This window comes from Anabrus simplex, chromosome 1 (assembly GCF_040414725.1).
Source record: "Anabrus simplex isolate iqAnaSimp1 chromosome 1, ASM4041472v1, whole genome shotgun sequence".
In the NCBI taxonomy this organism is placed as follows: Eukaryota; Metazoa; Arthropoda; class Insecta; order Orthoptera; family Tettigoniidae; genus Anabrus; species Anabrus simplex.
Genome location: NC_090265.1, coordinates 1,796,684,575 through 1,796,972,932, shown reverse-complemented (window position 1 = coordinate 1,796,972,932; position 288,358 = coordinate 1,796,684,575). Strand labels below are relative to the sequence as shown.

At 40.2% G+C, this 288,358-nt stretch overlaps 1 protein-coding gene and 1 non-coding gene across 2 annotated transcripts; one reads left to right on the top strand and one right to left on the bottom strand.

The window, feature by feature from the left end:
- Positions 1-106,195: 106,195 nt before the first annotated feature.
- LOC136864503 (pickpocket protein 28-like) lies at positions 106,196-265,012 on the bottom strand. Its single transcript, XM_068226833.1, has 13 exons — positions 264,884-265,012; positions 255,715-255,917; positions 251,113-251,247; positions 216,886-217,125; positions 215,576-215,675; positions 206,166-206,317; positions 196,961-196,976; positions 190,350-190,508; positions 151,861-152,131; positions 130,587-130,646; positions 119,506-119,680; positions 111,654-111,745; positions 106,196-106,362 (listed from the first exon to the last, which is right to left on the bottom strand). Exons 1-13 carry the CDS (start codon positions 265,010-265,012, stop codon positions 106,241-106,243), a joined length of 1,854 nt encoding a protein of 617 aa, XP_068082934.1. The 3' UTR covers positions 106,196-106,240.
- TRNAL-AAG (transfer RNA leucine (anticodon AAG)) lies at positions 165,817-165,898 on the top strand. Its single transcript has one exon. It is a non-coding gene; the product is annotated as a tRNA-Leu (tRNA).
- Positions 265,013-288,358: the final 23,346 nt, after the last annotated feature.

Sequence of the window (288,358 nt, the reverse complement as noted above, 5' to 3'; positions counted from 1 at the left end):
AACTCTTTGCACATTTGTGCGCATTTCACTTCTTATTATTATTAGATTAGACATTTTTACTTTCTTGAATAGATTTTTAACATTTTGTTTGATCAGAATTCAACAGTAGTCAATAAATCAATATTAAAGTATAATTTATGGAAAGCACCAGCAACAATGGCCAACCTTAGCCAGTCTCCAGCTGTGAAATCGAATTAAAATTTAAACAATGACGTCGCAACAGTTTAAACTAAAGTACTGGCACCTACCTACTGTGCACTCTCTTGTTGGCCGTGTTTTTCCCAGTCCGCACCAGAGCGTATTTTTCACAAAACAAAATCATGTCGAAGGTTAAGAAGGAGGTATGGAGGAGGAACAGCGGACAACCCCAATAGATTTGCTAAAGTCAAATTCGAATTAAATCTGAAGAACAATCCAGATGTGGAAATCTTTGCAACTTCGACTGAACTCCCTTTACGAGTGCTGGTTTCTGTAGATGTCAAGAGGAGGTTCTCGAGATATACGGATCTACTCAGCTCAAAGCGCCCAAAAGCTTTCAACTATTGCATGTAGTCCAATATAACGTGTTGATTAATTGTTAGAACCGTCCGACTCGTTGGCTGATCAGTGTACTGGCTTTCGGTTCAGAGGGTCCCGCGTTCGATTTGCGGCCGGGTCGCGGATTTTAACCTTAATTGGTTAATTCCAATGCCACGGGGGCTGTGTGTATGTGTTGTCTTCATCATCATTTCATCCTCATCACGACGCGCAGGTCGCCTATGGGAGTCAAATAGAAAGACCTCCACCTGGCGAGCCAAACCCCTCCTGGGATATCCCGGCACTAAAAGCCATACGGCATTTCATTTCATTATTAGAACCGAGTTAATGTAATAAATAAAGTTCATGTACAGTGACTGGTTTAAACCTTAATAAAATGATTTCATCAACACCTTTGTTTTGCAGCTGTATTTTTAAAACCTTTTCTGGCCCTTTTCTTACCATACTTTCCACGTGAAAATCCTTTCCCTAATTATTAACAATATTGCCCTTGCATCTCCATAGCCAACAGTGTGGCAATGTTTAAACAATGGGTGTTTTCAAATCCCCGAAGTTAACACACTTAGGTAAGTATCCCACGCGCAGCTGTGAGCTCGCCGAGAGATAGTGGGTTCGAACCCCACTGTCGGCAGCCCTGGAGATGGTTTTCTGTGGTTTCCCATTTTCACACCAGGCAAACGCTGGGGCTGTACCTTAATTAAGGCCACGGCCGCTTCCTTCCCATTCCCAGGCCTTTCTTGTCCCATCGTCGGCATATGACCTATCTGTGTCGGTGCGACGTAAAGCAAATAGCAAGTATCCCATGGACTGTTGGCTTTAGATGGAGGAGTAGTTGATAAGAACAGGTCACTGTACCGGTTCTGACTCAGGGTGTCGGGCCTAGCTTGCGCAATGACCAGGTCGCCAATGTCTTACAAGGGCTGCGTTAGGCTAGAAGTAGCCACACGAAATTATATTATTTATTTATTTATTTATTTATTTATTTATTTATTTATTTATTTATTTATTTATTTATTTATTTATTTATTTATTTATTTATTTATTTGAGGTGTGTTTCTGAGCCCAACTTGGCAGGCTCGACCTCATTTCACTCCGGTGGTATTTGAAAGGTTTCAAATGTCCCAACCAGCTATCGGTGCTGGCCTCCTGACCCCAAATAGGCAGGTTCGATCCTGGCTCAGTCCGGGGTACTTCAAGGTGCTGAGATACGTCAGTCTCGTGTTGTACAGGATGGAGATCGGGAATCGAACCCGAGGCACCATGCTGGCCATTCACCCAAGGAGCCGAAAATAAAATAATAATAATAGACTAATAATACAACAAGAAATCCCTTTCATGGGTGTCCAAAATTAAACATTAAATACAGTGATCAAACCAGAAACACTAAACATGAATTTCAAAGGCCAGATGGAGAAACTCGAGCTACAAGAAAGGAAAATTTTAAGAAAGATCCCAGGACGAAAATTTTAGGATAATAAGATAACACACATCAAGAAAGAAACACTCTACATGAGAATTGAAAATTCTCAGATACTACGCAAAAAAGGAGGATACATTTTTACAGCCATCTTCCCAGAATGAACCAAACTAATCTTCGACTTCGTCCATAAGAACAACACACAGGTAAATGATTGATTCAACGTACCGCAAAGAGGAAGAGGGTGAAATAAATAAAAGAAAATAATAATAATAATAATAATAATAATAATAATAATAATAATAATAATAATAATAATAATAATAATAATATCTTCTCAAAGACTGTTCCTTCTACAAGTTACGCCTCGTTTGGATGGCTTGCTCACAATGTAGTGCGATGCGCACAACTGGATTTAATAAACTCAGGAAATGAACTTAGACAGTTTATGGTCAATATCTGGTGCCAAGTAGGAGGACGCCATACTTGTGACAGGCTGACTGGCGCGCCTCAAAGTGTACTGCACTCTACTTACTGTCAGGGGATTTCCCGGTGTGATACAGACATTGAGGCTACACCTAAATCCTACCATGAGCAATACGCGGCTTGAAGCAGAGTTTACGTTACATAGGTGAGGAAATATCCTTTCCGAGAAGATGTTACAACTGGGAGGAAAAGAGGATAAGGATATGACATGACTTTGTGAGCAATGAGGGCCCATTCGAAATAATAATAATAATAATAATAATAATAATAATAATAATAATGATGAAACGGGTATCATTTTCGTGGCTCTTGATGTCAAGAATCTCTTTTGATTTGAAGAATCTGTACAAGAATGTAAACTGGACAGCTTTGTGCCGAGCGATTTAGCTACGCTTTTCGGGTGAAATAGCTGTGAACCTCCAAGTGGGAGATAGTGGGTTTGAACCCCACTCTCCGCAGCCCTGAGGATCGTTTTCCGTGGTTTTTCATTCTCACTCCAGCCTAACTCCTTACCAGCCTTCAGTGGGGAAATCCTTTGCTGCGACGTTAAACCATTAGAAAAAGAGTCACAGCAACATTATTTCTGGTTACAAAGTTGAAGATTACATTTTTCAGGACACTGATCCGTTTCTCTTGCAAGCTTAAGTTTCAATAATTTAGATAGAATCCCGAGCTCGAGGTATATTTTGACTATTTAGCGAATAACTACAAATTACATAAACAAAGTCCGACTCGTTGGCTGAACGGTCAGCGTACTGGCCTTCGGTTCAGAGGGTGCTGGGTTCGATTCCCGGCCGGGTCGGGGATTTTAACCTTAATTGGTTAATTCCACTGGCATGGGGGCTGCGTGTATGTGTTGTCTTCATCATCATTTCATCCTCATCACGACACGCAGGTCGCCTACGGGAGTCAAATAGAAAGACCTGCACCCGGCGTTGAATTAATTTTTATGAGGATACTTATATCGCAAAAACTGAAGATGTTACAGACGTCGAAGTAGTTATTTGGAATCTCCGTTAAACATAAACCTTTTTTCCAACTTGAGAGAAGACTGTTTCTCACTTGTACAGTTCGACGTATGTCGCATGGTCATCTTAGCCTCAAAAGGCAATACCACAAACGTGGTTTACAAAGAGTTTCTGGGGTTAACGAAACTCATTTTTTCGGTGAGTTTATACGTTAGGGATTTTTAGATATTGCCTTACTACAGTATCGAGGAATGACTACTTTGATCAAATTACGAGCGAAACCGCGGGTAACTGCCAGTAGTTCAATAAATGAATTCCAGACTCGATTGATCAATACTGTGACTACATAGATAATACTCATATCCAATCCGTGATCACAGTTATTGCACAACGTTAGCATGAACCCTGGCTATTTAAAAAAAATGTATACAAGGTGACCCGGGAGGAATGGGCAATATTCTAGAATGTGGTAGCAGTGTCATTGTGATCATAAAAGTTCATATGATCATGGGATCAATATGAGACGGTTGTCGATATAGCCCTCTTTGAATGTTGTCACTGGTTGTATAACAATCATCATTTCGTATATGCTGATAAAGTTTGAAAGTATCCTTTAAAACATTAATTTTATGAAAAATAATTTCAGATCCAGAATTGCTAGCGATCACTTGACGGAATTCTTAACCACTGCTGGAACTTTGTGTGTTCCAAACTCTGAATAGATTTCACTAAGCAAGACTTGCCACTTCTCTCACTAATGAGGCTGATGCGGTGAATTGCACATTCCAAACGTGCGTGTAATCATTGATCGTTTGTATGTGAATATATAGTATGTAAAAAACCACTGGTTGAAATTTTGAAAAGTGCATGGAAGTAAAGTGCTAATTGATACTAATACATAGATCGTATTTTCTTCTTTCTGTAATTATTGTGTGGCGAAACCAACCACCGTAAGAAAGACGAGCACCTGTCTTAACCAATCAAATATTTGGATCCCTGGGCCCCCTTCGTTGCAATATTACCATCAGCTCGGAATCCAGAGAAAAATATTTTTAAATCTCTGGCCTACAGCCTGCCACTGGGCTCATCAGTTGGACTTGCACGTCTTAGCGGTGGTACTGTAGATTGACCGTACAATTTCGTCTAGTTAGCAAATTGGGATTGCAGGCCTATTACAGGAGAAATTATTCCCCATTGTTAAATAATATTTGTACACTCCGTGAAGGTTTAAAAACATTACCTCGCCAACGGGCGCGTTCTTATACCTTGCCGCTAGTTAGATCAATGTTGCCAGGTCTCTGGAAATTTAAGGAGATCTCCCGGTTTTCTTTGCAACACACCAGAAAACGAGAAAAAAGATCTCCCGAAATTTCTTCCAATCCAAATTTAAGGAAGAACTCTTTCTTCTTCTCACAGTGAGGTTTTATCGATAACGTCACTCGTTAGGTTGTTCCCCGTGTTCATTTTAGGTTCGAATCACGTAATCTGTCCCCTTTTATTGAAGTCAAAACTCAGGCTTGACTGCATCGTTCGAAGGGAATTCGCGGACCCGCGTATAGAATACAAAATATGCATCCTGCTAAGACTTCAAAAATGGCACACATTATCTGCGCCTGATGAATAAGGAAGAGTTGAAGAAGAGGAAGAAGGAGAATAGAGGGTCGGAGAGTGAGATTTCACATGATCATATTATAACATTTCAGTGCTCGAGAAACTACCGAAACTTTACGTGCAATGTACCGATTTTTTATTTGTAGACCTGGCAACCTGACGAGAAGTCGCGGATCAGGTGCTACACTCCTAGTCACAAACATTAGTCGTGACAAACAATGGGAGAACCAACGTAAAAGTGTAACTAAGGCTTTGAAACTTTGAAATATCACGACACCACCTCAGTTCGCGCGCGGAACCGATGTTTATTGTCAGGGCGTGAGACTTGAGGTATGCGCATGCGCTTCATACGACCACAGTAGCCTAGCAGTCACCGTATTTAGACATAACCTTAAGTTGGACGATACATTTGCTACTTACGTCTCGGCTGTTCCGGAGTAATTAAAAAACAAAAAAAAAATCATCCTACCGAAATCTTACACAGAAAAGTTTCTCTTCTCTAATATTTCTTCGTAAAACTCAATATCGACGGATACATTTCTAATGGTTTGTTTCTTTTTTCCTGCTAAACTGCGGTACATTCAGGAATTGGGAAATAGTATCCTCGAGGTCTAAATTCTAACTATAAAGTTTGGTTGAAATACCGGCAGTTTCCCGTCTCAGCTGCCTTGGTCAACACTTGTTCTTTTCCGGCCATGAGGCCTAGCGTTTCTTTGGTCGATAACATTTTTCGAAGTATCGGAACACCTTTCAATTATCGTTCGTTCTGAGAGAATAGTTGCCTGGCTGTATTTCCTCTTAAAACAATAATCGCGACCACCACCACCAACACCAGTACTTTTCCCGCTATACGCGTACAAACAGACTGAGGGACAAGAACAAATTAATTTCTCGCACGTCGCTCTCCGTCTGAAAAGAGTTAAAAAAAACGTCGAGTCAATTTGCAATACACTTCGACTTTTGTATGCATGCTATTCCAATCAATCAATCAATCAATCAATCAATCAATCAATCAATCAATCAATCAATCAATCAATCAATCAATCAATCAATCAATCAATCAATCAATCAATCAATCAATCAATCAATCAATCAATCAATCAATCAATCAATCAATCAATCAATCAATCAATCAATCAATCAATCAATCAATCACTACTGATCTGCATTTAGGGCAGTCGCCCACGTGGCACATTCCCTATCTGTTCTTTTCCTAGCCTTTTCGTAAAAGATTTCAAAACATTGGAAATTTATTGAAAATCTCTATTGGTAAGTTATCCCAATCACTGACTCCCATTCCTATAAACGAATATTTGCCCCAATTTGTCCTCTTGAATTCCAACTTTACCTTCATATTGTGATCTTTTCTACTTTTAAAGACACCACCCAAACTTAGCAGACGAATATGTCATTCCACGCCAACTCTCCGCGGACAGCTCGAAACATACCACTTAGTCGAGCAGCTCGTCTCCTTTCTCCCAAGTCTTCGCAGCCCAAACTTTGCAACATTTTTATAACGCTACTCTTTTGCAGGAAATCACCCAGAACAAATCGAGCTGCTTTTCTTTGGATTTTTTCCAGTTCTTGAATCAAGTAATCCCATACACAGGAACCATACTCTAGTTGGGGACTTACCAGAGACTTATATGCCCTCTCCTTTACATCCTTACTACAACCCCTAAACACCCTCATAACCATGTGCAGAGATCGGTACCCTTTATTTACAATCCCATTTATGTGATTACCCCAATGAAGATCTTTCCTTATATTAACACCTAGATACTTACAATGATCCCCAAAAGGAACTTTCACCCCATCAACGCAGTAATTAAAACTGAGAGGACCTTTCCTATTTTTGAAACTCACAACCTGACTTTTAACCCCGTTTATCAACAACCATTGCCTGCTGTCCATCTCACAACATTTTCGAGGTCACGTTGCAGTTGCTCACAATCTTGTAACTTATTTATTACTCTATACAGAATAACATCATCCGCAAAAATCCTTATGTATGATTCCACTTCTTTACTCAAATGATATACGTATATATATATATCTATAACAAAACATGAAGGCCCAATAATACTGCCTTGAAGAATTAATTATTACAAAATCAGATAAGGTTCGCCTACTCTAATTCTCTGAGATCTACATATACAGCCACCCATTCAGTAACTCATTTGTGTAGTCCAATTGCACTCATTTTTGCCAGTACTTGTCGCTAATGGACCTTTAGTATATCCATATCAATGATATTCATTGCCGACGTACTTAGTAATAAAAATGTACGCTCCTTAATATCTCCTATTACTGCTCATTTGCTAATATTGTATGGGATGTACAGACTATCTCCGCTCTTGTTTTTCGCACGGTAAAACTACATGAAACATAAAATGAATGCTATTTTAAACATATTTATTATCCACAGCGTGTCGCTACGTCTTGTATTACCTGAGAAATCTGATATTTTCTGCACTGGCACCCTTAATGTTGCTACGTTACTTTACATTAACCAAATAACAGAGTACCCCAGCGCACGATCCGTGTACTTAAATCCGGAGTTCCGAGAGATACAAAAGAGTGGGTGGCTATATTTCTAGAAAATAATACTCAGAGAAGTAGAGTAGGTGAAGCGTTATCTGATCCTGTAATGATAAAGAGGGGGTACCACAGGGCTGTACTATTGGACCTTTGTTTTCTTGTATATATATAAGATCTGAGTAGAGATCTGGAATCAGAGATAGGGCTATTTGAGGATGATGTTATACTGTATAGAGTAGTAAATGAGTTGTAGGGATGTGAGCGACTGCAGGGTGAGATGGACAGCAGACAATGGGGTGAAAAGTCCTCCAGTTCTAATTATTGTGTTGATGGTGTGGCGAGCAATGTAAGTACCTAGGAGTTAATGTAAGGAATTAATAAGGTTGTTAAGAAACGTTACAGTTCTCTGCACTTGGTTATGAGAGTATTTAGGGGTTGTAGTAAGAATGTAAAGGAGAGGGCATATAAATCTCCCGTAAGACCCCAATTCGAGTGTAAGGGACCCTGACCAGGACTACTTGATACGAAAACTGGAAGACATCGAAAGGAAAGCGGCTCGATTTGTTCTGGGTAGTTTCCGACAAACGAGTAATGTTACTAAAATGTTGCAAACTTAAGCTGGGGGAAGATTTGGGAGAAAGGAGACCAGCTGCTCGACTATGCGGTATGTTTCCAGCTGTCAGTGGAGGGATGGCATGGAATGACATAAGTACACGAATAACTTTGAGTGGTGTCTTTAAAAGCAGGAGAGATAAAGTTGGAACTCAAGAGGACAAATTTTGGCCAATATTCATTTATACGAAGAAGTGTAAGGGGGTGGAAGAAATTGTGAAGGGAAATGTTCAATACATTTCCTCGAAAGTGTTTAAGAAAACGCCTGGTAAACATCTGATAGGGAATCTGCCAGCTGGGCGACAGCTCTAAATTCAGATCATTAATGACTGAGGAGGTTTCCTGTTCTCGTAACGCACAAACGGACGGGCAAAACTTGAACTAAACGTACTTTTGACTTTTATACTGTATGCCTAGTTCAAAAGCTGCAAAAGAGGCAAGCGTTTGAAATGTACGGACTAAACTGTAGTTTTATTTGTATAGATGAGGGTAAAATTTGGCTGGAAGACAATACATTTCTTACGCCTGCGGCTTTTCACTAGACAGAGACAGTACCGTATAGTGATCTCTCGTCTTGTTGAGATCTGCCTTTCGCTCCGAGCGTGTGCCTCAGTGAAGAGAGAGTAGTTTGGTTACACTTTTTGCCTCTGCAATGAGAGTAATTACGCGTGTTGTGGGTGCGAACAGCTGGTGATAAGACAAGTCTGAATCATCATGATGTTTTTTTGCCATGGTATTGGCACATTGACAGTGTGGTGTACACACGGCGCGTGACGTCACGCACAGTGATTCACTCAGCCAGTGATTCAAGCAGCTCTGGCCTCGTGCGCGAAAATCGATCTTCCCAGGGATCGCGGTTTAGAGCCTGCCCAAGGCAGTCGCTGGTTAGCTGCTTATTAAGTGATGCGCAGGCACAGGCACGGGAAAGATATGTCGATAGTAAGGAAACTTCGCTTTTACATTGCGATTACACTCCGGTGGTGATTACTATTTACAAAATGAAAAACAATTCTCAGTGAGTCCCTTAGCGTTGAATCAAACTATATGCATTCTGAAGCTGATGCAATTCGATTATAGTTAATTATTTAATTTATTAAATTGGGATACTGCCACAAACATGAATTGATAAGCAGCACCCGTCATCACACAATGGGAGCAACCTTAGCCTCTTGAAGTGGAAAGTTTATCGAGAAGTACACTGTATCTCTTCCGCGGAGTCCAGCAGAAAAGCAGGGATTGTTGCCATCCTTCAGCACACTTGATCCAACCATCCTGTTCGAAAGAGACTTACTCCAGGTCAAGGAAGTTGACTAGAAAAGAAGAGCATTTATTAACCATGCATACCACATGTGAGTGAGAAACATAACACTCACGCAGAATACTGGTCCGTGATGGCCTGCTAGTTGGAAGCAGACTGTACCTAAGCATACGTGGGAAATCTTGAAAAAGCTTGGAATCCAGCACACGACTCTAGAAACAATTATAGTGGACATTTTAAAAGATTCGGTGATAATTTTGAATCATCACTTATAGTATAGTATAGTATAGGTCGGAACTTGAACATGACGCAAGTAAATGGGAGGTATACCAGAACCTGCCGGGACCCTGTGGTGGTCACAAGTCATGCCCCTGAGGGACACCAAGAGACACAAACACTGTCAAATTGGTACCTCTCCAGTATCTCCTAAATTTGATGGCGAATGGCGCAAGGCTTGATCAATATTTATGTATCCAGGGGTGTACGTAATATGAGGGATGAAGTTGCCGCTCAACGTAACCCACACGTGGTGGAATATGATCGCTCTCAGAGTGCACGTGTTCCCTCGCTGTCTCGGTTATTGATTACGGCTGTATTGTAGGGTCGACCGTTGTAATTGTTTGAGCATCCTGAAACACTGGATTAGTTTTTGAGAAATAAAAGTTCTCTGACCAGGTAATAATAATAATAATAATAATAATAATAATAATAATAATAATAATAATAATAATAATAATAATAATAATAATAATAATAATAATAATAATAATAATAATTTTTGGATCAAGCAGTCTGCACAGGAGGAATTTGGATGATAAGAAAATATCAACACTTGTACCAACATTCAGAGAAAATCTCAGACACATTTAGGAAAAGGCGTTTGATGTTTTACGGTAAATAAGTACAATGAGTACAGTATGATATGATAATTAGCCTTTTCAAGACTAATTTGATGTCAGTAGGTAAGTAATTAAACAGAACTGAATGTGAGATCAGTGATACAAAGCTGGAACAGGTAGATACTTTCAAGTATTTAGGTTGTGTGTTCTCCCAGGATGGTAATATAGTAAGTGAGATTGAATCAAGGTGTAGTAAAGCTAATGCAGTGAGCTCGCAGTTGCGATCAGCAGTATTCTGTAAGAAGGAAGTGAGCTCCCAGACGAAACTATCTTTACATCGGTCTGTTTTCAGACCAACTTTGCTTTACGGGAGTGAAAGCTGGGCGGACTCAGGATATCTTATTCATAAGTTAGAAGTAACAGACGTAAAAGTAAGGAGAATGCTAGTGGCTTTACGTCGCACCGACACAGATAGGTGTTATGGCGACGATGGGATAGGAAAGGCCTAGGAGTTGGAAGGAGTGCCCGTGGCCTTAATTAAGGTACAGCCCCAGAATTTGCCTGGTGTGAAAATGTGAAACCACGGAAAACCATCTTCAGGGCTGCCGACAGTGGGATTCGAACCCACTATCTCCTGGATTCAAGCTCACAGCCGCGCACCTCTAACCGAACGGTCAACTCTCCCAGTAGTAAGGAGAATGATTGCTGGCACAAACAGGTGGGAACAATGGCAGGAGGGTACTGGGAATGAGGAGATAAAGGCTAAGTTAGGAATGAACTCGGTGGATGAGACTGTTCCCATCAACGAGCTTCACCGGTGGACTCACGTGAGGCCAATAGAGGATGATAGGTTACCTAGGGGAATAATGGACGATGTTATGGAGGGTAAGAGAAGTAGAGGGAGTCGATGGTTTGACTCAGTTTCTAACGATTTAAAGATAAGAGTCATCGAACTAAATGAGGCCACAGGACTACACAGTTACACATAGAGGATTGTGGCGGAGATTAGTAAATTCACAGAGACTTGCAGACTGAACGCTGAAAGACACAACAGTTTATAATGAAGATGTGTTTTGTATTTTACGGAATGCGTATCAGATTGAAAGTTTTTTTAAAAAAAAAGGCTTCTTGAAGTTGGAAAAGATGTTAGGGAAAATGCATCATAAATGACATTGTATTAGACAGAGCTTTACAGACCACTGAAGCTCTGCCACCAGCAAAACCTGGTCACGAGATCGCAAGGAGATGAGGTAAATTGCGCTACTTTGTCCGGCATAACGTAGAAATAATAATAATAATAATAATAATAATAATAATAATAATAATAATAATAATAATAATAGAAATAACGGGCGAGTGGCTGTAAACACGGCAGTCAGTCACAGGATAGCGGGTCCGATCCCGGCTGAAGTTGGTGACTCCGTGTCGTTGGCCTACGATGCATTAAAGAATTCCTGTGGGACAAAATTGTGCTACGCTATTGAAATTTACAGTAATTGATGGTATGTTGAAGAATTAATGCAGTTAGGGACCACGATGAGTTTCAACATCCATTCTGGCTGTTTACTCAGTTTCTGATTGATCCAGTAGGTTTTCTTGAGCTCGCTGTGTCGACCACTATGCACCAGTTGTCGATCTCGTACAGCAGTGGCGTAGTCAGGATTGACCGGCGGCGGAGGTGCACAAGTGTCGTAAGGACACTGCTACGTTCAGATTACAATCTAAAATCCAACTTCCGACGCTTCATAGAAAATAGATTCAGGGATCTGTTGGTTTTACGATTACGTCTCTGTGTTTATTATCAGTTTCTGTTTCTGTTATTTTGTAAAAATTCCAGGAAAGGGGGAGGGGTTATAACCCCCCCACCACCACCACCTTGCCTACGCACCTTTCGGACAGTCTCAAATGTCACGGTGCTTATTCTGAAAAGTTCTCGTTTGTAGCCCCATTTCTTCGAGGTCTTAAGTTTTGAGATAAAATGAAAACAATGGGAATGGGAAGCATTTGCTGGACTTCTGTCCTAGTATGGGTTTAGCTGTTACGAATACATTCTTCAAGCATAAAGCTATTCACCGCTACACATGGGAGGCTAGGGGTACCAGATCCATAATAGACTATATCTTAACCGACTTCGAATTCAAGAAATCTGTTAGGAATTTACGAGTTTTCCGGGGAATTCTCGATGATACAGACCACTATCTGATCTGTAGTGAACTAAGTATCTCTAGGCCTAGGGTAGAGAAAGTGAAATCTGTCTGCAAACGAATAAGGGTAGAAAAGCTCCAGGATGAGGAAATTAGACAGAAGTACATGGAAATGATTAGTGAGAAGTTTCGAACAGTAGACAGTAAGCAGGTTCAGGATATAGAAAGTGAATGGGTGGCATACAGGGATGCTGTAGTAGAAACAGCAAGGGAATGCCTAGGAACAACTGTGTGTAAAGATGGGAAAAGGCGAACATCTTGGTGGAATGATGAAGTGAGAGCAGCCTTGAGCCGTATCCTGCCGGCCCATAATAATAATTAGAATATTATTTGACCCAATATGTAAAATTTATTCATAAAGGTTACAGTCTAACATGTTAAAGCATCGTATCCCAAGATAGTTGATACCGGATGTTAAGCAAGACAGTGAGTCGCTGGATATTGCTTCATATTTCTGTATGACCGTGAGAAAGGGTGGCGTAACCAAGCGTTGGCAAGGATCGACACGTGTATTAGATGCTGACCAAGCAAGATATTTCAGCCAATGGGAACTTTAGGATTTGGCAAACCTGGAGGCCACACCGCGCCAAATCTTAATTCCAGGATGACCAACGTGCTCAGTTGATAAAGTCAGTTTCTGTAGGTAATCGGTTTTCCACAGTTTCAGAAGTCAGATATATTTGGAAATGTAATATAAAAATTGGTGGAAGAGATTTGCTAGTGTTTGAGCTGTGTTTTGTAAATATATCACAATAAGTATTGTGTCATCATATATGACGAACTCTCTCATTGGTGGTTGGTTCAGACACCCGGGAACCCCAATATTAATATGGCGTCACCGAAGCCTCCTCAGTAACCTTAGCTCTGGAGAGCGTCACTCTGTGTTGAATGCTTGGATAGTGCGGAAGCACAAACTTTGATTGGTGATCGTGATTAACGTGGTGTTATTCCAGTAACAGTAACTGGTTCTCAATTATACTTTAAATTGTGCTGTTGGGAGATTTTACTGTTCTTGAGTAAATGGAATAGTATAATTTTGGCAGAGTTTACGTTCAATTGATTAAGACGGTGTTTAGTGACCGCTGAGTAACAAGTGTAGTGGAAACGTGCTATTGTTTCACTATTCCGCGACGGGCGCGTTTCGCGATGTACTTCCGTAGCGAACCGTGTGCTGCTTTGTAAACTGTATTCTCACCCTTTAAGTGAAGTGTGTAATATATATGTGAATCAGTGTGTTTAGCTGATCTTGTAAAGAGAAAGGGTATTTCGGCTCGCAGCATTAAGCAGCGAAGATATTATCAACTATAGTCTTCTGTGTTCCAGTGAATTATTTTCCAGCAAGATGATGGATACGCCTGCAGAGGAAGGAAGTGCATTCCCACATGTTAATGCTGTGATTAACACGGTGTAGATCCCTAAATCAGTGGGGATGTAAGCTGCTATCCTGGTATCTCGAGGGTCGTCGATTCAGTTAAGGCGCATGTGTTATTTATGGCATGATATGTAAATTATATTAAGGTACTAGGGCAGTGTAGATAGGATTTATAACTTCATGTAAAGTAAGCCTGACGGCATGTGTTTGATTAATTTTGTTACTATGATAGTTTCGGATACGAGAATAATGCATGTTTATTTTATTTTCATTTTGCTTTATGATTAGATGTTCGGGAAAATGAGGGATTGATAGGATCAGTTGTTGTTTATTTGTGTATGTTACTTAGCGTAGGATATTCCGAGTTTTCCTTAAATATATGCTAGAAGGGCTAGATGGACAGGTTCATTTTTATACAACGTTAAACACGTATTAGTTCATTTTATTTCGGTTATTCAGAGAAACAGGTATAGCTATTCTGCATGATGCATGGTTTTACAGAAGCTGACAGAAGGAGCTGCAGAACGCCGTTGTTAAAATAAGATCTTTGAAGTTAAGTTGGATTCTGTTTGCCTGATGGTCTGCAAAGGACACGAACTGCGTCTCATAATGTGGAAGGCCAATGGGATTCATGAGAAATAATGAGATAAAGATTGCATGCTGAATTATAATGTATTGGTGCAGGCTGATTGTATGCCTGACAAGATAAAGAGTATTGTGCAGATGTGTGTGCCTGCCTAGTGTCTTCTGAGTGTATATTGTGATCAGAATGGACAGTGTTAATTCCAGACTATTGAGTCTGATGTTGTTAAATGGCCCAAGCATGCTAAGAAGGAATTAATATACGTGAGTTTCCGTGTAGCCGATGAAAGGCGTTATCTCATGGCAAGCTGATTTCTGGCCTGTGTTTATCTGTAGCCTTGAATGAGACGATATGTCCTTGTGGCAACTTCGGGAGACAAAATCCAATCTTTAGCATAGTGGAGTTCAACATTTCTTTTCAGCTTGTAATCTACCCGGAAGTACATGACGGATGACCGCGCTGTTGAGCGCTCAAACGCAGCAGAAGGAGGCAATGTTGCCCATTGCTTTCTTCGTGATATCAAGGGTTATTTATATGTTTTTCCCTTACAGGATGATGTTTTACATTATCATTTGTGATTGTATACCTTGTCTCGTTGTTTTAAAAAGGAACAGCCCAAGTGCTGAAATATTGTTGGTTTATCTAGTTCTGTCTAGATCTTTTGCAGTGAACGGGGATTCACATTAGAATCAGTGTAGCATTTAAGATTTTACTCGATATCCGATGTATATATATGTTTAGTTTGATTATTTGTATTGTTGTAAATACAGTATAGGATATGCCCCTAGTATTTTGCATAACTTACATAGCGTCCATTGCGTCTTAATTATTTTCTTTCCGTCGTAATTTTTCTTTATAATGTAATTTTTATTTTACGGAAATAGTTTGACGACTCTCGGGATTAACTTAACTTTTGAAACCGTATCGTTGTGATGCGATATTGTGTAACTCCATACGGAAATACCACATGTCAGTGTTTGCGTACACTTGTTCCCATACAATATAAACATTGGACTATAAGAAGAAACTCAATCTTGATTTATATAAATGTTCTTTGTTGAACTTGTTTTTTTTAAATGTCAAATTTGGTATGATCATTCAATTAACGTTCTAATTTCGACTTATTTCTAATACTTTGAGTTCATTTTTTTACAAATTATTTTTCTTGATTTACTTATTTTCATGTGATATGATCGGGGATATTTATTAATAAATCCATCTTACCCCGTATGATTGTTTCTCATTCGTGTTATACCTATATTTCCTGTCATTGATTGATATTTAGAGTAGAACTTCGACTTTTTATCCTGACCCAATCGACAACCAACCCACACTCTGCCAAACCCTGAGTTAGTCGGATGTTCATACAGGAATGGAGGCATCGTCCTAGAGGGTATTTACCCCTGGGTACGGTACAGCCTGTAAACGTAAAAAGAAGGCCTATCACTAATGGCTCCAAACAAGGGCTGAGGCAGACAGGGATTGGTACGTAGATGAAAGAAACAGAGCGAAATAAATAGTTGTTGAATCCAAAAAGAAGTCGTGGGAAGATTTTGGTAATAACATGGAAAGGCTAGGTCAGGCAGCAGGAAAACCTTTCTGGACAGTATTAAAAAATCTTAGGAAGGGAGGGAAAAAGGAAGATAGATAGATAGATAAGAAATGGGTGAGCCCTGTTTTCGCAGAGCTCCACACGTAGGTCTATGAAGACCCTTTGTGCCCCTTGAACGGGTTTGCCTAGTCCAGCCCTAGTGCTCCTATAAAGGATACCAGTGTCCGGATTTTGGCATTCCTGATGTCCTCCAGGCTCACAAAGTGTGAGCCCAGGTATCGATGTCTAGTGCTTGCAAAAGCCTCGCACTGACATAACACATGCGCGGAGGTCTCCTCCTCCTTACCGCATCTTCTACACATCGAATCCTGGGTGATTTTCATGATGTGTAGGTGTCTCTGTAATGTATTGTGGCCTGTTAACAGTCCAACTACCATTCTCATTCTGGTCCTATTCAAATTCATTAGGACCTTTTTATAGCTTTGACTAGGCCCTTTGATAAGTTCACGTGCCTGTCTTGCTATGGTTAACCTCTTCCAAATATCTAGGTGAGACTGGTTTATCCATTGGGATATTGCCAGTCTCACACTTCGGAGTGACACTCCCAGGAAGGGCTCTGGTCCTGTGAAGGAACCCATTGAGCCCTGTTTCGCTAGTTTGTCAGCTTCTTCATTTCCACTGATACCTGTGTGCCCAGGAACCCATAATAGGGTAACTGAGCTAAGCTCACACAGCTGATCTAATATCCCTTGGCATTCCCATACCAGTTTTGATGTTGTTTTAACTGCACATAGTGCTTTTAGCGCTGCCTGGCTATCACTACATATAGTGATGTGTCTTCTGTGTCCAGGCATATTCCATATATTTAAAGCACAGGCTAGTATTGCGTATACTTCAGCCTGGAAAACAGTAGCATATTTACCCATAGGAAGGGAGAGCCTTGTCTTAGGCCCCCAGACCCCGGCGCCCGTGCCCGCCTCCGTCCGCCAGCCATCTGTGTACCATGTACAGCCCCCAGACTTAAGACGGGCCCCAGCGTCCGCGGCCCACTCCTCCCTTGTGGGTATCACCACTGTGAATTTATAATTCAAATTAAAGCTAGGCTTCATCAGATCCCCGATCATCATTGTCATAGGGCAAGTCTGGTGAAGCCTTGTAAGAACAGAGGCATGACCTCTATTCGGGTTTTTGAAGGACCATCCTCCGAGTGACCAAAGGCGATAGGCACTCATTCCCGCTATTGCCTTAACATATAAATGTAAGGGGGGAAAACCTAGGATGGCCTCCATTGCACATAATGGTGTAGTATCCAGTGCCCCTGTTATTCCTAGACACGCAAGTCTTTGGACACTGTTTAACTTGGTGCTCACAGTTTTACTCTCTGAGCCTGGCCACCAGACTATAGATGCATAGGTGATTGTGGGCCGTACAATGGAGATATAGAGCCACTGGACCACCCTAGGTCTTAGGCCCCAAGTCTTCGCGACGGCCCTACGACAGGCCCACATAATCTTGCGAGCCTTATCCACCTTATGATCTATATGTTTCTTCCAACTCAGTCTTGCCTCAAGGATTACCCCTAGGTACTTAACCGAGGTTGTCTTAACTAATTTTTTTCCGAATAGGAAAGGCTCTGACAGTCCGTCTAGCCTCCTCCTCCTGGTAAATACCACGAGCTCCGTCTTATCGGGATTAACCGACAAGTCTGTCTCGTGACACCATCTTTCCACCCTACGTAGAGAGTTCGGAAACCGTACTGGAGAAATTTCCTACCGCCATCAGGCTTATGTTGTCTGCATAGCCTTGGGCGTATATTCCTCCAACATTTAACCTGGTAAGTAGTTCGTCCACTACCAGACACCATAATGTTGGTGATAATACTCCTCCCTGTGGACACCCCCTGTCTATATTAGCTCTCAACATTACAGCGTTGAGAGTAAACAGAACTTGACGGCCCTGCAGTGAGGCCATATTCCATTTTATGAGCATGCTGCTCACTCCTCTTCTCTCTACACTACGTTCTATGGAGCCCAAAGATGTATAGTTAAAGGCCCCTTCTATATCTAGGAATACAACCATAGCAAGTTGTTGCTGATCCAAGGCACTCTCCAGCCTAGAAACCAGCTGGTGTAGTGCCGTCTCAACCGACTTCCCTGGTTGATATGCATGTTGATGAGAATGCAGGGGAAAGTCTCTTAATACTTTCTCCCTGATATGTCTATCCACCAGTCTTTCCAAGGTCTTAAGTAGAAAAGACGTTAGACTAATGGGTCTATAATCCTTAGGTCTAGTATATGAAGACCTTCCGGGTTTAGGTATGTACACCACCTTCGCCTGACGCCACAAGGAGTACACGTACCCCATAGTGAGACAGGCTCTAAAGATTCTGACCAGGTATGGTATAAGGACCCCCCCCGCCTCCTGAAGAAGCGCCGGGAAGATCCCATCCACACCTGGGCTTTTGTAAGGGGCAAAGGATTCTAATGCCCACTTAACCCTTCTTGGGGTAACAATCTCTGCGGCTTCCCTCCAGCCACTTTTATCGGGTCTGAAGGATCCGCTCGATTCTACCTCACTATTCGTGATTACCGAACCTGGAAAGTGGGCATCAAGCAATAAGCTCAGGGTCTCCCCCTCTGTGGATGTGTATCCACCAGAAGGAGTCTCCAGTGAGCCCAGCCTTGCCCTTCTATCCAAGGTTAAAAGTTTATGAAGCCTTGCCGCTCCATGTTGACTTTCAATGGAGTCACAAAATTGTCTCCAAGATTTCCTAGAAGCCTTTTTGACTTCTGACTTGTACCTTCTTTTTGATTCTTTGTAAGAATCTAGGCTTTCTTGATCCTGAAGTTCCCTGTATTTATTCCAGAGCCTTCGAGTATTTCTCCTCAGGTGTTCAAGATAACTATTCCACTTGAAGCTTCCTGTTACTCTTTTTGCCTTAACAATAGGGCAGTTTAATTCATAAGAGGTAACCAGTGTCCGTGTGAGAAAACTCACACTGAGCTCCAGCTCCTCCTTGTTTTTAATTATATTTGAGGGTCCTCCCTCCAGTCCCCTCCTCACGTCCTCCCTAAAAGATATCCAATCGGTTCGTCTAGGGTTTTTGTAAGACGGGATCTCGATGGAGCCCTCTATATAAAACACAATGTGTCTATGATCTGACAAGGAAGGCTCCAAAGAGACCTTCCAGTCTTTAAATTCCTGCATGATTCCCATGGAACCCAGGGTAAGATCTATGATCCCTTCGCTCCTATTATTAATGAAGGTAGGGGTATCACCAATATTCATGATCTCAAGATCAGTTGTACATAGAAATTCTTAGAGGGGCTCTCCCCTTCGGTTTGTATTTTTACTTCCCCAAATGCTATGATGAGCATTGGCATCACATCCTACTACGAGGTTTAATCCTTGTTTCCTACAGTATATCACCAGTCTCTTGAACTCCTCCGGCGGGGGTGGAGATTCAGAGTCTCCTGGGAAATATGCAGAACATACAACCAAGTCTCTTGGCTGTCCGCCCTCTTCATATCTCATTAGGTCTGCTACTAGGTCTCTAGTAATGAAACCCGGTATAGCCCAAGCGTTATGATCCTTAACTAGTATACATGCTCTAGGCTTCTCCTCTGCTATTCCACTGAATAGAGTGAAACCTGCACATTTTAGTCCCATGATATGTCCCTGTCTAAGCCAGGGTTCTTGTATCAGGGCGACCGAAAACCCGCCTTTCTGGATACTTCTATTAAGTACCCTAGAGGCCGCTATACAATGTTGTATATTTGCTTGTATGAAAGTAATCATTCTTTACTTTCATAGAATACTTTACCTTATGCGGTCTCCGGAACTTGCAGCTCCGTCTCCCGCGATGGATCCTGGGGCTTGGCTGGCCCCGGTTCCTGTCCGGGCTCCAGCTCTTCGCCCCTGCTGGTCTCGGTTTTATCTGTAGTGGGGTTGGTCCTCTGCTTGTCACGCTTGCCCTCCACTAATGTGAAGGTAGCCACATGCACCCCGCAGAAGATCTTCTTCCCCACCACTTTCTCCACATCCCTGAAGTCCATGCTGACCACAAGGCGGACGCCTCTCTTCTCCTCCTTGCGGTCGTAGACCCTCCAGCTGGCGGGATTTAAGCCATGGTTCTGGCGTGCCATTCTTCCCAAAAGGACATTATTGTCCTTTGGTTGTCCTGGTATCCAGACCATGACTCTCTTGTAGGAAAGGAGTTTGTCCATGCCCATAATTGTGAGCCTGGCTCCTTCCCACGGTTGTATACCTGTAACAAGGCTAGAAAGCCATGCTAGAGTTTCATTGTTCTCCGCTATGATGACGGCCGCACCCCTTGACAGATAGCAGTCCAGGAACTGAGGCTTAATGGGCCCCTGCTCCGGAAGCTCGTCTATCAGATTGGTGATAGCCTCTTCCACAGCTTCCACCTGTTTCTCGGATAGCTGCTGGTCAGGATATCCCACAGGTACTATGGCCATCCTGATCCCAGCTTTAGCTATCCTGGCGTACTCCACTTTGGGTCTCTTGCGGGTCTGCCGATCTTCTTCTGGGGTTGCCCCCGACAGAAGTCGTTTCCCCGCTGGCATCTTGGTGGATGGGGTCCTCTGTGCCCTAGAAGCAGAGCCCTTTTCAGGGTCCCGCCTTTTGTGCCCATTGGATCCCTCCACTGTTGTCGCTGTTGTGGTAGTAGAAGTCCCCTCAGCCCCAGGAGGCCTTCTTTGGCCTGCTCCCGGGCCTTTAAGGCCTTCTTGTATCTCCTCTTTTCAGCGCCAGAGCGCTGTTTCTTCTTCTTCTTCTGAACCTGCAGATTGCCCACCTCTTGAGTGAGCCCTCTGACTGTTGAAGTCGAACTGTCCGAGGGTATCTCCGAAGAGTCCCCTTCGGTTGTTGTTGTGCTGGTATTTCTCTCGGAGGCCCCAGAAGAGCTCTCCGGTTTATGGGTGGCTACGGAACTCATGTAGGTCCCACGAGTAGCTAGGGAAATATATGTCCGCCCAGGCAGAGCCCCGCATACCTGGGTAAGGCTACTTACTTCGAGAGGGCGCCAAGTATCTCGAAGGCTCCGTTCAAGACACATCTCCCATGTGCCATGCACCCCATCGGCACGGGTCGCGTTACACCTTAGGGTTGGGCGGTGCTTTAGCTTCCTCCTCCTTGTATGCCGAACGGTTACCCAATAGGGCTCCATTCGGCATCGCAAGAAAGGAGCTACTAGTCCCCCTCGCCGCGAAGAGGATCTTCAATTGAAGAGGGTAACCAAGGTTAGCCCCCTACAATTGTAGAAGCACACACGAGGGGGGGGGGGGAAGGAAATGAACAGTGTTTTGAGTAATTCAGGTGAACTCATAATAGATCCCAGGGAATCACTGGAGAGGTGCAGGGAATATTTTGAACATCTTAACAATGTAAGAGGAACAGCCAAGCTCATGGCGAGGAGGAAAATGATGTTGGTGAAATTACGCTTGAGGAAGTGGAAAGGATGGTAAATAAAACACATAGTCATAAAGCAGCAGGAATAGATGAAATTAGACCTGAAATAGTGAAGTATAGTGGGAAGGCAGGGATGAAATGGCTTCATAGAGTAGTAAGATTAGCATGGAGTGTTGATAAGTTACCTTCAGATTGGACAAAAGCAGTAATTGCACCTATCTATAAGCAAGGGAACAGGAAGGATTGCACAACTATCGAGGTATCTCATTGATTAGTATACCAGGCAAAGTATTCACTGACCGAGCTCGATAGCTGCAGTCGCTTAAGTGCGGCCAGTATCCAGTATTCGGGAGATAGTAGGTTTGAACCCCACTATCGGCAGCCCTGAAAATGGTTTTCCGTGGTTTCCCATTTTCACACCAGGTAAATGCTGGGGCTGTACCTTAATTAAGGCCACGGCCGCTTCCTTCCCACTCCTAGCCCTTTCCTGTCCCATCGTCGCCATAAGACCTATCTGTGTCGGTGCGACGCAAAAAAAAAAAAAAAAAAAAAAAAAAAGTATTCACTGGCATCTTGGAAGGGAGTGTGCGATCAGTCGTTAAGAGGAAGTTGGATGAAAACCAGTGAAAACCAGTGTGGTTTCAGACCACAGAGAGGCTGTCAGGATCAGATTTTCAGTACGCGCCAGGTAACTGAAAAATGCTACGAGAGGAATAGGCAGTTGTGTTTATGTTTCGTAGATCTAGAGAAAACATGTGACAGGGTACCGAGGGAAATGATGTTCGCTATACTGGGGGACTATGAAATTAAAGGTAGATTATTAAAATCGATCAAAGACATTTATGTTGACAATTGGGCTCCAGTGAGAATTGATGGAAGAATGAGTCCTTTGGTCAGGGTACTTACAGGGGTTAGACAAGGCTGTAACCTTTCACCTTTGCTGTTCGTAGTTTACATGGATCATCTGCTCAAAGGTATGAAATGGCAGGGAGGGATTCAGTTAGGTGGAAATGTAGTAAGCAGTTTGGCCTATGCTGACGACTTGGTCTTAATGGCAGATTGTGCCGAAAACCTGCAGTCTAACATCTTGGAACTTGAAAATAGGTGCAATGAGTATGGTATGAAAATTAGCCTCTGGAATACTAAATTGATGTCAGTAGGTAAGAGATTCAACAGAATTGAATGTCAGATTGGTGATACAAAGCTAGAACAGGTCGATAATTTCAAGTAGGCCTATTTAGGTTGTGTGTTTTCCCAGGATGGTAATATAGTAAGTGAGATTGAATCAAGGTGTAGTAAAGCTAATGCAGTGAGCTCGCAGTTGCGATCAGCAGTATTCTGTAAGAAGGAAGTCAGCTCCCAGACGAAACTATCTTTACATCGGTCTGTTTTCAGACCAACTTTGGTTTATGGGAGCGAAAGCTGGGTGGACTCAGGATATCTTATTCATAAGTTAGAAGTAACAGACATGAAAGTAGCAAGAATGATTGCTGGTACAAACAGGTGGGAACAATGGCAGGAGGGTACTCGAAATGAGGAGATAAAGGCTAATTTAGGAATGAACTCGATGGATGAAGTTGTACGCATAAGCCGGCTTCGGTGGTGGGGTCATGTGAGGCGAATGGAGGAGGATAAGTTACCTATGAAAATAATGGACTCTGCTATGGAGGGTAAGAGAAGTAGAGGGAGACCAAGACGACGATGGTTAGACTCGGTTTCTAACGATTTAAAGATAAGAGGTATAGAACTAAATGAGGCTACAACACTAGTTGCAAATCGAGGATTGTGGCGACGTTTAGTAAATTCACAGAGGCTTGCAGACTGAACGCTCAAAGGCATAACAGTCTATAATTATAATGTATCTATGTATGCGTGTATGTATGAAAACAATGCGTTTTATTCATCGAGATGACGATGATGATGATCGCGAAGATTAATATTATTATTACAATTATTGTTATTATCTATATAATAAATGACGTTACTAAAACGGCCTTGCTAAATTCTTCCGTCCGTTCTACTGGGCTGATGTGTTTCATTTTTGTTTTATTCTCTCCGGAATTACTTGTTGGTGAATCGTGAGACAGTAATAGGTCTCTAAATTCAGCCAACTTTGGGTAATCATAAAAGCAAATCATTAAATAATCACTCCAGTAATTGCAGGCGAAGGCTTATCCTAACCCGCAATACATTCTGTACTTAACTGGCTGCTAAGCGTCTAACAGTTTAATATTTTGATACGTGTGATTTTCAGCATTAGTAACATCAATACATGCAGCCATGTTTGATTACTAGCTGTCAAGCCAGAGAATATACACTTCCTCTGATCATGGAAGAATGCTAGATACTCTTTGATTCTCTGACCTTCCCCAGCTTCTGAATATACTCAACAGTTGCCAGAACTTACATGCCGCAAAGAGTAGTCGGGAAAGTATCCAGTCGACTAGCTTTCTGTACGACATTACCATTAATAAAGCCTACTTTACCGGAAGCAGTATTCAGTCACGGTCAATTGTATGTTGCACTATCTCGAGCGAGATCGTTTGAAAATGTCTAAGCACGAAGTATAGTCTATGATAAGAGTGTTATAAACCGGTGTTAAATGATCCTCAAGCAATATGACTACGACAGGCGTATCGAGACCTGTTTATAACGAATGTTGTGGAGCGCTGCTCCACTAGTTATTATTACTATTATTCCTATTCCTGTTATTATTCCTAGGTTATTGTGAATTCTCTCTACGAATGAATGTAATTATATGGAAGTGGGTTGAGCAAACATGAGGTACAGTATTAGTTAAATATTTAGCTACAATGAACCTATATAATGTCAACTATTACATTCACGAAGGCTACTGTAGTTCGCGGCTTAGCAGGTGCCAGTCACCACATGCGTCGCTATCCTGATTTGAATTTGCTGGAACTTTACTGATGCTCTATTGATGGGGATGGTGAGAAGCTCTCACGAATCTAGGTCGTAGGAATATAGGGCGCGCTCAATCAGGAAGTAGGGAAGCCCCCAGGTTCGAGAGCATCACCCTCCACTCCCCGTGATAGCCACTTCCGGCCGGCCTGCTCTACAAGGAAGTGTCGTCAAAGGACATCGCCCTGGCCAGACCCTCCGCTGGTGACGTACGTATCTCGTAACAATAGAACAGATCGCGCGTCATACAGGGTGCTCATTTCGAACAGAACCCGCAAAGAAATTAACGAATGAAAACAGTAAAACGTTCCATGAATTTTACCTGGTGTTAGCTATTCACTGCGATGCACCTTAGACGCCTTTTTTTCAATTTCCTTTACGTCGAACCAACACAGTTAAGTCTTAGCGCGACGATGGGACTGGAAAGGCCTAGGAGTGGGAAGGAAGCGGCCGTAGCCTTAATCAAGGTACAGTCCCAGCATTTTCCTGGTGTGAAAATATGAAACCAGGGAACAACCACCGACAGTGGGGTTCGAACTCTCTATCTCCCAATGCAAGCTCACAGCTGCGCGCTCCTAACCGCACGGCCAACTCACCCGGTAAATGTTGTTTTCCCTGTTTCATGCTATCAAGTGATCATCTATAGATTCTCAAATTACATGAAATAGAAACAAAATTAGAACAGTCTCTATGGCTCAGGCGACAGGACGCTGGCCTCTCACTGCTGGTTTCGAAGTTCAAATACCGGTCACTCCATGTGAGATTTGTGCTGGACAAAGCGGAGGCGGGACAGGTTTTTGCCCGGGTACGCGGTTTTCCCAGTCACCTTTCATTCTAGCAACACACTACACTTTTCATCTGACAGTCATTAGTTATTACCCCAGAGGAGAGCAGTCTCCTCGCCGTTCCACTCTTACCCGGTCGAAATATCGGAAACAGATTGTGGATATTCATTTCAGAAATGAAATTACCTTGCATTTTCTAGTGGAGAACAGTAGCGGCGATTAGGGCAGTTGCTCCCCCCCCCCCACTTTGGGAAGAAAACATTACACTTTAATTCCATTTTAGCCGACTGAAAATAGAAATTATAGAAATTCTTTAAAAAAAAAAGCAGTTCGTACTAGCCATGTTGTCGAATCAGATAATTATTTCCTTCATTTTTTTAAATTTTATTAACAAAATTATTAGCGTAAATACGCACGAAATGTCGTTCGTCTGTGGTAACCACACGAAGTAGTGGTAACTGCTGTGGGGAAGGGTAGCAGGGGCACTTTGTTGCCAAGGTCATGGACAGAGATCCATGATTCACGAACTTGCCGAGCACATTTGTCAGTCTGGCATTCCTTTCAGTGTGTCTTCGTGTGTACTCAAATGCTAAATGACTTTTAATGCTATAATCATAGCCTGCTTCTTGTAATACGTGTATAATATTGTTCCTTTGGTGAAAATTCTATTGCGCAGTATTGAATCAAAATCTCAAAAAAACTATTATTGTTGCACTTAACTTGGTACACTGTGAGCTTTAGCTCGCTGTGGAAATTCGCTCAGAGAGCATCAAAAGCTTACCACTTTGTAGCTTTTATTTCAGTTTTGATCATTATTCCCCCGTCCGCTATATCCCATGATCCGGGGTACTTCTTGTTGTCTGCACATTTTCCCCACCTCCTCCCGTTACTGCTGGAGAATTGGGAGCGAGGAACCTCGGTGGGAGAGAGATCGCCAATTTGAGATACGCTGATACCTAGGAGATACCGCACAGGAACTGATCAGCATAATGAGGAAGCTCACCCGTATATCGTCATATGCTTCACATACATAATTACTAGAGCCCGGAAGTTATGACTGGATATATTGAAGAATCAGATAGAGATAAATATGTTTTTGTGCATTTAGGAAGTGTAGAGACAATTTTTATTTTGCCTTTTTTTGCCTATTTTAAGATTTAAAGCCTTTTTCTTGCCTTTCTTGATCGTTATGCAATATTTTCTATAATTTACACATTTTAAAAAGCACATAATGAATTTCAGTACATCGAAGACAAAAAAGGTTGCACAAAGTAAATTACATATTGCCGTCACAAATACCTATTTGGAATATTGTTCCCTGTAAATCGTTTATTTGTTTTCAGGCATTCGAAAGCTTATTTTCTCAACCCATTCATTTAACCTCTGTAAACAGCAGAACCTTCATTAGTGAAAGGAATGCACAAGCATAATGAATACCAGGAAAGAGGGAGGATGAGAGAAGTATGTCTCTTCTCCTTCCTCACACCCCTTTTGCTGTGACAATGCGTAATTACCTGGTATTCCCAATTTCGAAATGATAAGATAATGCAGAGGACGGGAGGAAATCACTTCTAACAGGTCAAACATAAAAGAAGCTGTTAGTCTACTGTTGATCTTGTTAAAGGCAACTCGGGTGTTCGCCCTGACTTATTTATCATGCGAAATTTTCATCGTTGGGTGGTAAATTACATGGCTATGTTCGCGAATTAGGTTCGGATACACTTTCTACTGATGGAGCTATACTATTTTGAAAAATCTGTGAAAAATCTATTAATCACGAAATAAATTACTTTATAACTCAACATTTCGCAACAACGAAACATAAGTCTAGGTTAAATATTGTTGGCCCTAAGATCAATTTAATATCAACAGCAGTTACAACATCCAGCAAGCAATCTCAGTTTTCCCTGGATCTATGTAAAGCTTTCTTGGACTCCGGAATTCCGTTCTGGAAACTAGAAAATCAATCCCTCAGGACGTTTCTGCAGAAGTACACTAAAGATGAAGTTCCGTCAGAATCCACATTAAGGAAAACATATTTGAATATCTCATTTGAAGAGACCCTGCATAGGATTCAAAGCAGAGTTGCAGAAAAGAAGATGTGGATCTCCATTGATGAAACTACGGATGCAATGGGACGTTACATGGCCAACATCATCATTGGAACTATGGAAGCAAAGCAAACTGACCTATCATCAGTATTTCTTTTGACGACAGAAGAGATGGAGAGAGCAAATGGTTCCACAGTGGCACAGTTGTTCACAAATTCATTAATGTTACTCTGGCCGGATGGAATACGGTACGACGATGTCCTACTTTTTGTCACAGATGCGGCACCTTACATGAAAAAAGCAGCTACAGCCTTGAAAGTTCTCTTTCCTAAAATGCTCCACCTCACATGACTAGCTCATGGACTGCACAGAATTGCTGAAGAGATAAGAAGTTTGTATCCTCACGTGGATAAGTTAGTTTCGAATACCAAGAAAATCTTCCTAAAATCACCCTCCCGAATCCGTGTTTTCAAGGACGTGGCACCAGAGCTCCCTTTACATTCACAGCCAGTTCTCACGAGATGGGGAACCTGAATCTCAGCAGTCATATATTACAGCAACAATTTGGACAAGATACGTGAGGTAGGCCTACTTCATGCCTTATCAGTACACGAAGTTGCTTCATTTCACGAGAGCTCATGTAGAGCTCAGCAATGATCTGGCATTTATAACAGCATATTATAGTGTGATACCGGAAGCAAACTTGAAGTTGGAGGAAAGAGATGATTCGCTGGTATCATCTATGGCGATCTTCGAAGATGCAGTAAATCAACTGCTGCAAGCACCAGGAGAAAAAGGAAGCAGTGTTAGTGAAAAGTGTAAACGTGTTCTGAGTGCTAATCTGGACATTTAAAAATGAAAAACATTCGTGATGTTCTGAAAGGTGAAAATTCTGTTTTAACCGGCATGTGTCCTTCCGAAATAGCTTGTTTCAAATTTGCGCCAATCACTTCAGTGGAAGTAGAACGTTCCTTTTCCATGATGAAAAACATTCTTTCTGACAAGCGTCTGTCTATGACAGTTGATACTTTGAAAAAGCACCTTGTTGTTGCTTGTAACCAAGGAAAGTATCAATCAATCAATCAATCAATCAATCAATCAATCAATCAATCAATCAATCAATCAATCAATCAATCAATCAATCAATCAATCAATCAATCAATCAATCAATCAATATTGATCTGCATTTAGGGCAGTCGCCCAGGTGGCAGATTCCCTATCAGTTGCTTTCCTAGCGTTTTCCTAAATGATTTCAAAGAAATTGGAAGTTTATTAAACGTCTCCCTTGGTAAGTTATTCCAATCCCTAACTCCCCTTCCTATAAATAAATATTTGCTCCAGTCTGTCCTCTTGAATTCCAACATTATCTTCATATTGTGATCTTTCCTACTTTTATAAACGCCATTCAAACTTATTCGTCTACTAATGTCATTCCACGCCATCTCTCCGCTGACAGCTCGGAACATACCACTTAGTCGAGCAGCTCCCAATTCTTCCCAGCCCAAACTTTGTAACATTTTTTCAACGCTACTCTTTTGTTGGCAATCATCCAGAACAAATCGAGCTGCTTTTCTTTGGAATTTTTCCAATTTTTGAATCAGGTAATCCTGGTGAGGGTCCCATACACTGGAACCATACTCTAGTTGCGGTCTTACCAGAGCCAAATATGCACTCTAATTTACATCCTTACTACAACCACTAAACTCCCTCATAACCATGTGCAGAGATCTGTACCCTTTATTTACAATCCCATTTATGTGATTACCCCAATGAAGATCTTTCCGTATATTAACACCTAGATACTTACAATGATCCCCAAAAGGAACTTTCACCCCATCAACGCAGTAATTAAAACTGAGAGGACTTTTCCTATTTGTGAAACTCACAACGTGACTTTTAACCCCGTTTATCAACATACCACTGCCTGCTGTCCATCTCACAACATTTTCGAGGTCACGTTGCAGTTGCTCACAATCTTGTAACTTATTTATCACTCTATAGAGAATAACATCATCCGCAAAAAGCCTTACCTCCGATTCCACTCCTTTACTCATATCATTTATAAATATAAGAAAACATAAAGGTCCGATAATACTGCCTTGAGGAATTCCCCTCTTAATAATTACAGGGTCAGATAAAGCTTCACCTACTCTCTCTGAGATCTATTTTCTAGAAATATAGCAACCCATTCAGTCACTCTTTTGTCTAGTCCAATTGCACTCATTTTTGCCAGTAGTCTCCCATGATCCACCCTATCAAATGCTTTAGACAGGTCAATCACGATACAGTCCATTTGACCTCCAGAATCCAAGATATCTGTTATGTATGTATGTTGGGTATTCAGCCCGAAGGCTGGTTTGATCCTCTGCAGCTCCGCCAACAGCTGTCATAAACAGCCTAGGCGTCACTGAAGAGGCGTACTAGGGAAATGAAGAGTGAGGTAGTTTCCCGTTGCTTTCCTCACCGAGCCAGCCGTTGCTATTGCATATCAGTCTGCCAAGCCCACTGAAATGCATGCACCAACCGACCCTATGAGCGATATTTTCACACCATTCAATACAGGGACTGGCTGCATAAGGAATGGTATTACTAGCATCACTCATACCTCAGTCACTTTCATATTGTCAAAGCCAAGGATGAGACTGAGACAGGTCAATGAAAGTAACAAATTTGATATAGCCCATACCAGAAGACACAGTGCACTGTAAACACTACATCTCGCCAGCAAAGGCATATATGTTATATCTTGCTGGAATCCTACAAGTTGAGCTTCAGTGGAATAACCTTTCCTAAAACCGAATTGCCTTCTATCGAACCAGTTATTAATTTCACAAACATGTCTAATATAATCAGAAAGAATGCCTTCCCAAAGCTTACATACAATGCATGTCAAACTTACTGGCCTGTAATTTTCAGCTTTATGTCTATCACCCTTTCCTTTATACACAGGGGCTACTATAGCAACTCTCCATTCATCTGGTATAGCTCCTCCCACCAAACAATAATCAAATAAGTACTTCAGATATGGTACTATATCCCAACCCATTGTCTTTAGTATATCCCCAGAAATCTGATCAATTCCAGCCGCTGTTCTAGTTTTCAACTTTTGTATCTTATTGTAAATGTCATTGTTATCATATGTAAATTTTATTACTTCTTTGGCCTTAGTCTCCTCCTCTATCTCGACATTATCCTTGTAACCAACAATCTTTACATACTCCTGACTGAATACTTCTGCCTTTTGAAGATCCGCACATACACACTCCCCCTGTTCATTAATTATTCCTGGAATGTCCTTCTTGGAACCTGTTTCTGCCTTAAAATACCTATACATACCCTTCCATTTTTCACTAAAATTCGTATGACTGCCAATTATGCTTGCCGTCATGTTATTTTTAGCTGCCTTCTTTGCTAGATTCAATTTTCTAGTAAGTTCCTTCAGTTTCTCCTTACTTCCACAGACATTTCTAACTCTATTTCTTTCCAGTCTGCACCTCCTTCTTAGTCTCTTTATTTCTCTATTATAATAAGGTGGGTCTTTACCATTCCTTACCACCCTTAAAGGTACAAACCTGTTTTCGCATTCCTCAACAATTTCTTTAAACCCATCCCAGAATCTGTTTACATTTTTATTTACCGTTTTTCCACCGATCATAGTTACTTTTTAGAAACTGCCTCATGCCTGCTTTATCAGCCATATGGTACTGCCTAACAGTCCTACTTTTAAGACCTTCCTTTCTATCACATTTATTTTTAACTACCACAAAACAGCTTCATGATCACTAATACCATCTATTACTTCAGTTTCCCTATAGAGCTCATCTGGTTTTATCAGCACCACATCCAGGATATTTTCCCCTCTGGTTGGTTCCATCACTTTCTGAATCAGCTGTCCTTCCCATATTAACTTATTTGCCATTTGTTGGTCATGCTTCCTGTCGTTCGCATTTCCTTCCCAATTGACATCTGGCAAATTCAGATCTCCCGCTACAATCACATTTCCTTCCATGTCGTTTCCTACATAGCTGACTATCCTATCAAATAATTCCGGATCCGCGTCAGTGCTACCCTTTCCCAATCTGTACACTCCAAATATATCAAGTAGCCTTACACCTAGAATTTCATGTGTCTCATCTTTTAACTTTTTCGTAGCTTACAAATTCTTCTTTCACCAGAATGAACACTCCCCCTCCCACCCTTCCTATCCTATCTCTACGATACACACTCCAGTGCCGTGAGAAAATTTCTGCATCCATTATATAATTTCTCAGCCATGATTCAACTCCTATTACAATATCTGGTAAATATATATCTATTAAATTACTTAATTCTATTCCTTTCCTTACAATACTTTTACAGTTCAACACTAACAATTTTATGTCATCCCTGCTTGATATCCAGTTAGCTGTTCCCTTATCACCGCTCCCTAGGCCATCCCGTTTCCGTGAATGTACCTCCCTATTACCCTTCCAAACAAATTTCCTAACGTATACGTACCACTGCGGTTTAAATGAAGGCCATCTGAGCGCAGATTAGTAGGCAAGTATGCCCGCCATTATAAACAAATTCACCCATCTCAAATGTAACTGGCATTAGGCATAGTGGCCTTGCTCTTATAATAAAAACTCCTCAACTGTAATCTGCCTGGAAGTAGGAAAGGGCACCTGCCATTGTAAGGAAAACTCCCCAAATCGATTGTGACCGCGCAGTAGGTAATGGGGCCTCCCATTATAATGAAAACTTAACCTACTCGATTGTGAATGGCAGTAAGCAAGTGAGCCTGCCGTTATCATCACAACACCGCACCTCACACTTTACATTGGAAACAACGTACAGGAACTTCCCCTGCTGTTTCTGGATAACGTTAAGAGACATGCAATTTAAAAAATCTTATCCACTGCACGTACAGTAATTTACTTCGATATCCCTATACAATGTAGAATACCGTAGGGAAGAACGGGTACATTTGCTAGTTTTTCAATATTTCTTAGTTTTACTCTTTAATGTTTGTTCTTTTCTCCTTCCTGGTCTATCCCCAATTACACTATAAGAGGATTTTTTTACGTCGCACGGACACCGGTAGTGGCTTTCATTAAAGTACAGCTCGAACATTTGCCTGATATGAAAATGGAAAACTAGGACTTCCGGCAGTGGGATTCGAACCCAGTATCTCCCGAATGCAAGCTGACAGCTACGTGACCCAAACCGCGCAGCTACTTCCTCGGTGCATTCCTTGAACAATTACCTTTTGACACTATTGCAACTTTAAATTTTCGCTCTCTTGACACTGCAATATCTACAGAAGCTCCTTCATTAGTGACGTGTTTGAAGGCCGCTGGCGAAGCTGCTATCAACTTGAGCACGTCAAAACGGGGAGTGAAAGTACTCAGAACGTGTTTGTAGAGTTTCGTGACATTAGCTGCAACGATGCTGACGCGGATTGACTCTTATTGGGAGGGCTACATAACAGCCCTTTCCGATACTAAATATAGCTATTCTGCGATCCAAGGAATGTGCAAGAAGCGTGATTTCTTGATATCAGAGAACGGAATCACTGCTGTATAGAATAAGAAAGGCTTAATTGTAGAGGGAGAAAATAACAGGCAAATTCACGACTAGCCACCAGCAGTGGTGAGGAAAGTGAAGGCCCTTGTCTCAGCTGGTAATTCTGTCCCCCAAAGAACTATCGCACGAACTGTTCCAACAGTTAACACTATAATCAACAAGGATCTGCAAGCTGTTGCCTCGTCACATTTCGGAAAGTAATACTAACGCAAGAAAACTGTGTGAGGGCTTTCTGGCGGAGGACAGATGGAAGACGAGGCATATGTATACCTTACTGACTGCAACAATCCCCGCTCGATTTACTCCGCCCTAGAGGCAAAAAAATATCAAATGTTGTATAAAGGATGGCAGGAAAGTTTTCCAAGGGCTTTCCTGATCACCGCTGGATTCTGCTACAATGGCAAGTTAACCATTCGCCGTGTCGCTAATAATGTGAAGGTGAACTCTGTCAGCAAGAGGTTTTAACACCCACTCACAGCACAGACATCCCAGCATTGTACGGGAGGGCGACATCAAGCCACACTTCTCGTTCGCCTCGTCTGTTCTTAGAGAGAAGGGAGATGGAAACTGGAATCCGTGCCATTCCTTTAACTGATATTCCGGTGAAGGCACTGGATGGGTCACCTTTGGACTTCCGTACATTTGAACTCCTAAAAATCGCTGTAGGAAATAGACGTCTACGCACTATGAATGGCCTCCGAAAAGCTTGTGAGGAGGAGTGGAGATATGCTAGCTCTGCGACAATGGAAATTACGTTGTCTGGCTACAGCTAGAAATGCTGGCTTCCCAATGGATCATGATCGTTGGTGGACACAAGCTTCAAACAGAGATCCCGAACGACCTTCTGTAATTGGACATGGCTCAAAAGTAACTGAGTTAAATAGACACCTCTTTTCCTTTTTAATTCCCTACAAGTAGCACTTTTCAGAGTGTCAATTCGGAGGCATCGCCTGGTGTAGGCCTATCCAATAATCCCAATTTTCACACAATAAGTAAACGTTGTATGCTTTTGCTTAGCATAAATCTATATATATAAAGTAGCTTGTCCTGACTGACTGACTGACTGACTGACTGATTCATCATCGCCGAGCCAAAACTACTGGACATAAAGAAATGAAATTTTGGGCATAGATTCATATTAAGATGTAGGTGCTCGATAAGAGAGGATTTTTGGATATTCCGTCGCTAAGGGGGTGAAAAGGGGGGTGAAATTTTAAAATGAGTGTGTCTATATCTCAAAACTTTAAAAGTTTACAGATGTGAAAATTGGTATTTAGAATCTTCTTTAAAAATAAGGAAACACGTATTTTTTTGTTTTCAGACAATCCCAATAGGAGGGGTGAAAAAGGGTGAAAAAGGGTTGAATGCCTTTAATATGGATACGCTACTTATATCTCAGAAACTGAAGATATTACAGACCTCAAAATTGGTACTTTTGATCGCTGTGAAAAATAAAGAAACACATATTTTTTTGTTTTTGGAAAATCCAATTAATGCGAGGGTGAAAGGGGGGTGAATTTTTAAAATGAGTGCATCTATATCTCAAAAGTTTTAAAGTTTAGAGATGTAAAAATTAGTATTTAGAATCTTCATTAAAAATAAAGGAACACGTATTTTTTTGTTTTCGGAAAATCCCAATAGGAGGGGTGAAAAGGGGTGAAAAATGGGTTGAATGCCTTTAAAGAGAATACATATATCTCAGAAACTGAAGATATTACAGACCTGAAAATTGGTACCTTTGATCTCTTTTAAAAATAAAGAAACACGTATTTTTTTGTTTTTGGAAAATCCAACTAATGGGGGTGAAGAGGGGGGTGAATTTCTAAAATTAGTGTATCTATATCTCAAAACGTTTAAAGTTTATAGATGTAAAATATGGTATTTAGAATCTCCTTTAAAAATAAAGAAACACGTTTTTTTTGTTTTCGGAAAATCCCGATAGGAAGGGTGGAAAAGGGTGAAAAAGAGGTTGAATGCCTTTAACGAGGCTACTTATATTTCAGAACCTGAAGATATTACAGACCTGAAAATTGGTATTGGGGATCCACTTTAAAAATAAGGAAACGCGTATATTTTCGTTTTTGAAAAATCCGGATAATGGGGGGTGAAAAGGGGGGTGAATTTTTAAAATGAATGTGTCTATATCTTAAAACTTTAAAAGTTTACAGATGTAAAAATTGGTATTTAGAATCTCCTTTAAAAGTAAAGGAATAAGTATTTTTTCGTTTTCTGTAAATCCCAATAGGAGGGGTGTAAAAGGGTGAATAGTGGGTTGAATGCCTTTAATGAGGATACATATATCTCAGAAACTGAATATATTACAGAACTAAAAATTTGTATATGGGATCTCCTTTAAAAATAAAGAAACGCGTATTCTCGGAAAATCCAATGAAAGGGGGTGGGGGGGAAAGAATTCTAAAATTAATTGACTTAATTGTATGAGAATACATACATCTAATAAAAACTAAAGTTGTTACGGACGTGAAAATTGGTATTTTGATGTCCTTCAAAAACAAAGAAATACGCGTTTTATGGGGGAAACCGTCTTGGGGGGCGGGAGTGGAAAGGAGTTGAATTCCTTTCATGAGGACACATAAATAAAAAACTGAAGAAGTTAGAGTCGTGATAATTGCTATTTAGAAGATCCTTTACTATTAAAGAAACAAATATTTTTTGCCGGAAAATTCACTTAAGGGGGGGGGGGGAGAAGTGTGAAAGGAAGTAAAAAAAGCGAATTATTTTTATGGGGATACTTATATCTCAAAACTCAAGGTAATAGACGTGAACATTGGGGTTTGGAATCTCCTTTAAACATAAAGAAACACTCCTTCTTTTAATTTTTTTTTGGGGGGGGGGGTGGTAAATAAACTTAACGGCGGTGGGGTGTTAAAGGAGGTGAGACCAATTGATTTTGCTGTTCATAATGTACTTATAAGGAGCCTCCGTTGCTCAGGCGGCAGCGCGCCGGCCTCTCACAGCTGGGTTCCGTGGTTCAAATCCCGGTCACTCCATGTGACATTCGTGCTGGACAAAACGGAGGCGGGACAGGTTTTTCTCGGGATACTTCGCTTTTCCCTGTCATCATTCATTCCAGCAACACTGTCCAATATTTCATTTCATTTGTCATTCATCGATCATTGCCCCAGAGGAGTGCTTCGGCAGCCGGCACAATTCCTACTGTCGCTGCTAGATGGGGCTTTATTCATTCCATTCCTGACCCTGTCGAATGACTGGAAACAGGCTGTATATTTTCGATGTACTTATTCTGATCATAAACCGATCTTTTTAATCTTTCCTGGGTTCGTTTTCAACAGCCAACTTTTCCTTCGGAGAACGTTCTTATATTACAGTAGATTCTCCTGGCATATGAATAAAAATTTGAACACATTTGAAATAAACGATAGGAATGAGATTGACCGTCCAATTGTTCACCTCTATAATAAGGTCAATAATGCACGGAAGTATGTCATTCGTATCGCCAGAAATCCCGCACACTTGCCTACGCGCGACATTGGTGCTGGTCACATTCTCAACAATAACAATGGCAGCAGATGTAATTTACCGCCAAGTAGCGGTCTTGCATCTTGCTGTGGGGTCCAGAACATCTATAATAATAATAATAATAATAATAATAATAATAATAATAATAATAATAATAATAATAATAATAATAATAATAATAATAATAATAATAATGTTCTGGACCGTCGTCAAATGTGCGGACCGCGGTGGAAACGGGTCCTGGACGGGTAATGACTAAGAATGCAGTCGGGCCGCGGGTTCAGTACCGCCAAGGCACCCAAGACGACACCACGCCGGATCTCCTGAAGGATTTGTTCCATATTAAAAATGCTTATAAGAAAAGATGGCAAAGATTTAGGGACCCAACTGACAGGGTGGAATACCTGGACCTAGCCTGGGAAGTCCGAAATCGATTGCTGGAAATAAAGATTGAAAAATGGGAGGAAACTTGCTGTAATCTATTAGAAAACGAGTCAGATCGCGAATTTTGGCGGATTCTCGCAGAAAACGATTCAGATCGCGAATTTCGGCTGATTATATATCTAAAACAACATTCAATTATAAATTTCAGTATAATACCGTAGCGAAGCACGGGTATCTTGCTAGTGCAATCATATATCTTTGCGGATATTGTAGTTTCAGCATTTAATAAACACGAAGGAAATGAAACAATCGTAATAATTGCGAAGATGAAGCAGAGAATCTGAACTGTTTTAATAACAAGGAAACGAGACTGCTTCATGAAGTTGCTATTTTGAAGCTGCTTCAAGAAAAGAGCAGTTTATCGCGGGCAACGTGCATGTCACTACTAGCGCTGAATGTAACTAACGCAAGTCTGTGGTGTTGATTCACGGAAAGATTTGTATTTTGTCTGTTGTATCGCAACACGTAATTTTCATACACAGGCAATATGGAAGGTCCTCGCCGTGTTGTGTCGTGAACTGCCATAATTCAGAACGTCTAAAGTTTCTCGCGTTCAGTACGAAAGGAAAGATCACAATATGAAGATAAAGTTGGAATACAAGAGGACAAATTGGGGCAAATATTGATTTATAGGAAGGGGAGTTATGAAATGGAATAACTTACCAAGGGAGATGTTCAATAAATTTCCAATGTCATTGAAATCATTTAAGAAAAGGCTAGGAAAACAACAGATAGGGAATCTGCCACCTGGGCGTCTGCTCTATATGCAGATCAGTATTGATTGATAGATTGATTGATTGATTGATTGATTGATTGATTGATTGATTGATTGATTGATTGATTGAAAATAAAGAAGACAAAAATGGATATTGGCAGCGAAGCAAAGGAAATAAGTATCATGAAATAATACCACAAGAATAATTCAAACGTAATTGACGCATTGAGAATGACAGTGGGCAGACATTAAGAACACCTTATAATTTCCTTGTCTGTTTATTACATCATATAGTCCAATAATCAACTTTGTGCTGATTGCAGATTTCACTCTCCCTGTAAACAAATCTGAATCCTTTCGTGCGAAAAATGTTAATGGGAGTTACGACTGCAGTTTGAAACTTCTTCAGTTTTGATTCTAGCTGGTGATGTTCGCCGGGCTAAGTGGCTCAGGCGGTCGAGGCGCTGGCCTTGTGAACCCAACTTGGCAGCTTCGATCCTGGCTCAGTCCGGCGATATTTGAAGGTGCTCAAATACGTCAGTCTCGTGTCGGTAAAAAAAAACTGGCACGTATACAACTTCCGTGGGACAAAATTCCGGCACTTCGGCGTCCCGATAACCATAAAAGTAGTTAGAGGGATGTAAAGCCAATATTAATATTAAAAACATTTTGAAGTACATCAAAGACATAAAAGAATAATGTTCGTGTAAAATTACAACTTCGTACGTCAAATGGTTTTGGAGGGATGGATAATTTATTTTCCGGAGCTAACCTCGTTCAATCCCTAAGGGAGGTGGGGAGGATGTTTTAAAATATTTCCTATTTTTCAACTAGGATTTAAAAATTAATACTGCCCTTTGGAATTCTATATGTATATCTAGATGTAGTGTTTACAGTGCACTTTGTCTTCTGGTATGGGGAATTTGTTACTTTCATTGACCTGTCTCAGTCTCAGCCTTGGCTTTGATAATTTCCCTAGTACGCCTCTTCAGCGATGACAGCTGCTGGCGGAGGTGCAGAGGATGAAACCAGCCTTCGGGCTGAATACCCAACATACATGTAAACGGTTTGGAGGAATGAGTATTTTTGTTTCGGGTTGAAACCCCCATTTAACAGCTTTAGGGATTACTCTTTTTAATAATAATAATAATAATAATAATAATAATAATAATAATAATAATAATAATAATAATAATAATAATAATAATAATAATAATAATGTTAGATTATTGAGAGAGAGATGTATATTATCAGTTTTTTCACAGTTTTCCTTTAAATCAAGACAAAGTATAAAACGTCTTACTTCACTTTGGAACATTTTTATATTCCAGTGTCTTAGTCGATATTTTATCAGGACGGGAAGAAACGGATGACATTGCCACATCCAGGACGAAACGTCAGCGAGACACAACTTCCTGGCACGATAACATATCACTTGTGGGAGGCACTGCACCGTAAATGGAATTAACTCGGTCAAGCAGTTTCACGTCATTATGCTACACCACGGTGCTACTCATCTTCTCGTAGGAATCCTTTGGGAATTACTGTTTTCAGAAGAAATACGACGAGGTAACCTTCCTTTCTTAAACTCGTATGATGGCCGAGCCTTCCACAAGTAAAGCCATGGGCAAAAGAAAGAGAACGTGTATTTTCAGAGCTCAGAGCTTCTATGTCCTTCAGGTTCTTGTTAAACTAATGCATTCGCGTTCCAAGAGACCAAAGAAATAAAATTACCTTAATTTCTTTTAGAGCAACATTCACTGTAAATGTTTCCCTGTACAGCCATTCACGCCGCGCGCTTCCTTACCTCTGCTAAATTATTTAAGAACAAGTTGTAAACAACTGATAGGCGACTGCCCTAAATGCATATCAGTGGTTACTGCTTGCTTGATTGATTGACTGATTGATTTGTTTGTTTGTTTGTTTGATTGATTGATTGGTTGCTAGATTGATTGATTGAATTGATTGATTGATTGATTGATTGATGCTTGCTTGCTTGATTGATTGATTGATTCCTTGACTGATTGATTGATTCACTGATTGCTTGCTTGCTTGCTTGCTTGATTGATTTATTGATTGATGATTGTTTGCTTGTTTGCTTGCTTGATTGATTGATTGATTGATTGATTGGTTGCTTCCTTCCTTGATTGATTGATTGATTGATTAATTGCTTCCTTGATTGCTTGATTGATTGCTTGATTGCTTGCTTGCTTGCTTGCTTGATTGATTGATTTGTTTGTTTGTTTGTTTGATTGATTGATTGGTTGCTAGATTTATTGATTGAATTGATTGATTGATTGATTGATTGATTGATTGATTGATTGATTGATTGATGCTTGCTTGCTTGATTGATTGCTTCCTTGATTGATTGATTGATTGATTGATTGATTGATTGATTCACTGATTGATTGCTTGCTTGCTTGATTGATTTATTGATTGATGATTGCTTGCTTGTTTGCTTGCTTGATTGATTGATTGGTTGCTTCCTTCCTTGATTGATTGATTGATTGATTGATTGATTGATTGATTAATTGCTTCCTTGATTGCTTGATTGCTTGCTTGCTTGCTTGCTTGATTGATTGATTGATTGTTTGTTTGTTTGTTTGTTTGCTTGCTTGCTTGATTGATTGATTGATTGATTGATTGATTGACTGATTGATTGCTTGCTTGATTGATTGATTTATTTATTGATGATTGCTTGCTTGTTTGCTTGCTTGCTTGCTTGCTTGATTGATTGATTGATTGGTTGCTTCCTTCCTTGATTGATTGATTCCTTGATTGCTTGATTGCTTGCTTGCTTGCTTGCTTGCTTGATTGATTGATTGGTTGCTTCCTTGATTGATTGATAGCTTGCTTGCTTGCTTGCTTCCTTCATTGATTGATTGTTTGGTTGCTTCCTTGATTGATTGATTGATTGATTGGTTGCTTGCTTGATTGATTGATTGACTGCTTGCTTGATTGATTGGTTGCTTCCTTGATTGATTGATTGTTTGGTTGCTTCCTTGATTGATTGATTGATTGATTGATTGATTGATTGGTTGCTTGCTTGCTTGCTTGATTGATTGATTGATTGATTGATTGATTGATTGATTGATTGATTGTTTGGTTGCTTCCTTGATTGATTGATTCGTTGCTTGCTTGCTTGCTTGATTGATTGACTGCTTGCTTGCTTGCTTGCTTGCTTGCTTGCTTGCTTGCTTGATTGATTGATTGATTGATTGATTGATTGATTGATTGATTGATTGATTGATTGATTGATTGATTGATTGATTGATTGATTGATTGATTGATTGATTGATTGAGTGTGTGTTGGTGACCACAGAGTCTAGGCATTGCTTGCACTCATTTGTGCCAGTCTCCTTCACCGATACCGTTATTGGGTTCCCAGTTCTAGGAAGTCTTTCATTTTCGTGACTCTTGTCTTCCTTCCGCCGATACCTTCATTTTCCGCTCTCTTACTGTTTTATAGAGGATGGTTGTCCTAGTTGTACTTTCTCTTAAAACAATTATCACTTTGTTTCGGAAGTTTATGCGCCCTAAAAACTACGTAAATATGACGAAAAAAACATCAAATATGGCATTAATTTTAGGGAGAGGGAGCGACTAAACGTCTTAAGCAACAAAACGTGATATTCAAACTGACAGAGAGCTAAAACTTTCAACATTTATTCAGTATCATAGCCTTGAGCTCCAGATTTCAGTCGGTTTTCGTAAAAGAAAAGCAAGAAATGCATAGCATGCTTTGTGGTATGTGACGGCGTAAGTCAGAAGACACTGCCGAAGAGGAAGTTTATTCATGCCAATCTGTTGAAATTCGTTGGTAGTGAAAGGGAAAGGCACCCTACAAGGAAAAACTGCGCGACATATAACTTGTTTCGTAATTGGTCCTGAGGTAAATGTTACTACTAGAGGAATTCAAAGGCGGAAACACACCATCGTCTCTAACCTGTCCAGAAAAACATTGACGTCAGGATTTGTAAACGTACTACCGTCTGTTTCGGAAAAAGAAAGAGAAATATATCCATTACATCATATGGAAAATATCTGTTTGAAACTCGACGCAGATAAGGTGTTCACGACTAGTCAGTTTAAACAAAAATGATGAAATTATAACCAAATATGACCTTATATCGCTCAAAATAGACCAAAACATAATATGCAACATCAAATTGCTTTAAACAGCGTCAGGGACACATCATTCAACTTATTTGTCAGATTTCCGGTCAAATAAGCTCAGGACAGAAACGTGTCTTTCCCTTAACTTGCCAACCATACTAATCACCACCTTTTCCTTCATTGTTTTCATTGATTTGTGTTGACCATTTGCGGCGGGAGAAGGAACCACTATCATAAAATATCGTCATCTTCTTCTTCATCAACAGCTTTTTTTATTTTTTTTATTAAGATAATTTAGAGTCACTTTAACCCTAAGGTCTTATCGTGACTTCTAACTGTAGAATTTACATTAAATTACAGTAGGGTGAAGAATGGAAAAAAATATAAAAGTGGTATTTTAAACTGAACAGTTAAATTTTTGAATACAGGCCAGTGTCTTTGAAAAACTTGATAATTTGTTTGCACAGTGAAGGAGATGAGTGTGTCCCGTTAATATCCTTAAGTATACCGTGGTACTGGCGCCATTTGTCATACAGTGAACAGTCTGTTATGATGTGCTTCACAGTCAGCACACTATTGCATGTTGTACAGATGGGAGGCAGTTTCTTCTCAAGGAGGTAGCTGTGACTTATCTTGGAGTGGCCAATCCGTATTCTAGTTATTAGGACTTGATCTTGCCTGTGAAGGTTGTGAAGATAGTGTTGTACTGTAGATTCCGTTGTTACTTCGTGGAGTTTGCTGTTCGAAGTTTGAAGCCATTTTATCTTCCACTGTTGGTATAATTTTGTTTTAGCATAGGCAGTAATGTCAGTGTGAGGGGTAGCTATTGTTAGATCGCCTAACGGGAGGTAAGTAGCATCTTTAGCTGCTTGATCGGCAGATTCATTGCCTTGAATACCTCTATGAGAGGGTATCCACACAAAGATGACTTGTTTGCCTTCTTTCATGATGTTGTTAAACAACAGTTGTATTTCTTGTACAAGGATGTGTTTCGATGATGGACTTTCTATTGCGTTTAATGCACTTTTTGAATCAGAAAAAATGATGGTGTTATTACAGGTGCTGGTTTTCAAAATATATAGCATAGCCTGCTTTATTGCGTACAACTCATTAGAGAATACTGTATAGTAGTCAGGCAATCGGTATAGCATGGTACGTTCAGGATATATAATCCCACATCCATTTCTTTCCTCACATTTTGATCCATCAGTATAGATTGCAGTGTGCCTTGGGTATTTATTAGAAATTTCAAGAAATAATTGATGGTAGTGAGATCTGTCAGTTTCATCTTTGACACTGTAATTTATTTCAAAGTTAATTTTTGGAAGGGTAATAGTCCATGGTGGGACATTAAGAGAGTTGTCTGTGAGGAGTATTGGAGGGATATTTAAATTTAGCTCTTCAAGAAACTTGGCTATTCTGACATTGAAAGGCTGTGGTTGTGATCCTGATTTAATGAGTGTACCTTGATGCTTGTTAGGAAAAGCATACAACTTAATTCTTGATTCACTCATAGTTGCTACCTTGAGCGCGTAAGTCAAACTTAGTTGTCTACGTCTAATTGTGAGTGGTGGTTCATTTGCTTCTATTTGAATGCTGGCTACTGGACTGGTACGGAAGGCTCCTAGAGCAATTCGAAGAGCTGAGGACTGGATGGAATCAAGGATTTTGAGTGAAGACATTCTTGCGGAATTGTATACAATGCTGCCATAGTCTAATTTAGCCCTAATAATGGCTTTGTACGTGTTCATTAGCACTTGGTAGTCTGCCCCCCAGTTCTTTGCTGCCAGGATCTTCATTATGTTCAGCCTTCGCAAGCAGTCATCTTTAAGGTTTTTCAGGTGAGGTATCCAACTTAACGTAGTGTCAAATAAAACTCCTAAGATTTTCATAGTTGTTACTGTTTCAATTTTGTAATTGTCCATGTACAGCTCAGGGTCTTGTACAGTATGTTTACATTTGGAGAAGAGTATGCATTTGGTTTTAGTTTTGGAAAACTTGAACCCTGTAACTTTAGCCCATTTTTGGATATTATCAATTGATTCTTGAAGTAACTGTTGAGTAGTTAATTTATTTCTTCCTGCACTTAGTATAGTCAAATCATCGGCAAAAAGGCAAGCCTTTACTGGTAGGTGAATGTTGGAGACAATGCCATTTATTGCAACGAGGAATAATGTGACACTGATGACTGATCCTTGGGGAACTCCATTGTCAATGGTTACTTCATGTGAAAGAGTTCCATTTGTCCTGACTTGAATTCGGCGATCTTTAAGGAAATTATAAATGAAGTGAAGCATGTTTCCTGAAATATTATGTTTCATCAGTGTTTCAATTAGATAGTCTTTCCACACCATGTCATATGCCTTCTCAATGTCTAAACTAACAGCTATGAGGTGCTGATTATTTAGGAAAGCTTCTCGGATTTCTGATTCTAAACATATCAGAGTATCTGTTGTTGAACGTGCTTGACGAAAACCATTTTGTGCATCACTAAAAAAGTGTATATGTTCCAAATACCAGCGTAATCTCTTGTTAACAATTTTCTCCAGTAGCTTACACATTGTATTTGTCAAGGCGATGGGACGATAATTATCTGGGATCAAAATGTCCTTTCCTGGTTTGAGTATAGGCACTACAATAGCACACCGCCATTGATCTGGAAATAGTTTGGAACTCCATATGTAGTTGAAAATAGCAAGTAGATAATTGAGTGCACTATGTGGAAGCTGTTTTAAAAATTCATATGGAATGGTGTCTGGGCCAGGAGTAGATCTGCCGCATTTGTTGAGTTCTGTAACCATTTCTTGTAACTGTAAAGTATCATTATAAGCATAGGGTTCTATTTTTGGGCTTATGCCGTGTAAATAATTATAAAACACACTCAACGTTTCAAAAGGAACCTTGCCTTTTGAAACGTTGAGTGTGTTTTATAATTATTTACACGGCATAAGCCCAAAAATAGAACTCATGAATAGTTACACGGGCCGTGAAAGTCTAAATGATAATATTATAAGCATAGTTCGGTGTAGGTACAGTTTCACTTAAGTCTATTGGATCTCGAGTTGTTTTCATGCGAAGAAATTCAGGTTCATAATTGTTATCGCTAGAGATTTCTGAAAATGATTTAGCCAGTTGATCAGCTATTTGTTGAGGTTCATTTACAATTGACCCAGCGACTGGATCTCTTAGAGAGGTAATACAGAATTTATTGTATTTGCCACTTATTCTTTGGATTTTATTCCACATAACTTTTTGTGAAGTTTGGCAGGTTAAGGAGGAGATGAATGTTAACCAGGAGGTTTTCTTACTTAATTTTATTTTATTTCGTGCTATTGCTCGGTGTTTTTGAAAATTGATTTTATTTTCAGGCGTAGGATTTCTTTTGTATAGGTAGTAAGCACGGTTTTTATTTTTGATAGCCTCTTTACAGGAGTCATTCCACCAGGGAACCGTTTTCTTGAAGGGTATAGGAGCTGTTTTTGGGATGCTCTGGTCAGCAGATTTAATTATTACTTCAGTGAAGTCTTGAACAATATCATTGATGTGCTTAGAAGGAAATTTATTTGTTGGAGTTAGATCGTTTAAATAGTTATTTACAATCTTTCTAAATGATTGCCAATTTGCCTTATTTAAATTCCATTTACAGAATTGGAGTTTTGATGTGTTGTCTGAAGAACTTTGATCATCATTAATTATGATGGGGAAGTGGTCACTTCCTTGTAGAGTTGAATAAATGGACCAGTTAAATAGTGCAGCTATGTCTGGCGTACACATAGTTAAATCTATGCTACTGTATGTTCCGTGTGCTATATCAAAACGAGTTGGAGCAGTTGAGTTCAATAATACTAGAGTAAATTCATCTAGTATCTTCTCTATTTCTTTCCCCCTTGCATCAGTATTGCGACTACCCCATAAACTGTTGTGGCTATTAAAATCACCCATCAAGATGAAGGGTTTGGGGAGTTGGTGTATTAGGTTTCTTAAATCATCAGCGTGAGATGTACTATTTTTAGGAAAATAAACATTACATACACATATAGCTTGTGGAAGGTATAATAAAACTGCGACTGTTTCTAAATCAGTAGTTAAAGGAACCTCTTGATGGTGTAAATTATTTTTAACATAGGTGGCTACGCCTCCACTTGCATGATTTGGATTAATTCGGTTTTTATAATGTACGTTGAACTGTCTTAAATGGGAAACAAAGTTGTCTCTAAAGTTAGTTTCGTGTAGACAGACAACTGAAGGCTGATGTTTATTTAGTAGAAGTTGTAAATACTCTCGCTGTGATCGAAAACTGTTGAGGTTCCATTGAAGTAATGATATAGTCATAAGAATGACAAACAAGTGTAGAGGGAATTTTATCATTATTATGAGAGGGAAGTAGAGTCATCGCTGAAGTAATCTGGAACTAAACTGTTAATTGCTTCACCTCGGTTTTCACTGCTAGCCTTAAGCAGTTTCTTGACTATTCGAGTACTCCTGTTCTTAATAGATTTTTCAGTGTAGTATGGATATAGTTTTTGAAGGGCTTGGGCTAAACCCTCTAGATCTTGGGTGTAATTGGAAGCTATTGCTGCAATGTCATTAACTCCAATACTGTTTTCAAAAAAGGATTGGAGTTGTAAGTAATTGAGGGGAAAGGACTGAGGGTTGGCTTCTAGAACTTGCTTAATTGGCTTAAGCATATCACTAATAGTTGTGCTTTCTTTTTCTGTCTTTGGTTTCTTGTAAGTTTGTTTTGTCTTGTGTTTCCCTGTCTGTTCACTTGTCTTAGGTTCAGTTGTTAGGGGAGGTTCCTTAAAATCAAGGTCTTTTCTGCCTGTAGTTTCAGTGCTAGATAGTGATATTGGTCTCTTTGATCCAGCAAGATGAACATATGAGGGATTTTGAGGGCATTCCAAATGAGAGGTTAGAGTCGTTTCGCCTGAGGGTAAAGGCCCACAGTTTTGATTTTGAGAACACTGAAGAGATGTAGATGTAGCAGTTGTCTGAACAGTAGTTTGTGAGGGAGTACAGGTAATATTTTCTTGACAGTTTGTTTCAATTTTTTGTGTATCCTCTACTAGTTGGGGAAATTCTGTTAGATTGATCTTGCCACGAGAATGACTGTTTTGATTTAATGAGGAGCCTTCATTTATTATTTCATCATTATCAGGACAGTTTCTAGCTAAGTGCCCCTCAGTTTTACAAAGAAAGCAGGTGGGTGTGTCAGAGGATAAATAAATCCAGTAATTGGTACCCTCATATTCGATTTGGAGTGAGTCTGGAAGTTTGTTAAAGTCTTCATTTTGAATATAAATCTGTCTCCGAAAACTGAGAATGTGAGAAAATCCGGGGATTGTTAAACCTGCTCTAATAGGTGATATCTTTGACATTGGTTTAATGCCGAGTTTGAGAAATTCTTCTTCAATAACAATATTAGGAATCACAGGGCAAACATTGGATAGAATAACTCGTTTGTTTTTAGTTAGGAGAGGTCTTATTTCCAAGGAGACATTATTTATGAGAATCTTAGGATGTTTTGAAATTAATTCTTCAACACACTTTTGACTTGCAAGGAAGATACATATTCTTCCATTAGATATCCGTGAGAAAAATCGGATGTTACTAGGGCTAGTGACTTTTTCAATTGCTAGTATATAATCTCGGATACTAATACCATCGCAAGATTCAATAACAATAGCTTGATCTTTGGTAGGGTAGGATTGCAGTGCTGCAGAGTAACTTAACCTTGGGTTGTTAGGAGATTGATTAAGTGTGTTAGGAACAGTAATAGAGGTTGTCATGAGGTTACCTGGTTCACCGGTACGGGTGGGAATTATGCTTTCTTTATTCTGTCCATTCGTGAGGTTACTTGAGACTTGCTGATTTTCATTATTTAGATTCATTGAGTTAGAAAAAACTTGCCGACCTCCATCAACAGAGGCGGCCATTATCGGTTAGCTAACAAGATGAGGTTATAGGTATGAGAGTGATCCTTTAATGAACACTAATCTCCACAACGCAGATTAAAAACCACACTCACTACAAAAGTACTTAGCAGCTTCACTCTGGTGCTTCAGACGGTAAATTTTAGCTTAGAATGACCGATTATTCAATAGTTCCAAGCGACAATATTACACGCGAACATCATGTCTCATCAACAGTGTTGCCAACTCTAGCGATCTGTAGTCTTTCTGAAGTAATTTTGCGACAGAATTTCAAAGACGACGACTATTGACTTCGTCCGTTAGAGAAAATTCCAGCGAATTTTAATTTATCCCTATTATATAAAGCCAGAAGAATCACTCACTGACATTAATGTTTACCCACTTCGGCAATCTGATAGCTATTAGGCTGTAACGCAAAGAAAAGTTACAAAAAGTTCAAATTTTTAATTTTAACCCACCCTCAAACAAATTGGCGGATGCAAATTTCGGGTGTGCTACAAAATTGAAAATTTGGCGTAATTATAGCGCTTTCCCTGTATCCGACGGTGACATTCCTAAAAGTTTCAATGTTTAACTTTTCACCTCCGAAAAATATCGAAATATTGAGGCAATTTTCATGCCTGTGCAAACCTTCGTTTCGAAGTACTTTGTGCCTAAATCGTAATTCCTATAAAAAATGGATAGCACTTCCAGTACCTGTAATGAAGAGGTCTACAACTTTGGTCCTATGACTTTTTGTCGTATCTCGGCTCCTTTTACCTTAGATTGAGCTTCATTTTCCGATTTTGTGTCGATTTTGTTTCTTTTCCATATATTATTTCGCTGCTTGAAACACTTTTAAGACAGGTCAGCAGCCCCCTTGCCGCGTCCATTGGGCATACGTAAACCGACTTTCACTATTCTAGCTGCCATGAAGGTATGGGGAAACACTACTCAATTGTCAGCCTAATCTAAGTTCCTAAAGAAATGAAAGGTGTAACCGACGGTGATACGACAAAACATCAAACGACCAAAATTACAGATTGTTTCGTAGTCGATACGCCTGCCAGGTTTCAAGACTGTAGCTGTCTGCTAAGTTGACAAAATAATTTCTCAACGTGTGAGAAATGAACGAAATTTGACCTCGATCGAAGTATTTACCACTAACTATGCCATAAATAACCGAGATACGAGAAAATATAGGCTACTGATAGGGCCGTCTGATGTCGTGATCCGTTTGTCGAAACGACCTACCGTTCCGCCACAGTAAATTTGTAAATGAAAGTCTGCACTTATAAACGTGCACATCTCCAACCCTTGTCTATTATATAAAAGCGCACGGCTGACTGACTGACTAACTGACATTAAAGATTGACCATTCCAGGTGAGGTAGAAACTTGGAATTTAGCAGTGATTAGCCTGTAACCTATGGAAAAGGCCCAAAAAGTTCCAGTGTTTAACGTTTTACTTCCAGAAATTATCGAAATTTGGCGGCAACTTTCATGACGGTGTAGACCATCGTTTGGAGGTATTTTGTGCCTAAACGGTAAGTCGTATCGCCAAATGGACAAAGCATTCGGAACCCGTCATGAATAAATCTACAACTTTGGTCCTGTGACTTATAGTCGTATCTTGATCCTTTATGCCTTATATAGAGCTGCATGTTCTAATTTTTCGTCAATTTTGTACATTTTCCGTAATTAATTTTATTGTTCTGCACACTTAAAATACTGATAGAATCACGAAATTCGGCTTGTTTATTGGAACGTCCGTGCTTCATATGTGAGCAAAATGCATGATTCTAGCTGCCGTGAAAGAATGGAGAAACGAAAGGAATATGTGGACACTGTACTCAAATTTCAGTCTAATCTAAGATTCTAAATCAATCTACGGTGTACCCGATGCAGAGACGACAAAGCCTCAAAGAACAAAAATGTCGATCGTTACCACCGCGATACGCCTACGAGGTTTCAAGGCTATAGCAGTCCATTAGGTGAGGAAAATAATTTCTCATCATGTGAAAAATGTACGTAATTTGCACAGGTCGAAACGTTTACGTGTATCTTTGCTATAAATCGAGAATATATGAGAAAATAGTATAGGACCAAACATGTAGGCTAATAAATGGGCCGTCTGGTGGAGCAATCCGTTTCTCGGTACGACGAACCGTTTCGTCACAGTAATTTTCCAAATGACCACTTGTAATGCTGGGGATTTGGGAGTTTGGGGGCGGAACCCCAACGAGCAAAAGTGAGTCTGTATATAGAGTGCCCTAATAAAATGTATACACTCTTTGACTGTTCATAACAACCACGCTTTTTGTCTTTTTGCAGGTGAGGCTACTTAAAATACTGGCTGGAGTCAGAACAAAACTTTGAGGAAAGAAAATTCATTATAAAATGCTACAGGAAGAGTGAGGACATAAGTGAAGTGCAAAGGCGTTTTAGAATTTAGTTTCAACGCGTTGCACCAACGAGACTCACAATTACTCGTTTGCGAGATAGAAGGCGCTGTTAAGTACGTCCATAAGAGCCATTCCAGAAGACCACGATCCTCCACCAGCCCCACAGGAGAGAGATAAGCCAAGGCGCGATTTCAGCAATCGCCTAGAAAATCTGTTCGGGATGCGCTTCGAGAGACAGGAGTACCAAAATTGAGAGTCCATCGCATTTTGAAGCGTGTCCAATTAGAAGTTTCATTCCTACACTAGTCCACGCACATAATATATATATAATTTTATTAAACACATTGTGTACAAGATAATAATTAATTAGACGAAATTAGCATCATTTGCACTCAGTGATATGATACGTGTTGCATGGTCCTCCACATATGGTGCACTGACATCTGTCGGTGGGGCTGTGGTGATGTAGTCCGTGGGCTGCCACTCTCGTATATAAATGGCGCAGTTGGCAGTTGGCCTTCTTCCATTCGTTGATTGTCATCGCTGGGGTGGTGAGGAGTCCGGGATTGATGTCCCTCGCTTTCTGTCGCCTGTCTTCTAGGAATCTGGTGGTTTGTGGTGTTGGTATCAGATTATGAGCTTTCATCAGAAGGTTGTGTCTGCCAGGATATACGTTATTTTGTTTTGCGTATATTTTGAGACACAGAGCATTCTTTTCAGGTAGGCTGTTTTAATTCCCTCTAATCTCTTCAGATTTGAGTATGTGAGGTGGTTCCATATAAGCTGTATGCCGTATGAGGCAATGGGAGCAATCTTTATGTCGAATAGTCTCAGGGCTGTTGTGACGGATAGTAGATTCAGTTTCTTTATCTCAATAGTCGCCTTTATTGCTCTTACAGCTCTGTCTTCAATGTGCTTGGAAAAGGCATGTCCTGTCACTTGCAGTGTGAGTCCTAGGTACTTGTAGCTTTTGACTATTTCTAGTACTTCTTCCCCGCAAGTGAATCTATCAGTGTTTGCCAAATTTCCTCCTTCTCTGAATTTCATTATTTTTGTTTCTCTATTTATAACTAGGTCATTTTCTTGGGATCACTCTTCCAATTTGTTTATGGCTTCTTGCAGGGGTTCTCTTCTTTCTGAGAGCAGGATCATGTCATCAGCGTACAACCACATCCTCACTTCTTCTGTTTGTATCCTTTGTATCACATCATGGGTAAGTACGTTAAACATAACGGGGCTTATAGGATCCCCCTGGAGTACTCCGTTTGTTTGCTGGATTACTTTGGATTGGACTAGGCCATCGTGGATTCTGATTGTATTTTCTCAGAGAATGCTTGATATGAACTTAAAGATCTGACTTTCTTCGTCTAACACAGGCTTTAGTTTATCCAGTATTCTACCCCAGTTTACCCCCGGATGATCAAATATACAAGCGGTGGGACACGTACTCCAATTCATAAGCGAAGCTCTGGCTAAACCCAAAGGCCATGCATATGCAGCATTCGTTGATTACAAACAAGTCCACGCACATAATGAAGATGATTATGACTCGGGAATTGAATTTTGTGAGTGATACAAGCAAAATCTGCAGAGGACAATCAGTTCCCATACAAGATTGGTTGTAGTGATGAGAGTACGTTCAAGTTAAATGGCTCCATCTACTGGGCAGCTAACAATCCTCATGTGACACTGGAACAACATGTGAACTTACCTGGAGTTACAGTGTGGCATGTTTTGTCAGCATTTGGTTTAATTTGACCTTTCTTTTTTGATGATACCGTTAATGCTGCAAATTACCTCAACTTCCTACAAAACTATGCTATGCCACGCATCGAAGAGGTGATTAGGAATGAAGAATGGTACTTCCAGCAGGTTGGAACACCTCCCCACTACCATCGGGATGTAAGGGCCTATCTTGACGGCCACATCCCAAACAGATGGGTAGGACGAAGAGGAAGTATCGAGTAACCTCCAAACTCACCTGATTTGGCCCCCATTTTAAACACAATGTTTACACCACAAAACCACCTATAAATAAGGAGTTGAGACCAGCCAGTGAAAGACAACGTACCGAAATACCAATTGAAATAATTAGGAACGTTTTGGATTCAATCAATAAGCGTTATCAGCTGTGCTTGTACCACACAGTCGCCACCTGGCAGATCAGTACTGATTGATTAATTGATTGATTGATTGATTGATTGATTGATTGATTGATTGATTGATTGATTGATTGATTGATTGATTGATTGATTGATTGATTGAACACTTTCGATAATTGGCAGGTTTCTACATTTGTTCGCATTATTTTGAATTTTGAAACTTTTCTGTATTACAATAGTTACGGGGTTACCCGTGGAACGCAGAGGTGACAGAAAGTGCCGGGATGTACGGCTCTAACTACAATGTCAAGAATAGAATGTAAAATTTAAAGTGAAGGTTATATTTTCAGACACCAAAATTGACATTTTTTACAAGTAGCAAACGTTAAATAAGATTGGTAAAAAATCCAAGATTCAGAATCTTAACACCTTGGTGTTTAAGCCACTAGCTTTACATTTCCTGAGCTACCCGCTGAAATGTACAAAGCTCATGAATTTACACAAGGGCAGAAATCACCTGATACATGGAGCACTTGCTCCTTGAACTACAATATCAGGCCTCCCAAAGGCACTTTTACAGCACTTGAAAGAGAGCTTAAGTGCTCTCAGTTTTCCAAGCCTACTCAAGGCAACATAGCAAGACACTCTAATAATCTCTGGCCTTACAAGGCACTATTTACAAATAGAAATCTTATTACATAGAGGTATCTGGTACTCAACCTACAGGGCCTTAGTGAAACAGAACAGGTTAAATAAACGGCCCGAGTACAATTTGAATGGATTCTAAGATTGAGCTCCAAAACATTTAAAGACCTATAGGGCACTTGACCGACGAAACAGGGGCAAATCCCAAACTACTGAGGTCGCACGGATGGAAATCACTTTAATACATTGCAGAAACAAATGTGTCACCCCAAACCAAGATGAAGGGGAGCTCGAGAGGGTATATCATTCTCTATCCCCGATTTACCATTAAAGTTTTATGAAATTTTTACATTAGCCGAAAGGAGATTTACATTTTAGAGAAGTTGGTTACATAGTTAAAGTTTCGGACCTTTCCCTAGGGTTAAACTGCGGAGCTAGCAACAAATAAAGATGTTAAGTGGCTATTACCTGGTAGAAGATCTAGCAGCTGACGAAGAGGCCTCCTGCCTCCTGCTTGACACACACGCTCACTAAGATGACGATCAATTGGCCAAGAGACGACAAAATCCGCAGTTTATAAACCCTCGGGGAAGGTTCGAGACCATTCAAGATTAACTAGCCACACCCTCTCAATTTTATTGGTTCATTTAAAAGTTACACTCAAAATCGAAGAAGAAGAAGAAGAAGAAGAAGAAGAAGAAGAAGAAGAAGAAGAAGAGTATGACTGGTAGAAAATTAATTGCATGCGGCATCAGACGCGAGAAGTCGGGCAAGGACATATTGACGCGCAAGCAGTTTCCTGGGAGTGAGTTCAGCCACAGAACGGATTCCGTGCACGTACTGTAAACATAATGTGATGCACCGTAACATACCCTGGGTGTCCAACGTTATTGTATGACTGGCAAACACAGCGGGGAAGGGAGATTAAAGCTGTTTTGTTTTGTTTTGACATCCATGTGCAATAGGTTGCGCTCAGTTTAACGTCTTTTCCCACGGATGGGAATGGGAAGGATTTGGAAAGGACGTCGGCCGTGCCCTATCCCAAAGGTAGCTATCCGGCATTTTCTGGTGTTGAACATGGGGCACCATGAAAATCACTTTCAGGTTGGGCAAGACAGGACTCGAACTTGCGCTCTCCATAATGCACGCTACTACAGTCACACTTGAGCTCCGCGGCGATTAATGCATGTAAAATAAATAATAGTGTTGCTGCCATCTCACCACGATCAGCTCTGAACATCACACATAATAAGTCGAGCTGTTTGTCTGCTAATGTCTAATAACCTATCCCAACCCAAATAATCCGGCATTGGTAACACTGCCCCTTCGCCTGAAATAACCCGGCACAAAACGAGGTGCGCTTTGTACTACACACACACACACACACACACACACACACACACACACACACACACACACACACACACACCCAAGCAAACGGGGCTACCTGTCCACGCTGTCAATGCTCCGGAAATCAAATAACAACAAACAGCCATTCTTCTCCGCAGCCTGTCGAGTTTCTTAATCACGTGTAGCGGCTAGATTCGTAGCTGTCACCGCGGTGTCTTAATCACGTACGTCTGGAGAGCAACCGCAAGTGCGACCGTGTATGTTGATGGTCAACATTTCGAGCACAAAATTAAATAGACACATTGTGTTCGCGGATCACTGAGACGTACGTTTTCAAACATCACCTACCTCGTATCTTTATTGTTGTGATAATTCAACCTGCAGTCAATGAACGATTGGCCACGAGTGGCTTTGCCACATAAAGTACTGAACTCGTTGTACAAAATGTCCGCCTCATAACAATTACACTGACGATACGTTGTTATGTTCCCGTGCCTACACCCTTAGCATCATATCCAATGAAGTCTAGCTCGGACATTATTCATTTGCTTTTCTAGAAAGAGCTATTCAGGTGTTTTGTGTTATGTTTATTTCTCAACTCATATAGTAATATGTACTGTACACTAAAAGCAGTGACAATTATAGCTTTCGTTATGTTCCTTTCAAGGCAAAGTACTTATTTTATTCCTTTTAAACACACCAACCCTCCCTGTCCTGTCATGAGTTCGCCTGTCATACACACTTTGCAAACCCATCACATGTGTACGAGATGCTTACAAGCCTGGTATCCATTCTGAGGCTGAACTCACACCCAGGAAACTGCTTGCGCGTCAATATGCCCTTGCCCGACTTCACGCGTCTGATGCGGCATTCAAAAGCGCGTATGCTGTTCATATTTATATCTCAAAAAGTACTTGTCCGATTTTGAAAATACTTACATATTTGAACTTGTACGCAGTTGAACTTTTAGGGCAGCTATATGGATTTGTGTCATTCTATTTTTTTTAAAATAGGAGTTAGTATCAATATCTCGGTTATTAATCACCTCATGAGACTAAGTAGCACGTTACTTTACAAGACCCTGGGTACCATTTACGAATATGAAAACAGAATACCGATATCTTTAATGGTTTAGAAGTTATTCCCGTGTAACATGTTCGGTGAATAACCCTGTATACAAGACCTATCTGATTGGAAATCGGCCAACCTTGATGGAAATCCATTTCTAAAACATTTTTCTCATCTGAATTTTTTTTCGACCGGAGGATTAATAACGGAGATATCATGAACGGTCGGTTTTGCAGGGTAAGTCCTGCGGACATAGCCCAGAAGGTGCTGTACGTGGAGCAGATTCCTTATCTATCTAAATAAAACCGCAACGACTGTGTCTGTACGTTGACTGTTTTCGGGAAATGTTCGTACAGTTATCCGTTTAAGGGGTAATAATGACCGTCTGCATAGTTTTAGCTTTACTTTCCTGAAAGTTCTAATTTTTACCGCCCTCCCCCAAAATCAAGATTGCGGCACAATCTGCCAGAGGAGCTAGAAAATTGAAATTTGGAAAAATTGTACATTTTAGCCTGTAATCGACGGAAAACTTCCAAGATTTTTCAATTTTTACTTTTTCATCCGCGAACAATATTGAAATATGGAGGCAACTTTAATGACGGTGCAGACCTTCGTTTCGATTTATTTCGTGGCTAAACGGTAAGTCCTATCACAAAACGGATGTCAGAATCTTCGTTCAATTTGGAGTGATCTACAACTTTGGTCCTATGACGTTTTGTCGTACATCTATCCCTTATATGTTAGATTTGTCCATATTTCTCAAATGTAAGTATATTATGCACTTTTTACACGTATAATTCGTAATTCGAATCATTTATAGGGAAGATAGAATCATCAAATTCTACACGAATATTGGCCCACCCAGTAGCCATATGTGAGGCAAATTCTATGTTGTACCTGTCACAAAATTATGCGAAAAGTAACGCACTGTGGGACAAACTTCCCCAAATGTCACCCTATTGAACGTTTGTAACTCAATCTGACCCATGAATAGATGAAATGCCAGAAAATATCACTGTACAAGCGATTCAGACCGTTAAATACGGCGTCTTATGGTACAATCTGTTTGGCGATATGACGTAACGTTTAGCAGCAGTTAATCTGTAAATTAAGGTCTACAGTATATTAAACATGCATATACTGTACTTTCGTGTGTCGATTTATTCAATGATGTCAATCAATCATTAAGCCACTACCGATCTGCATTTAGGCCAGTAGGGCAGGTGGCAGATTCCCTATCTGTTTTTCCCTAACCCTTTCTTATATTATTTCAAAGAAATTATAAAATTATCGGACGTCTACCTTGGTAAGTTATTTCAATCCCTAACTCCACTTCCTATAAACGAATATTTGCCCCAATTTGTCCTCTTGAAGTCCAAGTTTATCTTCATATTGTGATCTTTCCTAATTTCAATGACACCAGTCAAACTTATTCGTCTACTAATATCACTCCACACCATCTCTCCGCTGACAGCTCGGAACATACCACTTAGTCGAGCAGCTCGCCTTCTTTCTCCCAAGTCTTCCCAGCCCAAACTTTGCAACATTTTTGTAACGCTACTCTTTTGTCGGAAATCACCCAGAACAAATCGAGCAGCTTTTCTTTTGATTTTTTCCAGTTCTTTAATCAAGTAATTCTGGTGATGGTCCCATACACTGGTACCATACTTTAGTATGAATAAAAAAATGATAACGTTGGAATTCATTTGCGAGGACAAATGATGATCACTTGTGCGCGTTACTGGACAATCAGGTTTACGTACGACAATCCTGCTACTGTATGGAATGAAATGTTGATTGATTGGAACTGTCGCATTGTATTCGTTCGTTCGCTACGGCCCTTGACGCCCACTCAGCCCAATAAAACCCCGCACGAAGTGTCGACCTTTTAATGTCCCGCACATACCTGGCATGCCTGTGATAAGTGGAATGCGTCCTCTCATCTACTGGAGAGCTGCCAGATTCTCATATGAGCGGCGCAATAACAGCCACTGTGATCTTTAAAAAACATATTGATTGCTGCCATAATGACAAAAAATAAATTATTTTCTATCTTACTTAGAACAGTTATGAAGTGTATTCCTTTGCTTTAGTTCTCATTAAGGAGGTGAAAATTGCAGGGAATCCATAAAAGAACTCAAGGGTATTCAAGTTAAATATTTTAATGAATTGAACATTAAGGGATGTGCTACACGTGGTTTGAAAGGTCAAGTTTTAATGTCGAAGACATTTCTTTGCAGACAAAGTAGAGGCTCCCACACTACGAAACACGTAAAGTTAAGCAATTTACTCAATTGCGCCGAAAGTTGAAGGATAAAATGAAATGGCACATGGCTTTTAGTGCCGGGAGTGTCTGAGGACAAGTTCGGCTCGCCAGATGCAGGTGTACGCGACCTGGACGTCGTGATGATGATGAAATGATCGTGAAGACCACACATGCGCCCAAATCCCGTGCCAGCGAAATTAACCAATTAAGGTTAAAATTCCAGACGCTGCCGGGAATCGAAACAGGGACCCCTGTGACCAATGGCCAGCACGCTAACCATTTAGCCATGGAGCCGGACAAGTTGAGGGGTTGAAGGGCCCGAAAAGGTTTCAAATTTTGACTATTAAACTAAAAAGTGGATATTTCGAGAATCACTTCCGACCTGAATACAGTTCCGGAAGAACGGCCTAAAATCGCTCCTTTCTCCACTCGTTTTATTTTTTATGAAAATCCTAGCCAAATTAATTATTTCCATAATTATTTCTGTATTGTGTTCTTTGGTTCAATACGCTGAGGCGTTTTTCCATTTTTGAAAATTATCCACGCCGAATGTAGTTATAAGGGCTTAACTGAAACTCTGCATTGACTCACATTACCGCTCGTAGTCGTGCCTAAGTGGAACTGCGCATTGGCTCAAATTATTGCTCGTTCTTTCACTAAATAACTCCAAATTAAACCCGCGAAAGGGGCTGTTTTTTAGGACGGGAAGTTCTCCCCCACCATTCCTTAGCGAAAGGGAGGGGGGCGGGGGTTCTTCCCTGACGAGAGGCGAATACCGCCGCTCAGCCAGATCGCCACCCCCCTCCCACCCCCTCAATGTAGAACCAGAGACTTTCCCGACTCATCGGCATTTCTCGGAAACAGATGAGTAAAGCCGCATAGCCCTGGGACTCTCCGCTACTTGCTCTCATTAAAAAATATAAAAAAGTAGAAAAAGGCAAACTGCTAATCTAATCGACCAGATAACCATGATTAAGAAAAGGGTTGTAATTTTTAGAAAGAAATAAACAATATATTATCATAGTTTATTATATTTTTTTTACCTAAAGTTCGTAGCTCTTGTCCCTAGGATGTTTTCAACAGTGAGTTGCTTGCCTTAAAGGGCAGAACTGTGAATTCTTATGACGGAATGTCCTTCTTTACGTCAACCTCATTAGAGGAGTGGATGAGTTGGAATAAATGAAGTGAAGGAAGAGGATGAAACTTGGTGCCGGTGCAGCCTGGTGGTGCGGAATAGCACAAAAGATTCTTCTCAAGGCTTAATGTCTCCATCCGACAGACGAATCTCGCAATTGCCAGCATCATATGCCCTCAGTCCGTATGAGCACTGCGGGGAGGTTTGCTTTTGGCAAGCAATCTTATTGTTAGAAATTGTACACCACCACCGCTCCTACCCTGCCGGCCAACATTCTCACGGTGATGCCTTAACGATCACGGCTATCACGCTGAATTCTTGTCAACTTGAGAGAAGACAGCATCATGAAACCACACTTTTGTTTTTAGAGGCTTGGGGAAAAAAAGGTGCGCGTATCAGTGGGAGGGGGTCGAGGGGGCAGCAGTCCCCCACTTTGAGAAGAAAAATATACATTTTATTCCATTTTAGCCGTCTGAAACTAGGAAATAAAAAAAATCAAACCCTGTTGTCTTTTCCGCTGATTATTTCCTTTAATTTCGTTAAGAAAAATACTTAGCGAAAATACGCTTATTTCGTTCGTCGCGGCACAGCAAGTAGTGTATGTTACTGTGTGCTCAAATACTAAATGACTTTTTAATCACTCCGTACCTCCGTTTAATTGTAATATATGGGAAATTATTGTTCCTTTAGCGAAAGTTTCGTTGTACGGTACTATTATTGCCACAGTATACTGTCAACCCTCTATCGAAATTCACTCAGAGAGCATAAACAATCATTTCATAGCAATTTCTTTCGATATTCCTTGGACCCGGGGAGTTTTTGTTCTCTATACTGCCCCCCCCCCCCTCTCCGTATCGCCGCTATGAACGTCGAACTACGTTGCACAACCCATATCCCTTATACCTCTTTCTCGATGTGAACTGTTGTATGCGTACGCTTTATCTTCAGGACGTATTGTGATTTATTGTGAAGAAGAAGTGTGTCTGTGGCAATACCGAAAGAAAAATTACTGGGCGAGTTGGCTGTGTGCTTAGAGGTGCACAGCTGTGAGCTTGCATCTAGGAGATAGTGGGTTCGAGCCTCATTGACGGCAGCCCTGAAGATGGTTTACAGTGGTTTTCCATTTGAACACCAGGCAAATGCTGGAGCTGTACTCTAATTAAGGCCACGGTAGCTTTCCTCCCACTCCTAAGCCTTTTCCATCCCATCGTCACCATAAGACCTATCTGTGTCGGCGTGACGTAGAAAAAATGTAATTGCAAAGAAAAATCATTGTCCTACTGGCTGAAGCGGTGGATCACAGGGGATCCCAGTTTCACTACGGATGGAAGGGTAGTCTTCTGCCAAGCTTGCTGTAAGGAGGTAAGTTCGTTTGTAACTTTTAACTTTTTTTTGTGTGTGACTGAACTGCGATCGCATTTCATTGTAGCATTTATAGGCCTATTAATTTACGTATCGTGGAAAGTTGTTTTGTTGCAATGCTGTATTAGACGTGATCTTTCAATAATTTATATTGCTAAAATGTAAATAATCATGTAATTACTTAACGAGGAGTTAGAATGCCGGTGGTCTCTTGGCACAGAGTGGATGATAATTAAAAATCAGTATTTTGAACTCTGATTCATTTCTTATGAAAATAGAGATTTACAACTGAAATATTTTCTTTCTTTCTTTCTTTCTTGCTTTCTTTCTTAATCTGTTTACCCCCCAGGGTAGGCTTTTCCCTCGGACACAGCGAAGGATCCCACCTCTACCGTCTCCAGGGCAGTGTCCTGGACTTTGGGCCGGGGGATATAATTGGGGAGAAGGACTAGTACCTCGCCCAGACAGCGTCACCTCATCATCATCATCATCATCTGTTTACCCTCCAGGTTCGGTTTTTCCCTCGGACTTAGCGAGGGATCCCACCTCTACCGCCTCAAGGGCAGTGTCCTGGAGCTTCAGACTCTTGGTCGGGGGATACAACTGGGGAGTATGACCAGTACCTCGCCCAGGCGGCCTCACCTGCTATGCTGAACAGGGGCCTTGTGGAGGGATGGGAAGATTGGAAGGGACAGGCAAAGAAGGATGGCCGAGATGGGAATCAAATCTACCTCTACTCAGTTGACGTCCCAAGGCTGACTGGACCCCGTTCCAGCCCTTGCGCCACTTTTCAAATTTAAGGCAGAGCCGGGAATCGAACCCGGGCCTCCGTGGGTGACGGATAATCACGCTAACTACTACACCACAGAAGCGGACTACAACTGAAATGTATTTTTTTTAAATCGTGAGTAACTTTCACCAACGCTACGTGTAGGCTCTAGTGAACTCTATTATGCTTCCACGAAGACTTCGCGAAACATAGGTTGAAGATCAAATATGGTGCAGCTAGGACGATGTCACAGAATGTTTTACAAGACCAGGCCAGTGAAAAGACCGTTGGTCTGGATTGGTGAGGTCCGGTTAGTAACCATTGTGCTGGAGTGGGGAAGGTGGGGGGAAGGGAGGGGGCAAGCAAAGAGAGTCTGGGGTGCATAAGCTCTAGCATCCCATCTATAATCTTGCTAAATTGTGATAAAAAGTAAGGTCATGGGCGCATGTCACGAGAATTTCAAATCACGCAGTTTTCTAATTTTCAACAAGGGTGGCAGCCTAGTGGACACACATGATGCAGGATCTATTGCAGGCCTGACCCGGCTGACCAAAGCCGGCGAATAGTAACATAAGAAGTGTTCACAAATCTGAGATTTATAGTGCCACCGTTTTAAATCTTCTATATAAGTAAGAATACTGCTAGGGGCAGCTTGGTGAGCCCCTGGCAAGCATGTAGGAAGGATCTCTCCTCTACGCTACTCAGGTATCATTTCACGTCATTTTTATTATTTTTTCACCCGGTGAACTCGACAGGAAACTGCTAGATTACGACTGAACATTTTTAGGACATATTTCCATGTAAATTACGAATTCTCTTGTTCCTACTTTAAATTTTTGTACTTCTAGAAATATCACCTCTAATAGTCTTGGTTTTTTTTAATGAAACAAATGCATGTTATATACTAAGCAGTATTACCAATTAGCCCAGCTGTAGAAATTTAAGATATAAGAACATTGTAATTTAAGTCAATATAATTTTTCAGATCAAATGTGAAAAGATACCATATAGATCAACATAGAAATACCGCGAGTACAGAAAGCGTTGTTATCACAGCTTTTCTACCAGTCCACTGTGAACAGCGACGAAAAACAATTTTCTATAGACCTGTGCACTGCAATGGTGGGAGCTAATATCCCCCTGCATAAACCGGAGCATCCTTAAACTTCAACAAGTTGCCGGGAGCAATCACCGAGTTGGATAAGACTGGCTTTCCCTGGAGGAGTCATTTAGGGTTGTGGAAAAAGTCAGGAGAAGTTTTGACCGAACCTGTGGGAAGGTAGCCGCTGTCAGCAGAAATTCCATAAGAGTCCTGCAGCAGAATCCATTATGAAAAGTGACAGTAAAAGTAGCCAGGTTGCTACGAGGTGAGGTAATGAAGCAACTAAAACCAGATGAAGTGTCTTCACTGAAGTTTTGTCCAATCACTTTCTGTGATGTTGAGAGATCTTTCTCTCAGTACAAAACATTCTGCCTGACAGAAGAACAAGATTGTTACCGGAAAACTTTGAAACGTTGCTTGTTGTAAATTCCTTTAATAGCAATTGAGCGTGTTATTAAATTATAAGTATTTTTTCATGCCTATTTTGTTGCCTATTTTACACATTAGTGCCTATTTACATGCCTATTTTGGCTAATTCAAGAGCCTATATGCCTGCCTATTTTAACTGTTTTTAGTGCCTATAATTCTTGTCTCTAGTGATGACACGAGACCTCGTACTGGCCGTGTGAGCACAGGATGGGTAAGACACCACATCTCAGCACATTTTATCGCAGTGTGATTTTCTGAAGTCGAGCGTACAGAATATAAATCCGATGTCCACAAAGTGTAAGTCTTAATTACTGAGCGACATTAGTGCCTTCACATTGACAAACACACTTCGAGAGTTCTTTACATACTGCACATTCACCGAATCACTAGTGATAAGTGGGGGGTAGGCGAGAAGGCGATCGTGGTTCAAATCGCCGGTAATTCTCGTGGAATGTTTGAAATAAAAATCATGTCCCAGACCTGTCGTCCAGGTGGGCGAGTTGACCGTGCGGTTAGGGGCGCGCATCCGGCAGATAGTGGGTTCCAACCCCACTGTGGACAACCCCGAAGATCGTTTTCCGTCGTTTCCCATTTTCACACCAGGCAAGTACTGTGCCTAAAGCCATGGCCGCCTCCTTCCCACTCCCAGCCCTTTGTTGTCCCATCGCCGCATAAGACCAATCTGTGTCGGCGGGACGTAACGTGCAGCCCCAGCATTTGGCTGGTGTGAAGAGTAATGGTTTATGAAGGTAGATATAAAATTAAAAAGGAATGACGAACTCCCAGGCACCGCAAAAATCTCAAAACTTGGTTCCGCAGAACCTGATTCTTCAGAAAATAGAAATTTCGCAGAAACTCCCGAGGGCGCCGAACTGGAGGGTCAGGGTTCGATATTGAACATCAGAAGTAACACGGGCTAAATAGGTTACCATTCTGGAAACAAACACGCCCTTAGAAACCAGCTGAACAAATCCCGCGTGTGCCAAAATGTGCCCGACCAATCTCCATCTTCCTCTAGTCAAACTTTGCCGAATCGTTTTCATCTCACTAACTCGACCCACTATTTCTTCATTTGTGATCCGTTCAACGCATCTCACCTTAATCAGCTTATCTAACACCACATTTCATTTTCTCTCTCTTTGCTCGTCTTTCACGTGCACACAATGCCACAAAACTCTTCAAAACTATCTAATAAACAATATATCTATGCTTGAAGTGAGCAAATTTATTTTCTTAAGGACATGCTTTGCTTGTTCTTGTCTGCATTTTGTGTCCTCCTTACTTCGGTCGTTAGTAATTCTGCTACCCGACTAACAATATTCATCTACTTTGTTTAATACTTCATTTCGCAATCTAATATTTCCTCCATCAGCTGACTATGTATTTCTGTTCTTTTGGATACTTTTTCTTTTCATCGAACTCCTCCAAGACCATTCAGTAATCTCCAGATCTTCTGTAGAGTGTGATAAAATAACTATACCATACATCGAACTGTATTAAATCACTGCGCCGTGTACAAGTTGAGATGACACGACCAATGCGCTATTTGCTGACGAGCTTGTGGGCTTGCCGTTATCTGAAACATGCGAGGAGTCATCACAAGTCGACTAGCCCGGGAAGCCCAGCGCACACGTCTTGCTGATTAGAGACTCTAACCAGAACCTAATAATAAATGAGTGAGGTGTACACCCGTCCAGTACATGATATTGGCTCGTAATAAAAGTAATAATAATTGGAGGAGGATCACGTACATGACGTTCTTAGATCTAGAAAAAGCATTCGATAATGTTGATTGGACGAAGATTCTGAAGAAGATCAGGATCAGGTACCAAGAAGTAAGAGTTATCTACAATCTGTGAAAAAATCAGTCTACACTGATAAGAATTGAGGGCTTTGACAAAAAACAGCAGCAATCCAGAAACGAATGAGGCAAGGCTGCAGTTTGTCCCCCCGCCCCCCCCCCCCCCTCCTTTTCAATGTTTACATAGAACAGGCAGTAAAAGAAATCGAAGAGGAATTTAGAAAGAGAATCACAATCCAAGGAGACAAAATGAAGGTCCTAAAGATTTGCCTATGATATTGTTATTTTATCTTAGACTGGAGAAGATCTAGAGAAATTGCTGAATGGTATGGATGGAGTCTTCGATAAAAAGTACAATAGGAAAATTAATAAGTCCAAAATAAAAGTAATGGAGTGCTGTCGAACGAAGTCAGGTGGTACGCGTAGATTAGGAAATGAAGTCTTAAAGGAAGTAGATGAATATTGTTACTTGGGTAGTAAAATAACTAACGATGGCAGAAGTAAGGAGGACATAAAATGCAGACTAGCACAAGCAAGGAAGAGCTTTCTTAAGAAAAGAAATTTGCTCACTTCGAACATTGATATAGCAATTAGAAAGATGTTTTTGAGGACTTTCGTGTGGAGCGTGGCGCTGTATGGAAGTGAAACATGGACTATAACTAGCTCAGAAAGAAAGAGAATAGAAGCTTTTGATATGTGGTGTTACGGAAGGATGCTGAAGGTGAAATGGATAGATCGAACCACGAAAAGGTTAATCAGGGCAGAATAAAACGGACAGAGGAATTCAAATAACTAGGCGACTGGATAGAATCAATATTTCTGGAAAGAGGCATTCAAATCAAGAATCAACATGATAGAAATGGCCTTCGATCTAATGAGAACAAACTGTTAATATCTCTGAAATCCAAGCTTAGATATAACTGTACAGTGAAGCTCTACATGCAGCAGAATTGCTCTCAGTGAATAAGAAATCTCTGGAAAAACAACTAGAAGCCGAAAAAGGAAGATTCTAAGGAAGATCTTAGCCCAGTAAAGGAAAATGGAGAATATAGGGGAAAGATATGGATAAAATAATAGACAGTAGTAGGAAAGGAAGGTTTTCTTTCTATGGTCACTTAACACAAATGAGACGAGAAGGACTGACCACTCGAATCTTATCTGCTTTCTGAATAAGAAAACTAAAGCGGTCCGGTTCACCGAGGTGGAAAAGGATTGAAAAGAATTTGGGGTCTTACGTGATGACATTTTGCAAAGGTGACCCTTTAAACAAGAAACATGAAGGTCTACAGAGTTTCGGAACAAAACATAAAATAAAGACGGGCAAGACGTGAACCGAAGAGCGGAAGGAAGTAGGAGTGTAAAGCCTCAAGACAGAAAACGGTTGGGGCCAAACTAAATAATAATGGAAATTGCTATGCAACACACGAAGATTGTTTATAACAAAAATATTTGTCCTGGAACAGTAAAACTCGTCATACTGAACAGTGATCAAACCTGAACCTCTTTGTGTTTCACAAACGCTCAATTTACATAATACACATTTAAAGGAAAAATCAGAGATTAAAGAAAGGAAAAACATGACAAAATTCTTAGAGGCAAGAATTAAAAATGGAAAAACTTGCCCCAAACCCAACTGGGAAATGTCTGAACTTACTGATACTGTGAGACTGCGACAATTCAAATTTTAAGCAATTTGGAAAGAAAGAATAACAAGAGACTTATCAAATATTTGCAAATCAAACGCACGACATCATGAGCACCTGCAGGGGATTTGAGGAACACGACGTACTTGCTCGGCGGTAAGCTCAACAAATGTTGATTCCACGTGAAAGAAGAATTGGCTCAGAGGATAGAAGGTGTTCGTAACTTTACGAACGCATTAAAGAACTCTTGCGAGACAAAAGTGCAGCACCCAGGGGACTCCGGGATGTAAAACAATAACAGCGGATTATCACTGCCATATGCAACTTTGGAATAAATCTTAAGCGAGAAAGTATTGCAGGAATTTTCTGAATATCCCATGTGATACCTGCTTTGTTCCACTGTATTCCTCTTCTCCATTGTGGCACTTTTTCTCATCGAATGTTAAGAAGACCAGCGCTGCCGAGTTGCCATTTTAATGCATCATGGTGCTACTACTCTGTTGGACTATCAAGGCACCGCTGCTCAGCCCGAAGGCCTGCGGATTACGAGGTGTGGTATGATCAGTACGACGAGTACTCTCGGTCGCCGCCGTCGCCATCTCACCGTCACACAGCTCCTCAATAGGGAACATGCATGATCCGGGGTTTTAATTAAAAATATGCTAATCTGATTCAAAATTTCATGCAGAATTCAAAAATGTGGTCAGAATGTACAAATAATAACTCAAAACGTGATAAAAATCTACGAAAATGTCACATCACGCAAGTACGCGATCTCATTGGTCTGACGTCATCGTACAGGTTGACTGAATTAGCAGACGAAATAACACATAGTGTGCTGTGAGAAGCAGGATACACTTCGCGTATTTCTACTTTATGTTAGTGTCTAGTATGGTTAAATTCGAGGTCTATACATTGGATAATAATCTGAGTGGTATATTTTAGACTTAAAATGAATCCTGCGCAGACAGTGAAGTAGAAAACTTATAACTGGTGTAGAGTTCCGATGTGCAATAGCACATCGCATACCATACCAAAAAAATTGTTTATAAATGTTCCAAAGACGCTAAAACTAGGGAGAAATGGATTTTGGCGAGCCGGAGAAATGCTGGTGATATATCGGAAAAGTCTACAGTTTATTTTTTGAAGATTTTAACGTAAGATGAATTTGTTTGAATTTTCAAATCACTTTTCCATGTCAGCTGTTCTAGTGGTAAAACTTTAAATTTTAATTATGATGCTTTATTTAAATGCTTCAATTACATCTTGGAATATGAAAGTAATAAACAGTGCATTAAATAATGTTGATTATTAAAGTATTCTCCAAACCTAACCTATGTTTTGGGTGATACATGTCAAGATAATAAATCAAAGGGGTTATGAACCATTTTGACAGCTCTGATTCTACCAATATATCTTGGCATGGGACAGTTATGTATGTCTTTATTGAAGAGCTTCATTGGTAAAGAAATTTAGGCTATATCTAAATACTCTATAATGTAACAAAGAATAGGCGTGTACATCATGAAAGGAAACAACGTGAATTTAACAAATGTATAACTCTACACAAAACCAGTGCTTGTCTGTTGGGGTCTTATAAGATAACAATGCTCAATTATAATAATTATCATAATATTAATGAAATAAATAACATAATTGCACACAGGTGAAAATAGTGATGTAGGTGTTTAAAATATTATCCAGCTTAGCCTAAGTTTTAGGTTATACAAGCCAAGTCAATAAACCGAAGGGTAAAAATACCGCGCGAGTTGGCCGTGCGGTTAGGAGCGCGCAGCTGTGAGCTCGCATCCGGGAGATAGTGGGTTTTGAACCTCACAGCCGGCAGCCCTGAAGATGGTTTTCCGTGGTTTCCCATTTTCACACCAGGCAAATGCTGAGGCTGTACCTAAGGCCACGGCCGCTTTGTTCCCATTCCTAGGCCTTTCCTGTCCCATCGTCGCCATAAGACCTATATGTGACGGTGTGACGTAAAGCAAACAGCAAAAACAAAAAACAAAAAAAGTAAAAGTCACAGCACCCAAAGACATTCCTGTATTGAGCGACTAAAATGTCACCAGGACACTTTTCTTTCCTGATATGCTCAGCTTGTTAAAAGGCAAATGTAATTAATGTTATTGGCTTCACGTCCCGCTAACTACTTCTACGATTTTCGGAGAAGCCGATGTGCAGGAATTTAGTCCCGCAGGAGTTCTTTTACGTGTCAGTAAATCTACCGACACGAGGCTGACGTATTTGAGCACCTTCAACTACCACCGGACTGAACCAGGATCGAACCTGCCAAGTTGGGGTCAGAAGGCCAACACCTCAACAGTCTGAACCACTCAGCCCGACTTGTGAAAACTAGATGAAGTCATATTTATCTTTATCATGTTTAACTTTTTCCCTCCACAAAGATATTTAATTCTCTATCATGGGCCCTGGAAGTGGGTAGGCCAGTTGTCCCAACCATAAATATATATTTTTTTGGGAATGATAGATTATAGCCCTATAGTACTATGATCTTTCTTTCTTTCTTTCTTAATTAGTTTATCCTTCAGGGTTGGTTTTCTCTCGGACTCAGCGAGGGATTTCACCTCTACCACTTCAAGGGCAGTGTCCTGGACCGTGAGACTTTGAGTATGGTGATGAAACTGGTGAGGAGGGCCATTACCTCGCCCAGGCGGTCTCACCTGTTATGCTCAACAGGGGCCTTGTTGGAGGATGGGAGGATCGGAAGGGATAGACAAGGAAGAGGGAAGGAAACGGCCGTGGCCTTAGGTGCCTGGAGGAGAAGTAGGAAAATACGAAAAACCACTCGAGGATGGCTGAGATGGGATTCGAAACCCTTCTACTCAGTTGACCTCCCGAGGCTGAGTAGACCCCGTTCCAGTCCTCGTACTATTTGTTTTCAAATTCATGGCAGAGCCGGGAATCGAAACCGGGCCTCCGGGAGTGGCACACATTAACCACTACACCACAGAAGCGGACTAGTACTATAATGCTACCTATATGTTTATGTTAGTGCTTACTTTACTAATGCTGAAAGCCCGAAAATGTAATGTTATTCTTTAATAGGGGAATCAGTCTAGAAGGAAATGTTGAAAGTGATGTGATATCTATCCAGGTTCGTTGTTATCCTAATACTATGGGTTACAGTACATTGCGCGTATATAAAAGACGCCACTTACAAACTTGCTTGTTATCCGCGAATTTCTGCGGCCACAAAAGTCACATTTTTCAAGAATGATGACATCTACACATGGTAGATTGTCTGACTGTGCTGTTTTGAACCTTTCTTCTGTCATTTCGAAGTTATTCGCGATCATGAATAATAAACAATCGGCTTTTAGCAACGGCTGATGCACAACGGCTGGTAGAGCTCCATGCGGTACTGGATCGTGACGTCACAGCGCGCCGCTTACGTCAGAGGCCGTTTCACTCGCCTTGCGGAAAGGCACTATTAAATATTTTTTTAATGGTAGAAAACAAGGCAACATACCACAATGCAATACGTTTACGTACTATTTCATTGCTGTACTTTTCAAAAAAAATATTTTTGAAAATGATGCATGTTCCCAATTGTAAAAACCAAGGAACGGGTTTATATCTCATAATAATTAATGAAATATTTCGTTATTTTTACTTAAATATGGAATTGTATATGAACTTACAACTACAAAAAGCGATAATTTCAACTTAATATTTATAATGAAGCTAATCAAAGTAGGCCTACTCTCATCTTAATATGACGTTCGAGAACACACAATCTCTGTTAGCAAAAGAGTCGATTACAAAATGTTCTTTTAAGTACTGCAAAGTGAATTAACATCTTTTGTCCGAGGGCAGATTTATCTAAGTTTTATATGTTCCGGAGCACATGTGGAACGCAGAGAGGTGAAAGAAGGTGCGGGCTTGAATGAGTATAACTACAATATCAAAAACTGAATTAAAATTTTAACAAAGGCTATATTTCTTTCAATACTAAAAATACAAAGTTAACAAATTTCCACTAGGTGAAATCACAAGGAAAAACCAGGTACAATGCCAATCTTGAAACGAGACTTGGAGAAATCCAAGATTCAGAACTTTAACAATTTTGGGCTTCAAGCCCCTAGTTTTACAATTTCCGAGCTACCAGCTCAAGTTTACAATTCAAAATGAGGAATAATTTAGTCAAGGGCAGAAATCCCCTAATTCAAGAGCACTTGCTCCCTAAATTACAATATCTAGCCTTCCAGAGGCACCCTTCATTATTACAAAACTTTGAAAAGAGCTAACAGGCTCTCAGTTTCTTCCAGCCTACTCAAGGCAACATTAAAATCTTACAAACTCTGGCCTCTCAAGGCACAACGTACAAATTGAAATAGTTTTATACAGGGGTATTTAGTACCCAATCTACAGGGCCTTTGCGAAAGAGAACAGGTTAAATAAACGGCCCGAACACAAACTGAATGAAGGCGTACACTGCGCTCCCAGGCTCTCGACCGGTGAAACAGGGGCTATTACCAAACTACTTTTTTTGCTATTTGTTTTACGTCGCACCGACACAGATAGGTCTTATGGCAACGATGGCAGAGGAAAGGCATAGGAATGGGACGGAAGACGCCGTGGCCTTAATTAAGGTACAGCCTCAGCATTTGCCTGGTGTGAAAATGGGAAAACACGGAAAACCATCTTCAGAGCTGCCGACAGTGGGGTTCGAACCCACTATCTTCCGGATGTGAGCTCACCAAACTACTGAGGTGGCTCGCATGGAAATAACTTTAATATATTACAGGAAGAAAACGTAGTCACCTCAAACCTAGATGGAGGGGAGCTCGAGAGGGTAACTCACTCTCTATCCCCGATTTACAGTTAAAGACTTTATGAAATTTTTACATTAGCCAAAAGAAGATTTACATTTAGAAAAGTTTGTTACATAGTTAAAGATTCGGACCTTCCCCTCGGATAAATTTGCTTAGACAGCAAGAAAGAAACAATTTAAGTGGCCATTACCTTGTAGATGTTCAGCCGGCCGAAGAAGGAGGCGCCCCGCCTCCTGCCTTAATACACACACTTAGAAAGACGGCGATCAATAGACAAGGTAGCCAGAAAAGCCGCAGTTTATATACCCTCAGGGAAGGTTCGAGAGAATTCAGGAATAATCCGGCCACATCCTCTCAAATGTTATTGGCAAATTCAAAGTGAACAAGAAATGCGGGATTGGTTGAAAATTAATCACAAAAATTTATGATTGGTCAGATTCAAAACTCGCGGAAAGAAAAAGAAGTGTTGCCAACCCAAAAATAAATGAACATAGATTCAGTTATGGAAAATCTAGGAATACGAAACTTGTTTAAGTTATAAGTTCTTCCACCTTGCACCAGAGTGCATGATCAGAGTTTTTGGTAGTGTCATGTGTGGAAAAATGTCCAAACGTCTTGATGTACAGCGAAACAAAACAAGGAGACATTCAATCAGTTTAGGAAACTTCACAATAACACAGTTAGTTAGTATTTCAGTAATTACATCTTCTGATTAAAGTTCCAAGTTCATGTAATATCAGTTTCACCTTTTGATCGATAGAGGAGTTTATTAAGGCGCTTATTTTCAATGAGTGGAGTTGAGGTGTACCTCCCGGTACAATATATATAAAATAAGAGTTTTGTCTCTACATTGCTCATAATTTAAAATGAATGGTGTTTCTGTATCGGTCATGTCCACAGTAACAAAGAGCGCAATTGAACCAGATAAAAGAGTGACTAAATCGGTGGCTGTATTTCTAGAAAATAGATCTCAGAGATTTAGAGTACGCGAAGCTTTATCTCACCCCGTCATAATTAAGACGGGAATTCCTCAAGGCAGTATTATTGGACCTTTACGTTTTCTTATATATATAACTAGCAAGATACCCGTGCTTCGCTACGGTATTATACTGAAATTTATAATTGAATGTTTTTTAGATATATAATCAGCCGAAATTCGCGATTTGAATCGTTTTCTGCGAGAATAAGCCAAAATTCGCGATCTGACTCGTTTTCTAATAGATTATGGCAAGTTTCCTCCCATTTTTCAATCTTTATTTCCAGCAATCGATTTCGTACTTCCCAGGCTAGGTCCAGGTATTCCACCCTGTCAGTTGGGTCCCTAAAGCTTTGCCATCTTTTCTTATAAGCATTTTTAATATGGAACAAATCCTTCAGGAGATCCGGCGTGGTGTCGTCTTGGGTGCCTTGGCGGTACTGAACCCGCGGCCAGACTGCATTCTTAGTCATTACCCGTCCAGGACCCGTTTCCACCGCGGTGCACATTTGACGACGGTCCAGAACATTATTATTATTATTATTATTATTATTATTATTATTATTATTATTATTATTATTATTATTATTATTATTATTATTATTATAGATGTTCTGGACCCCACAGCAAGATGCAAGACCGCTACTTGGCGGTAAATTACATCTGCTGCCATTGTTATTGTTGAGAATGTGACCAGCACCATTGTCGCGCGAAGGCAACTGTGCGAGATTTCCGGCGATACGAATGACATACTTCCGTGCATTATTGACCTTATTATAGAGGTGAACAATTGGACGGTCAATCTCATTCCTATCGTTTATTTCAAATGTGTTTAAATTTTTATTCATATGCCAGGAGAATCTACTGTAATATAAGAACGTTCTCCGAAGGAAAAGTTGGCTGTTGAAAACGAACCCAGGAAAGATTAAAAAGATCGGTTTATGATCAGAATAAGTACATCGAAAATATACAGCCTGTTTCCAGTCATTCGACAGGGTCAGGAATGGAATGAATAAAGCCCCATCTAGCGGCGACAGTAGGAATTGTGCCGGCTGCCGAAGCACTCCTCTGGGGCAATGATCGATGAATGACAAATGAAATGAAATATTGGACAGTGTTGCTGGAATGAATGAATGACAGGGAAAAGCGAAGTATCCGGAGAAAAACCCGTCCCGCCTCCGTTTTGTCCAGCACGAATGTCACATGGAGTGACCGGGATTTGAACCACGGAACCCAGGTGTGAGAGGCCGGCGCCCTGCCGCCTGAGCAACGGAGGCTCCTTATAAGTACATTATGAACAGCAAAATCAATTGGTCTCACCTCCTTTTACACCCCACCGCAGTTAAGTTTATTTACCCCCCCCCCCAAAAAAAAAATTAAAAGAAGGAGTGTTTCTTTATGTTTAAAGGAGATTCCAAACCCCATTGTTCACGTCTATTACCTTGAGTTTTGAGATATAAGTATCCCCATAAAAATAATTCGTTTTTTTTACTTCCTTTCACACTTCTCCCCCCCCCCCCTTAAGTGAATTTTCCGGCAAAAAATACTTGTTTCTTTAATAGTAAAGGATCTTCTAAATAGGAATTATCACGACTCTAACTTCTTCAGTTTTTGATTCATGTGTCCTCATGAAAGGAATTCAACTCCTTTCCACTCCCGCCCCCCAAGATGGTTTCCCCCACAAAACGCGTATTTCTTTGTTTTTAAAGGAGATCAAAATACCAATTTTCACGTCCGTAACAACTTTAGTTTTTATTAGATGTATGTATTCTCATACAATTAAGTCAATTAATTTTAGAATTCTTCCCCCCCCCCCCTTTCATTGGATTTTCCGAGAATACGCGTTTCTTTATCTTTAAAGGAGATCCCATATACATATTTTTAGTTCTGTAATATATTCAGTTTCTGAGATATATGTATCCTCATTAAAGGCATTCAACCCACTATTCACCCTTTTACACCCCTCCTATTGGGATTTACAGAAAACGAAAAAATACTTATTCCTTTACTTTTAAAGGAGATTCTAAATACCAATTTTTACATCTGTAAACTTTTAAAGTTTTAAGATATAGACACAATCATTTTAAAAATTCAACCCCCCCTTTTCACCCCCCCATTATCCGGATTTTTCAAAAAAGAAAATATACGTGTTTCCTTATTTTTAAAGTGGATCCCCAATACCAATTTTCAGGTCTGTAATGTCTTCAAGTTCTGAAATATAAGTAGCCTCGTTAAAGGCATTCAACCTCTTTTTCACCCTTTTCCACCCTTCCTATCGGGATTTTCCGAAAACATAAAAAAAACCTGTTTCTTTATTTTTAAAGGAGATTCTAAATACCATATTTTACATCTATAAACTTTAAAAGTTTTGAGATATAGATACACTCATTTTAAAAATTCACCCCCCTTTTCACCCCCATTATTTGGATTTTCCAAAAACAAAAAAATACGTGTTTCTTTATTTTTAAAAGAGATCAAAGGTACCAATTTTCAGGTCTGTAATATCTTCAGTTTCTAGATATAAGTATCCTCATTAAAGGCATTCAATCCATTTTCACCCCTTTTCACCCCTCCTATTAGGATTTTCCGAAAACAAAAAAATACGTGTTTCTTTATTTTAATGAAGATTCTAAATACCTATTTTTACATCTGTAAACTTTAAATGTTTTGAGATATAGATGCACTGTTTTTAAAAATTCACCCCCCTTTTCACCCTCCCATTAATTGGATTTTTCAAAAACAAAAAAAATACGTGTTTCTTTATTTTTAAAAGAGATCAAAAGTACCAATTTTCAGGTCTGTAATATCTTCACTTTCTGAGATATAAGTACCGGTATTCTGATTAAAGGCATCCAACCCCCTTTTTACCGTTTTTCACCCCTCCTATTGGGATTTTCTGAAAACAAAAAAATACGTATTTCCTTATTTTTAAAGGAGATTCTAAATACCAATTTTTACATCTGTAAACTTTCAAAGTTTTGAGATATAGATACACTCATTTTAAAATTCCAACCCCCTTTTCACCCCCTTAGCGAAGGAATATCCAAAAATCCTTTCTTAGCGAGCACCTACATCTTAATATGAATCTATGCCCAAAATTTCATTTCTTTATGTCCAGTAGTTTTGGCTCGGCGATGATGAATCAGTCAGTCAGTCAGTCAGTCAGTCAGTCAGTCAGGACAAGCTATTTTATATATATACTGTAGATTGATATGAGTAAAGAAGTGGAATCAGAGATAGCCTTCTTTGCAGATGATGTTATTCTGTATAGAGTAATAAATAAGTTACAAGATTGTAAGCAACTGCAAAATAACCTCGAAAATGTTGTGAGATGGACAGCAGGCAATGGTATGATGATAAACGGGGTTAAAAGTCAGGTTCTGAGTTTCACAAATAGGAAAAGCACTCTCAGTTTTAATTACTACGTTGATGGGGTGAAAGTTCCTTTTGGGGATCATTGTAAGTATCTAGGTGTTAAAATAAGGAATAATCTCCATTGGGGTAATCACATAAATGGGATTGTAAATAAAGGCTACAGAACTCTGCACATGGTTATGAGGGTCTTTAGGAGTTGCAGTAAGGATGTTAAGGAGAGGGCATATAAGTCTCTGGTAAGACCCCAAATAGAGTATGCTTCCAGTGTATGTGACCCTCACCAGGATTACTTGATTCAAGAACAGGAAAAATCCAAAGAAAAGCAGCTCGATTTGTTCTGGGTAGTAGTATAATACAGGGATTCGGCGGCCACCTCCACCTCAGGCTCCCAGTGACCACCTCCACCTCCACCTCAGCCAGAGGCCTCCCAGATGCCACCTCCACCTCAGCCAGAGGCCTCCCAGATGCCTCCTCCACCTCCCGCGGGAAATTTGAATTTGTAAACAAAGCCACGTGCTTTTTGACAGCTGTCATCGACAACAACGCATCGCTAACCTCAGTACTGCCATCTTGACGGGCCTAAACCTCAGTAGTGCCAACTTAACCTAACTAGCTCGAGATAAACAAAGCCACGTGTTTTTTGACAGTCATGTGCTTTTTGACAGATTTGTAAACAAAGCTACGTGCTTTTTGACAGCTGTCATCGACAACAACGAATCGCTAACCTCAGTACTGCCATCTTGACGGGCCTAAACCTCAGTAGTGCCAACTTAACCTAACTAGCATGAGGTAAACAAAGCCACGTGTCTTTTGACAGCCACGTGCTTTTTGACAGATTTGTAAACAAAGCCACGTGCTTTTTGACAGACAACAACGCATCGCTAACCTCAGTACTGCCATCTTGACGGACCTAAACCTTAGTGGTACCAACTTAACCTCACTAGCGCGAGGTAAACAAAGCCACGTGCTTTTTGACAGCCACGTGCTTTTTTGACAGCTGTCATCCGCCATCTTTAAACCACAAAGCACTGTGCTGCCCTCTATATCGCAGTAGCTGCAAAATTCGTCACCTGTCATCGGCAGTGCTACCATCTTGACGGGTCTAAACCTTAGTGCTACCAACTTAACCTCACTAGCGCGAGATAAACAAAGCCACGTGTTTTTGACAGCTGTCATCCGCCATCTTTAATCCAGAGAGCACAGTGCTGCCCTCTTTAGCTATTTACCTTTGAAATGTGGTGGCGGATAATTTGAAAAATGCTTTTTTGACAGCAGCCATCTTTGTGCACCGTGCTGCCCTCTTTAGCTAGATACCTGTGGTGGCAGGCAATTCCACGTGACAGCAGCCATCTTTAATCAAGAGAGCGCCGTGCTGCCCTCTATGTGGTGGCGGCAAATTGAAAAATTCCACGTGCTCTTGTTTGGAAACAAACTCATGTGCTTTTTTTGACAGCTCTCATCTGCCATCTTTAATCAACAGAGCACAGTGCTGCACTCTTTAGCTAGATACCTTTGAAATGTGGTGGCGGCAATTTGAAAAATTCTATGTGCTCTTGTTGGGAAACAAAGCCACGTGCTTTTTTGACAGCTGTCATCGGCCATCTTTAATCAATAGAGCACCGTGCTGCCCTCATGCGGGGCAATTTCGTCAGCTGTCATCCGCCATCTTTAATCCAGAGAGAACAGTGCTGCACTCTATGTGGTGGCGGCAAATTCCACGTGCTTTACAAACCCATGTGCTTTTCTGACAGCTGTCATCCGCCATCTTTAATCCAGAGAGAACAGTGCTGCACTCTATGTGGTGGCGGCAAATTCTACGTGCTTTACAAACCTATGCGCTTTTCTGTCATCCACCATCTTTAATCTAGAGAGAACAGTGCTGCACTCTATGTGGTGGTGGTAAATTCCACGTGCTCTTGTTTGGAAACAAATTCTACTCGCTCTTCAGCTGTCATCCACCATCTTTAATCAAGAGAGCACCGTGCTGCCCTCTTTGTGGTGGCGGATAATTTGAAAAAATTCTTTTCGACAAGCAGCTATCTTTAATCCAGAGGGAACAGTGCTGCCCTCTTTAGCTACTTACCTTTGAGGCGGTTAATTTGAAAAATTCTTTTCGACAAGCAGCCATCTTTAATCCAGAGAGAACAGTGCTGCCCTCTTTAGCTACTTACCTTTGAGGCGGTTAATTTGAAAAATTCTATTTAACAAGCTGCCATCTTTAATGAAAAGAGCATCGTGGTGCTATCTTGCGAGTAATATTTTACGTCACAGCTGTCATCCACCATCTTGCATTGCTAACCTTAGTGCTGCCCTCTTTAGCTACTTACCTTTGACGAGCTGTCACCTGCCATCTTGCATCGCAAACCTCAGTGCTGCACTCTATGTGGTGGCGGATAATTTGAAAAAATCTTTTTGACAAGCAGCCATCTTTAATCAACAGAGCACCGTGCTGCCATCTTTAGCTACCGCCATCTTACATCGCTTACCTCGCTGCTGCACTCTATGTGATGGCGGTTAATTCGAACAAGTTTAATCACGCATCGGGCAAGCTAGAGTAAGCACGTGCTGTTGTGATGACGTCATTGTGCATGTTTAGACCTGATCGTTTTTCTTAAGAGTAAGTCGGTGTAAAGCAATGCAATAAGTACAACATTTTTTGAATGCGATCAAATATTTATTTACAAATGTACTACAACAGTATTCGTTTTTTTGCTGCTGACAAGGTTGGTGTGCTTCTTAACAACGTATGCTTCTGAAATGCCTCCTGCAACATTCAAATTAAACAAAGCATTTAGAAATATATTATACTAAGTATGTTGTGCTTTACAGAGAAGATCATATACTTCTTACCTTGCTGTTATTCCTTTTCGGAATCATCATCATCATCATCATCATGAAGTACTAGAGAAAGTTCATTCATACACTGTGTACAGTGTTCAATCCTCGGATTTGGTCCATCCCAATCATCATCACCATTTTCTCCTCGATGCTTGTAATGTCGTTCACAAGTTCTGCATAAAGCTACTTCGATTGACATCTTATTGTGTGGAGGAAGGATGTCCCAAAAATTATGCACGTAAGAGGCAGCGTACGTATATAAAAATCCTGGTGGTAAGTATTGAATAAGATGTTTCGGCATCGATGATCTACGTTTATAGAACATCTTAATAGCCTCACTCACTCGTGAAACATAAATAAGATGTTGCGTATGAGCATGCAAACAGCATGCACATTTACAGTTTTGTTCCATAGCGTACGATGTCGAAGCACACACTAATGAAAATGAAAAAGATCTATTCTTATTTATAGTCTCGTAACAATATTCGTTAGCGGATGGTAAGTAACATCACTCATATGAATAATAAGACAATAGGCTGCTGTGTTAGCAGGAATGTTTTCAGATGTTTCAAATTCTAAACGAATATCAACTGGAGATTCTTTTATAGATTCTTCATGATAAGAGCAGTCTATAACTACAATCGGTGCTTTATTTTTAAATTCTTGAGGTGTAAATAGCGGACGATCTTCTTTCTGATAATACGATGATTGAAATTTACAAAACATGTCATAGAGCATCCCAAACTTATTTTTCTCAAAGTTAATGTCGATGTTTTCATAGGGATACGTAATTCCGTTAAGATATAGTCTAACGTGTCTTAATTTGCAGTGATCAAACAGTGAGCTATCTTTTTCGTGATTGAATTTACGATTAGTTTGAAATCCAAAAATAATGTACAAGGGCTTCTCAGTAAAACGTGATGTTTTAACAGCCCAGCTATGCTTGTTTGTAGGTGGTAACACAGGATATTCATGCAGCTCCCAACTTCTAAAACGTATAGGTAATGGTGTATCATTTTCTACAATCTTGAGCAATCGAAGTTTTTCACGATCAGATAAGGTTACATGTGGAATCCGCCACAGTATACGATGCAGCGTTATTTTCGATTCTACAGGTGTTTCTACTGCTTTAAGAGAATTGTAATCACTTCGATCACGGATTAGAATAAGCTCTTGTTTTGCGTTGATTATAATACGTGTAAAGTCTTCTGCGAATCCAAAAATATGTTTCAGTGATAACATACCCGTAAAAGTTCCATCCTCATTAATCATCCAGTTGTTAGTAGCTTTTGGACACCATCCAGCCATCCGCAAAAGATTACTTTCTTCATCACAGAAAGAAGGGTAGAGTTTCATTGCACTTGTAATACCAACATTCTTCGTTCGATCTATTTCAACATTATTTACTTCATATCGCGCCTCAGAAAAGAGAAAAGCTAGAGCATGGTTGTTTAGTTGTGAAGTGCTTGGTCCACTTCCATCAGACTTTTCTAATCGTCCTTCAATATAGAAGTAGCTTTCGTGTGGTAAGGTGTAAACATCTTGTTGATTAATAATAAAATGAATTTCATCATTGTTATTTAATCCAAACGTAAAAGGTTGATAGGAATGAAGCTCACTTCGTACTACACCTTCACGACTTTCTACTGTATTCGTAATGTCTAGCATTTCTTCCATTCTGTTGTAGTAGTGTATATCCTAAATCTTGGAGTATCTGCTTATGGGTATCTGTTAACTCGATGAGTCTCTGCACACATGTAGTATGTCTTCGGAATGTACACCGTGTTTTATAGATGGTTTTCATACTGGTTTAAGATGTAGTTTGTAAGCTACGTACGCGTGCTGATCTAAATGAATAAGCTGATTATGTTTATTTACAAGTCTAAGAGTAATGTTGCTAATGTGTTTTACAGACACAGGATGATAAAGAACTACTGCTGGTTTCTCACAAATAGTATATCCACGTTCCTCTGTAACAATAAAGTCGTGCAGGACGTGCGAAGGTTGTAGATTACTATTCAAGTCTGTAATAATATTACAAGTAATGTTCACATTATAATCATAGAAGAGTTTTATAGGTTGATCAGACTCGTAACGTACGTTCGGTAGGAGCTCCCTCGATGAAAATCCAAGCAGTGGTCCAATCGAATCAGGTTGTGATTTGAAGTCAATCTTAAATGGTGATTCAATAACACATGTATGTGTAATGTTGCTTATAGTGATTGAGAACTTGTAATTATGATTACTAAAACTATCTTCCCCAAACTGATCAATTAACGTACTTTCAATATAGTCGTGAATATCATCTACTGTATAACTACCTGAGGGTAGTGTTAGCACATACTCATCATAATAGAACTTGTTTAAACCATCACGCACATTATAGATTTTATTGTAGCTTTCAAACGATACTAGTCCAAGACTATGCGGCTGATAACCAAGTTCGATTGGTGGATTAAAATAGATGGTTGTTTCAGGTCCTTCTCCACGTACAGCAAACGTTCTTTCACTGTTCGTCATCACGTAGACACTAATACACTTTCTCTACTGTCTGGGTTTGATATAAGAACATAAGACATAATCGTCCGCACATGCGTGTATTAAAGTTTTGCACACGGTTTTTATTGTAAACAATGTCTGCACTGCTTCCGAAATAACGTATGAGCTCAAAAGGAGGAGGTAAATCTCCATAGCTATCAAAATACCATACTTTAGATTTACGTTTTACATAAGCAACGTAATGAGTTCCAGGTCCACGACTGTCGTCCAAGTTAATTACGGCACTTTCACGTTCACGTAGACGTGCTGGTAGTTGATCGCGCATATACACTCCTCGAAAATAATGAATTCCTAGTTGTTTAGCAAACGTAAAAACTTCATCATGCGTTAGAGCTCGATATGGCAGTGCATTCAGTAGACGTTTTTTGGAGAAATGTAGATACCAAGCCCTTTCTTGTATGGCGCTAGCTTCATGTTCACACCTTTGCCTCGTAACGCAATTGCCTCCATCGTCTTGTTATGACGTTCACTCTCTTTCAACTGTTGTTTCGCTTCTTCTACAGCTTTGACAGTTCTCGCTACAGCACTAGCACCACCTAGCAATGACCCTAAAGCTGCTAAGCCAGCAAACAGCGCAGGAAGAAATCCACCTCGTTTTGGTACAGGAATAATTCGCGCACGTTTACTAAATATTGCTCTACACTTTGGAGAAATTCTCGCTCTTGCTGCGCGTAACGCCTTAGTAATAGCTACACGAGGATTGTATTCACCTCGAATAGCTTTTTGCGCAGCCTTTATAACATCTTTCCATCCAACAGTTTTTACTTTCTTCTTCTTCTTCATGTCGTTTGGATATCGTTGTTTCACCATGCTGGACACGACTTTACTAGTCAAGAGCAAATCATAAACTAACTGTTGCCTCTTGTTTCGTTTAATATATATATTACTATTACGTACTTTATGATTCAGTTATCATGAAGATTATAAAGCAGCAAGACACGCTACCTGTTACCGACATTGTACCACATCTCTTACCTAGTTCTAGTACAACTACAAGAAAACGTCATGGAACGTTGTTTCCTTTTACTGTTCGATATATTATATCAGGTCCGTCGGGATGCGGGAAAACAAATCTTTTACTCACACTTATTACTTCTGTAAATGGTGTACGCTTCGAGAATATTTACGTTTTCGCAAAGTCACTCTATCAGCCGCTATATACTATTCTACAAACTGTAATGCACGATCTAGTTAAAGATGGAATAAGATATTTTAAATTTAATTCACATGAGCAAGTACCATCACCAGACGATGTGCTTCCTAATTCTCTAATGATCTTTGATGATGTCGCAACAGAACAGCAAAACGTTATTCGTGCATTCTTTAGTATGGGTCGACATAAATATGTTGATTGCATCTATTTGTGCCAAACCTATTCTCGTGTGCCTAAGCAGTTGATACGCGACAACGCAAATGTTATTGTGCTTTTTCGGCAAGATGAGCGCAACATGCGACATGTGTATAACGATCATGTTAACACTGATATGACATTCGATGACTTTAAACGTATGTGTGCTAAATGTTGGTCATTACACCGTTACAGCTTTTTAGTTATTGATAAAGAAAGTGATGTACAGCATGGACGATATCGCATGGGTTTCGATCATTTTATATGCATTAACACAGAATTACAGTAACTACTTGATTAAAAACCACCATCATGTTAACATCTAGCAAGGAGATCACAAAACATATCATCCAAGCTCGAAACAATATTCGACGGAAATTTAAAGAGCTTAAACGTATTCAAGCAGATACGGATTTATTTTTAAAAACACAACTAAGTACACCACTCAAAGAAATTTTTAATTCTACCTCATTACCGCAGTCTACTTCAAGTTTTGCTTCTATGCAAACATATCATAAAGAGAAGCATGAAGAAGATACGGAAGAGAAGAAGCAGGATGTAGATCAAGAAGAGGAAGATAAGGAAGAAGAAGAAGAAGAAGAACTTAATGATACATCACCATCTAAGCGTGTTGAGTTTTTAACTACAGATGTTATTGCAGAAACACCTACTACATCGACGCAAAATCTACCATCTTTGTCTGAGGTTATGATTACACCAGAGTATCGCAATCAGTTTAGAACTTTTATTCAAGATACCTATGGATCTCTCTTCGCACCTTATATAGAAGAACTTTTTACAGGAAAAACTGACACTACCTATGGTATTCGCTACGAAGATGACTGTTTCCGGATAGGAAATTCAAATGTTAAGATTAATAGCAACAAACTCATTGTAAAAGGTGTTACCTATAAACCTACGAAAGGACTCTTAGAACTTCTTTTCTCACGAATACCTGACAAGGATATAATTTTACAAGATGATCTTAAAAAGTATAAAGCAATACTTTTTGCTACTGATGCAACACGACGTAATTACAAGAGAACAGAAGCTGTAAATGCGAATAAGAGTTACAAGTATCGTGAGTTTATTTCTAAGCTGTTTCCGACTGCGCGTAGTCTAGACGTTATCTACAAGCCTTTGTTGCCGTATGTGGATGTAAGATACTGGAATGACCCAAACTTACTCGTTGAACGATTACAACTTTTAAGAGCATCGCAAGAGGCTGGTCACACTGGTCACGGATCAGAAATTCTAGAAATAGAAAGAGAACTACGTTATGCCGGTATTATTTTGTAATGGCTCGTCAAGAGAAGATCTCACCTGTAAAGGTAAACATCGCACATGAGTTACATAAACCAGCACGTCGCACCTACTGTCGCAGACGCGTTATTACACGAGGAAAAGATGATCTCTGGCAAGCAGACTTAGTAGAAATGATTCCATATGCTTCTAGTAATAAGGGCTATAAGTATCTATTTACTGTTATCGATGTGTACTCAAAGTTTGCTTTTGCACAACCCGTGCGTTCTAAAACAGCAGCTCAAGTTAAAGAAGCATTTAAACATATTGTTGAAGAATCGAAACGCTGCCCAAGGCTTCTTCAAACTGATCAAGGTAAAGAGTTTTACAACAAGGATTTTTCTTCTTACCTCAAGTTACTTGGCATTCAACACTACTCTACGTTCAGCAATCTCAAGGCAAGTGTTGTAGAACGCTTTAATCGTACACTCAAAACAATGATGTGGCGAGAATTTACAGCGCAAGGTTCATATCGTTGGATTGATCTGCTACCTAGACTTTTATCTACCTACAACGATACACCTCATTGCACTATCGGAACAAAGCCACGTCTTGTTACAAAGAATACACCTCGTCTAGATGCTATTCATCTTGTAATCAAAACAGCTGATCCACGTCGCTATCGCTTTAAAGAAGGTGATTTCGTTCGCATCAGCAAACACAAGTCTATCTTTGCAAAAGGATACACACCTAACTGGAGCACTGAAATTTTTCAAATCAGAAGTGTTAAGCTTACTAATCCAGTTACGTATTTACTTCGCGATCTCAGAGGACAGCCTATTGAAGGAGGATTCTACATCGAAGAACTGCAGAAAACAAAATATCCTGATCACTATTTAGTTGAACGTGTTATTCGACGTCGTGGTAATAAACTGTATGTTAAATGGCTTGGTTTTAATAACAGCTTTAATTCATGGATTAATAAAGAGGATGTACTTTAAATCTTATATGTGTTTTCTTTTAATCCTCTACGTTTCCTTTCTTCTAAGTCACTAGGACATGCTGTAGGATTAAACAACACCTGTAATATGTTTTGACAATTCATATTTATTTTAGACTATATACATACATTTTTATCCTTTGTTTATGTTACGGTCTTTGACACTCAGTTTTCGTTTTATTGCACCAACAACGACAAGTGCTGCTATATTCAGCTAAAGCACTAGGTAATAACACACACAACATAACTTTACGAAGCAGATTTTAACGGCTACACGACATACAGGCAGCATGTAACTACGTATGAGGCGAATGTGTTCTAGGGCCGCAGGGGAGATGAAGCACGAAGAAAAGAAGATCAATCACTCTATTGATGAGTCCACGCCCAACATGCTTCCTCATCTTTCTCCCAGCACGTTTCTTCACCTTTTCCTTGTTTACTCTCTCCACAGCCACGATAAGTGTTTATAAGCGAAGACAACTCGTTAGTTTTAGGTCCGTGATACAGTTTAATTAGTTGACATGTACGACACTGTCTCACAGAAGGTCTTCTAGCTAAACTCACGTGTTCATGATGTAAACTACACGTTTGAAGCTCTGACAAAACAGGATCTTGAGTCCACTCACGAGGCACCTTTTCCCAAATCTTCTTTACAGCATTCGCGGCTACATTAACCAAAAATGCCTTTGGTAATGCATTTAACTCTTCTTCAGTAAAAGTGTTTAGTTTCTTTTTGCATGCATAAAACTTTACGATCGCCTTTTCAACTGCGTTACACTTAGTATCTGTTAGAAATGACATGATGTCTTTACTCTACAAATGTTTCTTTTACACTAAGGTTATTTCGACACTGCACTTTACATATGTTGTTCACTTCCCGGCATGCACTGCGACACAACCAATCAAAGAGCATACCTACATGTTGTAAAGACTGTTTACTTGTTTCTCTGCTATGCTCTTTCGGAAGAGTTTTAAATGATGGGCACCCCAATTCATGCATGTCGATAACTTCACATGATGATGGTAGAAAATCACGCAACCATTCTTTCTTTTCACAACCCTTTAAAAGAACAAGATCTGCTCTTGACAAATGTGCATTCATCATTAAAGGTAGAAAACGATAAGGTATTCCTTTTTCTTCCCACTTCAAACCTAAATTGTTTTCAATCCACTGAGTCTGCTTTTTATCTTCATCTGTTTGCAAACAGTAAGGGAACGGTGGACTAAATACTAAACTAACAAGTTTTGGAGCCCACAACACACTGCAATCTAACACAGCCACCTCTTTAAACACAAATTTGTTTCCGTTTACTTTAAAGCCTTGCACATCAACTATTAATGTTTTCGTCATGTTTGCACTCTACACTCTATCACTGTTTCTCGAAGACTAAAGCTTTTAGTCAACGAACGGGTTTAAACATGCACAATGACGTCATCACAACAGCACGTGCTTACTCTAGCTTGCCCGATGCGTGATTAAACTTGTTCGAATTAACCGCCATCACATAGAGTGCAGCAGCGAGGTAAGCGATGTAAGATGGCGGTAGCTAAAGATGGCAGCACGGTGCTCTGTTGATTAAAGATGGCTGCTTGTCAAAAAGATTTTTTCAAATTATCCGCCACCACATAGAGTGCAGCACTGAGGTTTGCGATGCAAGATGGCAGGTGACAGCTCGTCAAAGGTAAGTAGCTAAAGAGGGCAGCACTAAGGTTAGCAATGCAAGATGGTGGATGACAGCTGTGACGTAAAATATTACTCGCAAGATAGCACCACGATGCTCTTTTCATTAAAGATGGCAGCTTGTTAAATAGAATTTTTCAAATTAACCGCCTCAAAGGTAAGTAGCTAAAGAGGGCAGCACTGTTCTCTCTGGATTAAAGATGGCTGCTTGTCGAAAAGAATTTTTCAAATTAACCGCCTCAAAGGTAAGTAGCTAAAGAGGGCAGCACTGTTCATTCTGGATTAAAGATGGCTGCTTGTCGAAAAGAATTTTTTCAAATTATCCGCCACCACAAAGAGGGCAGCACGGTGCTCTCTTGATTAAAGATGGTGGATGACAGCTGAAGAGCGAGTAGAATTTGTTTCCAAACAAGAGCACGTGGAATTTACCACCATCACATAGAGTGCAGCACTGTTCTCTCTAGATTAAAGATGGTGGATGACAGAAAAGCGCATAGGTTTGTAAAGCACGTAGAATTTGCCGCCACCACATAGAGTGCAGCACTGTTCTCTCTGGATTAAAGATGGCGGATGACAGCTGTCAGAAAAGCACATGGGTTTGTAAAGCACGTGGAATTTGCCGCCACCACATAGAGTGCAGCACTGTTCTCTCTGGATTAAAGATGGCGGATGACAGCTGACGAAATTGCCCCGCATGAGGGCAGCACGGTGCTCTATTGATTAAAGATGGCCGATGACAGCTGTCAAAAAAGCACGTGGCTTTGTTTCCCAACAAGAGCACATAGAATTTTTCAAATTGCCGCCACCACATTTCAAAGGTATCTAGCTAAAGAGTGCAGCACTGTGCTCTGTTGATTAAAGATGGCAGATGAGAGCTGTCAAAAAAAGCACATGAGTTTGTTTCCAAACAAGAGCACGTGGAATTTTTCAATTTGCCGCCACCACATAGAGGGCAGCACGGCGCTCTCTTGATTAAAGATGGCTGCTGTCACGTGGAATTGCCTGCCACCACAGGTATCTAGCTAAAGAGGGCAGCACGGTGCACAAAGATGGCTGCTGTCAAAAAAGCATTTTTCAAATTATCCGCCACCACATTTCAAAGGTAAGTAGCTAAAGAGGGCAGCACTGTGCTCTCTGGATTAAAGATGGCGGATGACAGCTGTCAAAAACACGTGGCTTTGTTTATCTCGCGCTAGTGAGGTTAAGTTGGTAGCACTAAGGTTTAGACCCGTCAAGATGGTAGCACTGCCGATGACAGGTGACGAATTTTGCAGCTACTGCGATATAGAGGGCAGCACAGTGCTTTGTGGTTTAAAGATGGCGGATGACAGCTGTCAAAAAAGCACGTGGCTGTCAAAAAGCACGTGGCTTTGTTTACCTCGCGCTAGTGAGGTTAAGTTGGTACCACTAAGGTTTAGGTCCGTCAAGATGGCAGTACTGAGGTTAGCGATGCGTTGTTGTCTGTCAAAAAGCACGTGGCTTTGTTTACAAATCTGTCAAAAAGCACGTGGCTGTCAAAAAACACGTGGCTTTGTTTACCTCATGCTAGTTAGGTTAAGTTGGCACTACTGAGGTTTAGGCCCGTCAAGATGGCAGTACTGAGGTTAGCGATTCGTTGTTGTCGATGACAGCTGTCAAAAAGCACGTAGCTTTGTTTACAAATCTGTCAAAAAGCACATGACTGTCAAAAAACACGTGGCTTTGTTTATCTCGAGCTAGTTAGGTTAAGTTGGCACTACTGAGGTTTAGGCCCGTCAAGATGGCAGTACTGAGGTTAGCGATGCGTTGTTGTCGATGACAGCTGTCAAAAAGCACGTGGCTTTGTTTACAAATTCAAATTTCCCGCGGGAGGTGGAGGAGGCATCTGGGAGGCCTCTGGCTGAAGTGGAGGTGGAGGTGGCATCTGGGAGGCCTCTGGCTGAGGTGGAGGTGGAGGTGGCCATTGGGAGCCTGAGGTGGAGGTGGCCGCCGAATCCCTGTATTATACTACTCTGGGTGATTTCCGACAAAAGAGTAGCGTTACAAAAATGTTGCAAAGTTTGGGCTGGGAAGAGCTGGGAGAAAGGAGACGAGCTGCTCGATTAGGTGGTATGTTCCGAGCTGTCAGTGGAGAGATGACATGGAAGGATATTAGTAGACGAATAAGTTTGAGTGTTGTGTTTAAAAAGTAGGAAAGATCACAATATGATGATAAAGTTGGAATTCAAGAGCACAAACTGGGGCAAACATTCGTTTATAGGAGGAGGAGTTAGGGATTGAAATGACTTACCAAGGGAGATGTTCAATAAACTTCCAATGTCTTTGAAATCATTTTTTAAAAAGGCTAGGGAAACAACAGATAGGTTATCTGCCACCTGGCCGACTGCCCGAAATGCAGATCAGTAGTGATTGATTGATTGATTGTTTGATCGATTAATTGATTGATTGATTGATTGATTGATTGATTGATTGATTGATTGATTGATTGATTGATTGATTGATTGATTGATTGAAATGCACTTTAAAATTTTAGCTCCTGTCTGTCTGTCTGTCTGTCTGTCTGTCTGTCTGTCTGTCTGTCTGTCTGTCTGTCTGTCTGTCTGTCTGTCTGTCTGTCTGTCTGTCTGTCTGTCTGTCTGTCTGTCTGTCTGTCTGCATGCGCGGCACGAGAAAATGGCTGAAAAGAATTTAATGTAAATCGGGATGTAAAGTCGAGGAATAAACCACTACAATGTAGGATATGTGTTGGGTATTCAGCCCGAAGGCTGGTTTGATCCTCCACAGTCCCGCCAACAGCTGTCAGAGATAACCTAGGCGTCACTGAACAAGCATACTAGGGAACAGAGGAGTAGTTTAGGGAAAGGCGTAACATTTAATTCTCAAATATCTATCTTATTAATAGTCCTACCGATGAGTACTACCTAACTAAAGTTATTAAAGAATTAAATTTCCAATGATTTATATCTTTTACATTATTTACCGTACCGGCTATCATAACAGAGATATTCCTGAATTTCAATTTTTTTTTTTGCTAAGTCCATATCAAAGCCGAAGCACGAGAAAATGGGGGAACGGAATTTAGTGAAAATCACTACGTAAAGTGAGGAATTAGAACAATACAGTCTGGGCTATTCCCCTACCTTACTCTTTAATACACGTTTGTCTGACACACATTTTGGCAATAAACTAATGCGTTTGTAAAGTTACAAGCAACTTCTGAGAACATTTGTAACAAATGTTATAATTGTTGCGGAGCCGAACGCGACATGGTCAATTTTGAATTATGTTCCGAAAGGTATCATAGGGTCGAATGTAATCAAAAGAAGATGGTAGTTATTAATTCTCGTTCTGAGTACTTGATAGTCCCACCTTTACGGTACTCCAACAACATTGATTTAAACAAGAAGTCCAAGTGAAGAAATATTCATATTTATTTAAAGTTGAAAAGTGAAGCAGTCCTCCAAGTGCCAGCTACAACTGACCATGACAAATTTATTTATTTATTTATTTATTTATTTATTTATTTATTTATTTATTTATTTATTTGTTTATTTATTTATTTATTTATTTATTTATTTATTTATTTATTTATTTATTTATTTATTTATTTATTTATTTATTTATTTATTTATTTATTTATTTATTTATTTATTTATTTATTTGGGAAACAAAAACAGGGAGCAGCCGAATTACAGAGTTCCGCGATGAAAAATATATTTGCAATAGAGTAGCACAAGGCAAACATAAAAACATGTGGACGAACAATGAGGAAAAATCATCTAATAACAAAAGTAGCAGAAGAAAAACGACGAAAATTAAAGATTGAAGGTAAAACGAAGAGAAGAACTTATAGCTAGGAACAGTAAGATAAATACAGATATCACACACAAGTAACGCTATAGTATACAATAATAAATATTGCATTATTTACGATAGAGGGGGCAGCGATGAGAAGAGAAAAAATTAATATGAAGAAAATGCGCTAGGTTAAGGAAAAATCGATTAAATGTAACATACGAAGAAAAAAACGTGGAAGTTCCTGTCAGAAGATAAAGACTTAAGGAGGGTTGGAATGCGGGTAAATAAAGTTGTTTGAACAAGAGAGAGGCGAGGATACGGAATTAAGGCGTGAATTAATCCTCGTTTAGCGAGTAGGAAAAGGAAAATGCAGGTTCAGGACAACGAAATATGTCTTACAATATAACCTATAGTCCACCCTGAACTCAATATTTAACTCATGCATATTTGAGATACTGACATAACGCTTCCTACTGCCGGGTTTGGTAATATTACTCCCCTTAAGACGGCAAGTTACCTGACTGTGATACACAAAAAGCCATTCACTAGGATTTTATGCTGACTGCTGACTACATTGACATATAATCCCCAGCAAGCAGGGTTACCATATTTAAAAATGATAATACGGGGGAGGGGAGTAGATATTATCTGTAAAGTTTAGAAACTGGGGGAATTAATATCCACAGGTTTATTTCACAGTGGATTTGACTTTTCCTTAGGAAATCAATAGCAATAGCATTTCGTGGTGTAAATGTGAAAGTTGAATTTCAATCAATCAATCAATCAATCAATCAATCAATCAATCAATCAATCAATCAATCAATCAATCAATCAATCAATCAATCAATCAATCAATCAATCAATCAATCAATCAATCAATCAATCAATCAATCAATCAGTACTGATCTGCACTGAGGGCAGATTCCCTATCTGTTATTTTCCTAGCCTTTTCTTGGCCTTCACATGTTGCACTTTTTACTTACAACAGTACATTTAACCTCAATGTTACATTTTCAACTGTGAGCTTATTTCGCTCGGCCGTCCACCCTACAGCTACGTTATATGCAGCTTCTATTTTTGTCCTACGCTGGACCAGGGAAGATGCTTTGAAGAAACTTTAAACTCTTATGGTCTTCTTGTGACAGTACACTTTTTCTTCTGCCGCTATCCCCACACCTGTGCGAACTGTGTCACACATGTCAATTTGGCCTTGTTGTACGATCAATGGGGACGGATATATTCACTATTGCATATTTCTGTGGTAGTTTGGTGTGTTGCCTGACAAACACCCTGTCTCCGAGCCAGAATTACTCCCCGACCAGGTCGAAAATCGAACCAAGGACCCTCTGAACCGAAGGCCTCAACGCTGAGCAGTACACTACCGGCAGTAAAAAAAAAATCTTCGACTTCTATACAAACGAGGACTGAGTGGCGGCTGTTGTGTTGTCAACACTGAAACGAGTTCTGTAAAGACTCCCCAGAGGGCAGGCATACACTCAATTGGGAACATGCATCAATTTCAAAAATATTTTTTTTGAAAAGTACACCAATGAAATAGTACGTAAACGTATTACATTGTGGTATGTTGTCTTGTTTTATACCATTAAAAAATATTTAATAGTGCCTTTCCGCTAGGCGAGTGAAACGGCCTCTGACGTAAGCGGCGCGCTGTGACGTCACGATCCAGTACCGCATGGAGCTCTACCAGCCGTTGTGCATCAGCCGTTGCTAAAAGCCGATTGTTTATTATTCATGATCGCGAATAACTTCGAAATGTCAGAAGAAAGGTTCAAAACAGCACAGTCAGACAATCTACCATGTGTAGATGTCATCATTCTTGAAAAATGTGACTTTTGTGGCCGCAGAAATTAGCGGATAACAAGCAAGTTTGTAAGTGGCGTCTTTTATATACGTGCAATGTACTGTAACCCATAGTATTAGGATAACAACGAACCTGGATAGATATCACATCACTTTCAACATTTCCTTCTAGACTGATTCCCCTATTAAAGAATAACATTACATTTTCGGGCTTTCAGCATTAGTAAAGTAAGCACTAACATAAACATATAGGTAGCATTATAGTACTAGTCCGCTTCTGTGGTGTAGTGGTTAATGTGTGCCACTCCCGGAGGCCCGGTTTCGATTCCCGGCTCTGCCATGAAAGTTGAAAACAAATAGTACGAGGGTTGGAACGGGGTCTACTCAGCCTCGGGAGGTCAACTTAGTAGAAGGGTTTCGAATCGCACCTCAGCCATCCTCGAAGTGGTTTTTCGTATTTTCCTACTTCTCCTCCAGGCACCTAAGGCCACGGCCGTTTCCTTCCCTCTTCCTTGTCTATCCCTTCCGATCCTCCCATCCTCCAACAAGACCCCTGTTGAGCATAACAGGTGAGGCCGCCTGGGCGAGGTAATGGCCCTCCTCACCAGTTTCATCACCATACTCAAAGTCTCACGTTCCAGGACACTGCCCTTGAAGTGGTAGAGGTGAAATCCCTCGCTGAGTCCGAGAGAAAACCAACCCTGAAGGATAAACTGATTAAGAAAGAAAGAAGGAAAGAAAGAAAGATCATAGTACTGTAGGTCTATAACCTATCATTTCTGAAAAAATATATATATATTTATGGTTGGGGCAACTGGCCTACCCACTTCCGGGGCCCATGAAAGAGAATTAAATATCTTTGTGGAGGGAAAAAGTTAAACATGATAAAGATAAATATGACTTCATCTAGTTTTCACAAGTTGGGCTGAGTGGTTCAGACGGTTGAGGTGCTGGCCTTCTGACCCCAACTTGGCAGGTTCGATCCTGGTTCAGTCCGGTGGTAGTTGAAGGTGCTCAAATACGTCAGCCTCGTGTCGGTAGATTTACTGGCACGTAAAAGAACTCCTGCCGGACTAAATTCCTGCACATCGGCGTCTCCGAAAATCGTAGAAGTAGTTAGCGGGGCGTGAAGCCAATAACATTAATTGCATTTGGCTTTTAACAAGCTGAGCATATCAGGAAAGAAAAGTGTCCTGGTGACATTTTAGTCGCTCAATACAGGAATGTCTTTGGGTGCTGTGACTTTTACTTTTTTTGTTTTTTGTTTTTGCTGTTTGCTTTACGTCACACCGTCACATATAGGTCTTATGGCGACGATGGGACAGGAAAGGCCTAGGAATGGGAACAAAGCGGCCGTGGCCTTAGGTACAGCCTCAGCATTTGTCTGGTGTGAAAATGGGAAACCACGGAAAACCATCTTCAGGGCTGCCAGAAGTGGGGTTCAAAACCTTCTATCTCCCTGATGCGAGCTCACAGCTGCGCGCTCCTAACCGCACGGCCAACTCGCGCGGTATTTTTACCCTTCGGTTTATTGACTTGGCTTGTATAACCTAAAACTTAGGCTAAGTTGGATAATATTTTAAACACCTACATCACTATTTTCACCTATGTGCAATTATGGTATTTATTTCATTAATATTATGATAATTATTATAATTGAGCATTGTTAACTTATAAGACCCCAACAAACAAGCATTGGTTTTGTGTAGAGTTATACATTTGTTAAATTCACGTTGTTTCCTTTCATGATGTACACGCCTATTCTTTGTTGCTTTATAGAGTATTTAGATATAGCCTAAATTTCTTTACCAATTAAGCTCATTAAAGACATACATAACTGTCCCATGCCAAGATATATTGGTAGAATTAGAGCTGTCAAAATGGTTCATAACCCCTTTGATTTATTATCTTGACATGGATCACCCAAAACATAGGTTAGGTTTGGAGAATACTTTAATAATCAGCATTATTTAATGCACTGTTTATTACTTTCATATTCCAAGATGTAATTGAAGCATTTAAATAAAGCATCATACATTAAAATTTAAAGTTTTACCACTAGAACAGCGGACATGGAAAAGTGATTTGAAAATTCAAACAAATTCATCTTACGTTAAAATCTTCAAAAAAATAAACTGTAGACTTTCCCGATATATCACCAGCATTTCTCCGGCTCGCCAAAATCCATTTCTCCCTAGTTTTAGCGTCTTTGGAACATGTATAAACAATTTGTTTGGTATGGTATGCGATGTGCTATTGCACATCGGAACTCTACACCATTTATAAGTTTTCTGCCTCACTGTCTGCGCAGGATTCATTTTAAGTCTAAAATATACCACGCAGATTATTATCCGATGTATAGACCTCGAATTTAATAATACTAGACACTAACGTAAAGTAGAAATACGCGAAGTGTATCCTGCTTCTCACAGCGCACTACGTGTTATTTCGTCTGCTAATTCAGTCAACCTGTACGATGACGTCAGACCAATGAGATCGCGTACTTGCGTGACGTGACATTTTCGTAGATTTTTATCATGTTTGGAGTTATTATTTGTACATTCTGATCACATTTTTGAATTCTGCATGAAATTTTGAATCAGATTAGCATATTTTTAATTAAAACCCCGGATCATGCATGTTCCCTATTACAAAGTCTGAAGAATTAGCTAAAAGGCTAGAAGACCGAAGGTAGTTGTATTCCCATTTACTGACTGCCAGGGAAGAAAATAAATTAAAATTACATTAAATAATTTGATCGTACCCCGCCTCTGTTGTGTAGTGCTTACTGTGATAGCTGCCATTCCTGGAGGCCCGGGTTCAATTATCTTTCTTGCCTAGAAATTTTAAAAGTGGAACGAGGGCTGGAACAGGGTCGACTCAGCCTTGGGAGATCAAGAAAGTAGGCGGGGGGTTCGATTTCCACCTCAGCCATCCTCGAAGTGATTTTCCATGGTTTTCCACTTCTTCTCCAGGCTAATGCTCAGATGGTACCTAACTTAAGGCCACGGCTGCTTTCTTCCCACTTCCTTGTCTATCCCTTGCAATCTTCCCATTCCCCACAATGCCCCTGTTCAGTATAGCAGGTGAAGTCGCCTGGGCGAGGTACTGGTCCTCCTCCTCGGTTGTATCCCCAACCCAGAGTCTCACGATCCAGGACAGAGCCCTTGAGATGGTAGAGGTGGGATCCCTCTCTGAGTCCGGGGGAAAATCCAACCTTGGAGGGTAAACGGATTACATTAATTAATTAATAATAATAATAATAATAATAATAATAATAATAATAATAATAATAATAATAATAATAATAAACCGGATGATATAGCAAAATTGAACGGGGTTCGTGGAAGGGTCTGAAAAAGCGGTGTTCCTCGGTAAACACGGGGAATATGGTAACCCTACCAGCAAAACGAGTCAGTTGACCATTATTTTAAAGTAAGCTAATGACGTTTTGACTTCGCTAGAACAATTCCCAGATAATCAGGTATAATGACATGTTGGATCTCGAATAACACACTCATGCCATTACACAGAGAACAGAACGCAAGATTATGCCACGTATTTTAAGTCGTTTTGAAAGCACAAATACAAAAACGCACAGCAACCTTTCCTGGCAAAGTGCAGATAAACCTCCCTGTATTAACAAGTCAAAAAATCTCGGGGATTATGCATTTTTCCTTTCAGTCTGGTTTGTGGTCGGACACTTAAGCAATTTTCGTCTGATCACATTTTGTGTACACTCCAGCATTTCCATCCGGGTGTATTAAGTAGTCCTGCGCAGTCATTCTGTAATTTACGTGAGTGTTGATGTCATAGTCACGGTGCGTTTCCTGTTATACTTGAATCCGAGCCACTGCAAAGTGACGTTCCACTTCACCTCAGCCATATTCATCAAAGGCTAGTAATGATGAAACTATGCTACCACGCTCCCTTTTCTTTCTTCCTTTCCTTCTTTCTTAATCCGTTTTCCGTGCAGGGTTGCCTTTTCCCTCGGACTCAAGCAAGTGCCCTGCAGCGTGAGACATTTCGTGTGGAATACAACTGCGGAGAAGGACCAGTACCTCGCCCAGGCGACCTCACCTGCTATGCTGTACAGGGGTCTTGTTATGGGTGGGACTATCGGAAGGGATAGACAAGGAAGACGGAAGGAAGTGGCCGTGGCCTTAAGTATTATTCTTTCTGATTATATTAGACGTGTTTGCGAAATTAATAACTGGTTCGACAGAAGGTAGTTCGGGTTTAGGAAAGGTTATTCCACTGAAGCTCAGCTTGAAGGATTCATTAAAGTTATAGCAGGTATCTTGGATTCACGAGGTCAAATGGATTGTATCGCAAATGACCTGTCTAAGGCATTTGATATGGTAGATCATGGGAGACTATTGGCAAAAATGAGTGCACATGGACTAGACAAAAGAGTGACTGAATGGGTGGCTATATTTCTAGAAAATAGAACTCAGAGAATTAGAGTAGGTGAAGCTTTATCTGACCCTGTAACCATTAAGAGGGGAATTCCTCAAGGCAGTATTATTGGACCTTTATGTTTTCTTATATGTATAAATGATCTGAGTAAAGTAGAATCAGAGATAAGGCTTTTTGCGGATGATGTTATTCTATATAGAGTGATAAATAAGTTACAAGCTTGTGAGCAACTGCGAAATGACCTCGATAATGTTGTGAGATGGACCGTAGGCAATGGTATGTTGATAAACGGGGTTAAAAGTCAGGTTGTGAGTTTCATAAATAGGAAAAGTCCTCCCAGTTTTAATTACTGCGTCGATGGGGTGAAAGTTCCTTATGGATGTCATTGCAAGTATCTAGGTGTTAATATAAGGAAATATCTTTATTCACGTTACCACATAAATATGATTGTTAATAAAGGTTAAAGATCTCTGCAAATGGTTATGAGGGTGTTTAGGGGTTGTAGTAAGGATGTAAAGGAGAGAGCATATTTGTCTCTGGTGAGACCCCAACTAGAGTATGGTTCCAGTGTATGGGACCCTCACCAGGATTACTTGATTCAGGAACTGGAAAAAATCCAAAGAAAAACAGCTCGATTTGTTCTGGGTGACTTCCGACAAAAGAGTAGCTTGCAAAAATAATGCAAAGTTTGTGCTGGGAAAAATTGAGAGAAAGTAGATGAGCTGCTCGACTAAGTGGTATGTTCCGACCTGTCGTGGAGAAATGGCGTGGAATGACATTAGTAGACGAATACGTTTGAGTGGTGTCTTTAAAAGTAGGAAAGATCACAATATGAAGATAAAGTTGGAAATCAAGAGAACAAATTGGACCGGGCGAGTTGGCCGTGCGCGTAGAGGCGCGCGGCTGTGAGCTTGCATCCGGGAGATAGTAGGTTCGAATCCCACTATCGGCAGCCCTGAAAATGGTTTTCCGTGGTTTCCCATTTTCACACCAGGCAAATGCTGGGGCTGTACCTTAATTAAGGCCACGGCCGCTTCCTTCCAACTCCTAGGCCTTTCCTATCCCATCGTCGCCATAAGACCTATCTGTGTCGGTGCGACGTAAAGCTCGTAGCAGTAGTAGAACAAATTGGAGCGGATATTCGTTCATAGGAAGGGGAGTTAGGCATTGGAATAACTATCCAATTTCTTTGAAGTAATTTAATAAAGCGTAGGAAAACAACAGATAGGGAATCCGCTACCTGGGCGATTGCCCCAAATGCAGATCAGTATTGATTTACTGATTGACTGATTGATTGATCATTTCGGCATTTGCCTGCAGGAGGAGTGGGAAAGTACGGAGAACCACTTCGAGGATGGCTGAGGTCAGAATCGAACCCCCTCTACTGTGTTGACCTTCTGAGACCGAATGGACCCCGTTCCAGTCCTCGTACAACTTTTCAAATTCGGTGGCCTTCGGGGATGGCACTAACCACACTGCACCACAGAGGCGGTCTACCACACTTTTGCTGTTATTATTAATATTATTATTATTATTATTATTATTATTATTATTATTATTATTATTATTATTATTATTATTATTATTATTCCCATGTTTTACTTGAACAGTCTTGTTACGGACTCATCGAAAGTTCGAACAGGAATAGCTCTTATTTTTTACTTCGAATCAGATTGGAAGTGGTATTTATACGTGGAAGGTTGCTTGCCATGGAGGACAGTCCCACTCATGTACTTTTACAAGGCAGTCTCCATTATCATTGTAGAAATCCCCGCCAGTCTGGTCTATTTCTTGCAGACAGTGGGGCTCGCTCCAAGCACCATTGTCTCACTACCGATAGCCGAAACTCTCAGTCGTGGATGGCTGCGCCATCTGTTGGGTAGAGTAGCATTTAATACGATGGCGTTGATAGTTCGTCATTTGGCCGTGAGATGCGACACTTGTTTGGCCTATAGATCTTGCTGTGCCTTCAGGCGTAGACAAGAGTTTAACACTGAACTGAATAGAGCGCATGTTTAAAGTCGCTTGCATGAAGTCTAATGGTTTTCGGCGATGATGGGATACGAAAGGGAATAGCCGTGGCGTTAAAGATCAAGATACCGACCGGGTTGGGTGTGCGGTGAGCTTGCATTCGGGACAATGTCGGCAGCCCTGAAGATGGTTTTCCTTGGTTTCTCATTTTCACATCAGGCAAATGCTGGGGTTGTACCATCATTAACTTCACAGTCGTTTTTTTTCCAGTCCTAGCCCTTTCATATTCGCCATCAGTCGGCGGTTACAGAGTGCGCTTCGGCTGGTCCGACAGCTCTGCACTGCGACAGACCAACCGAGCAGAGGAGGGGTGGCCACGGCTCTGTATTCGGGAGACGGAGAAGGGCTGGTTCCCCCGTCGGCTGTCCTGAGAATGGTTTTGCGTGGTTTTCCATTCTCCTCCACTAAGGCGAATGCTGGGACATTTCCTAGTATAGGCCACGGCCGCCAACCCTGTCTTTCTCTGCAAATCTCCTTCACCGTAACAAATGTGCTGGCCTGAGAGACGGCGTCACCGTCTAAGAGGCCCGCCTAACCCTTCGGGGGAGGCATGACAATATTTTATTAGTAGTAGTAGGCTATTCGCCATAAGGGCTATCTTTGTCAGTGCGACGTAAAAAAAGAAAAGATCAAGATATTACCTGGTGTGAAAGCCATCTTCAGGGCTGCCGACAGTGGGTTTCGAACCCAGCATCTCGCGAATCAGCCTTCCCTTCTCCTGGCCACCTAGTAGAACAAGTGTGGCGCCTGTTGCTATTTCTTTGTGGATGAAGGATTTTTGTATCTCTCTTTTTGTCTACGCCGGAGGAAAATGTAGCTTCCACTGAAGTCTGAGTCTCATTCAGTATGGGATATGCCTGGTGTTTGGAGCACGACCAGTGCAATAGCCTAGTGAGGCAAACCACCCTATAACGATGGTGCTATTTGAGGATCCAACCAGTCTCCGGGCTGACACTAAACACGGAGAGGCACAGGCAGTGCCAGGATATTTGTTGTTATTTACGTTGAGCCCTGCTAGAGACACGTGTCAATTTCAATTCCTCCTTCCTTCTTGTTTCCTCTTCCGTTCCTTCATCATTGCACTGTGCGTTATTTTTCGCTTGACAGACCACCTTTGAGCGGTTTTCCTTTTCATGTTCATCTTTTGAATCGTTCCATTCTGAAGGTAACCAGGAAGTACGAATCACCGTAAAACGCAACCATTCACATTTTCTCTTATATCTCCTAAAGTTTTCTAGGTAATTTCTTGATATTTTCTGGAGATGTTTACGAATCCTTCATGTAAGTTTTCTTTCACTTTTGTTATCGCAAGTTGAACAGAAAAGGTTTTGTGGACATTTTATGGGGGGGGGGGGGTGAATTGAAAATTTTGACGCATATTTGTACCTTTTTCTCATTACCAACTGATGGAATTAAAATGAATTTTCTATTATAAGTTCTCCAGTTGTCGCTCATTTCAGGGATCTACAATAAATTGCTTACCGTATTCTGGTAATATGATACGATTTTTAATTTTTTTTTCAAGCTTTTTGCAGTGTGTAATTTCATACAGTTCTGCAAATAATGGTGGTAGTTAAACAATTGTACTTCCCAGGCATTATCTTAGACTAGATTGCATGTGTAAAAAAACATTAAGATTATTACAACCATTCCGGAGAAAATGGTATATTTATATTCATTTTTTTGTGAGAAATCGAGAAAAAGGAAAATAGTAGTTAAATAAACTGACATTAAAACATCCCAGTACAATAATACTTCTGACCATCCTCATCTCCCTCATGTTTCTTGTGCTGAAATCTTCTTTCTGTCGTGGATTCCTTTGCCATAGGATTGACATAGAGTACGCTATTCGAGCACTGTCCATGGAGCGAAGGACCTCATTACAGTTACTTCCAGGTAATATTCTCGTTGCTTTAAGACTTCAATTCTTGATACTACACCGTCATTAAATGTCAGCACAGCATCATATGCACCTATCCTAAGTGTGTGAATACCCAGATACACTTGCTCAGACTTTCATTTACATTCTGAGTTTTTTCATGAACACATTTTTTTAGAAGAGAGACTTCCCTGAGGTCTGGATATATTTGTTTTATACCTTCCATTATTGGCATTGGTAAGGCACCCTGACGTTTGTAGGTTCCACCATCTGCTGTAGATTTTTCGTACTTACAAGAAGAGTCATCCCCCTTCGGACAAAGATAATGAATTTCGTCGCTGGAAAGGTAAAAGGTTGTATTCCACAAAGCTCTTCCTATCAATTATTCTCCTTAAGACTCGTCACGCCTCCCAGCCACGTATGGATATGCAGTCCATCAGAACAAATTTTGTTGTGTTCATTTTCCTATGCCCATGTGTAAAGGAAAATGAATCTTACAGTACCGTACTGTAGGAATGTACGTTTGCATTACGTATTTACGCACTCCTAGTGTACAATGCATGTAAGGTTCATTTTCGTTTAATCGTCGACATAGGAAAACGAACACAACGGACATTGTTCTGATGGACTGCGTATCCATACGTGGCTGGGAGGCGTGACCAGTCTTAAGGAGAATAATTGATAGGAGGAGCTTTGTGGAATACAACCTTTTACCTTTCCAGCGACGATTTGATTTTCATCCTGTATACGAAAACTGAGTGGGTGTCGCATTTTACATTCAAAGAAAAAATATCATTTTTCTCTGTTTGACACATCAAATTGTTCGTAAGGGTATGTAGATATATTTAAGCCAAAGAAAAAAGACATTTAGGCCATTTTTGCACTTCCTGGTTACTTAAAACCTGCTTTTTTAAAAATATTTATTTCTTTAGTTTCTCTTCTATTATTTTATTTCTTTCTAATCTTTCTTGAGCTCTTGTATCCGGATCGCTGTTGACTTACTTGAATATCTGTTTTTTCAGCTTGTTATCACTCATTTTATGCATATGACCAAAAAATAGCCATCTGCTTTTTGTTATTATTTCTGTTATATTTTCTATGTTCTGGTATGTTAACGTAGACTTACGTTTCTCGACGACGGGCACACGGAAATAAGACGCTAAACATGTGACGTCGCAGGGATACTCTGTTATAAGATGGCGCTGTGTTGACTAGCGCTCTCAGTTGGAGGTTAGCTGTCGTGAATACATCGTGGTCAGTTGTATACAATACCAAATTTATTTCTGATAAGTAAGTCTAGGAAAGTCTCAAAACCGTGCAGCCGTTATAATGATGACACCCTACCGCCATTTTTTTCTTATAACTTCTGTTGTTTTCATTGGTCCTAAGATTTTTCTCGTCAATCTCGTCAACAGTACTTCCACTTTATCTAGGCTAGACATTCACTTCCGTAAAGACATTCTCGTTCCACCACCATACTGTTGTAGTCACTTACTATATAAGCATTTCTTGTTGTAAAAGTTCCTAGTGTTGCCATGATATTATTATTATTATTATTATTATTATTATTATTATTATTATTATTATTATTATTATTATTATATTCGTTCACGGCCATTCGAGACAACGTTAAGCAACAATCACACATTACTGGAAGCTTCCTTTGCAGCCCAGAATCGTTGCGTTCTTCCTCTGGCAGGCTGTCTTCTTCCCTCTATCCGTCCCCTATTCATTTTCTGTTCGTCACGGAATCCTCTGAAGCTGTCGATCTCTGATCTATATTCTGTTCGGTTTAGGATGTCTTCTCCATTTATTACAGACTGCTCAGGATCCTTTCTTACCTCCCTGAAGCACATCTTGGAAATGTTCGTTCTACTGTGAAGCATTTCAGAATCTGTTTTGTGAGCCTCTCTTCTTCCATTCTAAACAGATGTCCTTACATTTTCGAGTCTTCTTTTCCTCATTGATTCAATCATCTTTTCACATTCCTGGTCTAGTTCTCCCCTTCCTCGTAAACTGTATTGGCCATCTACGATTATTGGATAGAAACATAGATTTATCAACAACAGATTATTTTCCCCAGTTAAATATCGTTCAATAAAACATATTATACAACAAATACACCTTAAATAAATAACACTAATTTCCTAAAATAATAACCAAGTTCAAACTAAATCTAAAGACCTTTATATACACATATTTACAACACCTTAAATAAATAAATAAATAAATAAATAAATAAATAAATAAATAAATAAATAAATAAATAAATAAAACAAAATCTCTTTAAATAATTGACATTATTAAACTACATCTAGTAACATCTACATATTTTACAGATAGGGCCTTACATTCATGAGGAAATTAGGGCACGTCTGATTTCAGACGGGGGTTAGAGGAAAAGGTCCGCTGATTCACTTACCTCGTTCAGTGATATTAGTGCCCTCACAACCCACGAGTTAGCCCGAGCCATTCTCACTTTAGGCAGATGAAGAATTACAATCACTACTGATGGGCAGTCGCCCAGGTATCAGATTCTCCTATGTTTGATTTCTTAAATGATTGCAAAGAATTTGGAAATTTATTGAAGATCTCCCTTGGTAAGTTATTCCAATCCCTAACTCCCCTTTCTATAAACGAATATTTGCCCCAATTTGTCCTGTTGAATTTTAACTTTATCTTCATATTGTGATCTCCTCTACTTTTAAAGACACCACTCAGACTTATTCGTCTAGTAATGTCATTCTACGCCATCTTGCCATTGACAAATTTTATTTGGTTTCTCCACGAATTTTTCCAGTTCTTGAATACGTAATCCTGGTAAAATTCTGTCGTCTTGTAAACGGTCATGCAAAAGTTCTTCCCTATTCAGCACTTCGCATTCTCCCTTCAAATTGGTATGTTATTGCAGCAAGTCCTTATAACAATAAAGACGAACCGCTTAGAGAACTTGGTGCCATGAAAGGGATGTAAATACATTAAACCTACTGCTAGGGGTTTCTATGTCAAAACCCCCGCAACCTTTGCGTCTGTTGCAGGAGAAATAAATGATACGGCAGCTTCACATTTTGACCAGCATTCACGTCTGGCCTTCTGGAGGTGGAGTAATTCCCCGTGATATTCATATTTGACCTGCAACTAAGGAATAAAAATGGGTAATGAATAAAATCCTTTACACTCCCGAAATGTTAAATGTTTCTCTTAAATAACAATAGTGACAAATGTTATCATCTGAAATAAAGAAAAGTTGCATGGGATAAATAATGGTGGTGGTGATGGTTATTGTTAAGAGAAGTGTAACTTTTAACACTAATCAAAAATGTTAAGCCAGTTGCTGCTCTTGAAGTTCCATACATTCTCGTTTAAATGCAGATGTGGACAATATAAATCTAAACTATACACGTTCTTACACACGCAAGTAAAAAATTAAAGGCCAGTAGGTCGACACCCTTCTAGTCTTACTTTACCTAATGTTTATATGTCACCGAGCGAGTTGGCTGTACGGTTAGGGTCGCGCAGCTGTGTGGTTGCATTCGGGACGTAGTGGATTCGAGCCCCATTGACGACAGCCTGAAACTGATTTTCCGTAGTTTCCCATTTTCGCACCAGGCAAACGCTGGGCTGTACCTTGATTAAGGCCACGGCTGCTTCCTTGTCACTCGTGGCCGCTTCCTATCCCATCGTCTCCATAAGACCGTGTGATGTAAAGCAGTTGGGGAGGCATTTGAGCAAGAAACAGGGTTTTCTTATTTGTTGAGGAGTTTTAAAATAATCTTCCTGAACTTATGTTGTAGGTGTCTACAAGGATCCAAAATACTACAACGAATTTATAAAATAATAGCCGACAGTCGTTATGGACAAAGAAAATTAAAGTAAAATATGTAATTAGGCCACTTTAGTCAATGCAATAAATAGCCGGCTCCACACATTTACTAAATACTAATAATTTTACTTTATAAAAGACTTATAGCCGGTAGCGGCCGCCCTCCAACCGCCAACCACGTAATAAATATTTCAATAATCAATTAAAAAACATAAGGGGATTAACAATACAATCTATATATATAAAATAAGAGTTTTGTCTGTACATTGCTCAGAATTTGAAAAGAATGGCATTTCTGTATCGGTCATGTCCATAGTAACAAGAAAATGTACTTTTTTCTTTTCCGTAATGTCTGTCTGTCTGTCTGTCTGTCTGTCTGTCTGTCTGTCTGTCTGTCTGTCTGTCTGTCTGTCTGTCTGTCTGTCTGTCTGTCTGTCTGTCTGTCTGTCTGTCTGTCTGTACACGCATCACGAGAAAACGGATGAAGAGAATTTAATGAAAATCGGTATGTAAAGTCGGGGGATGAGCCGCTACAATCTAGGCTATAAATCATTTTATTCACGCTGAGTGAAATGGTAGTTTAGGGGAAGGCCTTAAATGTAATTATCGAATATTTATATTCTTAGCGGTCCTATCGATAAATACTATATAACTAAAGTTATATAGAATTCAATTTCCAGTCATTTATGTCTTATACATTTTTACCTTACCGGCTCTGATAACACAGATATTAATGAATTTGTATTTTTGTTGCTAAGTCCATATCAACGCCTAGCCACGAGAAAATGGGTTAACAGAATTTAATGAAAACCGCTGTATAGAGTCGGGGATAAGAAACTACAGTCTAGGCAGTAAATAATTTTATTTTCCCCGAGATGAAATGGTAGTTTAGGGGAAGGCGCCTAAAATTTAATTTTAAATACCGGTAGCCTACCTATGTTATTGGTGCTATAAAAAAGTACGGTACTACATAACAAAAGTTATAGACAATACAATTTCCGATCATTTATGTTTCATTCAGTTTTACTGTACCGACTATGATAAGAGTGGTATTTCAGAAGGCCTACAGTATCCAAAGCGCTTAACACTGATCAACAATTACTTTACATTGACCATTGTTTGCTGTGATGTTCTTCGTTTCTTATGGTGCCGGTCAACTCCGATAGATGGGATTACTACTGCGTACCGAGTATAACAGCCTGACTGAACACTGGCGGGAAATAGCTGGGGAGTTGGGAAACTTTCTTCTTTAGCATGCCATTCCTCTGGTTCATACATTTTCTGATACTGCAGGAACGTAACACACTGGTTCATCATAGCATTCACCAGTATCCAGTAATCGGGAGATAGTGGGTTCGAGCCCCACTGTCGGCAGCCCTGAAAGTGGTTTTCCGTGGTTTCCCATTTTCACACCAGGCAAATGCAGGGACTGTACCTTAATTAAGGCCACGGCCGCTTCCTTTCACTTCCTAGGCCTTTCGTAACCCATCGTCGCCATAAGACATATCTGTGTCGGTGCGACGTAAAGCAAATAGCAAAACATTAAAAAAAAAATAGCATCATAGCAATCGAGCTATTCAATCCCTACTCTGGGGCACTGATTGGAATGAGTAGTGTGCATTTTTAACGGAATAATGACAGAGGAGTGTTCATGGCAGTCTGCGACCTGGTTGTTCCAGCTCTGGAACTTTGGACTGTTAGATCGGCACCGTAGTACTGTTCGTTGAAAGTGAGAAAGTGTGCGGTTTTTCATTTGATCGAGTATTTTATATGATAACATTGCTTTCAATCGCTAAATTCCTACTGACGTTTTTGTAATGACCTATGTTGAATTCAGTTAGGAAAACCACCAAGTCAGTCTTTCTGAGAATCCCGTAGCGAAGCACGGGTACATCAGCTAGTTATAAATATAAACTTTAACACTGTAAAACTCTAAATGTTTGGAAAAAGTCATTACCATGAGTTCGAATTATAGAAACCAAGCTCTGGCATTTGACTGGTGTGAAAATGTGAGACCAAGGAAAACCACCGTCAGGGCTGCCGTGTGGGGTTCGAACCCACTATCTCCCGAATTTAAGCCTCACTTCTTATCCTAAATCATGAATATTATTATACCGGAAACAAATAATGGAAGAAGATGCTTTGGTTATTTGTTTTTGGCATTGATTCATAGTGACACAGACTGGTCTTAAAGCGACAAGAAAGAATCGACCGTGGCCTTAATTAAGGTACAGCCCAAGCATTTGCCTGGTGTGAAAATGGGAAAGCATCTTCAGGGCTGTTGACAGTAGGACTCGATCGAACTCACTATGCCCTGAATACAAGGTCACAGCTACACGCCCTCGAACCTCGCAGCTTAGTAGTTCGGTGACGGTGTCAAATGTACTCTGGAATTAAAACTCGTCTCAGACATAGATATTTCTGAAGACTTGCGTTGGAATATAGCATTGCATGTGGATGAAACAATGACAGCACCTTGTGTGGAAAGGAAGGGAATAGAGGTCGATGACAGATTTATTTAACGAAATTCGACCAGAATAAAAGGTAAATTATTCGGAGACGTTTTGAGACATCGAGGATTTGTTCAATTGGATTTCGAGGGACGTGATGTTCGGTGGAGTAGGCGTGGGGGTAAGGGCTGCATCGAACTATTCTATAGGTTTATGACGCAAACTAGAAGAAGAAATTATGTCGTTACGTCCAGAAAACCCGCTATGCGATAATATTTGAGTTTAGAACTCTGACCAGAAAGGTTCTGTCATCTATGGTTGAGTATAGCATGAACCGAATTTTAGTTCGTGATACTTGTGCTGCGGGTCAGTATTTCTTCCCTAACATTATCGCATAGCGGCGCTATAATAATCACCAAGTCAACATCATAATCAATTTATCTCTAAACTGATGCAATATAACAACATTTTCACAAAATAGGACTCTCTTATTTGGTAAGTAAATTACAATTATTGTGTATGGAACAGAAGTGTGATACGTCTCATATATCAAACATTTCCTTACTCAATACGTAGAATCGTTGAACTGTTTATTTCTCCATTCCTTAGATATCTCGGTACTGAACTAGGGTAGCGATATGTTGAAACAATCATATTCTGAATGTATTGGTGATAGACATAATTTGTACATTACACTCAGGAGACTAATGGGTTTCAAGTCACTGAGAATCTTGAGTTGGACGATCCGGGCGGAATACGCGAAGAGCCAGCCAGTACAGAAGTTCTACCAGGCTGAGGACACTGATGCCCAAGCCAAGACCAAGAAGACCCCCACAGTTCGCTGAAACGAAACAAATAGAAACCATTCACAACATTACCTTACGAAAGAAATTCATAATAAGACAGTTCCTGACTCCCTAGTTCCCGCTATCATTCTCCAGGAATAAGCTAGAATAATATACACCAATGGCAGAGTGTTGTTATATATATTCCCAAGAAAGCCGGTGCTGACAAGTGTGAAAACTACCGCACCATTAGTTTAGTATCTCATGCCTGCAACATGTTAACATGTACTATTTACAGAAGAACGGAACGACAATTTGAAACTGAGTTGGGAGAAGATCAATTTGGCTTCAGAAGAAATGTAGGAACACGTGAAGCAATCCTGATTTTACTGTTAGAGGAGAGAATTAAGAAGGACAAGTCCACATACATGGCGTTCATAGATCTAGAAAAGACATCCGATAATGTCGATTGGACCAAGCTATTGGAGAATCTGGAGATCATCGGATCACATACCGAGAATGAAGAATTATCTACAATGTGTACACAAATCAGCCAGCAGTGATAAGAATACAGGGCTGTGAAAAAAAGGCAGCAATCCAGTAAGGAGTGAGGCAAGGCTGCAGTTTATCCCCTCTCCTTTTCAATGTTTACATAGAACAGGCAATAAAGGAAATCAAAGAAGAATTTGTAAAGAGAATCACAGTCCAAGGACAGGAAATCAAAATCCTGAGATTTGCCGATGATATTGGTATTTTATCCAAGGCTGTAGAAGATCTAGAGAAAGTGCTGAATGGTATGGGGGGGGGGGCGTCCTGGGTAAGCAGTACAAGAAGGAAATAAATAAGTCCAAAACAAAAGTAATGGAGTACGGTCAAAGAAAGTCAGGCGATGCAGAAAATATTAAATTCGGAAATGAAGTCTTAAAGGAAGTAGATGAATATTGTTACTTGGGTAGTAAAATAACTAGCTATGGCAGAAGTAAGGAGGACATAAAATGCAGATTAACACAAGCAAGGAAGAGCTGTCTTAAGAAAATAAATTTGCTCACTTCCAACATTGATATAGGAATTAGAAAGATGTTTTTGAAGACTTTCATTTGGAGCGTGGCGTTATATGGAAGTGAAACATGGACAATAACTAGCTCAGAGAGAAAGAGAATAGAAGCTTTTGAAATGTGGTGTTACAGAAGAATGCTGAAGGTGAGATGGATAGATCGAATCAGAAATGAAGAGATACTGAATCGAATTGGTGAGAAGCGATCGATTTGGCTAAATTTGACAAGAAGAAGAGGTAGATTGATAGGACACATTTTCAGACACCCAGGACTTGTTCAGTTGGTTTCTGAGGGAAGTGTAAGCGGTAAGAACGGTAGGGATAGACCAAGGTATCAATATGAAAAGCAGATTAGGGCAGATGTAGGATGCAGCAGTTACGTAGAAATGAAAAGATTAGCTCAGGCTAGGGTGTTATGGAGAGCTGCACCGAACCATTCTACGGACTGATGACTCAAACGACAATAACATGCGAAACGTATGAAAGTTCAAGAAGCTACCACAGAGAAATGTTTATATTAGATTAGTTCATGGGAAAAGTGAGTACTAGATAAATATACAGTCGTAAACAAACGTCTACATACAGCAGAGAACTTCATATAAATATAAACAAAGCAGAAATTTGACTTATTTGCACTTATACAAAATTAACTTGTAGATGTATTGCCGCATTGTTAACGAAGTGTTAAAATAAATGCAATATATCGTTCATTTCTGAAACGAAACAGATGTCCAGCAACAAAAGTGAATTCACAGTTTGTCATTCTCATATGAGCTACACACTACTTTGTCTTGCAGGTATGACAGCTTCCAAACCTCGAGGTACAACTGCAATACGTTTTTGGTGACTTCTGGTGAAATGCTATTCCATTCTGTTCTTACGACAAGTTTCATGTCGTCCTTTCTCTGAGAGACTATTGCCCAAAATATCAAATTTCTTATATTCCGTAATGTTTCTGCTGTAGTTTCAAAATAGAGGATAAACTAACTACTTATTGAAAAAGGAATCAAGTTCAGTGCACAATCATGTTGTGAAGACGTCCTAGCTCAGATTATTCCAGAAATATAAGCTTATGCAAAATTATCGCTTTATGCAAGATGAGGCGCCATCTCATTGAACAAAACTGACACTACTGTAAAGTAAAGTAAAGTAAAGTAAAGTAAAGTAAAGTAAAGCCTTTATTTTTCTTCCAGATCTACAGCGATGAGGCCTTATTGATCCATTAAGGGAGAAAAATAATAATGCCCAACCTAGACAGCTTAAAATACTATACACATAGAATAATGCTCGTATAGTAAACATAGCTAACACCAAATGTGGAAAACCAAAGTTGCTGGAAATAATAACAATCAAATGTCCATGAGTCAATGTTATCTTTTTAGATATGAACAAAACCTCAAAAAATCTCAATATTGCTATTAAGACCAGGGATAAACGAAAGCTAGTAGTACTGAAAATAATAATAATAAAATATAAAAGCTCAATATTGCTATTAAGAAAAGGGATAAAACGAAGACTAAAAGAACTATTGCAACAGGGTAATTCCATCTATAGACTGTATGGCATTTTTGGCAATGTGAAGCTAAAACTGGCAACATATAACTGAGCAGAGTACAGTGCTGTGTCGGGCTGAGTCTGCACTAGACCACTGACGGTTCCACTTCCGGCCGGGTTCGCACTCAGCACATTCTTTCTTAGACACTGACCTTTCTTATATTCTACTTATATTGCTAACCTGACTACGTGTTATCTCCACTGTAGTGCCGATGTGCAGTTATTACACTTCACATTTCTTTCTTGTTGATCACTCTTCAACCTCTATTAATTCACTATATTTGTTAACTTTAGAACCCATGCAACTCACCACCTTAAATGAAGCCATGTTCACTCACTGATAACTGGGATAACTAGGACCCCAGCTCATAAACCAACCGTCACCAGATATTATCTTTCTCCTTATCATCTGACCAATTTATCACACCCTCTTCCTCATTCACTACACACTTGACCACCTGGAAACTTCTCTTCTATCACACCCGTCGTTTACTAGCTCTTAACATAGTTATGAATAACACGCATACACTCCACTATTATCGTGTATATAGCCATTTACTTCTCACTACACATTAACTTTTTGCTTCTTGTCACAATGCCTTCGTCTACTCTGTTCTCTTTGCCCCATAACTCTCTTAGGCTCAGACTTCTCCCTCTCACTAGGGCACCTCTTGCTTCTTCTTCTTGCTTCCCAGTTGTGTTTTCACTTCGTTTGCTTACTCTTGTTACGTCTTGTGTTTCTACTCCCACAGTCTCTCCCTGTATCCTTCTATCTTCTCTCCCACTGGCCTCCGTCCTGGACTCCTTCGTTAATGCCCAGGTCTCCCTGGTTTCCTTCCTTATCACATTCCTCATCTCTGCCATTACCTCCCTGTTCGCTATGGTTAACAAATCTATCAAGTTACTTCCTTCATGCTGCGAGCTTGGTTCTTTTACCTTACTATCCTTGTTTCTTTCTTTGCCCCCCATGTCCTTCATCCCCCACTTTACAGTCTCTGGCTTGTCTTTCCTCCACTCTCTTTCCAACTACTACTTCGTCATTCCTGCCATCTTCCATTTCTCGTAATTTGTTCGCAGTCCACGTTCTAGTCCAAATACCGTTGGTCACTACTAATTTTTGACCCTTAATATGAGCTCTTAACCCCTGTAATTTAGCCCTGGCCAAATGTTTCTTCAGAGTGTTTATGTTCTTTACCCCTTCTCTCCAATGTCTTCTTTAATCCAAATTTTTGTGCTCCGTATGTTATCTGCACTTCTTATCACTACTTCCGCCATCAAGGTGGAGAATAGCTTCAGTTTTATCGGTCTATCACCCCGTTTTTTACCTATCCTTTCTACATCATCCATATCGACTTCGCTAAAATTAATTCTCATCATTTTCTGGATGACTTCCACAACTTTGTATGTTGTCAGTACTTTATCTTCTGCTTTGTCTTCCGGTACTCCATATATGAATAGGCATTTCTTCCTCCGTTCTCGGTTACAGTCTTCAATTTCCGCTCGCAACTTCACCACCTCTCCTTCCATCTCCCTTACTTTGACTTGAGTGATATGATTTCTCTCTCGTTGGTTTCTACTCTACTCATTATCTCGTCTGTTTTTCCCTGTATCCACCGCCTTATATGCTCAAGTTCTTTCATTTGCTCTTTCATCATATTCTTAATCTGCTCAAACGGGCATACTTCTTCCACCACTTCTTTCACCACTTTTCTAATGATCTCCACGTCTTCCCAGTTCATGTTGCCACTAGAAGTCGGGCGGGGGTTTACCTCTACTCCCCCTATAACTAGTAGTATCATAATCACCACTGACGCCAATATCATCTCGTCCATCATTCTTGTTTCCATTATACTTCCTTTATTTCTAGCTATCTCCTTTTTCCATTTTATCTGCCATCTTCCAATAGCCACACGATATTGATCCACGCCAATCATCTTCCTCTTCCCTCTCGAATTACTTTACTGGCCACCGTTCACATTCCACGCCGGCTCTTCTGACACCTCCACACAATACGTCTGTCACCGAACGCTGACTAGGTTAGACTGACTGACACTACTGCAGTGATTTCATACAACATAATTTATGGCCACACTGTAGAACATATTTTAATCCGATGGATTATTTTCTATGCAGTCAACTGCGAAAAGAAGTCTACTACAAAACAAATATTCCTCATATTAATCATTTAAAACAACAGTATTTTGAATGTTGGGACAGGTCTATGGATGACGAAAAACTCTGCTATTGGTCAATTGGTCAAGAGAAGATTCTTGTTTAGGAAAATACAGTAGTAGTCTTTTTTTCGGTAGGGCCACGGAGTTGTTTGTATGTTTGTTTGTTCATTCCATAGTTCGATTGTTTGTTTGTTTGTTTGATTGATTGATTGATTGATTCATTCATTGATTGATTGATTGATCGATTGATTAATTGATTAATTGAAATTATAGTCTGTTCTACCGATTTTCTCGAAACTATTTATACATTGACTCCAGCTAAGTATATGGTAACTATCGAAGTTTGAAAACATCACAATGATTCTAAAGGTCACTCTAATCTCATCTATGATATTTATTATTATTATTATTATTATTATTATTATTATTATTATTATTATTATTATTATTATTCAGAAATACATCGCAATTGGTAAATATCCCGGTAGCAATGGTGACTTGCAGTAGTGTGATAATAAAGTTAACAGTAACAACTTCTAGAGAGTGTACAAAGCTGACGACTCACCTAGGAAGTCTGTGTCTCCGTAAAGCTCGCTGCGTCGGCTTCCGATGAACTGGGTGTCCTTGAAGAAGATGTATACTCTTGCCATGCTGATTCTGAAACAGAATAATTTACGAATTCACTGACAAAACATGATACGTTTTTGCTTCGAAAGTGCAAAGCAAGAAAACACAGCTCATGACTAGGGCTGGATATTCATGTAATATAAGAGTGCGACATTTGTAATGTGGTAAATATCAGTTAAATGTGTAATAATATCAACGCACTAAATTTACAAAAACGTTCGTATGTTCATTTTGTTATGACGAAGTCATCGTTGTTGTTGTCTGCGTTTTTTATAATTTCGACATTATGAAATAATTAAATTAAAGGCATAAAATATTTAAAAATAATGTTATGCACTGTAAATCACGGAGTATATTACACAAGGAATTGTTGACGCTATCTCCTGTTGACCTCATGCCGTGGAAATAAAACAAATATATGTTACTAAGTAAAGTTAATATAGAATGTAAACCGCTTTAAGTAACACAAATAGTGCGGCAGCTTTTCTTTTATCGCGATGTGCTGATGTTTTGTCGCTGTCACCGTTCAACGTCGGAGGAAGTCTTCGGTACATATTTTAAAAGCTGAAACTAGCTGGGCTCTTCTTGTTCGCCTGAATGACCTGGACTCTGCGCGGAGTTTGTTAGCAGCCAACATTCTGCTGTTAGGGCACATGGACCTGCTGTTTAACATCCCGCTTTTAAAGGAAATGTTAAAGCCAACTTTAGCAATTGAAATTATTCTGTATGAGATGACATTCTTCAATTAGTCTACTATAGTCTAGAAATTAAACGAGCTGATACAATTTTTTAAAATAATTACTCTGGATACGTACCAAAATGTTACATTCCTCACATAATAATATAAAAATCGTAATGTAATATTATTAAGAATATGTGAAATGAAACACCGGTTTAACTATATCAGAACCACAATTGGCAGACATTTTTCATTATCACTTTCATTCCGTCGATGAACTAGCATGTGGTACATATAGCAACGATGAGCCGTATCCTGCCGGCCCATAATAATAATAATTAGAATATTATTTGACCCAATATGTAAAATTTATTCATACAAGTTACAGCCTAATATGTTAAAGTATCGTATCCTAAGATAGTTGATACCGGATGTTGAGCAAGACAGTGAGTCGCTGGACATTGCTTCATATTTCCGTGTGACCGTGAGAAAGGGTGGCGTAACCAAGCGTTGGCAAGGATCGACACGTAGATTAGATGCTGACCAAGCAAGATATTTCAGCCAATGGGAAATTCAGGATTTGGCAAACATGAAGGCTAAACCGCGCCAAATCTTAATTCCAGAATGACCAACGTGCTCAGTTGCTAAGTCAGTTTCTGTCGTTCATCGGTTTTCCACAGTTTCAGAAGTCAGATATATTTGGAAATGCAATATAAAAATTGGTGGAAGAGATTTGCTAGTGTTTGAGCTGTGTTTTGTAAATATATCACAATAAATATTGTGTCATCATATACGACGAATTTTCTGATTGGTGGTTGGTTCAGACACCCGGGAACCCCAGTATTAATATGGCGTCACAGAAGCCTCCTCAGTAACCCAAGCTCTCGAGAGCGTCACTCTGTGTTAAATGCTTGGATAGTGCGGAAGCACAAACTCTGATTGGTGATCGTGATTAATGTAGTGTTATTCCAGTAACAGTAACTGGTTCTAAATAATATTTTAAATTGTGCAGTTGGAAGATTTTACTGTTCCTGAGTAAATGGAAGAGTATATTTTGGCAGAGTTTACTTTCAATATATAAAGACGGTGTTTAGTGACCGCTGTGTAGCAAGTGTAGAGGAGACGTGCTATTGTTTCACTACTCCGCGACGGGCGCGTTTCGCGAGGAACTTTCGTAGCGAACCGTGTGCTGCTCTTAAAATAAGTGAAGTGTTTATTATAAATGTATCAGTGTGTTTAGCTGATCTTGTAAAGAGAAAGGGTATTTCGGCTCGTAGCATTGAGCAGCGAAGATATTGTCAACCAAAGTCTTCTGTGTTCCAGTGAATTATTTTCCAGCAAGATGATGGCTATGCATGCAGAAGAAGGAAGTGCATTCCCACATGTTAATGCTGTGATTAACATGGTGTAAATCCCTCAATCAGCTGGGATGTAAGCTGCTATCCTGGTATCCCGAGAGTCGTCATGTGAAATTCAGTTAAGACGCATGTGTTATTTATGGCATGATATGTAAGTTATGTTAAGGTACTAGGGCAGTGTAGATAGGAATTTTAATTTCATGTAAAGTAAGCCTGACGGTATGTGTTTGTTTAATTTTGTTACTATGATAGATTCGGATACGAGAATAATGCATGTTTATTTTATTTTCATTTTGCTTTATGATTAGATGATTGGGAAAATGAGGGATTGATAGGATTAGTTGTTGTTCATTTATGCATGTTACCTAGTGTAGGATATTCCGAGTTTTCCTTATATTTATATGCTAGAAGGGCTAGATTGACAGGTTCATCTTAATACAACGTTAAATACGTATTATTTAATTTTATTTCGGTTATTCAGAGAGACAGGTAAAGCTATTCTGCATGATGCATGATTTTACGGAAGCTGACTGAAGGAGCTGCAGAACGTCGTTGTTAGAATAAGATCTTTGAAGTTAAGTTGGACTGTTTTGCCTGATGGTCTGCAAAGGACACGAATTGAGTCTCATAATGTGGAAGGCCAATGGGATTTATGAGAAATAAGAGATAAAGATTGCATGCTGAATTATAATGTATTGGTGCAGGCTGATTGTATGCCTGACAAGAGAAAGAATATTGTGTAGATGTGTGTGCATGCCAAGTGTCTTCTGAGTTTATATTGTGATCAGAATGGACAGTATTAATTCCAGACTATTGAGTCTGATGTTATTCAATGGTAAAAGCATGCTAAGAAGGAATGAATATACGTGAGTTTCCGTGTAGCCGGCGAAAGACGTGATCTCATGGCAAGCTGATTACTGGCCTTGTGTTTATTAGTAGGCGCGAATGAGACGATATTTCCTTGTGACAGCCTCGGGGGACAGAATCCAAACTTTAGCGTAGTGTTGAGTTCAACATTTCTTTTCAGCTCGTAATCTACCCGGAAGTACATGACGGATAACCGCGCTGTTGAGCGCTCAAATGCAGCAGAAGGAGGCAATGTTGCCCATTGCTTTCTTCATGATATCAAGGGTTATTTTTATGTTTTTTCCCTTACAGGATGATGTTTTACATTGTTATATGTGGTTGTATACCTTGTCTCGTTGTTTTAAAAGGGAACAGCCCGAGGTGCTGAAGTATTGGTGGTTTATCTAGTTCTGTCTAGATCTTTTGCAGTGAACCGGGATTCACATTAGAATCTGTGTAGCATTTAAGACTTTACTCGATATCCGATGTATATAGATGTGTCTAGTTTGATTATTTGAATTGTTGTAAATATAGTATAGGATATGCCCGTAGTATTTTGCATAACTTACATAGCGTTCCATTGCGTCTTAATTATTTTTCTTTTCGTCGTAACTTTTCTTTATAATGTAACTTTTATTTAACGGTAGCATTTCGGCGACTCTCGTTTTCACTTAACTTTGGAAACCGTATCGTTGTGATGCGATAGTGTGTAACTCCATACGGAAATACCACATGTCAGTGTTTGCGTACACCTGTTGCCATACAATATAAACAATGGACTATAAGAAGAAGCTCAGTTTTGATGTATATAATGTTCTTTGTTGAATCTGATTTGATTTCAAACTTTGTCTTATCATTCGAGTAACGTTTTAACTTCCATTTATTTTCTATATTTTTGAGTTCATTTTAACATATTATTATTCCTTGATTTTAATTGTTTTCTCTTAATATGATCGGGGATATTTATCAATAAATCCATCTTACCCCCTATGATTGTTTCTCATTCGTGTTATACCTCCATTTCCTGTCATTGACTGATATTTTAGTGTAGAACTTCGACTTTTATCCTGACCCAACCGACAACCAACCCACTCTCTGCCCAACCCTGAGGTAGTGGGATGTTCATAGAGGAATGGAAGCATCGTCCTAGAGGGTATTTACCCTTGGGTACGCTACAACATGAAGAGGCTAGCAGAAGATCGTCAGATGTAGTGATGATGATGATGACAAGTAAAGGTGTGGAATATTTAATCACACAAGAGTACGGCCCGACACATAACAAACGATTGTACGGGGAGAGGGGGGGGGGTGTTATTATATCGGTAATTGATAAAAAAAAGAATTGGAGTTCCTGCAAAGTAGGTCTTACATCAGCATTTGATGGAATTCAACTTGGAAGTCATTCAAAAACATTTTTATGTAACGAACTGAACAGAGAACTGGATTTAAATACACTTTCAATACTACATGATTACCAGTGTCAAAAGTATCGATACTCGAGTTGAAACGTCAATAAAAGACGAAAAACTGGACCAGTACGAACCAAATCACATTAAATAATAGCTGCCCTCTTTCTGTGTGCAAGGTTCGTATATAATTTACCTAAGTTTTACATGATCATACATCGGAATGAAACAATGACTTTAAAAGTACTCGCGCATTAGTAAACATGTCTTCTTTAAATAAAACTCAGTTTAAAAATCAATGACTTTAAAAATCTTTATGATAGAAACAATAATTGCAACGTTCATAATGATTTTAAGCACAACTTCGACTCTGCAGTGCCCAGAAGCGCATCCCGCATTAAATTGATAACATTTTAACCAATGATAACAAAAGTCTCGAAATTTTGGACACTTGTTAAGAAAGGGCTGTGTCATAAGAATTTATTATGATCGGGTTGTGAGATGTTATTTAGTTGAGTTTTGTCTGGAAAAGGCCGAAATAAAAGGTCATTTTCATTCCAATTAATTGGATAAAGCACTGAACATGCAAAAATATATTGCATTCCATTGGTACACGAAGAAAGGATGATTCAGTTTAAACTCGAATATCAAAATGTGAACGTACTCTCCAACTTACAGTCCTAATTGCAATGCTGTCTTATGTTAACCAAGCAAGCGAACTTGTAGGTCACTACTGATATCATGATTATAGGAACAATAATTTTCATTTTGAAAATCCTACATCCATTCGCAGAGATTCTATATACAGCCGCGATTGTGAGACGGGCGGCGAAACGTGTTGCCTTATTACCTAATCCTTTCCTTTCATTTCTTTAAATTAGCGAAAATAAGCACAAAATGTCATTGGACGCAGCTAACCGATTCGTGGAGAGTCACGGCAAGTAGTGAAGACGAGCGAGAAGCCGGAATTACACCTATTGAGTCCTGTGGCGAGACAGTGCTCCGCTAATGTGATAAGTATTTGGCCTAGTAGCGAACAAGTGATTAGGGCGAGACGTGCCGCAACCGCTCGGCGGAATAAGTACCCCCACGACCTGACCACTCACCTCGGCGGTTCACCCGGTCAGTGTAATGAGTCAAGTCAATTATGTTCTTGTGTTCTCTGGCGCTCTCTGATTGGATTTCTTCAGTAACTTGTGATTTCACTTTTGCTGTAATAGCAGCTCGCAAAGCAGCGTCTGCTTTATGAATGTTAGGAGTTAACGTTTCAAGGAAAAAGTCAAACTGACGTAACCCCAATCTCATAAAAAGATCTCTTTTTTTTTTTTAGATCTTCAAATTCCCTTAACAGGGTTGCAGTTCCTCCTTTACTGCCTCTTCTTAATACCAGAATCTTGTCAATAATCGTTTCAAAAATGTCATCTTCGATTTCCTCTATTAGGTTTATTGCACGTACGATCAAGTTGCAATAGTCCTTAGAAATTCTCTTAATTTTTCTCTTTGTCCTTCTTCGTGGAGTCATGGTACCGAACCCTTTAAAAATTTCAGTGCACTGACTCGTCCGCTGCTTCTTCCCTATGTGTTCACATCTACTCCTCAATAAGTTACAGAGCGAGTGACTCGGCCCAGAACTCGGTAGGTGTAATTCCGGCTGTAGTTGCGCAATAAATGAGTTTTGTATGTGGACGAGTCCATGTGCTGCAGCGTCAGTGAGAGGGGATAGTTGCTACGGAAGTGTTCACATCGGCTGCTCGTAACTGTGTTAGTGTGACAAAGCAGCACTCTACTACCTTCCTTCACCAACTTTCCCCTTCAAGCTCAGGGCTTCACGCAGGTTATGGACAATGAGGAATGATTCATCCCCTTCCGCGCGCATTCGTCAATCTGGCAATCTCATTCACAAGGGCAGGTCGCCACGTGGTTTTCTAGAAAAGCGTTCAAATTTTGAGGATTTCCATTTCATATTTCTTTCTTTTCTTGTTAATCCATTTACCATCCAGGGTTGATTCTTCCCTCGAACTCAGCGAGAAATACCACCTGTACAGCCTCAAGGAGCGTGAGACTTTGGGTCAGGGGATACAACTGGGGATGAGGACCAGTACGCGGCCTCACCTGCTATGCTAAACAGCGGTCTTGTAGGGGATGGGAAGATCGGAAGGGAGTGACAAGCAAGAAGGAAGTTAGGTACCATCCCAGCATTTGCTTGGAGGAGAAGTGAGAAACCACGGAAAACCACTTCGAGGATGTCTGAGGTGGGAATTGAATCTCCTCTACTCAGTTGACCTCCTGAAGCTGAGTTACACTTTTCAAATTTCGTCGCAGAGCCGGGAATCGAACCCGGCTCTCAACCGGAGGCGACTCCAATTTAAATTCTAAGGAAGAAAACTTGACACTGCACTTGAGGCGAGAGAGGTGGGGATCCCTCGCTGAGTCCGAGGGAAAAAGCAACCCTGGAGGGTCAACAGACTAAGAAAGAAAGAAAGAAAGAAAGAAAGAAAGAAAGAAAGAAACACAAATAAAACTTAGGACACATTCAAAAAACAAGGACGAATAATGATTTCATATATTACAAATATTTCTAAAACAAAAGAGACCGCAGAAAATAAATTAGTGAAAAAATAAAATAAAATAAGGTATGAATTAGTAACAAAAAAAGGCAGTGCTGACTGAAGTTGGACTCGAACTGGAAACTTGAATGTTACTGCGCTAGCGACTGCCCGAAAGACACAAATAGGAAATATTTGCAGGAATAAGACTACAGATATTTGAGGATATTTTTTAAACGTTAAATTTTGAACAAAATAAGGCCCATTGGCAAAAACTCTCCAACAGGTGTAAAATGTTTTTTAATGATGAGCAAATCCTCAAAGTTTGAACACTTTTCTAGAAAAGCTCGTGGCGAGCTCTAGTGTCTTACTGTGTACTCACCGTACTTCTATTTAATTGTAATATTGTTCCTTTCGTAAAAGATTTAAATCAAGATCTCAAAAAACTATTATTACCGCACTGAAATTGGTAGACTGTCAACCTTTACTACTCTGTCGAAATTCACTCAGTAATCATAAACAAACCACTTTGTAGACTTTTTTTTCAATTTTGTTGTGTACATCCCCTCCTTCCCACTATATCTCCGACGGCGAGTTGGCCGTGCGGTTAGGGGTGCGCAGCTGTGAACTTGAATCCGGGATATAGTAGGTTCGAACCCCAATGTCAGCAGGCCTGAAGATAGTTTTCCGTAGTTTCCCATTTTCACACCAGGCTACACCTTAATTAAGGCCACGGCCGCTTTCTTCCCATTCCTAGGCTTTTCCTATCCTATCGACGCCGTAAGACCTATCTGTATCGGTGCGACGTAAAGCCACTAGCAAAAAAAAACACACTTTTTGTTGTCTATGCTTTTTGTGCCTGCCTCCACTAGTATCAGTGAGAATGCCAGGAGTCAGCTATCTCCTTGATGAATGTACTGGAACAAAAAGTGCGGAATAAGTTAAAGAAACGTACTCTTGGAAAGGTGTGGGATCCGTGTCAAAGGCTGTCAACATGCGCTGCCAGTCGAAGTCTGCCTGGGAGCGCTCAGCCTTGTACTGCAGGGCCGTACACGATTGAAGGCAGTGGCAGTTCGGTCCAGAGTCTGTAGTTCGTAGCCCCTCATACACCTCCTGCACCAACAGCTGCTCTGAGACACACAACAATGGCACAATGTGAGACTCAAAGAACACCATTAGAATTCTGTGAAATATGTCAATAAGCAAGGAAAGACGTAAGATGGGGATATCAGGACACTTGTTTGAAAATGCACTTAGACTTGTCCCTATTATCGGACACTGGGGTCCTCCTCTGTGGTGTGTTGGTTAGTGTGATTAGCTGCCACCCCCAGAGGGCGAAGTTTGATTCCCGGCTCTGCCACGAAATTTGGAAAGTGGTGCAAGAACTGAAGCGTGGTCCGCTCAGCCTCGCGAGGTCAACTGAGTAGAGAGCCATCCTTGAAGTGGCTTTCCGTGGTTTCCCACTTCTCTTCCAAACAAATGCCGGGATAGTACCTAAACGAAGGCGACGGCCGTTTGCTTCCCTCTTCCTTGTCCATCTATTCCAATTTCCCATCCCCCCCACAAGGCCCCTGTTCAATATAGCAGGTGGAGCCCCGCATAGTCTGGATACTGGTCCTCTTCCCCAGTTGTATCCCCCGACCCAAAGTCTCCCGCTGCAGTGCACTGCCATTGTGGCAGTAGAAGTAGCATCCCTCGCTGATTCCCCGGGGAAAACCAAACCTCGACGGTAAACCGATTAAGGAAGAAAGAAAGAAAGAAGGAAGGAAGAAAGAAAGAAGGGAGAATGTGGCGAGGGTTCTCCCTTCGACTTTATGACGGCTTTAACTCTGGCAGCCAATTTTTCCTCAAGAGCCGAAAGCAGAGAACGACGCTGGGGTCTGGAGCGAAGTTGGGGTTTTAACTCACCCAAAAGGTGTAGGTCGGGACTCTGGGCAGGCCAGTCCATTTCAGGAATATTGTCCACAAACCATTGCCTCACGGATGAAGCTTTATGGATGGGTGCATTGCAATGCTGATACAAACAATGATAGCCTCCGACCTGGTCCTCTGCAGTACACAATGGTTTAAAATATGTGCATATCCTTCCGCATTTAGAGTTTTCTTAAGAGGACCACACAGCCCCATGTTGGCACTACGTAGCGTACTACAGGCATTTCATCGCTCCAAATCACTCGTTTCCAGTCATCCACTGCCCAGTGGCGTCGCTCTTTACACCACCTCAAGCGTCGCTTAGCATTCACTACAGAAATGTTCGGCTTATGAGCAACAGCTCGACCAATGTACCCCATTCTTTTCAACTCGAGACACACAGGCATTGTGCTCGTAGCACTTTGGAACTCACCAGTGATTCCTTCCGCTAACTTCTTGGGATTTTTTACAACCACCCCCAGCAATGCTCGATGGTCCCTGTCCGTCATTAAATGAGGTCTGCCTGGTCTTGGTTTAGCTGCGATTGTTTCTTCGCGTATTCACTTCACAATCACACCACAAACAGGTGACTTTGGCAGCATTAGAAGGGATAAAATGTCTCTCAGGTGACATCCACGTTCGAAGTCACTGACATCTCCTGACCGACCCACTGCTTCTCTATTGAGAACACAATACTCCCCACCTCCGTTTACACTGGCCGGATGCTTTTGATCAGGTGGTGTATAAAAATAACGATCAGAGAGAGAAACATAACGAAAATCGTTGTCTATTTTGTGGTGAAACAATGGAAGAGGCGCTTCTATCGAGAGTATGACGCACTTAATATTTGGGCAGTGAATACATGTACGTTCAGTCCTCAGCTGGTTGGATCCTCAACAGCTCCAATATTAACTGTCATAGACGGCCTAGGCATCACTGAAGGGGCGTACTAGGGAAATGATGAGTGAAGGAGTGTCCCGTGCTTTTTTCACTGAGCCAGAAGTTGCTATTACATATTACGTCTCGTTTATGAGTGTTTGGCTGTTGTCATGATGATCTTTGTAAAAAAAAAACCAAGTATGGCTGACTGACTGTAATGTGTGAAATTGTATTTTCCGTAGTATGGTGTTTCCTTTTACAGACGTTGTGAGTGTTTATTATGTGATCAACTGGTTATACCTATACCAGGTAGGCATATGTCTCTAACAAATTGTGTCGACCCTGCTAGGATACGTATTAATTAATACAACTTGTAGATTGTGTTGAAGTGCAGAAGTTAACGAAGGCTCGGAGGCCAGTAAGAACGACTTTTAAGAAAACGTACAATTTGCTCTTGCAAAATTTAAGTCAAGGAATACAAGACGGCATTCATGAAGACACGTTGCAATCCTTGATAAATTGGAAAGGTTAGCAAAGGAACTGGCACCGTTGGACGAAAAGGGTCAGATTTGTTGCTGGAAAGAGGAGACGACGAGTATGACCGTAGGTACGAATCTATAGACAGTTTTAGAGACAAACTAGATGATGCAAGACAAAAATATGGGTAAAGATTTTTATAACCCTCCCCAGGATAAGTAACATAATAATCATGGCTGACGGTGGCGCAAATGGACTCTGCCATTTGTTGAAGATTAGGCCAATGAAACGTTGCTCCCGTATTTCAAGACAGCGAGAAGTGATGACCGAAAAAGACCTAAAACGATGAGGCAATGTTACCGATAAAGTAATGATCGTTGTAGTCCGGAGGAAGAATGGAGAGAATAACCATACAAAATTAATAATAATAACATCTCGCTGCCTTGAGTTATAGGAGCCATGATTAAAAATATGAATACCAAAGACAAATAACAACATGTTTAAATAGTTGAGAGGTAAAAATGCAGTAATTACGAATGTCAACACTGTAAAGCATAGGTTTCCCCACTTATGATTTTATATGAATAAGAAGAGTGGAGAGTCATGAAAAATGAAGTCAGCAGGGCTGCTGAAGAAATGTTAGGACGGAAGAAAAGATCAAGTAAGAATCAGTGGATAACTCAGGAGATACTAGACCTGTTTGATGAACGACGAAAATACAAGAATACTAGAAATGAAGAGGGCAGAAAAGAATACAGGCGATTAAAGAATGAAGTGGATAGAAAGTGCAAGGTAGCTAAGGGAGAATGGCTGAAGGAGAAGTGCAAGGATGTCGAAGGCTGTATGGTCCTGGGAAAGGTAGATGCTGCATACAGGAAAATCAAGGAAATCTTTGGAGAAAGGAAATCTAGGTGTATGAACATTAAGAGCTCAGATGGAAAGCCACTTCTAGAGAAGGAAGACAAAGCAGAAAGATGGCAGGAGCATATCCAACAGTTGTATCAAGGTAAAGATGTAGATAATTTGGTTCTGGAACATGAAGAGGCTGTTGATGCTGATGAAATGGGAGACCCAATTTTGAGGTCAGAGTTTGACAGAGCTGTGAGTGACCTCAATAGTAACAAGGTACCTGGAATTGATGACATTCCCTCTGAATTACTGACTGCCTTAGGAGAAACCAGCATGGCAAAATTATTTCATTTAGTGTGCAAGATGTATGAGACAGGAGAAGTCCCATCCGATTTTTGGCAGAATGTTGTTATACCTATTCCCAAGAAAGCCGGTGCTGACAGGTGTGAAAACTACCTCACCATTAGTTTAGTATCTCATGCCTGCAAAATTTTAACACGTATTATTTACAGAAGAATGGAAAAACAAGTTGAAGCTGAGTTGGGAGAAGATCAGTTTGGCTTCAGAAGAAATGTAGGAACACGTGAAGCAATCCTGTCTTTACTTCTCATCTTAAAGGATCGAATCAAGAAGGATAAGTCCATGTACATGGCACTCGTAGATCTACAAAAGGCATTCGATAATGTTGATTGGACGAAGCTATTTTAAGATTCTGAAGGTGATTGGGATCAGATACCGAGAACGAAGGATTATCTACAATTTGTATAAAAATCAGTGTGCAGTGATAAGAATCGAGGGCTTTGAACAAGTAGCAGCAATTCAGAAAGGAGTGAGGCAAGGTTGCTGTTTGTCCCTTCTCCTTTTCAATGTTTACATAGAACAGGCAGTAAAGGAAATCAAAGAGAAATTTGGAAAGGGAATCACAGTCCAAGGAGAGGAAATCAAAACCTTGAGATTTGCTGATGATATTGTTATTTTATCTGAGACTGCAGAAGATCTCGAGAAGTTGCTGAATGGTATGGATGAAGTCTTGGGTAAGGAGTACAAGATGAAAATAAATAAGTCCAAAACAAAAGTAATGGAGTGCAGTCGAACGAAGGCAGGTGATGCAGGAAATATTAGATTAGGAAATGAAGTCTTAAAGGAAGTAGATGAATATTGTTAATTGGGTAGTAAAATAACTAACGATGGCAGAAGTAAGGAGGACATAAAATGCAGACTAGCACAAGCAAGGAAGAGCTTTCTTAAGAAAAGAAATTTGCTCACTTCAAACATTGATATAGGAATTAGAAAGATGTTTTTGAAGACTTTCGTGTGGAGGGTGGCATTGTATGGAAGTGAAACATGGACGATAACTAGCTCAGAAAGAAAGAGAATAGAAGCTCTTGAAACGTGGTGTTACAGAAGAATGCTGAAGGTGAGATGGATAGATCGAACCACGAATGAAGAGATACTGAATCGAATTGCTGAGAGGAGATCGATTTGGCTAAATTTGACGAGAAGAAGAGATAGAATGATAGAACACATCTTGAGACACCCAGGACTTGTTCAGTTGGTTTTTGAAGGAAGTGTAGGTGGTAAGAACGGTAGGGGTAGACCAAGGTATGAATATGACAAGCAGATTAGAGCAGATGTAGGATGTAATAGTTACGTAGAAATGAAAAGGTTAGCACAGGTTAGGGTGGCATGGAGAGCTGCATGAAACCAGTCTATGGACTGATGACTCAAACAACACATGAATAAGACATAGAGCCTAGAGCCGTTTCACGGCTTCTAGCTTCCTTTGCTTCCAATGGCTTTGTCACAAGCCCGACCTAACATATCCAGTAAAATGATTTTCTAACTAGCCGGGCCTCTGAAAAGTAACACTAATGGTCCAGGGAAGACGAATGCTGAAAAATTATTTCATACACACACACATGGGAGGAGGGGGGAAGGAAGGAAGGAAGGAAGGAAGGAAGGAAGGAAGGAAGGAAGATTTATATAAAAATTTAGCATACATTATTGGAGAACATCTAAAGAATATTTTTTCCCCTAGAAAATCAGTACTTCTGATATAACAACCTTCGTACGGAACAACATCCATGTTTAACAGTACCTCGTTGATTACCATAGCAACGAACAATTTATTTATGACCGTGGCAACTAACCACGAATAAATTAAACACTCCGACCAAAGTTGGTACTAGGAACAAAGTTAAGTTGGTACCAGGAACTAATCACGTCACATCAGTTGGTACCAGTCGCCAAGAACTTACTTACATCCCTAATGACAAATGAACATCAAACAGCGGTTCCTGCGCTGGTGAGGGTTAGAAAACCTTGTACCAAAATATGCTCTGTAGTTAGAAGCTAATAATGTCAATGTGTTGGAAGTAGTGTGAGGTAGATCAACTGAATCAGCTGAGAATAGAAACAAAAGCCAATTGAAATTACCAAAGATATAACTCGTGAAATTTGATGGGGAGATTAGGAATTGGTTGGAATTTTGGGGACAGATTCGGTGCATCAATGAGGACTCTGAAATTGAGCATGAAGATAAATTTCAATACCTAATCCAGCCAACGAAAGTTGATAGCCGGGCTAAAGATATAGTTACCAGTCCCCCCCCCCCTACTGAAAATTAATCTAAGGATGTAAAATCCCTTAAGGGTAGGTTTGGAAGAGATTTACTGACAGAATTCTACGTCAGGGAGCTCATAAGTCTTGTAGTGAGAAATGTTTCTCAGACAAGGGAGAAGCTTATACTTGCTAGTTTATACGACAAGTTAGAAGCACAGCTGATAGCTTTAGAATCAATAGGCGTTACTCGAGATAAGTACGGCTCGATGCTCTTTCCGTTAGTAGAATCTTGCTTGCCTGAGGAAGTATTACGTGTCTGGATGAGGAGTTCATCAACGACTAAAACGGATCAGGATAATGGACATGCTGACAAACTGATCGCCTTACTTGGTTATCTGAAGGGTGAAGTAGAGAGTGAAGAGAGAATTACATTCGCTCAAGTTGGTTTGGACTCTCTAATAAATCGAGGAGTGCTACGATTAAAGAACGGGAGTGAGGGAGGAACGTTTAGCTATTGCTAGTGTACTTTTCGCTGGAAAAGGAAACAGTTTGGAGTGTGTCTTCTGTAATAAATCCCATGACAGCAAAAGGTGCCATCTGGCTCAAGAATTGAACTTAAGGGATAAACATAAAAGTTTGTCAGAGAATAAAGCTTGTTTTTCATGTCTGAAGGTGGGATATAGGGCTGCTAATTGCATTACGAAACTAAAAAGTCTCGTGTGCAGTGATAAACATGAGGCTATTATGTGTCCCAAATTACATGTAAATAAAGGGGGTTGTAAGGGTGATGAGAAGAACCAAGAATGGGGTTCAAACCTGTCAGGTGGCCCAACTGTAACCCTTAACACCCAAACCCGTGATGTTACGGAAGTACTGTTATGAACTCTTGTAGTTGGGTCAAATCATCAAGGCAAAGAAAGAACTGTACGGACATTGCTGGATACAGGTTCTCAGAGATCCTATCTATTGGAGAAAACTGCCGTGGAAATGGGGTGTATTCCATCAAAGGCTGAATAAATTGAACACAAACTTTTGGGGGTGCTTCAGTCGGTGCAAACGATCATAACCTGTTTGAGATAGCAATTGTCACTCTACGTCATTCAGTTTCTCAAAAAATTGACGTACTGGGAAAAAGGTGATTTGTTGTGCAATCCCACGGTTAAAAGGGGGTCCTTGGATGGATAAGGTCAGAAAAAGAAAATTTGGCTCTCTGATTATGGTCCAGAGCCATCGGAGATTGAGTTACTCATTGGTGCAGACAACGTGGAAAGTTTACGGACCGGGGAAACAATCAAGTTGAGGTCTGGTTTTGTTGCTGTTAGGACCACATTTGGTTGGACAATGATGGGACAGCTCTGGAAGACAACTGAGAACTATAACACAGTATCTGTGGTGAACTCTCTGTTTGTGAGAACTGCTTCTTTGGGTGAACTACGGACTTGGAAAGCATAGGAATTTTTGATCCGACTGAAACGCTGTCGAAGAAGGAAATTGAAATGGCAACATTGAAACATTTCCAAGAAAATGTTAAGATAGATGAAGAAGGACGATATGAAGTCGCACTTTCATGGTAAGAAGATCAGCAGCTATTGTAAGACAACAAGGATGTTGCATTAAAAAGACTGGTTTCTGCAACACACCGCTTAATCAAGGAAGAACATTTTGAGAAGTACCAGCAGGCGCTCCATGACTGGCAACAGGAAGGGATAATTGAAGAAGTTGGTCAAGAAAGCTCTCAGGATGCTGGGTACCTTTTACTTCACCGAGGAGTTTTTAAGGAAGGATCGACTACAGCAGTGAGGCCGGTGTTTGATGCTTCATGTAAATTGAAAAGAGGACTTTCACTCAACGACTGTCTGGAGAAGGGACCTAATCTATTAGAAGTAATTCCATCTATTTTGAACCGGTTCCATTTAAACAGGATTGGCGTGATCTCAGACATAAATAAGGTCTTTCTTCAAATCGTAGTCTCTAAAAGGGATTGAAACTTTTTGAAATTCCTTTGGTGGGAGAATTTTTCTGTGGGAACTCTTAAAATATACCGCCACAAACGGGTTGTTTTTGGAGTTAACTGCAGTCCGTTTCTACTTGGAGCTGTACTAGATCTTCATTTAAATACAATTCATGCTTCCGTGAAACAGCAGATAAACTGAGAACATCTCTGTATGTGGACAACTGAGTCACTTCCGTGAGCACAGAAGAAGAAAAACAATTTGTGGATGAGTCCAAGGAGCTACTGTTGCAAGGAAAATTTGACCTAAGAGGTTGAGTCTGGAGGATGAAGTACCCCACATCGACACCTGTTTTGGGTTTGTTATGGGACCCCGTTTTGTTTTGTCATGCAAAATGGTGAAGTTAAATGACTCTGATGTTCTCACAAGGAGGACAGTTTTATCAATGACTCAAAGTATTTTTGACCCAATTGGTTTTACTTGTACCTAAGATTTTACTACAGGAAAGTTGGAGAGAGAAAGTAAGTTGGGATAGTCCGTTAAGTGAAGACACTCAAATCAAATTCAATAAGTGGTTGAATGAATTGTCCTCTGTTGCTGAAATTAAAGAGCCTAGAAGATTTTCTAATTGTGAGGAAAAATCATCATGGAGTATACATATATTTTGTGATGCCAGTCAAGTGGCTTATGTACCCGTTGTATTCTTGCGATCTTTCAATGCAAAAGAGTTTTAAGTGCGACTGATCGCAGCAAAACCAAGGGTAGCGCCCCTAAAGAAAATAACGATACCAAGACTGGAGTTATTAGCCTGCACTACAGGCTCACTTCTCGCTTTTTTTGTGAAAGAAAGTTTGAATTTGACACACATCCCGGAATGCTATTCGAGTGACTCTTCTTCTGTGCTATGTTGGATAAGAGGAGAGGAAGCTTGGGGAGTGTTAGTCACTGACGGAGTGAAAGAAACTAGATTATTATCTAATCTTAAGCGTTGGTTTCATCTACCAGGCACAGACAACCCAAGAGATCTACCTTCGAGAGGTTGCTCTACTTCGCAGCTGATTTCTTCTCGTTGGTGGGAGGGATCCGCTTGGTTAAAGTTGGAAGAGAACAGTTGGCCATCGCGCATTGTAGAAATTAATAAAGAGGAGGTCGATGAAGAAAAGGCCTTGTTACGACTACTCTGCTTGTCTCCCAGGAAAAGCAGTGGTATTTGATATTATTTTCTCAGTATTGAAGAATCGTCAGAATGGTGGCGTGGATACTGCGGTCCATCAACAATGCGAGAAAGGACGCAGAGCAGAATGTTGCTTCTGAATTGGATTGTCTTCAAATTTTGAGACGACTGTTGAAAATTGTTCCAGATGAGAAATTTACTGGAAGGGACAACCAGAAAACATTGTTCCTTTTCAAACACCAGTTGAGCCTCGTCAGGGTTAAGACAAAAAACACCAACAGAAAGGATGAATACGATTTACTGCTATCAAAACACCCTCTGACTGAGGGGATAATCAGAGAACATCATTTGAGAGCTTTTCAGATACTACTCGTCATACTGCGGAAGCGCTACTGGATACCAAAGGGAAGAAGAACAATTCGTAAAGTTATCAGGAAATGTATACAATGTAGAAGATTTGAAATGAAAGAGAAAAAAAAACAGTTGCTGAAACGCCAGCCCTTCCAGAAGATCATGTGAGAAATGCAGGTGTATTTGAAGTGGTACGAGTGAACTGAGGGATGAACTGAAGAAAAGTCCGACTTGTTGGCTGAACGGTCAGCATACTGGCCTTCGGTTCAGAGGGTCCCGGCCGGGTCGGGGATTTTAACCTTAATTGGTTAATTCCAATGTCTCGGGGGCTGGGTGTGTGTGGCGTCTTCAACATTAGAAATCATCGTAGGTAGGGCCCTCATCTTTACAGACATGCAGGTCGCCTAAATAGGCCGTCTACTAGAGAAAGACCTGCACCAGGCCAATGACCATAAGCCATTATTACTGAAACCATGCATCAACCTACCCTATGAGCAACATTTCACACCATTAATAACAGGGACTGTCTGCATGAAGACATTGCTGATATCTCAGTCACTTTCCTATTGTCAAAGCCATGGATAAGACTGAGATATATCAATGGAAGTAACAAAATTCTTCTAGTCCACGCCAGAAGACAGAGTGCACTGTAAACACTAGGTGTCACCAGCAAAGGCATGCGTATTGAATATAAAACAAAAATAGAAAGAAGGAAAGATTACACACGATTGTTAAGTTATTAAAGAAAGGGTGGATTGCACAGGAAAGAATGCAACAATTTTGTATTTTAAAAGATATGTTGCAAAAGTAAATGAAAAAATAAAATAAACACAACTAAAAATGAAGTGTAAGATACATGTTTGTCGTAGAACATGAAGTATTGTGCTCCATATTTTAGGACAAAAAGAAAGTAAAAAGAAAAGAAAGCAGGGATAATAATTTTGGAGTGTTCATAAACATTTATTAGCCTCAAGTGTAATGCACGTGTCGAATGAATGGATTACAATAGATTAAGGCTCTCTCCCCGTTCAGTAAACTAAAAATAAAACACCTAAAAGTAAACTACGGCGTGTGTCACTGACCTACGCAGAGCGTGGCATGGTGGAAGGTCAACGCACTGGCTAGCCAGCTGGAATCACGCCAGCGGCAGAGCTTGCATTCTCTGAGAGTGAGGACTTAATGAGGATAAGTTCAAAAATTCAAGTCGTTAAGGATTTAAAGAGAAATAAACGTAAAGAGTTATACATTTGAGTGTGATTTGATAGAATCTGATGATGTTCTTTCAAGAACGTCACTAAGTTGTTTATTTTCAGCTATAATTCTGTTACAATGTGTTTTCTCTTTTAAGACAGTTTATACAAAATGAATTTCGGTACACTGAAGAATGTAACAGTTATAATATGCGTGCATACACACAGGAAAATAAAAAGTGCACTAAACTGGAATATGGAAAACTCTTTTTTGAACACTGTGCCACCGTAAGAGGTCGGCTGCTCAAGGTTGTCAGCGCAGTTAGTTGCACCGAGCGAGTTGGCCGTGCGGTCAGGGGCGCGCAGCTGTGAGCTCTCATCCGGGAGATAGTGGGTTGGAACCTCACTGTCGGCAACCCTGAAGATGGTTTTCCGTTGTTTATCATTTTCGCACCAGGCAAATGCTGCGGCTGTACCTTAATTAAGGCCATGGGCGCTTCCTGCTCTTTTCTAACCCTTTCCTGTCTAATCGTCGCCATAGGACCTATCTGAGTTGGTTCGACGTAAAACAGAATAGAAGTTAGTTAGCAATTAGGTGTGCAAAAATGCCGAAGAGCAGTGACAGTATAGTCACTGCATATTTTAGCACTTACAATAGAAACATAAGAAATGATGTTATTTGGCAACTTACCTGTCGCATTTTTCACACACTGAGTGTTTCCTGATCCACATATGGGCGTGTCCAATTCCCCTGAAACAAGAAAAAATTAAGAAAGTTTTTAAATATTCTAAACCGCCGTTTCCTACAAGCAAGAGCTGCGGTGAGTGATTTACAAAGTGGAAAACAGAGATACAAGCGACCGGATAAGCAGATCAGTTCCATTGAGGTTTGACCTTTTGATTCAAGATTGTGGAATAGAATACTAACTCTCCATTTCCTAACATTTCTTCTTTTTAAATTTTAGCTGACTTTAGAGGAACAATCCTTGCCCTTCGATTTCCAACATATCTCTGTCACTTGCAGCAAAAGTCGGTAGAATTTAAGGAAGTTCCATTTCGTTAGCTTCCTACAGTTTGAAGTCTTCCTGATACTCCGGCGTCTCTTAAAGTATATAGGAACTCATGAGACAGCAAAAAAAAGTATTCTTTCTTTCTTTCTTTCTTTCTTTCTTTCTTTCTTTCTTTCTTTCTTAATCTGTTTACGCCCCAGGGTTCGTTTTTCCCTCTGACTCAGCGAGGGACCTCACCTCTACCACCTCAAGGGCAGTGTCCTGGAGAGTGAGACATTGCGTCGGGGATACAACTGGGGAGGAGGACAAGTACGTCGCCCAGGCGGCCTCAGCTGCTATGCTGAACATGGGCCTTGTAGGAAATGGGAAGAATGGAAGGGATAGACAAGGAAGAAGGAAGGAAGCGGCCGTGGCCTTAAGTTAGGTACCATCCCGGCATTTGCCTGGAGGAGAAGTGGGAAACCACGGAAAACCACTTCCAGGATGGCTGAGATGGGAATCGAACTCACCTCTACTCATTTGACCTCCCGAGGCTGAGTGGACACCGTTCCAGCCCTCATACCATTTTCAAATATTGTGACAGAGCCGGGAATCGAACCCGGGCCTCCAGGGGTGGCAGCTAATCACACTAACCACTACACCATAGAGGCGGACATTATTTATTTATTTATTTATTTATTTATTTATTTATTTATTTATTTATTTATTTATTTAGTTATTTATTTATTTATTTATTTATTTATTTATTTATTTATTTATTTATTTATTTATTTATTTATTAGCTAATCGGTCAACTAGGGACCACGATAAGTTTCGTATACATTCTGGTGTTTACTCAATTTTCGATTGAACCAAAAGGTTTTCATGAGCTCGCTGTGTTGAGCACTTCGCGCCACTTGTCCACTTCACATCCCGGAAAGTCCCAAAAATCACCCTTTGGTTCTGAAAAGGTCTCGTTCTGGTCATAGGCCCATTTCTTTGAGATCCTTAACGTTACAGGGAATTGTTTCTGTCCAAATTGTTAAAAATGCGTTTTGTCCATCGAGAGTTACCATTACTTATTGAGTTCAGTGCTGCCTGTGAATCACTGTATAAGTTTTCTTTTTTGTTGTTATCTTTATGGCCTAATATTCATCTCGGAAAACTAAACAGAATGATGAGAGTTTGTACTGTTCTCCCCACACAACGTCCCAGTTCGAATTCTGACGACTTCTCGAAAAATAGATTAGTAGAATTTTTGATTGGGGTAAGGAATGACAACTCGTATTAAACCTTCAGCCAACTCCAGGCTGAAGCAGGATGCTCCGCCCACCCGACGCAAAACGAGCGAAGAAACAAAAGAGACCCGTGCCAGAAGGGCTTAAGCTGCCAAGGCGACTGCTACTCAGCTGAATGGCCTGCATAATTTGCAGTGACACGTGATCAGCCGTTCTCTCTCGAGGCAGGCATTTGTCGTATTTATGCCCAGAACTTTCTTTCTGTAGGTACTATTTTCATGAAACTGATAGAACTGACTGACGGTGATGTAAACATAACATTGAGGTGGAAATCATGTTTACTATTTTCCAAATAAAACACAACACATGGCACATGTCCTTCTTGACTGTTATCCGAGCATAAATGACATTTGTTTGAAAATACTCTAATTCGGGTATTATTAATTCCGTATTTAATTTGTTGCACAGTAATTTTTAACAGTATAGCAGCGAGGTATGGTAAGCAAACATGCATCAATATCTGACTCATGCTCCCGTGGCGGAGTACTACGGCTGTACTTATGAAAACTTGTCATCCTTATCAAGCATCCTGTTTTGCATTTAATGTAGGAGGTGTCCGGACATTCCGTACCACTTGATTTTTTAGGACTTTTCGTACCACCTAGTTCATTATCTCCCTGCGAACGGTTTTCCTATAATCCTCAAAATTCAAACCAGGACAATCCGTACCACTTGATGTCAAATTGGAATTTCATTTCCACGCCAGCGGGCGTAATGAGCCGGACAGACATAGTTTAGAAATCAGAAACAAAAAGAAATTACAACATTTGCTGAAGAAAATTTCTACTGTATATTATTTTTATAATTGCCCTTTAAACTATACTTATAACTAGAGCCCGGATTTCCATGCAAATGCATGTTTTTAAATAACATAGTTACACTTCTCAAACTTTGCAAATATGCGTTTTATGGCTTAACAATTCCAAATAACCTTTTTTCCATTCATGTTTGCATGTTTCGGCCTTTTTAGGACAAAATTCATTTATAATGCATATTTTGAAGATTTTGGATTTAATAGCGAATATTTGAACATTTAATATTGCATAATGTGACTTTTCTTGTGACTTTGGCGCATATATAATGGTAACTTGCATGATAGTGCCTTTATGAATGTTGGTTTTCCTTGTTACACAGTATGTCTATTACTGGCAGACGGAGAGAGTGCATTCCTGGTATCCTATGTTACAGCCAAAGTTAGTACATACGGTAGAGGTCCTATAATCCAACTTAACCAAGTACTTTCTTATCCGTTGCCTGAATAAACATTGACGTAAACCGGAAGGCTCCACGTCGATCTCTGTAATTTTTAGGATTAAGGTGTCCTAAGTAATACATTGCTATAAATTGAACCGTAAATTGTGCATTACTCATTGATGGCTCATTTTTTATTTTATGTTAAACGAACAAAACAGAACTTGTATCACTCTTCTGTGGTGCCGCGTTACTGAGATATTAGCTTCCAAACCTTGGTTTTGCATTGAATCCTCTTCTGTTGTTATCCTGGAATTTTCTACCCGGAACTCTCAATTGCCACACGTCTTTGTTAACGTAGCATACAATCGTTACCAGTTATTGAGGACATTCAAATGTGTCTGCAATCATCGCACGGAGAAGTAGCTGGGGCAGATACAGATAGGTTGAACAAAGTGATCCGTTCAAGTTATAATTTTGAATTCGTCAAGCTTATAAAAGACGTATTGTGGTAAAAGTGCAAATGACGTACAATTTGACCTCACTTTGTCCCAAAAGTCCACAATTAAGTATGCACCTGTCACTTCTTGTGACGTAGAAAGGTCATTTTCTGTGCTTAAGAATGTGCTGGCAGATAACCGGATTTGCTAAAATCAAGACTATTTGGAGAAATTAGTTGTTGTACAATGTTTCAAAAGGAACTGAATTTTGATAGTGCATATTTTCCAATTTATTGTGCATGTTTTCCTATATGATCGTGCATGAATGCATGCATATTTTGAGATTTAATAGTGCATCGAAATCCGGGCTCTACTTATAACTTATGTTTCCGTAAATATTATCATAAGAAAGTCGTAAAGTATAAATCCTTAAACGAAACAATGCAATAGAAATACACATCGTGTTCGGACGCAATGTGCCTGACAATGGATAATATTACTAACTAAGTAAAATAAAAGACTCTGTTGAACTAGACGATACGTGCTTGAAGGCCACGCGGAAACAGAAAACTACTTAAAGGTAGAAGTAGCTAGGTCCCCGCGACTGATGAGTACGAGCGTGTGCCAGACAGATCAGTGCGGAGGCTTCTGCGCCAGTAGTGGACAATGGATATACAAGTGGATACATGCATTTGGATATCGTTTTTACTTCGCAATATTCTCCACTCTTTCAAGTGGTGTGGGATGTCCTCTCCTAAATATTTTAAAGTCATTAACTGGCACTTCGCGGGTAATCACCCGGTCAAGTGGTACGAAATGTCCTAGAACCAATGTAGGAAACGCATGATCTGTTTGAAGCGATAGCGCCGATTACATTGGACACAGCATGATTATGAGTGTCAGCGCTTTCCTTCCAAAACATTCGGCGTCTAGGAAGTGGTACACACAGAACTCACTAACGATAAGAATTGCAAGGAACGTTTTTACTTCCTGTGTTGATAGCTGAAATTGCAGCTTGTTCTTTTCGCATTGCATAAGTAAAACTTCGCATGACTCATCCAGTAAATTGCAGTTCGAATAAATAAATAAATAAGTACCCGTTCTTCGCACGGTAATTGGTAATCGATTTCACGATTCCTTAATGAATTTATGTGAAGTTTCATGCCAGTATTCAAACGTTTTATGCAGCGTACAAAAGCACTTGGCAGTAACATGACGCTGAAGGCTCATGAAATCCCTCTTGTTATCTGTTCTATCCAAAAGAGTAAAATAGCTCTTTAGTTAAGCCTTTTAATTCAAACTGAAATAGCATGAATGTCTGTAAAACAGTCCATTCAACGATAACTTCTTTCCTAACCTCCTATCGAAAAGGTGCACATGAGAAAAGAACTATTTAGAAATTGATTTCCATTAAGGCTGGTAGTTCTCCATTAAGGTTGGCCATGTATATTTTGTGGGAGAGTAAAATCACTGTTTCGACTTCGAATAAGCCCCCAAAGCAATCCGGGATTTAGAAATAATATTGACCCTAATAACTACGCCAGGACAAATATAAAGTTTGCTAGAAATACATACAGCAGTTTACTAGTTATAAGACCTCCACAAACGGACGAACAGAGAAATGTACAAAAAGGCTAAATAGAAGTTCGCTCGAAGTTGACTGAAAAACGGCCCTTTAATTATATCTCCCTTATTAATCCTCGTATCGAAATGATGCACAAGAGAAAAAAGTTTTTGGAAATTGATTTACATTAAGGCAATGCATCTGTGAAAATCCTAAAATCTACAGTTTTCATCCTATCACCTTAGAATTTTGATCATTTAATATCAGTATCAGCATGATACAACATACAAAGTTTCAAGTTTCTATCAATAACAGTTTTTGAGATATTCATAAATTTATCAATATTTTTAACAATTTTCGATGTATTTATAAAATGCTCCCCATGCCAAACAACTCAACAGATCTGGCGTAAAATTTAATATTGGTTTTAAAAGACGAATATAAAAGAAGTGATATGTGTGTTTTGACAAATTTTAATTACACCGAAAGGTACAAATTATTTCACATAGGCTTAACTTTTTAAATATATTTTATGATGATAATGATGATATAAAACTAGATTGCCACTGAACTATTGCATGTATTTTAAAATTTGCACATCAGTTTGTTACTATGTTGTATCTGAAACTATCCTAAAAGTTTTCAAGTAGATTGATTGAAAACTGTGGCATGAGGAGCATTTTGAATATTGAAAAGTGCTGGAAAATAAATTCTGAGGAAAAAGAGATTGAAATTTTAGAGATGAACAATAGTCCAGTACCTGAATCTAGTTGACTTAAAACTCCCCAGCACCATATGTTGGACCCTCTGCTGCCTTCTTCCTGGCCTCATTAGCAGTTTAGAGAGTTTTAGTTTCCTTCGGGCTGTTTTGAACCCTTGTCGCCCAGACACTCCACTGTGGTCAATTCTACGCTTGTCCCTCATTACACTAATTTTCTGTCCTGAGCTGCTAACTTTAACACCCCTAACACTAGCTTTTAGTTTCTCACTTGCTTCACAACCCATGTTGAATTCAGCAATTGCTGATGTTACAGCAATCTCCAGTTCTTTATTTGACATAAACACTTCCTTAGGACACTTAGCCCAAATTACATTATGCATTCCCCTGGCACAATATTTGGTGTGGGGATTTTAACTTCCCCTACTTGATCTTGTAAAATAGTACTTACATTCTTATTCCTGTTAGAAATGTCATTGTTTCACTTTATCCAACACTTTACTAGGTGGTTCCTTCCGGCGACGACAAGTCTCAATTCTTCTGCCCATTATGTACACTGATAATAAAACAACCTCACAAATCCCAACCTCAAAAACTAAGCTGCGTGCACTAAGTAGATACTGTTATTGTTTATGGATCATTTATAATACACTTATTACAAATGTAACATTTAAGAAATTACAGAAAAGTAGAGTAGGCCTAAAACACGAATGATAAACACAAAACGTGAGATCACAACTCTTTGTTTACATTCAACACATGGAAGGCTCCATCCTTGAAATAAGCGCCAATTCCACTCGATATATCGATAGTCCATCAGAATAGCCAACATAAAGACCCACAGCAACAAAATTTCTTACATTCAACCCGCACGCTAAATTCAAAATCTTCGAAAAACGAAAGATATTCATGAGAATAGTGTCGATGGGCGGCAACGCCCACTTTCACCGGGTCATTTAAATGGCCACTAAGGGCTTTAAATGGCTGATATTTAAATAAAACAAAGCTCAAAAATAAAGTACAAGGTATAAACATTATGAGAACGTAAAAAACTAAAAATGGATTTTTTCACAATTTTAACAAAATTTCACCGATACATTGCCTTAAGGCAGGTATATTGTGACCGTATCGGCACAATTAATATTTATTTCAAGTGATATGCTTGGTAAGGAAGCAGGCAGCAAGCTTTCTTTGTGTGGGTGTTGGGAGTAGCATCAGCTCGTGCAATAGGACGCCCGCCAGAGAGGCGCCTCACCCGCCCACTGGGTGGCTTAAAGAATCCCCGAACTAGGCACACGTCATAGAAGAAGCAGCAGAAGAACACTATTTAGCGACTCCATATTGGAAAACAAATGCCAGCGTACAGCGATGCCAAAGCGATCGGGCCAAATTTAATGTATTTTCGGCGTAAATAAGGTTTGATTAACAAAACTGCACCCGTCAGAGCAGTGTGCTGAATTTTGGTGGAATTATAAAGTCAGGAGTTCTGATAGAAAATACTCTCCAAGCGAAAGGCGTTGGTAAACAACTTATATAACTGCGTTAGCGTAAGGACGCTTAGTGAAAAGCCAGATGGCTTCGGGGACTCCCTACTTCCCCTCCAAGCTGATTAATTAATTACTGCGGATCCGCCGAACATATTCAACTCCGCATGGCACAGCGCACTTGTGCATAACCAAGTCACACAGTCTAGCGTATTGCTAATTTGGACAGGCTGGTTTATCCAGGAGCAGTCGAAATAAGGGTGGGGACGAAGTTCACTAGCCACCCCTACTGCCGGGTTCAGTATAAGAGTTTGCACTTCCTAAGGAGCTGCAGCATTCGGTGAGGAGCTTTCGACGGGAAACGACGGCCGGTTCGCGATCGGATTTACCGCTCCTTTGTATACTATGTGAACAAAGCGGGAGTAAAATTTTTCAGTTTTTTCGCTTATAATTTGTGATAGGCGACAGAAGATTATGGTAATGAGATGTACTTAAGATATCGGTTGCAAAATAGACTAAGACTTCGTGAAATGTGAAGTAGGATTTGTATAGCAACGACTACATGATAGGACGCAGGACTTATGTAGGAGAACGCTCTCGTAGATTGACAATCAATAGCCGTAAGAACGAACTAGTGAGAGGGACAGAATCACAGTATTCAAAGACCTTTGCGAAATAGGTAGGGTAGAGACAAAGAACTGTCTAAATCTACGCTGTTTTCTGAACAAAGCGTAGGTTAGATTATTAACTGATTAACAGGCAGTGAGAAGTGTTCCTGAATTATTAAAACATACAGAAGATAGGGATAGAAAATTCTGCATCATGTGGATGCTGGGAATGCCCGTATTAGCAGTGCAGTTGAGGTAGACTAGCTGAAGGTAGCCGGTATAATCATCTCCATGTAACTGTCAGTGGGTAGACGAAGAAGTAGTAGGAGTGAATGGTGACACGTGAGCAAGAAATCGATAAATTGTGTAAATTACAATCTAAATTCAGTGATCCGTGTGCTACTAAAATGGATTACGCGAGACAAGATATGGAACTTCTGAACTCCAGGACTCCAGGATCTGGCGCCATGGAGTAATCCAACATGGGTAGGCCTCCGGAACCTTCGGAGGAGGCCGAAGACATCAACCGTTGAGTACAAAGTTATGTTTCTATTCCAATGCTAGTATTTCCCTTTGTAAATAACGGTAATGAAGGATAGGGTTATAAATAACATGATTAAATAGGCTAAATCCGCATAGAATGGTCGGGAATCCTTGTATTCATTTTGGTTTTAATTAATTAGCTATGGGAAGGGAGTGATCCTATGTTAGTGTATAGAATGTGGGACCCCTTTTAGTGGCTATATTTGCATGTTATCATATTTTGTTTATTTAGTGCTGAGAAGGAATTGAGGGGGAAAAGGAGTAAAATGCTATGTAGATTAATGATGTAGATCTCATCTGAGCAATTGCCTAAGTTACGCAGGGATTAGCGAGGTGACAGAGTCATCAACAAGTGCCCGTATAAAAGGAAAGGCTTGGGCTAGAATCAGCACTATTATTTATTTATTTATTGTTATTTCTCAGATCTACAGTAAGAATACCTATTTCATCCGTTAAAGAGAAAATAACAATGTCCAACCTAAGCCAAAATTCACACTCTATGAACTGTAAAAAAAAATATCACACTCTATGTGCTGTACAGAAAAGAAAAGAAAATAATGTACGGAATGAACAAATATGAGTAGAACAATATTTCTATTGTTTTCCCAGAATCACACTCTATGAACTGTAAAAAAAACATATCACACTCTGTGTGTTGTACAGAAAAAGAAAAAAATAATGTACGGAATGAACAAATATGAATAGAACAATATTTCTATTGTTTTCCCAGGATGTGCAATTTAAGCTGTACTATGTATGTCACAGACCTTCGTGCCCCTGCTGAGTAAACACGCGAACCTTTGCACATTCCATTACTCCTACATTTCCTCTACTTGACTCCCTCTGAGTTGCTGATTCCTTACTTCCGTTGCACACACATTCTTCTACAACGTACTCTGCACACGTTGCAAATTTATCACTGCACTACTTATCTGCTCCTGCTCGTCTTATACAGCCATTCTTAATCTAATTTAAATAATCGAATCAGCACTATGTTCGTAAAGATAGAAATAGTAGTTTGGTTGAATGGTAATATAAGTTTTGGCTGTAACTGAAGATGTTCAAGGAATGAAGTGCCGAGGTTTGAACCCCTGTCCTCCACTACACTAGTGAGGTTACACGTAGAAGGTCTGTTAGTGGTTTGGCAGGATTTAAAAACTTAAATTAATTGTTATTATTATCATTATTATTATCATTATTATTATTATTATTTTCTTAATGTAACTTGATCAGTGTTTTGATACCGATACATTTCAAGCAACAGGTTAGAGGATTATTATTATTATTATTATTATTATTATTTTACTGAAAGTATTTTGATTGTTGACTTATACCGATAGATTTCGAGCAACAGGGTAGTATCTGATAGGTACACACTCTCGCCTCAGAGGCGGAGAAATAGGCATATTGCTGTGGTCAGTGGCTGACGGATGGTGGACTTTTGGAAGGAGAGAAGATACGAGCCGAACCCCAGACCTCCAGAGATATGAGAGAATGAGATGTGAATTAACGGTCGAATTTGAGAAATGATTCTCGTGTACTGAATGTATGTGGGCTGGCCCGAGCATTGAATAAAATGTGCCAGTTTCTAATGAATTAATTTGATGGACACAAAAAAAATCCTAGCGGGAAGCAGGTTGAATAGTGTCTTTAGTCTCCGGACAGTGGGACGAGTGTCAGCCGTGAGTTATGGCTGAGAGGGGGAGAGTCTGGAACAGGGAGGAATAGATACAAGCAGAAAGGTTGGTCGGACCAACAGTCTGTTTTCTTTTGAGAATAAAGACAGCAAGTTCTTTAATTGCCACGCCGTAGACCATGACCCACAGAGCAATATAGATGTTTATTTTTGTTATGACTGTTCTATACATGATTAGCTTAGTTAGGGTTTTGCATTACAGTACCCTGGATGGAGACGACCAGAGTCTCAGGTTCAAACCTCGTGTGAGCACAGCAGGGATCAACAGCTCGCCAAGATAGCGGGTTACAACGGATCAACTACAGCCATTGTATTTATTGATACATGTGTTTGATATATTTCTTTTCCAGGATGTGTTTTTGTTTACTTGTAATCGATGTCGATTTGAATCTAGACTTCGTGAAAGTCCACTGGTAGTGATTGCAACTGATAGTTCGTTGTTCAAGTCTGTGTTTAATTTTATGGAAGACTTGAGTCCATTTATTTTTCTTTTCCGTGATTTAGTGATGGATTTCTGATATGTTCGGATTAATCCGGTTTTAATATTTACTTTATTGATACCTTAAGTTAGCCGACCATTCAAAAAGCGGACATTTTTCTTTTGTGTAAATAGATTTTAACGTGTAATACGGGATTCAGTCCCATGGAATACTCGCATTGGGGGAAACATGGCTTGTTTTGTTTTTGTGAATATGGTAGGGTCATTTTATTGTGCATGTCGTACTCAGTGGTTTATGGTAAACCGGGTGATAGCACGCACAAAACAATCGCAATAATACACAAAACAATCTGTGTAGCATACATCCAAACCAATGTAGTAATTTGGTAAGCAATGTAGGGCACAGGCAATTCAAAGTGATAGTATGTGAAAAAGTGAGATCATATTAACAACCTCTCGGATATTCTCTGTTTTGGTAGAGAGGGATATGGATAGTAATGTCTGTGTCAAAAAGGAAAATTTATTGGATTAGAGATAGTACCAGCTAACGTTGCCGTCCACATAGATTTTGTCTGTGGAATGTGGAGGTAACAGCTGATGTCAATGGCAGCACGGATTTTTCCGCTGCTGAAATAAGTGATTGCTTATATCGATTGTGTAATAAGTATCAAGAGTGTATGTAAATTTTGTATATTTCACCGAGTGAATAGTAAATTGTTCTAAACTATTTCGTGCCTATCTATACCGAAAAACATGCATCCAGAATCCTCTTCCGTCCATTGTAGGCCTTTAAGATAGTTTATGTCCGTGTTCAGACCTCAGGAACGGAAGAGTAGCTTTGACCTAGCTGAGTCGTATGGCCGGTAACTTCTCATGTGAGTGGATTAAATATACAATCCCAATGAGGGGAAATCGGCACAGGCCGAAAAGGTCCCTTGACTATCGACTTCCGTGGAGCATGGTCCCATGTGTTCGTGACCCGAAAGGGTTGGTTGGTTGTCACATGGTCCCATGAGTCATGGGGAACGGTGGGAAAGGTGCCAATATGTCCATTAAGTTTGGTTGTGTATATTTCATGGGAGTGCAAAAACACGGTTTCGGTTTTGTATAAACCCCCAGTCAGTTCAGGAATTCAGAAAGAATATTCACCCTAAACCCCACCCAAGGTCAGGTGGATTCTAAATATGAAGTTTGGTAGAAATATGTACAAGTTTTCAAGTTATAAGAACACAGAAAAACAAACAGAAAAACAGACACCAAAGGTAAAACATATCTAGATGGTGATTGTTAAGCCTGAAACTGATAACTGAATGAAAATTTCACCGAAATAGTCAGACACACGGTCGTTAGCCCGCCATGTGACCGCGATCATTAAGGCGTTGAAGCCTAAAGGGCCTGACAGCGAGATTAGCCGGGTCGAGTCCCGTTGGTCGAAAAAAGTTTCACTATCAGAATGTTGATCGGCAGGGTAGTCACTAGATTGCGTGCCAAAAGCCTGGATTAAATTCCATACATCTCATATGGAATGAGGGCATATGACGCTATTGATAGTGATTCGTCCGTCGGATGGGGACGTAAAGCCTTGAGCAGACCCTTTGGTGCTGATCGACAGGAATAGGCTATGTGCCGGTACCGGGTTTCACCCTTTCTTTACCATCACGTCATTCATTTAATCTCATTAACTCCTCTGATGAGGTTGATGTCAGGAAGGGCATCCGGTCATAAAAACCGCCATATGAGATTCATCTCACCTCATACCCGACCGCGTAGAGAAACGGGACAGGGATTGGAGAAACAAACAAACAAACAAACAAACATTTGCTTTACGTCGCACCGACACAGATAGGTCTTATGTAGACGACGGAATACGAAAAGCGCTAAGAGTGGGAAGGAAGAAGCGGTGGCATTAATTAACGTACAGTGCCAGCATTTGCCTGGTGTGAAAATGGGAAACCACGAAAAACCATCTTCAGGGCTGCTGACAGTGGGGGTTCGAACCCACTATCTCCCGAATGCTGGATACTGGCCGCACGTAAGCGACTGCAGGTAATGAGCTCGGCAAGAGGGGATGTAAATTGCGGCTGAAAATATAATGGAACTTGCTGTCAATTATTTCTTTCACTACCCTGTGGTGCATATCTGTTTTCTTCCACCCCGTGCCACACTATGACTTATCTGATAGTTGGAAATGTTGCTTCTAACCTCGACTAGATCGCAAGGTTGTGCCTCACACGCTCCCTATCGTAAGCTTGTAGAACACTCTTGCTTCCGAAGACAATCAATCAATCAATCAATCAATCAATCAATCAATCAATCAATCAATCAATCAATCAATCAATCAATCAATCAATCAATCAATCAATCAATCAATCAATCAATCAATCAATCAATCAATCAATCAATCAATCAATCAATCAATCAATCAATCAATCAATCAATCAATCAATCAATCAATCAATCAATCAATCAATCAATCAATCAATCAATCAATCAATCAATCAATCAATCAATCAATCAATCAATCAATCAGTCAGTCAATCAATCAATCAATCAATCAATCACTACTGGTCTGCATTTAGGGCGATCGGCCAGATGACAGATTCCCTATTCGTATCTCTTGTTTTCCTAGCCTTTCCTTTAATGATTGCAAAGAAATTGGAAATTTACTGAACATCTCTCTTGGTAAGTTATTCAAATCCCTAACTTCCCTTCCCATAAACGAATATTTGCCTCAATTTGTCCTCTTGAATTCCAATTTTATCTTCATATTGTGATCTTTCCGACTTTTAAAGACATCACTCAAACCTATTCGTCTACTGATGTCCTCCCACGCCATCTCTCCACTGACAGCTCGGAACATACCACTTAGTCGAGCAGCTCGTTTCCTTTCTCCCAAGTCTTCCCAGCCCAAACTTTGCAACATTTTTGTAACGCTACTCTTTTGTCGGAAATAACACAGAACAAATCGAGCAGCTTTTCTTTGGATTTTTACCAGTTCTTGAATCAAGTAATCCTGGTGAAGGTCCCATACATTGGAACCATATTGTAGTTGGGGTCTTATCAGAGACTTATGGAGGCATTGAGATTGCTGAAGGTGCCTCCAATATCCTTTTCACCACTACCTTCATCTGTATTTTCTAAGAGTGTTTTTGGTGTTATTAAAATATCTATAGCACCTGAATTTTGAAAGACAGTTTTTTCAGCCGTTTCTAGCTGTTGTAAAAATGAAATTAACATGCAGCAAAACAATTGAAATTCATTAGTACAAATGATATCGTATCGATATCGATAACGCATGGTGTTATCGAAAATACAACTCGAGGTACCGTGGACCTCAACTGACTGTATCTTCTACTTCTACCGCTTTTCCCACATCTGTGGGGTCGCGGGTGCGAAATGTGTCGCACATGTGGATTTGCCCCAGTTTTACGGCCAGATGCCCTACCTGACGCCAACCCTATATGGAGGGATGCAATCACTACAGCGTGTTTCGGTGGTGGTTGGTAGTGTAGGGTGTTGTCTGAATATGAAGATGAAAGTGATGGGACAAAAACAAACACCCAGTCCCCGAGCCAGAAGAATTAATCACACGCGATAAATATCCCCGACCCGGCCGGGGATCGAACCCGGGAGCCTCTGAACCTGAGGCCGCAATGCTGACCATTCAGCCAGTGACTCGGATTGACTCACACCGACAACGACTGTATATCCATTACAAAAAGCAAAGCAAAGCAAAGTCACCTCCGTACAGGCCATGAAGGCCCTTGGAGGAGTGGAAGGTTAAGGCTTCCACCATTGTTAACCGCGGCACGTGATGGGGTAGAGTGGTTAGCTCTATGCCCGGTCGCCTTTGCCCCCAGGAATTAACCTGGTACTCATTTTTGGTGTAGGATGAGTGAACCTCAGGGCCATATGCCCCTCCGGAAGTGGAAATCTCGTTTCTTAAATTTTACGACCTCCTGACGGAGATTCGAAATATCCATTACAAAGCCATTGCATTATATCAACAAGAACTAATACACTTATGTTCATAAAAAACAAGCCAGTTTTGAAAGACTAGAGATAGGAAGATCATATTCACAGAACATGTGCATTAGTATGTTCTGAAGAAATGATTAGCATTTGAACCATGCCCGCCCTCAGATTCAAGGTCCACATCGATATCTCGGCGCACCACCACCAACTGGTAAAATGTGCCTGCGGCTCTCGTTGTCGCTATAAACCGAAAGTAATGGATCAGTGTGACTTGAGCAGACGTGCAGAATGCCTCACAGACGTATGCGAAAACCGTAACGTCAAATGAGTGAGTTTGAAAGAGGGCGCATTATTGATATAAGAGAACGTGATGCATCCATCCGGGAACTGCTTCTCGTGTAGGACGAAGTGTGTAGACAGTGCAACGGGTGTGTACAGAATGGTTTATAGAAGGTCGTAGAACACGACGCGATAGCACTGGTTGCACCACCGACACCACCTCCCGAGAAGATCGACACTTCATCCGAATGGCATTTCAGGACAGATCTGCGTCCTCCTCGGCTCTGGCGCAACGGTGGTAGAATATAACACATTGTACACTATCAGGAGTGAGAGTCCGTCGCCGTTTATAACGGTCTGGGTTACCGGTGCGTCGTCCAGTTCTCCACCTACTTTTGACTAATGTGCAAAAACATACTAGACTGCAATTGTGTATGGAACGACGTCACTGGGGACACGAATGGCAGCAGATAGTGTTTTAGGGCGAATCCAGGTTCTGTTTGATTGAAAATGATGGTCGCATTTTGGTTCGCCGCAGACAGGGGGAGGGGCATCATATTGACTGCATTCGCACAAGATATACAGCGCCAACTCAAGGCCTTATGGTGTGGGGTGCTGTTGCGTACAACCACAAATCACAGTTGGTGCGTGTCCAGGGTAGTGTGACCAGTTTGACCTACGTGAAAGGCATCAATCAATACTGATCTGCATTTAGGGCAGTCGCCCAGGTGGCAGATTCCCTATCTGTTGCTTTCCTAGCCTTTTCCGAAATGATTTCAAAGAAATTGGAAATTTATTGAACATCTCCCTTGGTAAGTTATTCCAATCCCTAACTCCCCTTCCTATAAATGAATATTTGCCCCAGTTTGTCCTCTTGAATTCCAACTTTATCTTCATATTGTGATCTTTCCTACTTTTATAGACGCCATTCAAACCTATTCGTCTACTAATGTCATTCCACGCCATCTCTCCGCTGACAGCTCGGAACATACCACTTAGTCGAGCAGCTAGTCTTCTTTCTCTCAATTCTTCCCAACCCAAACATTGCAACATTTTTGTAACGCTACTCTTTTGTCGGAAATCACCCAGAACAAATCGAGCTGCTTTTCTTTGGATTTTTTCCAGTTCTTGAATCAGGTAATCCTGGTGAGGGTCCCATACACTGGAACCATACTCTAGCTGGGGTCTTACCAGAGACTTATATGCACTCTCCTTTACATCCTTACTACAACCCCTAAACACCCTCATAACCATGTGCAGAGATCGGTACCCTTTATTTACAATCCCATTTATGTGATTACCCCAGTGAAGATCTTTCCTTATATTAACACCTAGATACTTACAATGATCCCCGAAAGGAACTTTCACCCCATCAACGCAGTAATTAAAACTGAGAGGACTTTTCCTATTTGTGAAACTCACAACCTGACTTTTAGCCCCGTTTATCAACATACCATTGTCTGCTGTCCATCTCACAATATTTTCGAGGTCACGTTGCAGTTGCTCACAATCTTGTAATTTATCACTCTATAGAGAATAACATCATCCGCAAAAAGCCTTACATCCGATTCCACTCCTTTACTCATATCTTTTATATATATAAGAAAACATAAAGGTCCGATAACACTGCCCTGAGGAACTCCCCTCTCAACTATTACAGGGTCAGACAAAGCTTCACCTACTCTAACTCTCTGAGATCTATTTTCTAGAAATATAGCAACCCATTCAGTCACTCTTTTGTCTAGTCCAATTGCACTCATTTTTGCCAGTAGTCTCCCATGATCCACCCTATCAAATGCTTTAGACATGTCAATCGCGATACAGACCATTTGACCTCCAGAATCCAAGATATCTGCTATATCTTGCTGGAATCCCACAAGTTGAGCTTCAGTGGAATAACCTTTCCTAAAACCGAATTGCCTTCTATGGAACCAGTTATTAATTTCATCCTGCATCCTGCGAACCATAGCCATACCCTTTCTGCACGACTCCTAAGACGCCATATTTCAGCAGGACAATGCGTGACCACATGTTGCTGCATGAACACGTGCCTTCTTGTTGCCACAGGATGTCAGACTGTTGCTCTGGCCCGCCCGATCACCGGACGTGTCGCCAATCGAAAATGTGTGGGATATGGTGAAACCTCAGGTGCGGCGCTGTGACCCACCAATGCCAGCCACCAAAGATGAACTGTGGAAACAGGTGAATGGATCATGGATGTCTATACCCCAAGGACACGATTGGCGCCTTACACGAGTCGATGCCATCACGCATGGAACAGGTTATCAGTGTCCACGGAGGACCCAGTGCCTGCTAGGCAACAGGACACATGCTGAACCTAGGTGACTGAAATGCTAATGGTTTCTGCAGAACATACTAATGAACATGTCCTGTGAATATGAACTTCTTATCTCTAGTCTTTGAAAGTGTTCGTTTTTTGTGTCTTGTCTGCCATAACTCATACCTGCAACAGCAAGTTCAACAGACTTTTGAAAACTGCCATCAATTTAGTGCTAGCAGAGAAGAAAGAAACATATCATTGTGGTGCCAAACGAGTTGTTGATTGTTAAGTGATAATTCAAAAACAGTGCTTTCAACATTATACCTGTGCTCAAATAAATTTCAAAGAAAGTAAGCAGTGGGAAAATGCAACACACGGCGTATATGGGAGAGAATCTGGCAGCGCAGGCGACCGGGCGAGTGACAATCCCCGCCATAGCTAAAACAGTGTCGCTGTTGCATTCGTAATGCAGAATCAATCAATCAATCAATCAATCAATCAATCAATCAATCAATCAATCAATCAATCAATCAATCAATCAATCAATCAATCAATCAATCAATCAATCAATCAATCAATCAATCAATCAATCAATCAATCAATCAATCAATCAATCAATCAATCAATCAATCAATCAATCAATCACTTCTGATCTGCATTTAGGGCAGTCGCCCAGGTGGCAGATTCCCATTCTGTTGTTTTCCTAGCCTTTTCTCAAATGATTGCAAAAAAAAAAAAATTGGAAATTTATTGAACATCTCCCTGGGTAACTTATTCCAATCCCTAACTCCCGTTCCTATAAATGAATATTTGCCCCAATTTGTCCTCTTGAATTCCACCTTTATCTTCATATTGTGAACTCAGATCATATAAGGATTTAAAAGTCGAACAGACTTATTAATTAAACTTCTACACCTAATTATATTCCTTAATCCAACAACGAGGTCACAATCTTTCTTGTCGATATGAACTCTCAAAAAACAATTACGCTGTTATCCCTAAGGTAACTTTATCTTATAATCGTTATTAACGGATCAAACATCCATAAATCAATGTTTTAGTTACAAAGAGTTATTTATATCTTTGTGTCACCCCAACAAAATACAATAATATATTTATTAACAACACCACTAAAAATATATGAATATAAGTTTATATAAAGATCTATAGGGTCTTCTCGTCTTTTATATACACTGACTGACAGTGACAATGCAACACCAAGGAGGAGTGGTTCAGGGATGAAAGTTGGGGAAAAAACAGAGACGGCACGGATGAATAATTGATGTTTATTTCAAACCGATATGCAGGTTACACAATGCGCACGGCATCGACTCAGTAGGATGTAGGACCACCGCGAGCGGCGATGCACGCAGGAACACGTCGAGGTACAGAGTCAATAAGAGTGCGGATGATGTCCTGAGGGATGGTTCTCCATTCTCTGTCAACCATTTGCCACAGTTGGTCGTCCGTACGAGGCTGGGGCAGAGTTTGCAAACGGCGTCCAATGAGATCCCACACGTGTTCGATTGGTGAGAGATCCGGAGAGTACGCTGGCCACGGAAGCATCTGTACACCTCGTAGAGCCTGTTGGGAGATGCGACCAGTGTGTGGGCGGGCATTATCCTGCTGAAACAGAGCATTGGGCAGCCCCTGAAGGTACGGGAGTGCCACCGGCCGCAGCACATGCTGCACGTAGCGGTGGGCATTTAACGTGCCTTGAATACGCACTAGAGGTGACGTGGAATCATACGCAATAGCGCCCCAAACCATGATGCCGCGTTGTCTAGCGGTAGGGCGCTCCACAGTTACTGCCGGATTTGACCTTTCTCCACGCCAACGCCACACTCGTCTGCGGTGACTATCACTGACAGAACGGAAGCGTGACTCGTCGGAGAACACGACGTTCCGCCATTCCCTCATGCAAGTCGCTCTAGCCCGGCACCATGCCAGGCGTGCACGTCTATGCTGTGGAGTCAATGGTAGTCTTCTGAGCGGACGCCGGGAGTGCAGGCCTCCTTCAACCAATCGACGGGAAATTGTTCTGGTCGATATTGGAACAGCCAGGGTGTCTTGTACATGCTGAAGAATGGCGGTTGACGTGGCGTGCGGGGCTGCCACCGCTTGGCGGCGGATGCGCCGATCCTCGCGTGCTGACGTCACTCGGGCTGCGCCTGGACCCCTCGCACGTGCCACATGTCCCTGCGCCAACCATCTTCGCCACAGGCGCTGCACCGTGGACACATCCCTATGGGTATCGGCTGCGATTTGACGAAGCGACCAACCTGCCCTTCTCAGCCCGATCACCATACCCCTCGTAAAGTCGTCTGTCTGCTGGAAATGCCTCCGTTGATGGCGGCCTGGCATTCTTAGCTATACACGTGTCCTGTGGCACACGACAACACGTTCTACAATGACTGTCGGCTGAGAAATCACGGTACGAAGTGGGCCATTCGCTAACGCCGTGTCCCATTTATCGTTCGCTACGTGCGCAGCACAGCGGCGCATTTCACATCATGAGCATACCTCAGTGACGTCAGTCTACCCTGCAATTGGCATAAAGTTCTGACCACGCCTTCTTGGTGTTGCATTTGCTCTGTCAGTCAGTGTACATTTAAGCCTTTTGACTCTAAAGTTAAATTCCATTTATTATATAGAGACAGTTAATGTTTCGTCAAACCATTCATTCCAGCCTTCAATTATTTATCATCAGGGGGCAGGCCCGACTTTAAATACATCACTAAAAGACATGTTTTTGATAAACAGGCGAACATTAAATTTTTTTGCCTAGTTCCTTTATATAAATTGACATTTAATAAACAATCCTACAATTTTATATACTAATTCTATCATTATTACAATTAAACTCATATTATTCAATACACACCAATATTCAATTTAACATTATTATAAAATTATATTAAAATAAAATAATGTATAACATTATTCAATTGATAGCTAATTTAAAGCCTACAATTCTTTATAATTTCTACAATAATTATAATTCTTATTCTAAAGCTTATATCGTAGAATATTATATCCAATTAACAGTTTATATATATAAAAACTACCATCAAAAAACCGACTAACATTCCATTACAAACTTGCTATTCTTGATAATAATATTACACTAACCAACATAACAAGTTAGCCCTTTTTAATTCGGGAAAAATAGATCTCTATTCCTATTTTAATAGGCGCTGATACACAAGGTATAATATTAATCTACTTTAAAAAAATATTTTCAACTTTTTCAATTTTCCTTCACAGTACTATTCCACTATAAATAAATAAATTTGTTCTATTTCTATACTAAAACATAAACTACTAATGTTATTTCAATTAAATAAATTTCCTCTTATTTTTCATTTTAAATTGATATTTTCAAAACAATTCGAATCGCACGAACATCCTCTCAGTGTAAATGAGATGCTTCACTTTAAGCTTTATTTTGTATTCTAGATACACTTTCCAGTACATCTACTATGTTACGACTTATCTCACCTTATAATGAGAGCGACGGGCGATGTGTGCATGTCCTAGAACTAAAATCATAATTTCATAATATAACAATATTACTTTCGAATCCTGCACCAACATTTTCAATGCAAGATCCATTAATTTTTTTTATTGTAATCCATCTCTTACTTGACCATAAGCTGCACCTTGACCTGACATTCACTCTAATAAGAGTTATAGAAAATTATCCCTCTTAAAAAATAATCTTACGACGGCGGTATACAAACTGATAAAAAAACCAAGCCGACTATAACGTGTATTATCGATTACAGGACAGATTCCTCTGAAAAGACTAAGACACCGCCAAATTCTTTGAGTTTCAAGAACATAACTACTACTACTCAAGTAAAACCTTTACAATTGGAATAATAGGGTATCTAATCCTAGTTTGTAACCCAATTTTCAAAGCTTCAAATAATTCGTCAAGCCTTATATAAATTCAAAATTCTACCTTAAAAATCTACTTATAAATTTGTATAAATCTTATTAACTTTTATGCTAATAATGTTTACTCTAACCCTACCGCGGCGGCTGGCACGACTTTATCCGGGTACTTTTAAAGACACAACTAAAACTTATTCGTCTACTAATGTCATTCCACGCCATCTCTCCACTGACAGCTCGGAACATACAGCATTGTCGAGAAGTTCGTCTCCTTTCGCCCAAGTCTTCCCAGCCCAAACTTTGCAACATTTTTGTAACGCTACTCTTTTGTCGGAAATCACCCAGAACAATTCCAGCTGCTTTTCTTTGGATTTTTTCCAGTTCCTGAATCAAGTAATCCTAGTGAGGGTCCCATACACTGGAACCATACTCTAGTTGGGGTCTTACCAGAGGCTTATATGTCCTCTCCGTACTACAACCCCCAAATACCCTCAAAACCATGTACCCTTTTAAGCGAACAACTCGCAATTGGTTGATGCACGCAGCTGTTGTACACTTACTTGGCATATAGAAGGCGACGCAGCCGCAGACTGTGAGGGTGTGGTTGGTGAGGCATTCGAGAGCGCAGTTCTGTTGAGTGTAGACGTTGAAGAAGCGCAGGCGCCGTTCTGACGGGAAGTAACACTGGCGACCAAGGGGCTTGTACCGGATCAGCTCCGGGCTGGTGGTGATCACGTCGGGTGCCACCGCTACCACCACTTCCTGGTTCATGGGGACCCTGAAGTACTGCTGACCCACGCGAGGGAAGTCGGCCGGACTGTGCAGCTGAATCTGTGGGCAAAAAATGTACCTCTATATTAAAACCTTCGCATGAGTGAATTGTTGGTATACAAGTGCTAGAGCAGAGCAAAAATTAATAATAAGTAGGCCATTGACCAATAGGTAAGTTGCATATGATTAACACTGTATAGGAATACAGAGGGTCATTCGCTATCTCTCGGGGCGATATTTGAAGGATAATTAGCTTATGAAAAGCCATATCTCCACCAACGACCATGCTCAATTGGAAAGCCAGCATTTGTCGCTATAGCCCGACATTTCAGCAGACATTTTCGCAGAGCTATCATGTCCTACTTATCCCACTCCTCCTGACAGGCTTTCCAGAGGGCACTGATAGTGCATGGACGTCTATTTCCTAAGGCCTTTTTAGGAGTTCATGTGCCGGTAGTCCATGGGGACCCATCAGGTGCCTTCACCGGAATGTCAGTGAAGGGAATTGCACAGATTCCAGTTTCCATCTCCATTCTCTGTAAGAACAGACGAGTTATACGAGACGTGTGGCTGGATGTTTTATCTTGATGTACCCATTCTTGATTTTTCGTCCTCCCATACAGTGCTGGGATATCTGTGTTGTAAATGGGTGTTAAAACCTCTTGCTGATAGTATGTGGAGTTCACCTTCACATTATTAGCGACACGGTAAATGGTTAACTTGCCATTGCAGCAGTATCCATCGACAATCATGAAGCCCCTTGCTGGCATTCTTTATACAATGTTTGATCATTTGTATTGTCTGCAAGGCGAGAGTGAATCGAGCGGCGTTTGTTACTTTCTTGCGTTGGTGCGACGTTCGGAAATGTGACAAGGCAACCGCTTGTGAACTCGGTGGTTGTGCCGCTTTTCTAATTGCAGGTCCTTGTGTTAACTGTTGAAACAGATATCCCCAACTAACGTTTGCACAGTTGATCTGGTTTGCGGAAAACCTTTCTTTTGCAAATCTTGTGGTGAAAGCCGTAGACCGAGAACAAATGCTGCCATATTTCCTCCTGGAGTTCCTGCAGCACCTTCTCGTATGCATCTGATGTTGGCAGTGACAATTCATACCTCACATCACGGATATAAAATGTTTCTATGGCGAGAAGAGAGCCAAGCGTTATGGGGTGAACTTTGAGATCCATATCGCCGATGATATTCCTATTTTATCTGAGACTGCAGAAGATCTAGGGAACTGCTGAATGGCATGGACGGAGTTTGGCTAAGGAGTACAAGATGAAAATAAATAAGTCCAAAACCAAAAGTAATGGAGTCGAACGATGTCAGGTGATGGGCGTGGATTAGGAAATGAAGTCTTAAAGGAAGTCTTACCTGCGTGGTAAAATAACTAACGATGGCAGAAGTAAGGAGAACATAAAATGCTGACTAGCACAAGTAAGCAGGGCCTTTCTTAAGAAAAGAAATTTGCTCATTTCGAACATTGATATAGGAATTAGAAAGATGTTTTTGAAGACTTCTGCCTGGAACGTGGCGTTGTAAGGACGTGAAACATGGACGATAACTCGCAGAAAGAAAGAGAATAGAAGCTTTGGAAATGTGGTGTTACAGAAGAATGCTGAAGGTGAGATGGATAGATCGAATCAGGAATGAAGAGATACTGAATCAAATTGGTGAGAGGAGATCGATTTAGTGAAATTTGACCAGAAGAAGAGATAGAATGATAGGACACATCTCAAGGCACCCAGAACTTGTGGAGTTGGTTTTTGATGCAAGTGTATGGGTATGAATATGTCAAGCAGATGTAGGATGCAGCAATTACGTTGGAATGAAAAGGTTAGCACAGGATAGGGTGACAAGAAGAGGTGCATCAAACCAGTGTATGGAATGATGACTCGAAAACAACACCGCCTTGTTCAAAAATCTTGCTTTTACCTTTTCTATTTCTTTGAAAATAATGGGAAATGAACTGTAGGAATTCAGAAAGCAGTATACGTGGGCATGTCGTTTGGTGGTGCTAATTACTTTGCTATTTTAAGGGGGGGAGGAGGGTAATGGCAAGATGATTATATCCTCAAAATGTTTAACTTATGAATGAAAGAGAACAATTGATGATGCTTGGTGTTTTAAGGGGCCTAACATCGAAAGTCATCGGCCCGAAAGGGAACAATTCTGGCCTCTCAAAGTAATAGGTGTAAAAAAGAAAACACTATGAAAGGAGAAATAAATGAATATCTTTGTAGAATTTATACCAGCGGGAACCTAGACTCATAACCATGGGGCGTGATTGCCGACGGGCACAGTCTCAAAGGCGGCCGCGATATGATCAAGATCGCGTACACTATCAGCACTAGGGTCGAAGTTATCTGACACAACAGTATCTGTTCCATGTTTCGCACCACTTTCAGATTGTCTCGCGTAGTGTTTTCCGTTTGTTTCCAAGATCTCATTTTCCTTGTTCTTAAACCTAGACCCGATAAACCATTATGCAAATCCTGACACGACAGGAACTTACACAGCTGGTTAGCGATCTTCTCAGTACAGAACTTCTCTGTGATCGTGTACAGCAAGATCGGCCACATAGCGTCCTTCTTCTGTCGTCAAAAGTGGGAGTGGCTCAAACTTGAGGCGGTAGTGGCGTGCGAGTAGCGTGCCCGTCTTAAACGGAGGGCGTGTGTTCGATTCCAATTTTGGTTCTTCACTCTAGCCTGAATGCTGCTCAACACTGTGAGGCCAGCTAATGAGCTACCTGATTTGATAGGCAGTGATCCGGTCATGAAAGCCAAACAACATCCAATATCTGAAGCCCATCTCACTGGGAACCATCCAAGGTTTGTTTGTTTTTTGTTTGTTTGTTTGTTTGTTTGTTTGTTTGTTTGAGAGTGCTTAGTCGAAAACTCCCGATTCAGAACACAATTTCTGCTCGGGCAACCTTTTTAGTCCCGTTTCCTGATTCGGAGTCGAGATGAGGTGTGATGAAATTATATGGCATGTGTTTCACGGCTGGATGCCCCTCCTGACGCCAACCTCAGTTGAGGAGCTAATAAAGATAAAACGAATCATGGGGAATAAAAGTGGGTAAGGAGGTGGAAGTGAAAAAGGGAAACCACGGAAAACCACTCTCACCACAGCCGAATGCGGGTTCGGACCAAGCGTCTCCCGAATGTAGAGTTTGGACATTTCTATTATTATTATTATTATTATTATTATTATTATTATTATTATTATTATTATTATTAGAGACGGGAATTTTACTATTTGCCTATTTTATTCCTGTGTTCATAAACTAGGATTTTGAGATACAAATCCATTTTAGGGCCCTTTAAGCTAGATTTCGTTGGTTTTGTTGTGCCTATAAATGCCTATTTCAGGGGTTTGTGCCTATTTGGTGTATAATTGCCTGTTGTATGCCCTTTGAATCTATTTTAAAGAAGCCGATTTTCTTCCAGTGCATTATACTGTAACGGATGTACTCGAGAGTATTATCTTCTCATTTCTCAAGATCTGTTTACCCCACGAACAAAAATGGGAGAAACAAGGAACAATTCGACCTCGAAGCCCCTCCCACCTTCTAAGATATATGCGAGAACCAATCAACTTCGAACCCTTATACCTCCTTGCTTTGAACTGATGTAGGCGTACGCTTTATCTTCAGAACGTGTTGTGATTTATTGTGAAGATTGTGAAGAAGTGTGTCTGTGGCAATGCCCAAAGAAAAATCACCAGCCGAGTTGGCTGTACGCTTAAGGGCGCGCAGCTGTGAGCTTGCATCCGGGAGATAGTGGGTTCGAATCCTACTGTCGGCAGCCCGGAGGATGGTTTTCCATGGTTTCCCATTTTCACTCCAGGCAAGTGCTGGGGCTGTACCTTAATTAAGGCCACTGCCGCTTCCTTCCAACTCCTAGGCCTTTCCTATCCCATCGTCGCCATAAGACCTATCTGTGTCGATGCGACGTAAAGCAACTAGCAAAAATAAAAAAGAAACATAGGTTGAAGTTCGAATGTGGTGCAGCTAGGACGATATCACAAAGGCTAGGCATACAAGATGGCACGGCGTGGACGATGTCACAGCGTGTTTAACAAGGCTACAAATACTACCTTTCCAAGACCAGGCCAGTGGATTGGTGAAGTCCGGTGGGTAACCGTTGTGCTGGGGGGGGGGGGTCAAGCAAAGAGAATCTGGGGTGCGTAAGCTCTAGCATCCTATCTAGAGTTTTGCTAAATTGTGACAAAAAGTAAGTTTATGGGCGCATGCCACGACAATTTCAAATCATGCGGTTTTCTAATTTTCAACAAGGGTGGCAGCCAGTGGCGGTGGGCTCTCAGGAGCACATGAGCACGTGAACACCCAGTTGGAACGCATATTCACGCATTCATGGATACCGCCAATTCAAAATGGTTTCCTTCTTTCGACCTGATTTCGTCAATCGATCGAAAACATTCGACTTATATCGAAGCTCCGTTACACTGACAGCTGTTAGTTTCAACTGACAATGCCAGAGAGCACACTGGAGATTTTGCTACGAACCTTAAGACTATACGCATGCGCATGAAGTTGACGTCATGGTTTATGCACAGATATATCCATAAGCGAGGAGCAAGGTAAGGAATGTGCCCTTCCGTCTATAACCACCCTCAAACCAGAGGTAGTATTATAGTTCACCACAAGAGCCCGCCACCTCCCCTGCTCCACAGCTCCCAGAAGTTACTACTGTATTACATCACCGGAAGATTTCGCTAGTAGCTAATTCTGAAGAGGTTTTCATAATCACGGGATCAGAAAGCCAGAGCCTCAGCCTCAGCCAAAGCCTGAGCGTCTAAGACGGGCAGTCGTAATTTTACTTTTCTTGTACACTCACAGATTAGTCTCGGGAAAATGCATCCTCGGTTAAAAGGGAGTACAGTAGAGAAGCAACCGTACAAGGAACTTTTAGTGAAATGATTTAAGTAAGTGATTTTGTAGTTTTTGCATTCTACTTTTATACTTACAAGGATCCTCCGTTGCTCAGGCGGCACCGCGCCGGCCTCTCAAAGTTGGGTTCCGTGGTTCAAATCCCGGTCACTCCATGTGACATTCGTGCTGGACAAAACGGAGGCGGGACAGGTTTTTCTCCGGATACTCCGGTTTTCCCTGTCATCAGCCATTCCAGCAACACATAATAATAATAATAATAATAATAATAATAATAATAATAATGTTCCGGACCGTCGTCAAATGTGCGGACTGCGCTGGCAACGGCTCCTGGACGGGTAATGACTAAGAATGCAGTCCGGCCGCGGGTTCAGTGCCGCCAAATCACCCAATATGACACCACGCCGGATCTCCTGAAGGATTTTATCCGTATTAAAAATGATTAAAGGAAAAGATGGCAAAGATTTACGGACCCAACTGACCATGAGGAATACCTGAACCTAGCCCGGGAAGTATGAAATCGATTGCTGGAAAGGAATATTGAAAAATGGGAGGAAACGTGCTGTAAAATAATAGAAAACGAGTCAGATCGCGAATTTCGGCGGATTATATATCTAAAACAATAAGCATTCAATTATAAATGTCAGTATAATACCGTAGCGAAGCACGGGTATCTTGCTAGTTCTTCTATATAAGTAAGAATACTGCTAGAGGCAGCTTGGCGAGTCTCTGGCAAGCATATAGGATCTCTCCTCTACTGTACAAAGGTATCGTTTCACGTCATTTTTATAATTTTTTTCACCAGTTGAACTCGACAGGAAACTACCAGATTATAACTGAACATTTTTGAGGACATATTTCCATGTAAAATACGAATTCTCTTGTTCCTACTTTAAAGTTTTGTACTTCTAGAAACATCACCTCTAATAGTCTTTCTCTTTTTTTAATGAAACAAATGCATGTTTGTACTGTCCGACTCGTTGGCTGGTCAGCGCACTGGCCTTCGGTTTACAGAGTCCCGGGTTCGATTCCAGGTCAGGTCGGAGATTTTAATCTTAATTGGTCTAATGGCTCTGGGGCTGGGTGCGTGTGGCGTTTTTAGCATTAGAAACCGTCCTAGGTAGGGCCCTCATCTTCACAGACATGCAGGTCGCCTAACTGGCCGTCTACGAGAAAAAGACACGCACCAGGCCCTTCCGGAGGCCATACGCCAGTATTATGTTTATACTAAACATTATTCCCAGTTAGCCCAGCTGTAGAAATTTAAGATATAAGAACATTGTAATTTAAGTCCATTTTATTTTTTCAGATCAAATGTGAAAAGATACCATTTAGATCAACATAGAAATACTGCGATGCATTTGACACGAGTACAGAAAGCGTTGTCATCGCAGCCTTTCTACCAGTCCACTGTGAACAGCGACCAACAACAATTTCTATAGACTTGTGCACTGCAATGGTGGGAGCTAATATTCCCCTGCATAAACTGGAGCATCTTCAAACTTCAACAAGCTGCCGGGAGCAATCACCGAGTAGGAGACGAGTGGCATTCCCCCGGTGGAGTCATTTAGGGTTGTGGAAGAAGTCAGGAGAAATTTTGACCGAACCTCTGGGAAGGTAGCTGCTGTCAGCAAAAAGTTCCATGAGAGTCCTGCAGCAGAATCCATGGTGGAAAACGACGGTAAAAGTAGCCAGGGTGCTACGAGTAGAGGTAGATGAAGCAGTTGAACTAAAACCAGATGAAGTGGCTTCATTGAAGTTTTGTCCAATCACTTCCTGCGATGTTGAGAGATTTCTCTCAGTACAACACATTCTGCCCGACAGGAGAACAAGACTGTTACCGGAAAACTTTGAAACGTTGCTTGTTGTAAATTCCTTTTATAGTAATTGAGCGTGTTATTAAATTATAGGTTTTTCATTCCTATTTTGTTGCCTATTTTATACATTTGTGCCTATTTACATGCCTATTTTGGCTAATTTAAGAGCCTGTATGCCAGCCTATTTTAACTGTTTTAGTGCCTATGATTCTCGTCTCTAATTATTATTGTACCGGGCGGTACACCTCCACGCCGCTAATTTAAAATGTGCGCCAATTGAAACTCCTCTGCTGGAGGAAGTCTGAACTTTATTGACGGTATTAATTTTCAAGTTTCTCAGAAGATGTCACTACGTGGGAAATTTGGAGTTTTTGAACTGTGTCATTTTCGACGTATTTTTGTTTTGCTTGTAGTAAGAAGTGTGAACTTTCTCTTCTAGAGGACACTACTGAAGATCAACAATAGTGCACCCTAGTGCGGAGTGAAATAACTGTTTTTTTGGAGAAATTTTTATTTCAAAAGTTTGTTTCTTGTTAAATTTCTTTCTGTTATTGTTTAAGTTGGCTGTATACCCCTCTCTTTCCCCTTGTTTTGTATTTAGCCAATCCCGAATTTCTTTAATTAATTTCTGACCAATTGGATGTATCTTCCCCCAACTTGAATATGTTGCTGTATCCTACCCAATAAAAGTTTTTGTGGGAGGGTGTTCTCATTCCCCTAACGCCTCGAACCTTCCGCGAGAGGATATAAACTGCTGATTTTAGGGTCTCCGGGCCACTTCTGTTCCATCTTTCAGTGTGTAAAGTACATAGCAGGGGGCGGGAAGCGCCTCTTTCTTCGGCGACAGTCAACAACCAGGTAATGGCCGACTAATTACTTCTTTTCTTGCTAGCTCAGCAGTTTAACTCTCGGGGCGGGTCCGAAGTTTTTCCATTATGTAACCTTCCTTAAAATGTAAAGAAACTTGTATCTATTCTATCTTTTAAACTACATAATGGGATAGAGAGTGCTTAACCCTCTCGAGCTCCCACTCATATTGTTTTGAGGTGAACTTATTTTTTTCTCTACCTATTCTTCTTTAACGTAATGTAAATTGTGTCCTTCTTAAGTCACCTCTGTAGTATGGGATTAGCCCTTGTATTAGTGGCCTAGAGCCAGATTAGGTTTTAAAAACAAATGCATTAGGAGTGTAGATCGCCTCCTCTCTAATTGTTATTTTAGAGGTCATGTAATTAACCTTCTTCTCATTTAATAGACCTCAGTAGGTTGGGTATTTTACCCCTGTGTATATGTCCTTGGAGGACAGCTTGAAGGTGGAATTAGGTGTGGCCTTTGACAGGCCTGAATTTTGAGAGCAAGTTGCTATAAACCCGAAAATTTTGTTTTCTGCGCGCCTCAAGGAGGCCTTTCTGTGTATTTTGGAGCAAGTGCTCCTAGGCATGAATGGGGTTTTCTGCCTCTCTGTTGAAACTTGTGTTTTGGGGTAAAACTGGGCTAATTGCTCAAGAAGTGTGAGGCTGGGGCTCGAAGCCCAAATCCTGTAAATATTGTAATTGTATTTTTATTGCCTTGCTACTCTGTACCTGCCATGATTGTTATTTCGTTATTTGGAAAAGAAAATATAACCTTGTTAATTTTACATGCACTATAATTTCGTAGCTTGAGACCCGTTCACACCCGCACCTTCTTTCACGCATAACTACCGCAAAAACACGGTAACAATTATTATTATTATTATTATTATTATTATTATTATTATTATTATTATTATTATTATTATTATTATTATTATTATTATTATTGTCCGCCTCTGTGGTGTAGTGGTTAGTAGTCTATGATTAGCTGCCACCCCCTGAGGCCCGTGTTCGATTTATGGCTCTGCCAAGAAACATCACAAGTGGTATGAGGACTGGAACGGGGTACACTCAGATTCGGGACGTCAACTGAGTACAGGGGGTTCGATTCCCCTTCAGCCATCCTCGAAGGAGTTTTCCATGGTTTCCTATTTCCCCTCCTTAAGGCCACGGCCCCTTCCTTCCTTCTTCCTTGTCTATCCCTTCCGATCTTCCCATTCCCCCAGAACGCCCCTGTTCAGTATAGCAGGTAAGGTCGCCTAAACGAGGTACTGGTCCTCCTTTCATTTGTATCCTCCGACCTAATGTCTCACGCTCCAGGACACTGGACGGAGGGGTAGAGGTGGGATCCCTCGCTAAGTCCGAGAGAAAAACGAACCCCGAAGTGTAAGAAGATTAAAAAAGAAAGAATGTAATAAGTAAGACTAAAGGTGTAATTAAATAAGCTCTACGTACATATGGAGACTCCGGTTACCGAAGTTTTCGATTCGATTCCTGGCTCTGGCAAATATTTAACATTTTGCGTGAACTTGTACAGTAGTTTTCTGCCGTTTCACCACAGCAGCTGAAGATAGTGGGATAGTACTTAAGTGAAGACCATGGCCTGTGCCTTACAAATTCTAGCCTACACTGTTCTGATTTCTAACTTTGATAGGCCCTCGTTCGATCTAGCTTGTGGGATCACCTGGACGAAGGCCCAGCTGTTCTAATAACTGTGTCTAGTTGCAAAACATTGCCTGACGGATATAATAATAATAATAATAATAATAATAATAATAATAATAATAATAATAATAATAATTAATTAATTAATTATTTGCGTATGGACCCTGTTGGATCACGCATTACATTTATGATTCGCCTTTCTGACAGACCATATTGCTTTCATTCTTTCGCTGTGTGCCGGTTTTCTTTCTTCTGACCACTTAGTCCCCGATCTTTTAGGGACTTCATTCTCTGGCTTTACTACCCATCTATGTATCTTGTGACGGTAAATGTTTCTGTCCACTATTTCTGATGGTTCTATCTGGGCCTTTTCCAGATCATTTTTGACATCTTGTATCCATGGTACGTTCTTTAGTTTATCAGTATATGTCAAAATCTTGTGGGTTAGCCTTGAAGACGATAGTCTGTGAACGTGTCCATAGAATTTCAGTCTTCGTTTCCTGACGTCTGCGGCAAGGTTAGACAGTCTTTCTGTAGCTTTGCGTGATTTGAGCCTATACCCTTCTTCCTTTTTATCTGGGCCCAGAATTTTCCTCAAGATCTTCCTTTCCTCCTTCAAGATGTTTTCCAGATCACCTTTATTATTAAGAACCAAGATTTCACTTGCATACAGCACTTCAGGTTTAATCACCGTATTATAATGTTTGATTTTTGTATGTATGGACATGCACTTCTTGTTGTAGATGTCACGGGATCTCCAATATGCTCTTTTGAGTTTTTGTAATCGAACTTTCTGTGCTTCCTTTTCCAACCCTGTTGGTTCTAGGATCTCACCGAGATATTTAAAGTATGGAACTCGTTTGATGTGTCCATATTTTGTTTGTAATTCCTGAATGTCGAATTTAGTGCAAATAAACTTGGTCTTCTCGAATGAGATTTTAAGTCCAGTTTTCTCAGCGCATTCCTTGAGGATTTCAATCTGTTTGATCGCTGAAATTTCACTGTCTGTTAGTATCGCTAGGTCGTCTGCGAAAGCTAAACAACTGACCTTAATGTCATCGTTCTTTCGGCCAAGTTGAATGGGTTTCCAGTGCTTCTGAACTTTTAATTCCTTCTCCCATTCCCGAATGACTTTGTCTAGAACAAGATTGAAAAGCAGTGGTGACAGTCCGTCACCCTGTCGCACGCCGGTCTTAATGGCAAAGGGCTCCGATACTTCACCCATGAATTTAACTTTTGACTTTGTGTCCGTGAGTGTTTCCTTGACGAGTCTTAATGTCTTTGGGTCAAGCCCTTGTTCTTCTAAGATTTTAAAGAAAGACTGTCGATCGACCGAATCGTACGCTTTCTTGAAGTTGACGAAACTACAAATAATCGGGGAGTTTCGGGTTGCTCTATATTTCAATATCGTCTTCAAGTTAAAAATTTGTTCAACACAGGACCGCCCAGGTCGGAAACCGGCTTGATATTCTCCAATTTTGTGTTCAAGCTGTTCTTGTACTCTTTGAAGAAGACACGCGGAGAGAATCTTGTAGGTGACTTGAACGAGAGATCCCTCTGTAGTTATTTACATCGGTTTTGTCACCTTTCTTGTGTACCGGATGGATAAGTGCACATTTCCATTCTTCAGGTAGCTTTTCTTTTTCCCAGATGTCCATGATTATTAGTGTGAGCTCCTCAAGCATATTTGGGCCTATGTTCTTTAATAGTTCTGCAACTATGCCATCTTCTCCAGGCGCCCTGTTATTTTTGAGTCTGAAGACGTGTCTCTGGATTTCTTCTTTGGTAGGTGGTGGAGATTCAGGGTTTACGTGTACAGGAGTTTCTTTGGGCCATCGTAATGTTGGCTCCTGGCAATTCAGTAATTCAGAGACATATCGAGCCAACTCCTTACAATTATCCTGGTTAGACAGCGCGAGTTTTCCGTCTTGTTTTCGGAAGCATAAATTCTGTGGGGTGTATCCACGGATTCTCCCTGCGAAAGTCTTGTAGAAGTCTCGCGTATTGTGATCTTGGAAATCTTTTTCTATAGATTCCAGTTGGTCCTTAATGTATCTCCTCTTCGTTTGCCTGATTACTTTTGATGTTTCCTTCCTTGTCTGAAGATAGTGTTGTTGAGCCTCGAGTGACTTCTTACAGTTATATTTCTGAAAGGCTCTCTTCCGCTTTTCCAGTGCTTCTTCACATGCAGAGTCCCACCAAGGGTGTTTCGTATTCTTCTTCATTGGAATCGTCTCTTTAGCTCTTGTAACGATCTTGTCATGGAACTGTTGCCAGGTGTCCGCCTTTTCCTTTTCCCATTCTTCTTTTATGTTAGTTTCCTTTATCTTTTTCGTGTCGAACTTCTGAAGATGACATTTCTTATAGTGGATTCTTTTCGGGGTAAATTTCACTTTGATACGCACTAAATAATGGTCAGAATCAATATTCGTTCCTCTTCGAACTTGAACATCATGAATTTCTTTCTGTAAAGGATATGTGATGGCTACATGGTCAATCTGATATTCTCCAAGAGATTGTAAAGGTGAACTCCAGGTCTTCTGTTTTCGAGGGTGCTTCCTCAGAGAGGTGGACATTACCTTCAAGTTGTTCTCTTGACAGAGCTCAATAAGTCTCATGCCATTCTTGTTGGTGAATTTATGAGCTGGATATTTGCCTACGGTCTTTTGGTATTCTTTTTCTCTACCAATCTGTGCATTGAAATCACCTAGCAATATCTTTGTATCTCCTCTGGGGACTGCTGCCAAGATTTTTCGAGATTAGACCAGAATTGTTCTACTGTCTGCAAGTCCTTATTTTCGATGTTCGTGGGGGCATGTACATTAATTATTGTGTATCTTTTGTTCGCACATTGTACGCGCATCGTCATTACTCTATTACTTATGGGAGTGACTTCTTTGATCGAATCAACAATGCTTTTATGGACTACAAAAGCCATGCCCAAAAGAGGGGTGGCACCTCTTCCTATTCGTTTGTCTGTTTTACTTTTGAAAATACGATAATTACCATAGTCTAGTGTGTTTTCATCCGTAAGGCGTGTTTCCTGAAGAGCTAGTATCTGTATCCTTTGTCGATCTAGTTCTGATGTTAAGGTGTGTAGTTTGCCTGGTTGTAGTAACGTGTTGATGTTGAAGGTCCCTATGTATGTGGGTTTCTTTGATGGTAGTTTGCCAGAGAACTCCGACTTTCTCTGTGATCGTGGTAGTCCAGGTCCCCCAGAATCCGAAGACCTGGTTGCCGTCCATTGACGGGTGGATTGGTTACCACCTGGGGTAATTCTGTAATTACTCTCACGAACCATAATTGCTTGTAATCAAGGATTAGTCCAGTGTTTCCACTGACAGTTTAGGACCAGGGATTGCTAGTTCCTGGAACGTAATTTGTACAGCCGTACCTACTAGGTAAACAGACGCTGACCACTTTGCCGCTCGATCCAAGTCAGACGCGAAGTGGATTTCATTTTTGGTTCTTCCGCCCTCTCTGCCATTGAGACATAAGTCCTCTTCTGCCATCGAAGCCGTTGACCACAGTTCTATTCAGCTCAGTTGATCCGCGAGTGCTTATTTGACTAGGTCTTATTCGCACCTGTCCTGTATATCTACAGGAAACTTCCCCTATTAGCCATTGGGACGCGCCATGTCGGGGTTGAGGGCCCCATCCCAGTGTTTCACGCAGGGTTATGCTTAGCTCGTACTTAGTTCGGAACTAAACCCCCACGTGAACTGACCAGGTAATAATGTAGTATGCTATCCAATAATAATAACAACAACAATAAGCTGTTTACCCTGCAGGATTCGTTTTTCCCTCGGACTCAGCAAAGAATCCCACCTCTAACACCCGCCTTTGGGTCGTAGAATACAAATGGGGAGGAGGACCAATACCTCGCCCAGGCGGCCTGCTCACCTGCTATGCTGAACAGGGATCAAGGGGTTGGGGGTGGGGGTGGGTTGGGAAGATTAGGAGGGATGGTCAAGGAAGAGGGAAGGAAGCGTCCGTTAGGTACCATCGCGGCATTTGCGTGGAGGAGAAGTGGGAAATCACTGAAAACCATTTCCAGGATGTGTGAGGTGGGAATCGAACCCACCTCTACTCAGTTGACCTCCCGAGGACCCCGTCCCAGCCCTCGAACTACTTTTCAAATTTTGTGGCAGAGTCGAGAATCGAATCCGGGCCTCGGGGGTGGCAGCTAATGCCACTAAGCACTACACCACAGAGGTAGACAGTGTGTTAAATAAACACCTATTAATAACGCAGAGCACAGTGCTCCAGCTCGTAAAGAAAGAATGCGTCTGCTACTAGCACAAACAGCTGTTACAATAAAACAGGGCACGTGTGTTGACGAGAACAGTGGTTCACAAGTTTGCTGTTGGGGTTCGCCAGGGTCTCCTGCTTGTTGTCAATGAACTTTGTTCGGGTGCCAAGAAACACTTGAAAGTAGAACACTTTCTACACAGAAGATCAAGTATATATGTGTCGCTGAAAACAGATTAAGTGAGGTGGTAGCGTGGCCGAGCGGTCTAAGGCGCTGGTTTAAGGCACCAGTCTCTTCGGAGGCGTGGGTTCGAATCCCACCGCTGCCAAAGTTTTTAAACAGTCCTTCAGTATTTCACGAAGAAGATAGGCCTCTTAACGTTTATGTAGAAAATACTAAAACACCATATTAAGTATTTCACTATACATCTTCATTGCAGACCGTTTAATCTGCAAGCCGCTGTGAATTTAATGGCACCCCCACAATCCTCTATTTGTAGCTAGTTGTGTGGCGTCGCATGGTTCTATACCTCTTGTCTCGCCTTGGTCTAGCTCTCCTACTCTTACCCTCCATAACCGTGTCCATTATTGTGCTAGCTAACCTATTCTCCTCCATTCACCTCACATGACCCGATCGACGAATCGAGTTTATGCGTATCACTTTATCCGTCAATCTCATTCCTAACGTTATACTATATTAGCTGTCTGACTCGTTGGCCCAGTGGCCCGGGAGTTGGGTGTTTGTGCTGTGCCCAACATCCCTGCAACTTACACACCACATATAACACGATCCTCCACCACAAATACAGGCAGTTACCTACACATGGCAGATGCCGTCCACCCTCATCGGAGGGTCTGCCTTACGTCTCCATCCGACGGAAGAATCACCATCAACAGTGTCATATGGCCTCACGCCATATGAACACTGCGGAGAGGTTTGGGATTTAATCCAGGCTTTTGGCACGCAATCTAGTGATTAGAAATTGTATACCGCCACCTCCCCTACCCTGGCGGCCAATATTCTGATGGTGGATTTTTTTTACCAACGGGACTCGAACCGACTAACCACGGCGTCAGACCGTTTATACTTCAGCGCCTTAACGACCATGACTACCAGGCGGGCTACAGTTAAATATTGCCTACGTATCGCTGCCGCATTGCAGAGACGTTATTTATCACTAAGACACTGTCTAAAACCGATGTTCAACCGGTCATGTTTAAACACTGCCGAGAGCATTGTTTAACCTCAAATGTGAATCACAATCAGAGCTTATGTGCCACGATACATGTAATTTGTATTGTCATGTTGAGACGATTGCGGGAAGAAAGGTCAGTCCGACGGCCTTTCTGTGGGTCGCCCGCTGCTAAATCGCAGCAATTCACTTGACATGTACGCGGAGATAGATCATAAAATAAGGTTTCGCTTTTCAAGAGACTTGTTTCTTCAGACTGACAAAGGGACAGCCCGGTAAGTGACAACTTGAATACAATTCTCGGCAACCGATATATTTTACTGTATACATGGGGTAATTGTCCGCCTCTGTGGTGTAGTGGTTAGTGTGATTAGCTGCCACCCCCGGAGGCCCGAGTTCGATTCCCGGCTCTGCCACGAAATTTGAAAAGTGGTACGAGGGCTGAAACGGGGTCCACTCAGTCTCGGGAGGTCAACTGAGTAGACATGGGTTCGATTCCCACCTCAACCATCCTGGAAGTGATTTTCCGTGGTTTCCCACTTCTCCTCCAGGCAAATGCCGGGATGGTAGCTAACTTAAGGCCACGGCCGCTTTCTTCCTACCCTCTTCCTTGCCTATCCCAATCTTCCCATCCCCAACCATGGCCCCTGTTCAGCATAGCAGGTGATGCCGCCTGGGTGAGGTACTGGTCATTCCCCCAGTTGTATCCCCCGACCCAATGTCTCACGCTCCAGGACACCGCCCTTCCTGCATGCTAACCCAAAACTCTATCCACTGCACTACCCGTACAGTACGCCTGATATGTGCTGACAGAGGTAGTTGCCTTACATGAGGTTACAGTGTTGCCAGATTGCCGGATATACTCGCAAGACGATCTTTTGTGAGAGACATTTTTTTATTGCTGGCATGTGAGGAGTCACGCTGCGACGCCCGAGTGCGCGAATCTCGGTTCATCTTGTATATATCCTATACGTTTTCGGCAACTATCAGATAGGAAAAGAGAAGTGGTGGTGGTGATGGTGGTGATTATTGTTTGAAGAGGAGGAACTGGGGAAGAAGAGCTGTGGCCATAATAAAAAAAAAAATAAAAAAAATAGGGAAACTACGGAAAACAATATTCAGGGCTGCCGATGATATGTTTCGAACCTAGCGATATCTATATGGCCCGTACAACACACTCGGTTACACATTACTATTGCTTCATCTTCCCTTCGTCGAAGCTACAGTATTTATGAGTAGATTACACTCACTGTAACAACGCTATAATCAAAGCTACACTTCTCCGTACGGTAGCGTGTCGCTTTAATGTCGATAATATTACGAGATTTAATTTCCACCGAGTCCGCCTCTGTGGTGTAGTGGTTAGTGTGATTAGCTGCTATCTCCGGAGGCCCAGGTTCGATTCCCGGCTCTGCTACGAAATTTGAAAAGTGGTACGCGGGCTGGAACGGCGTCCACTCAGCCACGGGAGGTCAACTGAGTAGAGGTGGGTTCGATTCCCACCTCAGATATCCTGGAAGTGGTTTTCCGTTGTTTTCCACTTCTCCTCCAGGCAAATGCCGGGATGGTACCTAACTTAAGGTCACGGCCACTTCTTCCCTCTTCCTTGTCTATCCCTTCCAAGCTTCCCATCCCACCGAGCTCGATAGCTGCAGTCGCTTAAGTGCGGCCAGTATCCAGTAATTGGGAGATAGTGGGTTCGAGCCCCACTGTCGGCAGCCCTGAAGATGGTTTTCCGTGGTTTACGATTTTCACACCAGGCAAATGCCAAGGCTGTACCTTAATTAAGGCCACGGCCGCTTCCTTCCACTTCCTAGGCCTTTCCTATCCCATCGCGATGTAAAGCAAATAGCAAAAAAAAAAAAAAAAAAAATAATCTTCCCATCCCCCACCAAGGCCCTTGTTCAGCATAGCAGGTGAGGCCGCCTGGGCGAGGTACTTGTCATTCTCCCCAGTTTCATCCCCCGACCCAGAGTCTGAAGCTCCAGGACACTGCCCTTGAGGCGGTAGAGGTGGGATCCCTCGCTGAGTCCGAGGGAAAAACCAACCCTGGAGGGTAAGCAGATTAAGAAAGAAGGAAAGAATTTCCACCGAAAGCGATACTCTTATCTGTGGGCAAGTCATGCTCATGCTTAGCCATATTTGAGTAATGCGTAGGAAGTAGAGATGGCTGAAAAATAACGTAGCAGTTACATGCCTGCCACTGTTACAAATGTAACGGGGACAAAAAGTAACAAATTAGCGAGTAACGGCAACAGAATAACGTACTAGTGAAAACAGTAACTGGGAAATGCTAACTGTCACTTATAGTAGCAGCTTACAGACACAGAATGCGACCTTCGGAGTTCAGATAGTACGCATGACTTCCAAGTGAGAGCGCTTTCGTAGGAGATTCCTTTAAGTCAAATACAGTTTACTGTATAATATACTCTGTGGCGTATTTGTTTAAGTTGCTGCTGTCATCTGGTAACTAAAGTGTAAATTGTCGTGACATATTCAACCGGGCAGGGGTAATCGTTGACTCAGACATTGCGCAGGGATAACTACATTATAATATTATTATAAGTTTCACCCGTATACGTTTTATTGAACCATAAATAAGTTAGTATGCTGACTTTCCATGTTGATATTATAGATAACATAACATTACTTCATTTTACTTAATCGATCCTCTTGCACCGGTTTATGTCGAGGTTTGGCAGACAGATCATCATGTTTTCTTGTCTTCTATCCTTGATCGGGGCATTGTCAAACTCGCTCCTCTAGATTTCAGAAAAGACGCTATGTTGTCTTCTCATTTCATCCGTTGTCTGCGTCTCGTTAACTTTATAGCAAGTAGGAATGCGTGTTTTGCTGCACCGACTTTCGACAGTGTAGTGATGCGTGCGCGCATGTGCGAGTGACTTAATGAGACTTCGCAACACAGCTGTAAGGGGACAAGCTTTAAGTCGTGACCAATAAAAAGTGAGAAACTGTTACTTTATTGTTGCAGTGACAGATGTAGCAGTTACACAAAAATAACCGTTTGTCACACCTCTAGTAGGAAGACAAACAGCTGACTGGCGTTCCGCGCGCTCATCTCCGAATTTCATTGGTTGCGACAAGCAAAGAGTTGCATGAAAGATACTTCTATCTCCATTTTCAAACCAATATTGAAACTTTAAACGATGTCTAGTTAAGCACTGGCTGAACATTGTTTATGCAAAGGAAGATTGTGCTCGATTTATACGTTGTTTAGGTAGACGTTGTCTAAGGATTAAAAATAGTCATCTTTTCTGCAATCGGTCCACTAATTTTTATATCATACACTTTTCTTTCTTTCTTTCTTTCTTTCTTTCTTTCTTTCTTTCATTCGTTCATTCATTCATTCATTCATTCATTCTTTCTTTCTTTTTTAATCCGTTGACATATAGGGTTGGTTTTTCCCTCGGACTCAGCGAGGGATACCACCTCTAGCACCTCAAGGGCAGTGTCCTGGAGCGTGAGACATTGGGTCGGGGGATACAACTGTGTAGGAGAACCAGTACCTCACCTAGGGGGGCCTCACCTGCTATGCTGAACAGGGGCTTTGTGGAGGGATGGGAAGATCACAAGGGATAGACAAGGAGGAGGGAAGGAACCGGCCGCGCCCTTAAATTATGTACCATCCCGGCATTTGCCTGGAGGGGAAGTGGGAAAGCACGCAAAAACACTTCTAGGCTGGCTGAGGTTTGGAATCGAACCCCGCTCTAGTCAGTTGACCTCCAGAGATTCAGCGGACCTCGTTCCAGTCGTCGCACCACGTTTTCAAATTTCATGGCAGAGCCGGGAATCGAACCCGGGCCTCCGGGGGTGGCACCTAATCACACTAACCACTACACCACAGAGGCAGACTATATCATACTCAGTGCGCCAATTTCTAAGATATTAGACTGCAGACTTACAGCCCAACCTACCATTCAATCCAAGTCGTTGGCGTAGGCTAAACTACTTACATCCCTCCCTGCCACTAGATGGTCCATGTAAACTATGAACAGCCGCGTCCAACGCATTGTAAGTACCTTGTTTCCGGTAACTTGTAATTTATTTATTTATTTCGTATGGAAGAGGATACACTCTCACAATACAACAAATATGTATAAATTAGCAGTAGGTTTAAATATTTTTCTCATACTGGAGTATCCTCTGATTGCTGGGATATCTGGCACCACCCAGGGGTCACGTGTTTAAAGTTATACCTACGGACGAGCAGCAACAGCAAGTCCGTTCGGCAAAGTAGTAGTGGAGTACTGTTTCCATGGTATCAATCGAGAAAAGTAGTTAGGCCGAGATTTCAAAAAAAGAAATAACACACTTAGCAGATTGATCTATGGACCCTTTATATAGAATTTAGTATGGAGGAACTTAGGGCAATAGAGTTAAGCCAATTTACACCCTTAAAACAACAAAAATAGATCGCAGATTACGGAAATAAACCTTGAACACTATCACCATATAAAACAAAAACAGAGATATTCTCTGGAAACCACAAACACAAATATTACGAATGAAGCATTCATCTCCAATGCACATGATCTTCATGCCCTACTGGGATAAAAAATATCCCAGTGACCACCTTACGTGGAATATTGAACAATGAAATACCGTTATATTTCCTTCAATTTTTCCTGGTTTTTTGTTTATAGATGGATGCAATTGTTGCTTTTGCCGAATCAGAAGACACCTTACTAACATTCGCAACATTCCATGTTCGGAAACACTCTTCGTACGCCATTCTGTTACGTTTACGAGCTGTCCTGAATTCATGATTCGACCCGAATGTTCACTTGTTCCCATCTTTACACACAGTTGTTCCTAGGCACTCCCTTGCTTTTTCCACTGCAGCATCCCTGTATGCCACCCATTCTCTCTATACCCGGAACCTGCTGTCTGTCTATTCTTTGGAACCTTTCACTAATCATATCTATATACAGTACGTCTGTCTAATTTCCTCGACCTGCATATTTTTCCCCTTATTCGCTTGCAGACAGATTTCACATTCTGGATCTTAGGCCCAGTGATACTTCACCGCAGGTCACATAGTGGTCTAACCCTGAAATATCGCCATATCCGTAACAGGTTTCCTGAATTCAGAGTCTGTTATCATATAGTCTTTTAAGGATTTCGTACTCTCTACCTTCCCCCATGTAGCGGTGAATATCCTTCCGTTTGAAGATTTCTTCGTATTTGCTAGTTCCATATTAGCACATAAGTCCAGTAAAGGCTTCCCATTCCCATTAGTTTCCATATTTTTTTCCATATTTACCTACCACCTTCTCACAGTAGCGTAGCCCGAAGAAAGTCGGTGAACTTCACCTAGGGTGTCTACGGGCCCCCACCCACATTTTTTTTTGTATTTACTCCTATAAAAATGTGTTTCAAGACCATCTTAAAGATTAGAATTTAGACCAATGTTCGCTGCACTGGATTCCCAGTTTTATAATATTTATTTCTCTCTTAATCCCTTTACCCTCCAAGATTGGTTTCTCCCTAGGACGCAGCGAGGGATCCCACCTCTACCACCTCAACGGCAGTGTCCTGGAGCGTGAGACTTTGGCTTGGAGGATAGAACTGGTCAGGAGGACCAGTACCTCGCCCAGACGGCCTCGCCTGCTATGCCGGACAGGGGTCTTGTGGGGGATGGAAGGATTGGAAGGGACAGGCAAGGAGAAGGGAAAGAAGCGGCCGTGGCCTTAAGTTAGGTACCATCCCGGCATTTGCCTGGAGGAGGAGTGGGAAACCGCGGAAATCTACTTTGAGGATGGCTGAGGTGGGAATCGAACCCTCCTCTACTTATTTGAACCCCCGAGGCTGAGTGGATGCCGTTCCAGCCCTCGTACCACGTTTCAAATTTCGTGGCAGAGCCCGGAATCGAACCCGGGACTCCGGGGGTGGCAGCTAATCACAGTAACCACTACACCACAGAGGCCTTAACAATTTTTAAAAATATAAATATTTCGCGGGGGGGGGGGGGGAGGGCAGGATATATCCCAATATCCCCCTTATTATATCCTTCAGTTCTATTTCCAATAATCGCAATGAAATCGCCCTCCAATCCAAGTTGTTGACTCTGACTACGATACCACTAAGTGTTTAACAACTTATTATCGAATGACAGGCCTGGATAGCCAGGGAGTTAAGGGCAACATGGTGGCCATTGTTATCCTGAAAGTCATATGACAAGTCGATGAGAGTCTGCGCGAGGAGGTAGCATGACCAAGCGGTCTAAGGCGCTGGTTTAAGGCACTAGTCTCTTCAGAGGCGTGGATTCGAATCCCTCCGCAGCCAGATTTTTAGTAGCCCTTATTATTATTCCATAAGGAAGTTATTTAGAATACCTCAGCAACTCTGTCACTAGACCTTACTTAATGTGTTGGTATTTTTAACAACTGCCCGCCCGTGTAGTGTAGTGGGAAGTGTGATTAGCTGCGACGCAAGGAAAGGAACCAACCATTTAAGGGCAACATGGGTTCGATTCCCGCCTCAGCCATCCTCGAAGTGGTTTTCCTTGGTTTCTCATTTATTCTCCAGGCATATTCCGGGATGGTTCCTAACTTAAGGGTGCCTGGGCGAGGTACTGGTCGTCCTCGAGATCTGTACCCCCCCCCCCCACCGATCCAAAGTCTCACGCTCCAGAACACTGCCCTTGAGGCGGTCCCTCGCAGCTGGAAGTTAAACGGATTAAGAGAAAAAGAATAATTGCAGGAATGAACACATTAAGAGACTAGCGAATTAATTATTGACGTATTTTAGCTCCTGCGATAGTCAAATCCTACCATTTCCCCATCGAATAGTTTGTAAAACTTCGCAGCGGTGGGATTCAAACCCATGCCCCCGAAGAGACTAGTGCCTTAAACCAGCGGTTTAGACTGCTCGGCCACGCTAGCACACGTATGATTTGGATGGGATGCGCATTGACTAGTCTCTATTTCCTTAAGAATAATAATGAGCATCCATTATAAAATGAAGTTCATATTTAGATGTAGAAATAATTTAGAAATCTCAAGACATTGCTCAGATTTACGTACGCCAGATCGAGCGAATTTGGAATTGGTGCTGCCATTAAGATCATTGGCGTCGTTACCTGTTAATTATTGAGGGCGACATCTTAAATGACACACACGTGAATTACTTTATACACTGGAGGTAAATCCGCCTCTGTGGTGCAGTGGTTAGTGTGATTAGGTATCACCCCCGGAGGGTTTTCATTTCCCACGCCAGTCATTCTCGAATGGTTTTCCGCAGTTTTCCACTTCTCCTCCAGGCAAATGCCGGGATGGTACCTAACTTAAGGCCACGGTCTTCCTTCCCTCTTCCTTGTCTATCCTTTCAAACTTCCGCTCCCCCCGCCCACCACATGGCCACTGTTCAGCATTGCAGGTAAGGCCGCCTGGGCGATGTATTCGTCCTCTTCCCCAGTTGTATCCCCCAACCCAAAGTCTCACGGTCCAGAACACTGCGCTTGAGGCGGTAGAGGTGGGATCCCTCGCTGAGTTCAAGGGAAAAACTAACCCTGGAAGTTAAACAGATCAAGAAAGGAATGGGAAGTATAGTTTATAGTGATTTTGTTCTCTTTTTGTATTTCTTCAATTCCTTCTCCGTTTGCTTGGTGATTTATCCTCGCCCCCAGATACTGGCAAGACAAAGTAAGGAATGAAGTAGTACTGGACAGAGTAGGTGAAGAAAGGGCGACAATACCGGAAAGAATTCAAAGGAGAAAGAAGAATTGGTTGGATCACTGTTTACGAAGGACATTTTTATTAAAGTTGCGTGGAGAAGGTTTCCAGGAAGAAAGAGCTATTAGACGGTGAACAGTGTAAAAATTATTGGAACATACTGGCAGACTGAAAGGATGGCAGAAGACAGATCAGCTTCCAAAATGCAAGCGAAAACCTGCTGATAGGCACAGAACCGATTGTGTTGATGGGACAGTTGAGTCTCTTTACTTGCGAGACTTTTCCGGATTTGTTAATTAAGAGTTCGTTGTTGAATCCTGATTTAGTTTGCTCCTTTTCATATTAAAATTGGAGTATAGATTTTGTCTCTATTTCATGAAGATTGCTTCTTGTCTAGTGCTGGAGACGATTGTAACAAGTGTTTATTTTTTAAACATATGTGACTTCAGTCACTAAGTACTGATCTGCATTTAGGGCAGTCTCCGGGGTGGCAGATTCCCTACCTGTTGTTTCCCTAGCTTTACCTTAAATGATTGCAAAGAAATTGGAAATTCATTGAACACCTCCCTTGGTACGTTACTTTAATCCATAACTTCCCTTCGTAAAAACGATTAATTGCTTGAATTTGTCCTCTTGAATTCCAAATTTACCTTCATATTGCGATCTTTCCTACTTTTAAGGACACCACTCAAACTTATTCGTCTACTGAAGTCATTCGACGCCATCTCTCCACTGACAGCTCGGAACATTGCACTTAGTCGAGCAGCTCCTCTCCTTTCTCACAAGTCTTCCCAGCCTAAACTTTGCAACATTTTTGTAACGCTACTCTTTTGTCGGAAATCACCCAGAACAAATCGAGCTGCTTTTTTGTGGATTTCTTCCAGTCCCTGAATCAAGTAATCCTGGTGAGGGTCCCATACACTGGAACCATACTCTAGTTGGGGTCTTACCAGAGACTTATATGGCCCGTCCTTTACATCCTTACTACAACTCCTAAATACCCTCATAACCATGTGCAGAGATCTGTACCCTTTATTTACAATCATATTTATGTGATTACCCCAATGAAGGTCTTTTGGGGTAATCACATAAATATGATTAGATCTCTGCACATGGTTATGAGGGTATTAAGGGGTTGTTATACAGAGACCAGTAAAGAAGTCTTTACGAGAAACTCAAGCAAGGTGCAATAATACTGACTTGAGGAATTCCCCTCTTAATTATTACAGGGACATATAAAGCTTCGCCTACTCTAATTCTCTGAGATCTATTTTCTACAAATATAGCCACAGATGTGCGTGAAATTTCCAGAAATTTCAATACGATCAAAACCATACGGAAATCATATTCAGTACTTGGCATGACATTAAGGTAAGAACATAAATATCATTGCCTTATTTTCATTTATTTCGTTTTTTATGATAATGGGACTGTTGCCTAATTGTATGCCGTTATGCATCAGTAGACTAAGCGCCATTTCTTCAAGAAAATCTATGCAGTGCGAGTATAAAAATGTTGAAATTTGGTGAGAAGGTACAATCTATTATCCTACAACACCACTAATACCATATTTAGCAAAATTATGTTCGCTCGAATTTACACATAGAACCAAATTTAAACGCGATTATCTCGCAACCAACTTTTGGCGCTTGGTCTAGTGATGCATAACGGCATACAATTTCTAGTTTTTGAAGGGAACAGCGACTAGGGTTCTGGGGGAGTATGCGCACCTTACTTGAGTTTCTCGTAAACACTTGTTTGCTGGTCTCTGTATAACATCACATCAATGCGCCATTCTTCAGTGCAATGGAACAGTGGAAAATGTTCACTATACTCATACTTACTGAGTAATTATCTGACGTAAACATTAAGTCATGAATTTTGTATTTTAGTTGCTGTATTACAATTCTGAAACAGAGAAGGGGATAACCTTACGTCTATACATTTCAGTATGAACATTTCATTTGGTATTTGGTGATGTTGAGGAAGAGTGTGGCCGCCGTATTGCTTTGTGCGGCGGCCTAGAATGTATGTGGGCGGCCCTGTTTGACGACAATAGAGTAAGACAGAGCAAGAAGTGGGAAGTTAGAGGCAGTGGCAGTAATTAAAGTATAACCGCTAAAACCACTCAAAATCAACTTCAGGGCTGCCGTCAGTCGTGTTCCCCCCGAATTCCTAGTAATATCAGGGCCCTGAAAATGCTCAGTCTTTTCCAGTCATTCGAGCAGGTCAGGAATGGAATGAATGAAGCCCCCATCTAGTGGCGATGATAGAAACTGTGCCAGCTGCCGAAGCCTGTCGCACTCCTCAGTGGAAATGATTAATGACTGTCAGATGAAATTAAATTATATTGGAGAGTGTCGCTGGAATGCATGATGACAGTGAAAACCGCAGTGCCCGGAGAAAAACCTGTCCTGCCTCCGCATTGTCCAGCACAAATCACACATGAAGTGACCGGGAATTGAACAATGGAACCCACCGGTGAGAGGCCGGTGCGCTGCCGCCTGAGCCATAGAGGTAATATTGTACCAGACAGGGACATGAACCAAGCACTAGGGATCAGGTGAACGCGCATTTCTTTGTGTGGGAGCGAGTTCGCGGGATCTCGAAGCGTGGAACCGCAAGGGCGAGGCTAGGGAGTATTTCCCCCAAGCAGACCTAGGGAACCCCTGGATGAAAAGAAGTCGTTGGTCAGTGGGAGAGGTAAACATTTTAGCATCGATTCAAAAGAGCTGTTCGTTTTCTGTGAATTTATGTAAGATTTGAGACGTCCTGTACGGTGATAATCTCCTGTTAAAAGAGGGAATATATGATTATATAACAGTGGAAAGTTACAGAGGTCATTTGCTAAATGTATTTACACCCACTTGACAGGGGGAATCCCGTGAGTGAGCTGAAAAATGAAGACACCTTTATCCATTATTGGGAATTCTGCGATCAAGGTGATTTTTAACCATAATAAAAGATCTCAGGTCACCTGATTATCGGACTATTGCGCCTCTGATACACCGAGAATAGGGTGTGTGGGAACTGTGAGAGGGGGAAACTAGCCAATAAGTTGTAGGAAGCGTCACCCCGGGGCAGTCTGCGTTTTTTATCTCGTGAAGGACACATGTGTGGCAGTCCCGAACAACAGTCTCCTTCGTACGTGAACTTTTATTTTAAAGAAGGGTGGCAATTGGTGTGTGAGAAGAAGTGATATCGGCGATATATGAGAGTCCGTGTTCTGGTTATTTGGTCGTAATTCAGAGCACGGACTTGAACTGAGATTATTATTATTAATATTATTATTATTATTATTATTATTATTATTATTAATCATCATCATCATCATCTGTTTACCCTCCAGGTTCGGCTTTTCCCTCGGACTCAGCGAGGGATCCCACCTCTACCGCCTCAAGGGCAGTGTCCTGGAGCTTCAGACTCTTGGTCGGGGGATACAACTGGGGAGAATGACCAGTACCTCGCCCAGGCGGCCTCACCTGCTATGCTGAACAGGGGCCTTGTGGAGGGATGGGAAGATTGGAAGGGATAGACAAGGAAGAGGGAAGGAAGCGGCCGTGGCCTTAAGTTAGGTACCATCCCGGCATTCGCCTGGAGGAGAAGTGGGAAACCACGGAAAACCACTTCGAGGATGGCTGAGGTGGGAATCGAACCCACCTCTACTCAGTTGACCTCCCGAGGCTGAGTGGACCCCGTTCCAGCCCTCGTACCACTTTTCAAATTTTCGTGGCAGAGCCGGGAATCGAACCCGGACCTCCGGGAGTGGCAGCTAATCACGCTAACCACTACACCACAGAGGCGGATTATTATTAATGTCATCGTTTAAACAAAGAAGGGACGATTGGAACCCTCATAATATTGGTTATAGTGAGCAGAGACACAGGGCTTGACACTAAGACGTCACTAATAAACTAAATGTGGGCGTTTAATCAATCCTGTATTACTATTTCTGATCCCGGGACCTTGGATCAAAAATCGGGCCGTAAAGTGCGCGTTTGAAGCAGACGTACGTAACGTGTCTGTGTGTGTGTTTTGTGCCGTAGTTACTTAGGAGATTCCAGTGCCAAGGATTATGGAGTTTCATCCTAGGATTTGCAGTTCGGACCTGGTCATCAAAACGGACTAAATGGAAGCTATGAAAGAGTAAATCAACCTCTTGACGTCCCGTAGTTATCCGAGGTGTCCTGGAGATGAGGTTGAGTACCCTTATTTTACTAGCATGACTTGTATTATAACGGAATATCCATTTAAATTTAAATTTGTAAATAATAATTGTTATGGTTTCTTACCTTTAATATGTAAATGTGCTAATGAAGGGCACAATGTTCAATTAGTAACGAATCTGAGTGAATTAGATTTTGTAAATATGATAAATTTTATTTTTATTTTATTTTATTCTTCATTTTTCATTTGGAAATTTTTTTCGGGTTTGTTTTTACATAGTTTGACTTTGTGTAGAATGGTTAGTGCCAGTAGTGTCCATTGGAATGTTTCTTTACGTTGATTGGTACTCAACCAGTTGTATCATCATGCATGAGAGTAGTATTTTGATGCAGTTTAGTCATCGGATGGAAGGATTTCCGGAGTGAGCCGCCGTAAGGTCGAACCATGTCCTCCCATGTAGCTAAGTGAGAGACGGAGATTTTAAATTCGTTCATAAATTTAGAACTTAGTAGAATATTTGATGGAAGTATTTTATTGCCAATTATTTGGTAGTGAATTTTTGTGCCAATGCACTGGGAGAAATGTAACATAGGGATACAGCAGAGATTGGAAGCTGGGACTCTGAGCTGGAAAAATTGAACACCTGCTATGAAATGGAATACGAGATGGAATGTCTCAGTGAACTAGTGTCTTAACGGACTAAGTATATCTGAGAATGAAGTATATGGGACCAAGTTGTATGTCGGCTGAAGGAGCCATATATTTGTGACAGGGACACGCCCACAAGAGGGAGAGCGAGAGGCGAAACATTTGGGTCCCGTTTCCAAGACATGCGAGTGATTCATTAAGAAGGTTATATTTTCTTTAAAGTACTTTGATCAGAGATAGTCTCAATGAGCTAGTATAATGCAGCCATTTTTGATTGAATATGATAGTTAGGGTTTTCAGTGCCCATCTGCGCTGTCCAGTGATCACTTATTCGAACCTCGCACCGTGGAGATCCGTGGTCATTCGTATCTATTGTATTACGTTTGTTTCAATGTGGTGAGTGTATTTTAACTTGATTTGCCAACGCAGGTTCCAACCCTGGGGTTGACTGTGTGTGTGCTGGGTTCGATTCCGAACCAGTGCATTTCGTGTTGAAATAACTTGTGTGTTTAGTATGTGTTATTTTAAGTGGGTTTATTATTTTTGAACAGGTTAAATTTAAGTTAGGATTCACTCAGGCTTGTGTGTAAGTTATGTAAATATACCCCAGTGTTAATGGTGAGTGATTCTATTTGCTTATTGTTCCGACTATGCGAGATCATGATGAAGTTACGGTGTACTTAGTCTCGTCCTCAATCGAAATTGAAACAATCCTCAACATGTTAGCTGCAAACTTTGTAACTGTTCATGTATATTTAATGTGGTTATTTTGCATCAGTTTCCACAATCATCAGGAGTACAATAAAACCTTCGATTTTAAAATTTTAAATGTTGTTCTCATTCGTTCAAAGTTATATGACTCCCGTATTCTCCTACCCTTTATGTCGCTAAGTTGTTCTTATATATTTATTACTAGCGCTTTGCCCGCGGCTTCGTTCGCGTCATAGTTGAGTTATGTCCCATTATATTATTTTATATCCCATTTTCTTTTGAAGTCCACCAAACCAACCTTATGCGTTCATCGACTTTCGTAAGAAATGTAAGACATGAACGTAAATCATGTGTTTTCCGTCCCTGCTTCGGCCGGAATTGAAAGGTTTCACGCGTATTCCGAGTTCGCTGTTAAAATGAAATTCTCCTGGAGAACACCCTGTAATAATAACAGTAGCTTCTATTATTTTTTAACCCCGTCAAACGTAATCTAGTGCCATTGCACAACTTAGATGGTTTGAGGTTACGTAACAACATTACAGGTGCTCCTACTTTTAAACGAAGTTTGTGAGATGGGAATCCTGGAGGATTAGGAGTATTTAGGAATTATACTGAATAATTGACAGCATCGTCCGTTTGTAATACCGTGTCGACCGATTTATACTCTATTTCTTCTGCATCAAAATATGTAAGCAATGCTTCATTTATTTCATTAGCCGTCTCATTAAAGTAAATCTGCAAAAATCCAGGATCTTGATGAGCATTTGGCAACAGACTGCCTATGGAATGCTAAATTTGACCTTGTACTTTGAAAGTTGGCATAAAGCCGGATTGGATGACTTGCTTAGCACCAAAAGATGTCATTTGAAAACAGCTGCTATATTTTCTAATTCGATTTTTTTAAAATGACCATGAGATGGGCACCCATTAGTAACTGTACAATGGTTCAGGTGGAGATTAGAGTGGTAGCAGCTGAACCTTGCCAGAATCGCAACACATGCCTGGTGTTTCAACTTTCCACTTGAGAGCATTGCAGAATTGGCATTTATGGATCATTGTACCGCTGGTTATCAAGCTGTTATCTTCGTAATTAATTTCAGGATCGTAAGACATCCCGGAACGAAACTTAATTTCACATGGACGCAATCGCCTTTCTTTTCGGATCCGAGGGTGATGTTGCTCATATAGCGTTTGAATTGTCCTGTGATATTCGGGATAATTTTTCTGGTATGTGGGTGCCGCTGCTCTATGAACCTTGGGGTTATTCTTCTGGTACGTGACTGTCGCTGCTCTATGAACCTTGAGATTATTCTTCTGGTACGTGTCCGCTGCTGCTCTATGGACTTCGGGATTTTTCTTTTGGTATTTACTTGCAGCAATGATATGTGCGGAAGGATTATTATGTAAAAATGTGGCTGCTGCTTTTTTAAATTGTATTTTTCTCGTAGCATTTGAGTATCGAGTACGACGTTTTTCAGAAACTTTTGTAACAACAAATGAAACACTTGTTTTTTCGCACAGACATTCATATACAGTACTTCAAAATGTCCGTTAGAGAGATTACCAGTAAATCGCAATCTTTTTACGGTATTAGCTTCATCACTAAATGTCCAGTATAACTTAGATCACGATAAACTTCGAAGCGGAATGGAAATATTTTGCCTGCTGCCGTCAACTCACATGTTCCACCATAAGTTGAAGTTTCTGACACGAAAAGTTGGCACTCTTGTGAGGAGGAATAGTTATTACCTAGATGATTTTCGGACAAATTGGAGACAACTTATGAAACAATAGCTTCACGAACTTCTTTATGCCGTAACTGAGTAGAATATAAAATGTAAGAAAGAGATCTAAATAGACACGCACCGTCACCTACAATAGAAACAATGTTCAATCATTCTATCAATCACTACTGATCTGCATTTAGGGTAGTCGCCCAGTTGGTAGATTCCCTATCTGTTGTTTTCCTAGCCTGTTCTTAAATGATCGCAAAGAAATTGGAAAATTATTGAATATTTTCCTTGGTAAGTTATTCCAACACTTCACCATTAATGTTTAGATAAGTTACTGCCATTGTGATGTGTGCATGAAAAAGACGTTATCGCGCTGCAGTCTGTTATTTAGCTATCTCCTTGCAATATCACGCACCAGTACGCTGAATCTTCTGATATGAAATGTTGGTACTATTCTGAGGAGGAATAGTTATTAGTAGAGCCCGGATTTCCATGCACTATCAAATCTTAAAATGTGCATGCATTCATGCGCTATCATATGGCAAAACATGCACAATAAACTGGAAAATATGCACTATCAAAATTCAGTTCCTTTTGAAACATGAACAAAAACTACCCTAATTTCTCCAAATTGTCTTGATTTAAGCTCATCCGTTTATCATTCAGCACATACTTAAGCACAGAAAATTATCTTTTTACGTCTCGAGAAGTGATAGATGCATAATTCAATGAAGACATTTGGACAAAGTGAGGCCAAATTGTACGTCTTTTGCATTTTCACCACAATACGTCTTTTATAAGCTTGACGAATTCAAAATCAGGATTTGAACGAATTAGTTTGTTCAACTTATCTCTATCTGCGGCAGCTGCTTCTCCATGCGATGATTGCGGACACATTTGAATGTCCTCAATAAGTGGTAACGATTGCTTGCTGCGATAACACAGACGTGTGACGATTGAGAGTTCCGGGTAGGACATTCCAGGATAACAACGGTAGAGGGTTCAATGAAAAACCAGAATTTGTAAGCTGCTATCCCAGTAACGCGGCGCCACAGAAGTGCGATACAAGGTTTCTTTTGTTCGTCTAACAGACGAAAAATGAGCCGTCAATGATTAATGCACAATTTACGGTTCAATTTATAGCAATGTACAACTGTAAAACTGGGACACCTTATTCCTAAGAATTAGAATTCGACGTGGGGCCTTCCGACTTACGGCATTGTTTACTCAAGCAACAGATAAGAAAGTGTTTGGTTAATTGCATTATACTGTAGGACCTGTACCGTATGTAGGCTACTAACTATGGTTGTCACATAGGATGCCAGGAATACATTCTCTCCGTCTCTCTGTAATAGACATACTGTAGCCTACAACGTGAAAAATTGTCCCAAATTCTGCAAACTAACATTCAGAAAATGCACTATGATGCAAGTTAACAATATATATGCGTCAAAGTCAGAATAAAAGTCATATTATGCAATATTAAACGTCCTCATATGCGCTATTAAACCCAAATTCTTCCAAATATGCATTATGCATGAATTTTCTCCGAAAAATGCCAAAACAAGCAAACATGCACGGAAAAAGAACGGTTATTTGGAATTGTTAAGCCGTAAAACGAATATTTGCAAAGTTTGAGAAGTGTAGCTAGCTTATTTAAAAACATGCATTTGCATGGAAATCCGGGCTCTAGTTATTAGCAAGGATTGCCAAGGTTCAAACCCTTATTGCTCAAGAGTTATATCACACTCACTTCATTACTGGTCGACAATATTATGCAAGTTGCCTCCGGTCTCTCCTTCGTCAATATATATGAGTGACATATCTTCGAAGCATAAACAGCTTTGCTAATGACGCATGCGCGCGCCGAACTCGTACTGCTTTCGCCTAGCCTGTTTTACCAGTTGTACGGATGAAACAATTCATTTAAATTGTAAGCGGCTCAATAACTCACTAACAAAATATAAAACTGTAATAAATCTCCTTGATAAAAACAATATTCCTGTGTTCAAAAAGGCTGCCAACAGGCAGATTCGAACCTGCATTCTCGCAGTATGTAGTCCGTTGACTTAACCGTTACGCTATCAGCGCAGCATAACGCAGTTTCTCATGAATTCACTCACAAACATTCGTATATGTAGGCCTCTATACTGTTAATTGTATTTTCTTTCCTTTAAGGATTTGGTTTATTACCGTCTTAAAATACACGGAAGCGGAGTGAATTGGCGCATACACTTATATGTTGGAAAGTGCTGCGGCCAATTTTTAATTTTCATCTGGAAAATCTTGAAAATAAATATATTTCCGTTGACTTTTCAAGAAACGCAAGATTTTTGCTGTACTGTTGAGACGATTTGGAAGACTGAATGCATATATATTGCACCCGCTCACCTCCTGAGTCCCAGACTAGCATTTATCTCAGGGGTGAGCAGTTCGAAAACGATAACAAAAATGTATATAAAGATAATCAAAAAAAAATATATCGGCGCATCAAATGAACACAGGGATTAACGGGGCATGCAAATTAAGGTTACGGGGGACGACTCATTCATGGATACAAATTTTTGACTCCACAATAGGACTGGGAAGTGACAACTTATATTCCATGGGCATACTGGACTAACTACAATGAAAATATATGGAAACTGTTTGCTATTGAAATTGCAATGAGGAGCAATTTATTCACTTATTTAGCAAAATACACGTGATAACAATTATTACATTGGGACACTTCCATCCTGAAAATTAAATGACATACTACTTGGATTTACCTCACTACTCTGGTAGTGTAAAACATCTGGTGAATTCGCCCCAATTGGGGGGATCGAATTCACATCCGTATGATTGGACGTTTCACCGCTGGAGATCTTCTTTCGGAGACGAAGGCACGACAGTAACTTTTTACTGTCGTCTCCTCGTTCCGTTTGGACATGAGACACTTCCGGTATGTACATTCTGGTGAGCCGGACACCCACCGTGGAAAATGTTATCGCCTCGAAAAAACGGGAATTTATAATACGGACAAACTCTAGCCTATTATTTCCAGATTCACAAACACACCAGGTAGAGTTCATTAACTCAAAGGCTACTTTAATATTTACACTTGTCAATACGACAAGACGTACGGAAAGGTTCATTACTATGCTCTGACCATGAAGACCTGTGCCGTCCGTGGGTTATTTACGTATCTACCGCTAACAATCTCCCCGTGAAAACCCAACATCTAGTTCTGAGCAGTTCGACACAGGACGACTGTCCCTATCATATCCTCCTATGATTATTAAAATTTATCATTACCATTCTTTATCTGATCATCATTATATTCTTTGACTACCATCAATTAATTTTATTATTATCATTAATTTCAATTAATATCCTGTATTTGATTATTATCATTTGTCATCCGGGATGATTATATGCCAACCCTTGCCGACGTTTCAAACGAAGGGTCGTTCTTCCTCCCAATTTATCCGCACAATATAATGATCAGCTTCCTCATAAATTATTATTATTATTATTATTATTATTATTATTATTATTATTATTATTATTATTATATTCGTAACAATGAATCATCGCCCATTAAATATCTTAATTTCCTTTCATCATAATTATTATTCTCAAATTACTATTGCAAGTTCTTCATCTTTTGCTTCTTCAACTTTTCATTATTATTATTATTATTATTATTATTATTATTAACATTATTATTAATAGTGGATATCGTGATTATCGTAACCCGTAATCATCCTCGCTATAATACTTCAACTTCTCGCTCTTATTATTTTCATAAAAAAAAAGTAGCTTCATTGGTTATTCTTCTTCTCCTTCTTCAAATATTTTATTTTTTATTATTATTATTAGTTAAAAATCTCAAATTTTTCATTTCAACTCCCAACATCATTATCATGTCCAAATATATAAAAAAATTCTTCTAAAAAAGTAGTTTTTTAAAATATTTATTATTATTATTAATTAAAAAAAATTAATTTCGCCTGTTACACGGTAGTTCACTCTTAATATGTTTAACGCATAACCCCTTTTACGATTCCGATTTATCTTGGCACTATGCACTTGATTTAAGACAAGATTCACTTGGAGTATGATTATTGTTATTATTATTATTAAAAATGGAAAGATGATATTTTAATTTCCACTCTTTAGAATTTAGTCACATATGTTAAATCCCGTTATGAACCACTAAGATCTGCTTTATATTGGTCGGGACAACACGGTATTCGGGACCGTACCTTCAATTTCGTACTGCCGTTAATTTTATATGGGGACACCTGTCCTCCCAAGACACATCTCACAACCTATGGCACATCGCGGCTGGGCAAATACCTCCAATGCCGGCGATTGCTATACTATTCCTTCCAATTTGAAGTCCATTTCCTTTCATCGGAACTCTTCAAACATTTAATTCATAAATTAATCCTCGGTGCGTGGATTCTACCACTAATAACACCGGCATCTGTATTTTATATCGTCTTAGGCCTTGAGATTCATCTATTTCATCATTACAAACAATACGGCTCAATTTATTTCACGCCGGATATTCGTCCCTCATGACTTCCAACTCTAAATATGGGCTCAAATCATTCTGGGCTTTTAACATATCGTGACCATTCTACTTCACGTGCCTATATCGCTTTTAAACAAATTTTAATGGTTAAAATAAAGTCCAAAAACGTAAAATCAAAAATTTACGTAAAATCAAACTGATTACGCGAATGAAAGTCTTTAACGCTACATGTCATCTCCACATTGATTATTATATTTGCACTGGCTAACTCACGAAGCACTGTCATTATTATTATACTATAACTTGCAAACACATAAATATTATTATTATTATTAATTTACATTCCTTTGTCAACTCACAAACATTATTATTATTAGTATTTTAATGACCTTCCGTACGCAACACAAATTTTACATACTCTGGCTCTTTCATAATCTGGCTGTCAGGTAGAAATTATTCCTAATTAAAATACAAATGATCACCGCAGTGAATGAAATTCAAATAAATGGGTTAGCACAAAAAAAAAGAATTTAACACTTGAAATGAACTTAAGTCAAAGTATTACAAACAGCATGCATTAATTGAAAGAAATATATCCCATATTTACATTATATACAACAAACAAATACTCAAATTAATTAATCTAACCCATTATTACGTTAATATAAATTAGTTCGTCCGTCTAACAAAAAATAAAATCATGGACTCGGGAGGCGGACCATGTTAAGTAACCATAATTAATTTACACTGAACCCCGTTTAGTCGCGATAACATCCCCCAAATATCAAAATTGTGTACTCATTCCTATGTAGAATTCCATTGTCTCGTAGCGGATGAGATAGGCCTTACGGCCCCATGGTGATCTACTCGTCCATCATGTCGCACAATACAAATTTAACACCATAAAACACTTCTGGGTGACTACCCATGATTAATACCTTATTACACTATTTTACACAAGAATACTAATAACCAAAAAAAAAACACTTATAGGTGCTCCTAGACCCCTGACATTCGCACAATATACTCTTCATATACGCCCGAAACACACGTCGTGACACCTTACGACGAAATGTCGTTCATTTGAACCGGCGCGTATCGCGTCTTCAACCAGCACTTCCTGGTTTATTTCTAAGCCGTCTTGATAATCGCCTAGCTCCTATAATTCCCTGCTCGGATAGTTATTCACCGTCTATCTTGAGGTGTTTACTTCAGGCTCCGCACACTGCCTTCCAAAGGTACTATCGGCGTTCCGTTAGTTATTTATTATTTAATCACCTGACATTTATTAAATTCAACATACAGTTGTACTGATTATTTACACTCGGTACTATGGATAATTTCACTGTTCGTATTCATTCTCCTAATAACTCACGTACTTTAAGCTATAACTGACTTCAAATACGTCCCAAGGTACTGTCTTACAACGTCATCGTGTCAGAGTCTCAACTACTTCATCCGACCGGTCACAACTGGTGACTTCAAACGACTGGGTGATGTGAGGTTCGACCGGTCACAACTGGTGACTTCAAACGACTGGGTGATGTGAGGTTCTACTACTGGACTTTTATGGACGATATGGTTTCCCGCCGGGGTCATCCGCGGTCAGCTCCTGGGGAGGGGGGTTGGTTATCCTAAATCGGCATGTGCAGGTGGATTTAGATCTCTTGCTTCATCCCACTTAATACACTGGCGATACACATTCATGTGTCGTATTCTGAACTCCTATCGTTCGGTGATCATGGAAATATCACTTAATTTCTGTCCTCCACCTTTCGCGCGCTAACTCGGCGTCCCCGATGGCGTGCTCATCTCGACCAATGGCGAGATAGCGTGGGTCATTTCCACGAATTCATTACTTGAATTTATTACGATTACATTTAATCAGCATGGGAATGATATCACAAAAATCCCCTCTATTCAATTATGTGGTTGGAATAATTTAATTATTGTTATCGGAGAAGCTAACTGGAGTTCACTCTGAGTTTTTCTTATGTTGGTTTATCTGCGGGCCTATGATAAATTTTCTCATTGGTCAACACCGCTTCGGTTAGTTTGAAATCTCTTCCTTGTAACGTTGACAACACCAAATGCCTCGGTTGTGGGAAAACTGGTACGTCATATTCCCGGTATTGGTGATACATCTGCTCGCCCTTGGTCCGAAATATATACTCTTTCACTTCCTCGAAGTCATTACTTCGTTGTTGTGAGCTCTAGCTTTAATCCTCTTATCTTCTGGCCAAGAAACATTCTCCCCCTAATGACAAGCTTACTGTGGCGACGGACAGTCGCGATATGTCTAGCTCATGTTGAAATCCTACCGTCCACACAAAACTGACACTGTATTCAATTTAATATTCCTTTATATCTGTATTCATCTTCAAAAAAAAAAGTCATGAAACTAGGGCCTATCTCATCAGGGTACAATATGTACAATATTGTTAAAGAAATCAGAGATATTGAACACAAATGTAAAACCACATATCACCCCCTTTTCACCCCTTTAAAAGCGGATTTTAAAAAAATGTCTTTTAAAATAGTATTTATGATATATGAAAATAAATATCTCAATGTATATAAGTACAATATTTTTCACAGAAACGGAGAAATTCACCAAAAATGTAAAATCACATTTCACCCCTTTTCACCCCTTTATAATAGGAATTTTAAAAAATCCTTCCTTAGTGCGCACCTAAGCTAGGGTAGGAACATGTCCTCCAATTTTCATGCAATTATCTCCAGTAGGTTTTGCTGTGCGTTGATTATCAGTCAGTCAGTCAGTCAGTCAGTCAGTCAGTCAGTCAGTCAGTCAGTCAGTCAGTCAGTCAGTCAGTCAGAGACATCATGCTTTATATATATAGATAGATTTTACCCACCTGATTATTACCCAGATAACGACCCTGCAGATTTATCGCCAGAGACCCAATGGGTAGGGGGAGTGTGCAGCATAAAGGCTAATACATTTAAAGGAGCTGTGTGGAAACCTTCGAATTACTTTTAGATGTCAAAACATGTAATTCTTAAATGTAACAGCGTTACTCACTAATTCGTGTTAAATTCACATTGTACATATTTTACCATGTCTTATATATCTTTAATTATTTCCTTTTCATTGACTTATTTTTGTTCTTTCTTCTTTCCTTCTTATTCCGTTTATCCCCCAGGGTTGGTTTTTCCCTCGGACTCAGCGAGGGATCCCACCTATATCGCCTCAAAGGCAATGTCCTTGAGGATGAGATTTTTCGTCGGGGAACTTGATCAGGCAGCCTCACCTGCTATGTTGAACAGGGGCCTCGTGGAGGGATGGGAAGATTCGAAGAGATAGACAAGGAAGAGGGAAGGGAGGGGGAAGGAAGTGTTCGTGGCTTTAACTTAGGTACCATCCCGGCATTTGCCTGGAGGAGAAGTGGAAAACCAGTGTAAACCACTTCGAGGATGGCTGACGTAGCAATCGAACCCCCTTCTACTCAGTTGACCTGAGGCTGAGTGGACCCCGTTCCAGCCCTGCTAAGACTTTTCAAATTTCATGGCAAATTCGGAAATCGAACCGGGCCTCTGGGGGTGGCAGCAAATCACGCTAACCACTACATCACAGAGGCGGGCTTAGTTATTTTTAATTTCTAAATGATTTATGATTACCTTTTACTTTCTTACTTTCTCAATCTGTTCACCCTCCAACTTAGTTTTCCCCTCGGACTCAGCGAGGGATTTCACTTCATTCGCCTCAAGGGCAGTGTCCTAGTTTGCTGAACAGGGTAATTGTGGATGTATGGGAAGATGGGGAGGGAGACAAGGAAGAGGGAAGGAAAGGGGAAGGAAGCGGCCGTGGTCTTAGGTTGGGTACCTTAGCGGCATTTACCTGGAGGGGAAGTGGGAAAAGACGGAAAACCACTTCTAGGATGTCTGAGGTCGGCTTCCAACACCCTATATCCAGTTGACCTCCCGAGGCTGAGTGTACCCGGTTTTAGCCCTCATACCACTTTTCAAATTTCGTGGCAGAGCCGAGAATTGAACCCGGGCCTCCAGGGGCGGCAGCTAATCATACTAAGGACTTACCAGAATATATAAATCATCTCGTCCCGCACAAGCAGTGTGGAGGGTAGACTCACCTTGAAGCCTTGCACGGGTCCCTTACACATGAAGTCCAGCTCGTCGTTCTTGAGCGCCAGCACCACCGAAAGTCCTGCGTAAGCCCCAGCTCCCATCGCTCGGTTCGGGTATGTTTCCACGCCGGCGGTGGGGCTGTAGCCGACATCCAGCGACCAGTCCTTGGAGCTCATCCCGTAGTTGAGGTAACGACCAGATCCATGGAAGCTGCTCACAGCAAACAAAGAAAAGCTCAGCACTATTTGAAGGGGCCTGGTATAAGAAGCGAAACAAAAAATACAAACACAAACTACTCGACAAACACCAACTAGTTCACTACGCCCTCAAAAACATTATTGACTAAACTAGACAAATGTCAGTATGAGGCATTCATGCCGGAGCACGTACAAATGCTCTGTTATTTGAAACCCTTCAACCTTCGTTAACTAGCGGGAAAATACATTCTTAAGCTGTTTCAATATGAAACTCTTCAATACTCCTCAACATATCCAAGCTGGCTACGATAATATTAACTACACGCTACTGGCAAAAGAAGCATCTACCGGTTTTAATGGACGAATTTACCAACCTTAAGGGTTGCAGACGTGCTATTAGCACTGCAGTTTCAGCTCTTCATATGGAACCACGATTTTTAATCTGGTTGTAAGACTAGAAATATTATTTGTGGTCACTGTGGACTGCAACGATGTGAACTTGACAGAATACGTGACATATCTATACCGTTGGCGGAGCGTGGGAATTTCCTGGGTCCTTCGGGTTTGAGACTGATACAATGGAGTTCTTTCGAGTGTTCTACTAACGTTTAAGGGGGAAAAGTAGTGGCGTGCAGTGAACCCCATCTACCCCAGCGCTGCTGGGGTAAAGAACTTTGTATTAACATTCTCAGATTATTCCTTAGAACGCTTTTTATAATGTTTAAAAAATTGAGAACATCTAAGCCAAGCCAAGTACAGCTGTCTCGACAATCCGCTCGCACTACCGCAGTTCAGCTTCTCCAGCGACCTGGGTTCCCTTGCCGGAGCAAAAGATAAATTTAAGTTCGCTTGGGTGACGCATGCACTTGAAGCTTCCTCGAGGCGGAGCTGTGTGCTCTCCCCCGACAGCAATTTACGGCGACAGGCCAGCTAGCTTAGGTAAGGGGTGTTATTTTTAATACCTGACACTCGAAGTCTTCAGCGCCACACACTAGAGACTGCAAGAAAAATATCAACATCTTAACAGTATAGCAATAGCAACTTGCACATCGTCTTGCTAATAAAAATAGAGCCAGTATATGAAATCAATTCCAATAGAGAAGAATATATTTTAGTCTTGTGTTTGGGCATGTATACAGTTTTTTCGTGCAATTTATTGATGGCACATGCAGAGTAAGTGTTCCGATAGCCGCAGAAAAATATTTAGGTTGCCCAGCATGAACACAGAGTTAAGCGCGAAGTAAAATAATTTTGTATTTGCTTGTCTGTGATGGTGGTAAGTTATATAGTGAACTTTTGTAGTGTTCCTCTTGGATTATAGGTGAAGGTTAAGCGAGTTCTGTAGCATTCTTCATTAATATAACGTGTGTTATACGTCGTGACAAATAATTTCCCTCGTTCGTCGTTGATGCACGTACTCTCATTATGCGAGTGAAACTATAAAACTTCAACGACGGTAACATACCAGTTAAATTTTGCTGATCCGTTTAGATTACGATTTTAACTAAAAAACAAATAGTCCCAGTGTATTTTTGTGAAAACCATGACTGTACTGGCACGAAGCGTCACCGGATGAAACTGTAAGTACATTGTTTAAACTCTGCTGTAGATTAAGTTATGATGGTGTCGTCACTGCCGTGAATATCAATTTGGAAGTATGTGCGAGCGTGTGGTGGAAAATATTGTGGAAAGATCTTTCTCAGGTAGACCTTTCCACGAAAAACGCAGCCTTAAAAAATAGTAGTGTTAACTTTAGAGAGTGTAGTGGAGCTGCGATTGTTTATATTTAAAAAAACGTTTTTGCAGCTGGGGTAATGAATATGTTCACCGCAGGCCACTTCGGAAAAGCTTTCGTTTTTCAAATGCAATATCAAATGTATTGTACAGTACCCAAGGGTAAAACCCTCTAGGACGATGCCTCCATTCCTGTATGAACATCCGACTAACTCAGGGTTGGGCAGAGTGTGGGTTGGTTGTCGGTTGGGTCAGGATAAAAAGTCGAAGTTCTACTCTAAAATATCAGTCAATGACAGGAAATGGAGGTATAACACGAATGAGAAACAATCATACGGGGTAAGATGGGTTGATTGATAAATATCCCCGATCACATTACGAGAAAACAATTAAAATCAATGAATAATAAAATGCCAAAATGAACTCAAAATATAGAAAATAAATGGAAATTAAAACGTTACTTGAATGATAATACAAAATTTGAAATCAAAATCAAGTTCAACAAAGAACACTCGTATACATCAAGACTGAGCTTCTTCTTATAGTCCAATGTTTATATTGTATGGCAACAAGTGTACGCAAACACTGACACGTGGTATTTCCGTATGGAGTTACACACTATCGCATCACAACGATACGGTTTCCAAAGTTAAGTTAATTCGAGAGTCGCCGAAATGTTACCGTTAAATAAAAGTTACATAATAAAGAAAAGTTACGACGAAAAGAAAAATAAATAAGACGCGATGGGACGCTATGTAAGTTATGCAAAATACAAGGGGCATATCCTATACTATATTTACAGCAATTCAAATAATCAAACTAAATATATATATATACATCGGATATCGAGTAAAATCTTAAATGCTACACAGATTCTAATGTGAATCACGGTTCACTGCAAAAGATCTAGACAGAACTAGATAAACCACCAATACTTCAGCACTCGGGCTGTTCCCTTTTAAAACAACGAGACAGGGTATACAACCACAAATAGCAATTTAAAACATCATCCTGTAAGGGAAAAACATATGAATAACTCTTGATATCATGGAGAAAGCAATGGGCAACATTGCCTCCTTCTGCTGCATTTGAGCGCTCAACAGCGCGGTCATCCGTCATGTACTTCCGGGTAGATTACGAGCTGAAAAGAAGTGTTGAACTCAACTCTATGCTAAAGTTTGGATTCTGTCTCCCGAAGCTGCCACAAGGAAATATCGTCTCATTCAAGGCTACAGATAAACACAGGCCAGAAATCAGCTCGCCATGAGATAACGTCTTCGCCGGCTACACGGAAACTCACGTATATTCATTCCTTCTTAGCATGCTTTTACCATTGAATATCATCAGACTCAATAGTTTGGAATTAATACTGTCCATTCTGATCACAATATACACTCAGAAGACACTAGGCAGGCACACACATCTGCACAATATTCTTTCTCTTGTCAGGCATACAATCTGCCTGCACCAATACATTATAATTCAGCATGCAATCATTATCTCTTATTTTTCATAAATCCCATTGGCCTTCCACATTATGAGACTCAGTTCGTGTCCTTTGCAGACCATCAGGCAAAACAGAATCCAACTTAACTTCAAAGATCTTAGTCTAACAACGACGTTCTGCAGCTCCTTCAGTCAGCTTCCGTAAAATCATGCATCATGCAGAATAGCTTTACTTGTCTCTCTGAATAACCGAAATAAAATAAAATCATACGTATTTAACGTTGTATTAAGATGAACCTGTCAATCTAGCCCTTCTAGCATATATATAAGGAAAACTCGGAATATCCTACACTAAGTAACATGCATAAATAAACAACAACTAATCCTATCAATCCCTCATTTTCCCAAACATCTAATCATAAAGCAAAATGAAAATAAAATAAACATGCATTATTCTCGTATCCGAATCTATCATAGTAACAAAATTAAACAAACACATGCCGTCAGGCTTACATTACATGAAGTTAAAAATTCTATCTACACTGCCCTAGTACCTTAACATAATTTACATATCATGCCATAAATAACACATGCGTCTTAACTGAATTTCATCCAACGACTCTCGAGATACCAGGATAGCAGCTTACATCCCCGCTGATTGAGGGATTTACACCATGTTAATCACAGCATTAACATGTGGGAATGCACTTCCTTCTTCTGCATACATAGCCATGATCTTGCTGGAAAATAATTCACTGAAACACAGAAGACTTTGGTTGACAATATCTTCGCTGCTTAATGCTACGAGCCGAAGTACCATTTCTCTTTACAAGATCAGCTAAACACACTGATACATTTATAATACACACTTCACTTAAAGGGTGAAAATACAGTTTGAAAAGCAGCACACGATTCGTTACGAAAGTTCCTCGCGAAACGCGCCCGTCGCGAAGTAGTGAAACAATAGCACGTCTCCAATACACTAGCTACACAGCGGTCACTAAACACCGTCTTTATATATTGAAAGTAAACTCTGCTAAAATATACTCTTCCATTTACTCAAGAACAGTAAAATCTTCAAACTGCACAATTTAAAATATCATTTAGAACCAGTTACTGTTACTGGAATAACACTACGTTAATCACGATCACCAATTCAGAGTTTGTGGTTCTGCACTCTCCAAGCATTTAACACAGAGTGACGCTCTCCAGAGCTTGGGTTACTGAGGCGGCTTCGGTGACGCCATTTCAATACTGGGGTTCCCGGGTGTCTGAACCAACCACCAATCAGAAAATTCGTCGTATATGATGACACAATATTGATTGTGATATATTTACAAAACTCAGCTCAAACACTAGCAAATCTCTTCCACCAATTTTTATATTACATTTCCAAATATATCTGACTTCTGAAACTGTGGAAAACCGATTACCGACAGAAACTGACTTAGCAGCTGAGCACGTTGGTCATTCTGGAATTAAGATTTGGCGCGGTGTAGCCTCCATGTTTGCCAAATCCTAAAGTTCCCATTGGCTGAAATATCTTGCTTGGTCAGCATCTAATACACGTGTCGATCCTTGCCAACGCTTGGGTACGCCACCCTTTCTCACGGTCATACGGAAATATGAAGCAATACCCAGCGACTTACTGTCTTGCTCAACATCCGGTATTAACTATCTTGGAATACGATACTTAAACATATTAGGCTGTAACTTGTAGGAATAAATTTTACATAATGGGTCAAATAATACTCTAATTATTATTATGGGCCGGCAGGATACGGCTCAGTATAGACTTACACGAAGAATTATGTGAATTGTAATGTATGGGAGCCAAATTCGGTCCCTGCACCTAATTTCGTTTCTCTAGGGATTTCCAGTTTGCACGGTTGGTACCTAATGTTTAGTCGCGTGCACACGCGTAACCCCATCCCGTTGTCTTCTTGTGGGAGTTGAGCACCACGTTAAGTTTCCGTGTACAAGGAGGATTCAGCTGAGTTAGTGCAGCACTGAAAAGTGTATCGAATACTGGGCTGCATTTCAGTCGTGTGGTGTAGTTCCTGGAGTGAGTTACTGTAGTGGCCATTATAATACATCAGGAAATGTTCGTAATTTCGTCCCCCTTCATTTTATTTGCTGATGTACCCGTGGTTCGCTACGGGATTCTCATAAACCCTGTATTTGTGGTTTTCCTAACTACAGTTAACTTAGGCCATTACCAAAACGTCAGTAGGAATGTAGCGATTAAAAGCAATGTTATCATATAAAATACTCGATCAAATGAAAAACCTCACATTTTCTCACTTTTAACGAACAGTACTACGGTGCCGTTCTAACAGCCCAAAGTTCCAGTGCTGGAATGACCAGGCCGCTGATAGCCGTGAACAGTCCTCTGCCGTTATTCCGTTAAATATGCACACTGCTCATTCCAATCAGTGCCTCAGAGTAGGGATTGCATAGTTCGCATCCTATGATGAACCAGTTTGTTACGTACCAGTAGTATCAGAACATTTATGAACCAAGGAATGGCATGCTAAAGAAGAAAGTTAACTAACTCCCCAGCTACTTCCCGCCAATATTTAGGCAGGCTGTTATACTCGGTCGACTGGTCGAGTTGGCCGTGTGATTAGGGGCGGGCAAGTGTGAGCTTGCATCCGGGAGATAGTGGATTCGAACTCCACTGTCGGCAGCCCTGAAAATGGTATTCCGTGGTTTCCCATGTCCACACCAGGCAAATAATGGGACTGTACCTTAATTAAGGCCAAGGCCGCCTCCTTTCACACTCCTAGCCCTTTCCTATCCCATCGTCGCCATAAGACCTACCTGTGTCAGTGCAACGTGAGGTAAATTTTAAAAAATTCTCGGTATGCAGCAGTAATCCTATCTAGCGGAGATGAGTGGCAACAGAGGCACAAAGCACATCACAACAAACAATGGTCAATGTAATGTTATTGTTGATCAATTTCATGAGCTTTCTGTATTGTAGGCCTTCACATTTAGTTTTCTTTCGACTCTGTGATATTAGGACGTCTTACAAAATTATTTATTGCGTAGACTGCAATTCCTTATTCCCCGACTTTACATTCTTCGATTTCTTCGATTTTGGCCATCTAAGGACCACGGAAAGTAACCCTGTGTTCTGTTCTTGACTTCCAATAGTTCTTCATCCCTTCACTTAGCTGTTTCCTCACTTGTGTCCAGATGTTACTATTACTTTCCTTCTTTTTCCTTCTGGAAACCATTGAAATTCTGTTTCAATCTTCTGAAAGTTGTTCTGTCTTGTATTATATACCAATTTTCATTAAATTCTGTTTGCCCATTTTCTCGTGACTCGGCGCTGGTATGGACTTAGCAACAAAAATCCAAATTCATGAAAGTGTACAAGACACCTATGATGGGAAATTTAATGCTATGTAACTTTAGGACCACTAATAACACAAATATTTGAGACTTAAATTTTAGTCCTTCCTCTAAACTACCATTTTACTTAGCATTAATAAAATTATTTATAGCCTAGAATGTAGTAACTTATTCCACAACTTTTCATACAATTTTCATTAAGATAGGAGCTCTAATAACATAAATATTTGAGAATGAAATTTTAGGCCTTCCCCTAAACTACCACTTCTCTCAGCGTGAATACGATTATTTATAGCCTAGATTATAGCGACTTATTCTCGGACTTTAATACCAATTTTCTTTAAGATGAGACCGCTAATAGCATAATATTTGACACTTAAATTTTAGGCCTTCCCCTAAACTGCCATTTCTCTCAGCGTGAATACGATTATTTATAACCTAGATTGTAGCGACCTATTTCTGGACTTTAAATACCAATTCTCATTAAGAGAGGACCACTAATAACATAAATATGTGAGAATTAAATTTTAGGCCTTCCCTAAACCAGCATTTCTCTCAGCGTGAATAAGATCATTTATAGCCTAGATTGTAGCGAGTGATTTCTGGACTTTACGTACCGATTTTCATTGAATTCTCTTCAGCCGTTTTCTCGTGATGCGTGTACATACATACATACAGATAGTCAGACATAAATTACGGAAAATTAAAAAGTGCTATTCCTTGTTACTACGGACACGACCGATACAGAAATACCATCCTTTTTAATTTCTGAGCAATGTACAGACAAAACTCTTATTTTATACATATACATTTATGAAATTTATTATTATTTTCAGATGGGAAAACGCAAGCAGTGGGCTAAGGAGGCTATGAAAAAGGGTATTGAGGCAGTGAGAGACAAGACAATGGGTTACGGACGTGCAAGTAAAGCGTTTAACATCCCACGAGCAACGATGAAAGACTATGTTATAAAGAACACCAAGAAAACATTTTTCATAAATGGCCTTCAAGTAATTGATTATAGGAAAAGTGTTTGGTAAGGTTAGAAAGGAAAAATATATTAAAATTGTACTTTTCATAAATTTGGTGGGAGATGAAATTATGAACGGAAATCTGGTAGTTTAGGTTTTGCAGTGTTTATGTTTGTGTCAAATATTGACTACGTTACGTTATAACAGTTTCATTGTAAATTGCCCGTAAGTGGAGAACTAGCCTTGTCCATAATATTCCTGAATTTCAACAGGTCCTAATCTGCTAAGGTGACGTAATAAGGGCCCCGTACCTTGATAATGAATGTAGAAAAGAATACCTAAAATTACTGTACTTGAAGATTTGTTGCGCCTATTTGTATTCAATTCACTTTAATTCAATTCATCTATGTGTTCTTTTTTCATAGCTTCATTGTATTTTTCTGTTGATTTTTTAAGAATTCATTGCTTAATGACTAAACCGCGCTAGATGAACGATGGATGCAACATGGAAATTTTCACGACACGGAAACTATCCATGTTCTTCTTTGGTTCAGACGATTTTTTTTTCATTTCAGAAACGTAAGTACGGCCAGCAAAGGAATCGTGATCATTCTTCATTATGCGCAGCAGCCCCGTGGTAGCCCCTTTCGGTACTTCCAGGAAGGGGCGAGTGACTCACACGACGAGGGATCTCTCAGTCGGCCTGTTGAGTGGGGCCGGCCTTTTCGTGACCTGTGAGTTTCTTTGAGATTCAACGAGAATGTTCTGCCTCCAGTGACATCGTGAAGTTTCTGGCTCAAATTACACGAGCTACAAAAGGGGAGGCTAGCCGCGGACAGTCAATCAGTGTGAGACTGAGTGTGTTGGGGTTCGGTGGTTGGACTGAGGACGAAAGAGGTGTTGGCTGTCGCTAGTGCCCCACCGAGGTCTGAACGAGGAACTAGACCAGTGTGTAGGTGCAGGTGACAGAACGAAAGACTGTACTGTGTGTTCCTGTAGGCTCAGCGAGGGAAGCCGCTATCGCGAGTGTGAAAGTAAATGTTCGCTGTTGTGAGTATCGTCCTGCTGTTGAACACTGTTGAGCTGTTTAGTTGTTCACTGCATGTGACTGTGTGAATTACTGGACAGTCTGTGGAGTCGAACCAACGAACAGTTATCGTGTGTGGTGTAGCCAGTGGCCCTGTGTTCAAATCCAGCGGTCTACACACAGCTGCTCGATGATTTCACTGGACTTGGGGAAGTGAAAGTAATGCTTAAGCGTCCGCAGGTCCCCTGTTGCACCATAACGAAGAGGAACTTGTGTGTAGACTTGTAATTAGTAAGTGTGGCCATTCGTAACAGATTAGAAATGTGTGTGTGCATTCATTAGGTCATACTAAAATAAATTAGAGTAATGGGACAGATGGAGTTTTATGTGTAACAATACATTAAAATAGCTTTCGAAATTGCTATGTGATTTAGTCTTGTAATTCGGGAATTGTCTGCCTTTCGAAATAACATGTTTTTACGAATGAAACGCCGTCTTTAATTTACTTCAGAATGACGCAAAAAATGCACACACACAAAATTCAGTTCAGTCATGTCTGACCACCCTCACTAATTGCTGTCTGTTTACAAGTCACCGTTCAGCAGGTAGTGTGGCTCGTTGAAAGAGGGCTATAATCTTATTCAAAATTTCGCCTTACTTTTCCTTCTCCATGTGCAGTCATCCTACACAGCAACTGCGTGCGGACAGCTAGATTTGAACACACGGTCAGTGAGCTGCCTGTTGTCGCACTACACGATTCCAGCACTTGGTCCATTCCACATATCGAAAGAAGGCTTCCGCAAAATCGATGGTGAGGAGAAACAGAAAGGGTGTTAAAGTACATCCCTCTCTTCGTTGTTCCACCATCAGCTACAGTTACGATACAGGCTTTTGAAGACGTCGTTAAATCTATCTGGGATACCATACCTTACATAGATAGCTTGTACTGTACTTTACGCGGGCGAAACTGAAGTATTTGTTACGAAATTCCGGCCAGCTGTGATTTCAACTCACTCATAAAACATCAGTAATATAAACAACTATAACTGTATTCGAAAAATGAGTATTATTTGTATCCGCGTCTGTGGTGTAGTAAAAAAAAGAAATGCCGTACGGCTTTTAGTGCCGGGAGTTCGGCTGTCCAGGTGTAGGTCTACGTATACACACAGCCCCCGCGGGAGCGAAATTAACCAATTATGGTTAAAATTCCCGATCCTACCGGGAATCGAACCTGGAACCCCTCTAACCAAAGGCCAGCACGCTAACCGTTTAGCCATGGAGTCGGACTGTGGTGTAGTGTTTAGTGTGATTAGCTGCCAACCCCGGTGACCTGGGTTCGATCCCCGGCTCTGCCACGAGATTTGAAAAGTGGTACGAGGCTGCAACGGGGTACAGTCAGTCTCGGGAAATCAGCTGAGTAAAGGGAGGTCGATTCCCACCTCAACCATCCTGGAAGTAGTTTTCCGTGGTTTCCCCAGTTTTCCTCCAGGCAAATGCCGGGATGGGACCTAAATTGAGGCCACGGCCGCTTCCTTCCCTTTTCCTTGTCTATGCCTTCCAATCTTCGCATCATCCCACAAGCCCCCTGTTCAGCATAGCAGGTGACGCCGCCTGGACGAGGTACTGGTCCCCTTCCCAGTTGTATCCCCCACCCAAAGTCTGACGCTCCAGGACACTGCCCTTGACGCGCTAGAGGTGGGATCCCTCGCTGATTCCGAGGGAAAAACCAACCTCGGAGGGTAAACATTAAGAAAGTAAGAGAAAAGAAGGGTATTATTTGTGAAGTACGAAAATGGGCAGTTTATTTCCGATCAACCTGGTAATAAGGAAATATGCCACAAAAATAAAAAGGCCAAAATATGTTTATTACATAAAACGTAACGTAACGGGAACAATAAGAAAAATGAGACTGTTTAGGATGGATGAAAACAGATTTTAATAAGATATGTTCAAATTTCTTTGGGAGAGAAAGTCAGCAGCAATCTGGATTCAAGAAGTAAAGAAAGATTTGTAACGAAGAAGAGGAGACGAGAAGATATCAAAGAGCGAGGTATTTGTAGATAGAAAGAGTTAATATGGAAGGATTCCAAGGAAAAAAGAAAAAGAAAACTGGTAGAAAGGTGGTCTGAGGAGAGCGAAAAGAAGAAGTATTGGAAAGGAAGCATCGTCAGGCAGTTGGTACCTATCAGGGAAGATGATGACAGTAATAGTAATAATAATTATAGGGCGGGTTTCTATTACAAGCGAAATTTTTTCCTTAAAATTACATCATGTAGTCTTCGGTTTTCAACATATTTCCAGGCGTGATAATCAAAATTTAACAGCCTTTATTGAGTATATATATACTAGCAAGATACCCGTGCTTCGCTACGGTATTATACTGAAATTTATAATTGAATACTTATTTAGATATATAATCCGCCGAAATTCGCGATCTGACTCGTTCTCTGCGAGAATCCACCAAAATTCCCGATCTATTATTTTACGGCAAGTTTCCTCCCATTTTTAAATCTTTCTTTCCAGCAATCGATTTCGTACTTCCCGGGTTAGGCTCAGGTATTCCTCCATGTCAGTTGGGTCCGTAAATCTTTGCCATCTTTTCCTATAATATTTTTAATACGGATATAATCCTTCAGGAGATCCGGCGTGCTGTCATACTGGGTGCCTTGGCGGCACTGAACCCGCGACCGGACTGCATTCTTAGTCATTACCCGTCCAGGAGCCGTTTCCATCGCGGTCCGCAATTTGACGACGGTCCGGAATATTATTATTATTATTATTATTATTATTATTATTATTATTATGTGTTGCTGGAATGGCTGATGACAGGGAAAACCGGAGTATCCGGAGAAAAACCTGTCCCGCCTCCGTTTTGTCCAGCACGAATGCCACATGGAGTGACCGGGATTTGAACCACGGAACCCAGCTGTGAGAGGCCGGCGCGCTGCCGCCTGAGCAACGGAGGATCCTTATAAGTACATTAATAACAGTAAAATCAATTGGTCTCACCTCCTTCTACACCCCACCGCCGTTAAGTTTATTTACAGCCACCCCCCCCCCCACCTGAAAAAGAATTAAAAGGATGCTTGTTTCTTTATGTTTAAGGGAGATTCCAAACACCAATGTTCACGTCTATTACCTTCAGTTTTGAGATATAAGTATCCACATAAAAATAATTTACTTTCTTTCACTTCATTTCACAATAATCTCTCCTCCCCCTAAATGAATTTTCCCGCAAAAAAATACTTGTTTCTTTAATAGCAAAGGATCTTCTAAATACAAATTATCACGACTCTAACTTCTTCAGTTTTTGATTTATTTGTCCTCATGAAAGGAATTCAACTCCTTTACACTCCCGCCCTCCAAGATGGTTTCCCCACCAAAACGCCTTTTTCTTTGTTTTTAAAAGAGAACCAAATACGAATTTTCACGTCTGTAACAACTTTAGTATTAGATGTATGTATTCTCATACAATTAAGTCAACTAATGTTTCAATTCTTCCCCCCCCCCCTTCATTGGATTTTCCGAGAATACGTGTTTCTTTACTTTTAAAGTAGATTGAAAATATCAAATTTCACGTCTGTAACATCTTCATTTTTGAGATATCAGTAGCCTAATTAAAAGAATTCATCACCATTTTCAGTCACTTTTACCCCCCCCCACCGCCCTCCACCCAAGTGGTATTTCCGAAAACTAAAAATACACTTTTCTTTATGTTTAATAGAGATAAAAAATACCATTTTTCACTTCTGTAACATGTTAAGTTTTTTAGATATCCGTAAAAATTCTCATTTTAAAATTTCACCCCTTTTGGGTTCCCCTTATGTAGAGTTTCCAAAAAAAACCCTACATTTTTTTACATTTACAGGAGATTTACACCCACTTTTTACGTCTGTAACATTTTACGATTCCAAGATATTCTGTAGATATAGTCTTTCAAAAAATTCACCCCAATTTGTCACTCCTGTTTAACCGCCATTAATTGGCTTTTCCAAAAACTAAAAAATACGTGTTTCTTTATTTTTAAAGGAAATCCCATATGCGAATTATCAGTTCTGTAATATCTTTCGTTTCTGAGATATGTGTATCCTCATTAAAGGCATTCAACCCATTTTTCACCCTTTTACACCCCTCCTATTAGGACTTACTGGAAACAAAAAATACGTGTTCCTTTATTTTTAGAGGAGATTCTAACCACCAAGTGTTACATCTGTAAATTTTAAAGTTTTAAGATGTAGACACACTCATTTTAAAAAATTCACCCCCGTTTTCACCCCCCAATATTTGGATTTTCCAAAAACGAAAAAATACCTGTTTCTTTACTTTTAAAGTAGATCCAAAATACCAATTTTCAGGTCTGTAATATCTTCAGGTTCTGAAATATAAGTATCCTCATGAAAGGCATTCAACCCATTATTCACCCTTTTACACCCTTCCTATTGGGATTTTCCGAAAACAAAAGAATACGTGTTTCTTTATTTTTAAAGGAGATTCTAAATACCAATTTTTACATCTATAAACTTAAAAAGTTTTGAGATATAGATACACTCATTTTAAAAAAATCACCCCCTTTTCACCCCCCCATTAATTGTATTTTCCACAAACAAAAAATACGTGCTTATTTATTTTTAAAGGAGATCCCAAACACCAATTTTCAGGTCTGTAATATCTTCAGGTTCTAAAATATAAGTAGACTTATGAAATGCATTCGACCCCTTTTTCAACCTTTCCCACCCTTCGTATTAGGATTTTCCGAAAACAAAATATACATGTTTCTTTATCTTTAATGGAGATTCTAAATACCTATTTTTACACCTATAACCTTTAAAAGTTTTGAGATATAGATACACTCATTTTAAAATATTACCCCTTTTTTACCCCCCTTAATTGGGTTTTGCAGAAACAAAAAAATACGTGTTTCTTTATTTTTAAAGGAGATCCCAAACACTAATTTTCAGGTCTATAATATCTTCAGTTTCTGAGATATAAGTAGCCTCATTAAAGGCATTCAACCCCTTTTTCACCCCTTTACACACCTCCTATTGCGATTTTCCGAAAACATAAAAATACGTGTTTCTTTATTTTTAATGAAGATTCTAAATACCAATTTTTACATCTGCAAACTTTAAAAGTTTGGAGATATAGATTCACTAATTTTAAAAATTCACCCCCTTTTCACCCTCCCATTAATTAGATTTTCCAAAAACAAAAAAATACGTGTTTCTTTATTTTTAAAAGAGATCAAAAGTACCAATTTTCAGGTCTGTAATATCTTCAGTTTCTGAGATATAACTACCGGTATCCTGATTAAAGGCATTCAACCCTTTTTTCGCCGTTTTCACCCCTCCTATTGCGATTTTCCGAAAACATAAAAATACGTGTTTCTTTATTTTTAATGAAGATTCTAAATACCAATTTTTACATCTGCAAACTTTAAAAGTTTGGAGATATAGATTCACTAATTTAAAAAATTCACCCCCTTTTCACCCTCCCATTAATTAGATTTTCCAAAAACAAAAAAATACGTGTTTCTTTATTTTTAAAAGAGATCAAAAGTACCAATTTTCAGGTCTGTAATATCTTCAGTTTCTGAGATATAACTACCGGTATCCTGATTAAAGGCATTGAACACATTTTCCCCCATTTTCACCCTTTTTCACCCCTCCTATTGGGATTTTCTGAAAACAAAAAAATACGTGTTTCCTTATTTTCAAAGAAGATTCTAAATACCAATTTTTACATATGTAAACTTTTAAAGTTTTGAGATATAGGTGCACTCATTTTAAAACTTCACCCCCCCTTTTCACCCCCTTAGCAACGGAATATCCAAAAATCCTCTCTTAGCGAGCACCTACATCTTAATATGAATGTATTCCCAAAATTTCATTTCATTATGTCTAGTAGTTTTGGCTCGGCGATGATGAATCAGTCAGTCAGTCAGGACAAGCTATTTTATATATATGCATATTTTGGCCTTTTTTATTTTTGTGGCATATTTTATACAAAATTTCATTAAAATGACATATTTTGATTATTTTCATTTAAATGTTGCGTTATAAACATCAGAGTAAATTTTAGAAATTATTTTTTCAGGGTAGACTGGAATACACTTCTACTGAAGAACCATTGAAAAGTAGTGTATAATATGTTTCTAGCAGGTAAGAGCTATTGTCTGCTGGTTGCGTCAATTTCCAGAAACCAGGCTATTGTTTACGGGAAGCAGAGGCAATTTTGCAAGTTATTTGTCATTGTTTATACCTATCTGTCTCACTCATCCTTCCCTCTTCCTCCTTCAACACACTGAATAAGCTTGGTTACTGAGGGAGCTTGTCATTCAGTTGCTTTCCATATGCCTAAAAGCGAAAGCATCAGTTAGCAAGAATTTGCGAAGTTTTGTTCGCGAGTTCGATGAAAACATATCTGGTAAGGACGGAGCGATATTGTTGTATAAATTGCGTGAGCATGCCAAAGGGTCAGTAGCGACTAGGGCGTCAAGAAAATGAGAAATTGTACTGGAAAAGATTAGCGGACTTTTGTACCTGCGTGCAATAGGTGACATTCTTTGTGGAAACCTTTCATCTGCAGATTTCCAAGCATTTTCTCCAAGTGATTTAACTGTATTCAAGTACGCTCCTGTGATATCATGTGACGTCGAAAGAAGGTTTTCTCGCTACAAGACGACAGTCAGCGACAACAGGAGAGGATTCTCATTCAACAGTCTTAAGATGCATGTGGTGATAAATTGCAACAATCCTGATAATGGAGACTAGATCAGGTATGAAAGCTTCGTTCAAATAACACACATTTTGTGTATAACTAAAAATTAATTGAATATGGAACATTGAAAGTGAACTATAGTGTTGACGTCTTGCACAGAGTCCATCCTTGCCTAGGAATAAGTAGTGTAACCTTAATGGGTTTATTTTTAGGTTAAGTATATCGAAGAATTTAAACTGTTTTAACTCTACATTATTTACACCCTGAAGTGTTTCTCTGTGTAATGTAGATGCAAATCATTAAGTCATATTTTGCATTTTATGGGACATATTTAAGTTTTTAGCTCATAGACATCCATTCCGTACTCACGTGTTGTTCGGGAAGAAGTCTGCGCCGTCCAGCATGTTGAACGAGTAGCAGATGCCTTCCTCAGTCATGATGGGTCGGAACAGCAGCGACGCATTTATGGTCTGCCCGTGCCACTGGCTCACCCAGACTGTCTCCACGAACACTGGAGCCAACTGAACAGGAAGTAAAGGGTGCAGTTAGCGGTTACAAAACTGGTGGCGTGAAACATTTTTCGGTTAGGTTGGGAGGAGGGGCACAGACAACTTACTCAGAAGAAAAAAAGGATCTTGTGAGATTAAAGACAAAGCAAAAAGAATGCTCCAGTGTGTTTGTATTCGTTATTCTTGCCAACTGTGAAAATGCCTTCAGTCGACTCACGTGAGCATGTTTTTGAAGTAAAGTGATTACAATGAATATAGGTGTCATCCGCGTGCACCACAGCCGCCCTTCTGATCTGAATGTTGTGATATTCTGCAGATAATTGAGGCGTTGACATGTAAATGGTAACAAGTGAAATGATACAGTAGATTCTTTTCTAGGATTCGCGCAAGACGGAGCCTGTGTTAGGTCCACGAGGTTCGGCAAGGAGAAGGTAGTGCCTCTGGTGGAATTAGGTATAACTTTTGCCATTTGTTGAAAGTCAATTGCGTGTAAACCTGGTTTATACCTATTACAGTTATATTTCAGTTGCCAGAACGCCTCCGAATTATTTCATTCAAAATTGTAAGTCGTTATTCCGAGCAACTTGACACGACGTTCATACTAATTCGATGTTTGTACAAAAAGGTCTTGCGTGTGTCCAGTAATGGTTTCAGAAGAAATTGCGGAAATGATCGGAGAGGCTAAACATTTTTAACCATCTCATGTAATCATCATGACGCATACGATTTTTCTCACTTCGCCATGGAAAGCAAGAGATATTTAAATGCTTGTCAGCTGGATAAGGGTTTCAAGAGCTCAGCTTCCGTCGGTCAAGACAAGGCCGTGGAAGGAGACTAACCATCAGCGAACGGAAAGAAAGGATCTATTGGCCATGCTGGATTTCTTCGATGTAAAATATCTTGCGGTTTACAGTGAAATTTCTGCTTGAAACTTACACGTCAACTGACAAACTGATTAGACACTGATTTTTTCACAGCGTGTTTTATCGCACAATTTGTGCCTGAAACATAAGTAGCATAACTTTGATTGTTAATGTGATAAATGGATAACTCCTTGATTTTACATGATACTTTGAACCCATAATTCTACGGGGAGAAAAAAATTTTCTCAATATTTATTTGGTATCAACAAGCTACTTTTATTTTTGAGGGCAGCCATGTTGCGCTCCTAAGAGCCCCGATGTCGCGTGGGAAGGATCTCACGGCAAGCTCGTGAAATACCGTGACACCTCGGCGAACTTCGAGGGCCTGATAATTCTTTAAATTCATGGAATTCTATATAACGAGGGATTTTGGCAATACAGTAAATAAAGAAATAAATAAGTTAAATTATTCGTAAACCCTACGTGAAGACAGAGCCCCCGGGGAAAACATAAATGCAGTTAAGCCTAAGTACATGTCAGCATCAGATCAGTGAACTAGCTCCACGTGCCAAGGTCAAAGGATGAAGAAAACGCGCGAAACGGACGGGCAGAAATATTTTATTTCCCCTGTTGTGAGTGTGGTAAAATTATAAGATTAACATGTAAAATAATTGCAAGCCTGTCCGGAATTCTGGGACAAGTCTCATAAAAATCGGTCTATTGGACGCAAAATTGGCAGATTACGCAATCAAGCTTAATAGTGTGGGTAGCGTCCCTCCTGAGATTATAAAAGGAACCCCCCACCGTATATTTTTCAGTGTCGATCTGGGTCTTGAAGCCGCGGGAGCTTACGCCCGTCGTCAGTGGAAAATTGCTCCAGATTGAGCTACAAATAACTAAATACATGTCCGTGGCTGAGGTCCACATACTCGGTTAGGAAGAGAAGGTGATTGAAAAAGTTCTGAACGTTTGCCGACGAACTATGAAAGTGTAGGTGTTTGTTAAAATATACACAGTAGATTTTATTATATCATCTCATGTACGTTTGAAAGTGGTAAGAGAGTTGGGGAAGCTATTCAGAGTAGTTCTGCTCCCTTTATCTGTTGAACACCTGTTTATTGGAGTAACAGAGGGAGACAACTCTGGGAACGAGCCAGACAGTCGCAGTTGACTGCAGAACGAGGGAAGTTCGTTGTGTAAATTATAGAGAAAAGTGCGTGATTTGTGTGGTAATTTTTGTATCGTGTGGAAAAGGCAGTGTTTGTAAGAGTGAGATGTTGGAAATGATAATGTTATTTGTGAAAATGTACGGCTAAAAGCACGAGGTCCGCTGGCGACGATGTAGCCAGAATACTGGGAATGACGTCATGTGCAGGTCTGTCTATATTTGTATTATGTTGTAGTTAGATTTCATTGTTCTGTCCCAACAAATTTTACAAGATGATTGTCGGGTTGATATTGGTAATTATCAGGCGAAAGGCGTTGTAATTTTTGGTCAGCGTGTGAAAATTTCAGTGTGTAAATCTCACGTCAAGAAACTGTACAATGCGACGTTTAAAATTTGGTGTTAATGTTCAGTGAGATATTGTCCAAAGCGTGGAATTTTGGAAAGTTACAAGTGTAAATTAGTCGTGACGAATATCTAAATTTCAAATATTTAGTAGAATTCGGAAATGTTTGTCGATAATAATAATAATAATAATAATAATAATAATAATAATGCCTAGCGCGGGATAAAGAAAATTTTCTATGTTAAAAGTGCATTTAACCTGTATATTTTACAAGGATCGCAGGCATTTAGAAAATTTCAGTGAAATTCGATAGAGTTACATTTATTCATGGGAAGTAAAAGTTCGAGACATCGTGTATATCAATGATACGAAAAATCGCGGTGTGGTCTTGGATTCTCGAGGTCCGAAAGTCATAATAACAGTAAAGTAAGAGGTGTGTTTTATAGTGGTTGTTGTTTTGACCGGAGGATTGAATGATGAAAAAGGGTCTTGGAAATATAAGAAAAAGGGATTGAGAGCGAAGAATTTATATGTATGTGGAGATGAGAGGGATAGGAATATTGAAGATGAAATGAAGCCTGGATTTTAAGTGATACCGCTGGAATAAGGCGAGGAGAATGAGTTTGAGACAGGCTATATTTTACCGAGGAAGTATTTAGGAAACAGGCTGTATTGAGACAGGCTGTAGTGTTTTCCGCTACCAATCCGAAATTTGAGACGACTACTGTGTGCAGCACCGTAGATTTCTAGTAAGATCCCAAGTGAAAACGACTCTAGAAAAAGGTTAAAAATCTTGGTAGTAAACGTCCAGTGGTTAGTTTTGTAAAGCCATTATGAATATTAAAATAATGTGACCTCAAGAATAAAAGAGCATTTAGAACACATGGTTGGTGTTGTATTGAATTTCGTTTCACTGGATATGTCATTGATATAAATAGTTGGAATTGACGATAGGCGATTTGAGAGTTTCTAATGTGGTAGTGATGATTATTATTTTGAAGGCATCCACTATGGTAGACGTGTGTTGGGAATTATCATTGCTTCCCTAAAACTTCAGTGCACGGGCTGAGATTGTGTTTGAGGTGGAGAATTGCTCGTCACGCATATTTATTTTCGAGTTCACGTATTGTAACGAGGTAGAGACTTACTGTATTTTTCGACTTGCATTCATTTAATAGTAAGAGACGTTGTTCCGTTGTGTGTTATTAGTCTGACCAGGTTTAGTATTGAAATGACAGAGTTTGTTTGAAATTGCTAGTTCGCCTGATATGTTAAGGGATGCGTAGTGCGGCCCACTTTGAAGCCCGACGATAGATTTAGGACGTCACATGTTATCCTTGGAGTTACTGATGATGAGACGTCCTAGTTCACGCCCGACGATAGAATTTGGAAGGTATCATGTACATAGAGATTAGTGTTAGGATGTACAGATTTTAAGTGAGCCCGACGATAGGTCTGGGATGTCAGCTGTACAAACTCAAGTCTCAGATTAGATGTTTCCTTTGTTTTTGCGAAGTGGCCTGGACGAAGGTAGCACCTACAGTAAAATATAAATTATGAAGAGGGTCAGATCGGTTATGATGAGGCCAACTAGCGCGTAGCTCGAACAGCTGTTGGTGTTCGTTAAGATAACGGGGCCGCTATCGGCGAATGAGGGTTGCCCAAACGTTGGATATCGACCTGATGGAGATTAAATATTTTTACTGTAATTCTCCGTGCGTGTTGAGCTTTAATGACTTCGATATGTTAATTTATTTTACGGACTTAATTGTTTTATCGTTCTGACGTCCGTTTCGTTTTGATAGTGTGCATATTGACACTCAGTCTATTAGTGTGAGACTTGAGTTGCGAATGCGGTTTCTATTCGTCAGCCAGTAATACTATTTTATTTTCAATCTTTGTCGTACTTTCATTTTATTCGTAGTTGAATTTGATTAAGTAATCACTTTATAAGTAGTGTGTTGGGACAGACAATAAATAGATAGATCTGTAAAGGTAGTCATTGTTTTTCAAGGGAAAGGATTCCTTAAAGTTGTAATATTTTTCGATGTGGGCTGGTAATTTTATTAAGCGTAACAAAACCATTTCTAACCTGAAAATCGGTTCAATAATAATACTTTTCAAGTGACTTTCCACTTTTTAATTAACCTCAGTGTTTGGCATTTCTTCTAAATGCATGATGAATAAGTGTTTCCTGCATTTCGCAGTTTTGTTCCTTTAGAACGACATAACGTAAGATCCTCACGGATCATGTTGTTGTTGTTTCCTTCCGAACAGCTGTTTTGGGTGATGCACATTTAGCATCGGGATTACCTTATCACTTAAGGGTGTCATGAATGTCAAATACATGGTGGAATTTTATTTCAATTGTGAAAGATGCTGTTAACTCGTAGTGAACACCATGCTTTCCCATGATATTTCGCAACCTATCTAAAGCAACTGATAGTCAATTTGGTTCGATTAAGGATCCATTCGGCGGGTGTTCCGTACCCGTAAAGGGTATTCGACTGGTGGATAACCTTAATTGAGAGAAAATCAGGCGTTCTACTTGTTGAAAGTCAGATTTTCCACGGATCGTGTGGATTAACTCTCAGTTCTCGTTTGGAATAATAGGTGCCCGGTTTTCAGGTCTTCCCTTTTTCAGTTTTTCATTTTCGCTGTCCACTGACATATTAGCTTCTCCGAAGCAACTCTTCGATATTGTAAGAAATAAATCAACGCTATGCAATGTGACTGTGTTTGAAACATTCAAAAATAAATAATTCAATTTTTTTGCATTTTCAAGAATGTATATTAAATTAATAATGTTGTCGTGCTATTTCGATTTAATAAAAGTTAGTAAGCACATTTTGCTCCTCATTTCAAGTAGTTAGGCTCTCTTCTGAACCCCATCGTTTGGTTAAGATCGTGACCGAATTTATTCCCGCAACGACCCAGGATTTAAGAGTTCTAAATTGTTCTACTGTAGCAGCCGTGGCCGACCAACGATGGAATGGTAAGTTCAAGGGTTCAACTTGTTCAATATCATCTGCTTCACAATACTGGCAAGGATTTTAATGTTCTCCTGTAAAATTCACTTTTTATGACTTACTACCTTTCCGATGTCAATGCGTCAATTGTGTCGCCTTTCAATGAGCTCGAGCCTGTTGTTCACAGATTTCTTCGACTGGTAGCCTAACTCTTTGAGACTTGTTCTGCTGTATTGAAACTCTACATCATTCCATTTTTACCTTTTAAAATAAAAAGTTCGTAAAACCCTATCGTAGCAAACCTTTACGTACTTATACGAACATATCTCGTATCTGTAACTTCAGTAGCCTCGGCTGGGTGCTGATCACTTGTTCGATCCTTTGTACACCTTGTAAGTAAAAATTCATAAAATGAAAAAATACATTTTAGGCGTTCCTATGAACAATGTTTTAGTTTAAAAACGTTTTATTGTATTTCGTGGTCGAGAAAATGGAAAAAAGAGTTAAATTTCGAATATACAATTGTTCAATTCTAACTCAAACTTGAAAAATGCAGAAATTATATTTTAAGAATTTGTATGAAGAATTTCTTACTGCGAAATCGTTGTATTTTATTTCGCGCCACAGAAAATAAAAAATTAAATTTCGAATATACCCACATTGTAACCCATTAAAATTTAAAATGTTCTAAACACTTTATTAGCACTCCCTTACAAACTTACACGATGATGTGCTAAAATTTTCATGTCTCTAGTTCTAATGGTTTAGACTCGGTGTTTATGAGTCTGTCAGTCTGGACATTGGATTTTACATTCTAAGAAACACTTGTTCAGCCCTTTGCACCACTTGTAAGTCGATCTTATTAAAAATGCATAAATTACATTTTAGTAATTTATACAAAGAATATTTTAGTCCAAAAACGAATTAACATTTTATAATTGCGTCCGAAAAAATAAAAAAGTTAAATTTCGAATATTTTGAAAAGCATTTAAAACACTTTCTTAGCACTTCCTTATACACTGATACGAATACATCCTAAAAATGCCACGTCCCTAGTTTTAATTGTCTGAGTTGGGTGGTTAAGAGTCTGATCAGTTTGGACCTTGGTTTTTATAATTATACTGTATATACATTATCTGGACAAAACAAAATCCACAACATGGACTAAAAGTAAAAACATTTCCGTTACGTAATTATCGTTATTACAATTTCACTGTATACGTACACAAGCTATATATGTTATTTAAATAGGAATTGTTTGGAGGACAGAGTAAACACTTCCTGTTTGCTTAGGAGTTGTCATTTTTTTTAGAAACTAGAGTGTCAATGCCATCCACTTGATTTTGTGGTAATGCCATCAATGAGCGGTTTTGTTTAGCTTCATAAGTTAAAATAACTGTTCATGGAGAAAGGTAAATCTAAAACATTGCTAGTATTCTCGCTGTGAACTGGCAGTCCTTACAACTGTTTGGAAGAAGGCTAACCATCAGCGAACCGAGAGAAAGGAATTATTGGCCGTACTGCAGGATTCAGCGGATTTTACAACATTCTATTAAACAACAAACGGTGGGGAAAATGAAGAAAGAGAGACTGATTACTTTCTTTCGTCAAGCTCCTCTATTTTCAACTGATACATAGTTATATTATGTGTTCTGTAGTTATATTTATAGGAAACTAGCTGATGTACCCGTGCTTCGCTACGGGATTCTCAGAAAGACTGACTTCGTAGTTTTCCAAACTTAAGTCAACATGGGTCATTACTCACTGCAAAAACGTCAGTAGGAATGTAGCCATTAAAAGCAATGTTATCATATAAAATACTCGATCAAATGAAAAACCGCACATTTCCTCACTTTTAACAAACAGTACTACGGTGACGATCTAACAGTCCAAAAGTTCCAGAGCTGGAATAACCAGCCCGCAGACTGCCGTGAATACTTCTCTGCCATTATTCCGTTAAATGTGCACGATGCTCATTCCAATCAGTGCCTCAGAGTAGGGATTGAATAGCTCGAATGCTATGATGAACCAGTGTGTTATGTACCAGTAGTATCAGAAAATTTATGAACCAGAGGAATGCCATGCTAAAGAAGAAAGTTATCTAACTCCCCAGCTACTTCCCGCCAATATTTAGGCAGGCTGTTATACTCGGTACGACCGGACGAGTTGACCGTGTGGTTAGAGCCACGCAGCTGTGAGCTTGCATGCGGGAGATAGTGGATTGGAACCCACTGTCGGCAGCCCTGAAGATGCTATTCCTTGGTTTCCCATTTTCACACCAGGCAAATAATGGGGCTGTACCTTAATTGAGGCCAAGGCCGCTTCCTTTACACTCCTAGCCCTTTCCTATCCCATTGTCACCATAAGACCTATCTGTGTCGGTGCGACGTAAAGCAAAATTTAAAAAAATACTCTGTACGCAGCAGTAATCCTATCTATCGGAGAAGAGTGGCAACAGAAGACACAAAGCACATCACAACAAACAATGGTCAATGTAATGTTAGTGTTGATCAATTTTATGAGATTTATATGTTGTAGGCCTTCACATTTAGTTTTCTTTCGGCTCTGTGATATTAGGGCGTCTTATAAAATTATTTGTAGCGGAGACTGTAGTTCCTTATTCTCCAACTTTACGTGCCGATTTTCATTAAATTCTGTTTACCTTTGATCTCGTGATTCGGCGCTGATTGCACTTAGTAACAAGAATACAAATTCATGAATATTTCTGTGATCATAGCCGGTACGGTAACAATGTATAAGACATAAATATTCGTAAATGTAATACTACAGAACTTTTGTTACGTGGTATTTATCGATACGACCACTAATAACATAAATATTTGAGAATTAAATTTTGCTAGTTGCTTTACGTCGCTCCGACACAGATAGGTCTTATGGCGACGATGGGACAGGAAATGGGAAGGAAGCGGCCGTGGCCTTAATTAAGGTACAGCCCCAGCATTTGCCTGATGTGAAAATTGGAAACCATGGAAAACCATCTTCAGGGCTGCCGACAGTGGGGTTCGAACCCACTATCTCCCGGAATCGAGCTCACAGCTGTGCACTCCTAAACGCCCGGCCAACTCACTCGGTGAGAATTAAATTTTAGGCATTCCCCAAACTACCATTTTACTCAGCGTGAACACAATTATTTAAGACCTAGGTTATATCTACTTATTACGCCGACTTTGAATACCGATTTTCGATAAGATACGACCACTAATAACATAAATATTTGAGAATTAAATTTTAGGCCTTCCCCTAAACTACCATTTCACTCAGAGTGAATAAAATGATTTATAACCTAGATTGTAGTGGCTTATTCCCCGACTTTACATACCGATTTTCATGAAATTCTTTTCAGCGGTTTTCTCGTGTTATACAGACAGACAGACAGACAGACAGACAGACAGACAGACAGACAGACAGACAGACAGACAGACAGACAGACAGACAGACAGACAGACATTACGGAAAATTAACAAGTGCATTTTCTTGTTGCTGTGGACACAACTGATACAGAAATACCGTCCTTTTTAAAATTCTGAACAATGTACAGACAAAACTCTTAACTTATTTGATAATATAGATTAGGCTGTGTTGCAGAAAACGCATATGTAGTAAATACAAAATTCACCCTAATTACCTTATTATGTTCTATCTGTAGGCATTTTCCTTACATTTCTATTTAAAAATAGTTCTTTGAGCGCTTGAACTTAGTTAACCTTGAAAAGGAAGCAACCTATACAGTTATTTACTTCTGAAAAAATTACTTGGTGTTAGATATCTCTTTTTGCATCTTGTGATTCAATTTATTTACTGTCAAAAGTTATTATTTCAATGTGACATTACTTTTCAAAACTATCTCAATATTTTTCCAAAACCTAAGCCTATTTCTAAGTTGTAACAAAATGTGCGAGTTCTCACATCTTCTAGACGTTCGATGGTGGTGTAGTCCGTGGTGAGGTTTCCAGACTGGAACAAGTGCGGATCGCACACTAGCGAGACAGTGGAGAAGATCTCCAAACTGTAACACAGCAAACACGATATTATGTCAACGACAATCGGGGAAGAACTGGTACAATGTCTCGTAAAAAGTAGTTAGTGGGATGTAAAGCCAATAACAAGTATATATTAAAAGAGTGTACTAAAAACAGCTTTGGCAACTCCGTTTATTCTCTCCGGAACTACCTGCCGGTGAATCAGGAGATATTGATAGGTCTCTAAATTCAGCAACTTTGAGTAATCATAAAATCAAATCATTAAATGATCACTCCAACAATAGCAGGTGAAGGCTTATCCTAACCCGCAATACATTGTGTACTTCGCAGGTTGCTAAGCGACTAACACTTTCATTAATATTCTGATTCTGATGTATGTTATATCATCCTTAGCAATGAGATTGCATGCAACCATGTTTGATTACTACCTGTCAAGCCAGAGTGTATACACTTCCTCTGATCACGGAAGAACACTATTCCCTGCTTGACACGCTTTGATTCTCACCTTTCCCAGCTTCTAAACATATTCAACAGATGGCATAACGTTCATAATAACTTACATGCTCCTAAGAGAAAAATGTCTACGTACAAACAGAGGGGAAGTTATAAGACCAAATACAGTTTATAAGACCGTAATGAATAATCGTGCATGGCGATTGCCTTGTGCCATTGCCCTTGGCGAAGATTTGCTGTCTGCTGTGAAACAAGAATAAAACGATGGACGTAAGTTCTACGTAAAATAACTAACGCTGATAATGTTCATAATATCCGTAAAGAAGAACTTTTATATTCAACATTCACTGTGTTTACAACCTAACATTAAGTATCATAGCAGCCTGCAATCTATCAATGCTACTGATGGCTTAAACATGAACTATGTTAGCAGCCCGCGACATCAAGATCAACTACGACAACAGACTACAACCTGGGCCGATGACCTAGATGTTAGGCCCCTTTAAACAACAAGCAACAAGACCACGACCTACCGCTCAAAAACACTTCCCATTTTTCAGTTACTTTAATCTTAGTTCAAATGTCATTCTCATTAGTTTAGTGGTTCCTGAGATTTCATGACGAGTGGGTGAGTGATTTTTGGATGGATAGATAGATAGATAGATAGATAGATAGATAGATAGATAGATAGATAGATAGATAGATAGATAGATAGATAGATAGATAGATAGATAGCACTACCTGAAGTCGGTTCTTATGATCAAGCGTTTCGAACATACTCACTTCTCGTCTGAAATGGTTCCATTCTTCTCTTGGTGGTACATCTCGGTGAAGTTGAAGACGTTGGCGCGCGCCTTCGTCTCGGGACAGATGGTGACGGCCGGAAAGGGAAGCTGCCACAGTGGTCGGAGGGTCTCGTCCAGCGACACGATCACTGGCGTTTGGTGCCATTTGATCCATGCGTTCCTGATGAGGTACAGGCAGGCCAGTAACGACAGTATGAACGCTGCTAGCCACAGGGCTCTGTAAACATGACAACACAATGTCAGCTCCCACAAGTGCGATATTCAGTTCGGGACGATATCTAATTATTACGCTACAGTAACTTGAAGCCCTCACATTCGCGCGGTATTATTGCAGTCGGTGTCTCTCCTGGTTACTTCACTACACCGCGCTAAACAGTCACGTATGCGTCTTTGAAGGAAGAAGTTCTGCTTTCCACAGTCACTTTTGATGAAGACGAAGATGAACAGATTCACGTTGTGTACAAGTTTTTTTAGAATCTATTTTACGTCGCACCGACGCAGAAAGGTTTCGTGGCGACGATGGGATAGGAAAGGCCTAGGAGTGGGAAGGAAGCGGCCGTGCCCTAATTAAGGTACAGCTCCAGCATTTGCCTGGTGTGAAAATGGGACGCTACGGAAAACCACGTTTAGGGCTGCCGACACTGGGGTTTGAATCCACTATCTCCGGGATACAAGCGCGCAGCTACGTTACACTAACCGCCCGGTGAAGCTTTATCTGACTCTGTAATAATTAAGAGGGGAATTTCTCAAGGCAGTATTATTGGACCTTTATGTTTTCTTAGTGCCAGCGGCCGTAGCCGTGTTGAAACACCGGATCCCGTGAGATCTCCGAAGTTAAGCAGCAGTGGGCGTGGTCAGGAGTTGGATGGGTTGCCACGCGCTGTTGGTGGGGGGTAAGGGAATGGAGGAGCGGAAAGGAACTGGCCACCCTACCGCACGTAAACTCCGGCTCAGGAACACCTCTGCGGAGGTTCGGACCTGCCTTCGGGCAGAATAACCCTTACCTTACCTATGTTTTCTTATGTATATCAATGATATGAGTGAAGACGCGGATTCAGAAATAAGGTTTTTTGCGGATAGTGTTATTCTGTACAGAGTAATAAATAAGTTAGAAGAAAAATGACCTCGACATTGTTATGAGATGGACAGTAGAGGATGATATGATGTTAAACAATAACAATAATCATAAAAATAATATCCAAAATAAGGTTCCCAGAAGGAAGCCATAATTTAACTTTATCGATTGAAAATGTTAAAAGAATTTAAGCTCTTTAGGATTTTCCAGTCGAGAAATTAGCGCGTAAATAGCTTAAGTGTTTTTATATATAATATCGCTCAAAACGTGTCGAAGATATTTAATTATATGTATGAAGGTAGTAATATTATCGAAAAAGAGCAAGTGAATGAAGCGGTTCAGCAAACTGTGATGGTCAGTCCCTGGTGCTAAATAAAGAGCAGTTATTAATTACTCTAATTGCTCTCTCGGAGCGCGGTCACGCGTGGCCTGAGCCGTCACCGCGGTAATAATTAAACACCGCACAGGAATACTTTATAAAACAGTTTTCCTTTACATCGCACCGACACATGGCGACCATGGGATAGGAAATGGCTAGGAGTGGAAAGGAAGCGGCCGTGACCTTAATTAAGGTACAGCCCCAGCATTTGCCTGGTGTGAAAATGGGAAACCACGGAAAAACACCTTCAGGACTGCCGACAGTGGGCTTCGAACCCCTAAAGATCTTTAGAGGGATAATAATAAAGTGATATGTTCATTAACGATGATCGTAAGAATAATTGGGATCAAAGTTTAAATAAAGGAAATGCTTGTGAGCCAATGCAAATACGAAGGTGAGATGTGCTGTGCGCCAGAAGAAATAGAATCAGTCATTTAAGAAAGGGCTCATGACCAGAAACGTAACTTTTCAGGAGGAGCAAAAACCTAATGTAAAAGCCTGTCTTGCTATTTCGTTAAATGTATGTGTTTTGAGCGTTAGTGTTGATGGTCGTGGCTAGGTTGCTTCATAAAAGATGTAGGACTTTACGGAGATGGCAAGGAAAAAATGGATATCTGCCCTGAATTTGAACCCGTTTTGTAGAAAAAGCACATTTTTTACTCAAATAATTTGGACACACTGTCTCGTTCTTCTACAATAACAAACATTTGAATGATGACGGTCAATCAAAAACATCGTCAGTCACACGAACGGTCGTTGAAGAAGCCTTCGTAGTCCCCCGGAATGTACACTTCTAGCCGCTTTAGGCCATTCATCTTATCCCGTCATTCTTCGTTGGCTAGTTGGTTAGGAAGCTAGACGTTGCTGTACGGTCCTGAATCTTTGATAGACTAAACGAGGAGCATGAATGATACTGGCTAGAAACGTATTTTCTAGTTAGTACGCACTCCCATTCCTCGACAACCCTACCCTCTTATAAAATTTCGGCCACCATACAGTAAAGTTCTTATGATTTTTACAGCACCAGCACACTCAGAAACTGCATTAGCCGATGCCATGACCTTGATTAAACAAGTGAAGGTGTACACGGCTGTTTGACCAAAGGGCACGCAGCTGTTCCTTCCTGTAAGCAACCATGTCATTCAGGGACACGTGCCGTTTCTTAAATGACTGATTCAATTATTGCCAAGATGCAATGGTGCGATTATGGGACGAGGAGATGTGTAGTTCCCCACGGTAATTAAGTCGTGTGCTCGACTGCTAATGATGATAAATATCCTCGTGTACGAGGGTGTGTTAGCCTCAATCGTTGAGTGTGATATCTTAAAGACACGAGGTTCTTAATATTGTGCTTAAATTGACAGACGTAATCTACTGAGATATAATGCTCTCTCTTGTACAGATTTGAAATATATTGATATTCGCTAAAACGTGTGTAAATTCTATTCACAAGTCAGTGTGGTTTACTTGGTTCTAACTAATAATGTGCTCATCAAAATAGCAGAAGCAATCTATCTATATATATAAAATAGCTTGTCCTGACTGACTGACTGACTGACTGATTCATCATCGCCGAGCCAAAACTACTGGACATAAAGAAATGAAATTTTGGGGATATATTCATATTATGATGTAGGTGCTTGCTAAGAGAGGATGTTTGGATATTCCTTCGGTAAGGGGGTGAAAATGGGGGTGAAATTTTAAAATGAGTGTATCTATATCTCAAAACTTTAAAAGTTTACAGATGTAAAAAATGGTATTTAGAATCTTCTTTAAAAATAAGGAAACACGTATTTTTTTGTTTTCAGAAAATCCCAATATGAGGGATGAAAAAGGGTGAAAATGGGGGAAAATTGGTTGAATTCCTTTAATCAGGATACCGGTACTTATATCTCAGAAACTGAAGATATTACAGACCTGAAAATTGGTACTTTGATCTCTTTTAAAAATAAAGAAGCACGCATTTTTTTTGTTTTTGTGAAATCCTATTAATGGGAGGGTGAAAAGGGGGTGAATTTTTAAAATGAGTGAATCTATATCTCCAAACTTTTAAAGTTTGCAGATGTAAAAATTGGTATTTAGAATCTTCATTAAAAATAAAGAAACACGTATTACTTTGTTTTCGGAAAATCGCAATAGGAGGAGTGAAAATCGGTGAAAAATGAGTTGAATGCCTTTAATGAGGCTACTTATAGCTCAGAAACTGAAGATATTATAGACCTGAAAATTGGTGTTTGGGATCTCTTTTAAAAATAAAGAAACACGTATTTTTTTGTTTTTCAGGAGAACCCAATTAAGGGGGGTGAAAAGGGGGTAATATTTTAAAATGACTGTATCTATATCTCAAAACTTTTAAAGGTTAGAGATGTAAAAAATGGTATTTAGAATCTCCATTAAAAATAAAGAAACACCTATATTTTGTTTTCGGAAAATCGTAATAGGAAGGGTGGTAAAGGTTGAAAAAGGGGTCGAATGCATTTCATGAGTCTACTTATATTTCAGAACCTGAAGATAATACAGACCTGAAAATTATTGTTTGGGATCTCCTTTAAAAATAAAGAAACACGTATTTTTCTTTTTGTGGAAAATCCAATTAATGAGGGGGGGTGAAAAGGGGGTGATTTTTTAAAATGAGTGTATCTATATCTCAAAACTTTTAAAGTTTATAGATGTAAAAATTGGTATTTAGAATCTCCTTTAAAAATAAAGACACACGTATTCTTTTGTTTTCGGAAAATCCCAATAGGAAGGGTGTAAAAGGGTGAATAATTGGTTGAATGCCTTTCATGAGGCTACTTATATTTCAGAACCTGAAGATATTACAGACCTGAAAATTGGTATTTTGGATCTGCTTTAAAAGTAAAGAAACACGTATTTTTTCGTTTTTGCAAAATCCAAATATTGGGGGGTGAAAAGAGGGGGTGAATTTTTTAAAATGAGTGTGTCTACATCTTAAAACTTTAAAATTTACAGATATAAAAATTGGTAGTTAGAATCTCCACTAAAAATAAAGGAACCCGTTTTTTTTGTTTCCTTTAAATCCTAATAGGAGGGGTGTAAAAGGGTGAAAAATGGGTTGAATGCCTTAATTGAGGATACACATATCTCAGAAACGAAAGATATTACAGAACTGATAATTTGCATATCAGTTCCTTTAAAAATGAAGAAACACGTATTTTTTAGTTTTTGGAAAAGCCAATTAATGGCGGTTAAACAGGAGTGACAAATTGGGGTGAATTTTTTGAAAGACTATATCTACAGAATATCTTGGAAACGTAAAATGTTACAGACGTAAAGAGTGGGTGTAAATCTCCTGTAAATGTAAATAAATATAGGTGATTTGTTTTTGGAAACTCCACTTAAGGGGAACTTAAAAGGGGTGAAATTTTAAAATGAGAATTTTTACAGTATATCTAAAAAAACTTAACATGTTACAGAAGTGAAAAATGGTATTTTTTATCTCTATTAAACATAAAGAAACGTGTACTTTTAGTTTTCGAAAATACCACTTGGGTGGAAGGGGGGGGTAAAAGTGACTGAAAATGGTGATGAATTATTTAATTAGGCTACTGATATCTCAAAAATGAAGATGTTACAGACGTGAAATTTGATATTTGCAATCTGCTTTAAAAGTAAAGAAACACGTATTCTCGGAAAGTCCAATGAAGGGGGGGGGGGGGGTGAAAGAATTGAATAATTAATTGACTGAATTCTATGAGAATACATACATCTAATAAAAACTAAAGTTGTTACAGACGTGAAAATTCTTATTTGGACCTCCTTTAAAAACAAAGAAGAACGCGTTTTGGTGGGGAAACCATCTTGGAGGGCGGGAGTGTAAAGGAGTTGAATTCCTTTCATGAGGACACATAAATCGAAAACTGAAGAAGTTAGAGTCGTGATAATTGGTATTTAGAAGATCCTTTACTATTAAAGAAACAAGTATTATTTGCGGGAAAATTCACTAAAGGGGGGGGGGGGATCATTGTGAAATGAAGTGAAAAAAGGGAATTATTTTTATGGGGATACTTATATCTCAAAACTGAAGTTAATAGACGTGAACATTGGTATTTGGAATCTCCCTTGAACACGAAGAAACAAGCATTCTTTTAATTTTTTATGAGGGGGGGGGGCGTTGGCGGTAAATAAACTTAACTTCGGTGGGGTGTAGAAGGAGGTGAGACCAATTGATTTTACTGTTATTAATGTACTTATAAGGATCCTCCGTTGCTCAGGCGGCAGCGCGCTGGCCTCTCACAGCTGGGTTCCGTGGTTCAAATCTCGGTCACTCCATGTGGCATTCATGCTGGACAAAACGGAGGTGGGACAGGTTTTTCTCCGGATACTCCGGTTTTCCCTGTCATCAGCCATTCCAGCAACACATAATAATAATGATAATAAAAATAATATTCCGGACCGTCGTCAAATGTGCGGACCGCGCTGGAAACGGCTCCTGGACGGGTAATGACTAAGAATGCAGTCCGGCCGCGGGTTCAGTGCCGCCAAGGCACCCAATATGACACCACGCCGGATCTCCTCAAGGATTTCATCCATATTAAAAATATTATAGGAAAAGATGGCAAAGATTTACGGACCCAACTGACCGGGAGAAATACCTGAGCCTAGCCCGGGAAGTACGAAATCGATTGCTGGAAAGGAAGATTTAAAAGTGGGAGGAAACGTGCCGTAAAATCATAGAAAACCAGTCAGATCGGGAATTTTGGTGGATTCTCGGAGAAAACGAGTCAGATCGCGAATTTGGGCGGATTATATATCTAATACAATAAGCATTCAATTATACATTTCAGTATAATACCGTAGCGAAGCACGGGTATCTTGCTAGTATATATATAAAATAGCTTGTCCTGACTGACTGACTGATTCATCATCGCCGATCCAAAACTACTAGACATAATGAAATGAAATTTTGGGAATACATTCATATTAAGATGTAGGTGCTCGCTAAGAGAGGATTTTTGGATATTCCGTTGCTAAGGGGGTGAAAAGGGGGGGTGAAGTTTTAAAATGAGTGCACCTATATCTCAAAACTTTAAAAGTTTACATAAGTAAAAATTGGTATTTAGAATCTTCTTTGAAAATAAGGAAACACGTATTTTTTTTGTTTTCAGAAAATCCCAATAGGAGGGGTGAAAAAGGGTGAAAATGGGGGAAAATGTGTTCAATGCCTTTAATCAGGATACCGGTAGTTATATCTCAGAAACTGAAGATATTACAGACCTGAAAATTGGTACTTTTGATCTCTTTTAAAAATAAAGAAACACGTATTTTTTTGTTTTTGGAAAATCTAATTAATGGGAGGGTGAAGAGGGGGTGAATTTTTTAAATTAGTGAATCTATATCTCCAAGCTTTTAAAGTTTGCAGATGTAAAAATTGGTATTTAGAATCTTCATTAAAAATAAAGAAACACGTATTTTTATGTTTTCGGAAAATCGCAATAGGAGGGGTGAAAACGGCGAAAAAAGGGTTGAATGCCTTTAATCAGGATACCGGTAGTTATATCTCAGAAACTGAAGATATTACAGACCTGAAAATTGGTACTTTTGATCTCTTTTAAAAATAAAGAAACACGTATTTTTTTGTTTTTGGAAAATCTAATTAATGGGAGGGTGAAAAGGGGGTGAATTTTTAAAATTAGTGAATCTATATCTCCAAACTTTTAAAGTTTGCAGATGTAAAAATTGGTATTTAGAATCTTCATTAAAAATAAAGAAACACGTATTTTTATGTTTTCGGAAAATCGCAATAGGAGGTGTGAAAAGGGGTGAAAAAGGGGTTGAATGCCTTTAATGAGGCTACTTATATCTCAGAAACTGAAGATATTATAGACCTGAAAATTAGTGTTTGGGATCTCCTTTAAAAATAAAGAAACACGTATTTTTTTGTTTCTGCAAAACCCAATTAAGGGGGGTAAAAAAGGGGTAATATTTTAAAATGAGTGTATCTATATCTCAAAACTTTTAAAGGTTATAGGTGTAAAAATAGGTATTTAGAATCTCCATTAAAGATAAAGAAACATGTATATTTTGTTTTCGGAAAATCCTAATACGAAGGGTGGGAAAGGTTGAAAAAGGGGTCGAATGCATTTCATAAGTCTACTTATATTTTAGAACCTGAAGATATTACAGACCTGAAAATTGGTGTTTGGGATCTCCTTTAAAAATAAATAAGCACGTATTTTTTGTTTGTGGAAAATACAATTAATGGGGGGGTGAAAAGGGGGTGATTTTTTTAAAATGAGTGTATCTATATCTCAAAACTTTTTAAGTTTATAGATGTAAAAATTGGTATTTAGAATCTCCTTTAAAAATAAAGAAACACGTATTCTTTTGTTTTCGGAAAATCCCAATAGGAAGGGTGTAAAAGGGTGAATAATGGGTTGAATGCCTTTCATGAGGATACTTATATTTCAGAACCTGAAGATATTACAGACCTGAAAATTGGTATTTTGGATCTACTTTAAAAGTAAAGAAACAGGTATTTTTTCGTTTTTGGAAAATCCAAATATTGGGGGGTGAAAACGGGGGTGAATTTTTTAAAATGAGTGTGTCTACATCTTAAAACTTTAAAATTTACAGATGTAACACTTGGTGGTTAGAATCTCCTCTAAAAATAAAGGAACACGTATTTTTTGTTTCCAGTAAGTCCTAATAGGAGGGGTGTAAAAGGGTGAAAAATGGGTTGAATGCCTTTAATGAGGATACACATATCTCAGAAACGAAAGATATTACAGAACTGATAATTCGCATATGGGATTTCCTTTAAAAATAAAGAAACACGTATTTTTTAGTTTTTGGAAAAGCCAATTAATGGCGGTTAAACAGGAGTGACAAATTGGGGTGAATTTTTTGAAAGACTATATCTACAGAATATCTTGGAATCGTAAAATGTTACAGACGTAAAAAGTGGGTGTAAATCTCCTGTAAATGTAAAAAAATGTAGGTTTTTTTTTTGGAAACTCTACATAAGGGGAACCCAAAAGGGGTGAAATTTTAAAATGAGAATTTTTACGGATATCTAAAAAACTTAACATGTTACAGAAGTGAAAAATGGTATTTTTTATCTCTATTAAACATAAAGAAAAGTGTATTTTTAGTTTTCGGAAATACCACTTGGGTGGAGGGCGGTGGGGGGGGGGGTAAAAGTGACTGAAAATGGTGATGAATTCTTTTAATTAGGCTACTGATATCTCAAAAATGAAGATGTTACAGACGTGAAATTTGATATTTTCAATCTGCTTTAAAAGTAAAGAAACACGTATTCTCGGAAAATCCAATGAAGGGGGGGGGGGGAAGAATTGAAACATTAGTTGACTTAATTGTATGAGAATACATACATCTAATACTAAAGTTGTTACAGACGTGAAAATTCGTATTTGGTTCTCTTTTAAAAACAAAGAAAAAGGCGTTTTGGTGGGGAAACCATCTTGGAGGGCGGGAGTGTAAAGGAGTTGAATTCCTTTCATGAGGACAAATAAATCAAAAACTGAAGAAGTTAGAGTCGTGATAATTTGTATTTAGAAGATCCTTTGCTATTAAAGAAACAAGTATTTTTTTGCGGGAAAATTCATTTAGGGGGAGGAGAGATTATTGTGAAATGAAGTGAAAGAAAGTAAATTATTTTTATGTGGATACTTATATCTCAAAACTGAAGGTAATAGACGTGAACATTGGTGTTTGGAATCTCCCTTAAACATAAAGAAACAAGCATCCTTTTAATTCTTTTTCAGGTGGGGGGGGGGGGGGTGGCTGTAAATAAACTTAACGGCGGTGGGGTGTAGAAGGAGGTGAGACCAATTGATTTTACTGTTATTAATGTACTTATAAGGATCCTCCGTTGCTCAGGCGGCAGCGCGCCGGCCTCTCACAGCTGGGTTCCGTGGTTCAAATCCCGGTCACTCCATGTGGCATTCGTGCTGGACAAAACGGAGGCGGGACAGGTTTTTCTCCGGATACTCCGGTTTTCCCTGTCATCAGCCATTCCAGCAACACATAATAATAATAATAATAATAATAATAATATTCCGGACCGTCGACAAATTGCGGACCGCGATGGAAACGGCTCCTGGACGGGTAATGACTAAGAATGCAGTCCGGTCGCGGGTTCAGTGCCGCCAAGGCACCCAGTATGACAGCACGCCGGATCTCCTGAAGGATTATATCCGTATTAAAAATATTATAGGAAAAGATGGCAAAGATTTACGGACCCAACTGACATGGAGGAATACCTGAGCCTAACCCGGGAAGTACGAAATCGATTGCTGGAAAGAAAGATTTAAAAATGGGAGGAAACTTGCCGTAAAATAATAGATCGGGAATTTTGGTGGATTCTCGCAGAGAACGAGTCAGATCGCGAATTTCGGCGGATTATATATCTAAATAAGTATTCAATTATAAATTTCAGTATAATACCGTAGCGAAGCACGGGTATCTTGCTAGTAATACTATAAAATGACACGCAATACTAATCACCGCGGAGCCTCCGTGGCTCAGGCGGCAGCGCGTCGGCCTCTCACCGCTGGATGCCGTGGTCCAAATCCCGGTCACTCCATGTGAGGTTTGTGCTGGACAAAGCGGAGGCGGGACAGGTTTTTCTCCGGGTACTCCGCTTTTCCCTGCCATCATTCATTCTAGCAACACTGTCCAATATCATTTCATTTCATCTGTCTTCATTAATCATTGCCCGAGAGGAGTGCGATAGGCTTCGGCAGCCGACCCAGTTCCTACCTTCGCCGCTAGATGGAGGCTCCATTCATTCTATTGCTGACCCGACATAATGACTGGAAACAGGCTGTGGATTTTCATTTTCATTTTCTAATCACCGGGAAATTTAAATGCGAATTCAAAATAGAAATTGGTACTATTTTGCTTCTCTTAAATCAAGAATAAATTCTTAAAGCTTTGTAAGATTGTGTTGGTTAATTAATAAATAGGATTTAGTTGAACTTGAAAATTACTAAAGATCGAATTGATAATAGAGAAGAGAAACGGATTCTAAATAACAAGTACACAAGACTATGACCAAAAATATCGCAGCGTAAGCAGTATGTCATATCTGCAGAAGAACGGGCCGCAAGATGATCCAGAATGAAGAAGTTTTGCAAAAGGAAAAAGTGCCAAGTGTTAAAAGCTGAACTTATTCTTTGAAGACTTTGTTGTATAGGGTTGGATTTGGGTGATCCACTGTGGGCGTTAACAATGTAAATAAATAAATAAATAAATAGAATGCAACCTACTATATGAATGAGATTTGATGTTTTATTCCGGAATGATAAAAGTAGTGCATAGATATGTTTACTATGTGAGGAGGAAAGGATATTGAGCCATACGGTCAAACATACCCGGTGAGTCCGCTGCCCCTGACACTTTCTGTTGTTAGGCATCCCAACGAACATCAGTGGTGTGATGGTCGATTCTACTTTGCCTATATCAAGCTATAATCGCCTTTAAAGCTCTTACTGCGTCATTATAGTAAGAATTTTGCAAATATATGTATGCGACAGGTATTTACACTATGCATCAAACTGTCATGCGGTTATGTAAAAAGTTTCAATTATAGGCTTTCGATTGGATATGAAATTAACGCTAAAAGCGATGGCATACTGCATTTGTGAAGCGGGAAGTACTGTAGTTTGCAACAAGTACGCTTTCTGATGAAATGAAATGGCGTATGGCTTTTAGTGCCGGGAGTGTCCGAGGACATGTTCGGCTCGCCAGGTGCAGGTCTTTCGATTTGACTCCCGTAGGCGACCTGCACGTCGTGATGAGGATGAAATGATGATGAAGACAACATATACACCCAGCCCCCGTGCCACAGAAATTAACCAATCATGGTTAAAATTCCCGACCCTGCCGGGAATCGAACCCGGGACCCCTGTGACCAAAGGCCATTTAGCCATGGAGCCGGACCGCTTTCTGATACTGTAAGCTCGAGGCAACAGTCAGCGTGGTGCCATGGCTTAAGCACAGACGTGCTGACGCATGTGCTGTCGGTAAGCGGGTTAAATTCCACCATCGCCAAATATTTTTATTCATATTTTAAGGGGATCAAATACAAGGCCATTCGTGCCACATTCGACAAGCTGCATGCAGGTTGTATATTCAGTGCGAACTGGCCTATCAGTACTGGTCATTTCTTCGCTGTGTATCCAACAGATGAGTAAGTTGAAATGCTCCTCCTGTACGGTGAAGCTAAACAGAACGCACAGGAAGCACGGCGCCTGTACTGCGAAAGATTTCCGCACAGACGATAACAAATAAATAAATAAATAAATAAATAAATAAATAAATAAATAAATAAATAAATAAATAAATAAATAAATAAGCAACGATGTGAGGGTATTCGGATATATTGGCTTTATGGATGAATCTCGAAGTATAAAATGCGAATAAAACAAACAGACTCAAGTGGGATTCGAATCCATCTACCAACCTCAGTTGTAGCCTATTAGCAGCACCGCACATATGATACCATGACGACTTCCATCAGCAGTTTACCGGAAAGCGTACTAGACTGACTTCACAAGCACACACTTTTTCTATCAGTATGTCATCGCCTTTAGAGTTCATTTCATACCCTACTGAAAGCGTATAATTGGCACGTACTTCTTACATTACCGTATGACAGTTTGATGCATTGTGGAAATACTTGTCGCAAACACGTTTTTGCCAGGGTGGTGGTGCAGCAAGTGGTTAAAGGTGACTGTTGATAGGTGTACGGCATCGACCATCACTCCACCAGTGACGTTCCTTTGGATGCCCAACAACAGAAAAATCAGGCGCAGCGGACTCGTCTGATATTATAGACAAGGAACATCGCTTGCATGTTATTCCCACGCGATAATTAAGATCAAATAATAATCAAATTAGCCATCAGTTGGAATTAATTCTACGATAACAAATACGCGGAACCTCAACACTTGTATAATAGTGTAGATAGTGTATTTTATGTTTCAATGGTTAAAGATCATCGAAGTTTCATTTGAATATTTTAATGTTTTTTATTAATGACTTTGTGTATAGATAGTTGTGTTTGACAAGTGTGATGTTGTTTTGTTGTAGAATCAACGTCCCCATAATGTATGTAGCTGATTCGCGATGATCGTGTTGTGTGGTACTAGATTATGAATAGGATCCTAATCAGTACGGGTAAAAGCAGAAAGAATAATTTTATGAAAACCCCACCATTATTACAAATAATTGATCATTGAACAGATGTCCGCTTTATTTTGATTACCGTATATGATTTGAGTCTATCTCGTCTGTTAGAGATTAAAATATCAGGTGTTTAAGTGTAGTGAATAATTGGAGGGGATGAGAAATGTCTGTATTATTATGTCAGTAGCGACTGTTCAGGCAATAGTATTTTTGTTTTGGTTAATTGAGGCGAATGGCCTCACATTCTCTATGTATTGTAGCGTCAACCGCTAACTTTTGTATGAAGAAAAACTGCATACTCATGGCTAAGTTAACAGAGATATCACTTGCGTGAACCATAGATCCGATGGAGATATTAAGCCATGAGATTTATTTCAAGGTCCTGTAGTTGACCTCCAGAGGGACCCAAATGTATGTTTGCAACATGTTTCTAATGAGGAGAACAGTCTCAATACTGTGTGTTTCATTATTGATATTTAAATCAGCTTTGGTTGCTGCGATTCGATTTTTACTCAAATGCACTTTTGATTAATTTTAATTTAATCCATTGAACTATCTATGCACAATTAAAATTAACTAATTGGTTTTCATTACGGACAATATTATATGTAAAGTCATGCATATTACATGAGCTCAGGATAATGTTTGTCAGATATTGAATATATTTTTGATATAACTTTAGTGATGACATTCAATTCAAATTGTAAGGTAATTCCGTCCCCTCACCTAATTCCGTCCACCTAGGGATCTCCAGATTGCATGGTTGGTACCTAATGTTTAGCCGGGCGCACACGCGGAGTCCCGGAGTTTCGATGTACCAGGGTGATGCATTCTTCCTGCTGTAGCCTGTTATTCCTAGAGTGAGCACTGATATGTGTGGTGTAATCGCTACAGCGCCGTTCCTCCGTCCAGGATGGATGGCGCACAAGGAAATTCCAGCTAGGGTTTGCGAGTTGCTCATCGCAGTATTTTAACGTGTGTCCAAAAAGAACCGACTCGTCACTAAATATTTCGTTGACTAAGAAAAACAGTGATGGACGTGTCCATCAAACGAGTCGTCGAGAGACCAGACATATTAAATTATGCAATATTTAAATCAAAATTATATATTATACTAAGTAGCTTTGAATGACATCTCAAAAATATCTTACTTGCTATCATTTATTCATAAAACGAAAATGAGATGGAAAAACGTGTAAAAATGGATTGAAGATCCAAAATTATTGAATTAGCTCAGTATTACAAACTTGAATCGTTCATACATAATTATCATTCGTCGCATGTCTCCTTAAAATCAACATTGAAATGGATATCTGCTTCACTTTTATAGTACATCATATAAACAATTTAACAATTGCAAATTCGCATGAGTTAATATCAATTCAATTTAGCATTTTATTTTGCTGTCGTATGACACTCCTCGTTTTACCGTAAGTCTGTGTTCAATTCTTAGGACAAACACTTTTCTTATTTATTCAACGTTTCGTAGGATTGGCGGAAAGGATAAGATTAGTTTCGTATGTCAATAGCAATTATATGCTATAATTCATCCAAAACAATAACATTAATTGATTATCCTTTCATTATTCATCAACTTAGCTTCCAACCTAAATCAAATATATCATAAACAAGCAAGTAAACTCTCAACAGAATCAAGTTTCAATGTATGACCTTATATAACTTAACTATGAGTGTAGGGAATTGTATTGAGGTACTGAGTGACTATAATACACTTAAAATTATTAATAAGAAGTAGGAATAACTACTCATGTTAATCAATGCCAGCCATAAAACATACGGGTAGGAATATCATATTGAAATACTCATTTAAATGAATAATCATTCATATTAGGAGTTATATTTGATGATCAACTCCTATCCCACTATTCACAACTAATGCCTCATGTTGTCATCTTACTGTACCATATGGATTTCTAACCCAAGAAACACCTTATTACTTAATAAATACTATCGATCCACGTCTGCGTCAATACTTAAGTCTTTCTCTTTCAATATATCATTCATTTCCATTATATCATCGTAGCATTATATTCATATTTAAATTCTTTCATTTTCATCCTCACATAACATCATCTCATATTCCTATTCTCGTATTTCACTTCATATCTCTTTCAATACTTCACGACATTTATCGTAAATAACCTACATTGAGGCGTATCAATCTTCATATTTAACTAAATAAATCTATCATCGGATTCATATTTAACATCAACATGGCTCATTTCTATCTTTATATCCATATTTAACCTTTTGTCACTCATTTATGACAACACATAAGCTATATTCGTTAACATAATATCCTACATTTTACTTAAATCCTATTGCATTCTACTGTCAAATACTTCACATATGTTACGGCATGATTCACTATGCTCATTAATATAGTAAACATTACACTATCATACTATTTAGTCACTTCTCTAACTAGAGGTGGTCTTTTTTTAATGAAGATTGCCTATTTCCTTCATTATAACGACACACTATTAGGTCACTTAATTTGATTCGTTTCAAAGACATGTACGATTTGCCATCTATTAATCAAATGCAAGAAACTAGCGATTAAGTTCATATCTCTACGAAACTTATCTTTTCCTTAAGCCACCGGGATTGTTATTTCTGGCTAGCCTTCAGTAGCCTTGGTCAGTCTCGATGTTCCGCCGCCAGTCACTAAGATGATCTCGGGAATGCAGCTCTCCCGTGTCCGTCATAGCGGCTGAATTTTCCCCGAACAGTCCTCCCACATTTTTCTTACAGGTCCATGACGTAGTTGTCTTGCGCAATTTGAAGATGCAAAATCATAGAAGAGATTAGTTGAAACATCTTGACATAAGCAGCCTTCTAACATAACAATGATATCGAGAATCGGTTTAAATAGACGTCTATCTCTCTAATTTTATGCAGACCTTCAACATGTCCGTTTTTGCTTTATTTCATTATGTTGAATGTAATTGTTACTTAAGTTAGTGTATATAAATGGCGTTTTATAGTTGATTTTTTTTTACGAGTCAAGGCCTATTTTATGTCTTTTCAACGCTTGGCTGATTGAATCTTGCAGTATTTTACGATTGAGCATGAATTTATTAATATTACTACGTAATTATATGTTGTTCTTGAGTATAATTGCAATATATAATTTTCTTCTTCCGCTGCTATATCAGATTCAATGCTTTAACGCGTTGCTTCTTTCTTGACCGAAGTTCGTCCGCTTTTCATCGATGTGTATTCATTTGTAAATTTTTTATATTAGTATTGGCGTTAACAATTCGAACAGTAATTTGTCTTATGCACTGCCTCTGCGATCGTGACCATTACTCTTTCGCGCTACTCCGTATTTCCTTGATATTCTGTCACTTTATGGACAATGTTTAATGTCACTAGCGGTAATCGCGTGCAATTCGACTCAACTAAATTGCTCTTAGAACAACAATGTAAACGGCACACTACAGTGAGGTGGATGGCGCGAGTTACTGTAGCGGCCTTTATAATACATCAGGGAATGTTCGTAATTTCATGTCCATTCATTTTATTTGTTATTTATGAAGTTTATTATTATGTTCAGATGATGAAACGCAAGCAGTAGGATAAGGAGGCTATGAAAAAGCCTATTAAGGTAGTGATGGATAAGATAATGGGTTACAAACATGCAAGTATGTATGTATGCTATTTGCTTTACGTCGCACTGACACAGACAGGCCTTATGGCGACGATAGGATAGGAAACGCCTAGGAATGGGAAGGAAGCGGCCGTGGTCTTAATTAAGTTACAGCCCCAGCATTTTCCTGGTGTGAAAATGGGAAAACACGGAAAACCATCTTCAGGGCTGCCGACAGTGCGGTTCGAACCCACTATTTTCCGATTACTGGATACTGGCCTCACTTAAGCGACTGCAGCTATCGAGCTCTGTAAACATGCAAGTAAAGCGTTTAATATCCCACTAGCAACGATGGAAGACTAACAATACCAAGAAAACATTTCTCATAAATGGCCTTCAAGTAATTCATTATAGGGAAAGTATTTGGTAAGGTGAGAGGGGAAAAATATTTTAAGATGATTCGAGCTGACAGGAAGGTGCTACGGTGTGTTTGTGCTTGATGCTAAGGCTCTCACACCGCCTCGTAATGCCCACCCGCGAAGCGATCCATTATTATTATTATTATTATTATTATTATTATTATTATTATTATTATTATTATTATTATTATTATTATTAAATGCATTGCAAATGGGAAATATCCCGGTGGTAGTGGTCACTTACAGTAGTGTAAAAATAAAGTAAAGGTAACACTATTACCCAACAACAACAACAACAACAACAACAAAAAAACAGCAAAGAACACGAGTACAACAAGCAAATCCATGGAAAGATAATACCTCAAGAAAAACTCCTAGTTTCACAATCTAAACCAAGCAGAAAATCACAAATTCAGTGTCCGTAATTTACAACTTTTACTTTTCACTTTACACAAACACTAATGATCTTCTTAAATGACTTGATACCGGAAGGGAATCTATCATAGGCCGCTGCAGGTAATTTATTCCAATCCCTTAAGGTCCTGTTAGCGAAGGAAAACTTGCCCACGTCCGTGACACATAATCAATGAAAGTAGCCTTTAGGATTAATCATTTTAACAGTATTAGTCAATGTAACATACTCCTTTACTCCCTAAATTAAGATAAATGGGCAATCAGAGTAAATATCAGCTGGACTACTCCATCTCCCCGCAGCTTCATTTCACGACATTATTTTGGTAAATATCATCGAAAGTAACCTTTAAGATTAATCATTTTAACAGTATTAACGTATGTAACATTCTCCATAACTCTAAATTACGATAAATCGGCAATCAAATTCAATATCTTTTCCATAAAGAAGTATGCATTTCTAGCGCAAACAGTTAGGCCGCCAGCGCCACGTGTCGAGCTGTGTCAAGGGCGGTAAGGAGCATCAAGTCGGCCGTGCACACATCTCACAAACAGTTAGGCCGCCAGCGCCACGTGTCAAGGCCGGTAAGAAGCATCAAGTCGGCCGTGCACACATCTCACAACCAGTTAGGCAGCCAGCGCCACGTGTCAAGGCCGGTAAGGAGCATCAAGTCGGCCGTGCACACATCTCACAAACAGTTAGGCAGCCAGCGCCACGTGTCAAGGCCGGTAAGGAGCATCAAGTCGGCCGTGCACACATCTCACAAACAGTTAGGCCGCCAGCGCCACGTGTCAAGGGCGGTAAGGAGCATCAAGTCGGCCGTGCACACATCTCACAAACAATTGGGCCGCCAGTGCCACGTGGCGAGCTGTGTAAGGAGCATCAAGTCGGCCGTGCACACATCTCACAAACAGTTCGGCCGCCAGCGCCACGTGTCGAGCTGTGTCAAGGGCGGTAAGGAGAATCAAGTCGGCCGTGCACACACTGTGAAGCGCTATTCAAATGTTTTGCAACACGTTTCTTCCTCTTTTACCTGTCAATTGAGATATTAAACACAATCGTAATTTAAATGCTGTCAGCGATTTATCCGTTCTACCCAAACACTGGAAGCGTTTTAACAATTTTATTTCCATGTCCCGTTTCCGAGGAACTCATTGTCTTGGTCTCCTAGCCGAGTCCAATGTTTTCGTAGGTGCCGTGTCCGCACATGACCGAAACAGCTTCGTCCAGCGTGATCGTGAGTATACTTCTTCCCACCTCTTTGTACGAACAGTCAATGTCGCTACTTTTATGCCTGTTATTTGTTACTTATGAATAAGTTCACCCAGATTACACTCAGGTAAAACAGACCTATGTAAAGAACGCGGAATACCGCTGATGGCTACTGCGAGCTCACACTTGTGTCTCGGGAACGCAGAATGAGGAGCCTTTCGGAACATCTCGGAACACTTCGGCTCTCTTCGGTTCCACGAACTATAACTAGGTGAGCTGCTGTCTTCAGTTCACGAACTAGGCTGGACTTAGCTAGCATAAGGCGCCATTTCGGACACCAACACTTTATTCACGTGCGTGTGGTAGAAAATAGAAAGTCACCAACTACAGGTCCACTTTGACAGGTCTACAGGTTGCTCTGGCGTGAAGCTTTGTACCTTGTGTTCTTCTGTTACTCGTGTGTGTTGTAGATTAGTAGGTGAATTCTTACGTTTTCGTGTGATTAAGAGTGCCGTAGTGAGCAGTAGTGAGTTGAAGGTATTATTACTGAAGGGGTGGATAGGCGTAATTATCTTGTGTTTGTGTTCAGGTCCTCTAGGCATTTTAAAATTTTCCTGTGATTTATTAAGAGTGTCGTTGTCAGTTGAAGATATTATTACTGAACGGGTGGATAGTCGTAATTTATCGTGCAATAATGGATAGGTATAATTGCAATTTCTGCAGTGAGTCATTTAGTGTACATAAAACTTACTGAGCACACATCAGTACCAAACATCGTGGCAATGAAAGTGAGAGTTTTAAGTGCAACTTATGTGATTACTCCACTGCAAGACGTGTGACACACAGTATAAACTTAAAGTATGTCACCTGGAATCATAATTCTTCTGCTTTGCTCGAGACAAAACAGTGTAAGTAAATTCCAATATTGTAAAATATCACATTAGGTTTAACATTCAGTTGTCAACAAGTATTCTTATTTTCTTATCTTGGATGAATTACTGTACAAAATTGAAAGTTGGCAATGGCGTAATACTTGCAGGCATACGTTAGATTTTATTTTGTTGTTTTTGTTGTTGTAGGTGTGATCAGTGGGTGATTTTGATAACATTTACAAGAAAGAAGGATCTACCGGTATCTACTTCAGTACCACATACATGATATGTTGAGATCACTTCCAATCCACAGATTTTAGGAATCCTCGGCTCTATAGTCAGGGGTAAGTTATGAACCAATCAGTCACTACTGAATTGCATTTAGGGCAGTCGCCCAAGTGGCAGATTCCCTATTTGTTGTTTTCCTAGCATTTTCTTAAATGATTGCAAAAACATTGGAAATGTATTGAACATCTCCCTTCGTAAGTTATTCCAATCCCTATCTCCTCTTCTTATAAACAACTCTTGCATTCCAGCTTTATCTTCATTTTGTGATCTTCCCTACTGTTAAAGACACAAACTTATTCGTCTACTAATGTCATTCCACGCCATCTCTCTGCTGACAGCTCAGAACGTACCATTTAGTCGAGCAGCTCGTCTCCTTTCTCCCAAGTTTTCCCAGCCCAAACTTTGCAACATTTTTGTCTAGCTACTCTTTTGTCGGAAATCACCCAGAAGAAATCAAGCTGCTTTGCTTTGGATTTTTTCCAGCTCTTGAATCAAGTAATCCTGTTAAGGGTCCCATACGCTGCATCCATACTGTAGTAGGTGTCTTACCAGAGACCTATGCCCTCTCCTTTACATCCTTACTACAACCCCTAAACCCCCTCATAACCATGTGCAGAGATCTGTACCCTTTATTTACAATATGATATTTATGTGATTACCCAAATGAAGATCTTTCCTTATATTAACACTTAGGTACTTACAGTGATCCCCCAAAGGAACTTTGACCCCATCAATGCAATAATTAAAACAGAGAGGACTTTTCCTATTTGTGAAACTCACAACCTGACTTTTAACCCTGTTTATCATCATACCATTGCCTACGGTCCATCTCACAACATTATATAGGTTATTTTGCAGTTGCTCACAAGCTTGTAACTTATTTATTACCATTGGCATATACAGAGGGCTACCAAGGCTATCAGTGAAGCCCTAATCTCCATTGAGAATGATGGAAGTCTAAAGCACATTGTAGTGTATGCATCTAAAACATTGTTCCATTTACAAAACTTGAAAGCAGTGAGAAAAAACATCGCGTATATTTCTGAGAGTGAGGTATCGGAGACTGATATTGCAGCCCGGGCTCTTGCCCCTTTCCCCTCAACTCGCCACACGCAGCTTGCTGCTGGATATCGGATAGGAGCGAGGACCGGCGGAGGATAGGTGTGCTAGGCTTCGGTCCGTCAGTTCACCACTGCTAACTATCAACCATGCGTTATTCATCTTATATACTTCCTCACCTCATACTTCTCAATGATATAGGTAAGAGAGTGTGGGAATTCCTCACTCCCGTTTACTCCTTGTAGGAAGAGACTGCAGGGCTGCTGTTAGATGAGCAATATCGTTTTATTTTCATTGGTAGATCTGTTAAAATGAAATGCCACCTTTCAGGTTTAGCGTTTTCTTTTGTTGGTTGGAATCGAACCCATGATCATGGGTCGGACACCACCACTAATCTCCCGAGGAAGCTAATTAACCAGTGAACGATGGGTACGACTGCTGTAAAATAATAATAATAAAAATAATAATGAGACCGGGAGAGTTGGCCCTGTGGTTAGGAGCGTGCAGCTGTGGGCTAGCATTCGGGAGATAGTGGGTTCGAACCCCACTGTCGGCAGCCCTGAAGATGGTTTTCCGTGGTTTCCCATTTTCACACCAGGCAAATGCTGGGGCTGTACCTTAATTAAGGCCACGGCCGCTTCCTTCTCTTTCCTAGGCCTTTCCCATCCCATCGTCGCCATAAGACCTATCTGTGTCGGTGCGACGTAAAGCAAAATAGAAAAAAAATGGGGCATGGCAACTATACAGGCTTGGTGTTGACCTAATGGGGATAAAATGAATGGCAGAGACATCATACATACCCAGTCCCCAAGTCAGGGGAATTAACAGTATAAGGGGGTTGATTCTGGAAACTGAACTGGGGCCATCAGACCAAAGGCAAACATTGTATCCATTTAACCACAAAGCCGGACTTTCATTTGCTAAACCTTAGGCTACCATCTCCAATGATCAGGGGTTGAACATTGGCAGTAGCAGAGTCCGGTGCAATAGCCTGTAAAGCAGCCTTCACAACACAGCAGGCTTCTTCGTTGGCTACAGGCTGCAGCTCAAAACGCTGAAGGCTTGACGTTCACTAAACCAACCATCGAAAAGAGGTAACCTAAGTCTAGTGGTAACCCATGTCTTAATCTCAGCATACGCCACTGTTTATTACTCTGTACAGAATAACATCGTCTGCAGAAAGCCTTATCCCTGACTCCACTTCTTTACACATATGAAATGAAATGTCGTATGGCTTTTAGTGCCGGGATATCCCAGGACGGGTTCGGCTTGCCAGGTGCAGGTCTTTCTATTTGACTCCTGTAGGCGACCTGCACGTCGTAATGATGATGAAGACAACACATACACCCAGCCCCCGTGCCATTGGAATTAACCAATTAAGGTTAAAATCCCTGACCCAGCTGGGAATCGAACCCGGGACCCTCTGAACCGAAGTCCAGTACGCTGACCGTTCAGCCAACGAGTCGGACTTTACACATAAAAACATAAAGGTCCAATAATACTGCCTTGAGGAATTCCTCTGTTAATTATTACAGGGTCAGATAAAGCTTTGTCTACTCCAATACTCTGAGTTCTATGTTCTAGAAATATAGCCACCCATTCAGTCACTTTCTTTTTTCTAGTCCAGATGCACTCATTTTTGCCAGTAGTCTTCCATGATCTACCCTATCAACTGCCTTACATAGGTTAATCGCGATACAGTCCATTTGACCTCCTGAATCCAGGATATCTGCTATATCTTGTTGGAATCCTAGAAGTTGAGCTTCAGTGGAATAACCTTTCCTAAACCCAAACTGACTTCTATCAAACCAGTTATTAATTTTGCAAACATGTCTAATATAATCAGAGGTAATGCTTTCCCAAAACTTATATTCAGTGCATGTCAAACTGACTGGCCTGTAATTTTCAGCTTTATGAGAGCCTACGTGGCTCAGGTGGCAGCGCGCCGGCCTCTCAACGCTCTCAAAGCAGAGGCGGGACAGGTTTTTCTCCGGGTATTCCAGTTTCCCCTTTCATCTTTAATTTCAGCAACACTCTCCAATATCATTTCATTTCATCTGTCATTCATTAATCATTGCCCCAGACGAGTGCGACAGGCTTAGGCAGCCGGCACAATTCCTATCCTCATCCCTAGATGGGGGCTTCATTCCATTCCTGACCCGGTTGGACGACTGGAAACAGGCTGTGGATTTTCATTCATGCTTTATGATGATAAATAGTTCTTGTGTATAAAACTTTTAACTTCCCTTTACTGCTTGAAGACAAAATGAATATTACATACAGTACACATACATAGCTACAGATGGTTATGCCCTTCAGCATTCAGTCTGCAAGTCTCTGTGAGTTAAGCAATAATAATAATAATATTATTAATAATAAATAATTTAGTATTTTATTGCAGTCAATGGTCATAAGATTAAATTACAGTTCATAATTCTTTTAAGTTACACTAGAATAACATACACATAATTTGAACATGAATATTTTGCACATTAAAGTATGGTTTCTTTCAATTAATTATTATTATTAATAATATTATATAATGAATGCACCAAACTTAACAATTCACTACTCATAATGAGGAGTAAATATTACTTGCAGCAGAAACATGTCAGCGATTCTTTTCTCTGAAGACAGGTAAGAGTGCGATACCTATCACAAGCTCCACCGTATGGAGCGCAGATACACTGCGTACTTGGCCCGTGGTAACTGAACGCTGAAACCTGCCCTCACTTTGTTATTCCGACAAGATTTTGCTTTTTACTATCTTTACAGAGGGTTGTTCCTAGGCATTCCCTTGTTGCTTTTACTACCGCATCACTGTGTGCCACCCATTCTCTTTCTATATCGTACGCCTGTTTCCATAGGTCCGAGGCTTGCTTGAAGTGTTCCAAGCTTAGTCTACTTCCCCTGTGGTTGAGGGTGGTAGAATAGCAAACCCGGTATCCCCTGCCTGTCATAAGAGGTGACTAAAAGGGGCCCCAGGGGCTCTGAACTTTGGAACGTGGGTTCGTGACCAAGGGGCCCTTAGCTGAGTCCTGGAATTGCTTCCACTTGTGCCAGGCTCCTCACTTTCATCTATCCTATCCAACCTCCCTTGATCAACTCTTGTTCTTTTCCGACCCCAACGGCAATAGGCCCTATGTATGGAGGCTTAGGACATTTTTCACGTTTATGTTCTTCATGGCCCTTGTCTTCATTTGGCTGATACCTTCATTTTTTGAAGTGTCGGACCCCTTCCATTTTTTTTCTCTCTGATTAGTGTTATATAGAGGATGGTTGCCCACTTGTACTTCCTCTTAAAACAATAATCACCGGGCGAGTTGGCCGTGCGTATAGAGGCGCGCGACTGTGAGCTTGCATCCGGGAGATAGTAGGTTCGAATCCCATTATCGGCAGCCCTGAAAATGGTTTTCCGTGGTTTCCCATTTTCACACCAGGCAAATGCTGGGGCTGTACCTTAATTAAGGCAACGGCCGCTTCCTTCCCATTCCTAGGCCTTTCCTATCCCATCGTCGCCATAAGACCTATCTGTGTCGGTGCGACGTAAAGCCCCTAGCAAAAAAAACAAAAACCAATAATCACCACCACCACCACTCTGTGTCCGGCTCCATGGCTAAATGGTTAGCGTGATGGCCTCTTGTTACAGGGGTCCTGGGTTCGATTCCCAGCTGGGTCAGGAATTTAAACCACCATTGGTTAATTCAGTTGGCACTGGGGCTGGGTGTATGTGTCGTCTTCATCATTTCATCCTCATTACAACGCATGGGTCGTCTATGGGTGTCAAATCAAAAGACCTGCACCTGGCGAGCCAAAGTTGTCCCTGGGCACTCCTGGCACTAAAAGCAATATGCCATTTCTATTTACTACCACTCTGTGAAGCAGGATGCTACCTTACTTCTGGTCCTAGTGAGGACCTCTCCCATAATGGGTCATAGCCACCTGAGCGCAAAGCAGGCCATGACACTGAAAATGTTAGGGTATCTTGAGTCTGAGGACCAGGTTATAGGCCACTCAGCCGTTACCTGTGGTTCTTGAAGTAGGAGGTGACAGCAGTAACCCACACCATGAACCACAAAAATTAATAGTATAATTATACATCTGGGGCTGTTTCACATCTAGTATGAATTTGAATGGTATTTCACAACAGTTCATTATATTCTTGTAATTTATATGCTGTTTTATTATAGCCTGCCCGTTTTGCATTTCCTAGTACTAGAACATGGAATTATTCAAAAAGCAATGTGTATAATTAATATGAATATGAACTTTGTTTCAATGAACTCTTTTTTTTTTTTTTTTTTTTTAAAGGCTAAAACCCAATTCTGTGCCAACACAAAATCTTGCCGGCAGCAGCGTGAAAGGCGTTTTGAGATCAAGAAAAGGAGGGAGTTCACGCAAGAGGAAGAGAGGAGAAGAAGAAGAAATGGAACATCTCCATCCACCAGTACTGCTCAGGTGCAGCCTACAGACAGACTTCTGCAAGGTGTCCTAAAAGTGTTAATAATGATGTTATACAAATTGAAGGGTGAGGTGTGCAGGTTAGAGAAAAGTAAAGTCTTAATTGCAGCTCATACTGAAAGGATTTTTTTAAGGGTCAGGTGAAAAACTTTGTTCGTAAGAGCAAAGGAAGGCGATTCACTGACAGCGATAAAACTGTAGCTCTTGCAATATATATTGTTCTTCTAAAGCATACCAGTTCACCCTTGTCTCGGGAGCGCATCGTGTATAACCACTCGGAACGTTTCCTCTCTCTTTGATTCCACGAAGTATACACTGAGTACGTCAGTTGTTGCGGTGGGTGTGGCACTTGCAGGCTGCTTAGCACGCCACGTTTAAGTATGAATTTCCTTCATTCTTAAGGAATAGTACAAATAAAATCTGTCCCCCACCCCAGAAACTGCGCATATTTATCATGGACTTGAGTTCCAGTTGTCAGTTCGAAAAACCCCACTGAAGAAAAATGATTCCAGATGACATACTTCAAGTTTATACTCTATGTATGAATTTGAGTTTTTAAATTCACAAATCACACACTTCACTAACTTAATTACCGGTCTATTAGTAGCTAATTGAGAACTATTTTTGGAGTACATTCCTGCCAATAATTATAATATAAATATTGCTATTTATCACCTTCTACTGTGTTTAGAAGACCCATGATTGATCACTGCCGTTCAGATTTAGGTAACAGTAATTTTATTGCAATGTCTTGCTCTTCTGTGGCTGTGGGCTTTGCGATGGATAACGACATCTTTTTATGAGGTTTATTGGTTGGCTTAAATCTTTCTGAGGTTCAAATTTAGATTTTTTTGCTGGTGAAACTGGAGGTAGTGAAGATGCAGATTTGCGGGCCCGAATGGTTGGCAATAAATTTTGCAGACGTTTATCACTAATGTCGAAGTCTTCATCGGGTTCAGCCTCATCTAGGATGTGCCTGAATTTATCCAGTAACATTTCTCGCCTCTTCGCTTTACTGTCACATGCCTTTGCTGCTCCAGGGCATTGTAGTTCTTGGATTATTGCACGTTGTTTTCGATCTGTAGTGGATACCTCGTGGATGATTAAATTATTGTCTGTAGATTCAGCTGCACTCGAAGGCTCTCTACTTGCTATTCTGCATATCAAATGAATGTGTTTACACATGTTGAACTTGATTGATGAATCTGGACAGCTGCAAGTGAATGCGTGGAGGCATGTCTCGCACTCGGTACAAAGCAATTCGCACTTGCACAAGCTTTCACTCATTCGCCTTATTTCGTAGAGTTTGTTGGAATGTTTTGACTGCACTATCCACACATTATTGTCATATATTGCATCTTCAGGGTCTAGCTGAAATGACGATTTGTGGCGTTGCCTTATTGCCGAAAGCTTTGAGGTCACTTTACCTTTATTCAGATGAATAAGTCTATCATAGAGTTTGTCCCTTAGATACCTCATTAGAGCATGGGTGGTAATATCTAATCGTTTGGGCTTGTTTCCCTTTAGATATATATGTTTGATCACTCCATGCATTCTCTCCAAGTGCATGTTTGTATTGAAACCTGAGTGTTGACGATAACAATACGCCCAGCTTGGAGCAGATGCCCGATAATTATTTTCAAAATATATACCAAATTCTAAGGTGTCTGGGTCTTCTTTCAGAAGCCGTAGAGCCTCGTCAAACATCTTTCGAAAGGCCTCTTCATCTCTCTCCTGCATTAGCGTTCTAATGATTTTATAGATTTTGGCTTGTTTTTCACGTCCTTTAATCTTGCAAAGATTTTTCCTCCATGCTCGATCTACATGCCATGAGCAGAACAGTCGATGTTGAGGTGGTTTCATAACTTTCAACCAGGCATTATGAAATACTTCTGCCATATCAGACATAAGTACTTTTGGTTGAAGTGGAGCACGGAGAGTATCCAGAACAACTGTTAAGAATCTCCATAATCGGAAGATCTCCTCTGTTCGAAAACATGAACGAGCAAGGAAAGCCTTGAAATAACTCGTCCAACAAAAGACGAGTTGTCAGTTCAAATCCGTAAGAATTAAGCCCATGTGTGCTGTCCATGAAAATACAATTGTTTCCATAATCGCGTAACATTTCAATCTGCGCCTCATTCATTACAATTAAGACAAAGTCTTCTTCGCGCAGCTGTGGATGGGCTTCCAAACTAACTCCCTGAGGTTTGTAGAACCAGACTACAGAATCTATTTCTTGCATTTCTTTCACCCAAGAGTCCACACACTCGTGCTGTCATTCGCATGTCTAACTGCCTCGGCTTTAAAGTTATAATCTCTCGCTATGTTGTGAAGATCTTTATTTGATATTAAATCGCTGCGCTCTAATTCGCTGCTTTTAATTGAAGACCTAACAGAGTCTAAAATGCAGTCAAAGGGAATCTGCAGTGATATTTTCCTTGCAATTTCGTCCCTTTCTGATTTTGAAAGTCTTAACCGGGCTAGCTCAGCCTGATGACCTACATGCGTATTGCAGAATGAAACCTCAACTTCGCCAGAAGGATGACATGTGACATCCATGCTGGCTGGGCAGTATCCATCAATTTTGTTACTTCCCAATATTTTCTGGTGGCGCTCGTTTTGCCCTCTTGATTTATGAACACCATTATGATGACAGTGGAATGACAATTTTGAGCAGTTATCTGTAGTTCTAACCCAACGTCCCCTGCTGCATACAAACTCGCATAGATGATCTTTTTTGACCTTAGATTTCCAGTTATAGAAATCACTCTCACTAGAAAATTCCACAGTTTCATTAACTACATGCCAACGGCCGTAGCCGTGTTGAAACACCGGATCCCGTGAGATCTCCGAAGTTAAGCAACATTGGGCGTGGTCAGGAGTTGGATGGGTTGATACACGCTGTTGGTAGGGGGTAAGGGAATGGAAGAGCGGAAAGGAACTGGCCACCCTACCGCACGTAAACTCCGGCTCAGGAACACCTCTGCGGAGGTTCGGACCTGCCTTCGGGCAGAATAACCCTTACCTACCTACCTATTAACTACATCTATATCATGTTGCGACGAGTAATGCCGAAGCATCTCGCTTCGTGATGCACAGTCATATTTACATAATGGGGAAAGTATTTTTGACTCAAATTTTGCGGAAACCTCTTCATGCATGCTGAATGTATGCCGCTTAAGATTGCCACGTCTTGCAGTGGAGAAATCACACAAGTTGCACTTAAAACTCTAATTTTGGTTGCCACGTTGTTTGGTACTAATGTGCCTCAGTAAGTTTTTATGTACACTAAATGACTCGCTGCAGAAATTACAATTATACCTATCCATTATTGCAAGATAAATTACGACTATCCACCCGTTCAGTAATAATATCTTCAACTAACTACGACACTCTTATAAATTACAGGAAAACTTTAAAATGCCTAGAGGACCTGAACACAAACACAAGATAATTACGCCTATCCATCCCTTCAGTATTAATACCTTCAACTCACTACGGCACTCTTAGATGATGACGATCCTTGTTGTTTAAAGGAGCCTAACATCGAGGTCATCGGCCCCCCGGCACTCTTAATCACAGGAAAACTTTAATAAAGCCTAGAAAATATGAACACAGACATATAAAAACTGTGCGTGAACCTTCTCCTGCGCGTTACTTCGCAGTGGCGCCTTATGCTAGCCAAGTCTAGCCTGGTTCATGTTGTACCGAAGAGAGCTGAAACAATCCAAGTGGCTCCACGCACTGCGTGATGTACCGAAGAGAGCTGAAACGTTCCGAGCGGCTTCACGCCATGTTCTCGAGACAAAAGTGTCACTCCCTCTTGTATGTGTAAATTGTAGAGATGTGTTCATTTATAAAGAATTAAATGTTTTAATTAAATATTATCTGAATGAAGAAAATGAAAAAAGGAATGGGAATTGAGATAGAAACATTAAAGCAAAGAAGATCATGCATATGTAAATAATTGCATAAAAAATATTTGGCTCGACGAAGATGAATCATTCAGGACGTCGTTTTATGTATAGAGTTATTCAGCTGAATGTATATATGTGTGAGACTAACACATCACACTTTGCAGAGTTCGTTAAAGTACTTTCAGTAATCACACTTACTGTACATTTTCATGGTGGCTGTATGTTCAAAGATATTGATACAAAGGTGTTTCTTTTTTAAAATAATGTGACATATTTAATATCGCCATAGATAACAGGTAAATGAAAAATATATTTGCGACTGGTTTCCTTCCCTATCTGAATTCATTGAAACTATATCTTGCGCACCTGAACATTAGTGCTCCGGGTCACCACTTGTATCGCAAACATCTGTGCGCAGAATGACTGTCGCTGGGGTAATGTTGATTATTACATAATCTGCAGATTTCATTCTACAAAACTTGTAAGGTATTTATTTACATTTTTCTTTTGGGTTTGTCATAGTTATTGTGATCTTGCGTTGTGAGATTCTATTCTGCAGATCTCTATCTTTTTGGTCGCTGCAGACCTCTTTTTTTTAATTTACATATTGCTTGTTCCATGTGTATCTTTACTATATGCGAGAGCGGAGATTGACACCGAACTGTGTAAATTATGTGTGTACCTGTGACCTTGATTTGAGACCCTGTTTAATTCTCTTCGAGTCTACGACTGGCTGAGCTTGTAATACCAATATAAATGGTCCATTATTGGACATTATAAATTTTTATATGTTTTGACGCTAATGATACACATCTCATGTTCACCAAAAGAGAGGTGATATGAGTATGGAATGTATCGTGCGTTATATGTGTGTGGATCACTATTGTATTTGGGGTGAGCCTGGGTTGCTGCGCGGCCATCTGACATTGTGATATGTGTATCTTGTTCAAGCTCACAAGCCTCTGGTTTTATTTGTCATGCAGTGCGAGCATTCTCGTATCCTAGCTTGACCCCTATACTTATTTGGAGTTGCTCATATTGGTCTCTAGGTTGTGTCTGCGTGTGACTGTGCATTGATGGATGAGATTTGTGTTGGTTTCCATATCTCGCGAATATATTTTTTGTGCCTTCCTTATTTTCTTTATTGCATTTCTTTTCGGCTTATTTTAAAATATTTTCTTTCAGTTAACATGTTTCATTGTTTGAGATATTTATTGATCTCGGTAACCATGGCTACCTATCATCTTCCTACTTTTTTTTCTTGTTTTTTTTTTTCCGGCCGGAGTTTTGCTTCTCGGTGCCTTTCTGATAGCTGGGGATGTGAGTCTCAATGGAGCTATTGTTATAGTGGCCTGCGTCTTTTGAATGGACGTAGCTGTTGAGGCCTATCATTGCTGTCTGCACCGACACGTGATATTGAGACATATCATATATGCCTCATGAATATTCATTCTGGACCGCACGTAGATAGAGAACAGTCCGTAGTAAGCTTTGTGATCATGAGTACTTTGAACGAGTCTGCAGGGTGTGTCGCAGTAACGACTGATGCGCGGCGTGTTTGAAGTACACCAATAGCAAGATAGAAGGCGAGGTTTGCGGCGGCGGTGATACAAATGTTTCCGTACTACCAATGTCGTCCAATGCAGTGCTGAACCTATTATCATCTTATGGGAGAAATCTGTTATTAAACCTATGCTCCGCGGTTTTGTCATGTCCACTGAGTTGTGGTTAAATTTACAGATATATATATATATATATATATGTTTATATTTAGGCTACTTTCAATCAATGCACTGAATTGATATTTTCCAACGGTTACGCGCTTTGTCTTCAGACTGTGGTTGAGCCCTCAAGCTATAGTCTCATGGGGAACCCCCACTTTTGAATAAGGCAAGTGACACTATAAAGCAGCGAGCAGCAGGGGAATCTTTCTCATTCGTTTCTCAGTCGTTTTGCAGTGTTCACGTCAGTTGTGACTGCCGTGTTCTTTGTTTTATATTTCAACAGGGACGCTATAACTACTTAAACTATGAGAACTGGATGTAATGAATAGTGAGTCTTATTTTGAGAACAGTGTTAATATGCACTATCTTGGTGCGAATTAATTCCGATGAATTAGGGGGTGAACAGTCCGTTATTGTGGCGGTTACCTCTACCCGTGTGACGAAGTACAGTAATGCCAAGTGCGGGAGGCACAGTATAGCTATATATATATATATATTGAAAATTCGGGAGGCGATATAAGACGATAAATGCATATAATAGTATAACTCTCGCAGACTGATTTAACATTTATTATATGCATAAACATTTATCTGGTCACGTATCGTGATCGCGGAAGTAGCGTGTGCGTTCGGTACGATCAATGTTCTTTCATATGAACTGATACGCGTTTCATTCCGCCAAATAGTAACTTTGAACGGAGCTCAATTTCCTATTGGCTTAATTATCTTAATAGCAAAGTATCTGCTTATGTAAAGTACGCGTGTACGCAGAGCAGGTGAAGAGTCATTAACTATACATTCATTCTGGGAGTGTTACCTCACAAGAACCATGATGGCATCGCCCAGTGTCAACCCAGCATCCAGTGTGTTGTGATGGCAGAGTAAATCCATGGACGCAGCAGTCACGTGACTGGTGTGGGAGCAGAGATCGGCAAAGAGAAGTAATATGCCAACTTCATAAGCAAGGCAGAAGTCAGCCCAGTTTCATTCTGTGTTCAATGTCAGCTCGTTAGAGCTCAGCTATGCTTTATTTTATGTAACGGAAATAGAAATCCAGGGCTGTTGCACGCTAGTACCCTTTATGTTGTATTTATATTAGTGATGGGAAAGAGGGATATACTTAGGTGTAGATAGGAGTGTGTTTTATTTCAGAGTATTCCGTTATGTGTGTTCATCATGTAAAGTCAGGCGGTACCTTCTTCATTACCGGGGCTATGTGCCCTTAATGTTGTGGGGAATAACAATATTCAAAGCAGTGTAGGTTTCTTGTGCAAGCAGCGCCTTCTGGCCGCCGATGGAGTGGGAGGCTACGTTGTGAAGTGAGAGTCATTTATTTGAGCAGAGAAGACAGGCGATTCGGGTAGGAGAGCAATAAATGTGAAAACGAAAGGCAGATATCGCCCAGAATATAATGAGGACATTGTAACAGGAATAGAGGCCTGTGAAAATTTCAGTGAAGGGAAAAATATGAGTGATAGCTGCTTATTAGGAGATGAGCTTGAATACGCCTGGATATTCGATGATACAGTTGAGATTCGAATTCCCATGCCACGAGTAAAGAAGGCCTGAGTGACGTCTTATTTGATAGAGAATTTCGCAGTAATTAAGTTGAGATATGGAGGCCTAGTTACTCTGTTAAGACAGAGCGTTTTTGTGAATGGGAGAATGATTTATTTTTGGCAGCGCGGCAGCTATATAAGCGAAGAAGTTTCCCTTGTAATGTGAAAGGGCGGCATACAAGTAGGCGCTGGGAGTTAGGGGAATAACGCTCGCACTGTTATCTTTCTGCTATGTTTACAGCTGACAGACAAGCAGTGACAGTGGAAATCCACGTGCTGTGCCAGGAAGGCGTAACCTACTTAGCCCAGGTGTTAACTGTGTCCTGCCTTATTAGGACCTCATTCATGAAGAAGTGTATTTTTCTTATGTATTTTTTTTAGATGTCCAGTGATTTTTGTCTTAATTTTCAGGATTTTTATTGGTTGTTTATTTCATTTGTCGTGTATGACAGTGCTTATATTTCATTGTCCATGTCGTTTTGTCAATGTTGTTTTATTTATTTGCATTTTAACTTGGCCCGGAGCTAATTCCTAAGAGAAGTCAACTTCAGTGCTGATCAATTTGTGACACAGCGGTCTGTCAATAGAAGCAGTGTAGTTTGTAAGTTTAGTGAAACCTGGATTTGCCTTGTGTTTTATTACTTTGATTATGTAAATATGTAAATAATCGATCGAAACTAGCGTGATTTTCTTTTGTCGAGGAACATCTTACCGGACGATTGCGAGATCGCACCGCGTTGGGAATACCGGCATACTTACTTATCGGCGCCGATTCAATGCAAGATGTAGATACTTACCAAGATTTATTATCCTTTTTGTATTTCCATCTGTTCGACATTCGTTTTATGTATTTTATTGTAATTAATTTCAGATGTGCTCGGTACATGGTTGTATTTTTGTTGACCCTTTGAGTCTAGTTACTTTGCTTTCTAATTTTATTTTCAGGTTTAGTGTGAGTAATTTATCATGTGTCTTAGTTTATTAAATCTATTTTACCCCAGAATTTTCTTCTTATTCACAAAATAATGACACTGTTTCCCATTCATATACCATTCGTGTTTACTTCTTAGTTAGTTTTTTAGTCTTAACGCCCAAATTTTTAATGACCGTACCACGAAGCTCTCCGACTTAGCCGGGCATATTTTTATTTGAATGGGAATGGTTCAGTATGACGCAGAAACATGGCTGCTTACAGCTGGTAGAGGAGTAGTGTTTGGGACATATGTACATCGCGTATTTGCAAGGGTTGAAAAGAATGAGAGGAAATATGAAATTGTCCTTTACCCTACTGAGTAAATCAATACCTTTGGAGCTGGTCACTGCACATGTCGTTGGCAGGCCCATGTAGGAAATATATTAAATCAGAGTTGAAATCTATTCAGATACATGCAAACCAAGTGTTTTGCAAATCCACACCTTCAGGGCTGGCACGAAGTTTTCACACATTGTTGAAAAGGTGTAAAAAAATGCTTGTCTCCCAAGCCCAGGCAAAAACAGTTAGGCCATCCAGTGAAACAAGAGAAGATAAAAAATGGTTCTAAATAAACTCGGCATAACGGAGGACCATCCTGCAATGCCACACGTGTTTTCTCTATTCACAATGTCAGTGACAGTGATTGCCATGATTGAAAATGCCTTGAACATTTCTTTAAAATATATTTTGCTCGTGTAAGAACTGTAATAACTGGTGAACTTTCTTTGTGATCATTACTTGGAATGGAGGTAATCACTGTTGTGTTTGATCCATTTAAATGTTCATAAATATCACTCAAAACGTATGTCAATAAATCTTTTAGTTCCAAAACGACCTAACTCCAACTTACACGAGATTTGTACCGCAATTTCCATTTATAAGATATTTTTAAAACACAGTGTCAAGAGGTATATAAATGTAAATAAATAAATAAATGTACTGAATGAAACTTCATTTATTTATAACCACATCTGAATTTCATTATAAGAAAATCTTAATTTCTGAAGTTTTGCATTTTATGAATTTACGTCCCTTTAGGGATAAGCTCTTGAAGATGACTGACCTTTCCAAGAGAGGTCGACGTTCCTCGCCCAAGTACCGCAGTCCGTGGATGCTGGTGTGGCGGCAATACTCACTGAGATGAGCTTTAATGTTCGCCCCAGCCTTCATCGCCATCTTGCTGTTCACTCGCTTGAGACTGAGAACAGAGAAACATAACATTCTCATTAAAGAGAATTCACACATACTTATACACTATTCTGCGCCTGAAGATCTTAGACTGCATTTATGCATACAACAAATTATACTGAAACATGTCAAGGACCATTGAAATAAATTGTTCCTCTTTAGCATGTCGTCACGACGAAATATATTTCCGTTTCCAAGATCGTGTTGTGTTTTCCTTGACAACGCTACATCAAACAGGGTTGCGAAGAGCGTCGAAAGCAGTTTAATGCATACGTTTTTTGTAATGAAGCACGAGCTATATGCTTGTCAGAAGCCATAAAATCCATCGACACAGAGTTGTTTGTTCATGAGGAGGGAAAAAAGGCCAGCAATGTAATACTGAGTTAATTTCTTTCTCATTAAGGTTTTCCTCAATTTACTGGAGAGTTCATCAAATGATGATTTAGACCTACGAAAGTAACAGGCTGAACAATTTTCCTTCTTCCTCTAATACAAAGTTTGAAATGTACCTTGTAACATTCTTTCAGAATTTATTGGATGAACACCCGGTTGTCTTCGCATTTTGTTTTTTCCTTTCAGGCTTTTGTAGAGCATGGAAAGGAAGCATCGATCTGCCCTCACTATATTACCCGAGTCTCTTGTCGTGGTAACAGTCTATAAAATATCACCATTAAATTCGTTTGATAATTATCGTACCACGACAGACGACAGAACATGAGTGTCTGAAAGCAGGCTTACGATTCTCTTTGCTGGTTGATGGTTTATCTTGGACAGGTCAGCACAAAGCGCGTTGGCCCTGAGGGAATGTCATTGTTGAAATCGATTTACGATCTATTCATATGTGACAAATACGAGCAACACGAATGCCTGGTGTGCATCCATGTGGGTCCCAATGACACTGATTGATAGAATTATTTTCAATTCAAAATATAATCCTGAGATGTTTTAATAGGCTTGAAATAATAGTAAGTTTTGTAGTAATGTAATATATGAATCATTTACGGTATTTCATAAACAATAAAAAGACACATTTTTGGCCATTTTTAATTAACAGCGAAGTTACTTTCTCTAAATAAATATATATATATATTTGTTGGAGGCGAATAGATGGAGAGTTCCAGGGTGAAAATGTGCCCTTGTACTCATCTGTTTCCGAGGGATACCCGATGAGTCGGAAAATCTCTGTTCTACTGCACTGTCAACCTTTCTGTCAATAAGGTTATTATTACCTTCTGTCAGAGATGAAACCCCCTCTTCGCTTATAATTTGGAAAATATATATTTATTATATGTATTTATTGAGGGTGGGGAGGCCAAGCTTCCTAACAAACGGCCCCTTTCAGGGTATAATTTTCTTTTCATTTAGTGATAGTGTGGTGCAATTTGGAAAAGGCCGAAAGATTAATTAAAGCAGGTCATAAGTGAGCCAAGGGCCGCGATGCTTAAGCCGAGTATTTGTCTTCTTGGTTCTTATGACCTGTTTGAGAAGAGAGATGCCCGGTACGCCTGACGGGGTTCGCAGGATTCTACACCTGGTCATCTTAGCTATCTTTCTGACCTGAGTTCTAAGAGTCAGAATACGTAGTTCGGATCGTATCCGCCTGTTAGATTTCAGGATGGGGGCTCTAGTCATCTTGCGTAGTACTGTAGTTTGCTTTGGAAAATTTCTAATTTTGAAAAGGGAATTTTAGGGATATAGCACCAGGCCTCGCACCCATACAGCAGCATGGGCCTAATACATGCTTCATAAATATTTCTCTTGATGGTAGAGGAGATATATTTATTATAAAGCAGAGGTTTTAGGGCAGCCACGCGAGCTGATGCTCGTTGCAGGGCCTGTTCAATATTCCTACTCCAGGTGAGACTTTTGTCCATTGTTAAGCCGAGGTCCAGGACAGTGGGACATTGTTGATAGTAAGACGATCAAGTGTAGGCCTTCTCCTTGAGAATAAAATCGCCTGGGTCTTGTATGGATTTTTATTCTGAAGGCACCACTTCCAGAACATCGCAATCCATGAGTTCAATGCGGAGACGGCAACTCTGTTCCTCCTACGAGAGGTGTAAACAGCTATGTCGTCTGCGTACTGTTGTATTTCTACTCCCTAGCGATATGGTAGATCATTTACGTATAGGGCGTACAGAATTGGCGAAATTACTCCACCCTGAGGGACTCCGGCTCGGAGCCTCCGAGGGGTGGATTTCTCTCCGTCAACGTAGACGTAAAATTTTCTATTAGATAAATATGATGAGATAATTTTGACCAGATAGCCTGGGACAAGGTACAGATCCAAAAGTTTATGAATTAAATTTTCGTGCCAGACGGTGTCAAAAGCTTTTTCTACATCAAAAAATACCGTTGGCACGGTACGCCGTAAATTGAATGACCTTGTAGCATACTGACAAGGTGGAGGGCCGCAGGAGGGACACTGCGTCTCGACCGGAACCCGAACTGCTCCGGTCGCAGTATGTCACGTGACCAGAGGTACTCATTGAGGCGATTGAGAATAAGTCTCTCGAATAATTTTCAGATATGGGATAACAGAGTAATTGGTCTCTAATTTTGTGGGAATAATCTATCGTTCCCCGATTTTGGAAGGACGACAACCTTGCCGACGTCCCAAGCCTTGGGGAAGTATCCCTTTTGAAAACATGCCGAAAAAATAGTAGCCAAAGGTATAACTGCTTTGTACGGCAGTGATTTAATTTCTATTAGCGATTCTGTCATCCCCGGGAGACTTATTCTCTTTGAGGTCTTTTATTACGCTGCGTACCTCTGCAGAAGTTACGTCATTTATGTCATTGTTAAGAGTCCATTGTTGCTTAAAAGTTGAGACTTTCCTGTGTACCTCATGGGTCCGTCGTTCGTTATCGTCATCGTCAGAAAGATCGTTAGGTACACTTTCACTTTCAAGGGTACCGAGCTCGATAGCTGCAGTCGCTTAAGTGCGGCCAGTATCCAGTATTCGGAAGATAGTAGGTTCGAACCCCACTGTCGGCAGCCCTGAAGATGGTTTTCCGTGGTTTCCCATTTTCACACCAGGCAAATGCTGGGGCTGTACCTTAATTAAGGCCACGGCCGCTTCCTTCCCACTCCTAGCCCTTTCCTGTCCCATCGTCGCCATAAGACCTATTGTGTCCGTGCGACGTAAAGCAACTAGCAAAAAACTTTCAATGGTGTCAGCGAAAGCCTCGGCTTTATCATAAGGGGAGAACGCTAATCCATTGCGGCCATGAATTGCACGCTGGGGGAATTCAGGCCGCGAGTAACCCTCCAGAAATCAAGGTCTGATTCATTTTCAGTTAGGCTGCGGCAGAAATCCTCCCATTTTTCAATTTTACGCTCCAGCAAGCGTTTGCGGACTTCACGAGCCAGTTCGCGGTATTCGGCTCGAGCACTTGGGTCCTGAAATCCTTGCCATCTTTTTCTATACGCATTCTTAATTTTAATAAGGTCCAGAATAATGTCAGGGGTGCTGTTGTCTTGGCTCGTGCCAGTGTTATTATTATTAATATGAGAGTTATGACGAGTCGTATTCCCGCCATGTTGTGTGGGCGTACGACTGTCATTGTTGCGCATATCATTCGAAATGGAATTTCTAGCAGCATTTGAGATGTATTTGCGGGCATTCGGCATCTTATTAGAAAGATGCTCAATGGCCTGGTCAATATCATCTCTGCTGTGGACCGGAAACGTTCCTAGATTTTTATTAACACGCCAAGAGAACTTATTGTAATTTAGAGATGAGTTCAACAACGGATAAGATGGCTCAGATAACCTAACCCATGTAAGATTGAAAATAATGGGATCATGGTCCGAATTTAGTTCTCTACGTACTGTAAAATGAATGTCACTATTATAAAATTTTGTTACTGCCACATCAATGACATCGGGATGCGCGCCCCGTTGGTAGGATAAATGGTAGGCTCCACCGGAGCGAACACACCGACACCATTGTCCCTCATGTATTGTTATAGCATTCTTCCTTAGGATTTGTCATACGTGAATTCCAATCTGGATGCTTGCAATTGAGGTCACCACCGATAATAGTTGGAACATGGAGAGGGTTGTTTAATAAAGTATCTAGCTCCGCCCAATGCAGCGGGGCTTTGGGGGAAAGATGGGCCGCAAAAATACGATAGTGATAATTTTCATGTCTAACCTCAATGCCGAGGGACTCAATAACATCGTGAGGAAGGGGGTCAATGACGTGGTGAGTAAGTTTTGACTTAATCAACACAGCCACGCCCCCGTGCTCACCGTTTATTCTGTCTTTATGATACATCGTGAAGTTCTTAATTTTGAAGGGCATGTTAGGTTTTAGCCGTGTTTCGCCTAGTAGCAGGATGTCGATATTGTGCTCAGAAATAAAAGCCTCAAGCTCATACTTCTAACTAACAATACTCTGACAATTCCTAGCACAGATTATCAAGTCCATGTCAGAAAAGAATGCACTTTCAATTAAGGCTCAGTGAAATACAGCATAGCTGCATTCAGCAGAACCATAATTTTATCCATTATTGTCTGGCATGAGTTTTTTAGTATGGGCATAAGTTTAGTAAAATTAATGCTCCTGCAGAGGTCCAAGATGTCACGCATGCCAGACAGATCGGAGATGAGTGACGCCTGAGCGTGAGGTGCAGGGTTCGAAGTAGATGCGGGGGAAGGGGAGCCGCCCATTACCTGTGCGAAAGTGACATTGGGGTCTAATGGCTTAGAGGAAGCTAGAGCACTCTTCTTCTGGGCTTTTCTGAGCTCGAAGTCTGTTTCTGGTCCAGGATATTTTGAAACAGACTGTATCCTCTCCAGGAAGCGTGATGCTCCCCTTTACAGTTTGCGCACTTGGAGGCCGCCTCCGCAGCTGAGGGGCAGGCCACCGCCGCGTGGTTCTCCCCGCATTCGACGCCTCTAACAGGCATAGCGCAATAGTTAGCGGTGTGACCCCACCTTTGACACCGATAACATTGCGTGGGTCCCTCACGACCTCTATATATTTGTGTATTGATCATTATAAACAGAACAATCATCCGGTTGTTATCGAGAGTTTCAGATGACTATGGAAAATGCCATTTTATGCCCATACCTAGGTCAGTGACTGTCTGCACTTAGTGAACTCCACTTTGAATACTGATTCCAGATTGAAAATGAAAATCCACAGCATGTTTCCAGTCATTCGACCGGGTCAGGAATGGAATGAATGAAGCCCCACTCTAGCGGCGAGGATAGGAGTTGTGCCGGCTGCCGAAGCTGTCCCACTCCTGTCGGGCAATAAGTGGCTGACAGAAGGAATGAAATGTTAATGGAGAGTGTTGCTGGAATGAAAGATGACAGGGAAAACCGGAGAAAAACAGATTCCAGATTATTCAGAATATAAGCCAGAGAGCGAACACACTTTGCAGAGAAAGAGAGCAGTGACGTTCAGTTCTGAATACGAAGCTCTGCTCCATTACTCAGCAAAATACTGACTAGGCTGTAGTATTTAAACTAAACGCTATAATCGCAAGAAAACCAACCATTTCAAGATATTCCTGTTTGATTTATACTGCGCTTGATATAAACTGTCAGTTCTATTTTCTTATGTTTCTTCTTCTTCTCCTCTTCCTTCTTTATCTGTTTACCCTCCAGGGTTGGTTTATCCCTCGGACTCAGCGAGGGATCCCACCTATACCGCCTCAAGGCCAGTGTTCTGGAGCTTCAGACTTTGGGTCGGGGGATACAACGTTCACCGGGCGAGTTGGTCGTGTCGTTAGGGACGCGCAGCTGTGAGCTTGCATCCGGGAGATAGTGGATTCGAACCCCACTGTCGGCAGCCCTGAAAATAGTTTTCCGTGTTTCCCATTTTCACACCAGGAAAATGCTGGGGCTGTACCTTAATTAAGGCCAGGGTTGCTTCCTTCCCACTCCTAGGCCTTTGCTATCCCTTCGTCGCCATAAGACTTATCTGTGTCGGTGCGACGTAAAACAAATAGCAAAAAAAGATACAACGTTGGAAAAGGACCAGTACCTCGCCCAGACAGCCTCACCTGCTATGCTGAATAAGGGCCTTGTGGGGGGGATGGGAAGATTGGAAGAAATAGACAAGGAAGAGGGGAGGAAGCGGCCGTTGCCTTAAGTTAGGTACCATCCCAGCATTTGCCTGGAGGAGAATTTGTAAACCACGGAAAAGCACTTCGGGGATGGCTGAGGCGGGAATCGAACGCTCCTCTACTCAGTTGACCTCTCGAGGCTGAGTGGACCCCGTTCCAGCCCTCTTACCACCTTTCAAATTCTGTTGCAGAGTCCGGAATCGAAGCCGGCCCAGTGGGGGCGGCAGCTAATCACACTAACGACTACACGGCAGAGGTGCACCTTATATAAATACACTAAGAGAAAACTGACACGTAATCATTTTTGTGTTTCAATTTATAAGGATACAGAGTTTACATTCCTTGGATAGGAGTGACAGTATTTCCATTTAAAAGAAGTAAAATTCCTGTTATTTATTGAGCAAAACGTAATATAATTGTTAATGCTTAATGTTGCACAGCGTTGTGGTGTTGTGAGACTTTCCCTGTTCACAGTATTTCTGAAAATACGAACTCATTTAAAACTTATCAAACTTCCGATGACAATAGTTAACCTCTAAATGGCGAGGAAGTTTCACCACGAGTGAGAACATAGATGTATACAGTGTGCCTAACTGATGTTATTGTTGTGAGTTGATCGGATAACAACCACAAGGCACAACTTAACTCCGTATTATATTAGAAGTGTTTCTGAAGCACCTCCTAACACATAATAGTGAAAACTGTAATTAATTACGTACTGTACAAAAATATGTAAGGTTGTAGTTCTAACTGTTTGTTGCATCCGCTCAAAATACATAAACAGCATTGAACCTGAATAACTTATTTCTTACAACGTAAATTGAAAATTATTTTCTGCTTTCATCTCAGAGGAATAAGTCTGACTGGCGTCTTTAAAAGTAGGAAAGATCACAATATGAAGATAAAGTTGGAATCAAGAGAACAAATGGGGGAAGGAAGGGGAGTTAGGGATTGGAATAACTTACCAAGGCAGATGTTCAATACATTTCCAATTTCTTTGCGATCATTTAAGTAAACGGCTAGGATAACAACAGATACGGAGTCTGCCACCTGGGCGACTAAATGCAGATCAGTAGTGATTGATTGATTGATTGATTGATTGATTGATTGATTGATTGATTGATTGATTGATTGATTGATTGATTGATTGATTGATTGATTGATTGATTGATTGATTGATTGATTGATTGATTGATTGATTGAAACTCGGGTATCGCCGCGTGACAGAGAACTTCGCCCAAACTCACGGCCTGTGACGTCACTGTGGTTGACGCTCATCGCTTGCCTGTCCGGCTCGATGCCTAAATGGTTAGCATGCTGGCCTGTGGTCAAGGGATCGCGGGTTCGATTCCCGGCCGAGTTGGGGATTTAAACATTAATGGCTTGGGGGCTTATTGCGTGTGTCGCGTCTTTATCATTGGAATGCATCATAGGTAAGGCTCCATTGTTATAGACTCAGCTCAAAAGACCTACTTGAGGCCTCTTGAGACATCAGCGAGAAGAGTTCCAAGCCACTTTTGACGGTGTGATTATTTCACGGAATTCGATTGATGGTTTACGGTGTCAGACGTTCCGTGCAGAAAGTGTTGATTAATGAATTTTTCTACTACATCGGCATTCCTGAAGGGCGTGTTCCAATAAAAAAATAACCAGTGAATGATTTTCTCAAGCTGATGGAGTATATCCCTGGAGGGAAACAAACAACTACTTCACAGCGTACACATTAAATTTTTCACAATGTTTCGAGGCATTGCAAAAACCAATTTGCGGTGAGCAATATGTAAATTTTGTATACGCATTATAAGTTTTGTTATTCTTAACTGTTTACTGTGCCACTTGTTATTTTCTTTTAAGGAATGGCTACCCCCCCCCCCCACGTACGACTTCCTTTCTTAATTCGCAATTATGTTTCATAATATGTTAGTTATTCTTTTAGTGATTTATTTGCTTATTTTATTTAATATATATCTTGTAAATACATTTGACTGCACGTTTCGTGGTTGTATTTTGTAAAAACATCAAAAATACATTTGTAAATATTTCGAGAATACCTGTAAAAATATATAATAAGCTCCCATTGTAACACACCTGGTCATTAAATATTATTAGATATAACAATTAAAATACTAATATTGCTAATGAACTTCGAGTGAAATATCGTTCTCACATTTAGTACCCATGGCATTTACAGTATATTAGGTTCATAACTTCTTGTCTTCAATAACACATAGGTATGAACCAAGACGGATTCTAACTGTTGACTTTACAACGTTCATTGTAGGATGTTTAACGTTTTCTTTAAGAAATTGCACAAACCCATTACGAATACCCACAATACTTGAGGCTATTCTGTAAGTCAAAGCCCATTTTTTATACAATTTCTTGCTTCACATCCTTCATTATATCCTTACCTATTGTCATATTTCGTAAACTTAACAATTGTACTAATTCCTCCCTCCCTCATCATATTTTCACAAGGAAATCATTCAAAACAGCAATCCTTTCTTGTAAGTTCACATACGTGTTTTCATCAAGACATACTGAATACATCTGGGAGTTATCCGAATCAGCTTTCAAATGCTCCGAAACATCTTCACTCATTCGTATTATTATATTCTTGACAGTATTTCGGCTGACTGGCATTTCTTTAATTATGTAATTATTTGCTGTTTGTTAGGAAAGTCTTCAATTAATGTATCGGACGTCGATAAGAAAGTCTCTTTCAAGAACTCACCATCAAAAATCGGCTTCCCATGCTCTGATAAGCAGTGAGACAGATGGAAACACCCGCACTGATATTATTCCTTGATACAAAACAAATAGTTTGCTTTGTGTAATCTTCGATTTTCTATGAAACGAGCTCTCTTCTTTCTCCATTTGACATGGAACGAACATTTAAATGATTCGTCCGGAAATGGGGCTTTTGGCCTACATTAAATGTGCGGGACACGACGGTTTTCAGTCACAGGCAACACAAAGCGTTATTGCTTATTTCTAACACTCTGAATTCCGTTGTCCACTGTTCTTGAAGAATCCCGTTACTACTTTTGTTAAGTTTCTGTTTTTCGTCACCGAAAACATGTTTGTCAGGTCCGTATACAAACGATATTCAATAAACAGTAACACATTACGCGCTACTGGCTACCACACACACGTCTGACGGCGCGTCTCACACGTGACCGAACCATAGTCTGTAGCACAAGACGTATATAAAAACTTTAATATGTTCATGTGGCGTGCCACCGTGGCATAGGTTCGCCATCCCTGCACTAGACCGTGAGTTCCATCAGGATATACAGGAAAATGTCGCCTAAATCCAGACACCTGCCAATGCTGATCGCCACAAGTTTATGGGGAACTGTCGTAATGAGCACATATTGAACATTTAACGGCCAGGATTATTCGTCGTGCGACTGCGCTTCATAGACAATCTCCTGTGTGGCAAAATCTAATTTTACAAGTGAATGAAAAATCATCATCATCAAGTAATCATCGTTGTACTTCTCCTTGGTTTTTCAAGATTTCAGCACTCGATATATTAACATCAACATATATTTTTAAAAAAAAGTTTTTTCTGTACACGGCTGAGAATTTAAAAAGAATGATATTTCTGTATCGGACGTGTCCGCAGAGACAAGGAAATGCAGTTTATAATTTACCGTCATTTCAAATCAAATCGAATCAAAATCTCTTTATTTGCAAATGAGGTGTCTACCTCGGTGGCAAATGGTACACTAAAATACATTATTGTCAAGCACTAAATATTAAATCAACAAGAGAAGAAAATTTTCCTAGAATACAATATTATACAATTTACGCTAACAATATTTTCTATTAAACACACAGCTCATCCTTAATAAATTTACATTGTTTACAAAATTCTACTTATAATATCTCCTGTACTACTTACAAATATAGTCAACTGATATACAGTATGTGGAATTACTTCAAATAATACTACACAACTGGTATAAGATTAAAATTTACATTGCATTTATTTATTTATTTATTTATTTATTTATTTATTACCCATTTTGGAACTTAAGTACCATAACGACCTGCTACGCCTTAACCAGAGCCCCTTTTGCCACCACTTTTCAAAGTTCCTGAAGGGCCTTCACAGCCACCGTGGCGGTCCCAGGGCCCTCGAAGTCCCCACTGAACTTCACCCCTACAGGCAGTCCCCTACTTTGGCTGTCCAAACTCCTTAGACCAGGGGATGGAATTAATTTATTCACACACATTTTTTATTTACAATAACCTGCACTGGCCGAATGCCCTCTAACATTTCATTTATTTTCTCTGTTGCTGTTCATTCTCTTCTTGAAAGGATCAAACACTACCCCTGGTAAACTGTTCCACTCCTCCACGCCCTTCCCAATGAATGAAAATTTACCCATTCGCTTCTGCTAAAATTCCTTCTAATTTTATACTTGTGGCCAGTCCTGCCGATATAATTATTTTCCAAATGAAGCCTCTCATGGATTTCTCCCCATGCTTCTTCTCCTGTATAGGCTCTATATAATCCTATAAGTCTAGTTTTCTCCCTTTTCTTAAAGTTTCCCACCTTACTTCATTTAACATTTCTGATACACTACTGTTTCTCCTGAAATCCCCTGTTACAAATCTTGCTGCTTTCCTCTGCACACTATCTATTTATTTTATTAAATATTCTTGGTGAGGATCCCAAACACTGTGTGCATAATCCAATAATAGATGAACTATACTTAAGTAACTTTTTGCTTTTAATTCTTTGTTGCATCCTTTAAGTAGCCTCATTAAGACATTTAACGATCTGTATGCTTTCCCAGCAATGTCATCCACATGACCCTTCCAGTGCAAATTACTTTCAAATTTCACACCTAAGTATTTGCACTTGCTATCTTGTGGGATAACTACCTCATCCAAAGTATATTCAAATTCAGTTTTAAAGCTCCTGTTTGTAAATGTTGTAACATTTGATTTGCCTCCATTAACCTTCATATTATTTTCTCCAACCCATTGTTGGATACTCTCAAGGTCCCTTTGTAATTCTGAACAATTCTCAACGTTATTTATTTCCCTATAAATAATTATGACATCTGCATGCAATCTTATTTTTGATGTTATATTGTTTCCTAAATCATTTGTGTATATTAAGAAAAGTAACGGACCGATTATACTACCCTGTGCGATTCCCTTCCAAACTTTCTCTTCCTGTGATACATTATTTTCGACTTTGACTTTCTGAAACCTTGAATTTAGAAATGTTTTTATCCAACGTGTAACCCTTACGTCCAATCCTATTCCCTCCAATTTCTTTAATAATATTCCATGTTCCACTCTATCAAAGGCTTTGGAAAGATATATGGCTATGCAATCTAACTGACCTCCTGAATCCAATTGATCTGATATTTCCTGCTGAAATCCCACCAGTTGTGCCTCACAAGAAAATTTCTTTCTAAATCCATACTGGCTCCTCATGAACCAATTTTTATCATCACATATCCCTCTGATGTACTTTGATATTAAACTCTCCAGTATTTTACAAACTATACTGGTCAGGCTGACTGGTCTGTAGTTCTCTGGTTTCCTTTTATCACCGTTCCTTTATAAATTGTTTTATTATAGATTCCTTCCATTCCTTTGGTATTACACTATTATTTATGACATAGTCAAAGAGAAATTTTAAATAAGGCACTATGTACCACCCCATTGTCTTTAATACCTCCCCAGTAATTTGATCACTTCCTGCTGCTTTTCCTTGCTGAAGCAGTTGGATTTCTCTGAAAATATCTTCATTTGTGAATGAGAAGCTTCTTGTTTCCCTATGTGTCTCTCCCTCTCTGTCTTCTGTTTTGGTTTCCAACTCCTGACAACCTTCTACTGAATCTCTGAATTCCCTACTAAATAGGTTTGCTTTCTCAGTATCTGTTAAATAGTGTTCACCCCCTTCTCCCACCATTGTAGGAATTTGGATTCCTTTTCCTTTTTGATTCCTGATATATGAATACAGCTTTTTCCATTTCCCTTTGTGGTCATTACCCTCTTGAAGTATGCCATTCATATATTTCTCTTTTTCTTCCTTTTTCACTCTATTCAGTTCCCTCATTAGCTGTTTTCTAGTTTCTCTACTCTCCCACCCTCTTCGATTTCCTGTTTACTATTCTACATTTTCTTTTTAATTTTCTTATTTCCTTTGTATAATAAACAGGGTCTGAGGTCATTTTACCCTTCTTAACAGGTACAAATCTCTCCTCTCCTTCCCAAATGATGCCTTTAAATTTAGCCAAAAGTGTATTCACATTACTCCCTTCACTTATCCAACAACTGAATTGTGATTTAAGGTAAGTCCCAAATTCATCAACTTTAGTTTTTCTGTACAATTTCTTGTCTTGTGTAACCCTCTTATTAAACCTTTTTGGTACGAGTCCTACATCCATTATTACAGCCTTATGGTCACCTATTCCTTCAATTACCTCAGTTTTATCAACAATTTCCCAAGGTTTAACCAAGAATACATCTAGTAAGTTATTGAGACGAGTCGGTTCTTGTACTACTTGTGTAAATCCTCCCTTCCAAATTAACTTATTTGCCAGTTTCTGTCCATGGGCTTCACTTGCAGCTCCATTCCATTCAACTTCAGGCAAGATTAGATCGCCCCCAATTATTACCATATCATTATTATTGTTTTTATGAGTATAATCTATTATTTTCTCAAATCTTTCCATGTCTCTTTCCTCTCTTCCAGGCCTGTATGTTCCTATAATTCCCACCTCCTTCATATTATTACAAACTAAATTTTTCCCCTAATATTTCATCCCTTTCATCGGTAAACCATTCATGTGAACAATAAGTTTCCTTCACCAGAATAAACACCCCCCCACTCCCTTTTTATCTCCTCGGTCTCTACGATAGACTGTATACCCTTCTGGAAGTCTTCTCTATTACCCACCCCTTCTCTCAACCATGATTATACTCCTATCACCACATCAGTCTCATAAGATTCCATCAATGTACCGAATTTTAATTGTTTATTTACTACACTTTGACAGTTTACCAAGAGCAATCTCAGACCGCCTTCCTCCCTAAAACTTGACTGTTGCAACTGGGTAACATTTGACTCATGAGTTGGGAACTTCCCTGGAACCCAGATCCTTGTACATAGATCTTGATTTAAGGATCTGGGTTTTCTGGCAAGTTTCCCTGTACGTGCCAATTTAGTGGTATGAGTTTTCTTAAGTGCATATTAGTTTGCATATCTCTGTTGATAATTGTAGCAATTTGTCTACAGAGAGCTGCTTTTCCATTACCATTCAGATGTAACCCATGCCTAGTGAACATTTGCCTGCCAAGACCTAAAGTATCTACTACATAGACATTTCTAAAACTCTTATATAATCTCTTGATTTTTATATTTACATCACGTACAGCTTTGTTCACACAGGAGTCCTCTAAAAGGTCATACCTGAGTGGCACATTAACTACAATTACTTTTGAGTCAGGTAGTTTGGAAATCTTACCTCTGAGGGTCGTAATTAGTTCCTCACCTTCATTTGCAGCAATGTCATTTGTACCACTCACAATCACCACGTAGTTGTCCTTCTCTAACACAGGATCACAACTTGAAAGGACATCTTCAGTTTTGGCACCTGATTTTATTAATACTAAAACCTCAGTTTTCTGCAGCTCATCCTTGATGCCTTCTGCCATACCCCGCCCTTGACTGTCTGCGTAGAGATGAATTTTTGGCGATCTTGACTTTCGGTTGGTTTTCTTCTTCTGTAGGTTACCTAATTGGATTTAAAATTATTCGGAAAACTTGCTGTGTCTTCTTCTCGAACTTGTTGCAATGACTGAAATCTATTTTCAATCAATCAATCAATCAATCAATACTGATCTGCATTTAGGGCAGTCGCCCAGGTGGCAGATTCCCTATCTGTTGCTTTCCTAGCCTTTTCCGAAATGATTTCAAAGAAATTGGAAATTTATTGAACATCTCCCTTGGTAAGTTATTCCAATCCCTAACTCCCCTTCCTATAAATGAATATTTGCCCCAGTTTGTCCTCTTGAATTCCAACTTTATCTTCATATTGTGATCTTTCCTACTTTTATAGACGCCATTGAAACCTATTCGTCTACTAATGTCATTCCACGCCATCTCTCCGCTGACAGCTCGGAACATACCACTTAGTCGAGCAGCTCTTCTTCTTTCTCGCAGTTCTTCCCAACCCAAACATTGCAACATTTTTGTAACGCTACTCTTTTGTCGGAAATCACCCAGAACAAATCGAGCTGCTTTTCTTTGGACTTTTTCCAGTTCTTGAATCAGGTTGGGGTCTTACCAGAGACTTATATGCACTCTCCTTTACATCCTTACTACAACCCCTAAACACCCTCATAACCATGTGCAGAGATCGGTACCCTTTATTTACAATCCCATTTATGTGATTACCCCAGTGAGGATCTTTCCTTATATTAACACCTAGATACTTACAATGATCCCCAAAAGGAACTTTCACCCCATCAACGCAGTAATTAAAACTGAGAGGACTTTTCCTATTTGTGAAACTCACAACCTGACGTTTAGCCCCGTTTATCAACATACCATTGCCTGCTGTCCATCTCACAATATTTTCGAGGTCACGTTGCAGTTGCTCACAATCTTGTAACTTATTTATCATTTTATAGAGAATAACATCATCCGCAAAAAGCCTTACCTCCGATTCTACTCCTTTACTCATATCATTTATATATATAAGAAAACATAAAGGTCCGATAACACTGCCTTGAGGAACTCCCCTCTCAATTATTACAGGGTCAGACAAAGCTTCACCTACTCTAACTCTCTGAGATCTATTTTCTAGAAATATAGCAACCCATTCAGTCACTCTTTTGTCTGGTCCAATTTCACTCATTTTTGCCAGTAGTCTCCCATGATCCACCCTATCAAATGCTTTAGACATGTCAATCGCGATACAGTCCATTTGACCTCCAGAATCCAAGATATCTGCTATATCTTGCTGGAATCCTACAAGTTGAGCTTCAGTGGAATAACCTTTCCTAAAACCGAATTGCCTTCTATCGAACCAGTTATTAATTTCACAAACATGTCTAATATAATCAGAAAGAATGCCTTCCCAAAGCTTACATACAATGCATGTCAAACTTACTGGCCTGTAATTTTCAGCTTTATGTCTATCACCCTTTCCTTTATACACAGGGGCTACTATAGAGGCACTGCAAAGAGTTTTTTTCCCGGTTTTAAGTTGCACATAGCTTCTCCAATATGTTTAAGATTAGGCCTAAAATGACTACGCGTCACATCCGTCCACGGCGATCTTTCTTCTCCAATGTCTTTATTATCTTCCAGTTTCTTTGTTCTGTCCTTTAAGCTTTCATTTTCAAGTTTTAGAGCACATAAGTCTTGTTGTAGGACTCCTAAAATAAGTATAGTTTCGTAAGTCTCTCTGCCTCACTATCACTTTTTTTACACTCGGGACACAGCCACTCATTTTCTTCAATATCAGTCCTATTTACAATATTTGCACAACGAAAATGGTACCATTCATCACACGACACAGAATCCCATTTTTAACTACTCTTCTGCATTTGCCACATTTTTCACTGCATCTTACACCATTATCCACTACGGATATCACAGACTCACACACAGTTGTCTGTCTGTCTGTCTGTCTGTCTGTCTGTCTGTCTGTCTGTCTGTCTGTCTGTCTGTCTGTCTGTCTGTCTGTCTGTCTGTCTGTCTGTCTGTCTGTCTGTCTGTCTGTCTGTCTGTCTGTCTGTCTGTCTGTCTGTCTGTCTGTCTGTCTGTCTGTATATATGTATGTACGCGTATCACGACAAAATGGCTGACGAGAATTTAATGAAAATCGATATTCAAAGTCGGGGAATGAGTCACTACAAACTAGCCTATAAATAATTGTATTCTCGCTTAGTAAAATGGTAGTTTAGGGTGGTGGTGGTGATTATTGTTTTAAAAGGAAGTACAACTAGGCAACCATCCTCTATATAACACCAACCAGAGAGAAAAAATGGAAGGGGTCCGACACTTCGGAAAATGAAGGTATCGGCTAAAGGAAGACAAGGGCCACGAAGTACGTGAAAATGAAAGACTCCCTAGGCCTCCATACAATACCGTCGGGGTTGGAAAATAACAAAAGTTGACCAAGGGAGGTCGGATAGAATAGATGAAAGTGAGGAGCCTGGCACAAGTAAGTGGAAGCATAGCCAGGACTCAGCTGATGGCTCCGTGGTCGCCAATTCACGCTCTTAAGTTCAGAGCCCCTGAGTCCCCTTCTAGTCGCCTCTTACGACAGGCAGAGGATACCGTGGGTGTTATTCTACCGGCCCAACCCACAGGGGAAAGGTAGTTTAGAGGAAGGCCAAAAATGTAATTCTCAAATATTTATGTTATTAGTGGCCATATCGAAAATACTACATAACTAAAGGTGTACAGAATTAAATTTCCCAATACTTACGTCTTATGCGCTTTTACCGTACAGGCTATGATATCAGACATATTCGTGAATTTGTATTTTCGTTGTTAAGACCACATCAACGCCGAACCACGAGAAAATTTCTGTCTGAGGATTTAATGAAAATCGGTACGTAGAGGCTATAAATAATTGTATTCGCCCTGAATGAAACGGTAGTTTAGTGGAAGGTGCCTAAAATATATTTTTTAAATACCTATGTCATTAGTCCTATCGAAAAGTACTATATAACAAGAGTTATAGAGAATACAGTTTCCGATAATTTATGTCTTATTCAGTTTTACCGTACCGACTACGATAAGCGTGGTGTCACAAAGACGGTAGAAAACTAAATGTGAAGGCTTACAAATATAAACCTCTTAAAACTGATCAACAATAACATCATTGGCCATTGTTTGTTGTGATGTCCTTTGTCTCTTCTGCAGTCACTCATTTCCAAAAGATGGGATTACTGCTGCGACCCGAATAAAACATCTTGTCTGAATATAGGCGGGAAGTAGCTGGGGAGTTATATAACTTCCTTCTCTAGCATGCCATTCCTCTGGTTCATAAATGTTCTGATACTTCTGGTGCGTAACACATTGCTTCATCATAGTATTCCCTTCTCTGAGGCAGCAGCAGGGACCGTCTCGTTGGTGCCGCCTGGCACCGTGAGAATTTTAGCCCGTCGGCCTATTGAGGCCTTGAGTGCTATTTCTGAAAGAGCTTTTATCTAGTCTGGATTGTTTTGGAATTTTATGGACGGTTTATTAAAGATCATGGTTGCACTGATTGGAATGAGCAGTGTGCACATTTAACGGAATAATGACACAGCTGTGTTCGCGGCTGTGTGCGGCCTGGTCATTCCAGCCCTGGAACGTTTGACTTTTGGATCGGCAGCGTAGTACTGTTTGTTAAAATTGAGATAATATGTGACTTTTCATTTGATCGCGTATTTCAAATGATATCATTGTTTTTAATCGCGACATTCCTACTGACTTCATTGCAATTACCTATGTTGATTTCAGCAAGATAAACCACAATGAGGATATAAAAAGGCAGGTGGACAGTGAGTGCCTGCCATTGTAGTGAAAACTCCCCTACTTGATTGTCAGTGATAGTAGGCAAGACGGTCTACCATTACAATGAATATTCCCTAACGCAGTCTTCACATGAGTAATGGCGTATAGTGACTTCCCCGTCGCGTTTCTGGGTTAACGTTAAGAGCTATGCAATTTAATACAATCTTACAACGTTTACACTTCGTAACATAGAATTCTGTGTACAGTGTAGAATTCCTTAGCGAAGCACGAGTACATCAGCTAGTTTAGGGTAATGGTAATTTCGCTTCCGAATTCTGGTTAGTGTTTCCTCACTCCGTAAAAAAATAATAGGAACACGACCTAGGAGGTTTTACATTGTTGTTAAGTAGCACAGAGGAGGACTTCATGCGTGTTTCATTACTTTTAATAATAAATCACTACACTGGATACCTCCACTAACCGGTTTATTGATTTTTCTTGTCTGGTTTGAACTTAAGGTTATCATTAATGACAAGGTGATCTTTTTCAATTACACGTGTTTACATTTACTTTGTGCAATTGGTATCTCTAGACGCATACAAGGCCTCAGAAACTGTTGAAACGCTCGTGTTCTGTCGTCTCCTTCTCTGTGGCAGTACCGCATAGTTTTCCACATGGTCAATTTTCAATGGGATACTTCTGTCTGACAGATATTTCAGAACTCGAATATCCATATATATATATAAAATAAGAGTTTTGTCTGTACATAGCTCAGAATTTGAAAAGAATGGTATTTCTGTATCGGTCATGTCCATAGTAACAAGGAAATTCACTTTTTACTTATCCGTAATTTATGTCTGTCTGCCTGCCTGTCTGTCTGTATGTATGTACTGTGACAGTTCACAACGTCACCTATAGTATGTCATGATACCCAGGAGATGAAATATGCCGTTTTCCGTGTCATCCTACGATAAAAACTGCCCAAGTTAGAATTTTTCCGCCCGCTCCGGGATGCGATTTGCAGTGTGCCGTCTCGCGCGACCCAACTCTAGTTGCTGGTAATTAGCAGCAAGGTGGTGCAAGAGCGCTGGTACTCGAAGTTTCCTCACTCCAACCACGAGCAAGACAGAAAGAGACGCGTTATCACGTGACAGAGAATCTAGGTCACTAACCGAGCTCAGGGAGTGTATCCAACGTGATAACTAACATTACACCATATTTCCCTCGTTCATTCACCACTGCCAACTCATCGAGTTCAATTGTTTTTCCCTTGATAATTTTTATAAATCGCAAGATACTCAAGGGATAGTCACGTGCAAACATTCATTTGAATCAGGGAATTTTACACATAATTATGAGAACGAGAAGTGCTCTACTTAATTGAAAGAACGGTAGCTACGCCGTAACAGGGGCGCGTCTTAATGGCTAACAGATGTTGAGTCCCAACCGTGGCAGCGAACTGAAGAATTCCCCTAGTGCTCGTCATCATTCACCAACAGAGACAAAAGGGCGCTTTTAAGATTGCTTGAGAATCTACGAAGCTATTTTAATAACATTCACTCAGTGAAAATGGGAATACAGGAGCTACAGTTTGATATCCTGTTCGTCACTCTACGTTGCGTATTACAGGAGCACATTTTGAGAAGGGGTTGTGTTTTACCCCCACTGCTAGCACCAGGGCATCTCGCCTATATAGGAAGGAGCTGAAGAGCAGACACTACAAGTTCATTTCCAGTTCAACGTCAGTTTGTTACCAGTTCGTCGTGATTTGTGTGTGAGTCGTTTATGAAGAAATCATCCTGTAATTTGAGCAGTGTAATGCAGTGATTTATTAAAGTCTGTGAATGTATGTGGAAATAACCACAAGCTGAGTAAGCTGTCTGAGCGTACAGTGTGCCGCTAACTAATATAGTGAAAGCGGTACGAAACCGTAATGACCGCTGTCCGTGCGTCGAAGAGGTCGTGCATCGAGCCTCTAAACTAATACGGCTCAATTAACATAAATAGGCACGTATTTAACTAAGTGCGTGGAGCGTGTGTACTCGATATGAATGTGAAATATAAGGAAAGGAAATGAACGGCTCATTATCGGCATAATTAAGGGCAGTGCCACGTCAGATCGATCCCTAACGCAGTAGAGAGCTCGACTTACGTATGACTAAGTGCAATAGAGTATGCCTGAATTACTGTTGTGTAAAACGAGAGTGCTAACACATTAGTGGCCTAACCAGTGACGTTCTAAGTGAACCAGTGGAGCTTCAGGACTTAGAGTAGCTGTTAATTAAAAATTTAGGTGGATGAGAAGGGAATAATGTCGGGCTTCAGGGACACAACCGACGTTAGGTTGGGATGTTTTTGTTACTGAGCAGATCCAACCACATATTTAATCTGTGATGTGTAATATAAACTAACACATTCACATGAGATAACTTCCCCTCATTTACATAAAGAGTCGACAAGAACGTCAGAGAGAACGAGACACCTAGCTGCCTGCCAGAATTTTGCCTTGTGTAGCAGAGAGAACGAGACATCTAGCTGCCTGCCAGAATTTCACCTGGTGTAGCAGAGATCGTCTGGAACTTCGCATGAGATCAAGCCGTCATGTTCGTGACTTGCCAGTTGGTCATCAAAGGACTTCATCGCTGATGACGTCATGAGAGCAGAGTAAATACATGGGCGTGCCCTCCTGTAAAGCTGTGTTCGTGGTATCCTGAAGACTGAGTACATTTCCAAACATTATTAGCTTTGAAAGTCGGTTCCTATTGTAAATATAGAGTAAATTTGCATGTAGATGTAACGTAGATCGCCAATATGCTATTTCAAAGGGATAATAATAATTTCATTTTTATTTTGGGTCTTTTATGGAATACCTTCATCATGGTTTGGAACGACCGTATTTTATTTCCATTTTTTATATAAGGGTTTCGTAATGCATGACGTAATTCTAAGGACCTTAGATTAATTAAGTGTGAAGTGCTATCAAGTAAAGAGGGCTTTAATATTCTGTAAGCCGAGCTCGATAGCTGCAGTCGCTTAAGTGCGGCCAGTATCCAGTATTCGGGAGATAGTAGGTTCGAACCCCACTGTCGGCAGCCCTGAAAATGGTTTTCAGTGGTTTCCCATTTTCACACCAGGCAAAAGCTGGGGCTGTACCTTAATTAAGGCCACGGCCGCTTCCTTCCCACTCCTAGCACTTTCCTGTCCCATCGTCGCCGCAAGACCTATCTGTGTCGGTGCGACGTAAAACAATTAGCAAAAAAAAATATTCTGTAAAAATGACTCCAGTTATCATTTTCTATATAGTAAATATGAGTCGAAAAAGATCTTTCAGTAATTTACTTTTTTGTGCATTTCACAACTGATAGAGTCCTCCTAACTAGTAATTAAGGCTGCTGTGAAACAACGGATGGTGACATTGGGGTATATATATCGTTGATTATTAAGCTCGAGAATGCGTGAGGTAACTTGGACCCGTGTGGCAGGGGTTCATCATTAAATAGCATTGTAGTCGAGGTACCGAGAGGTGGAACCTGATGGCTAAGCAGGCTGTAGCCCTAATGTATATTGTGAAGTAGAAATGTATAGTTTCCCCTGGAGTCTGTTGTTAATATGCACGAAGTGGATACCGTGCTACTAAGATGACGATTACGTCCGGATTTAGAGCCAATATTTAATGTGCTGCCATTGTGGCTAGACATGAAAGAAGTGAGATTATTTGCCGTGAAACAATTGTATGAGAGGACCCGTGGCCGCTGTTGGAAGTGGGTCGTGGGCGACGCACAGTTGGGAAATGTACGAGCCCCTCAAAGGGACGCAGTAAAGTGTTGCTTCAGTGAAAGGGAAAAGAATACAAGTAGTTGGTTCATTCCTCTCGGCACAACGATTACGTGCGTTAATTTAAATATTACCAACGTCGCATAGATTCCAATGTGTATTAAAAGAAGGATCCCTCCAATTTATTTCCTTAATTATTTACAGCGTGTAGGGAGTTCCAGGTTAAACATACCGCGTCTCAGAAGATCCTGGGTTCATTCCAGGAGACAGTGAAAGCTTATATTTACTGTCACCAGCAGCATATGACTTAGGCCATCTGTGACTCATTGTGTATGTTTGAAGTGCATTTGTCCTTGCCTATCTCTTACAAGTAGTGCTATGATACTCTGTCTATGATGCCTGGTATTCGAGTCGCTCTATGCTTGTCCACAGTTAGCAACGTTGTGTAAATAATGTCCTGATATGTGTATTGTTAGAAATCCTAATGAAACGATCGTGTTTATTACGTTGCCTATTCAGCAATGATTAATTTAGGGAAGTGTTGTGATACGACTTTCAAAGATTTGGGAACGTATGCATAAGTAACATCCGCCTACTTCAGTTCATCCGATCATAGGATACCATAACTTAATATAATTTGAATACATTAATCCTCAACAGGTAAACAGAATTACAGCATACTAATTAAACGTGTGCGCAAAGTGATAAGTGTAGATGATTCGAGAGGAAACGCCTCTCTAAGTTTGAAATAGTGTAAATAATACGGGATGGAAGGCTTCTTTAAATTTGAAATAATTCAACGTCGAATGAGATGTAGAGAGAGACTAACGAACATTCACGACTTCAAGATCAATCAAAATAATATTTGTAAAGTACGTTGTATGGCATATCCATGTTAATAAGATATGTTTCACTAGTATCGAAAAATTGTTATACAAGATTTTGTTTCTCTTCTCATTAGTAATGAACTAGTGCTCCCCTCATTAATATTCCCCTACTATAGAGATTATTAGAAAATTATAGACCCATCGGACGTACCAGTCAGACCCAAAATGCAATACCGACTCAGCTAGTGAATCATTCTAGTAGGGGGAGGTGAGGCTTCGATAACCGGGCTGAGTTCGAAGCTCACCGGAGGTGCTCCATTCCAATGAACCACGGTAACTTGTTTGTATACTGAAGCCTTGGACAGGTACATAACACACATCACGAGAAAACGGCTGAAGAGAATTTGATGAAAATCGGTATGTGAAGTTGGGGGATGAGCCGCTAAAATCTAGGCTATAAACTATTTTACTCACGCTGAGTGAAATGGTAGTTTAGGGGAAGACCTAAAATGTAATTCTCAAATATTTATCCGTTAGTGGTCCTATAAATATTACATAACGAAAATTATATAGAATTAAATTTCCAATCATTTATGTCATTCATTGTTACCGTACCGGCTTTGACAACAGATATTCATTAATTTGTATTTTTGTTGCCAAGTGCATATCAACGCCGAGCCACGAGAAAATGGCTTAACAGAATTGAATGAAAATCGGTATATAGAGTCGGGGAATAAGAAACTACAATCTAAGTTATAAAAACATTTACTCGCCCTGGATGAAATTGTAGTATACGGGAAGGCGCCTAAAATTTAATTTTTAAATACTAATGTCTTGGTCCTATCGAAAAGTACTACATAACAAAAGTTATAGAGAATAAAATTTCCGACCATTTATATTTTATTCAGTTTTACCGTGGTATTTCAGAGTTAGAAGAAAACTAAATATGAAGGCCTACAATATTCAAAGCGCATAACATTGATCAACAGTAACATTACATTGACCATTGTTGTGATTTTCTTTGCCTCTTATGCTGCCGCTCAACTCCGATAGACGGGATTACTGCTGCGTACCGAGTATAACAGCCTGACTGAATATTGGTGGGAAATAGCTGGGCAGTTAGAAAACTTTCTTCTTTAGCATACCATTCTTCTGGTTCATACATTTTCTGATACTTCCGGTACGTAACAGACTGGTTCATTATTGTATTCCAGCTATTCGATCCCTACTCTGACGAGCTGTTTTGAATGAGCAATGTGCACACATAAGGCAGAGGCTCACTTAGTAGTAGTAGTAGTTAGTAGTAGTATGACCTTGTATAGAATTACAATTTAAGCCTATTCGAAATTATAGCACCACAATTCACTAAATAACTCAACATTCAACCTTGAAAAGAGCCGTTTAATAAGAAAAGCTTCTTCATCTTCACTTTGATTAAATTCTACATTCATTTTATTCCGAATTAGCAGTGAAGACGGTGTTTCTCCTCTGGATTGAAAGAAAAATTTGCCTCCAAGTCAGACAGATTTTTCCGCCACCAGTGTAGTGAATTGAGATTTTCCGACTCATCGAGTACTCCTAGGAAACAGATTAGTAAAAGCGCATAGTTTTTGCCCTGGGAGTCTCCACTATTCGACTCCCCCACCCGGCCGAAATAAGGCGAAGTGTGTTCACGGATCACGGCTGTCTGCGGCTTGGTCATTCCAGCTGTGGAACTTTGGACTGTTAGATCGGCAGCGTAGTACTGTTCGTTAAATGTGAGAAAATATGTGGTTTTTCATTTGTTCGAGTATTTCATATGAAAGCATTGGTTTTAATCGCGCCATTCCTACTTACGTCATTGTAATGAATTAATGACCAATGTTCATTTCAGTTGGGAAAACTACTAAGATAGTCTTTCTGAGGATTTAAAAAGGCAGGTGAAGGGTGAGTATCTGCCATTATAATGAAAACTCCCCAACCTGATTGTGACTGATGTAGGCAAGGGGCCTACCATTACAATGAAAATTCCCTAACCCAGTCTTCATATGAGAAAATACGTTTTGTAACTTCCCCGTCGCGTTTCTAGGATAATGTTAAGTGCAATGCAATTTAATACAGTCTTCCTCACAACGTGGACACTACCTAACATAGAATTCCGTAGCGAAGCGTGGGTACATTAGCTAGTCATTCATAAAGTGATCTCCAGATTTGGTTCCAGGTCTAAAAAACTGATGGCCGATTGCAGAAACGGTATTTAGACAATGTTTACGGTTAAACAATATCTAAGTATGGCTGCCGCATTGCAAAGACGTTATTTTTCACTTAGACATTGTCGAAAATTGGCGTTCAACCGGCCATGTTTAAACACTACCGAGAGCACTGTTTAACCTCAAATTTTAGAAGTGAATCACAATCAGAGGTTATGTACCATGAAACATGACATAAGGGACAGCCCGACAACTGTCAATTTGACTACAATTCCTGTCAACCTATATATTTTATTATAATTGTTACCTAAAGTTTAATCTCCTTGAACCTCGTCCTCCTTTTGATGTCAGCAGAGGTATACATACCATTGTATGTGTACTTCTGTATTGTTTCCCCCTCCCCCTCGCTCCCTATTATTAGCGAGAACGCTGGGGCCTTGACCATTGTTGGGGAAGCCATCTTGCAGTTTTATTCCTGTCCTTGTACGAGACAGACGTGCCTTGTAAGATTTAATTTTGTCCAGGGTTTACCCTGGTTTTCCACCCCCTTTGGGTGGGAATTTTGGTATGTTTTTATTATTTCTTCTATCTGTTAACGTAATTTGTGCTGTACTGTTGTTATTATTATCATTCAGGATTCTCTTCCCTACCTGGCATTTTCGCTAGTAACAGGAACTTATTTGATCATTCGTCCATAACTGACCCCTTTCCTAAAACACATTTTCAGCTGGTTCTTGTATTTATTTTTCGAAAGGTCAGTTATGTTAATTTAGACCTGCCATTCTGGGGGTCATCAAACTTGTGTTAAAAAAAAGTAGTTCTGCATCATTTTAAGACTTGGCAATAGCTAAATATGCCAACAGTTCTGTAAGGTTTATCTTCATCACCAACCACTCTGGGTGTAAATTGTTTTAAAAGAAGCTGAGAAAAATGAATACCAATCCGTTCAACGGTGTTTTGTCACTCGTTGACTCTCTGTTTTTAATTTTAATTTGCGGTCGTCTTGGTGACTATTCTTGTTTAAGATATTGATGAGATTGTTGATTTTACGCGATGACTGACGAGTTGGTTGGAGACTGGCACGGATTACGGTCGGAATTGGTTGTTCTGAGCTTGACATGGAACTTTGGGGAATTATTATTATTATTGGTTTTGCTTAATTCTTTCCCCGGAATCTGATTGTTTATTGGGGAATCCGTGTTATCTCTCCTGGTGATTTCTGTGCGTGAAATATTGGATTCGGCAGAAACTTCTGCGTGTTCGGGAAAGGTCTTACTGAGTTGGTGTGGACCTTTACGGTAACTACTTCTCAGTGCTTGTGATGCCATTCTGGATTTTTGGCCTATGATTTTTGGAATGGAATATTGTATTTGGCAGAAATATCTGCTTGCAGTGTTACGCTCCTGAAGTGTTGTGATTGTATTGCCGGATTACCCCTTTCCTGCACTCCACTGTCTGGGTGGTTGTGATTGATGAAATTTCCTGCGATTTATTTCCTAATTCTGAATTTAGCTGTTTCTTCGTGCTAACCTTTTTGGTATTGTACCAGGCCGGTACCGTGTATTAGTGAATTTCCATTGATTTGCGTTTTCGGGTTTGCTGTTTTCCGAGCCTGTTCATTAATGCAGGTTGTTCTAGAATAACACCGTGCTAAACATTGGATTCATTTCTCTCCTTGCTAGTTGCGATTTAAAGAAATTAATTATCTACTTGCTCCATCCTTCGATCTTGATTTCAAAAACCTTGACTTATTCTTCTTTTATTTATTGTCGTGTAATGTTCATTTTGCGTTTTAATTAAATTCCGATATTTCTAAAATCCTCGGCTTATCCTTTCTAATATCTAAGGTCATGATTGCAAAGATCCTAAGGCACCTTCCACATTCTCACCTTTGAGGTAAGTTGTCTTGCCTTTTACTTGTATTTACTTATTGCATTAACTGCTTCCGTGTGGTGACTCCGTGGTAATTTATTTGGATTTACTGGGTGCACAATCCTGGATAATCGCTGTGCACTGGGTTCCTTACTGTTCTTGAACTGTCAACTGGCTGTCGCCTACTACGTTACTGTGTCATTATATCTAGATTCTCTTTGGTGCCACCGTTACCTTGGTACAGTGTTTTAAATGAGTGTACGTTGATTGTTTTGCTTGGGCACCTCTCTACGCTAAAAGGATTATTAACTAGGGAGTTCCTCTGAGTTTCATGTGGTATGTTTTCTAACCTGGCACCTTACAGTGTTTAAAAATATTTTTATGTTCCGGTGCCCAACATGTTAAAGTTTGATCATTAACCTAACTAGTGGTGGTGGAATCCTAACCGTCACTGTGTATGTATATTAACCTAACCGTAGCAGAGTACATCGTAACTACCTATAACTGAATCTAGCTGTATCAAAATATAACCGACGGTCACTGTGTATCATTATCCTAACCTAACCGTAACTTTAACCTGTACCAAAACGGCCGTCACATTGAACTACTGCCCCTGTACTGTAGCAAACGGCCGTCACAGTATTTTAAGTCACTTCGACTACAACCATATCAGAATAAATTTGCCCCGGTCGTCAGAGGGCTGCCACATACATCAATCGGGAAGGATTAATTTATTACATTTACTGCCAAGTAAGCACACATATTAGTGACATGTGTGGGGGGGTCCTTTTTGGCGGATAATCGTCGCGCTAATTCAGGTTAAGTTTTCGGCGACTATGCGATAGGAAAAGGCAAGGGCTGAGAAGGAAGAGCTGTGGCCATAATAACAGCCTCAGTATATGCCTAATGTAAAAATGGGGTAAATACGGAAAACAATCTTCAGGGCTGCCGATGGTGAGTTTCGAACCTATGATCTCTACAATGCAACCTAAAGCTATGATCTATATGGCCCGTACAACTCATACACAGTATTATAGTTTGATCTTCCCTTCGCAGAAGCTTTGAGAACAGTAATGTCCTTTTTTCTGTGTAAAACGAAGACCTTACTTTGCGGAGTGCGTTGTTCTTTTAGTAACTTGACTCGCAGTTCAGAATACGAGTGTCGGCTCATCTTCAAGGCAATATCACGGGTAAGCACCGATGTAGCTGACATGTGCGGAACGACTTGAATTTCTGCTCTCGCGACACGACACACGAAGCGTTGAGGTGTTGAGGGATCCAGAGTGCGTTGGCTCAGTGTTTCCAAGCTAGCCAACACTATTAGACGGTGACGCAGTCTCTCAAGCCAAGAGATTTGTAACGGAGAAGGTGGGAGTGTTGGCGGCCGTGGCCTATATTGGGAACTGTACCGGCGTTCGCCTTAGTGCAGGAGAATGGAAAACCACGGAAAACCATTCTCAGGACAGCAGACGGTGGGGACGAGCCACTCTTCGTCTCCCCAATAAAGAGCCGAGGCCACCCATCCTCTGGTCGGTTGGCCGGTCAGAGTGCTGAGCTGTGGTCACTTACTGGCCGAGACCCACTCTGCATCTATCGACCGTGATCCGAATCACGGCACATTAGAGTCACCGTTCCTACTACATCTGTGTAGCGTGAACGGATACGACAGCAGAAACAGTGTCCATAGCTCGATGCTGCTATCTGTTCTTCATTGTATGAACTGCTTTCCTCTGCACCATCCAGCTTTCAGATTAAGGTTCTCCTGCAGCCACCACTTCGCATCAAGTTTTGATGTTACAAAGCTTTTGCCCCCACAATGACAACTCCATTAAATACATATGCAGAATTAAATGAAAAATATCTGTTCGCTCAATCATCAATGATCTGTATTTGGTGCTCTCGCGCAGGTAGCAACTGTTTACCTAGTGTTCTATTACATGATTTCGAAGAAATTGGAAACTTCACTGCAATCACAGTTTCCTGATTCAACGTCTTTTTAGTTGAGTTATTGCGTCAGACTTATTCACTGCCCACGTACACCAGTGGTCTCGGTGATTCGATGATTGATGTCTTATGCAAAGATACGATATACGAACTGAGAGAGAACTGAACTGCTGTTCCTGATAATTAAAAAAAAGAGAATGTTCAGTGGTCATGAGCAGTACTCATAGCTCATAGCTCATAGCTCATGGAGAGCTGAGTTGTATTAATTAATATTAAGATTCATTAACCTATTTAATAGAATAACATAATAGCCCATCTACGTATTAGCTATTTTGGCATTATGTTTTGATTACCTTTTTAACACTGCAAATAAATCCAACTATTATTTAAACCTCCCTGTAAGAAGAGGACAATGAATGCAAGAGGGTATTATTTCTAAATGAGTTGAGAGCAGGAGTCCGTTATTGCGCACGATTCTTTCAGTGTGCTATGGCCCTGTATTTCTCGCTACTTCAGGAAGTTCGAAGACTCGAAACATTAATTGTTACAATATTCAACATTGTATAAGTCGTTTTTCGTCAGCAAATGAATCCTTTCTAAATTTGACTCGGACAATGAATCCCTGACTTTGTCTAATATTGCATCAAACGGAATATTGTTTGTAATTTGAGTAGCCAGAATGCTTATTTCGTATGTTGAGAGACCTATATGTTCTGTATCGTTCTTCTGACCAACGCTCGTAGAAAATTGCCTGATTTTGCAGCTAAAATCTTCAGCTTCAGTTACGCGAATACTGGCAGGACAGACTGCTCCAATATTACTACTTCCCTGTGCTTTAATGTGCCAATACCCATAATTTCAGGCTCGTAATACCCGGAACGATGACATACGTAGTAATGCCTCACCACCTTGTGATTCACGCTCCTTTACATAAAGAGACATTGTGTTTCCTTCAACCTCCAGTTTCCATTTCAGAAATTCGTCAAATAAGTCGTATAGTTCCAAAAGGGGCGTTCTAAAAAATGTATCACTTTTGAGTTAATTATAATAGCGCCATCCTCTTCAAAGCTTGCATGAAAATCAGCATAGATTACGTTCCAAAATGCACACATTCCAACGTAATTGCATAATAAAAATCGGGGTTTGTTCCAAAAAGTACCTTTTCCGACATCCTGTTTGTTCCATAAGGTTCCTTATCAAGTTTGTTCCAAAATGGTATTTTTCCTTTGTTAAAGCGGTAGCTGTAACTGAAGTGTGTTCCACAATAGACCCTCCCTTTTGTAATTTTAGTAAAAGTGGACAATGAAGTGCCAATTTAATGATGACAGTCAATTTAGCATTTTTGAACAGCAAGTAGTATTCTATGAAAGTGCGTAATTATTTATCAACATGGATATAAAAAGCAATGCATTGATCCAGCAACCAAAAGGGAAGGAAAAGGAACCAGAGATCCAACACAGGAAAAAGCTCGGGTACTATTCATGTGTAAGAGTCAAATAAATGTAAGCTTGAAGGCACCAGGCTCTTGGCATTTCAGGCTCTAATCATCGAAAAGGTTCATAATCAAAAGCAGTGAAAGGAGAACCATTCTACAGGACTGATTGTGGTGTGTTCAGAGGACTTTAAGTGGCCACAAGCATCGCCCCAGAAACCCTTCAATTGAAACACTTGTCAAAGTAGAAAGTTGCAGACTTTCTGAAAAAGCATTATGGAGACAATTGGATGAGTGAGGAGAGACTCATTTTACTCTGATTTAATGAAATGTCAAGAGATACTGAGTAATGGAGAACATTTTGAAGTACCTCCTGCTGACGAAGTTTTATCTGGAAATGTTCAAGAAGATGACATTGATTGGAGAATATAAGATATTCTCACACTTTTCTTAATCCAGTTTTCAATACTTTGTTCAGACATGTTTTTGTTGTTCCAAATTATTGCTGCAAATAGTTTTACAAAGTAGTAAATATTTGTCTTCCCATTAAATTTCCTTGAAACGACCTTTCTTGTAATACACTCATATTCATTAAAAACTGAACACCCTGAAAGACTAGAGATAGGGAGTTGATACTCACAGGACATATTCATTAGTATGTTCTGCAGAAACGATTAGCATTTCAGTCCCCTGGGTTCAGCATGTGTCCTGTTGCCTAGCAGGCACTGGGTGCTCCATGGGCACTGATAACTTGTTTACTTGCGTGATGGTATCGTCGCATATAAGGCGCAAATGGCGTCCTGAGGTATAGTCAACCATGCTGCATTCACCTGGTTCCACAGTTCATCTTTGGTGGTTGACACTGGGTCACAACCCCTCACCCGTCGTTTCACCATATCCCAAACATTTTCGATTGGTGACAAGTCCGGTGATCGGGCGGGCCAGGGCAACAGTCTGACATCCTGTGACAACAATAAGGCACGTGTTCGTGCAGCAACATGTGGTCGCGCAGTGTCCTGCTGAAATATGGCGTTTGGGGTGTCGTGCAGAAAGGGTACGGCTACAGGTCGCAGGATGTCATTCCCGTAGGTCAAACTGGCCAGAGTGCCCTGGACACGCACCAACTGTAATTTGTGGTTGTTCCCATTAGGGCCCCACACCATGAGGCCTTAAGTTGGCGCTGTATGTCTTGGGGAAAGAAGTCAATGTGATGTCTCTCCCCCTCTCTGCGGCGAACGAAAATGCTCCCATCATTTTCAAACAAACATAACCCGGATTCGTCTGTAAACACTATCTGCTTCTATTCCTGTCCCCTAGAGACGTCGTTCCATATACCACTGCCGTCCAGCATCTTTACACACATTTGTCAAAGGTAGGTGGAGAAGTGGATGACGCGCCGGTAACCCAGACCGTAATGAACAGTAACGGACTGTCACTCCTGGTAGTGTACGATGTATTACACTGTTCCACTGTTGCGCCAGAGCGGAGGAGAAGGACATTCCAGGAATAATTAATGAACAAGGGGAGTGTGTATGTGAGGATCTTCAAAAGGCAGAAGTATTCAGTCAGCAGTATGTAAAGATTGTTGGTTACAAGGATAATGTCGAGATAGAGGAAGAGACTAAGGCCAAAGAAGTAATAAAATTTACATATGATAACACTGACATTTACAATAAGATACAAAAGTTGAAAACTAGAAAAGCGGCTGGAATTGATCAGATTTCTGGGGATATAGTAAAGACAATTGGTTGGGATATAGTACCATATCTGAAGTACTTATTTGATTATTGTTTGACCGAAGGAGCTATACCAGATGAATGGAGAGTTGCTATAGTAGCTCCTGTGTATAAAGGAAAGGGTGATAGACATAAAGCTGAAAATTACAGGCCAGTAAGTTTGACATGCATTTTATGTAAGCTTTTGGAAGGCATTCTTTCTGATTATATTAGACATGTTTGTGAAATTAATAACTGGTTCGATAGAAGGCAATTCGGTTTTAGGAAAGGTTATTCCACTGAAGCTCAACTTGTAGGATTCCAGCAAGATATAGCAGATATCTTGGATTCTGGAGGTCAAATGGACTGTATCGCGATTGACATGTCTAAAGCATTTGATAGGGTGGATCATGGGAGACTACTGGCAAAAATGAGTGCAATTGGACTAGACAAAAGAGTGACTGAATGGGTTGCTATATTTCTAGAAAATAGATCTCAGAGAGTTAGAGTAGGTGAAGCTTTGTCTGACCCTGTAATAGTTGAGAGGGGAGTTCCTCAGGGCAGTGTTATCGGACCTTTATGTTTTCTTATATATATAAATGATATGAGTAAAGGAGTGGAATCGGAGGTAAGGCTTTTTGCGGATGATGTTATTCTCTATAGAGTGATAAATAAGTTACAAGATTGTCAGCAACTGCAACGTGACCTCGAAAATATTGTGAGATGGACAGCAGGCAATGGTATGTTGATAAACGGGGCTAAAAGTCAGGTTGTGAGTTTCACAAATAGGAAAAGTCCTCTCAGTTTTAATTACTGCGTTGATGGGGTGAAAGTTCCTTTTGGGGATCATTGTAAGTATCTAGGTGTTAATATAAGGAAAGATCTTCACTGGGGTAATCACATAAATGGGATTGTAAATAAAGGGTACCGATCTCTGCACATGGTTATGAGGGTGTTTAGGGGTTGTAGTAAGGATGTAAAGGAGAGTGCATATAAGTCTCTGGTAAGACCCCAACTAGAGTATGGTTCCAGTGTATGGGACCCTCACCAGGATTACCTGATTCAAGAACTGGAAAAAATCCAAAGAAAAGCAGCTCGATTTGTTCTGGGTGATTTCCGACAAAAGAGTAGCGTTACAAAAATGTTGCAATGTTTGGGTTGGGAAGAATTGAGAGAAAGAAGAAGAGCTGCTAGACTAAGTGGTATGTTCCGAGCTGTCAGCGGAGAGATGGCGTGGAATGACATTAGTAGACGAATAGGTTTGAATGGCGTCTATAAAAGTAGGAAAGATCACAATATGAAGATAAAGTTGGAATTCAAGAGGACAAACTGGGGCAAATATTCATTTATAGGAAGGGGAGTTAGGGATTGGAATAACTTACCAAGGGAGATGTTCAATAAATTACCAATTTCTTTGAAATCATTTCGGATAAGGCTAGGAAAGCAACAGATAGGGAATCTGCCACCTGGGCGACTGCCCTAAATGCAGATCAGTATTGATTGATTGAACTGCACGTACAGTTTTATAGAAATTTTGTGAATTGAAACTTGGAGCGATTTCATTTACTTTATTACGATGAGCTTACAATACTTGTTTTCTGAGGTTTTTGTTGGAATCGAAACCCCTTCCACACTCTGAACACGTAAATGTTTTCGTCTGAGATATCGATTCTGAATTCAGCCGAAGCGAAATAGAAAACATGAAAGCCTACATATCTTAGTACACAAGGAAGGAACGCCGGGATAGTAAATACATTTTACATCGGAAACAACAATCTTGGAACTTCCATGAGATTACGAGTCGGCCAGGAAGCTTCGTTTCTCTTCGTACTCGTTCATCTGTGGACGGAGCCACACTCCTGTCGGACCACGAACCAGCGGTTATGGGTCGATGATAGGAATTGTGCCGGCTGTCGAAGCCTGTTGCATTTCTTTGGGACATTGATTAACGACTGACAGATGAAATGAATTGATATTGGAGAGTGTTGTGGGAATGAATGAGACAGGGAAAACCGGAGTACCCGGAGAAAAGCACGCCCCGCCTCCGCTTTGTCCAGCACAAATTTCACATGGAGTGACCGGGATTTGAACCTCGGAACTCAGCGGTGAGAGGCCGGCGTGCTGTCGTCTGAACCACGGAGCACAGAAACCTGCATATACCCACAGTAAAAAAATAAAGATTACTCAAAACGCTGTATCAATCAATCAATCAATCAATCAATCAATCAATCAATCAATCAATCAATCAATCAATCAATCAATCAATCAATCAATCAATCATTAATTATCTGCATTCAGTGGTTTTCCCTGGGTGGCAGATCCCCTATGAATTCTATACCTTGTTTTTTCTTGAACATTTTTATAGAACTTGGACATTTATAGGTCATTTTCGTTGGCAATGTATTCCAATCCCTAACTCCTCGTCCTATAAATGAATATTTGCTCCAACCTTTCCTCCAACTTTATCTTCATATTGTGATCTTTCTTACTTTTAAAAGTTCCACTCATGCTTATTCTTCTACTTATGCCATTCCACGCAACTCTCCACTGACAGCTAGAAACATAGCGCATAGTCCAGCATCTCGTGTCCTTACTCCCAAGCCTTCCCACTCCAAAGTTTGCAACTCTCGTAACGGTACTCCTTTGTCGGAAATTACTCAGAACAAATCGTGCTTCTTTCCTTGCATTTTTTCCCAGTTCTCATATCAATTAATCCTGCTGAGGGTCCCATACACTGGAGCCACACTCTAATTGCGGTCTTACCAGAGACTTAATACATCCATACTACAACCCCTAAATACTCGCATAACCATGTGCAGAGATCTGTACTAATCCCTGCGTATTTATTTCAAAGTTTATCATACCGGCGTCTTTTATTTCTTTAGTATTTTCTATAGTCACACCAGCCCAGTTAATATTTCAGTTCGGACCATGTATAAGTAAGTTCAGCAACGGCCTTATCACATCCCCATCGAAACGTGCTGTCGAATATTGCATCAGATCTCTGAAAGAATAAAGGAAACATCAGATGTGCGTTACCTGTGGCTCACGCTTCCTATTCGCTGCATGGTGCTCGCTCCACTGAACGTCCTCTGTTCGGCGACGCCGCCGTCTGTTGGCGCCGTGGGATATACTGTAATTATCCCGCCTCCTCTCCACAATGGTACATTCACAGCACAGGCACGCAACATCGTGTTGAACAGAGTTGTCCACTCCCTGGACTCTGCTATTTTAACACATTGCCACGCCTGTTTCTGCTGTAGTCTTTGATGACTTCCTTGCATGCAGCGTGTCTTCTTTGTCAGTGTAGTCATTATCCAGTCCTTGAAATACTGACATGAAAACAGCTTGTTTGATAGTCGAAACAATGACAGGAATGAACTAGAATTGAAACACTGTGTGATCGATTGACCACTAGCACGTCATAATGATCCTTATCCACTTTCTTTTTCATTTGAACGTGACAAGATATCTCCTCTTTTTCTTCGATTTTGGCGGACAAACAACTACGGTATCCTGGATCATCTTCTCTCTCCACTCGAAACTAATTATCCGAAGTGGTTCCTGTTTTTAATTTCTTCCTGTCTAATGTTCATTCTCTCCATATCGGTATGTATCTCCATAAAGCAGCCTGGAACAATCTTTTTAAACCCTTCGAAATTTGTAAGCAGTTTTCGAATCAACCTTTCTTGATCCAAAATTAGGAGGTAACCATTATTGTTTGGTTCAAGGAGCTATACCAGATGAATGGAGAGTCGCTATAGTAGTCCATGTGTATAAACGAAAGGGTGATAGACATAAAGCTGAAAATTACAGACCAGTAAGTTTGACATGCATTGCATGAAACCTTTGGGAAGGCATTCTTTCTGATTATATTAGACATGTTTGCGAAATTAATAACTGGTTCGATAGAAGGCAGTTCGGTTTTAGGAAAAGTTATTCCACTGAAGCTCAACTTGTAGGATTCCAGCAAGATATAGCAGATACCTTGGATTCATATGGCCAAATGAACTATATCGCTATTGACCTGTCTAAAGTATTTCATGGGGTGGATCATGGGAGACTACTGGCAAAAATGAGTGCAATTGGACTAGACAAAAGAGAGACTGAATGGGTTGCTATATTTCTAGAAAATAGATCTCAGAGAATTAGAGTAGGCGAAGCTTTATCTGACCCTGTAATAATTAAGAGGGGAATTCCTCAAGGCAGTATTATTGGACCTTTATGTTTTCTTATATATATAAATGATATGAGTAAAGGAGTGGAATCGGAAGTAAGGCTTTTTGCGGATGATGTCTTTCTGTATATAGTACAAAATTGTGAGCAACTGCAACGTGACCTGGATAATGTTGTGAGATGGACAGCAGGCAATGGTATGATGATAAGCGGGGTTAAAAGTCAGGTTGTGAGTTTCACAAATAGGAAAAGTCCTCTCTGTTTTAATTACTGCGTTGATGGGGTGAAAGTTCCTTTTGGAGTTCTCTGTAAGTACCTATCTGTTAATATCAGGAAAATTTTCATTGGGGTAATCACATAAATGGGATTATAAATAAAGTGTACAGATCTCTGCACATGGTTAGAGGGTGTTTAGGAGTTGTAGTAAGGATGTGAAGGAGAGGGCATATAAGTCTCTGGTAAGACCCCAACTAGAGTATGGTTCCAGTGTATGGGACACTCACCAGGTTTACCTTATTCAAGAACTGGAAAAAATCCAAAGAATAGCAGCTCGATTTGTTCTGGGTGATTTCCGACAAAAAAGTAGCGTTACAAAAATGTTGCAAAGTTTGGGCTGGGAAGACTTGGGAGAAAGGAGACGAGCTGTTCGACTAAGTGCTATGTTGCGAGTTGTTAGCGGAGAGATAGTGTGGAATGATATTAGTAGACGAATAAGTTTGAGTGGCGTCTTTAAAAGTGGGAAAGATCACAATATGAAGATAAAGTTGGAATTCAAGAGAACAAATTGGGGGCAAATATTCATTTATAAGCAGGGGTGTTAGGGATTGGAATAACTTACCAAGGGAGATGTTCAATAAATTTCCAATTTCTTTGAAATCATTTAAGAAAAGGCTAGGAAAGCAACAGATAGGGAATCTGCCACCTGGGCGACTGCCCTAAATGCAGATCAGTATTGATTGAGTAAGATATAGGCCTAGAGCCCGTAAGAAAGTTCTAGTCACAATATATTACTCACTCATTCACAGTCACTTAAAGTACCTAAACGTAATTTGGTCTCGTTGCAGAAAGACAGTCCTTCATGAACTTCTGGTAATACAAAATAGAGCAATCAAAAATATCTATAATCTTCCTGTTGACACACCCACTCGAGTTCTATATGCTAATAGTGAAATTATGCCCTTATCTATGTGCACTGCTTTTAGATCATCAATATTACTTCACAAAATTAAACTAAACAGTGTCCTGCACGATTATAACTACACACAGAATTCGGACATGCATAATTATAACCGACGACAAACAAATGATATAGCTCTCTTTCAAATACATTCATATAAGTATGGCAACCCTAGTTTTAAGTTCTCAGCCATTCAATCATATAATCATCTTCCAAGAGGTTTAAAATGAGTTTCGAATCTGTCATATTTCAAAAATAAATTAAAGAAAGTGCTATGGAATCAGTACCTAAGTAAGTAGACGACTTTTTATAAGACTACTTGTAATGGTAACGTAAAGGAAATATTGGAATATTTAGAGTAACGTTACCATTGATACTTTCACGGCCAGTACTTATAGACATGATACTGTATAGGCTTTTGGGCTTATGCCGTGTCAA

Excerpts from the sequence above, each read along its gene's own strand:
- LOC136864503 (XM_068226833.1), bottom strand. The coding sequence starts at position 265,012 with ATGGCAGAAGGCATCAAGGATGAGCTGCAGAAAACTGAGGTTTTAGTA. Across the intron at positions 255,918-264,883 it reads AGGACAACTACGTGGTGATT|GTAATGGGCGGCTCCCCTTC; the intron begins GTGAGTGGTACA and ends ACTTTCGCACAG. Across the intron at positions 111,746-119,505 it reads GATCCCACACCTTTCCAAGA|AATCAGCATGGCAAGAGTAT; the intron begins GTACGTTTCTTT and ends ATTCTGTTTCAG.